This window comes from Leucopleurus acutus (genome assembly GCF_964270905.1).
Source record: "Leucopleurus acutus genome assembly, chromosome: 15".
Taxonomy (NCBI): Eukaryota; Metazoa; Chordata; class Mammalia; order Artiodactyla; family Delphinidae; genus Leucopleurus; species Leucopleurus acutus.
In genome coordinates, this window is record NC_139157.1 from 1,537,547 (window position 1) to 1,825,904 (window position 288,358).

General features: G+C 51.2%; 2 protein-coding genes across 3 annotated transcripts; one reads left to right on the forward strand and one right to left on the reverse strand.

The window, feature by feature from the left end:
- Window positions 1-16,400: 16,400 nt before the first annotated feature.
- On the reverse strand, window positions 16,401-169,889 carry SMOC2 (SPARC related modular calcium binding 2; the record flags this gene model as incomplete). 2 transcript variants are annotated; one of them, XM_082855438.1, is made up of 13 exons in its annotated part: window positions 16,401-16,418; window positions 18,836-18,873; window positions 25,152-25,426; window positions 27,258-27,357; window positions 58,387-58,469; window positions 65,191-65,377; window positions 94,177-94,251; window positions 95,488-95,538; window positions 98,428-98,475; window positions 113,261-113,360; window positions 114,334-114,440; window positions 124,480-124,651; window positions 169,806-169,889. In XM_082855438.1, 13 exons carry the CDS (start codon window positions 169,887-169,889, stop codon window positions 16,401-16,403), a joined length of 1,338 nt encoding a protein of 445 aa, XP_082711564.1. The 2 variants fall into 2 exon arrangements, with proteins under 2 accessions (XP_082711564.1, XP_082711563.1); XM_082855437.1 differs by having other exon boundaries at window positions 95,488-95,571.
- Window positions 169,890-257,870: 87,981 nt separating this feature from the next.
- DACT2 (dishevelled binding antagonist of beta catenin 2) lies at window positions 257,871-267,616 on the forward strand (the record flags this gene model as incomplete). Its single annotated transcript, XM_082855493.1, has 4 exons — window positions 257,871-258,107; window positions 263,527-263,659; window positions 264,652-264,915; window positions 265,917-267,616. 4 exons carry the CDS (start codon window positions 257,871-257,873, stop codon window positions 267,509-267,511), a joined length of 2,229 nt encoding a protein of 742 aa, XP_082711619.1. The 3' UTR covers window positions 267,512-267,616.
- Window positions 267,617-288,358: the final 20,742 nt, after the last annotated feature.

Consider the following 288,358-nt stretch of genomic DNA (forward strand, 5'->3'; position numbering starts at 1 on the left):
TTCCTGTTGTGCTCCCACACCATCCCGGGACCACCGCTCCCTGTGAGGATGGGCTGTCGGAGCCCAGAGACGGCAGGGAGATGATGGGTCGATGAGCCCAGAGTTGTCCCTGAGCTGCGAGTGTCGCTCGTGTTGGCCGGGAGCCGCCAACTCCCTGCTTCAAGGCAGAGGAAGCCGCAGGTGCCACCTGGGCCCCAAATGGCCCACCTTGGATTTCTTCAGTGACCTGGGGGTCTGAGGGGTGTGTGGGCTGAGAGTTTGAACACGGGGACCGGGTCCAGGTGCCCAGACCCACTGAGGGCACAGCCAGTCAATCACAAATTCACCCTCGAGATGCAGTAAGTGTGAACCACATCCTGCCAGGGTTCCCTTACAGCCGTCTCCTGGTGGAAGAGTCCAGAATAGTGGTGCAAGTGTGAAATGCCTGAAAACCATCTTCCTCTTTGGACGCGGGATGCCTGGGCTTCCATGAGGGATCACAGATTACGAGCGTGCAGCTCGGGCAGGACACGCACCCTGGCTGGATGGACACAAAGCCACTGTTTTCCCTGGCTCTCAGCTCCGTGGTCCCATTGCCATTACTGGTGACGTCAGTGCAGTGGGTGCCTTTAGCTGGGAGAAGCCGAATGAGCTGATAGAAAGATCACGTGCCTTTTGGCAAAGCCAGTCCCTCTGTGTCCTGACGGAGCTCAGTGTGGTGAGGGCTCAGTGCCTGGTCAATGGGTAAAAGGGTGTGAGGTGAATTTCATGTGTCAGGTTGGCCAGGCCGTGTTACCCAGTTTGGGGTCAAACAGGAGCCGAGATGTCGAAGTGAAGGTATTTTTAGGTGAGATTAACATTTGAGTCAGTTGACCTTGATAAAGCAGACGGCCCTATAAGGTGGGTGGGCCTCATCCGAGCAGCTGAAGACACTAAGAGAAAAGACGGACGTTCCCTAAAGTGGAAGGACTTCTGCCAGCAGACGGCCTTCAGACGCTCAGTTCTTCCCCGAGTGTCCAGGTACACACACACACACACACACACACACACACACACACAATAGGTCCGTTTCTCTGGAGAACGGTGACTGACACAATGAGTAAGAAATCAATTAAAATCTCCACCGAGGGGAAGATGGCTCCGGCCTGCCCAGCCACAGGCCCGCTCGCTGGCGTCGATCGTGACCTGTACACAGCAGAGACTTGATGTACATTTGTTGACTGAACGAGAGGACAAAGTGCAGATCCCGCAGCCTTCATCTGTGGTCCTCGAAGCAGACCAAGGAGGAAGGACGTGGGGCAGGTAATCAACTTGAGGAGGCAGCGTTTAGTTCCAAGGACCCTCTGAGGGATCTTGTAAAATGTTCCTCAAAATCACTCCGCTTTGAGCTGTGGAAGGTGGGCGTTGATCCAGCCACCTCTGCCTTTCCCAGCTTCGGGGTTACCCCACCGCAGCCTTGGTCTGCCTCGAGGGGCCGGGCATTATCGTGGACCGTGAGGCCGGCCTGTGGCAGAGAAGCAGGAGGCCCCTCACTGGTGGGAAGCCGTGAGCTCGAGGGATCCCAGCCCTGCTCGGACGAGCTCAGCTGTGGGCCAGGGGGACACGGGACACGATCACTGACCCCCGCGAGCCCGGCGTCCACGGAAACTCCCTGCTTTGAAATGTGGAAGAACATGACACAAAAGTGTAGAAATATAGGGGAGTCCCAACCTTCCTACACTCATGAAGGCCTTCGAAAGTTATTCCATCACTTCATTTCTGAGCACAGTTTTCTGATTGAATACGTAATTTAGCTCTACGTAACCGTACACAGCACTTAACCCCATACATCCTAAGCCTGGCTTAGGTACATGACAGGTGCAGACAGTCTTTATGGGTAAACAGCACAACAACAGAAGAAAGGGCAAAATTACCTAATAGGCCCTTTCCATCACCAATTCCTTTCATCTCTTTAAAAGAAACGGATCGCCGCCCCGACTCTTGCCATCTGATGGGAACTCCGTACCCCAAGCGTGTGGAGTCTGTACGAAAAACCAGTTGAAAAGTGAAACCTTTCAGCTTTGTTTGCCGTCAGCCTAGCTAGCGTGTCTGGCTCCAAGCGTTTTGCAAGACTTGCCATGCCTTCCACGTAAATGTTTCAATAAAATGCCAAGGCAACAGAGAGGCCATTATTATTATTTCACCTCTGGATCTATAGCAGGGCATGAGAGCATTTGAACATGAAAATAGACCTAAGAAGAATATACATTAACGCTCATGTGATAATTTGAGCCGTATGCTGCGTGTTTTACGTATACGATTGATGCTAACCCAAGGCAAAGTTCCGTTTAAAACAGTCACAGCTGTCAATGGGCCCTCATTTCACATTTGCATGTTTTAAAGGATTCCAGGGCAGTGAAATATGGAACTCATTGTCTTGTAACCATTTTCTCTTGTGATCCCAGAATGCTCTTAGCGTTTGAAATAACCCACAAGAGTGAGTGTGCCTTGGGATGACTCACCCTGGCCTTCAGGCTTGCATTCAACGGGCTGTTTTCGTTGGGGTATTTCTGAGTCACAATGGAATTACATGAATTGTATCTGGGGAAGCCTCCCGGGACCACGAGAAAGTCAGAGCCCGAGACCGATTATTATCTCCAGAGCGGAGAGGAGGGAAGACCGTTACGAATCTGCGATGAGCTGATACCCTTGATGGGTCGCCCCGCGTAACCAGAGACAGACGGCGTCGCTCGAGTCAGCTCAGGATGGGGGGCACCATCCACGCGGGATGCTGGGGGCCGCGCAGATCCTGAGGGCCTCGCGGGTCCTGGGACGGCTGAGGGCTTCCGGCCTCGCGTGGTCTCGGAGCCGCAGGGACCCAGAGGGCCGTGCCCCCGGGCACAGGACCCAGGCATAGAGGGGACCCGGACCCGCACGTCCCCAGGGGCGCACGGCTCCTGGATTGACCAGAGATACGTGACTCTCTGATCGTCTCCTTGGAAACCGGGCCACACTCAGCTGGGAAAAGTCGTGCCTGTCTTTGCTTCTGTGCCCAGAATTCTGCCAGCTGACCTCTGATGTGGCTTCCTAGCCCGGCACAGTGATGAAACAAGAAAGACCCATGTTCCTCAGCTGAAATGAAATAATACACAGAGGGAGGGAACCGGAGTTTCATTAGGAAACGCTTTTGTGTTTTGCTAGGAAATATGAATAATTCACAATGGTTGAAAGACGAATGAGAGACTAGGAACTGCAGGGGCAACAGTTGGGGTTCAGACGTGTGTGAAGGAAACTCAGCAAGAAGGCCGTGGCGGTCGTGGCTGAGCAGTGAGTCCTTTCCTGCAGAACGGTTTTCTGATGCAAACACAGACCTCTGTCGTCCTGAACTGTTCTGTTGTAGTGACAGGACAGGCACCTGGGCGCGAGGGGGGACGGGATGGTGGGCAGGCCACCTCCCGCCCTCATACTCAGCTTGGGCCAGGACTCACGGGATTGCTGTCCTGCACGTGGTGCTGGCTGAGGTGTGGCCTTGACTACAGCGGGCACGGGCAGGGCCCAGGGGCCTCAGGGTGAGTGAGACAGAAAACCCGAGACAGGTCCAGGCCAAGGAAAGAAAGGAGACAGTGCATCCCCTCCCAGGAGGGCCCAGGCCGGGGTCTCCAGAAAAAGGCGCCACGCTGGGGTCTGCTTGAACAAGCAGGGTCCTAGGAGATTTCCAAGGAGAACACGGCCTCTGCATCTGTGGGAAGCCGGGAAACCAGGGGAGACAAGAGAGACTCGCGCACCCAGAGGTGAGACCCTGCAGGAGAGCAGATGCTCGGCCGGCATCTCTCACCTGCTTCTGCCTCGGTTTCCCCTACTGCTCGATTCCACGGCGTCCGAAGGCTTCTTGCATCTCTCGCTTCTTCTGGGTCGTCCCCTCCTCTCTTCCTCTGCAGTCTGAGCCTCCTCCTTCCTTCTTCCTTCCTTGGTTTATTTTCTATTTGGGAAACTAAGATTTTCCCAGGACCACAGGCCGTTTGCACTGCCGGGGGGGGGGGCAGACGCTGCTCCACCTTTTCCCGAGTTGGTCGAACCCCGTCTGGCGCAGGTCCAGCAGCCGTGAGCCCCCCGTGGACCTTTGGGGCAGCTGAGAAACTGGGTCTCCTGGGAATGGCCCTGCAGTTCAGGTGACCACATGGAGGTAGTGGCCTGGGGCAGCTGAGTCCTGATTAGCAGGGCACATCCGCAGTACCCCCAGCTCCGGGTAAGCCCTCCCTGTGTGAGTTTGTGGAAGCCACAGTCCCTGAGTTCATTGGTCCCCTGAGGCCTCAAAGGCTTTGCACTGCAAGTTTATTGTGAGCATTTGGACAATGTATAATCTAAGAGTGAAAAATGGTGAGCCAGCTGCAGGTGTAATTCACAGTAGCCGTTTTTAATGGAGTAGTTAGTCGGTGCCCGTTGTTTCACTAAATGCTGTATATATATCACATCCCACTGAATCACCCAGAACCCCCCTGATCTTGGCTCAGTTTCCAGATGCAGAAACTGAAGCTCAGACTCAGAACAGTGTGATTCCAGAAAAGGACGGAGCCTCTCAGGCTTCAGTGTCTGAGCTTTGGTGTTGACTCTGAAGGAAGGCAGGGATTCGAATGGGCAGAGGAAAGAAGATTAGGGAAAAATTATCAACACAGGTAACATCTTGCTCTTGCAGTTTCCAAGACTCTCAGGTATCGGGCGTCTCAAGCACGGTAGGGTGTTGGTAATACGGCCGTTCAATTCCAACAAGGCTCCAGTAGAAAGGACCTCTAATGGGATGTCTTCGACAAAAATGAGTTATGCAGGAACTTCTGCTTTTAAGAAATAATTATTATTTTTTAACTACGACAGACCAAAGACTTCTGGGAACCACCCAAAAAAGTTAAAATAAACACTTGGCTATTTCCATCATCATCAATAGGTTTACAAAACAAATAAATAAAATTACTCTATCAGCCAAACATTCAAAAGATCTATTGTTATAGGAAATGGAATTTAAAAATATATTATGGAATTAGGTTTTGCTTAAACCCTTAGTATATAAAACTTACAAAGAGAAATTCACCTCTGCTGTGGTTCAGACCCCCTCATCCTGCTGGAATCTGCTGTTGACTTTTTGCAAATATACGTTGGTGTCTCCTTTAGCTTTTCATATTGAACTTTACCTATCCTGCACGTGTACATCATGGGAGCTGGGAGCTGGCCTTCAATGTAAATGGTTTGTCCCTGTGGAGGGCAAGAGTCAAGGTAGGTTAGTTGAGGAGGGTCTTGAATCCTTAGGGCTGTGTGACAGGCAGTGGGCGGGGTTCAATGCAGGCACCGGTTCTGGTCACACTCGACCTCGCGTAGTTTGCTGTCCATCCTTCTCCTGTCTGCTCCCCCTCCAGGATTCCCCACTGGCCCTCTCATTTGTCATTGTCACTATGTGCAAACCCCGCTCACCTGCCTGCTTCAGTTTATATCTGCTTCTTCTGTAACATTTCACCCAAGGGTTTCACCTGCCCCCCCACAAGTTTACTTATGTCTCTCACTGCTTGGTGAGTTGACATACAAACAGTCCATTTAGAGAATCTGTCATGGATTGAATGTTCGTGCCCACCCCACCCCCCCAGTTTCCTATGTTGAAGCCCTAACCCCCAGTGTGAGAGTATCGGGAGGTCTCAGCTAACTGCAGGTGGTGTCAGACCTGAACTGAACTATAGGACACCCAGGCAGGTCCAGAGCACTGCAGCCTTTGTTAGTGTCGGTAAAACGCCATATGCTTGGCGTCAGAAGTGTTGTGAGTAGTGACAGCACAGAACCAGATATGTATTTTCTATTTGTTTTGTATTTTCCCGTATCATCTATGATAATACAGGGATGCACGAAAAAGAACAGGCCAGAGAGGAGAAGAGGAACAGTCAAGGGCTAAAACCGGGCTGTAGGTGATCAGACTGCCCCAGGCAGCTGCAGAAATAGAGACCCCTGTGCGTAAGTTGTGGGGCGACGGGGGCGGGTATGGGTTTTCCTTGTAAGGACAGAGATGCTCATCTCAGGATGAGAGAACCAAGTGGACAAGGAAGCAGTGTTGTGTGATAAGGACGATTTTTCACGGTAATGTTTGGGCTGCACAGGCACTATGCTCACCCACTCAACCAGCCAAGCAAGTGAACAGGTCCCAGACACCCCAAAACATTCACCCAGTGCCCACCACACGCCAGCCTCTGCGTCTGGAGCTGGAAACTCATGAGTGAGACGGGGGGAAGCTCTGCCCTCCTGGACTTCTGGACGGGCATCGGAAGAGGACAAAAGGAATAAACAAATGAGTTGACACACATACGCCCCGTCCGGAAGAGGGCCCACGATGCTGGAAATGGGAGGGTCACTGGATCAAGGGGTTAAAAATATCTGCTCCTGGAGGAGATGGCCGTTCACAACACCTGATGCCTCTGAAGGACCGAGGTGACTCCGGGGGGACGATGTGAGTGGCAGGAGAAGTGGCCACAGGGAAGTCCCCGCCCAGAGTCGGTGTGACAGCTGGACCGGAGTGGCTTCACCCAGGATGGGAGTCTCTGCATGGAGTGTTTGGGTTTGGAATCGAAGCCGCGGGACCTGCTGGCAGAGTGTGTGAGGGCTTATTTCTCAGGCCTGGCCTGAGGAGGTTTGGACTGTGCTCGGGGCTGGAGGAAATGAAGCTCACAGAAAAAGGCAGGCCAGTCCCGGGCCACACAAACACAGCCGACACTGAGAAAATGGTGTTTCCTGGGTTCCATTCTGATTCTGCCATGGAGGCCCAGGGAGAGAGAAAGGGACACCCATGGGGGCTGGGAGGGCAGAAAGCACCCCGGTCACCAGCTGGGGCCTCAGGCCAGAGAGACCCGCCGGACACACCGCCCTCCTCAGCCCGTCCCCCTGTCCTGCCGGAGCGTGACTGAGAGCATCCCCGCCTCTGAGTCGAGAGGTCTGTTCACAAGGACTTGCCCAGGAGAGGATCAAGAGAGGCTTTTTTTAGCTGGGAGACCTGAGAGCAGAATGAGAAGAGGGCCCACCATGAGAGGAGGAAGCCAGGTGACAGGTGTGGAGGGAGGGACGGCCCCGAGCAGGCGAGGGCGCCGCCCACCGGGGGAGGAGGGGGCCAGCCCACCCCACAGAGCAGGGAGAAAGACATCAACCCGGAGATCTGAGCGATGGAGGAGAGGAAGTCTCCCAGCCACCGCCTTGAAGGGAGGAAGTGCCCTGCCCGAGGCGCACAGGAAGCGCTAGGGGGCGGGGAAGGAGCAGGGAAGGTGGACCCAGAAAAAGGTGTAAAATCATCCTGGAGGAGATGCGACGCAGAGTTGAGTCGGAACAGTCCAGTGTCATCAGAGGGTGATGCTACGGGGAGTGATTTTCTGACTCTTCCCCGGCCATGCCTCGCCGCCTGGGCATCAGGGCACAGGTACAACACATCTGGGTTTGCTCGGCACTGGGGCTCTGCCTGGCTGGTTCACAGAGGATGCTGCAAAGGTTGAGGACATTTGCAAAGGGGCAGTTCTAAGGACAAGCCAGAGACTCTGCCCTGAGCAGAGAGGAAAGCTAAGGTCCAAGTGGGGACACACCGAATGAGTCCGGACAGGCTGGGCAGATCTGCTCATGGGATTGGAAGGGTTCCCTCGATTTGGAAGGAGCAGAAGCTGTGGGAGTGGGCACGTGGATTTAGGGATGTGGAAGCAAGCCGTCTGTAGGCACAGCAGGTCTATGGAGGAGGACGAGCCGAAACGCTCGTGGCAGAAAATACCCAACGAGAACCCAGGCGTGGAGGGAACTGGCTGCAGGGGAGACGGTGGGCCCAAGGCTAAAACGGTCAAGGAAGGCACGGGGTGACCAGGAAGAGGCTGTCCGCTGGGGGATGCGGAGGGGGGACCAGGTGGTAGAATCCTCAGGGCTTCCTTGCTAAGGGGGTTGAGTGGAAGGCTGTGGACATGTCGTGGAGGACAACACTGGCCTTCCATGGGAGAGGGTCGTCTGTAACACCGTGGGACAGACATTAATGTTCTCCTTCTCCAGGGAGGACACGGAAATTCAGAGAGGCTAGAAATTCTGCCCAAGATCACAAACTACTAGGCTAGAAATTCTGCCCAAGATCACAAACTACTAGAGCAAACTACTACTACTGCGGATTAAACAGCCCCCTCCCAGGCCAGCGGTCCGCCTGCAGGAAGGGGTCAGACTTCCACGGCCTTCTTTTAGAAAAGGGCAGTATTCACTCAGTAGCCCTTGACACACACGAACAGAGCCTTCCGTGCCATCTCGCGATACTAGAAATGCTTCAAAGAAGAAAATGTTACGACTGATGAGAGAAAGGCAGAGGCCAGGGCACACCCAGTCCTGGGGCGCTCACAGGAGCCCTGGGAGCAGCCCTGGGGTCCGGAGGCCGTATGACTGGGGTCCACCTCGCTCTCAGCACGTGTGGATCTGTCTCAGAAGAGAAAGTGTCCAAACCGAACACATTTTAATTGATTTAAAACGCATCCAATTTATAATCAAATAAGGGCCCTTTGGGCCCACTGCCCTAGGATAGCCAACTACGGGGCGTTTCAGCACCCTAGAGGTAACCAGCTGGGATTGGTGGAAGGTCTCCTTTCCAAGTTTTATTTACGTGAACGATTTTCTTTTTAATAGTCAACATGCCTTTCATCAACAAGATGGAATACAGCCTCCAAGCCTCACTCTCCAAAGGGGAAACTCTGGAAAATTTGTATGTTTAGCATTTAACAAAAAGATAAGTTGTTGTACATTTTTTTCAGGCATGAAATACTAAATAACATGAAAAATAGCGAGCCCACTGCAAATGTATTAAATAGCATTTTTGTGCCTCAGGAAGAATATGAAAAACAGAAAAATCAAAAGAAAACAATTGCTGTTAACTAAGAGAAGGTAAGTGAAGATAATGGAAACAAACTTATTGAGAAGAAAATATTCATTTAATCATGAAGCGGGTCTTGATTTGATGTGAACTGCGACCTGCTGTTAACTAAGGGAAGGTAAGTGAAGATAACGGAAACAAACTTACTGAGAAGAAAATATTCATTTAATCATGAAGCAGGTCTTGATTTGATGTGAACTGCGACCTACAGACAATTCTTTGCTGAATCTGAGGTTTTCAAAACAGTGGGCATCATGACCTGATTTAATGACGTAACTGATGTTATTACAAACGTGATCTATGGTATCTAGAACTATATTCTTCAGTTGGCACATGGATTTTCAAACTTAAAAGGAGAAATAACAGACGGATGTATTCATCTCAAAAGTTACAGGTAAAGGAATTCTCGACAGCCCTGAGGGAGCTACAGTGAATTACAACTCAGCTCCCCCGGTACAAAAACAGCACGCTTTGGAATGAATGTTTCAGGTATGGGGGAAAGAGTGAAATTGTTCACATTTGGGTGACAAAGTAGTCAAACTGACTGACCAACGTGGAGAACTGCCTCCGAGATCAGCCTTTATGCCACAACCTGTGGAACCTGTGACAGAGATGGCTGGTCAGAGTTACGGAAGCTGGAGTTACAGCAACAAGCACTTCTCGCTGTGCTGGGGGTCCGCCGATCTCCGAAAAGCTTCACCACCAAAGTTGCCAACTACCTTCTGCTATTATTTTCCTTTCTCTTTCCTTTCTCTGTCTTGATAGAAGTAACGTATGACAGGATATAACTCATTTCTCAAGATTTCTTTGGATACACGTATCTTCCAGGCAAATGTATTAGGAAAAGTAAAAAGTAACAGTAACTAAAGCTAGACAGAAAGGGATAAAATGGAAGACAGAATCTTACTATAAAATCTATTTATTATTTTAAATGTTCATGGCATAATGGGACCATTTTCATCCATCCAAAAAGTAGTTATTGAGCCTTTCATGTGATTACTGCGTGCTGTGGGGAATAGAAATGTCTGAGTCAGAGGCTCTGCTTCAGGGACCTGACAACATACAAATGCACATTTAGGGAGGATTCTATGACCAGGGTGCAGTGTTTCTGGTTTGTTGCAAACTGGGAAATGGTAAGTGCTGCGCAACCACCAGAAAGAGCAGCCTTTCGTTACAGGTTTGAACATCAGAATCGATAGGTTCTGCATTTATTTTATTCCTCTCTCCCAAGCCAGGGGAGGACTTGAATTTAAGGTTCAGAGAGTATAGAGTCAGTGTCAGAAAGTCTAGAAGTTGTCTGCAGAAACCTCTTAGGACCACCAACCAAACCAACATCCTAAACTTATTTCAAAACACATTTAAATTATTTACTTTATCTTACTTCTAGAAATATGTTTATTTTATTATAACAGGGCTCAGTTAATAAAATTGCTTACCAAATTAGAAAGACCATTTTCTTGGATGAAAAAGCAAAGAGTTTGACATAGTCTGAGTAATAAAACTTAGCTTCTCTGTTCTAATACTCAGAGCATCATGAATATGTAAATTTAAACTGAACCATTCAAAGTGGTTCCCCCGGGCACACTTACAAGATCTTAGGAAGCGATAAAAAGGCACCTCTCCTCTGAACTACAGCAGCCATAGAAGACTGGAAACGCACCACGTAGGCAGGCTGGTCAGGAGTATGAAAATCCATCTTTTATTAACAAAGAAGCCATCTATTGACTGAGCATAATTTCAGCTTTAACTGAGAGAAACCAAATGTTTGTTCTAAAGGTAAAATATTAATAACAAGGTGTATGAAACCTTTCTGCTATGAAACACACATGGATTGAGTTAACTGGCCAGCTTTATCAGAAAAAAGCAAGCGTTCAGATGCCCAGGGAAACTAGGCAGAAAGAAGACATTTATTTCACATAAAATGTAGAAGATGGAGTAAACGCCATGTGTCCTGAATGCACTGTCAAGTGTCAGAGAGTGGGCGTGTCTCATGGCAATGCCCCCTCCTGCTTCTTGGGCGGCCAGCCCTCTGTCTCACCCTGTCCTGGGCAGCAAGTGTACAGTTAAAGCTCTGAAGCTGGAGGTGCAAAGAAGAGATGTCGGTGGCCAAGGAAATTCAGCAGACACCTGCTAACTGCGGCTCAGGACAAATGAAACATGACATGTGCCACGTGCCGCTGGCCTCTTGTCTTGGCCCGAGGCCCTCCTCCACGCCCGGCCCCTGATGAAGACACTTGCCCCTCCAGCCAGTGCCCGGGACAAGGTCTCGCTCTAAACACGGCAGAACAAACCCAAGGGGCCTGGGAGGCCAAGGCCCGGGATGCTGGCTGCCTCCACCCTGAGCTGACTGTTCTGTCTGTCTGCTTCCCGAGTGAGAAAAATGGCTCTTTTGCCACCGTGACGTGGCTTCCTATTTTCTCTTTCTCATAACTAGAGTCAATTCCCCACGATAGAGGAGTCTGAATAAACTTCCATCCCTGCCATGTGTAGCGTCTCCTCCTTTACAGAAAGGTCTGCAGGCTTCATCCTGAGCTGCAGGCTTCAGGGTTTGGGATTCAAGCTTTCCCGTCCTTTGACTCTTTGAAGAGGAAGATTCAGAACCATGTGATACAGAGCTGTTCTGACACACGTGTGACTTCACAATGCCACTGTGGAGTGCCTGTCTATACAGCGGGCTGCGTGCATGACCTATGCTGGTTGCACAGCCCTGAGAGGGAGGGCTGGAAACCTCTTTCTATGGGTGGGAGGCCCAGTTCCCTCCGCTTCCCCGCATGACCCCTGCTTCCTCTCCGTCCGAGGCGGCATGCCGACGTGCAACCCTTCCTTCCATCTGCACCACCACGCATGGAGCTTTGCTGCCCCAGGTTCAGGATGTGCTGACTACAGCTGGGCACGATCTCCAACACTCAATAGTGTCTACGTCCACGAGTTACCAGGGCCTCCGGGTGGGCGGTGTGTGCCTCCCTGCCCACGACCTGCTCGAAGCCCCGTGATGGTCCACAGATGCGAGCAGACAGGTTACGAGCTGAAGCTTGAAATGCACTCATGCAGTTGGGCGCCTCACCCTGTGCTTTGGCCACAACGACAGAGATATACCCCAAAGGCCCACTCTTCCAGGGCCAGGCGTGAGGCATGGGGACACGTCCAGCCAAGCCCAGACAACCCGGCCAACACACACAGGGTGATAAGAATAAACAGGGGTGGTTTTAGGCCATGGAGCTTTGGGGCGGCTTGTTCACCGCTTTATAGTAAATGAAGAATGAAGCTCTTTAGAATGAAGAAATATCAAAAGTGTCTAAATATCTAACTAGTCAAAAATCTTTACAAATTTTGGCCCATGTAGTAGTATATGGTATTAGGGAGAAGATCATCATCACCACCACCACCATCCCCACCATCACCATCATTATCACCACCACCACCATCCCCACCATCACCACCATCACCACCATCACCACCACCACCATCATCACCATCACCATCATCACAATCACCATCATCACCATCACCACCATCACCATGATTATCACCATCATCACCATCATCACCATCATCACCACCACCACCATCACCACCATCACAATCACCATCATCACAATCATCACCATCATCACACTCATCATCACCACAACCATCACCATCATCACCATCATCACCACCACCATCACCATCATTATCACCATCATTACCATCATCACCATCACCATCATCACACTCATCACCATCATCACACTCATCACCATCATCACACTCATCCTCACCACAACCATCACCATCACCACCATCACGACCATCATCATCATCCCCATCATCATCCCCATCACCACCACCACCACCACCATCAGCATCGTCGTCATTGTCATCGTCATGATTACCGCCATTTCAACTACCACCGTCACCATCACCACAGACCGCTGAGCTGAGCGCTGTCACATTCTTACTGTCTCTGCAGTAGCTCTGTTGTTTACATGATTCGGTGTCCACTTGGCAGTTTATGATTATGTCGGTCATTTCTGCACGTTGATTACACAAACTGACACCTTTCATCTCGACAACTTAAAAAAATCCTGGATGTGACGTTCACGGGCACGATTTACGAGTTGGTCGGTGCACTTCTAAATATCTCCCACTTGGAGATTTTTGACAAGGATGCAGGAGAGCATTTTTAAACATGAGAAGGAGGCAAGGGGAGGTTTGTGGGGAGGCAACTATCCCTGAAAACAGCTACACCAGGAACGTAAGGGAAACAATTTCTGTTTCGGTTTTGAAATCTTAACACTTCGCCGTAAGAGCCACCTGCTCCGGCCCCGGCGCGCCGGCCGCTGCCTCCACGGGCTCCGTGCCCTCTCCCGTCTGCTCCAGAAGCAGTCCAACCTCCGCCCCGTCGGGAGCGCTCCCTCTTAATTCCTTTCCAGCAACATCTTGACTGCACAATTGAAATGCTAAGGTTTTACAAAGATCACGCTTTTCTGAGTAGAGAAAAAAATAGTGTGGGACACAGGGAGATTTACCAGGAAGGAATAGAGAGTCCTGGAGGAAACAAGACCAGCTAAGAAGCTGCTGCTGTGACCACACCATGACCGACCATAGTTAATGCTGCTGTTTGGTGTATCTGAACACTACTAAGAAAGTAGATCCTAAAAGTTCTCATCACCAGGAAAAAAAAACAACTTTTTTTTTGTATCTATGTGAAGTGCTGGCTGTTATCTAAACTTATTGTGACAACCATTTCACAGTATATGGAAGTCAAAGCGTCATGCCGTGCACCTTACCCTGACACAGTGGCGTATGTCAATTACATCTCAACAAAACTGAGAGAAGCAGCAGCTGCTGCAATGGTCCAGGGGAGATATAATGAGAGTCTAACCAAGGGCGGACACTGGGTCTGGAGACTGGGGCTGGGGACCAAGCGACGTGGCCTGACGGGGTCTCTGGCGGTGTGACTTGTGAACCGCATCAGCTTCAACCACAATTAAGAACCTTTTCTGTCTCTTCCTTGGTCCACACAGCTTCCGGCAGGACGGGAAGTCCTCCCAGCCTTTGGTACCTAGTGAGCAGATGGTTGCTTCCCATCACGAGGGCAAACACTTGCACCCTCTGTGCCAGGCCCTCACCCTTTACACACATGGATACACGTAACCTTCACCCAGGGGTGCATGCCACTGTCGTCCCTGTTGGTAGAGCATAAGACTGAAGCCGCCAAAGGCTAAGTAACTTGTCCCAAGTCCCATGGCCAGAGGGGCAGAACCAGGGCTCCTTTCACTCCAGCCCAGGGCCCCTGCCTTGCTTCCCAATGGTAAACACCCTCCGAATGAAGCCAGAGGCCAAGTACGGTTTTGATAGCATATTTTATTTTAATCTAAGAAAAAGGATTAAATTCAAAGTTCAGAAATATAAAAGATCATCCAATAAATTTAGGATCCTAACTGTTTCTTAAACAATGGTGATACACACTGGAGCTGGGTTTGTGTTTCCAAAGTTTCCGTTTTGACTTTCGCACGGTTTAAATGAGACGCCTCTTGAAACGTCTTCATGCAAATTCAAGATCGTTTGACATGTGTTGGGGGGTCTGGGGCTGTGAGGATCTTTTTCCCAAACCAAAAGCTAGAGCCGAGACAGCGTCACAGCGTGTCACCCCAGCTCCGGGCCTGTCCCCTAAATGCTTCATGGAGCCCACGGGCACCTTTGCGGAAGCCGGGGTCCAGCTCTGAGACGGGGAGCCGGCTGCCCCAAGGGCCCGCTCTGCTGCTCACAGGGGGGCATTCAGCTCCTCACGCGCCCCTCTCAAGTCCCATTTGGATGAATTTCCCATCGGCAAACCCTTGAGCCCTTGAGGCCTCCAGGAAGGAAGGGAAGGTGGGGGACCCACAGGCCTTTGTCTCCGGCTGCCGAGGTCAAGACCCAGGCACTGCTTCGCCTGGCTGCGCCTTCTTTAAGGGGACTCTTCATAATTTGTTCAGGGGACAGTTTTACCTTCCAGGGGGCCCCTGGGTGGGCCACGGTCAGGTGGGTAGGGGCCAGGTGTAAGAGAAAAAGCAGGCTGACAAGCGTGTTTAGCCGGCTTGGTCAGCTCATGACGAAATTTACTTTTCTGAACGATGGACCCCTTCACGCTGCCTCAGAAAGGCAGAAAGAATTCTCTAGCATTTGCTGCGTGAATGCTCTGAGCCCAAGGCAGAACTCAAACAGAAGCTTGCAATGGAAAAAGCAGGCACATCCGAAAGGGTCTGCAAAACGTTCTTTTCTACCAGGGCACTACCTGTAAAGCGGGCTTCAGTGGTTGGGTAACTCACTGCATGAGCAAGAACTCTGGAAGGAAAACCAACAAGCTAACAGGAAATCCCAAGAAACAAGAAGCCCCGCGCACTCGTTAACTGCATGACGAAGAAGCCCCGCGCACTCGTTAACTGCATGACGAAGAAGCCCCGCGCACTCGTTAACTAACTGCATGACGAAGAAGCCCCGCGCACTCGTTAACTGCATGACGAAGAAGCCCCGCGCACTCGTTAACTGCATGACGAAGAAGCCCCGCGCACTCGTTAACTAACTGCATGACGAAGAAGCCCCGCGCACTCGTTAACTGCATGACGAAGAAGCCCCGCGCACTCGTTAACTGCATGACGAAGAAGCCCCGCGCACTCGTTAACTAACTGCATGACGAAGAAGCCCCGCGCACTCGTTAACTGCATGACGAAGAAGCCCCGCGCACTCGTTAACTGCATGACGAAGAAGCCCCGCGCACTCGTTAACTGCATGACGAAGAAGCCCCGCGCACTCGTTAACTAACTGCATGACGAAGAAGCCCCGCGCACTCGTTAACTGCATGACGAAGAAGCCCCGCGCACTCGTTAACTGCATGACGAAGAAGCCCCGCGCACTCGTTAACTGCATGACGAAGAAGCCCCGCGCACTCGTTAACTAACTGCATGACGAAGAAGCCCCGCGCACTCGTTAACTGCATGACGAAGAAGCCCCGCGCACTCGTTAACTGCATGACGAAGAAGCCCCGCGCACTCGTTAACTGCATGACGAAGAAGCCCCGCGCACTCGTTAACTGCATGACGAAGACAGCCGTCGATTACAAACTTCCACGGCGCCATGAAGCTTCCGACGTGGGCTCAGCGATGCTGCCAGGGCAGTCGATTTCCAACGACGCCAACCTGCCGAGACTGTTAGTAACGGCCCTGGTGAGGAGATACGGGCCTGGAGCCAGAGCGCCTTAGGCCAAGGCTTCTGCCAGGTTAACATGCGTGGGAGGAAGAAATTAAGCTTAAATCCACTCCAAATACATCTCCACCAACTACAGATTTTGAAGGTCAAAGAAGGACACATACATTGTATGTGATTACTTTTCCGAAGCCAGCCTTTCCCTTTTCACAGATTAAAGCCATCTGTTTAAATATCTCATTTCTACAAAGTGAATTTACAGTTAAAGTACAAAGTGCAATATACTATGTGTTTGTTTTGGGTTTTTAATTGCTTTTTGGTGAGGGAGTCGGCCATGTGTCCAGGACCCGCCGTGGATGTGTCTGTCAGTCGTTTATCCTTGCTTCCTTGGCTGAAAAAGAAGACAGAAAAGAGTTGTATTTAGACATTTGCATCACTCATCTCTGAAGATGAAGACTTGCCTTTTAGGAATAAGATAAACCCAGCTGGTAACAACAAGGGAAAAAAAGCAATATTTCTAAATAGATGTGAAAGGAAGAGTGCTTTATTTGGGGGGTAAGAATTTTAAAAAATAATAAAAACATTGTGGACACTTCTCAACTTCTAGCACTTTCCTCCCACTCAATGATCAGAAATATCAGGAAAAATATATCAGTTGAGAAAGCATTTATTTCAAGGATTGTAAGTGTGTTCAATATATTAAACGTTGTGCAGAATCTCCAATCACCATGGATCGATCATATAAAAATACTTTTAATACTAATTTATGCTTCAAATGTGATAAAGGCATGTGTTTTTTTTAACAGTTTTCTTTTCATCCTTTCCATTCACTATTTGACCTCTCTAAGAAATACAACTTGAAAAGTTTTGTTTACTAAATTACTGGAATTCTGCACTGTGCCAATTAAAAATAATATAGAATGAAAAGGAGAAGCAAAGTACAATCTTCCAGGTTTATTTCTCCACGCAGACCCATTCCGACCAGTACAAGTTGGTCTATTTAAAATAATTACACTTGAACGTTCAGGAGGCTTCTGTGTTGGCTTTTATTCCCCAGATAAATATATGAACAGGGGATGAGAAGAGGGACTATATCTCCTGCATTAAGTGAATAAGAAGTTTTGTTTTAATTAGCTGAGGATCAAGATAAGCCATCAATGTATTTTACCAGCAACTAAAGCTGGTCAGATTTGCTGGGGGAGGGGTGGCACTAACGTTTTAAGCTACGTCAGCAGTGGCTGGTAGCACTGCTCTGATCACTGCTGAGCTGTGATGGAAACTGGAGAAGATACCAAGAAAGACAGCTCACTTTTCGATTAAATATAAGCTTCATGCATCCTACTTGCTGCCCTTCATTTCATAGTTCTTGGGTTTGGTTATTCATATAGTGAAAGATTTTGGTGGTTGGGACTCTGATTCGTCAAAGAAATCTGTATGGTCTTCAATCACTTTATCATGTGCCGGCCACTGCAGGACACCAACCCAGGATCACAGTTTGCAGTGATAAACACCATCAAAAGAGCTGGGGAAACCGCTCTGGACTCCTTTTCTGGGAAAAAGCTGAGTGAGTCTTGTGTTTGGAACAGAGTTTATTTCAGGCTGAGGCAGCACCCATGTGGCCGTCATTGGCGTTATCTTAGGAAAACAATCGTTTGGAAGTCTTCGGAGCTCAGCCCAGGTCATTGCTTTCAGACCAGCCCTGTTCAAAGGACAAGTGATTTGCAGTGGGATTTTAAAAGTTGAAACCATAAACACTTGCTAAACAAAAAAGACCGACCGTATCACACATCTTTCCTAATGAAATGGTTTTAAGTTGCATCCAAGGTGCGCGTGGAAGGTCTCCACTTCAAGCCCACCACAAATACGGGGGCCTGCCTTAGGGACCAGAGACCTGGAATCAAGCAGGTGAAGACAAAATACATAACAAATTGACAAGTGGTCTTAAGAAAGGAGGATGTAGGGGCTTCCCTGGTGGCACAGTGGTTGGGAGTTCGCCTGCCGATGCAGGAGACACGGGTTCGTGGCCCGGTCCGGGAAGATCCCACATGCCGCGGAGCGGTTGGGCCCGTGAGCCATGGCCGCTGAGCCTGCGCGTCCGGAGCCTGTGCTCCGCAACGGGAGAGGCCACGACAGTGAGAGGCCCGCGTACCGCAAAAAAAAAAAAAAAAAAAAAAAAGGAGGATGTAGCCCTGGCTCTGAGAGAGGGAGAAATGAATCGCTCGTGTTCATCTTCTGGAAAATATGCTAGACTTTGGAGAGCTTGTGGCCTGGGATGCTGCGGAGAGACACCACAATTATCTCCTTTAACTGCACAGGCAGAAATACAGATTCAGAAGCACAGAAGTATGTTTATGAGCACACACGGCAGGAAGTGAAAATTCCCTCTGGAGCGGCCCCTTGTCTCGCTCGGATCCCTAGATGAAAAAAAAAAGGAGGCTCCCCGTTCCTGCAATCTCCTTAGCCAAGCGTAAGGAATAAATTACAAATCCACATCCTGCAGAACTATTTAAAAGTACATATTTCCAAAAATAAGGGGACTCAGAAATTTTTCTAAAAATAATAAAATAATTGAAATTTCAAGTAGCAAGAAAATAATAATTAGGGCAAAATGTTGATGCTGATGTTTCAGCAAGTTGGTAATTTCTGACAGAATCTTGCATGGCTATTTGGGGCCTCGCAGGGGTGTAGACACGATAAGTTGCTTCTTTTCTCGGAAGGAACTCCACTTTACAAATTGACAGAACCTCAACTTTTATTGCCTATGATTAAAACAGTAAATGATTAAGGCTACAATGTAGACATACTCACCTGCCTATTAGAAGTGCTTTCGGCATTACCTCTAGGGGCTAACAGGGAAAAAAAAAAGAAAGATTAAAAACCAAATATTCTTTATTTAGTAAAAGGTTAAATAGAACGTTTCAGGAAGAAACCCATATCACTGTAGGAAAGGGTCGTCCACTGGCAGACTTGTTTACATGAGAAAATACGCATCTGCACATACGCTGAGCATAGATTATAAATAGTGGATCATAAAAGTCACGATGTAAACAGTTCCCAACAATACGAATGCTCTGGCCCAACTTTAGAAGACGGTTCCATTTTACCGAAAACTCCAAAGGCGTGTCCACTAGCCGTGGAGACCTCCTTCCCCGAGTTTTCAAACTCTCCCAGGGAGAGAGGACCCAGGCAGCTGGAAGTCTAGGAACCAGCACTGGGTCTTTGAAATCTTTTGGTTTTATGGTTAAATCACGAGAATCATTTAACTTGTTTGGATCAAAATAACTGTTCCCAAATCCTGCTTGGTTCCGTCTGTGCCTCCTTAAAGACGGGGACCTGGGACATCACCTGTGGAGGCACTTTTCCTGCCCCAAATCTCCACCTGAAATTCAGCCCTGCCCCTCCCCCCCCCCACACCACTTTAGCTAGCATCACACAGTGGATTTTTCTTATTTATCTCATTTCTTGCATCCACGCTAAAATGTAAGCTCTAGAAAGATGTGAACTCTTGTCTGTTTTATTTACTGTGGTTTTGCCAATGTTTAGAGCAGGGAGCACCTGTAAATATCTTTCGAATGAATCAGTAGACGGAGGGCAGCATCCGTCATCCCAAATGCCTTAATTGTTGACATCTATCCATTCAATTAAAAAAATAAAGAGCAAAATTATTCTGTGTTCAAACTTCTTCTCTTGCTATATTCAAGCAAACAGAAATAGAGCACGAAAATTTGAAACACAAACATATTAAGTAAATTGCAAAAATATTAAATAAATGGTAGCTAAATGGACTATCTCTTTCCATTGTAGTTTGAATGATCCAGGGATTGGGATAATTTCTGTTGCCGCTCTCCGCTTTGCTTTGCCTGAAATGACTACTTTACAGAGAAAGTAGGCTTTCGCGCCATGGGTTCAAATTTAAAGAATTTTAAATTCTGATACTTTGAATCTAATCTAACCCAATTGCACTAGCAACAATTCCCAGATTTTTCTTGGTTTCTTTTATGGCAAACATCAGACTACTGGTCACTGGAGGCAGCTACACATTAAAGTTAGGTTACAGCAAGAAAAGTTAACGTTTTTTGGTGTTTAGAACTTTGCTACGTAGATGAAAAGAGTATAAATTTCATTAATGACACTGGATGGAATATTCCACTCAAGAAGGAGTAGGGAAAAGTTCCATTTAAAATACGTGAAGGGCAGAGAAATAATAAACTGTTAGTTAATTCGAATGAAACGGAATGTACATCATCAAAATAAATACGAAGCCATGCCACATCCATAAAATACTTCTCGGTGAGAAAATGAGTATGTATTTCTCAGCTCCTACCACAGAGCTCAGCGATGTGTGTGTGTGCGTGGCGGGAAGGGTGGCTTCCTCGGTATCGAATGATAGTGATTGTTTCCAGGTGACACGGCAAACGGCAATTTGGCTGTAAGGCAATTTGTCTGAGAGAATGTAGCTGGCATGGCAGTCTGGCTGAAAAAGATAATTTGGTCAAAAGTGAATTATTTCCTAATTGCTGATTTTCTGCACAATGGTCATTTTGGAGAATCATGAGGGCATGGCATCATCTTTTGTGAACTTTTTTTCTGAATTCTTCAGAAATTTTTTTTTCTAGGCTCTATCAGTTCTCAATAGTTTTCAGGGTTTTTTTTTCATTTTTGCATTTTTTGTAATGGTGAAAATTGAGCTCAAGCTCCCAATAACATGTCTTAGTTGCAAAACTTTAAATGCAAAATCTTGTGTACTTGCTTAAAACAAGGGTGATTAATGAAGTATGTACGTCATGGCACCATTTTGCAGTGGAAATCATAGACATGAACACGTATGTCTGTGTGCATAGAAATATTTTCTGGAAAGCTATAGATCTGGTCTGATTTTGTCTCAGAATAAAAGGTCATGTGTTATTTATGTTCTTTATTTAATTTCTCATATTTTTTAGAATAAAAAATGTATCGTTAACTAGTGAGCAAAATAAAGAAAACAAAAGAAACTGGCAGCCAATTGGATATTTAGACTGTCCCAACTAACCCCTTCCTGAATACTTAGGTGTTTCTGACGTTTCACTATTTCAAATTACACAGGGTAGTAAAAAATAATTGATAATAAAGTTGAAAAACTCTTAGAGAAATTCTGCAAGATAAAAAAAAAAGGGCTGCAAGATCAGCTAATAATGTATCTAAATCCCCAATGCTCATTTTTGACCAAATTGCCACTTTTACCAAATTCAGCTTCTGTGGGGGAAGAGAGGGGGTTACACGCGCTATCTTCCTGGTTACTAGTGAGACAATAAAATTCAGACACATCGGTTTAGTCAGAGGCACATAAAGAAGATAACTGATAACTCAAGATTCTGCGGTAATTTGAACATTTCTACTAAATGATGATGACATCAAGGTGTTATGCTCTGTTACTCGCTCCCCTGATAGCAGGGTTACACACCCACCCTCTCCGTGTCCCCTTGTAGGGCTGTGCGGAGACCCTGGACCCCTCTCGGCAAGAGGACGTGGCCTGCACCCCTTCTGCGCATCCGCTCTGCCCGCGAACCTATTCTCTGTTCCCCTTGTGCGTTCTGTCCTCTGTGAGAACGCAGCCCCGGCCCCGAGGAGAGGTGTGGAGACGCCCCCGCTCCGCCCCCCACCCAGGGGCAGAGGGCAGCATCCTGCAGCCCGAGAGCAGCTGGGGCCGGGGGAGTGCACTTCCTCTGTGGGCACCATCTTCTCCACAGCACTGGCTCCTGATCTGTTGGACTGGCCACACCTCAAGTTTTCCATTATCTAACCAGATTAAAAAACAACAGGGCATGTGATCGGCTAAGGCCCTGGAGCCAACTCAGAGGTCCAACGCTGGTGCTGACAGGGAGCTGGGGTTTTGAGACAGTTTTGTTTACAACAGGGTAGGTGTCCAGGATCGTGACCCTGAAGGTGCTGGATTCACATCAGCTTCCTGAGGCCTCAGCGTGCGGGGTGAGAGCTGCCATGGTGTCCCCAGAGCAGAGCCAGACCGACCGACCTTCAGAGTTTCCAGGAAGACCAGCTTCCGATCCCGTTTCTCCCGCGAGGGTACCCTTGGCTGGCAGACGCCTGACCAGGAGCCCCTTCTCACGGTCCCTGGGCTCTCCGACGAGGCTGCCCTCGGGTGTCACGCAGTTACCCCTCATGCCTCGGGCTCTGACTGGGCGGTGTTGAGGCTTTGCCTCGGAGATGCTCCAGGGGAGGCACCAGTGTCCCAGTGCTTGGCACAGGGGCTGGGCCGTCCCGTCCATCCTTTTGGCCCCGTGACGCTTTCCCGAGTCCTCGAGCTGGGAGCTGCCTCCTCAGGGCCCGGGCAGCAGCCTACTCACACCCACGCCTTACGCGCGGGCCGTTCTAGGGCTTTTCTATCTTCCCTACAAACTGCGGAGCTTCTGAGACTCAGCTCCCACCTCCGCCCCGTGATTCACGGCAGATCCTCGACGTTTGTGTTGAGCGAATGAATGACTAAGAGAACTGAGCACTTCATTAGCCACAAAGTCAGAAGTCCTGTACCTGACCGAGGGCTGGGATTTGCACACCCTTCTCAGCACGATCTGTACCTTCTGCAGAAACTCAGGACTCACCCACGAGCGCAGTGGTTCCTGACGCCCCGGAACCCGTGGGCTCAACACAGGCTACGTGGTACCAATTCACACCAAGTGCTGGTGCTTAAACAACACACCCACTCGTGGTTAACGCTTCTGGAAATGACCCATCCACGCTGTGGACTGAGCCACGAAGAGTGGGGGCGGGTGGAGAGCGCGGCCTTCTCTGTAGAACAGAGGGCTGGGTCAGGCGGTGGCATCCAGGAGAGTGATTTCCCCACTGCTCAGAATTCATCTTGAAACTACTGGAGGGATCCCGTTCCATCTCAAAATGCCTCACACTCGCCGCTGCTCTGAGGCCAATTATGCTCCTGGCAAAGCCGCCATGCACTGGGCCTCCACCCCCACCCCCCACCCCACCCCCGCCCTCTCTCCCTGCCAAGCACCTCCATTTGCTGACTTCCTTTGCATTTAGTAAACACGCAGAAAGGACCGTGCCCCTGGCGAGGGACGTCCCTCAGGCACGCGGACGAGGCTCAGGGGTCTGGGTGCTCACCAAGAGGGGGATCCTTGCAAACAATGGACTGGCCTGGGCCCTTCAGAAAGGGGTGATGATTAAAGATGAAAAGAGCAGATTCTACACACTGTTGAGCCTGCACTTAATTTGCTCATTGAAACCACAAAACTGGACTCTTCCACAAGTTCAAGGCTGGGTTCTGGAACGGAGGAAGAAGGGCCACCGCGGCCCCAAGCCAACCTGGCAACAGCTGAAACGAGTCACTGGGTCAGTGTTCATCCCCCTCCCCGGCAATCATCAGAGCCCCAGGGCCGGGGGAGCTACAGTCCCCCAGCCTCCAGCTAGCCGGCCACCGGCTCCCCGCTGGCTCCCATGGTGATCCCCTGGGCCTCCGAGACGCCGGGCTGCCAGGATGTCTGCCTAAAACTGCAATAGGTCACTTGTCTCTTGGGACCCTATGGGGACCAAAATCGAAAAAAAAAAAGCATAGGGTGAGTGAGAACGTCTGTCCAGGTCCAAGAATCACAGGCAGTGTCAGACAGCGGCAGACAGCGACCCTAAGCCCCAACAAAGGAGAGCAAGGGTGGGGGCGACTGCCTGGACTGGAAACGTCCAAGGCCCCCCCGGGGGCTGCAGGGCAGGGCTGCGCGGGGTTGAGGAAACCCCGACAGAAGCTGCAGCCCAGCAGGTGCCGGTTTCCTGCAGGCGGACCCGTGCGCTTGGGCCGCTGTTCAGGGTGGACCCGCCGCACGCCTCGGGGGGGCTGTAGGGCTTGGAAGCCACACGGCGCTCTTGGGTTTCTCATCTGCAAGTGAGAATGAGGGCAGCCTCGGCCCCATCCCCGGCCTGGCTGGGAGAAAAGAAGGAGCCACGGGGACCGTGAGGCAGGATGGTGATGGGGGCCGGTCACCCCCTGACCTGCCAGCTCGGCCCCCCCACACCCCGCCTGCAGACACGCAGCAGCGTGGCGAATGCTGCACACAGTGTTTCCACGACGAGAGCCTTCTGAGCCTGACCCCCATCAGAGGGCAGCAGGGACCCACATCCTGCCAGGAAATGTCATCCTCACCCCACAAGGTCAGCAAAGTGGGCGGCCGCGTATTTTTACCGCTGTTTGCAGTCTGGACGTGTTCGGGGCAACATGAAGTGCACTTAGCTTCCGAGACCCCATACAGAGGTCTTCAAAATGAAACGCACCTCTCCCAGGAGTGACTTCTCAGGAAAATGAGCAACAGTCCTTTCACAATCACAGGGTCTAGCCTGGGACCGAGTTCGGCTGGATCATGCGGATGACTTACGACGGGTGCTGGGACACAGACACTCATAAGGCAGATGCAGTCCTTTCCCGAAGCCCACAGTCGAGGTCAGCGGCCAGGACTTCCGCGTCCCAGCTGAGCTGCAACGACGAGGACGTGTAAAGACCACCATCTACCGATGCTCCGGAACCTACTCTCAAACTTGCCTCACGTTTCAAACACGCTACAAGTCTGGTAACAGAATAACAGAATCATAAATTAGCAGAGATGGCAGAGGTCTCTGCAAACCATCAAGTCCGCACACGGCCCCTGGGCTGCTGACAGCGTTTGGGTTCAAGGAAGAGAGACACACCTCTGGTAACGCAGCTGAAACACTGTTTCAACCATTGAAATAACTGGTTTGGAAACAGGAATTATTGAACTGCTAATAAACCGGGCTGAATGTTTGGTCGGGCTCATGCGTGGAGTTCCCGAGTTACTCCCAAGGGTGCCCAGTTTGCTGTTCAGCATCAGAAGGCGCCCCTGGAGAAGGGCACCCCCTACCCCGCGCCCCTCGGACGGAAGAGTGAGACTTGTCTCCAGACACCACTCAGCTCCCACCTTTCCCACCCGGCTTGCCCTTGACCGCTTACGACGGTCTGTGAGTGCTTCCACGGACGGTGACCTACAGTCATGTGACACATCAGACTTCCCTCCACCCTCAGACTGCAAGGACAGTCTCTACATCTTAAGACTCAACAGACGCCGTCGAGAGTGGACACACGTGGGAGCAAAATAATGAGAAAGGCTCTTACTGTGCCGTTTCCTCGTGTTAGTTTCACCTTCTTCTCTGGTCACGCCCAGGCAGCCCATCAACTCTTGCAGGGAAATGGACTTGTCGTTATTCACATCACAGTATTCAACAAACTTCTTCACGCATTTTTTGGGTTTGGACTTCTTCCGAAGGAATCTCTTGAAGGGCTTGATTTCCTTTTTGCCGATGTCCCCACTGGAGTTTTTATCCAGCAGTTTGAAATACCAGTGGACCACTCTCTCCTCCAGCGTGTGGCTGGGGTCAGGTTCCGAGAGCCTGGAAGACACACGGGTGGTCAGGGGCCCCCGGCAGCCTGGCTGCCTCCCCACCCCGGCCCTGGTCCCTCCAGCGAGGGCCCCCGTGCTCTGACTTTCCTGGAAGGAGGGCCTAAGGCTGCGTGGCTTCGCCATTTGATATAATGATTTTTAAAAATAACTTAGAAATAGAAATTTGGCAAAAAATTTTCAAGTTGGTTTCAAAATGGCAAATGGCACAGTGAACTCGTGCAGGCCAATCACGCGCTGGGCGTTGGCAAGTCACGCGGACAAAGCCCCGTGGGGATGGCCCATCGGCCCACACATCGCACACCTACTCAACCTGGGACCCAGAGGATCTCTGCTCCTTTAATTGTGACTCACGGGCAGGTTGCTTATGCCACGGATAAACTAAAGGGTGCAAAACAACATATATCTTAAAGTGGTAACCAGACATCTTTCCCTGGATTAAAAAAAACAAAAGGTTGATGCTTTAAGATATAAGTAAAAAACTCTTCTAGAAGGCCTGGCTTTGAGGCTGATCTTGGAGCCATCCCAGATGTTACACTGGGCCTTCTCACCACGTGGAAGGTGCAGCAGGTGCTCACCCAGTCCCTGGTCCTTCCTTCCTTGTCTAGCTGTTGGTCTCTGCGTTTCCATGGGCGTAAAGAGTGAGTCAGACACCAAAAGTTCCCAGGTGTTAGGGCTTTCTGATGCTATTAGTTATTTCCCAAATTTTCAGAGGACCTTCTAGGATGGAACTTCATTTACTGCTTTCAGTTTTAGTTTTACAGAGAAGATCTATCTTTCCAAGAATATAAGAGGTCAATTTGAAAATTGGGTGATTATTTTTTTTTTTTTTGCTTCATCATTTAATTTACTACTGGATTCATTAGCACTGCCTGTTTTTCTTCTGCAGTCTTACTCTTAAACAGAGACAGAGGGAGGCAGGCTTTGAGCTGAAGAAGACCAGGAAGCTTTAGATCATCTAGAATAGGTGACATAATCAAGGTTTGGGGCAGGCAGGGAAGAAGGCCAGTGCTCTAAGGAAATAAAGACAGCGAGATTCCCAATCAGAAAATGTGCTTTAAAATAGAGAGATTAATTAGTACTAATTAACAGGGGAGATCCAGCACTTGAAACACTGTATCCATTAAACACTGCAAACTACCCTCCTAGGGACGTCACCCACAGAGACGAACGGCTTCGGGGAATTAACAGTCTCTCCGGAAGCAAAGCTCAAAGCCTCAGCCCCAGAACTGCAGAATTTCCACCAGGCACACAGAGCAAGTTTCCAGAGTTTCAGAAGTCAGATTTTGAACCTTTTGTTGATGTAATTAATGCCACTGAATTGCAGCCTTGAAAATGGTTGTGATGGTAAATTTTATGTCATATATATTTTACTGTAAAGAAATCCTATTTTGAGAATTTTAATTTGAACATTTTAATTCAAAGTATTTAAAATCCAGTCAATAGCTCTAAAATGTGATTCCAAAGCGGGAAGCCCTCTGGACCAGGGTCCTCTCATCCCCTCCCCTCCCCCCGCCCCCGCCCCCGCCCCCGCCCCTGCCTGATGGAACCTGGGAAAATCCCAAGGTCTGGGCCTTGTCCCTGATGGCAACATCCTCCCTGGGTTGATCGCATTACAAGAGAACCTGCTAAACAAATGTCCTCCAGGCAAAGGAAGTGACCTCAGGTTTGGGGAGGGGACCTCTTTCCTGCAGGCCCTGCCGTGTCCGCTAAGCGGATCAGGCCTCAGATGCCAGTGCCTGGGCTCTGCCCTCCAGCTTCTGAGAGTTCCCTGAATGCCAGGCTTCCTCCCAGCCTCCTGCTCTGCAGTCGTGCGCACGCACCTGCCCGGGGAGGAGGGGTCGGAGACGGCGTGGACCATGTCTGTGGACAGCGCGTCCAGCACACTCGTCAGAAACTCGTTCTTTTTGGCACCAGGACAGCCTGAAAAAAATCAAGTATGGACATCTTTTCATATTTCCCAGAACTCCAAGAGTACAGCAGATTTTTCTCTGTAATGGGAAGAAAGGCTTATGTAGGATTTGGAAATCGGTGTGTTGCTTCTGAGCATATACCCTGAGACACACCTAATTCAGAAAGAGGCACGCACCCCAGCGTTCACTGCAGCACTGTTTACAATAGCCGGGACATGGGAGCAACCTAGATGTCCACTGACAGATGAACGGATAAAGAAGATGTGGTACGTATACACAGCGAATATACTCGGCCATAAAGAAGAATGAAATCATGCCATCTGCGGCAACATGGAGGGACCCAGAGATCACCATACTAAGTGAAGTCAGACAGAGAAAGACAAATATCATAAGTGATAGCACTTACCTGTGGAATCTAAAATATGACACAAATGAACTCATCTATGAAACAGGGACAGACTCACGGACATAGAGAACAGACTTAGGATTACCAAAGGGGAAAGGTGGGGCGGGGGGAATAAATTAAGAGTTTGGGATTAACACATACACACTACTAAATATAAAATAGATAATCAACAAGGATCTACTGTAGAGCACAGGGCACTCTACTCAATATTCTGTAATAACCTATATGAGAAAAGAATCTGAAAAATAATAGATATATGTATATGTATAACTGAATCACTTTGCTGTACACCTGAAACTAACACAACACTGTAAATCAACTATACTCCGATATAAAATAAAAATTAAATAAACAATCAGTGTGTCGGGCGCCCTGTACCAACAAGCTCATTTGAACACTTATAAGCATGCTGCAATCCATATATGTTGATTTTAAACAGTTTCTGTGAATTACAATCTCTAAGATTTATTGAATTATTACTATGTGAGACTAAGAGATTCCCAGACATTATCATCTCATTGGTCCCAAAGCTGCAATCCCAGTAGGTAGCATCACTGCCCCACATTACATAGGAGGCCCCGGATGCTGGGAGACACCCCAAGCTCACGTGGCTGGAGAAGACACGGCCCCAGAGTCCTGTCAAGGGAGCCTGAGTCCGAAGGCAGTGGAGGGCCTTCGAGTAATTCTGTAATTGAGTTTACTGGAAGCTCAACATTCTGCAATATACTTTACCTACAAGTTAACTACCCCTAAACTCCCCTCCACCCTCCTCGCCGTTTCGGGATAAAGAGATGCAGCTTGACATGTCTTCCTGGAGTCTGGGAAGCAGGAGGAACGTTCCACGCGGATCGGATGGTGGCGCTGTGTTACGACAGCCAAGTCGTTCAAAGACCAACGTGTTTATACAGTTAGAGAACTCTGGGTTTCATAAATTTCCTTTTGACACAAGTTTTTGTTATTATTATTCAAGCACATGTTAATTGCCTAGAGCAGGAATCCATTTACACCAGTTTCCACTTCGTTAAATACACACATCAGAAAACAGATGCGAATCCCTAAGGGTCGGGGAAGGGCGAACATAGAGCTGTGTTATTCCCCTTTTCCCTTTGAACGCAACTGGAAAGGTAGATTATAATCTATAGGGAAACCCCCAGGACCCCTGCAAGAATGTTACTTTTCAAGAAAAAAATAATTATCTCATTAACTATTCCGTGGGGAGGCAATGGCAGACTTGAGGCTGCAGGCGTGTCTGGGGCCGTTGGGGACCTGGGGGACTTCCTGCAGCCCTGTCAGCGCCAGCTCTGAGACAGGGCAGCGCCCTTTGCCCTTTGTCACAGTAATGAATGCTTCTGAGAGCAGCTCGCCTGACCACCAAGAGGAACAGAGAACAGCAGGCAGGCAGGCAGGGGTGTGTCAGGGGGTGGGCATAACCCGCCCCGGTCCCAGCTGCCCCCGTGAAGTCCCACACCCCGGCTGGCGTCAAGATACCCCGGGAGGGCTGTGGTGCAGGTAGGAGACACGCAGGTGTCTGGGAAAAGGCTGAGCTGATGAGAAACTGCTCAGGGCTGTGAACAGCTGTAAGAAAGCGTTACGCTTGTGCTCTGTGCGGTGAGTATGACTTCAGTGGGGACGCACCCCGGTTATTTTGTTGCTGTTAATTTTATCATTTCCCCCCAAAGGAGGTAAAGCGACACAAGATTTTTAATTAGAAAGTGATGTATATGCATCAGGAAACACCAGACTAACAGCACCTAAAGGCTTCAGAAGGCTTTAACACAACGAGCAGTTAAATTTAATCGACTTCTAAACCAATATCAAATCAATCCTGCCATAGCATGTTTCTAACGTGGTATAAGCTACAGACGGCGGAGCGCACAGATCTTTCTGCTAAGGATCATATTTCGCAGTTGAGAGCTACTTTAGTCCAACAGAGAATACTTTTCGTATTGATTTGCAAAGACACTGAACTTCACTTAAGTAAAGGAAAGAGAAAAACGGTTTAGGTTCAGCGAGGCAGAGCTGCTGCATCCTGAGACCAGCCTCCAGGTGATGTCCGCCCCATGCTCTGTGCACACACGAAGTCGACTTGCTGATGGGAAAGCCCGCTCGGAGCGAACACTTGTTGGGACCCAGGCGGAGGTCTGGGGTCCGGGGGTGAGCAATCTTCCCAGACCCGTCAGATCCCGGTTCTCGGGGCCGAGGTCCTCACCTGGCTTGACGGGGAGACGGAGGTGGAGGGTGACCTCGCACTGTGAGAAGTGCGGTTCCTGATTTTCAGGACAACCACTCCTGAAATAGCAACAGCAGCGCCATTTCCAAGTAAGCGCGTGGATACACAGGGATGGGGCGGCACCCACAGCGACGCGCACTCCGGGAAGACAGTCCCTGCGTGTCCAGGGTCGGGCAGGGTCGACGGCCGACCGGACTGAGGACAGAGAGGTGAAAGGGCCTCGGCCTTCGCTCGCTAGCTGTACTTCAGCTCACGTGCCTTTACTCAGATATCCTGAGAGGGTGCTTCCTCAGGGGGACACGAGAGCCCCAGGCACGCTCATCCCAGTACAGTGTTTGTAAAAATGAGAAGAACTCAGAATGAAAAATTAGCACATTATTAAGAAGTGAATTTTCATTATATGAGAAATGACATAAGTACCATGAAATCTAAATTTCACCACCGTGAAATGGACCAGGCCTCGAAAAGGAACAACGGGGCTGGCGGTGAAAGGGACGCACCCCCCAAACCGCCGGGCTCTCTGCAAAGCACAGAGCAGCGCTCTCAGCTCCTCCACAGTCACTCCCTCGGGCCACCGTGGCGACCGCGGAGATCTGGGTCCTGCCCGCAGACCACGCTTGTGGCCACGCAGCCTCCCGTGTCCTGGGCTCAGCTCATCGAGCTGTCCCCCCGGGGACGTCAGCGCCCAGGGACCTCCGACCTCCTCGCAGCAGCTCACCTCCCCTTCCGCCTGCACGGCCTCCATGCGGCCAGAAGCGCCCATAAATCTTGTGTCCTTGAAGCCACAGCCTGCAGGCTCCGCGACAGGACACCTAGCCACTGTTTATTTGTGTCCGCCCACAAGCTTGTTCCCTGCGGGAGTGGAGTAGAGCTCAGAAGGCTTGGGTCAGGGGAGACGCAGGGCAGGGACGGCCCCGTGCCAGGAACTTCCATGGAGCACTGACAGCCAGTTAAAGAAACATTTGTAGAGAGAGGAAACCAGGCTGTCCCTTCAGAGCTAGAAGCAGAATGACTGCAACCATTTATTTACAAACCTGAGGCAAAATAAGGCGGCCGCTTGTGTTGAAGATGCTTAGCGATTTCAGTCACCTGTGGGGTCCGAGGGGAACACTCGGCATCCTGTTGCGTTTCTGTGCAGACACTGGGTTCTGCTCCTGGTCTGTCCCCCAGTAAGCTGGCGGCCCCGTCCCAGGGCAGCCCCCCACCCGCCTGCCCCCGTCCTCAACCCCGGCTGCCTGTTAGCAATGAGCCGACTGGCTGCTGGCTCCCGAGATGCCAGGCGCCACTCGGCCCCAGGGAAACTGGGTCATATGTGATGCCTTAAAAACTTACTTTACTTGATACCTCTTAAAATGAATGTGTTCTACACTGTCTACAAAACATCCTTATTTTAAAAAAGCAAAAGTTTTTGGTATAGAAATGGCTGATTTCAGCAAATTTACTTATACAGTTTCGTCTTTTCCCTTTTCCTTTAAAGTACAGATTGAAACATTTTCAGGACTGCTACCTGGACCACATCATGAAACCCCACTCCATATGGTGACTAGTGAGCACTCAGGATCACCCCCTAAAGGAAACCCGACACCAGAGGAAGGGAAGTCGGAGGGTGGCAATGTCCTCCTGCAAGTACCAAGAGAAGGCATGAAACGGTGGCAATCCGTACTTTTGCGCCCATGTTAGCCAACATCGGTCCCTAACTGTAGTCCGAGCACCACCCAGCAGGTGAGGTCTGTGGGCTGCTGGGCAGGGAAGCCGGGAGGGGGCATCCCACTAGATGACCAGGTGACTGGATGGGATGAAAAGTGTCACAGGACAGCGACACTAATTAATCTGGCTTTCAAGCATCTAACAGTGGGCAGCTTAAAATCTCCATCTGGCTGGTATATTATTTCAAATGTCTAGAAAACTAATGTAGGTGAGAAATAAAATGAAATGGAAACAAAAATCACACCCTTCTCTGATTTTTTTCATATCTGTCTGAGGAGCTGTGTGTGTGTGTGTGTGTGTGTGTGTGTGTGTGTGTGTCTGTATTATACCTGCACACTTATTAACTCCATTATAATTACCTACTTTTCTGTTTATAGGTTTAGCTCCTCAAATTTGGAAGTCAACCAATGGGGAACAAATTTCTCTAAATGTTTATCAGGTATGTGTCACGTCTGTCAAAGAACTCTGGCATGGCATCTTAGGATTCCCTGTGAGGAGGCAGCAGGGAGACACATGGATGGGGGAGGTAGGGATACAGGAGGTGAGATGCAGGAGGTGAGATGCAGGCATCCCTTCTCCCTTGGCCCATGGCTGTGACAACAGGGCCAAGCAGAAGCCTGGAAGTGTTGTATTTTTCTGGACTTGGTCAGAACTTTAATGGAGGAACTGGACATTCCCAAAGGCCTGTATAGTGTCTTCAGTGAAAAAAACCAGAGAACTTGGGCAGGTAGAAAATTCTCCTTGCAACACCAAATCCCTGAAGATCAAAGTTTTATGGTAATAAAGCCAGGATTTAAAACACACATAAGGCTTGTCTTTCTCCCAAAGTTTTAAGAATGTATCATAGCAATTTTCAGGGAAGTCCAGTTTTGTGCAATTTCCCCCAGAGTAATATGAACGCATTTTACCTGTAGGGTGTGGGTCAGAATTGAGACCCGCCATTCGCTGCCTTCAGGGGTTGTGAGAAACGGGAATAAAGTTACACCCGCTCCTCTAGAAACATGAAGAAAAGCACGGATAACTGTCTCTGCAATGGATTAGAGCCACTCTTGCCTGAAGACTAACACAGTCTTAAGGTTGCCAACTCTACGTGAACTTTAGGCACCAGATTTTAAATCCCTTTATTTAATGTGCAATATTTTGAACTCCATAAAAGCAGCTGGGTGGTGTGTAATTTCTTTCTCAATTACCTCTACCTGAAAGTAAGTGTAAACACAGGATGAACTGTGCTGTGCTCTTTCCCTGTGTGTAACCAGAGGCCCGCAAAGTGCTCCAGGTGCGACCCACGCACCTCCTGGACCCTGAATATTGCCTGGGTCTGCGCGTGCAGACACAGTGGGTCTGTTCCCTGGTGGAAGACTCTCCTCGTGCAGCTGAGGAGGGGAAAGTGAGGCATCAAATAAAACCATCCACGGGGTTGATCATCTCGAGAAACGGGAAATAAAACTGCTGTGACGCTCATCGTCACCGTTTACAGCACAACAATCCGGTGAAGAGAAAGAAAAGCTCTACAGAATCTGCCACAAAGTCAAGGGCCTCTGAGACCCAGAGACAAAGGTGCAGAGAGACTCTCTGGCCCAGTAGCACTGTGACCCCCGCTCTGCTCCGCGGTGGGCTCTGCCAGCGCTCAACTGCAGAAGCCTGCTTGACCCTGCCGACAGCCCACAAGCACGGCAGCCCTGCGTCTTCCCTCGGCCGAAACGCTGGCCTCCTTCTGAGTCCACATTCTCCTCAATTAAACACTGAGCTCGTGGGTTGTTTCCCAAGCACTGACTTCCCTTAAACACGTACAACACGCCCATCTCGGGCCATGGGGTCCACGCATCCCACCTGGGGCCCCCGGGGTCCACGGAGGGGGGTCCCCGCACCTGGGGTCTGTGCTATTCCACCAACCTGCATCTTCCAGCCCCCATGCTTCCGCCTCAGGACAACCTGCCAAACTGGGGATCACGGCGAGGTTCTGCCAAGGGAGAAGGGGGGGCGGGGGAAGGGAGGGGAGGAGGCGGTCAGAGGAAGACCGAGGTTCTGGCTGAGCTGGAGAACCGGAACCCCGGGGGGGAGGGCCCTGCGTCGCCCTCACTGATCAGGAGTTCAGAGGCTGCCAGGCCGTAGTCGCCGTGTTGGGGCAGAGGGGCACACACAGTCCAGGGCCCTGCCCTTTCCTGCGGGTGGACGGTGACATCTGACAAATTAACATCTCCCTGCTGAGGACCCGGGCCCTGAGGCGTGGAGCAAGCCCTTCTGAACGGGCAGAAGGAGAAGCTCGCCTAAAGGCCCCGGGGCTGGGGGCAAGGCGCTGTGAGGAAGCCCGGGCGCGTGGGCCGAGACGGGGAAGGACGGCGGGAGTGAGACGTGGGGTGCAGGCACCGCGGGGTCCCGGAGCCACAGAAAGGAGCTGGGACTTGATCTGAGGGGAAATCGCAGCCCTTGGAGGATACGGACGGGCCGCACCATGTGATTGATGAGTGGCACGGAGCCCACTCTGTGGGTTTTCGATGGACAGTGGGGTCCCCGGGAGCCCAGGTTGAGGCTGTGGCCTGTGGTCCAGGGACAAGATTGCTGAGACCAAGGTCAGAGTGGAGCCCAGAGACCTGAGAAGCGGGTTCAGGGGAAATCAGGGGTTGGAGGGGGCAGCGCTCCAGGGCTGGGGCTACGGCCAGGTCACACAGCCTCCCGAACACGACAAGGACAGAGGACATTCTCAGCAGAGGGTGCACTTGGATTCAGTCCCCAGATCCGTTCTTATAAAGTTGCTCACGCCGAGCTTCCTACGGGCACGAGTGGAAGATGACGTGTCCTGTTACTCTTTCTCTGTGAAACATTTTATGTCCCTCCCTTAAGTTAATAAGTGCCTTTTTCTTAATTTTTAACTTTATATGCATTTTAAACGTTTAAAAAGTTAAAGAGATAATTAGAAAAGTTTCTTTGGTCACGCTTATTGTAAGATCCGTAAAATATCTGTAGCTAATAAAAGGTACATGAAGTGTATCTTCATAAATCCTCCCTGCAACTTGGAACTGTTTGAGTGTCATGGTCAAGATGACGGTGTTAGAACCCGGTGGCCCCTGCATGTCAGGAAAGCACATAGTCAGGACGCCTATTCATCCTTTAAAACATCTACATGGGAGACAGTGAGGAAAATTCATCCTCAAAAAACGCCCTAGGGCTTCCCTGGTGGCGCAGTGGTTGAGAGTCCGCCTGCCGATGCAGGGGACACGGGTTCGTGCGCCGGTCCGGGAGGATCCCACATGCCGCGGAGCGGCTGGGCCCGTGAGCCATGGCCGCTGAGCCTGCGCGTCCGGAGCCTGTGCTCCACAACGGGAGAGGCCACAGCAGTGAGAGGCCCGCGTACCGCAAAAAAAAAAAAAAGAAAAAGCACTAAACTTTCCACTCTTAAGATAAAATCAAAATCACTACTCTTATGTATTAACTCTAATTTTAAATCTTTTCTATATTTACATATTTTATATACTGTATTTATTTTTTCGTATTTTCAACACAGCTTTTCATTATTCTAAACAAAGAGGTTTGTAGCTTGAGGTTGTGCTTTGATTACTTAACATTTAGTAATATCGGAGTTGGGTTAAAGTCGATGCCTAAAGGGACCCCAGAAATGATTCTCGTGGAGATGCGGTCAGAGAGAGCCGGGGCTCAGAGAATCCGCCTTCTCATTCACTAAATGCCCTGAGGTTCCCTCAGCTGTGATGTTCGAGACACTCTTTGCCTTTGATTTTATTTCTCTTGGGTGGGTCATCTGAGTCCAGCATGTGCACTAGGAATTCAGAATAGCTGATAAGTTAACTGTGAATATTTGTCTCAGAGACGGTGTTTATGTTTCCCGAGTCTCCCTACATTTCTCAAGGACAATATTATGTCCTTCAAACACTCGTTTGATAGCTACTTATTAACCACATGCTGGGTGGAAAGCACCGCTTGTACCCTTAAGGAGCTTATAAAGTAAAATACTGGTGACAAGAGAGGAGGGTTTATGGTGATAAAGTAAGACAGATGTCAGTTTTGTGGGAAGCACAGACTTTCTGGAGGTCTCCTGTCGGCCGAGGAACAGGAAGCATTTGAGGACACGGGTCCACGTCGTAATGAGGTGTTTTGACCAGCAGATGCTGTCGGCAGTATTAGGGTTACTTCTGACCATCCCTTCAAGGCTTTCCTGAGTCAGGCGGCTTCCCTCCCTCTCACTGTCACTCAGAGCAACAAAACAACTACCTTTGCTTGGATTTTCTCCCGAGCACAATATTTTGAATGTTACCAAACCGACAGTGAAATGCTTAGGTGGTGCATCTTTAAGACCACGGAGAAGGGATAAGCGTGGACTGTCTTCTCTCGGAAGGCTGGGACACCCCGGCCCTTCGGGAAGCCATCCTCCCTCTAGTAGTTGTGACCTGAGGTTGTGCAGGCACTCCCTCAACACAACTCCGCAAAACAGAGGACGGAGCCACGAAGGGGAGAGAGCGCATCCTCATGCAGAGGTGAGGCTCCTGTGGAGACACGGCCGGGTCCACGTGGCGCCAAGGACCACGGGAGGAGCTCTGCCTGTGCTCAGTGTCCCAGCATCCCTCGGAAAACCGAGGTCACTGTGCCCAAGAACTGCGTGTGTGCATGTGAAACTCGGGAGAGAGCTGTGATGCTGTGCTGTGTATGGAAGCATCGCTTCCCACTTCTGGACACGCACGTTTGTTTATTCTCTGCCCTGCCGTCCACCAATGGACCCAGCAGTGTGGGCGTGTGTTTCTGAGAGGATTTCTGAAATATTTCCCAAGACAATGGACCACCTTCCTGTGGGAGCTGAGCCGGGCTGTCCCTGTAAGGACAGCTGCTAATTACCACGCGTTCTAGGCCTGGGAAAACAGAAACAGCAGCACGGTTCCTGCTCCAGCCCCAGGGAGGACAGCCACGCGGCCGGTGGGCATGCACGCTTGCACTGCCCACAGCACCTGCAGCCGAGGGAGTGGCCACACCTGTGCCCCGACCAGCGGGATCTAACCTGATGTCCGACGGAGGGATGAGGAACATCGGATGGAATCTCGGGCTGCATAACCAGACAGAGGCCTGGCCAGGTACAGGTGAGCGGGTCCGGGCGGTGCGGGCAGCTCTCCTCTATTCCAGGAGCTCGGCGTGGGAACCCTGGCGGGCGCAGTGCCCCTCACCCTGCAGCCCAGCATCTGCCTGGCCCGGCCGCGAGGAAAGAACAAGCAGGTGGTTTGGGCCCAGCGACGGGACCGGATGTGTCCCCCCAGCACACAGGCTGGAAGGACCGGACTCAGGCCAGGTGTTCAGACACAGGCTGGTTGCTTTCTCTCTGCTTTCCACTTCAGTGGAGAAACCTTTCTTTCCAAACTCCTAGTTCATTTACTTTTACTTTTGATAGTTTGCTCTACAATACAGGCTCTTTCATATCCTTTACGAGGAATCCAGGAAGGAACACGGGCTTAACAACCAGATAGATGGCTCAAACCACACACCTGTAAAAAGTCATTCACCTCTGTCATAAAAAAATAAGCTTCTGCTCTACGATGTGCTTGCAAATTATACTTTATAGCACCTGCGACCTTGACTGGATTTCACGTGAGGTTGCACTTTACTAAACTTTAAAATACTAAGAGTGAGCAAGTGGTTTCGTGGCCATCCCACCATGGGATGGGTGACCTCTGCTGCTTCCCTAACTGCCAGCCAGCACGTGAGTCACCGCAGCCCCGAGACGGAGCCCTGGGCTCGGCCGCCGGTGCCCCCGGCGTCAGTGGAGGCCCCGCGCCTGCCCTGTCTTCACTCTCTTCCTCCCCCCACACCCCCTGCCCCGTTGAGCTGGCCGGTCAGATGCCCCATCCCCAGCAAACCCTACCATGGACACGGGGAGGCGATCCCCATTGGGAACCACATACCAACAGCAGCAACGAAACTACGTGACGGTCCCTGATGAACTAGAGAAAACAGGAGGCGAGGGACAGCGCCGTTGACGGCCAGCGACCACCAACCAATCTCTGGGGCCATCTGGGGTTTTAATCACCCCAGTGCATGCCGCAATCACCTCCTCAGAGCCCCAGACACAGAAACAAAGCCAAGGTGATGACAGAGGGGGATTCTTGTGCTGCCGCCGGGGAGGGAAATGGTCCCCGTGAGCCGAGGGCTCTCCACGTGGGCTGGGGCCGCCCCCGCTCACGTTTCCAGGGACCCCGCCCCGGGCATCAAATAGAGCAGGGACCTGGGCCATCTCTGCAAGCTCTGTAATCTCATGATTTGGGGGGAATTTTAAACAGACATGAGGGACAAGAGGTAGAAACGACACCACCTCTGAGGAAATGGCCTCGTCAGCCTCTGTGCCAGTTAATGGCCCTGCAGACTCTCTGCTCAGCCGGATCAGAGAGTGGACCCATCCCAGGAATTTGCTAGAATGTCTGCATCTTAGGAACAAGTCCCAATTTTAGTCAATTTTCAATGCAAAGCTTATTGTAAACCTTCACAGATAAATACAGGAAGAGACGGCTGTCTCAAGGAGTTTTCTTTTTCTTCCCTGTGGAATGGAAGCAGTTACACACTTGGCAGAACTGGGGCAGATCACCGAAGGTGCGGTCTTGCAGAAGCAGAGGTCTGGCCACATTTCGGAAGCAACAAGTTGTTGCTGTTTTTTTTCTCTACGGCTAGACCAGCTACGCAGAGCCAAAAATGGTGAATTCAGTTGACAATTTGATGAATGAGATGAGAAACTACGGCTGAATCTAAACAAGGAATACTCTATCCTGAAAGTGTCAACTTCTGAAACATTTCTAGGGCGACGGAGCCAGCCCCAAGGTCTGCCGGGTCCAACTCACAGTAAATGCATACAAACAAGAGCACACAGCAGCCGTTTTCTCTTTTTCAAAAAAAAGTCTGTTTCTTCCTCACATCACTTAATCTTTGCCTAAATTTCTAGTTCTTTTCTTCGTTTGAGTCACAAATAGAATGATAACAAAACAACACTGCAGACTTCAAAGTCGTTCTGATGTTGTGACCTAAACTGTTACAGACCCTACACTTTTCACCAGACTCACTCTCTCGCCCAACCATGCATCGTCTTCCTGGCATCGTGTCAGTGAGGAGATGGGTAGCGTGCGGCTCGGGACCACATTGCTTCCAACGTGCCCTCCTGATGGAAATTCTCCACTTTCATCACCAGCCCTGCAGCTCCACAGCCGACCTCTGCTTCATTCCTTTGCACACAGGGTCCTCTGTGCCCACCTACCCCCCAACACCGAAGCCTCCCTCCAGGGCTCTCCTCCCACCATGTCTGCCCAGGACCCTCCAAGCTGGAGTCCCCACCCTTCCTCCAAGCTCCCAACAAAAACAAAGAGGGACTGTCGCTGTAAACTAGAGCCACTTGAGCGCCCCGCCGCGAGAGACACCGAGAAAGCGCATTTAATTCAGGCCTAGCCCAGTGACAGGCACTCTTCAAAGCTATAGTCCAACAGCATGGGGCTTTCTGGGTTGCCAAGGCGTGACAGAGCTGGCTTCTGGGAGTGAACACAAAGTCAAAAGAGGTCTGTGCTTATACTTTCTGTCATAAAATGCATACTAACGTCATTCAAAGGCAGCACCCTTTCTCTTGGGGTTAAAGTCTGTTGTCCCGTGAGTGTCCACACGGACGGTCCCAAAGGGCCCAGGGGCCTTGGTCAGGTGGAACCTGGTGGAGCTGCGCGCTCCGTCCGGGCAGCGGGGGCAGGGGTGTGGCTGGGAGCAGGACACCCACGCTGGGCCTGAAACTCACCCGCGACTGCAGAGCTGGCGACCCACCCTCTGGGCTTTGGTGTGGCTGCACCGGAACCATGGGGCCACGCGTTACGTGGACAAATTCAGCTGAGGTTTCCGGTGAGAGGCAGGCGCCCTGGCACAGACATCGTCCCCGGATCTGTGTGTCCGGGCAGAGTCCACGCCCAGGGTTCACTACCAGATGTCCATTCTACGTAACACTGCTTTCAAATTAGGATACGCATTAATTAGGGAGCAAATGTTTGTATTTATTCTCCCGTACCTCCTGGAAAGACTTGAAGCAAAAACTCTGGGCCTATCTCACCAAAAACCGTCTGTTAAACCAGTGAACATTATATGCAGAAGATTTGTGCTTTCAAAGCTGCCTTAAAACAGATGAACTCACACCACAACTACCTCCAAAAATAGAGAGAGAGAGAGTTTTAACACAAAACACTGATAAAAATGAAGGTTACAAAATGAAATGCTGACCGGGAGGGCTGGAAGGCCACACGAGGACCAAAGCACCACTGAGAGGGCAGTCCAGGGGATGAGGTGAGCTGAGGGGCTCTTTGCCCTGGAACCCCACCCAGCCCAGAACTCCAAATCCCCACAGGCCTTGCGTCAGCACCACGCCCGCTGGCTCTGCCCAGCTTGGCGACATGTCTTCTGAGTGACCTTCTTCACCACGCAGGGCCTGGATGCCACCAGAAGAGCAGGGTAACATTCTTCATGGAGTCTGAGTACCACCTGCACCCCAGGGAAACAGCTCTGAAGGCTGGCCTGAAGGCCTTCGCGGGGCTTCTCCCCAGGGCATTGAGGGGAACCCCCCCCCCGACGGCAGCTCTCTGGGGGCCGCCTTCTGGCTCCAGGGCAACTGCTCTGCCCTCCTCCACTCAGGACCTTCACTTCCCAGCCCTTGGAGCGGGCCGTGCCTCTAAGTCGCTCTCGAGTGAGCATCTGAGAAGCGGACGGCAATGGACCCCTGAGTCAAACATCACATGAAGTCACGTTGGAATAACGCTCACAAACTGACGAAGGGCCACACACACGTCTTCTAACGAGAGGAGGGAACCGGGAGGGAAGCCGACGGCGTTGATGTCTCTGCTGTGCCTGGATTCAAGCAGGGGCCACACACTAAGGCCCAAGACGGCCCCCATCCCTGATGCTGTGTAAGGTGTAAATGGCACAACTGCCACAAGGAAACTCCCCAAACACTGGGGTGCTCAGAGGTCGACCAGTTTTCAGTCTAGGAGCCTAACCCTTGAGAACCAGCTGCAAGTGCTCACCTCCCATTTCAGTTACAGGCCTCTCTGAGAACCATACATTCTGAATACTTGCAAAACGATGATTCCTTGTAGATTGGTGCAGCCGCTATGGAAACAGTATGGAGGTTCCTCAAAAAATTAAGGATAGAATTACCATATGATCCAGCAATCCTACTTCTGGGTATTTAGCCAAAGAAAATGAAAACTCTAATTCGAAAAGATACCTGCACCCCAATGTTCACAGCGGCACTATTTACAAGAGCCAAGACATGGAAACAACCTAAATGTCCATCGATACATGAGTGGATAAAGAAGATGTAGTGTATACACACACACACACACACACACACACACACACACACACGAATATTATGCAGCCATAAAAAAGAATGAAATCTTGCCATTTGCAGCAACATGGATGGAATAAGAAGGTATTATGCTTAGTGAAATAAGTCAGAAAGAGAAAGCCAAATAGCATATAATTTCACTCATATGTGGAATCTAAAAAACAAACAAAAACCGAACAAAATAAATGAACAAATAAAACAAAACAAAAACCAACACCCAGATACAGAGAACAGGTTACCAGAGGTGAAGGGAGGAAGGAGGGGAGAAACAGGTAAAGGGATCAACTGCGTGGTGACAGTTGGAAACTCACTTTTGGTGGAAGCACGAGGTCGTGTAGACAGAAGTAGAAATATAATGTTGAACACGTGAAACTTATATAATGTTATAATCCAATGGGACCCCCGAATTTGTTTCTTTAATTAAAAAAAATAAAACCAGGATTTTTTTGGTGACAGCTAAGTATTGGAGATGTCCATTACAGCCTGGGCAGTAAGTGGCGGGGTCCTGGGGTCTCCTGCCCACCTGTCAGCCTACAGGGTCCCTGAGAGAAAAGTCCCCGTGAAGGTGGCCAGCAGCTCATTTCAGCCAACGTGCAGTATTACAGGCACTGAGCTGGTGCTGAGCAAACCTACGACATGGGCTCAGCTCCACCTGCAGGAGCCCTGGGGGGCAGGTGTGCATCACCCCCTTTTCTCTGATGAGCAGACAGAGACTCAGAAGGGAGCATTACAGGACACGCTGCTGGACAGTGGCCGCACCAGGCTCCCCAAATCCACACAGACGAGGGCAGCGTGTCTACGTCCTCTTACCCCTGGTCTACGTCACGGCACGCCTGCACCCATCACTTAACCGAGGACACCGTCCTGGGCTCACCTTCCCATCATTTCTGAGATGGGGGTGTTTGTCCCAGAAATGAAGAAATAGGGAAAATGTATTTCAAACCTCTGGGGAGGAAGCAAGTCTGATATGGTTCCTGAAGGTTTCAAATATCCAAAGGTTTCTTACGTATGCATTTCTCAATGTCCAAGTGATTATCTGAATATACCAAATTTCCCAAAGTTCATTTTCCAGGTCATTTTCTAGACCATCCACACCCCTGCTTATCCTGGGCAGAAGAAACACAAAGGAAACTATCCAGAGAAGAAGGACGAAGGTATTTTAGTTCACATTCTTAAGAGAGAAGAGGGAATTGGATTGGTCTGCTTTCTCACCCACACTTTGAACGTGAGAGAGAGGGAATGAACTCCTCGCGGTTTGGAGCAGACCCTGTTCCAAGGGGACGTGCATCCAAATGGACGGGACCTCCCAGGCTTCACCTTTGACCACCTGTTACGTCTCCTCGGAGACAGAGGTCAGTGGACTTGCCTCTGGTTCAAAGGCTTCAGGAACAAGGTGTTAAGTCAATGGAATAGCAGTGATCTCTAGGGAGCTTCTTGAGGAAGGGCCGCAAGGTCCTGCCTTTGGTTTTCTCATTTTCAAAAAATCTATGCAATGTCGTGGGTGGAGAAGACTTTAATGCTCTCATATCGAGCTTGGAACGAGCACATAAATGAGGATGGACTATAATAGGCTGCAGAGCAGAAGCTGAAAAATCATGATTCAAGACGATCATGGCGGCTGGACGTTGAGCCACTATCCAGATGAAATATGACCAAGGAAGTTGGAGTCCCGCACTTCGATTGTGCAAGTTCAGGATGTACAGTGTTTTACACAACAGATAATCCCTGGTTTTTAACATCCAGCAAGAGACAAGTGCCTGGACAATCTGATCCGCTATGCAGCATGGAAGAACCTTCGGATCCAGCAAGAAACAAAGGGAAAGGGTAAGGAATGAGTGATCGTTTCCATGCTTGGTTTTGGTTTTGTACCTTTAAAAACAATGTCTCACAAATAAGTTGTCAAGAAATAGAAAAGTTATTGACGTCTGGCATAAGTATATTGTGAAAAATCTGTCCTAGTACTGTGTAAGGCTAGAAATAGATTTTGGAAATTCAAAGGTAACATATTATGGAAAAACCAGAACGAACTTTCTGGCAGCCCAATAATTAAGGACGCACGGGCTATTGGTATGGAATATTAATATGGGATGTTACTTCTTTTATTCCTGAGTTAAATCATTAACTATTAACCAACCAACCCAGTTAACATTAATCAACTAGGTGTTAAACAGCCTCCTGTCATTTGAAAGATTCAAATGAAGATGTCTTTAAGATTCTGGAATTATTCCATCTCATGCTTGCAAAGCATCAAGTCTGGAAATGCTAGATGAGAGGAACGGTGGTCGTTCGGGACCGTTACGATGGGCATCGATCTCCTACAACTACATCTGCAGCCCAGATTCCATTTTGCTAACTGGTTAAACAGATAGCAGCTCTCTCCTTCTCCTGTTCTGTCAGCATCGCCCAGACCATAAACAAGTATGCGCCTGACCCAGGAAGCCATGGCTCCAGTGCAGGGTTTCAGGTAAAGGGCAGGATCCTCGAAGAAAAGACGACATATTTGCTTTTCACTTGGATCTTCGATCGATGACTGTAACTGGAAATCCTATCCTCTCTAGAAAAATATAACGATACGATTCGATGTGAAAACAAAACCGAAGAAACAGCATCCCCCTCCTCCTGGAATCTAAGCTCTTCCCAACATGCTCTTAGGTTTATTAATCGCATAGCTCTTACCTCTGCTTTATGCCCAAGTGTTTCTTACACCTGAAACGTCATCCATTCTCTGCCCTCTTGTATCTTTCTCATTCTTAATAAATTAGCTCAAAGCCCACTTTCTCCAGGACCACCCACTGCCTAGCCCAGCGGGCATGGACCCTTTTCTCCTCCGACGTCCCGACACCACCAGCAACCTCATACTTCCCGGAACCGAGCTCAGTGCCAGATGCTTTCCACGGGTCATCTCCAAGGCTACAGAGGTCAGTTTTGTTAGCACAGGTTTTTGTCGAGTTTAGGGAATCAGACCAAGCTGTGTATATTTCGTCTTTCTACCCTACAAATCTTTGACTAGGACGGCTATTGAAGGGAAGAGAGCCCTGAGCTGGAGAGGAATAAGACAGTGCAGCTGGCGAGAGGTTTACCCGGCTCCCTGGCCCAGGGGGCCCTGAGCAGTGAGGTTTCACTGCAGAACAAGCACAGGAGTCCTACCTTCTCACAGCGTAATTATTGTTCCCCAAAAGTCGACCTCTGCCGGGTCACTTGCCCGTTTCAAGCAAATGAGTAAAAGCTTTGAAAGGACCAGCAAGTCAGCCGCATAAGCACTGGGAACACCTGCTCTTCAGCAGGGCTTTAAAAATTACTGACATCAAACTACGGGAACGACGACGGACATTCAAGCACGTGACACGACACACACGAAAGAAAGCTTCTGGACCTACTTTGTCTTCCACGGCTCCACCTACCCATCCGTTCACATGTCCAGCTGCCCACTCAGCAGTGCATCTGTTTAACAAAAGGTCTGAACAATCGATCGACCTTGATGACACTCAGGTGCCCAGGCTTGTAACACAGAGCAGTGCTGTTAACCCTAAAAGCGGGTGTATAGGTAAAGGCACCCCTTCTTGTGGAAAGTCTGGCCGAATGATTTGTGTACCATAAGCCAGGCTGGACAAAACACCAATTTAATTATATCCTCAGAAAGCAGGGCTCAGGTAGTCCACGCCTCCCAGATCAGCCCAAACCCTCTGAGGACACGACGTCCAGCAATCATATGGCCACCCGAGTGCAGAGGCACTGACAGCAAGGGATGCTGGGAAGAAAGTGATCCAGGGGCGTCTCCAGGTGTCCGGTTCCTGCCTGGTTTTTACAGGGGAAGAACCAAGAGAAAGCATGTGTGGGCGACCAGAGGGATAGCGAAAAACAGGAAGTGAGGGCTTAAGCTAAGCCTGGGTGAGAGGCTCCCCCCACTGTGCCTGTTCCCAGAGTATGAACGAGAGCCGACACTGAGTACACGGAGCTCGAGGGACGCCCGGCGCGCCGCACGCTGCTCTAGGAACTGAGGACACTCCTCTCACGGCAGCGAGCTGGGCTGTGAGAAGACGTTTACCGTGGAAAAAGGGGGTACAGAGATGGTCCAATGCTCTTCCCCGTCCCCTGGCCCAGGCTGGGACAGACATCCCTGCACGGGGCTTGTCCTGGGCCCTCGCTGACCTTCACCTCAGCGATGGACCTGCTTCCCTCCCACCTACCCTGATCGGCCACAGGGAGTCAGGAGGCTGCCCTCCCCCGAGGAGCAGGCTGCCCAGTGGTGCAGCCCCGGATGGACCAGCCACGATGGGGAAGCAGTGTCCACGAGCCCCATCGCAGATTCCAGAGGCATATGTGACCTGCAGGTGACCCCAGTCGGTCTGACCCCGTTCGGAGCTCTGCTCGTAGCTCAGTGATCTTTCTGCAAACCCTCTGGAAACCCCACCAAGTAAACACCCAGGGGTGAGGAAACAAAGATGACAAGAAGGAACGTGGCTTGCCATGCTGGGAACACCACTGGTCTCACGTGTCCAGACTCAGACCCACTTCTCTAAACTATACACTCGATTTCTTTCTGAACATTGCATCTGGGTTTATTATCTCCTACAGATGTTCTGCAGGCCCAGCCCGCTCCCGAGACTGTTTAAACAGCTTGTCACAGACTGTCACTGACATGGAGAAACAGACATCCAGTGTCACTCTGGAATGGAATGCTTTGACTCAACGTTTCAATGTCTATTTATAGTTTTTCAGGTTCTGTGAAGGCAGAAATATTTTCTACAAACCAATGTTTTTACTTGGGAGACGGCCACAGAACAGCTAACTGTTCCAGGGGGTCACAGGATCGTGTTGTTCTCTTTCTAAGAACTTCTGTGTCCTCAGCACGACGGTGCCGAGGCCGGAACAGACCCTGGAACACGCCCCCTCTGGCGTTGGGCTAATCACACCCCGTCTCCACTGGGGGTACGACGGAGCCTGCCGCGCCCCCCACCCCACTGGAACACAGGCTCTCAGGAGCTGGAGGGTCTTTGAACCTGGACAGGACCAAGAAATTTAAATCTCCTGCTTCTTGGGATTTGGTCACATACAGCAACCATCAGTGTCACTGGCTTCTGTATGTGCCAGTCGCCTTGTCAGGAAGAAACACGTTTTTCCTTCTCAACGTCCTGCCCACAAATTGTGACACAACCAACCACCCTCGGTGAAGCCCGTCTTCCTTGTGACTTCACTGTGGCCTCAGCCTACACTCTGCACGTCTTCACTGGTAAACGTGCAGATTCAGCAGAGAGCAGTCGTGCTCTCTAGGTGCCGTGCAGACGCGAGTATTTACTTAACTCCAGGAGGACGGCAAAGTACGTGCACTGCTTCAGAATAAAGTTGAATTTAATAAACGGGAAGGATATCGACACTGAGACAAAATAAGGGTAAAGACAGTGGAGCGTGAGAGTGAGGTTAAGCTCAACGCACCCTTGGTGTAGACGGCCCTCGTGTTTGCGGGGAGGGGAAGCCCATCGAAAGAAAAGCACCGAGTGGATTGAACTGGACAGAGATAAGGGCCACTTCTTGATGCTGAAACAAGAGAGAACCCGTCCTCGTGGCCCTAACCACAGCTGTGCAAGTGGGCTGACAGTACACGCACCTGTATCTCGGCAAACAACAGTCTGCAGGGGGCTAATTTTATAAGATACGTCCAGTGTAGGCCTGCGGCACAGCCCTGAAGCGGACGGAATCACTCAGTAGAGGAGAGGCCGGTGGTCTGTATACTCTCACCTCCAGCTAACCCAAAGAGAAGGCGCTAGAAGACCAAGAGTGGGGGGCAATTCTTTCATGCAAATCGTCTATGCTTTTCTCAGATTTTGATAAAAATTGAGCTCCTCCCGGACACTGGGGGCCTGGAGTGTATCTCTTTCTCTGAAGCTGGTGACATGAGGAGCTGTTGGCCTTGAGAATCACATGAAATAAGACGCCTAATAATAAGACACCAGATAGAAGGATGTCCCCTTTTTACAGAGGTGGCGGGACGGGGCTCTCCTCAAGAAGCAGTTGCCTCCACTCAAGCACACAGAGAACCGGGCAAGAAGGTCCTGAGTTTCCACAACCATATTTTCGGCCTAACAGATTTTAAGCGGGTGTAGCCAAACGCCTCCTTCAGCCGTCGCCTCGAGGCTAGGAAAGATCCCCGATTCCAAGCGACGTGGCCTCCCCGTGGACCCTCCAAGGTAAGCAGGTTGGAAAACACATGCTTAGGTACCGGATGGAGGTAGGTTTCTCTGTAGGTTTGCTAACTATACACCAGTAAATGATCACATTTAGCTGTAGGAGGATTGACCCAGAGCCCGTCTCTGGAGGCAATATTTAGAGAGCAGGGACATTGTCTTCTATGGCCAAGAGATGCAAGACTGTGGTAGAACGTTGCAGCCAACAGAGGTGAGACCCAAGTGGCCGCAGGCATGCTTGTGGGGATATCATGGCTAAGCTCCCCCGTTAACTGTGTCAACACTGACGCTTTACTAGAACACACATCAAAGGGCAGCTCCCTCCTAGACTTCTCCTGGCCATCTCAAGTCATCTGAGCGTTGTCTGCGGAAATCTTGCACACGTGGCCAAACCTTTCCAAAGAGGAAACACCTCAGGGGCCAAAAGAAGGATTCAGAGGGCTCCGTCTCCAGCACCCCGAGCTGCAGTGGCCTTGCCTCCACACCTGAGGCAGAAATGGCAAGTCCGGTCCAGGCCCCTGAGCAGAGCATCGTGCTGTGTGGGGCGGCCTAGACCGAGCTGGCGGTAGGCTCGTATCACCTATGCTTAAGGAGAATAACTGCTTACGGGATCCAGATTCCTTTCTAACCAGTGGAAGGGCCCCGCTTCTTTAATGCACCAGGATCTCTCCACGTCATAACCTCAGAACCTGACCCTGGTCGGGCTGAGAGGCTTCTGCAATCACCAAAGCCGCAGACTGATGATTTTTCGTTTTCTTTGTCAGGCAGCTCTTATCTCAGCAGTTACCTGGCTCACACGGACTATGAAAGCCAGACCGGTGTCTTCACTGTGGCGTCTGGGAAGGTGTGTGACAGGCTGTAAACACAGACTCACTCCCTCCTTCAGTGGTGAGAAAGTCCAAAGAGCTCCGTTTGTCTTCTCTGGGCCGCGAGCTGCTTTCCTGACGGCGGGACTGCAGTGGGCACTCCGCACGGGGCAGGCAGACACGCAAGGCCACGTCCATCTGCCAGGCCCAGGAGTCCTAGATGACCCGCCCCTTGCCCGCCCGCCTTTGCTGCGAAGACACCCTCGCAGCGTCCAGGATGAAAATCACACTTTCCAGGAGAGGGTGCACAAAAGCTAATGGCCAACTTAGAACAAGGTAACTGCTTCCTAGACTTGAACCTATCCTACTTATTCTTGATAGGAGGAGAGCGCGTGAAAAATAGAACCCCCAGAGCCCGAGGCCGAGATGGAAGAAACAACGCCTAACAACACCGGCGTGAGAGCAGGACCGACTTGTAGTCCAAAATCCCACACTGGCTGCCGCCTCGTGCAGACCCTCCCTTCAGGGTGCAGAGTGGGGTCTGTTCCCCGGCCCACCCTCGGCTCCAGCCCTTCACGTTCTAGTTCCTGTCTCTGTCGGTCTGGTGAGGCCTCCTGGAGAATCCCCTTCTAGTATCATCCCTCCCTACGTGTCCTCATCCTAAGCGCCGTCTCAGACACCTGAGCCAGACAGAGGGGGAACCAGGTCAGACCCCTTTGCATCTCCCATGGCCAGGGGCGCAGGCATCCAGGGGCCTCCAGGAGCAAACCCTGTGCAGGGACCTCTGGAAGAAAAGCAAGAGCCCAGCTTCACAGATTTAAGGAATGAGGAGGGGTGGAGAGAGATTCCACTCATTTCTATTAATTTTGGTAAATTAAGCCTCATTCAGACTGGACACAAAGGGTGTCTGTGGTGGGTGGGTGTGTCTGTGTGCATATGTGTGTGTCTCTGTCTGTGTTCCACGAGGAAGCACAACAACTTTATAACAAGTTTCTTCTGGTTCCTTTAACACTAAATCACAGAGGCGTTCGATACAGTCCACCTTATAACGAGAGCCATACTATAGAGAATTTGGGTCCAATAAGATTCATGTAAATGTGTGTGTGTGTGTGTGTGTGTGTGTGTGTGTGTGTGTGTGTGTGTAACTCTGATTGGCTTCAACATGATTTCTCTAGCTTAAATAGGTGTCACCTATGTAATTTAGGTATCACTGTGGTGATACCTCAATGATATAGACCTGGTCTATTTAATATCAACGTGCTCATCTATAGAGCCCAGAGAAAATAACCCTTCCTCAGAGCTGCAGTGAAGATTAGCTGTAATACTGTGTGTAAAGGTTCAAGACCAATACCTTGTAAGTTCTCAATAAATCCTTGCCAGTGCGAACGCTGCTGTGGTTCTCGGTGCTACTGCTGGTTTGTCCTGGGCACTTCTGACCCGTCAACCACAAACCTGTCAGTGGCTTTTTAAAATAAAAACTGAATTCTCCACATCTCAGGCAACACTGCTGCAGGATACAGTCCACACTCCTTAATGGGTGTGGTCTCAACCTCACCGAGCCTCCAGCCTGTCTTCGCTTATTGTACGATGACCTCGGTTTGCAGCATGAGTCTCTACTGGCCTCTTTGGTTTCATATATTTAAAGAATTTCTATAGAAATGCTCTGGAGGGTAGAGCTAGAAGATAATCAAAGAGATCATTTCATCCATATTCATTTATGTGAAAATAGAGCGAAGTGACTGTCAGATAGATGCACTATGAATTTAAACCTTCTCCCTAGAGAGGGGCTTCCAAAAAAGATGGCTCTCCAGCGTTTGCTGAGGTGACTGCCAGGAAGCTCAGGCACACAACTCTGCTTGGTCAGAGGTGAAGGGAGCACGTCATGGGCGCTTCCCATGTCACATCCTCACCACTTCCTCGACTAGGGTATAAAAGCAACCCACTTCTGCCCTAAGGCGTTTTGTATCTCAGCTTCTCCTTAGCGGAGAAGACTCTCTGCAGAGTTGTTGACATGAGAAACAGCATCACACGGTGGAAAGGGCTTTGGATTAGTGGTGGGAAGACAAGCATAGCAGCCACTCCGGGACACGGGGCAACCTCCTCACCTCTACTGAGTTAGGTGTTAAGTGGTCAATCAGACATCATGCAGAAGTGGACTCTAGTCCACTGGTGCATTCTGGGGAAACAGGATGGGCAAAAAGAGTTGGTTCACTCAACAATAAAGAGTGAGGTCAACAAATGACATGGCACAACTAGGAAAAAGGGAGGGTTACCGGGAATGGGGGCATGCACAGCTATCCCTTTGTATTTCTGGTATCTATTTTGCTCCTTTCTTTTCTTCAAAACTTTTTTTCCATTAGAGAAATTACAAAGATGAAATTCCTATTCTGCTGCATTTGAATAAGCAAATTTACCCTTCTGTAAGATAACAAGTGGGGATCATTTAACAGGGCAAAGTATTAAACAAAACCTTGACTTCAACCACACTTTCTAGAGCCTGTCAAGAGGTGCTCCCCAAAGCGCTGTTTCATGACAGACGATGCATGTTTCTCAGGAGATTTTTTAAAAATCAGAAATCTGACACTTCCTGAATTTAAGGAATCTCTGATGACAATACCGTTCTGCATCAATTGTCAGATTCTGGGATGTCTGACTCTGAACAGAGGGAGGTGCCTCAGGTTCTCTGTAAATAAGGACAATATACATCTTAAATAAGTTAACTAATTCAATAAGCAAAAGCACAGAGAAAAGACGGATAAGTGGGATGACAGCTCATAACCCCAAACTCTTCTGCTGGAAATCACTCTTAAACAGTTTGTCTCAGGAATTTCTAAAAGTTAATTAACAGCCAAAGCACAGTCAATTTATCTTTTTCCCTCAGAGGGAGAAACCCTTGACTTTTCTGAAAAATTGTTCTCGATTTGACAAGTCAGAAGAGAGCGAAGAAAAAATTAAATCATCCTGTCAGTGAAAACATTCCAGAAGTTTCCATGGACTGCTGGTATTCATTATAAACCAGGTTTTGAGGAGTTTCCACCATCACTGGTCACTGGGGAGTGTCCAACAGCCCAACACACAGTTTATGTATTCGAGCCCTGTGGTCTTGGCTGGTCCAATTAAATTCGCAGGGAATTAAGTTATCAGGAAGAATAGAACTCAATTTCTACCATCACTGGGCCATTTTCGTTAGTCCTGCGTCTATTCTAAGAGTAATAACCCCAGTGCTCTGGCCAATATCCAACCCGGATAATGGGATTTTGCCTGTCTCCGTTCCCTTCAGAATTTCTGCAGGAGTGATTTTTAACACTCACTCCCCAGGACTGTGCAGTGTTGGGGTGACCGCAGACGGCCAAGAGAGTCCTAACCCAAAAAGTGCTGTCTAGGGGGCAGGCAAGTAGTCCTGACGTTGGCACAGAATCTGGAAAAGAGGTTTAAGAATAACATGACGTTTTCAGACAGAAGGGGACACTTTCGTTAGGCACCAGTCTCCATCTCCCTGATTTTTCTAACCGTTACAGCGTTGCTGTCTTGTTTAAGAGCACCAGTCCTGGGATCATAAAACTGCGATCTTCTCCTCCGGAGGGGATTGGCACTGGGTTTTGAGGAGCTCTGCGTCCCCCAAAGCATCTGGCCTTGGGCCAGCTGCTCCATAGGCTTGAGTTTATAAAGAAGGAATCCTAAGTTAACAACAGGGAGATACAACAGAGAAGGTAAGTGCGGCTGCAGGGTTCAGACCAGTTCTGGATTTAAAACACGGGATAACCAGGAGGATAATGGGACCGATGAGAACGATTCAGCAAAGGGCTGGAGTACAGACAGCACGAGGGCAACAGACGGGGTCTGAACCGCTTCGTTCGGTGATGAGGAGGGACCAGGGAACACTTTCTTTCGGGCCCGTGTGCCCACCGGGCCTGGGGGGTCTGCAGATCGCGGGCTGTAACCTCGGAGCCCACAGCCTATCCAAGATCAAGGCCAAATCAGGAATGGTTACGTGTGCTGAGAAAAGACTGGGAAGACGGCGCATTTACAGTGAAGGGAACAAAGATGTAGAAAATGTAAAGAACTTTCCAACAAGGCCGACGGTTATGAAGGGCCAGCCACTGAGAGAGAACTGGGCTTCTGGACGCGTGCATCCCTTTTCTGGAGCAGACGAGCGGCTGGGCTGAGATGTGGGTCCACGGTGGGGAGAAGAGGCAAGGGGTGAGGGTGAAGCGCGACGGCCTCATCCAAGCTGCGACTTCATCTGGCAGCGGCGGCCGCTACCATCAGGATGGACGCCCGGCCGGCCCGCGCCTCCTAAGAGGCTTCTGCTGCAGGTGTGGACAAGGGCTAAGAAATCTGCTCAGCGCCTGTCTGGGAACTTGGCTGGAGGGAGCCAGTGCCGCCGGCAACAAAGAGAGAGAGTGCGAAGTCGGAAAGAGCAGGCTGCCCACCAGCTGTGGGGACAGGACAAGTGCGTAAATTGCTTTTAGTGAATTCGAGTTGTAGATTTCACTTGAAAGAATATGACGGAAACAGATGGTCTCTCCCTTCTCCTGCCCCTTTTAAAGCACATTTCTACCTAATACCGAAGACTTCCGTGAGTTTAGACTTCTCAGCTCCCCGTGCAGGTACGTCCTAAAGGGTAAGCATGCTCCTCTTGGGTTCATTCAGAAAACTCAGGAAATAACCTCAACACTCCCTTTTCTCCATTCAGCTCAGCCTTAATAAATGGAAGAAGCGCCCGACGCCTTTTTGTAAGTCACTTAGCATTTTCAGTTGACCTTTATTTTTCTTTCCTCTTCATGTTAAGAAAAAAAAATAGCCTTTGTTTCCTCAACTTGCCTTTTTTTGTTCTTACTTTATTGCGAATGAGTAATTCCCATGATCTCCTCCAAGCCTTCTCCAATTTCTCCTATTCTCTAAAAAATGGAGAAAAATATCAACTGAACTAAATATTCTAATAAAAACCTAAGGCTTCTGCCAAGTACAACGGTTACGTTTTAGTTCTCGTCTTCTGGATGCCTCTGCACATCCTAGCATCTTATCGACTTTTTTTTTTTTTTAAAGAAACAGCTAAGTACCAAATAAAGGATTTGTTTCACACATGTTCCCTCATGTCTGATCAGGCTTGTCCCAGCTCCTTGTGAGTGATTCTCTGTGACATCTGAGACAGAGCCTGCGTCTCAGGACACCCCTGCAGGATACTGCATGTTCCCAAGCCCTGGACTCCCCTGGCTTCCCTTGTTCCTGGATCCCTGTCTTATGGGTCTCTAGGATGGAAATTACACATGTGCTTTTAACTGAGTTTCTACTTGTACCATCCTGTCCTCAGGGAAACTGGATTTAACGGTCCCTTTCTTTGTCGTGCTTTCTACAAAATGCATTTTTCTTCTAGAGGATTAGTCATCTTATTCAGGTACAGATTTATAGTTTAAATTTCACACTTAATCACCAAGCTCACCAGTCGAAAAATAGAATAACGGAGCTCAGTCCCTGTCCCAAGCACTGCAGAACAGTCCCTTCCACGCCGGAATCCAACCCACGCTTGGACACCGAGTGAACCAGCAATGATGTTTAGCTATAAAGTCATCAGACAGCTCTTAAGAGCAAAACGCTGTTTAAAACCCTCTCCGACACACAGCACACCTGTCCTCACCTCCGCGAGGCTTCCTGCTGGGAGACAGGTACCAGGAAGCCTCCCCCAGCTGGGGGTGTGAGGAGCTCACTGCGGGTGCAGAGCACATGGGGGGTCCCCAGCGAGCGTGCTCCCAGCCCAGCTCAAATCAGTACTGTCTGTGAAGCCTGTACCTGATGTGACACGGAACCACAGACGCTGACATCTCTAACGGGTGAAATACTGACATCTCCTATTATCTTTGAAAGAGCCTCAAAGGCCCAGGCCACTTTGGAGGAGAGTAAACACCGGTCCCTGAGTGCCATGCAGTCCTCGGCACAGATGCCAGGTTCAGGGTCTAATTACCTCTGGGAAAGTATCTTCGGGCAACGTAAGGATCATTTTATGCTGCCTCAGGAAATCATAATTAATTCTGAAAACATTTAGAGTTGTGCTAAAATATTGCTTGGAAAATCCGGGTGGTGCTTTGAGGGCTTCTAATGGAATCAAAGACCCTACTGTGCCTGCAAGGCTCTGTGTGGTGGCTTAACTCTCCCTCAGAGGGGCTTTTAGGTTAGGGAGGGGGCTTTGACCGCTGCTGATTGCTGTGAGGTCCACAGAGCTGCCAGAGATGCTATGGGCGGGGCTGTTTAATCAAAATAAACACACGTGGCAGATCTGGGTGCCAGCATGGACGAGATTTGTGGGGCAGGGAACAGTTGATGGCTCTGGTTTGGGGGATGAAGCAGTAAAGTAAGGAGGCCATTTTCTGGTACCAGAAAACCTCAGACACTTTTCACCACCCTCTTGTTGGTCCTGGGGCTATACCACTAACACTCTGAAGCCCCAGGAGGACATCAGAGCTTCCCCCAAAACTGATGGAGGAAAGAAGGGCTAGGAGTAGGGAATGAGGTTTCTCCCTGTGGACTCACCTGCTCTCAGAACTCTTTCTACCTGCCCTCCTCTCTTTGGGTTCTTCCTTATCAAATGCCTACAAGTATTTGATTGTGTTGCACTGTAACTGATGACTAACAAAACCAGTGACTGCTCCATCAGAAGAGATTAAATGAAGCAAAAGCCCAGAGGAGACTGAAAGCCTGTTGATCCTGCTAAAATCGCACCTCAGAATGACAATCGGACAACAAAATGTATTTAAGTGTGAAGACACAAATCATCTGATCGGTACCGGTTAGAGGAGGTCATAAACTCTAAGCCCTAAAGCTTACTTATTTTGACTTTACTTGTAATAATCTCTCCCGCATCAATCTTTCCCACCAGCTCCCTCCAGAACCAGTTCCTCTATGGGGATGGGGGACCCAGGTCTGCGGATGGGCTGCTCTCTGGGCGCCAAGTGCAGGCACATCTCCATCCGCCGTGGCCTCTGCCTGCATCTCATCTCTGCAACGGTCACATGTGTGGCCTCCCGTGGCCTTTAGCTGCCACACGTGGGTGTGCAAGGCTCTCCACCAAGGAGAGAGAACAGGGTGGGCTCTCCCTCCTTCTCCTGGTCAGAGAGCACCTGACGTCAAATCAGAACAATGAACTCTGTCTATCAGGTCACCCTCTTCCCACACAGAAATCCCACTCATTGAAGACTCATGCTCTGTGCCCTTTAAGTCAGGAAAACCACTAGGTAAATCTAAGTCTACCAGTTATCACTCAATACAGAAGAGTCAGAAAGGCTCAGGATAGGAAAAGAAACCCTGCCTAGTGCCCTTCATTTGCAAACTCTTTTCCAGGCGTCCAGGGCCTCCTGTGTGCCCCTTGCTGTGCTGGCTGGTGCGCGTCCCAGGGGTCAGCCCATCTCTCAGGAGAACCACGTGGCACACAGGGTGGAGCTTGTAACTCAACACCTGCAAAGCAGCATCAGGTACCTGGATGCAGTGGGAGCACACACGGTTGGCGCCAGCCAGGGGCAGCCTCCCCAAGAAGCCGGGTCCTGCAGGGTGCACCGAGGACCGGGGAAGGTGCAGAAGGGGGTGATGGGCAAGGTCCTGGCGACGGAGACTCCCCGTAGCCGTGAGGAGCCCTGCAGCTGAGACAAGAGAAGGCGGAAGGGGATGAAGGAAGTGGCGGGCAGGCCTGGGAGCAGGGCACATAGGTTGGTTCAAAAGCCGCTGAGATTAAGAGATGCCAGTGCAAAACGAGGCAGGGCAGGTTTGCAGAGGGAGAAAGTGTGGTCTGACGCCTTGGTATGAGTCGTGTGAGGAAAGTTACAGAAGAAACGAAGAATCTTCGAGAGCCAAAATCATGACCCATTTCTCAGGAAGCGACCCCTCAGGCTGGGGCTTGATCTGTCCATGGGGTAAAAGGTTAAATGCTTTTTAATGCCTCCGAAGATTAAATGCTCATTTTCCCTCAGTTAGTGTGAGCCGCGCACTCTCCTACACTGCATGTAGATAAACATCTGGCAATCAACAAAGCCCCGAAAAGGTGAATTGTGTGTGAGGATATTATCAGCCTGGCTTGAAAAATAAAGGACCCTTATTGGCCGAAACTTAGAAAAACTGCTTAAAATGAAAACCATTCCTTTTTAGAAGAAAACGCATTGGCACGTGACTTAACAAGTGTCTGCCTACCCACCACGGTGCTGTGTTATCCTGGAAATTGTTTTCTCCTCTCCATAAGAACAGCCTCGATCCAGGAGTTATTTTAAGACCTACTTGTTTTTCCCTAATAAGGATAATTATCTCCAAAAAAGCAAAATGATTAAGTGGTCATGAACGGTACACTCCCAAACATCTACAATTGCAAAACAAGCTGACCTTTACCGAGCTTGTGGAAGATGGTTTTCGTGCCTGGGGACTTGGGCTTCTCTGAAGGTGGGGGAAGGAAAGGGCACCTTTGTGCTCAGCCTAACCAACCTCCTCTCCGACGGGGTGCGGTTTCTGTAGCTCTGAGGTGCACCTCTTCACACGGTGTTCCCTGAAGTGCCAGATGCTCTTTCTCTAAATGGCCCATCTGACTCCCAGACGAGCCAGGAGTGATGTCACATGGTACTTCTCAATATCCAGGGTCAGCGCTTCCCAGAAGATGAGTGACCACTGCAGCCTTTAAATCCAGAGTCCCAGCCCAGGGTTCCACGTACTGGATTCCACCATGAACGCACATTCCTTCCTAGCCAAGCACACCCACCAAGCGGAGATGGGATGGGCTGTGTTCTGTCTGTCGTAGCATCTCTAACTAGTGACAAGCAGAGCCTGACCGCACATTCATTAATGACATTCATGTTATATGTGCAAAAACCACATGCAGCTCAATTTAGAAGTAATGCAGTTTTGGATTATCAAAAAAAAAAAAAAATTGAGGGAACAGTGGTTGACTTCGCCTTCCAATGCAGGGGATGCAGGTTCGACCCCTGGTCAGGGAGCTAAGATCCCACATGCCTCGTGGCCAAAAAACCAAAACAGAAAACAGAAGCAATAGTGTAACAAATTCAATAAAGACTTTTAAAATGGTCCACATCAAAAACATCTTAAAAAAAAAAAATCGAGAGTCTTGGAACCTCAGAGACAAAGAACAGATTGCCTGATGTTTCTGCGGCACGGCTAAGACTAGCTAAAAGGAACAAACATTCACTGGGGTCTTGCCATGGACCAAGCTTATGCTAAATTCATTCTTCCCTGTTAAGAAAACTATTGTCCACCGGTGTTAAAACCTGACAGCAGAGGCAAGAGATTGTACCAGACAAGGGAGGGAGAGAGCGCCCTTCTGACTGGAGGACACCATCCGGGGAGCTCCAGGATCCAGAAAGCAGCCTGATTAATGAACATAAACCCCACTGACCACGCACACAGAGAGACATCGTGCGATGATCACAATAACGTCAGAGATTCCCCCACCTGCATCGAAAGGAAGGTGCGGAGAGGGGAAACAGCGGAAGACCCACGACAAATGTCTCAGAACAAGCGTGGGGCAGCAGAGTGGTTTTGGCAGCGTGGCTGTGCTCTGCTCCCCCCGCCCCCAGACCAGGTCCTGCCTTCTCCGCTCCCTCTGTGTCCAGTGCCTTCGTTCCAGGTATGGCTGGGGCGATACGGAGGTGGATGGGTGACCCTCTAGTCTTCTCTACCTCTGCTCACAGCCGAGAAACATCTTTACCTTTCAGACTGTAAAACCCTCTTTATCATTGACAGTACAAATCATGCAAGGACCACAGAATTTTTCTAAACAGGAAATTATCCAGACTCTGTGTAAGACCAAGATCCACCACTCGCACTAGAAGAAAGACGTTAGAGAACGGTTTTCATGGTCTCTGAGGCTGTGGCTACGTGGACACAATCTGGAGGCATTTAAAGGAAAGAAAGAGGATGGAAATGCAGCAAAATAGCCACCAGTCTGCCGCATCCCACCGATGCCGCTGAAACCGCCATGATGCGGGAGTCACGTCCCTACCCTGCGATCTCATCAGATAACTGCAACCCGGCGGGGGTCGGCCGGCGCGGGGCTCACACCACACGACCAAGTTCAACCTCACATAAATTCCTGGAAGACGCTGGGTCCAGGCGGGGCTTGAGGTTTAACTGTTGGAATCATCATTTTTGGTGTATCACAAACACTTACGGGATTCTGATGAAAGAGAACATCCATGAAACATTTCTGGGAATGTATTTGCAATAATCATAAGGTTAAACTCACTGCCTCTGTTAATCTGAAATCATTCTTTGCAACTAAATTCGCTTGAGATCCTTCCTCATCCTGAATCTGCAAGAAAACTCGAAGCGGCCGCTGGCGCGTCCGACCGAACCCGTCGCTCCACTCACCCTGCAGCTGGCGGCCCCTGTACAAATCCCTTGTTTTGGTCGGATGAGCCCTGGCCGTGTTGTCACATTTCGGCTGCTCGTACCTAGGAGGAGGGGAAGGGAAGAGAGAAGAGCCAGTTAGAGATATCGAGATGGGCGCTGCCTTCCACACCCGAGTGTTCACACCGCAGGCTTCCTCGGTCCCCGGGACACACGGGGCATCTCTTCCTCACGTTACAGTGCTCGGGATGGAGGACCTTTGGTGACCTTTGTGGCAATTTAGTACGTTCTTCACAGTCAGTAGGAAGAAGCAGGACGCACAGGGCTCTGTCCCTCCATCCAGGTTCTGAAACACAACCTGTAGAGTGGCTGCCGAACGCCCCTGCCTAGGACGGGATCTTGATACGGTTTAGCGTGGGGGGAGGGGCTGAGGAGGGGAGATGCAAGCGCAAGCAGTGCGTGAGGGCGGGGCCACAGCCCCCGGGAAAGAGCGCAAAGTCTCAGAGAGGGCCTCAGAATTCTTGACGGCTACAGTACTCAAAGCCCAACGAATTCAAAATCTAACTCCCGAAGTTACAAAAGGTTGTCTCAGGGTTCAAAGAATAAAGAGTATGTTCTGAGGGGCTTCCCTGGTGGCGCAGTGGTTGGGAGTCTGCCTGCCAATGCAGGGGACAAGGGTTCGTGCCCTGGTCCGGGAAGATCCCACGTGCCGCAGAGCGGCTGGGCCCGTGAGCCATGGCCGCTGAGCCTGCGCGTCCGGAGCCTGTGCTCCGCAACGGGAGAGGCCACAGCAGTGAGAGGCCCGCGTACCGCAAAAAAAATAAATAAAATAAAATAAAATAAAGAGTATGTTCTGGGCCCACGGAGTCAACAGGAACAGGGTGGCCCTTGGTACCTGAGCAGGCGGGGCCGGGTGCCTGCGGCTACTTCACTTCGGGGAAACCAGTATTGACAGCAATTCTGGATGGATCTGCCGGCTGGGCTCCAGATCCAGGCCCAGGTGGACAGCTCGCCCAGCGGAGACTCCTTCAAGGCTCTATAAAAGCCCCTTGGGCGGGATACGTGGAGAGACTCCCAGCACCTGCCCCTCTGGTGGGAGACACGGAGATGCACGTCCCCTGGGGGGAAGCGCCCAGTCTTATGGGGACGTCGACAATTCAGTAGCGGGCCTGGCAGCTGTGAGAACCTGCCCTTAGGGCTCTGAATGCAGTCTCAGGGGTCAGGAAGGATTCTTGGAAAATGGGAACGACAGTCAGAGCCGGTCGGGGGCGGCGCAGGAGGGACGGTCAGGCCCGGGGGCTGCTGATTCCCAGGATATGAACGACGTCCCCTCGAGGCCTCACCCTCTCTCGCTGCCCGTTTCCTTTTCACTCTCTCAGAAAGAGATACGAGATCATGTTTACTGCATAGGGATCGTTTCTGATTCTTATTTTTCATTATTTCGTGCTTTCCCACCCGAGAAAATAAAAGAATGAAATTTCTCACTGAAGGGATCGTTTCTCAGCATCCCTCCCTGGCGCCCGGGGAGCCGGGGCCGGTCTTGGAGGGTCGGGTCCAGCGCGGTTGAAACACTGCCAGGGCACCACGAGCTCCTCCAGCCACTCACGTCCTGAATAGCCTCTTTGATACCAGAAAACTTAACACCCCACTCACACAAACTTAATATGCCTTTTTGAAATGTTGTTTTTGAAATTGAAGAGTCCCTGACACACTCTGGCTAACAGTTAAGCTATCACATTTTCGCCAAAAGCCATTAACTCATATCCTTTTGAAATGCAGTGGGGTTCAGTGCAGATGGCATTGGAACCACGGTCACAGGAATGAACGGGGGTGAAGGGACCTCTTACCCACCTGGTGTCTCCTCTCCCACCTGGGACTGAGACAGGTAGGTAAGGAGCCAGAAATTCCCTAGGGGAACATTCAGGAAAGAAGCCAGGTAACGGAGAGACGGCTAAGAGCTCGTTGCTACTCACGCTTGTTAAATCTGGGGAAACGGAGCACATGCTCAGGGCTGAAAACTCCTCGTTTCAGACTCTAGATCAGCGTCCGTGGGGCTGGGGAGGTTGGAAATGGTACCCACGCTACAGCTGACACCTTCACAGCCAGCAGCCCGTGAAGTGTGAGCTGTGAAAGAACAAGTGAGGCCCCAGGTCCTAAGCAAGCAGGTACAACTAGGGGCGGGGCTCCCAGGGAGGCCGGACGGCCCAGCCACCCCTGGGATGCTTGATCTGCGAGAACGTCAGCCACCGGCTGTTCTGTCACGGTAAGAAGTTGGACCGTTAGTATGAACTCTGTGTACAGCCTGTCAAAGGCGTGGAGTCAACGCCGGTACCCCCACGTGGTGATAAGACACCACAGAACTGCCAACCCCATCCTGAATCTGCGAAGCCGCCTGGAAATTAACCTTACTGCGTGATCATCCCGGTTTTGCTCCATATCTGGGCTGCAGATGTCTCAAGAATCCCAGCACTGATGTTGATACAAAAATGTATGTTTAAATGGCAACATTCTGCTCCTTGTAAGGAATACTGTGACTTGCGGAAACGACAATCTCGAGAAACAGAATCAGTGCCTTTGAAGATAAAGCCATTTAAATTGTGCTGACATCTGTCAGCATCCTTTCCAATAGTGTTTATTTTAACTTATTTGTATAAGATAAAAAAGCACATCTCTTAATCGTCTGGTTGCCCATCAGATACCAGGCTCTCTGCCAGGGAGAAATTCGATTTCATGCTCACACGGCCGGCAAGCCGCGTGGGCTCCACAGGCTGGGAACGGGATCCTCGTGCCAGGTCAGAGCAGCCTGCAGCCTGGTGGCAGGTGGACAAACCCTCATTGGCCAACAAGAAAGTGAAAGAGAAATCCCTCCGTTCTGGGCGCTAATGTAGCAGCTGGCGGTCAGCCCGATCCACGCTTAACCCGATAGCTCACGCCAGCTCTCCCCTCTATGAATCAGCAACCAGGCTGGAACCTGCCCCCCTCCTCCCAGGTCCTGTCCCACCACGCGTGGCCTGGGCTCCGGCCTGCAGGGGCTCTGAATACCTTGGCTAAGATGTCAGTTTTGACTCAAAAAGGCAGGGAGACCAGCAGATGCATCAGCACACGGTCCAGCTCATGTTTCTACCTGACGACCAGCCCACCTAGAAATTCTGCCCCGTAGCTGCTCTCTGCCTCTGTGCGTTTATTGTCTTTGGCACAAGCCTGTATCAAAACGTGTGCTTTGTAATTACCTTTCCTGATGACACAGGAAAGGAGGACTAGCTTCTAATGAGGATGCATTTTATATTTATGTCGTCTCACTGTTCTTGGATTTTTAAATTATGCTTCCCCATCAGAAAATATAGAGAACGGTTGTGGGGGGGGGGGGACTTGAACTGCTACCCAAATATAAATCAAAACTATAAAGCATCTCCCTGGAACGGCTTATTTCAGAAAAATCACAAGAAAATAGCATTTATGCACCAGAAAGTATGCAAACAATAATGCAGAAGACTTTCTGTGACGTTGCTACTCAATCGCAGCAGAAGCAGGGGTAAGTGAGGGCTGGTGACGCCAGCCAGCATCTCATAAGATATGCCTTAATCTTGACGATTTTGACTGATTTCTCAGTATCCACGTAGAAATCTGTTTAAACCAATTCCATTTTTCTTGCCAGTGATGGGGTTAGCTGTAGTCATATGATCCAATTACGGCCAATAATCCATGACTTAAGTCAGCTAGGGGGCTTTTAGGAAAGGTTGTTTGGTTCCTAAGAAAGAGAGAGATGGGCTGTGTGTCCTCTGAGCATGTGGTGTCTGAATGAGAGGCCCGGATCCCTGAAGCCATCTTGTGACCATGAGGGAAGTCTGTCCAAGGGCAAAGGCAACACATGAGGATGTCAGAGGAAAGACTTGGGAGACCCTATGTCCTCAGTGACATCACCAAGTCACAGCACCCATTGAAAGGGAACTCCTTCCATCTCTGCACCCCTTCCTGAGATTACATAGTCCCTCCCTCTTTATGCCCATTTGTCAGGTTTACCACTAACAGAAGTGAAGAGTTTCCTAATCGATACATCCTCCCTTTTGACCAAAACGTAACTGGATTCTAGCTCTGGGACCTACGCTGTCGGGGGGCCACATTCCCCCCTCCGTCTGGACTGCCCCCTGCAGACATCATCGGCTTGCTCCCCAGATCCTTCTGGACCTGAATCCGACCTCAGCATTTTGCGAGCCCCCGGCCATCCAGCTGAAGCTGCCCCTCCGTTCCCTATTTCCTGTGTGTCGTCCTCCAGTGCAGCTATCACAAGCCGGCGTATGACCTCATGTTCAGCTTTTCTGCTTCTGCGGTTTGCTCTGTGTCCCTCTCCCCCCACGGAACATAAGCTCCATGGAGGCACAGGGTTCTGTCCGCTTTGTTCCCGGAATCCCCCAGCCCCTAGAGCGGCACCTGCAACATTGAGGGATTTCAAACGTTTAGTGAATAAAAAGGGAACCTCTGGGTGACAGGGAGGGGAGCGTTTCTCGGAGCTTTAAGAGATCGTATCCCTTCTGTGTAAACTCTGCCACACGTAGAACCTGCTCCGTGTGGCCTCGGGGGCCCGGGGGTGGCCCCGTCCATGCCTGGGTGCTGAATGATGGGGCCCAGGGCCCTCCCTGACGGGAGGTAGCCTGGTCGGAGGGTGACATTCTGGCCAGTTAGAGTGAGGGGAGGCCCACCGAGGGTCCATGGGGAAGGCCTTTCTTGCTGTCAGAAAAGCCACATTATGTCGTCACGGCCGTGTGATGCTTCTAGAAGCCAGGACAGGAATCAGGCCAGGGCATGCTTGTGTGCTGAAGATGCAGAGCAGGGAGAACAATAACGGCTCATGAAAATCACGTCCTTTAACCGCGGAAGTAATCGGAGTCTCTGTCCCCGAGAGCATTGGGTGCGGCCACGTTTAAGACTGGTGGGCCGTAAGGACAGCTCAGCCTCGATGGACGGAGCCCTGTGGGAAACGTGAGGGTTCTGACACCCCCCTCACTACTAGCCTCAGTTCTGATGGTGTCGGGGTCATGACAGTCAGCATCGGAGAGGATGAACAGAGGAATGAACGAATGAGAGAAAAGTACAGCTCGAGTCTGAGGGGTCTCCTCCCCTGGGTCTAATTTAAGTCTGTTTCTTGAAACTCAAAGAAGACGGAGTCCCTCCCTCCTATACAAAAAATAGGGAAAATGAGAACTTGGTACTCTGTTCCAAAAAAGTCTGGACAGAATGAAATCAGGACGGACAGGAGGGAGGAGGGCTTCTTGTGTTTCTCGTCTGACTGTAAGATAAAAATGTTTATAGGTTCTACAGGGACAACGTGATAGAGCTGATCTCAGCATCTGAGCCAGTCTGCGGAGCCTGGCTCTGACAGCGTGAGGACTTTTGCGGGCCGGAGCTATGAGATCGTTCTGAGCGCCCCTGCAGCTGGGCCTGGGGTCCACAAGCCTGAGTTTGAAGTAATGGAAATGTCATTTCCCAAGAAAGGTTTCTTAGAAAAGATCACTCCCTACATACAGATGCGTTCAGGAACGAGCAAAGCAATTTCTCACACAAAACCCTGGGAAGATTTATGTTCTCTTTATGTTTGAAACAATCTCCTACGACCACCCGCAGAGGGAACCTCAGTCTCTGGCCTGGACACCCCGTCGAGGTCCAGGGCGGCCGGGGCCTGGGGTTCCCATCCCCAAGGAGCCTGGTCTCCCAAATGAGCCAGATGGGGCTCCAGGTGTGGCTGGACTTTCTCATGAGGAAAAGTCAGCTGGTTACCTGTCCTTCCAGCTCCCGGAATCTGCATGGGTGCATTTCCCCTTCTACACGCACCATGGTCACCCTTGAGAAATCGGGGAAAGTACCTTAGGAGGCATCAAGGTGCTCATGCCTCAGTGCTGCAGAGGGAACCAGGGCTTGAACTGGATCACACGTGAGAGGTGATAGTCCTTTACCTGTAAACTACTTTTATACCAATCTATGAAAAACCAAAGGTCAATTCACATGACCAAGAGTCGCAAAATCATCCTTTTACTTGTTCACACTATTTCCAGGAACAAATATCAGGTCTTCTCCCGGTGCTATTATAAAATGACTTGCTTTGGGCTTCCCTGGTGGCGCAGTGGTTGAGAGTCCGCCTGCCGATGCAGGGGACACGGGTTCGTGCCCCGGTCCGGGAGGTTCCCACATGCCGCGGAGTGGCTAGGCCCGTGAGCCATGGCCGCTAAGCCTGTGCGTCCGGAGCCTGTGCTCCACAACAGGGGAGGCCACAGCAGTGAGAGGCCTGCGTACGCAAAAAAAAAAAAAAGACTTTCTTTGCTCGGACTCGCACAAAACATGAATGAATGGGTCGGTTTGTATTTCAGACCCTGAGTAACTACTGTTGCCCCTGACCTCAGTACTCTCTTTCTTTTTCAGTGGCAATTTCAGGAGACAGGTATCTCTGGACTACAGAGAGCTGTCCTGGGCAATCGGTTCCTGTGAAATGCAAGGTTCCCTTTGCCAACACCGGGGACAAAAGAAGCTGAGGTGATAGATGATACATCCTAGGTGCCCACCCCAGCCTGGATACCAGAGCCATTTTTCAAACTTCCAGCCTGCGTGAATACAGATAGGAGCAAAATTGCCTCAAAAGTCTGTCTTCACCACCCTCGTGCCATCGCTGGCATCGCCAGCTCCTGGTGACGTCAGGGAGATGGGCTCCCGCCGGCACCGGCGTTAACGCCGCACTGAGAAGTGGGGTGAGGTCCGGGGCACGGGCATCGCATCTGCGGCGGGTGGGAACCATGGGGGCTCTGCGTTCCAGGGTCTCCTGGCCCCACGGAGACTTACCTGGTGGACGTGCCCGGGATGGGGCGGCCGGTGTCCACCAGGACGCACCAGCAGTAGCCCGTGGAGGGGTGGCACTGCACCGGCTTGTAGAGGCCGCCGTGGGCGCACTCGGGGATGACCACATTGTCGTTCTTGGGCTGTCTGGCCTCCTCCAGGGCCGACTGCTGCTCCTGGTCACACGAGGACACTGCAGCGAGAAGGAGACACGCGTGAGGCCGCGGCGGGTCACCCGGGGAGCCTACAGGGGATGAGACTGAACAGGAAACAGAGGGGCCGGCGAGGAGGGTCAGGGCGGGCGGTCAGCGTCCACAGGTGGATCTGACGCCCCGTGGACCCCCGGAGGCCACAGGTGGGACCCAGGCCCCAGGGACGGCCACGGTCCTCTGCTCTGGGTCCCCGTCAGGGGCCCGGGCCAACGGGCACGTGGTCCAGTCCCAGCGAGTCCTGGCGGCCCCTCCCGCTGCAGCCGCGATGTGCTGACACCACTACCCACACCCCCCAGGAGGGTCCTGGAAGAGCAGCCCCCCACTCGCCCCGAGGGCTGACTGAGGCTGAGTCTGGAAATCCCAGCTGCGGTATTTCCGAAACAGCCTGCGTTTCTGGAAATTAGTCAAGAAGAAGACGAGGGGCTTTTTTTTTAAAGCTGTGTCCAGGGCTTAGCGCTGAAACTCATCCACACGAAAAGTAAGTGATCACTTAAAAAACTTCCAGGGCCGGGTATTTCCATGTATAAAGCCTTATGTCTTTTTATGTTAATAAATTCAGTTTCTTTTTTGCGTTTGGACATGAGCTTACTTAGATCCACCTTCTGCCCCAAATAGACCGAGAATGCCTTAGAACCATATAAACGAGTCCATGCTACTCAGTGATCCTCAGATGGTAATGAATTTGAGTCAAATGAAGGTGAAGACCACTTTGTCCCTCACTAGAGATTCACACGAGCTTTAAAATATAATCCAGAAAACACTGGGCACAGAATATTCCAAATGTTCCTGTTCTGCATCCTTCCAGCCCAAATACATGGCATTAAAAATTCACAGCAGCAAACTAAATCTCCTCCTCACCCGTGTTAAAGAATTCCAGGGGCTTCCCTGGTGGCTCAGTGGTTGGAAGTCTGCCTGCCGATGCAGGGGACGCGGGTTCGTGCCCCGGTCCGCGAAGATCCCACATGCCGCAGAGCGGCTGGGCCCGTGAGCCATGGCCGCTGAGCCTGCGCATCCGGAGCCTGTGCTCCGCAACGGGAGAGGCCACAACAGTGAGAGGCCCGCGTACAGCAAAAAAAAAAAAAAGAATTCCAAATGTGGGCGCTTGTTTCCAGTTTCCGCCCTTGGAGTGGGGTTTCTCTGGCTCGGCCTCTGCACCGAATCAGAGCCATCGCGAACAAACAGCCCACCGCAAGACCTCTCACCCTCGGACTGGGCTGTCTCAGAACAGGCTCTCCCTCACCTGAGCTGTCTTTTGGGATCTAAAGATTCTTTTGTTTTCATATTTCCCCGTAAAAGGGAAAAGAAAACAGACAACATATTGGACGAATATATTTTAAATAAAATCTTTAGAGCAATTTCCTGCTTAGAAAGTAATTTTCCACAAATTATGTTTTAGCCTGCTTTGAAACGAACTAACTACAGTTTACAGGGAGGTTATAACTGTAGATGTGACACCGCACAGGTGGGGAACCCCCGAAAGCTGGGAAGGGGTGTGCTTCTGTGTCAATGCCGCTGTGGCTGGTGACGGGGGTATGGTACTTAGGAGTTAGGCACCTGACGCAGGTGACAACGCAGGTGACCAGACTGAAGGAGGTTCCCCATGCAGTGTGTCACAGAAACCGTGTTTCATAAAGGTTAGCTCTCATTTTCATTATTTTTCCAGCACTGAAAAAATGCCTGAAAATAATTTTTTTAAATGGCTGGCACCCCAATAAAGAGGTTAAAAACAAATAAATTTAAAAAAGAAAAAAGAATGCCTGGCATATCACAGACACTCAATAAATCTGTTTTGAGATAACTCACAGTCATGGCATTAATAGTTACAAAACCACCTAGATTTTCTTTCCCTAGTAATTCCATTTACAATCTGAGGATAGTCACATGTACGTTTAATGCTGTGACGAGTTCATCTACTGACTGTATTATCAGATGCTGCTATCGTGTGAGCATAGCATCCCTGCACACGTCCTGGAAGAACACAAAGGGACGGGGCGCCTGGGATTCTCCCCTCACTCCGACTCAGAAGACATTCACAGTGCTTCCTCCTTGGCGGACCTCAGCCTCCTGAAAATGGACGAGGAGGGTAGAAGCTGTAATGCTGTGTGTCCAGACTGACGTCTTGTAGGATAATCTCAAAGCCCAGGGTGGTTCAAATCTCACAGTCATTCTACGTTATTTAATGAACACGAGAGAAGAAGGAAGAAATGGCCCTTGAGCCACGCCATGCGGTTCTGTTCCTAACAGCGAGCACCCTGGTCCCTGCTACAGAGACAGCCCTGCACCCTCAGCTTCCGCCCCCTTTAGGAAGGAATGTGGTCTGTGAGCATGTGGACCAGGGACCAGGTCCCGAGCCCACTCCGGGGCCCTGAGCTGTCTGAGCTGCCCTCTGCTCTCCGAGGCACCCATGCAATTCCATTAAATTCCCTGTGGCTTTCATTTCCAGAAGTGGATCTTTTTGGGGGGGGGGGGGGTCGAGGCAGTCTGCAAGTTAAGAATTTTAAATAGCAAAGTCATGATTCTAAATCAGCCCAACATCCGGACTGGGCACTTGGTTTCCACCAGTAGTCGTACTGTACTGACTGGTGCACTCAACAAACACTGCTCCAGGCACTGCTCTGGGCGCTAACAGGGTACCCGGGCAGGGGCTTTCTAATACACGGTTCATCTCTAATACACACAAACAATGGATGGCGCTGCATTTCTTATAAAAGCACCACCCAAGTTTTTACAAATTTCATACTGATCGTTTCCTTTAAGTTCTGTACTTTTCTGAGCACTCTAGATTTTGCTCAGCAAATAGGCAGATACATAAATCAAACCGACCCCCTGTGTTACAGGGTTAATTTAACGAGGCTTTCGCTCCAACTGTGACTAGGAAACTGGCTTGGAATCAAAATGACAATGACTCACATTTCTTTCTGAAGTGACCGATTCGTTACTTTAGATCATGGGGGCAACCTAAGGAGGACGGAGGCTGGGCTACACGGCTTCAGAGGCAACTGGTTCCTGTCTTTTGAAACCCTCAAAGTAGCTGGTCCGTCCCTCACTGGAGTTCCACATGCAGGCGGCTCAGCTGATGGCGGGACCTGCTCCAGGAAGCTCTCCTGGAGACACGTTGCTTACTTTCCTGTGCACTTGGCCCTTTTTCAGAAGCTTTACTAGTGAACAGAATTTATGGTGTGATTATCTGGGCACAAAATGCTTTCCATGCTCTATCCAAGAACATACTGATCTATAGAAATAGTTCTGGAAAATTCTTGAAATGGCCCTTTTGAGGATTTTACATCATATTTGAAGGCTCACCACAAGCAAGGTAGTATTGATTAAGTCAACCACCTCTTAAAATTTGCTGAGAATGTTGTAAAATATGGCAGACGTCGTTGCCAAGTCAGAAGAGATTCCGTGTTTGTTTATATAAACATCCTGGCTGAAGTTAGAACCGTTCACTTATGCAATTTTATTTGGTAAACCTGGCTCCATGTGGGGAATTCAGTTTCTCTTACGGGAGAAATGCAATTACATTTTAGGGCCATATGGAAGGAAGTAGATCTTCTTTAAACAAATTCATGATGGTCCAAGGGAACAGAGGCTAAGGGGCTGCCCCATCTGTCTAACAGTCACCCTCCTGAGACAGCTGAGCTCTGCCCCATCCCGCTGGGGCCAAAACGAGATGGCTGAGGGGAAAAGCTCCTGGAGCGGGATTCTCTCCGGCAAAGACGCCCCTGCTCTGTGCAGGATGTTAATCACGCCTGGAAAAGGAGATGAACGGCCAACAAGTCGCATTTCATCACACTGGAAACTCACCCAATCACTGAGACACACGGGAACGGGACTCCAAAAAGACAAGTCCCGACCACATTTTAGAAAAATGTCAGTGAGATCTCATCACATGGTGGGAAAGAGCACAGAAAAAGGGACTCTTGAGAGAAAGTAAAAATGGAGAGGGCCAAACCACGATGGTGGAAATAGGCGAGAGGGAAGGAGGGACGGTTGGAAGGCGCTTGTGAAGTTCTGGTCAGGACTGGCTGAGGACAGGTGAAAGTGTGCGTGCCAGTGGGGACGCCCGCAGCTGGCTGGTGGGTCAGCAAAGGGCACCAAAGCTGGAGTTTTACAGTAATTATCTCCTGAAAAGTTAGGTTTGAAACCATTCCAAAAGGATGTCCTCCAACGGATAAATAGAAAGTTTGGGATTCTGGAAATAATTCAGCAAGAAAATAAAATAACGAATGCTCACAAAATTCAAATTATACCGTCCACTTTCATAGGTTAGATGAAAACATTTACGTTTTCTTTCCTATTCAGACGAGATCAGGCACGTGCAGGGTGGTACGACCGACCATGACTTCTTTCCTATTCAGAAGGGCTTTAACTACGTAATTTTCTCTTATACTGAATGTTGGGGAGTTAATGTGTGAAAGAAGAAGAATAGAAAGAGAAAAAATGAACAGAAGGAATTTTCATGTGAGGGCGTCCAAAGGAAGGTGAGCTGTGTCGAAAGAAGCCACTGAATTTGTCCAAGAAAAACCACCCAAAGAGAGTCCCCATTTGAGGAATATGTTGCGGGCAAAGGAAAAGTTGAGAGATGATTTAGAATTGATGATTGGGTTGACTAATTGGGTTGAATAAAGCCTGAAGCATTTTTATAGGCAGCAATCACAAATCGTGTCCATTCTAAGAACATGGTCTGCAGACTTGGCCGTATTTCAGAAGGATGCCCACTGCAGCTGTCAGTTTTGTGGTCAGCTCTCCCTCTGAAGGGCTTCCCATGAATACTGGGGGTTTACGGCAGACACAGAAAACCCTGCCCACAAAATGAAAAATTGGGTAACCTGGATGCTGTTAATACATTTTATAACTTACACTCACCAAAAGACACTATTAAGAAAGTGAAAAGGCAAGCCCCAGACGGGGAGAAAATGTTCGTAACACACACACCTGACAAAGATTCAGGTTATGTCAATAACCCCTACGAATCAATAAAAAGGACAAATAATCTAATTTAAATTGGGCAAAGATTTGAACAGACAATTCAAAATGAAAGGTATGTGACCCCACAATAAGCAGTGAGAAAACCGCCGGGCGTCCCCAGTCCCCAGGGAAATGCAAAGTAAACCCACAGGAGGTGCCTCCGCGGGCCTGCGGGAGGGGCCCTGAGGACCCACACCAGAGGCCCCCGAGGCTGGCGATGATGTGGTGCTGTGGGGACCCTCCTGCGTTCCTCACACAAGTGTGACGTCTACACCAGGTGTTCACCCAAGAGTAATTAGAACACACACCCACAGAGCGATGGGTGCAGAATGCACACAGCAGCTTTGCTCATCACAGCCCCCAAACGGAAACAACTAAAAGAGCCATTTACTGGAAAACGCCCAGATCGTGGTATCTGCATACAATGTACAACTGTGCATATAAACTAGAGAATAAATGGGTAACAAATATGACCCACAAGAGTGAATCTACAAACTATTATAATGAGTGAAAAAGGCAGAAACCAGGACTTATATGATGCCATCATTCCACTTATACAAAACTCTAGCCCGGGTAAAAGGATCGTCGAGTGATGGAAACCTAAGCGGCGGTGGCCTCCAAGCACCCTGGCCCGGGAGAGCCTGAGAGCATCGGCGGTGGTGAAGACCTCCTGTCCTGGGGGACACACACGCTGCAGCCCACCTCACCGAGCAGACACGTTCCTGACAGACAATCGACACCTAAATGACGCGTAGAAAGTTCTCTTAATAAAAATAAAATAGGGATCCTAAGATATGAGAAAATACCGACCACAGTTTAATGGGCAATATATTTATTTGCCTTTTTGGTATATCTGAAGATGGACAGTATCTCGGATTCAGTGATAAACCAAGTACACGTGCGAGTCCATCGCTGGCTCCCAGGAACGGTACTTAACAAACGCTTAGTCTTTCCCTTCTTTTTGTCCAACAGGACGTGGTGCTCCATTACCCACTAAACAAACACGGCGAGCTTGACGTTACACCAGTATGGCCAGCCTTGCTCATAATAAGGCTCTTGGTAAATGAGGACATTGGGATTGACAGATACACACCACTACATATAAGACAGACAACCAACGAGGACCTACTGTAGAGCACAGGGAACTCTACTCAATGTTCTGTAACCACCTATGTGGGAAAAGAATCTGAACTGGAAGGGATATATGTATATGTATAACTGATCCACTCTGTAGTGCACTGGAAACTAACCCAACATTGTAAATCGGCTGGACTCCAACGATGATAATAATAGTAATAATAAGAAGGCTCTCGGGCCTCTAAGTACTGACTTAATTGGGTGAGGACAGTTTTTGCTATGAGAACGTGCAGAATCTGCGCAGGTCCCATGTCCAGTGGGCATGAGTCTGCTCTGCAGGAACATCTAAGCCACGGGCAGTTTTCACATCCAGCGGAATCTGCTGCAGAAATGACCAGGTGAGTCCATCTGTCCCCCTGCTCTCCTCCCAGCTTTCTGGGTGCAGTCCCTGTGTTCTGCCTCAGTGTCCTCTGCTGGCCGGGATCCTGTTGCTCTGGCCACCCTGCTGCACTGCCAGGACCTGCGTGGACTAGTTTGTTTATCTTGGAAGGCCTTGGCCAAGTCCAGTTGCCACGGCAGCCACCAGCTGGATGGCTCGGAAATGCATCGTTTCCCCATCCAACACTCACGGCCATCCGGACGGCGCTCTGCTGGGCCCTCAATCCCCACCCCTTCAGCTTCTCTCACTCGGGATGATTATGTACTGATTTCCAGGAATAAGTGATGACACGTTGGCCCAATCTGTCTTCTCTCCCCATCACCAGGGGTTTTGCGGCTCCCCCGGACACTGGCAGGGTGTCTCCCCTGTCCTGTGACATTGGGCTCAGACGTGGGAACTACATTGCTCGTGGGGTGTCTGCAGGCTGGGGCTGGACACCTGTATGTGTGTGGGCCACTCTCCGGCCCTTAGGTGTTGCCAGGAGCAGGGCATCCTCCGGTCTCCTCACTCACATCCTCCTCACTCCTCACTCACTCAGAGGAGAGATGTATGGGACAGACCCAGACCCACATGCAGCCTGGAGCCTCCCAGCAGAGCCCAGCCATGATCAGCAGATGCATGAGAAATGAACACTTGTCACTGATCACAGCTAACATCCTGGGGCTATTTGTTATGAAGCAGTAGCTGTCAGATACAACAGGCATTCCGGTGTCAGCTTCAGAGGGCAAAAATCAGCATCTTCTATTTTCTTTGCATTTCCTTATAGTATTTTCAGAATTCTCTCAAAAACTACACCTAGTTAAACCACCAAATATCTTGCTTCTCCTGGCATTTTGCCACTTGCCCTTATCAGTACACGGCCCCTGCCTTTCACATGCATAAGGTCAATGGCACATTAACATGTGCTCAGCAAATACGGTGGATGCGGGGCTGGCCTTCCCACAAGGAAGCAGGGTTTCAGAGGGAGGGCAGCGGTGGGCTGCCGGGCAGCAGGAGCCAGAGTGGGGGCTCTGGAGCAGGTAAAGCAATTTCCACAAGCAGCGGAAAGCCTTGCAAGGAGGAGTGCCAGGATCATACTTGTGCTTTAAAACCCTGCTGGCAAAGCTTGCAGACAAAAGACCAGTTCAAGGCTGTCTTTAGTCCCTACAAGGGATAACGAGGGCTTAATCCGAGGCTACCAGACACACATGACAGAAAATAACAAATCCTGGGATGTTAGTAAACGCAGATTGAAATGCACAGGTAACTCAGCACAAAGCAATGACGAGTACCAAATTAAAGGTGGGACCACTGTTCCCCTGTGGACCAAGGATGCCATCACCTCCAGAGGCCCTCACACGGACATGCATACTAACCTCGTCAGGACACTGAATCAGCAGGAAGACTCGCACCCTCGCTCTACTTGTCTTAAAATGTATATGACTGCTCTTGGGGCTCATAAAGTGGACATTATTTTCTTTAATACAGATACCTAACTGCTGTGTGTGATTACACATTGCTTAGCTGGTGGATACTAAAAGCTTAACTGCTACACAGAATGGAATTCTGTGAAGTATTCTGAGGTTTACCAAGGACTTCACATATAAAAATATTTCGGGGATAAAATAATAAACAATCTGTCCAGTAGGATTCCCTTATAAAACGCACATGAGGGACTTTCCGGGTGGTCCAGTGGTTGAGACTTCACCTTCCAATGCAGGGGGTGCAGGTTCGATCCTTGGTCGGGGAGCTGGGATCCCACATGCCTTACAGCCGAAAGGCCAAAGCACGGAACGGGGGCAGTGTTGTAATGAATTCAATAAAGACTGTAAAAATGGTCCACATCAAAAAAATCTTTGAAAAGAAAAAGAAAGCATAGGAGTTTTACACACAGCAGAGATCGGAGAGTGATACTCGACAACTTTTAGTGGGTTCTTATGACTACCTGCTTTTCAGGTATTAATTTGCTTGATCACACCATAATGGAAAAGAATGTATAAAAAATATGTATAACTGAATCACTTTGCTATAATTCTGTGAGGTGGGATTATTGTTATCATTTTGCAAGTTCCGTGATTGAATCAGAGAAGGTAAAGACAGAGTGTCAGAGACAGGGTTTAAACTGAGCCATCCTGGCCTCGAAGTCCTGGTCTGAGGCCAGGCCCGCTCTCTTAGAATCGATTACTTAATTTTTACATATGTTGTCTTCATCAGTCATGGAATTGTCTGTGGTTTTCTTTTTAATTGCACAACACAGATGATCAAAGAAGGAAAAAAAAAACAGAGTTGTCCCTTTAGCATTTGATTTTCTAGAAATGGCAGAGTGGGTGGGGGGAGACCTTGAAACTTACAGTTCTGATGGAATATAATTACTCACATGTCCACTTTCAGTAAAATATCAAACTGGGATTCATGGCGCTAAGGCTTTGCGCATAAGTGACACATGTTTACGATCAATTGTATAATTTAATTCCAAAGGAAGAGTTTTAAGATTAGCTTTTAAATCCAGGATTGTTGCCATAACATTTACAGGCATGGCGGGCAGGGAACCCAGCTATATGCATATTCTCCTTTAATCCTGGTAATAACAGACCGAGGTATACGTATTACCATGTGTATTTTACCAGTGAGGAAACACGGGCTCTGAAAAGTTTTATATCTTGCTCAGGATGGCAGAGTCAGGCGAAGCTGGGTGAGAATTCACACGCACACCAAGGCAAACACGCCACATCCCACACACGGCACCCCTGCCCCTCTGCCCTTGGAAGCCACATACCAGTCCTGTCTAGAAACATCCCCAAAATGGTATAAACAGGTAACGCGGGAAGCCCACAGTCAAACGTATATTTCCAAAACAATAAAGATCTGGATGTAATTCACAGATACAGTTTCTTTGGAAAGAAAAGAGTGACCCCGGGTGTCCATTCTAATTGCTTTCTTCCCATGCTTATTCCTGTAGCAACAGACCTAAGTAACCGTTTCCAGCCTGAACCCGAGTCCCAGACAGGGGAGAGAAGCGACCCAGCGCCGTGAGCCCCGGAGAAGACCACCCACCCCAGAAGGACCTCAGAGCCCCTGACAGAGAATGGCCCAAACCACACCCGCTTCCATCCTAACCTCTCTCTGCATCTTCTAGATTGTTTTATCAGTGACAGTCTCACCGACATCACTCTTGAAAACCTGAATCCGGGTCCCTTTTATTCCGCTCTTTCCTCCGCATGGACCCTAATTCTCCAGGGTGCTCCCTGCCCCTGACCTGTCCCCACCCTCACTGCATTGGCCTCAGCGAGTCTCACCAAGGCCTCCACTGCGGGAGCCTCTCCTGCCGCTGCTCAAGGACCCCGAGACCTGGGTCAGCCCTAGCACAGCACCCCTCTCTCTCCAGGACAACAGACAGCTGCCGCGTCCTTCTCTCACTCACAGAGCTGTGGGCAGTCAGCGAGGGGTAAACACATCATTGCACCGAAAATGTGCCCTAGAAATGTTACCTGTTTTTCCCTTTAAGTTCTGCAGAGTCAGGAGACATGACAAAAGGAAGGTAAGAAAAGCAGGATGATTTTATATTTGGATGCCTTACAAAAGAAATCAGAATACTTCCCATTGTCCAGAAGGTCTCACATTAAGACCAGTGGTTTAAGCTAACGCAGCTGATTGCAACCTATTTTAAAAAGCACTGTGTCCACTCAGGCTAGTATCCAGAGGTGGCCAAATTTCTCCAAACTCGTTCTCTTTGCAAGCGGACAAACAAAAGAGGGTTTTACAAAACCGAGATGAGAAAGAGAAGACACAAAGCAACATTCTGACCCAAGCGACACTGCCTCTGGTGCACTGCCCACCCTGGTGTCCTGGACACACCGTGGCCCAGGAAGATGCCAACCCAGGCTCCAGTACTCACTCACCGAGTGTTCTGGGGGTCTCCCCATCTACAGGGTGAGGAGAACGGGGCCCGTCTGCATCGCCCCTGGGAGTGCTGGATTCAGCAAGGTGCACACAGTCCTGGCACACAGTGCCCGCCCTCCGAGCGTGGCATCCCTTTCTCCCTGGGGGGGCGGGATTGATAAGTAAGGGCCCAGACGACTAGCGCAGCAGAGATGCCTGCTCAGAGGAGGTGACCCTGCAAACAAGCGTCTTACTTCAGGATGAGGGGCCCTGTACTGGAAGATCTTTAACCCTCATAACCAGGAAGAAATGACAGGCCAACTCTTGCGAGCCAGGGTGGAAAATTAAGTGACTTTCCTAAGGTCTCACAACAGTTACGGTAGAAGCAGGACACAAGCCAGGTCTCCAACCCTGAGTCGATGCTCCGGAGCCCCAAACAGAGAAAAGACTGAGGCAGTGGGGTCAGTCGTGACCACGGCGGGTCTCCCGGGGGCAACATCCCAGCCCTGGCTCAGCTCCCAGGACACACAGGAACCAACCCATCACGGGAGGCACCGTGCCGTCACAGCCTCACCTTTGTCCAGCCTTCGGCCAACGCCCCACCTGAAGGCGCCCGTACCTGACCCAGGTCTGAGGGGAAGCAAGACGCTCCTGGAAAGGAACAGGGCTCCAGGCACCACTGCTGGGATGGCTGCCGGACAGCGACGCCCTCACCTCCATCAGCCACTGGGGATCCTAGCGAGGCCGGTCCCGCGGGTGTGTGTTTCCCCCGGGACTGCCCACAGCGAGGAATTCTGATATTCTCCAGGTCCGCTCCATCTAATCACTGGATCCGAAATACCCATCCCAAAGCAAACCAGAACCATCAGCCATAACCGTGGTGGGAGGGAAAGAGAGAAGGTCATGAGTCCAAGTTCCGGCAAACCCTGGAACTGGGAGCACAGAGACCTCGCGCACGATAAGTGCCCCAACCGAACTTCGGCCTTAAGACTTTTCTTTGATGAAATGTGGGCAGATTTCAATGGGCAAACAGCCATTTGAAACCCACGAGTGTCTCCAAGGACAGAGCGGCGTGAGTTCACCTTCCGGGGGGGGGGGGTCTTTCTTCTAAGGAAACCTTCAGAAAGGATGCTTCATGCCCCACCCAGAGTGAACTTCCACACTTGCTTTTGGAGAAGAATCTGCATCACCTGGAGCTCGACGTCTGGGGCTGGGCAGCAAAGTGTTCCGCTTAGGGATGTAAGTCCCTGTGCTGTCTGGATCCAAGGTGGGTCTCGGGCTGGAGAGGCCTGACCACAAAACTTCTGCCCCCCGTCTGCAGTGGCACTTCCCCATCGGCCCACCAGCAAGGGGTTCACGCTGTTGTCGAATCTCCACGGCGCCTCGTGTGTCCCTTTACTTCTCAGCCGTCCTGGATGGCTCTAGAGCTGGGGCTTCCCTCTTTGCTCTGAGGCGCCTGTCTCGTCGGCACTCGGACGGGTGGTCCTCAGAGCACGGCCCCAGGACCCCTTCCCAGGAGGCCCCCGAGGTCAGAACTATTTCTGTAAATACTGAGGTGCCCTTTGTCTTCTCAGGCTCACAAGGGACTCATGATGACACCTAAGGGAGCGTGTATTAAAAAGTTCTCAGCTTTGATACTAAGCATAAATACTGATAAATATAAACTATGTTTAAAAAGCCCTCTGGGGGCCTCAGCAAGTTCTAGGAGCATAAAGGGAGTCTTAAACCGGAAGGTTTGAGAGCTGCCGACGTAGACCACAAACTTGACTTATTTGAGACTGAGAACCTTGTGCTATACGTTCATTTTCTAAGGGAGCACGTGGTAGGCCCTCCTGACGGCAGCAGACCCACGTAAGGCCCCGTCTCCACGTCTCCTCCGTCTGCACACGGCTCTGCCCGTCGGACAGCTGAGGAAAGAAACGTCAGGAAGACAACACCCCGACCCCAAGCAGGCCGGCCGGGGAGGAGCCCGGTCTAGGGCCTGGAGGACCGGCTGCCTCGGCTGTGTGGCCAACAGATGTGGACAGCCCGACTTAGCGCTGGGCAGCTGTGAGAGCCTTGAAATCCGGGAAATCTCATGGTCAGGGAGGATCTGACCTCACAGATGAGTGACGCAAAGAAGAGAGGCCGTCCACCCCGAGGGGTGGGGACACCCGGAGGGGGCATCTGAGGAGCCGCTGAACTGGCAGAGCTGAGCATCCTCGAAGGAGAACCAGGCAGGGGGGGCTGGTCCCAGGCCCGGGGCAGTTTCCTGCAGCTGCCGTGATGGTTTCACACTGTTTGGGGGAGTTTATTTTCAGATGTTTGCAGCTGGCTCAAACGGTTCTGTTTGCGTTTTCTTTCCTCAGTCAAGCCAGACCCTTGGCGTACCGCGCCTCCTTCAAGAAGACGCCCACACCTGTGCGGGACTTTCCATCTTCCGCCAAGACACAAAGAGCAAAGGGAGGCTTCCCTCTGTCTCCGAGCGCCTCGTCCCGGCCGCTGGCGGGATCCCCACGCCCTGGTCAGGAGGCTCTGTGCCCACCGCCGTGCAGTGAAGGACGAAGTGTACGTCTCCCAGCAGGACGCGAATAGCATGCTGGACGGAACTCTAAGGAGGGCAGGTCTTACTGAAGTGTGTCGTGCCCATCTCATAATCTGGGTGTTAAGTCCCACAATAACTGTATTTAAATGTGCAGCCATGAGAAGCAGTAGCTGAGTGGAGAGCGGTCCCCGTGACGATGGGCCCTGGGTTCCGGACGGTTCCGGACACCATGTTGCCCGGACCTTCGCCTCATCCCGCTGGTGGCCCTGATGGCCAAACATTGCCCAGAAGCCCTTCCTTTTTCAAGGGAGGAAATCTGAAGACACGTTTTGGCAGAAGTGTTCAAACAGAGCAGGTCACCAGCCAAGCCCCAGCCAACAGCGCGCCTGGTACCACGTTACCTACTAAGGCCACGTTTGGGCCCAGTGTACGCAGAGGGCCTCCTGCCATCCCACAGGCTGAGAGCCTGCAGTACCTGCAAGAGAAGAGCCCTCTGGCTGTCGGGACCAAGTGGGGGACAGAGTGTGACCTCCACAGAGGTCAGCAAGGCCAGACCCAGGTCGGCAGTGAAGAGAAAAGCCGCTCTGTCACATGGCACGCACGCCGGACGCCAGACCTCAGCCCAGATGGCTGCCCGCAAGATTGAAGCAGAAAACTGAGGTGCTCCAGATGCCAGCTGACTCTCCAGGGAACGGTGTGCTCCCCTCCCCCACCCCACCCCACGCAGGCCCCACTCCGAGCCACCCTTTCCTGGACCTCCTCCAGCCTGCGAGGCCCCGGGCTCCCAGGTTCACGGTGACCTCCGGCCTGTGACACAGGGTCCAGGCTCAGGGCACCTCGTCTTCACACCGCAAGGCCCCACGGACCGGCTCGTCTTCCCTCCCTGCCACACCTTCTGTGTCACTGGGGCCCGGACACCCCATGTAACCAACCTTCATCCCCCCACCGACCCCAGCACGGACACTCCCAGCACCAGGCAACCCCCAGCATCCTCCACCCGCTTCCTGCCCTCCTTCTGCCGTTCTGAGGGCCAGGCACAAAGCCCGCCCACAAAGTGGGGTGTTCAGCCACAGAAGCCGTGTCCCTGGAGCAGAGGGCCGTGGGGACACCGGCAGAAACCGTGTCCCTGGAGAAGAGGGCCGTGGGGACACTGGCAGAAACCGTGTCCCTGGAGGAGAGGGCCGTGGGGACACTGGCTAGAGGCTGGCTAGGCTTTCTTTCCCAGGCACTTGGAAAAGATGAAGGGATGAAAAGTGAAAAGAAGAAAAAGTTTCATAAAATATGCTGCCAAAAATAAATAAATAAAGCAGAAATAAATGCAAAGAAGGATTAGAGATGTTCCCACCAATAATACCTGTCTTACACTTTCCATCCACAGAAGAGCATTTAAAATACACTTCTTAGTAATTAAAATTATGTTATCTTGAATTCTTCCCAATACCCAAGTTTTCTTGTCAAATATCTCCCAAGTCCCAGGGAGCCTTTCTCCCAGGCTCGTGAATGCTCCGAGTGTCTTGTCGGAAACAGATGTTATTTCAAGCTCTCGTCTCCCAGAACGTCTTTCAGCACCTCTGTTCAAAGGGGCAGCAACATGGCCCACGGGCGGCCTCGAGCGCAGGGAGAGATGCTTCCTTCTGGCTGAGACTGAGGCCGAGGGTCCACGGCACAGACCTGGGTCACGGAGACGGGGAAGCAGCCCCCGAGTGAGACCAGCTCTGACAGCTGTCAAGACTCCCCTGGTTGTTCCCAGAAAGACTTGGCCGAGAACCTGCATCTTTTCCGTATCTTCCTGTACAACATCTAAACTCTCATTTCTTTGCTTTTAGACCTTATTTCTGGTCTCTATTAATTCTATACCCAGTCATCGCCCCATCCACAGCCAATTACTGAACATTTTTAAGTCTTAACACTGTTTCAGAGCCATAAATAGACCCACACAAATATAATTAGCTGATCTTTGACAAAGGAGCAAAGACATTTCAATGGTATAAGGATAATCTTCTCAACAAATGGTGCTGGAGCAAGAGGACATCCAAGTGCCAAAAAATGAATCTAGACACAGACATCACACCCTTCACAAAAATTAACTCATAATGGATTATAGGCCTAAATGGTGAATGCAAAACTATAAAACTTCTAGAAGATAGTATAGGAGAAAATCTAGGTGAACTTGGGTTTAGTGATGACTTTCTAGATACAACACCGAAGGCAATGATCCATGAAAAAATAATTGATAAGTTGGACTTTATCAAAATAGAAAACTTATATTCTGCAAAAGACACTGTTAATAGAATGAAAAGATAAGCCCCTGACAGGAAGAGGATATCTGCAAAACACACGTCTGCAAAAGACTTACATCAAAAATACACAAAGAGCAGTTAAAATTCAAAACTAAGAAAACAATGCAAGGGAAAAATAGACAGAAGACCTTCACCAAAGAAGCCCCACAGATGTCAAGTAAGTACATGAAAAGATACTCAGTATAATATGTCACTAGGGGACTTCAAATAAAAGCAATAATGAGCTACCACTACACACCCATTAGCATGGATAAAATCCAAAAAAAACCACCCCAAAACGGACAACACCAAATGCTGGTGAGGATGTAGAGCAACAGGAACTCTCACACGTTGCTGATGGGGGTGCAGACGGCATGGCCACCCTGGAAAACAGTGTGGCAAGTTTGTTACAAAACTCAACATGCCCTCACCATATGATCCAGCAATCACACTCCTTGGTATTTACCCAAGTGAGTTCCCTATGTTCGCGGGAACTCAGTGCTTTCTGTCAACCTGAAAGCACTGTAAAAATAAAGTATGTTAAACATAAAATAATTAAAATACTGTTCCACATCTGAAAAGATGTGAGTGTGAAATTCTAACAACAGGAACTGACTCCCCCACAGTCTTTGAGCGGCTTCTCACTTATGCCCACAGGACTGGTCCCCGACACAATCAAGATCCCCAGTCATTCTGGGTCCTCACTACCATCTTATTGGCTCAAAACTCTAATCTCCACCTTATGTCACATCTAAAATGTTACAAGTCACCATAGGAAATTCACAGGCATTCAGTACTGACTTAATCATCTATTAGACGTCCACTGTGGCCTTACAAATTATAAAAAGGCACAACAAGGAAATAGCAGGCAGTAATTTTTAAACAGAGGCAAGACATGAAACAAGGAGAAATATCCTCAATAATTTATTAACGTCTGCTTCAACCCGTAAGTCCTCTTCTTCCTAGGCAGTTTGGTCATAACATGTTGTTATTTCAAAAGTTAAAGCAACGGCTTTAGATAAAACAGTCCAGTGATCATGAGAACACATAATGATTGGAAAACACTTAAAATGCTTTTTAAAAACTCTTCAGTTAATGAAAACTCTCCTCCCAAGCAGAAGTTTAGAGGAATTTTTCTTTCTTTTCCTCTCTTTTAGTTTTAAAAACTGACTTCTAAAATGAAGAAAGTACCCATCTTTCTCTCGATCCAGAATCACACCAAAACAGAAAAACAAAGTATTTCCAAGTGTCCAACAAAAGAAAGCATGCCTTTCAGCTGAGGCTAATGTTGGACAATGTGTTTCTCAAGTTAAGTTCCAAAAGTCATGAGCAATAGAAACAGGGGGTTAGAGGGAGTGCTTCTTGGCATTCCTAGTCAAGGGAGCTGCTGTAGATAAAGACGCTGGACCACCCCCCTTGGCCGGTGTGCTGTCCAGGCTTCTCTACACATCTTCCCAACTACTCATCTAATAGGTGTGTGTTCTCCAGCACAACCGAATGTGCCACACACTGTGATCTGCAAAATCTGCTCTATAAAGTCCACAGGTGTACAAAGTAAGGCGGCTCGTCCATTACAAGAGTCTATAAAGCCTTGCACGTTGCGTTTATAATATCCATTACGGCATGAAGATCACGTATTTCTTAAGAACCTGCACAGCTGTGTGAATACTCGGGGTGGCCTCAGAGGGCACAGAGAATATTGGAAACAAACATCCCTGCCGGCAGGAGCGGCAGATACTGAGGTGGCCTCATAAAATACAGGACATTTTTTCTTAGTTAATGTAAAGCTGTACTCGGCTGGTTTTCAAAAAAATAGTAAAAAAGCATCACAATGAAGAATACCCGTTTTATGCAAATCAAAACTACAATGAGACATCACCTCACACTAGTCAGAATGGCCATCGTTAAAAAATCTGCAAATGACAAATGCCGGAGAGGCTGTGGAGAAAAGGGAGCCCCTCCTACATTGTTGGTAGCAATGTAAATTGGTGCAGCCACTGTGGAGAACAGTATGCAGGTTCCTTAGAAAACTAAAAATAGAATTGCCATAGGACCCAGCAATCCCACTCCTAGGCATATATCTAGAGAAAACCATAATTCAAAAAGATGAATGCACCTCTATGTTCATAGCAGCACTATTTGGGGACTTCCCGGTGGTCCAGTGGTTAAGACTCTGCACTTCCATTACAGGGGGCACGGGTTTGATCCCTCATCAGGGAATTAAGATCCCACGGGAAAAAAAAAAGTCATAGCAGTGCTATTCACAATAGCCAAGACATGGAAACAGCCTAAATGTCTATCGACAGATGAATGGATAAAGAAGATGTGGTACATATATACAATGGAATATTACTCAGCCATAAAAAGAGTGCAATCATGCCATTTGCAGCAACATGGATGGACCTAGAGATGATGATACTAAGTGAAGTTAAGTCAGACAGAGAAATATAAATACCATAGATATCACTTATATGTGGACTCTAAAACACAACACAAATGAACTTTTCTATGAAACAGAAACAGACTCACAGACATAGAGAACAGACTTGTGGTTGCCAAGTTGGAGGGGGGCGGGTGGGGGAGGGATGGATTGGGAGTTTGGGATTAGCAGATGCAAACTATTACATATAGGATGGATAAACAACAAGGTCCTACTGTACAGCACAGGGAACTATATTCAGTCTCCCGTGATAAACCATAAGGGCAAAGAATATATATATATGTATGTATAATATGTATAATCATATAATATATATGTGTATAGTAGGTATCTATACATGTCTAATCACTTTGCTGTATAGCAGAAATTAAACACAACATTGTAAATCAATGCGGCCTCAATAAAAATGTTCAAACAGAAGAATGTCCACTTGATAGAAGATATTTGTGGCCATTGAAGCAATACTGAGCTTGGAGGAAATTCTCAATTTTGTCTTCAGCCAACGTTCGATACACTGGGATCAATTTCAATCTAGTGAAACGTGGAAACTTTTATCGAAGCTTGATGAGAAATCACCCAGATAGCGTTCATGAGTATTACACTCCGTTAACCAAATGCAAAGTCATTCCTGTTGTAAGGGGACTCTTCAAGGGAAAGACGCCTGGAGCCCAGGATGACTGCAGAAAAGGAGGATGCAGAAGGGGGGCTGGAGATGTACGTAAAGGGGGCACACCAACAGCCCCTTCACCTCCACGCTGAGCCGTTTTCCTGATAGGTTTTGCTTTCAGTGCAAACACCCAAATCCAAGCACAGTAAAATCACTCTGTTCTGTATGTTACGGACTGAACTGTTTGTCTCCAAAACCCACAGGGTAAAGCCCTAACTAACCCTCAGTATGGCTGTATTTGGAGACAGGGCTCTTAAGAAGGTGATTAAGGTGAAATGTGGTCATAAAGGTCATGGGACCCAAGTCCTTACAAGAGGAAGCACAGACACCAGGACTGCGAGAGCCCATAGCAGAGGCCATGTGAGGACACAGAGAAGACGCAGCTGTCTGCAGGCCAGGAAGAGCCTTCTCACCAGGACCCATCCTGCTGGCACCTCTGCTCGGACTCCCAGCCTCCAGGACCAGAAATAAACAGCTCCCCGCCCCAGTCTGTGGTGTTTTGTTAAGACAGCCCTAGCAGACGAATACATTGTACGAAAACTCGATTTTTTGAAGAAAGCCCAAGGAACCTTTCTCTGCTGAAGATTAGCCCAACAGAGGTTGAAAACAGGGAAGTGTGTTCATTGGCAGGCAGGGTTGCCAGACAAAACACAGGATACCAGGTGAAATGAGAATTTCAGATAAACGAAGAATAGTTTTAGTATAAGTATATCCCATGCAAGTTTTATACTTTTTTCTTTCATAACATTTTCTCCTATCCCTCCCCCACTCAGACCTGCTGTTGATGTAACTGTTGGCCAACTGCACCAGCTGAAAGAAGAAAATTCAAGTTAGAGGGAGGAAATTTTCCAGCAGGATTAACACCAAATTCCACCCTCAAAGTTCAGGCTAGTCTATGGAAGAGAGCGGTATAAGGGCATATTTTTGCAAAGCAGGAAGACCGCTGGCTTTGGGGGCACGAAGGCCTCTGTGAGGCTCTGTGGGCGGCGGCGGCAGCTCCCTGTCTTACCCAAAAGGGGGTCTCAACTCTGGGCGACAAAGGGAGACCTTGGTTAGGCAACAAAAGCATGAGCAACAAAAGAGAAATAGATAAATTGGATTTCATCAAAATTAAAACCCCTTGTGATTCAAAGGGCATTATCAAAAACGTGAAAAGATAACACACAGGATGGAACAAAATACTTGCAAATCACATATTGGATAAGGGATCTGTATCTAGCATACATAAAGTCTAACAACTCCAGAACTAAAGGCAGATAACCAAACAATAAAATGTGCACAGGATTTGAACAGACATGTCTCCAAAGAAGATTTACAAGTAAGCGCCTGAAAAGGTGTTGAACATCCTTAGTCACCAGGGAAATGCAAGGCAAGGCAAAGCCACAAGGAGGCTCGACCCCACACGTCCCAGAGTGACTGTGATCCGAAAACTGGAAAATGACAAGTGCTGGGGAGGATGTGGGGAAATCGGCATCCTTGTGCGTTGCTGATGAGGACGCAAAATGGTACATGCACTTCAGAACACAGTTTGTCAGCCCCTAAACATGTTAAATGTCGAGTTACGATGTGACCCAGCAATTCAACTGCTGGAGCAGTTATGAACCCAAGAGAAAACGTATGTCCGCACAAAAACTCGTGTGGGAATGTTCATAGCAGCACTATTCGTAATAGCTGACAAGTGGAAACGACCCAGATGTCCATCAGCTGATGAACAGATAAATGAAATGTGGTCCATACATACAAGGGGAAGTTACTGAGGCGTAAAAACGGATGAGGTCCTGAGACGCACGCTGCCACGTGGATGACCCGTATGAGCATAATGGTAAGTGAGAGAAACCAGTCACCAAGACGCCATAGTGTAAGATTCTACACACCTGAAATGACAGAACAAGGCCATCTACAGAGCCTGAAGCAGATTTGCGGTCACCAAGGGCTGGGGGTTGTCAGTGGGGACCGATTGCTAATGAATATGGGGCTTGGGGTTTCTGGAGAGATGAAATGTTCTAAAACTAGGTTGTGGTGATATTGCACAACTCTGTAACTTTACCAAAACTTCTGACTTGTACACTTCAAACTGGTCAGTTGTACGGTATGTGAATCCCATCTCAATAAAGCTGCTTAAAGAAAACACACAGCATGGAGTGTGGATGGGCAGAGGTGGCTTAAGAGGTTGCAGAACGGGCGGCCACCTGGAGGCCACCAGAGGCCCTAGAAGGCACCCGGCCTTATGGTGAGGTGACCCAGGGAGCCGCTACAGAACTCTGAACAGAGACATGGCTCTTGCTTTAAAAGCTCAATGTCGAGAAAGCTGCAGTGGGGAGAAAGACCGAGGCAGAAACACAGATGGGGAGGCCTGGAGACCCTCAGAACCCAAGCGGTGATCCAACCCAAGCGAAGCTCAGATGCCTCAGTGGGCCCGGCGCTGCGGGCCTGGAGGGAAGTGGACGACGTGACACACCTCAAAGGCAGGACAGAATGGAGGTGTGAAAGGAAGGGGCACACAGCATGAGGACAACTGATATCTGTGTGGCCTTGGCCTAGTCCTCCGATGCCTTCCAGAAACAGTGCTTCGTTTTACATACATGTGTAATTACAAGAAAACACTTAAAGATGGCCAAAACCCTGCTGATAATGGTTAACACGTGTTTGCAGTGGGACCCAAATGTTCACATAAATGAAAATCACCAGAGAAGCTGCTTAAAAGGCAGCTTCAGAAGCCCCACCCCAGAGGCTCCAGTGTTCTGATCGAGGGTGAGATAAGGAATGTGCATTTTAATCAGGATTCTAGGTCTGGTGGCACAAGTTTTAACAGGAAGCACCGGTGCTGTGGGAAGCACAGGGAACCAGCAAGTACAAAGCAGCACTGAGCTTCCCGGGGCGTGAGCACAGGGCTGGGGAGACGGGACCCAAGCACACACCCATCTGCAGCAGAACGTACACGTATGTATACATAACATGAATACACACTCACAGGTGTGTGTGTGTGTGTGTGTGTGTGTGCAACCATACGAATGATGCAAAAGGAAACATAAGCTAACCAGTGAGACACGATCACAGGACCTAATCACGCAGGGAAGCTGCATCATATCTACTGTTTTCCTAGAGGCTGTATCCAGGGCTCAACCAGCGCCTGACACGCAGAGACCTTGGACAAGAGACCGGCTTCCGGCAGCGGGACGGAGGGAGCAGAGGCGGCAGGTCCAAGGCCAGGCTGGACCTGCAGGAGGGGTCTCTGCCCTCCGTGTGGCTCTCCCCTTCCTGAAACTGATCCACGGATGAGGCCACAGAGCCCAGGAGAGAAGGCCCCTGGGTCCCCGCACGGCCGCAGAGAGAGGCTCCCCCGGGATGGTCCCCAGAGCAAGGGTGAACTTGTGAGCGTCCTGTCTAGACACGGAATTGCGGGTGCATTTCTTCCAACATTTACACCTACCCTTCCTGATAAACCCCGGTGTGTCATTTAGAAACCTATGCCCCCGGGATGATCATACAAAGTAAACCGGAACATTAAGCGAATCACCTGGATTTGCTGCTTAGGCACATTTTTGCACTTTTTGTATGTCTGGGGTAAGATAGGCTGGTACAAAAGATCTAAGTAGTTTGAGAAACTACTAATATCTTCAGGTCTACGTCTTAGTACACAGAACCGTAATATTACTTAGATAGTCTGTGTTTTGATGCAGATGTTTTATTAAATATATAACTTAAACGAGATCTTTTTTAACAGGCAGATCCTTGGTCTGCTTTTTCATCTGAAACACAATAGCCTGACGTATGCTGGCTTTAGCCACTAATGTGATTTTCAGGCAAAACCAGAGGAACGCTTCCAGACCAGGGCTTATCTGAGAGAGAAACTCAGGATGCAAGCAAAGAGGAGGAAGATGATAACTATGAAGATGAATGAAGGTAAGGGGAAAGGTTGCATCTGTTAAAAAACAAAGGTAATTTTTTGATAGAAAATAAGTACTTAATACATGCCTGATCGTATACAGACACTTGCACACACCACACCATTCCCGGGACCGAATCAAAATCCTTAACAACTGATTAACGTTTTCCAAACTCGCCGGCCGCACAGCCAGGTCACGCAGGTCCTTGTCACCGGCCATGCACCATGCTTGGGCAAGAGCCGGGCATCAGTCAGCAGTCTAAACGGCGAGGATGACAAGACAGGGCCCATTGAGAAGAGGCGGCCATCGGCGGAATAGCCTTCCACTGCCCTTGCGGGCGAGGCGGGAATTCTAGTCTGGGTTTCACCATGTGAGTCGTTTCCAAAAAGACCCTCCACTGTTTCTGAGCCGCATCAGTCCCGATTTAGTCTCTAATCCAGCTGATGGGAAGACCACAGAAAGAGGGCCACGGCGATACCTGGTCTATTAACGTTCTGCTCACACGTGTGAAGAGCAAAGAAGAGACGTCTCGTCTGGTTCACGCAGCAAAGCAGCCCAGTACAGGACACAAGCCTACGAACCTCACCACCACAGAGAAACCTTTCCTCAGCACTGCCAGTCCCATCATACACTTTCTAGAACCTGAATTCTCCAAAGCAGGTATCCAGTAACCTCTGTAGTGAACACACACACGCGCGAGTGACAGAGATTCTCAAGAAACGTCCTCTTGTTATCTGCAAAGTCCAGGCCTGAGCTCGCATGTAAACAAGTGGATATTAACCCCAGTCCTATTTACACACTGGACTCTGATGGCCCCGCTGGACGCCAGGGCTCCCTGGGACACGCCCCGATTCCCGTGAGGTCAGCTCACCGTTGCCGTGGAGATGAGGTGCTGAACTGGTGCTCAGAGAGGCTGATCGGGGCCGCCGTGCCGTGTGGGAGCCCAGCTCAGCCCCTGCCCTTCCCGAGGCCCCAGGGGCTCCGAGCTGTAGCAGCCATAACTCTAGTCAGAAGGAAGCCTGAGCTAGACCCAGGGGCTCGGGGAAAGGGACGGCTGGGCCCACAGCAGCTCAGCTCACTCTGTCCCGTGCCGTGAGCGGTCCCCTGTGCTCCATCCCACGTGAAGAGGGGCTTCATGTGCGGCGCCCCTTCTGCCTGCCTGAGAGCAGTTCTGCCCAGGGTCACCTCCCATCACGTCCCTTCTGGAGCCACCGCCCTCCCCAGAGGACAGCCTGGCCAGGCGAGAACTGCCAGAACCCATCCAGGTGCTTCCGGGGCGAGGCGGGCTCCTCCCATCCAGGTGCTTCCGGGGCGAGGCGGGCTCCTAACCCACCGTCAACAACAGAGGCACCTCCGGAAACTTGGACCAAAGTCACATCACAGCAAGGTGGTTGGCTTTGAAAGGGACGCGAGTCTGACGTGCAGTCACAGATCTGGGCTAGACCCCTGCCAGCCACCTGGAGATTCTGAAAGGTGTTCTCACCCACAGGACAGGGAGAAGTGGGCTATGTTACGCATTAAATCACAGAGGGCTCTGCCTGATGCAAAGTAAGCTTTCCACGACTTGTAGGCTGTGGCTCCACAAAGGGCACCGTTTAACCTCAGTAACTCAACGATGGGCTGAATCTCATTCATCCAGAGAATAAAGAAGTCGAACGCCCTTTTTGTTTTCACACGGTGAGGGTACAGGTGTCTGTGTGTACAGAGGCTGGTGTGTGTTTTCAAGCAGCTCAGATACAATTTGCTTACTTGCATTACTTTTTCTGTACTTCTGCTGAAATGCTGCATCCTGGTTATCTAACCAGAGTTTGAATACTGAAATCTAAGAATTAAATAAGATTGGAATTAAAACTCCCTTTTATAGTTAGGAAACTTGGATAAATTGTCTTGTACATTTTTAGGTAGCTTAATTAATATCGGTAAACAACACACTTTTACAGTGCCCGTTTAAAAGGAGCTATTTGATTTATCTTAATCTCTTCAAGGGACCAACACTTTATAAGAATGTAGTTGGCACCTTGATGTTTTGTAATGTCATGTTTGAAGAATGGAATAGAAAGGGAAATGAGGAACTAATACTTTAAGGCTTTAAAAGGAAGAAAGAAAATAGAACTGGTGTTCTGTTCCCCCAGGGAGTGCAATTTACCATGATTTAGAGCAGAATCAAAAGACAATCATCTTTTGGCAATAAGTTTAATATGTGCAATAAAACAAAACTATCAATCCCGAATAAAACAGAAAAATGTTTCCACTGAGGGGGTCCCATAAAATTGTGGAACATCCTGAGATACAGAACATCTCTTGGATATAAAACAGAGCTATTTTTAATGGTTTAGGGAGGAAAACATATTTTTCTTCCAAGTGGGAGGAGGGTTTCAGAGATGGCAAAACCGGGGCCTCTAGGTTTTCTCCAGTTCACATGCAAACCTTAAAAAGACCGCAAACCGGAAGACCACTAAAGCCAGGGGCTTGTTTATCAGACCCGGCTGAGCGGCTTGCGTGTGCCCTGGGTCTGCAGCCATCCGCAGCGCCTTGGAACTCAGGGCCCACCTCTGGAGGCCTCCGAGGGCCCATCTCCTTGGCTCGACCACAGGCAGAGAGAGAAAGCAGACATGCTCCCCTGCCAGCTTGGGATCTGAATAAGTAATGAAACCAAACGCCCGATGATGCCCCAGTTCGCGCTCTTGGTCTCCAGGAAGCACCACCCGCTCTGAAGCCGCTGGGAGCGGGCGCTAGTGCCCCCCGCCAGTGCCCACCTCCTAGCTGGCCAGGCTGGGCCTTGCGGAGGCACCGTGACCCCAGATGGTGACAGTGGCCGGAGTAGGGTGGGGAAGACCCTCAGCCTTCCCAAACTGCAGATTCCTAAAGCAAATGGACGAGGGGGTTCCCATGCATCACGGCTGAGGCCAACAAGGGTGTTTCCAAGGGGGACTGTCACACAGCACACGTCAAAGGACAACCCACTCCGGGACCTTAGAGCTCACGTTTCCGGGGGCAACCGTTGGAGGTGTGGGGCAAAGCCAGAACGCATCTCTTTCCCCAGAGCAGGGCAGAGACGCCGATGCAGGACCCATCTTGCACGCTGCCCGCCCGTGGACCCCAGCGAAGCCCTGGGTCCCCGCAGAGCCCTGCACGCCTGGTGCACTGCAGTGTCTGCACTGGAGAACAGGGGCCCACTCAGCGGATAAATTGTTTATGTGAAATAAACAATGAGACAACAGAGAGCCCTCTGTGCTCTCCTGATGGAAAAGATAAACAGAGTCCGCCTGCCCATGCCACGCCCCACGGCCACCATGGGGGCCCCTCCTGCTGGGTGAGCAAGCCGAAGGGTGGAGGGGAGCCCCCTTTACTCAAAGTCACCCATCTAAACGTCGCTCTCTTCTACAAAACGCCTTCACGGGAACATCTGTGCTTGACCGAGAGGCTGGGGGCCGTGGCTCGGCCGGTGGACGCGCAGTCGGGACCTGCTGGATGGGTTACTGACCCAGCTCACGAAGAGCTAGCGAGCCGGGGAAACGGACTGCACGGGAGCCTCCGTCCCGAGTCTAGAAGGGATAGCTCCCTGGAACGCGGCCCCTCCACTCCCTGAAGGGCAGAGGGAGGAGCCCCCCGCCCTGCCCTGGGGACCTGCGGGCGTGGACTGCACGCTCGGGCTCTGTGTGCTGGGTCCCGTCACGAGGGCGGAGCTAAGCGTGCAAAACGAGCCCGGAGCAGACGGGAGCAGTGATGCTGAGCGTGCGCGCAGAGGGAGGGCGTCGTGGGGCGCGTGCAGGTGGGTGCGCGCAGAGGGCCGAGACGAGGCCGTCTGCGCGCCAGGAGCTGGGCCCCCAGCAGACCCAGCAGTGACCGAGAGTTGAGAATATTTGAAAAGCAAAGTGTGCCTTCCCAGGAGCAGGGATAGGAAATAAGAATGTAGGTAAAACAGTGCGCGGTTTGCTCGGGGAACAGTCTGAGGTCTGAGGACGAGGGCCAGGAAGAAGGGTCTTCGGGGAAATGAGAAAGGGGACGAGCGGCAGGGTCAGGCTGGAAGACACAAGAGGGTCCATCCGCATCGCTCGTCCGCAGCCACCGTGGGAAACGCCCTTGTGTCCCCACTCCTCCAGCTTTCTCTGCCCCGTCCCCTCAGTGTGATGAAGGATTCGAACTGAAGGTTTAACGGCTGACAATGGCTGTAGGCAGCACAGGTGCATTTTAACAGGGGCCCGGCTGCGTCACCAGGTGAGCACGGACAGCAATGCCAGGCGCCCCCATGTCTCAGTGGGGCAGAGGAGGTGTCCCCTCTCTGAAGGACAGTGGTGAGGATCACGGCCGGGGTCGGGTGGTCAGGTGGCATTGCAGTTCCCACCCTCAGAGACCCTGCCCATGCCGTCTGGGCTTGGCTGTAACTGCCTTCTCCTCCTCTGAGATTCGGGGATGGGAAGTGCGGCAGCCGCACTGGCTTGCTGTGTCGGCGGAGCAGGACAGAGGGGCAACGAGGCGTGTGAGGTACCAGCACATCGTAAGCACGAGAAACGTTAGCTGCTCTTACTATTATCACTGTTGCTCCAACTAACAAAGAAAGTGCATTCTTTAGTATTCTAGATTGGCTTAAAGGAAATCAGGCAGAAATCTAGAAGGTACTTAATGTACCGCAGGGCAAGAGGATCAGTTTAATAAACAGAGATATAAATTAATTTGATATAATTAAACTGTCACAAAATCTCTTATCTGGTAAAATCTCGTAATCAATTTTTATAACTTCCATAAATGGACTGATAAAGTTGGATATAATAAGATGACGCAAGAACATAAAGAAATAGACACTGTCAATTATATATTAATAGAAAAAAACCGAGACGCATTCTTAAGTAAAATGCAGTTTTAGGTTCTGGTCACTTACTCAATGTATATCGAATCATATAATGAAAACGATGCTTTTCCTGCATAATGAACCAACAGAAGAATATTCCATTTATATTTATATTGAACTTCAATTACTAAAAGTCTAGCAGTGACACTGTCATGGTATGTACATTAGATCAAACTTTTAGTTATTTATGTATTTATTTTTTGTTTCATTTAGTTTGCTTTAGATAAGAATGCAATGATACCATCAAAGTGGCCGTGGAACACGTGGAATAAATTAAACATGTACTGAGTGCCTATCACGTGTAAATTTTCATAGACTCGGATTACTGTTTCCTTTACAAGGAGGTCCCTTCTGAAAACGACTATCACTTTATGCTCCAAAGTACATTTGCCCATATGCCCACACGGCCTCCCTCACTACGCATGGCAGTCATACTCCCCATGTTTGGTCACGTAAGTAATATTATGTTATTTTAGTGCAAACTTGGGGGATGCGGGGGATAGTACTTTTAACTGATATGAAGAAACACCAGAGAAAAAAAGCAATGTGTTCTCAGTTTGGCTTCTTCTATAAAGGAACATGAAAGAGTACCAACAAACAAGGTAAATTTTTAAAAACACAGAATAACAAAAAGTCACAACTTATTTATGTTTTGTTAAATAAATGTGTCTACTTCTACCAAAAAAGATTATTACTAAAAGTATCTTTTAAAAACAAAAATTTAGTACAAAGGAAACTCTTCCGACATTGAAATCTCAGTGACAATGGTGGTCATTCCGTAAAATCTATGATTGTTTGCCATTTTATCACTAAACTTAATAAAGTAAATACTATATTTAACATCTTAAAATACTCACTAGGGCTGACTTTCTTTGGACCCTCAGAAAGAGCATGTATCTGAACAACTGGCATTAAATAGAGATATAACCTCATAATTTCATGCCCCATGTCTGCAAGTCAACTCAATGTCACCTTTTTGTGTTCTACACATTTAGGCTGATTTAAATCAAATTACAGTGTAGGGTAACTTACGTAAACTGGAATTTCCTGAAGCACTATTTTCAGTCCCACTAAGTACTGCAAGTCTGCACTGTTTTTATTAGTTAATTATAATTGACAGGTCATGTAAGGCCTGAAAATCTGGTAACAGAAAGTAATGGGTGAAATACAGACGTACTCGTTCTGTGAACTTATACGGAACTAACTCTGTCAAACCCTGAATAGCTTCCTACTGACAATTAGAACTGCTTTTTAAAACAATGTACATTTCCAATGACATTTTTACAATAATTTTATATTTGTTTCTCAAATTAACTTTGAGTACTGCCACACTGATGTTCCCCTGGGCATCAGTGAAATCCCCTGAATTTCAAGGTCCCCCAATAAATCTGAAACATTCAATGTTTGAACCAGTTTCCCATGTACTAGTCTATATGGTACAGAAGCAAACCAAATTAGGCAAGTTTTGGAAATACGGTGACAAGACTGAACAAAACTAACTTGGTTTCTAAAGTTCATAAGAGAAACGTACAGGTTAATGTCTATGCAATAGGAAAACGTATCCATAATGATAATTTCTGAGCAAAAAATGTTAACTATTCTATAATATGTTCTATAACTTACCATATTTAATAAAACACTCAGATTTGAACTGTATTCTGGTGGGCAAGCCATGGCATTAGTTGCGTGACTCATTGGTAGCCAGGGAAAAAGATGTGCTCTGCACGTAACTTCCAGAAAACAAGACCACTTTCCAGGTCCATTAACTAAGTCACACTGGGCTCCTTTTTACCTGAATTCTTATTGGTTTTGTTCTGTCGACTTTTAACTTGTTCAGTCCAAAGCGTGGGGTATCGTGATGCAATATCTAATGAACCAAGATAAAATGATGATTATTTTAATTCATCATGAAAACACAAAGTCTCTCAATTAAAGATTTCAGCAGGCAGTCGAAAAGCCCCCAAAATCAATACAATCAGTAAACACACATTGTAGAGATTTTTTAAAAATAATAAAATGATTATGTGCAGGAAACAAAAGGGAATGACAACATACATTTTTAAAAACTTTAGCATATGCCTTTTTCTTTCTTTCTTCGTCCAAAAGTATAAATAAAAGTGATATGAGTCCAGACAGGCTCCACTGGAAAGAACAGGTTTTGGCAAAAAGTCCCAAAGTATAGAAACATATCCTTGTGTGGTAAAGATGGATATTCATGTAACACACGGGGTCGTCACTCAGTTTAAAGATTCAATACGAAGTGCAGTATGTAAAGCGTAACTTTTGCCTACAGCATTCTGGGAACAGATCTTTGGCAGTAATATTAACAAATGTAACTGAACATTTACGGTGCGATCAGTATACCACCTGCCCGTGAGCCACACTGAGGCTGACCGGCTGGTCACACGTGCCTTTGACCCCTATCGGCTTTGTGACATCGGACACGCTCTCATCTGTGATACGACGTCCTGAGGGCTCAGTGGGCTCAAGTACCAGAGTCCATGGCATTTAGTACCAAGCAGAAGTTAGTTATCATGATTATCCTTGTTATTATTTTCAAAGCACGATGTCGTCCTACCCTCTGATCTTTGATTGATTTATTGTGTGCACTCCTTACACTTGGTCTTCAAACCTGACCCCCCTTTCGACCCGAGAATTGGTGATACAGTGGCAAATACCTACAACAATGTATTAAAGGCTAAGAGTAGGCAATCCATCCTTCTCGTAACCACAACATTCAGTAAGCCTCTGAAACATCTCTATACATGTGACTTCACAAAACTGGTCTTTGTAAGGGTGGTGATCACATGACATGAAGAGTGAGCGGGGGAAATGGCATATGCTAGCGCACCCTCTGGAAATATATATTTCATGTTATCCAGATAAAATCTCGACTCAGAGACTTGCACTTAAAGAGAGGCCTCTGCGTGTGCTGTGTGAAAGCACCGCGGCAACTCTCAGGGGCCCTCAGGAGGGACGGCGGGGCCTCATAAAGGTGGAAAAGGCCAACCCAGCCCGTCCTGAGCGCAGTCCTCGCAAGAGGGCGTGGCTGCACCCCCAGGCCCGCGCCCCACCCCCAACACAACCCCCCACCGACACTCACCTTCCTCATCTCCTTGAGGCTGAGTCTCCAACGCTGGAGCTGAGGCATCATCTGAATTCAGAACGGAAAAGATTTGCAAGGAGACTACAATTATGAGAGTAAGTGAAGTAAGTGTGCATACAGGATGGACCCTAAGGCTTGCATACACCCCCACGATCCACCAAACCACAACCCAGCACTCAGCAAACCCTACAGAGGCTCAAAGCTCCAAACAGACCCCACGGGGAAGGGGTAGGTGTGACGTACAGCACCGGAGCCAAGCGGACGGATGAGGGAGGGTCCGCAGGAACGGGGGGGCCGGGGGGCTGGGGGGCTGGCCTCCCTGCTGTGCCCCTGCTTTCCAGAGTGGAAGGCAGGGATGGAGACCCAGGCCCTGGACTGTGCCCCGTGGGTCTCTCGACCCCTCAGGCCTCCTGTGTCGACACGTGAGAGGCTGGTGGGGAACCCGCTGAGAGCGTCAGAGGACAGAGGGACGAGTGTGGAGTAGAAAGCTCTACGCCATTTCACAGAAAACATTATTCCAAGGACACAGTCTTTATTGAATTAGTTGAAAAACACTCGTTGGGCTCCCTGGTAAGCAAGCCTTAGAAGCCCCCCAGGCAAGGGGGCCCCAGCCAGGGCCGCTGCTACAAGGCACACTGCGGGGGGCTCTCGAGAGCCAGCCTAGTGTTTTTATTCATGTGATTTTTTTTTTTTTTTAACAATTTCGGGATCAAAATGCAGCAAGCAGTGGTAGAGGGAAGGGGCAGCCACATGGCTTATGTAGTTAACTGTGACCCATTACTATCCCAGCTCTCTGAAGAATAAAAATGAAGTTCTTTTCAGGGGAAAACGAAAAAGAATATTTTTAAAATTCTTGAACATTTAACCATCTCCAGAAAAACAGCTTGTTATCTGTTGAAATACTGACAAAATGTAGCATCATTTATCTGAAATAGCCGAGTCTAATAGTGATAGTAGCAATAAACCGGAAGTGTTTCGCTACTGAATATTCTATCATCTTCTTCCAAGAACGAAATGGGGAACATATTTAAAACATATCTGAAAGTCTTAACAGAACACACTGAGAAAAGTCTTAGCATATTTAAACACCCTTTGGAATGACAAGCAGAAAGTACACGGTTAACGTTGCACGTTTCTGCTGAGGCCTAAGCAGGCCACCGCGCTGGCGCCAGCAGCCCCCGTCTGATCCCTGCGCCCGGGCCAGTCTGAGTTCTCAGCCGAGCTAACCAGGGCGAGAGGTGACGGCGGGCGGGGGGCATCCCTGAGGGACAATGAAGGTGCCGGCCCCCACTCCTGTCCCTCCCCCGCCCCTAACGCCAGCACCAGGGGCCCCTACGTTCCTGCCTTGGCCACAGGTCCCTGGGCAGCGTGGTCCTCCTAACCCACCACCGGGCTCTGGCCCCCGGAGAGTCTGTCCCGGTGCAACTAGCCCACTGGCACCTACTGGGCTCAGCCTCAGAAAATGAAGCCAAACCACGGGCAGCTGGGTGCCTTTCACTATCCCCCCGGGGAGTTTGTTAAATGTCTCTTTTTCCCGGTCACCCAGCTTCGTTACTTATTCTCAGGTATCTCCTCTGACAGGCACGTCTGGAGATCAAGGGGCTTCAGTAGAAGGAATGTGTTCTTCCCTTAAATGCACTTCTGAGCCCACGTGCCAATTCCCTGGGGATGTTTTAAAAATTTTTCCCGTGGATTCGACCTGTATCACCATGAACAGGATTGGGTGCGGGCGCCTGAAAGAGTGTTTCCCTCCGTCTCCCTTTCAGCCTTTGACTCCTGTTTCTCACCACGAACATGTACACTTCCTCTCCTCTAAAACGTACCAGAACGCTCACCCCATCTTCATCTCCCCCTTCCCAAACGGAAACCCTCTCCCGAGCCAGGGTCCTCACCCCACCTGCCGGTCCCTCTCTCGCCTACAAACTGGGCTCTTCTCCCCACCTGGGAGGGTCTCTGCCCAGGTCACACCTGTCCCAGCTTTCACACCCACCGTGCTCCACTCACCTCCTCCTCTGTGAAACCGCTCCAATTCCGCCCTCGTCTGCGCCCGCCCTGCGTGCTGTCTACACAGCTGACATTTACTCGTGTGCCAATCTGTGTGGATCTCATGGATTTATCTTAATGATACAAAGACTCTACAGTCTTTCCAGGGCAAGGACAGTGGCCACCGTGACTTCAATGCACACTTGAAAGACCTGGGCTGAATAAAACTGGGGTCTTTTGACTCCATATCGCTTTTCTCTATTACTGGTTCATATACTATAACCTACCTCAGGGGAAAAAAGTACTTAAGATGTTGGTACATTATTTTTATTTCATCTTAAAAATAAATGCTGACTTCACGGGTTGATATAAAGACAGAAAATGTGTCATTGGGACCAACGGGTGACAGCTGAGGAAAGGGCAAAGGGGTCACGGTGGGCTTGCGGCGGCCAGCGGAGACGCTCCAGGAGCTGTGGGATGATTTCCAAAGGAAATGCTCCCTGCTCCGTCAGGTTTCTGTGGGTACTGGTCCCAGAAGGAGTGACTGTCATAGATGGAAACAGCCGCCTCTTTCTCATGAGGAGAGCTCCATTCGTGACCTCCGACAACTGCTATGCTAGAGGCTCGCGCCAGCCCTGGAGTCCCCTGCACAGATATGGACCCGGGATGAGCCTAACACCGTCCACAGGCGCTCCCAACACAAGCCACGTCTAAGAAGCCCTGACGCGGACACGAGCGGGTTACCCAGCAGGTCACGTGCCCGGCACCTGCCTGGTCCCAACAACCCTAAGGGTCGAATAAACGTTTGCTGAATGAATAAATAATTAACAAAGAGCTTCCGCTCTCATTCCCATCACTGATATACTTTGACATTTTAACTTGAGCAGTTATTTTAAGGCATAGATTGGATTCGCTGTAGTAATATATCAAGGAAGTTCATTTTAAGATAGTTACCTGTTTTTCCTGTGCCTTCCCGTTGGGGTAACTTTTCATTTACGGAACCTAAAAGAGGAAAATAAGGGATAAAATTATTCTTGGCTCTCAAATGGTCATCACTAATTGTTACACAAACATTTTATTCCATTTTGATTAATTCACAGGGCTTTGTCACTTTCTAGTTAAATTACACAAGCTACCTAGTGCCCTGGGGTGACTGTGTCATCTGAAATCACAAGCCCAAAACTAGCAAATGTAAGATTAGCTCCCATTTCTCTGGCCTCCTGGCCTGTGACGTACATGAGAGCCTCTAGGGTACAAAACAGAGCAGTTTCTTCGCATGAAAAATATGACACTAACCTTTTAAACGTACATCACTATGTGGGGATACTTGAGTGAATTAGATTTTTTTTAAACTTTTAAAATGTTTTAAACTTTTTAAAAAGGAATAAAAAGTTATTCAACTAAAGATAAATAAAAATCCTGGTTTCAGCTGAATTCTGACTTATGGAAAACTGAGGAACCATCTTTTTGTAAGGGGAGTACAGCAAATACGCTAAGGTTAACTCATCTATAATAAAATTTTAACAATTATATTACACTGAAAGGTTTATATTACAAATAGTAGGCACTGCTCTGCCTTCCCCATAGACTGAAACCGTCATGGCAGCAACATTTTCCTCACCGTTATCACACCTGCTCAAAGGAATCAGCAAATTCTGTTCAGCATTAATTTGGAGTTTATCTGCCCGTCCAGTTCAGAATATTCCATCCAGGATTCATTTAGAATTCCCCTAGTCATATGCTAGCAAGACTCCGCAGCTAAAACATCTCATGAAATAAAACTTGAAATTCATTGCTTGTTTTTTCAATTTCGAATATCACATTGAAATACAGACTTGTATTTATACTAAAGATATAAGCTTTAGGACAGTTTGAGAATGTTTATCTTGTCTTGGAAATATCACGGTTCTAGAGCAGATCGTTGTAGACTCAATCCTGAAGGACGGGGCAGACAGTGTAAGTCAGGGATGCTGTGCATACTCTCCAAGTGTTGACAGTAATGATGCTGAGGGCGTGGGTTCCCCTACACTCAGCCCAGGGGTTACAGGAAGGAGCAAGATACAACAGTAAACACTAGGTGGCCCGAGCGCGGCTCTGCAGAAGACACGGCCTGTCCTCCCCGCCAGCTGTTGTCTGAAATACCTGAATCATAGGCATCTGGAAATGCAGTTCGGTCAATAGATAAAAAGGACCAGATTTTCCTGGTGCATCTATTTGCACAATATTTGAGGTGCTCCCCAAAGCAGCTATTGGTTATTTCCCAGCTGTGGCCGGTACCATGCAGGGAAATGTTACATGCTTTCCAGCGTCAAAACACAGGGTTTTACTTCTGGTGAGAATTCCCAGGGATGTAAAGTGAGCTCGTTGTGTGGCCTCTGACAAAGCTTTCAGGACCCTACTTTGCTCATTTCTCCCTCTGTAGCATCTCTCTACAAATCCAGATTTCTTAAAGGGCTTAAGTTTCTTAGTCATCGGTTTATTTTTATCATGTGTTTCTGCAGTGAGTCAAAAAATGTTTTCTGTTTTGACTGGGAAATGACAATATTTCAGTAACATTTCTGAATACGACTATGTAGGTTTCAGTCTTCTGAGCTAAATGCAAACATCCCAAATAATAATTAGAAGCCCCCACCCCAGGAGAGCTTCTCAATTGAATCAAGATAATATTTTGTAACCTAGGGCCTGAAGTCTCCAAGCTGCTGGTTCACGCTTTGATTAGCGGCTGAGGTCTGAAGACAACATTTAGAAAGTGTCTACCTACTCCCTTGGCTCCCTTTCTGCCTCTGAACCAACCAATGTCATGGCTTGCTCATCAACCACACCCCATCCAATCAGTGTTCACTTAAATAAATCTGCACAAAATTAATTCCATCTTGTTCCTAAGATGTAGAAATAATTTTAACATAGAACCAAGCGTCCCTGGATAACCTGCTCCAAATATTTTGCTGCACAGAACTGGCGGGGTGGGGTGGGGGGCAATCCCAACAGCGTGTGTACTTCCTCATCCAACTGCCTCTGGACCAGAAGCCCCTCCATGCCTTCCTGCCCCAGCTTCCCCCAGCACCCTGTCCTCAAGGGCTCGGGAGACAGGTAAGCATCACTTTCCACACAGCAGTGCCACTGGGCAAAGTAGAATCCAGGAACCCAGAACCACGACGCCACTCTTGTTCTTTCATTACGTCCTTCTGGAGCTAAGAATTCGCTGAAGAACTCCCAAGAGTTGGAGCAGGTGAGATTCCAGGATGTAAGTGCAGAAAGGGAGCCTAGAAATAGGAGTGTGGATGGCAGTAAACAGCTCTGCAGACCATGGGCTGGTTGGCCGAACCTTCAGACAGGCACACTCTGCCCCTCAGATTCCTATTTCAAAGGACACATTTGAATTCCTTCCATTTGTGAGATCTCATCCCATTTAAACGCTACTTTAAAAGGGTGGCTTTTTTAGCAATTAAGGTATGCATTTCTGGTGGAGAAAACCACAGAAAGACAATGTGAGGAGACTGTCTACAGTCAAGGGGAAGAATAATGAGCCCTGTAGTCCTGAGTCCTTGGTTCAAATCCAGCTACACTCACAACGCCAGCTTGCTGCCAGAACAGCGCCAAGCAGGGTGCAGCGTTTGCTGAAAGGGTAGGTGGTCTAAGAGGGGCCCTTTTCACAAGCACTCGATGTACTTTAGAGATGACTGAGGGGCAGATGGGCTGCAACGTGTGCAGCCAGAGGAGGTCAGCTCACTGCAGCAGGCACCTGCCTAGCAAGTACACTGATGGTCCTTCAGAGCACAGCTAAACAAGCTGCAGTGATCCATTCCTTTCTGGAATCTCATGTCCAGGAGCAGATTCGCAATGTCACGTGGCTTTGCTTCAGCCAGAGGGGGAGAGAGAAGGGAGGGAGGAAGGAAGGAAGGAAGGGAGAAAGAAAGAGAGGGAAAGAACGAAAGAAAGAAAGAAAGAAAGAGAGAAAGAAAAAGAAAGGAAGGAAAGAAAGAAAGGAGAGAGGGAGGGAGGGAGGGAGGAAGAAAGAGAGAAAGAGAAAGAAAGAGAGGGAAAGAAAGGAAGGAAGGAAGGAAACAAAGAAGGAGGGAAAGAAAGAAAGAGAGAGAAAGAAAGAGAGAGGGAAAGAAATAACAAAAGAGAGAAAGAAAAGAAGAAAGAAAGGAGGGAGGGAGGGAGGGAGGAAGAAAGAGAGAAAGAGAAAGAAAGAGAGGGAAAGAAAGGAAGGAAGGAAGGAAACAAAGAGGGAAAGAAAGAAAGAGAGAGGGAAAGAAATAACAAAAGAGAGAAAGAAAGGAAGAAAGAAAGAAAGAGAAAAAGAAAGAAAGAAGGAAGGAAAGGAAGAAAGAAAGAGAAAGAAAGAGGGAAAGAAAGGAAGAAAGGAGGAAAGAAGGAAAGAAGGAATGTAAGAAAGAAAGGAAGGAAGGAGGAAGGAGGAAGGAAGGGAGTAGAAGCAGAGAGGCTACAGTCCACCATATCTTCTGGACGAGCATTTCTCTCCCTGCTCCTTTGAGCTAGGTCACTAGACTGTTGACCCTGGGCTCTGAAAGCAGAGGTCCCACAAAGCTCCGCACCTAAACCAGGTCTCACCATCCTTCTAGGCTCTTCCTCCAGGGTAAGGACTAACCAGGTCTCACCATCCTTCTAGGCTCTTCCTCCAGGGTGAGGACTAACCAGGTCTCACCATCCTTCTAGGCTCTTCCTCCAGGGTGAGGACTAACCAGGTCTCACCATCCTTCTAGGCTCTTCCTCCAGGGTGAGGACTAACCAGGTCTCACCATCCTTCTAGGCTCTTCCTCCAGGGTGAGGACTAACCAGGACTCACCATCCTTCTAGGCTCTTCCTCCAGGGTAAGGACTAACCAGGTCTCACCATCCTTCTAGGCTCTTCCTCCAGGGTGATGACTAACCAGGTCTCACCATCCTTCTAGGCTCTTCCTCCAGGGTGAGGACTAACCAGGTCTCACCATCCTTCTAGGCTCTTCCTCCAGGGTGAGGACTAACCAGGACTCACCATCCTTCTAGGCTCTTCCTCCAGGGTGAGGACTAACCAGGACTCACCATCCTTCTAGGCTCTTCCTCCAGGGTAAGGACTTCTGGCTTTTCTCAGGAGCTGTCTGGCTGCTCTGCCTCGTACTTTCTGGTCAGGACCATGTGTGGATGACGTGGATAAGCATGGTGACTGTGTGTTGTGCGAAGAGGGCAGAACGTGGGTGACAGAACGAACATCACTACCTACCAGCTCTGTGCCCTGGGCAGGTGCCCTCACCTGCCCAAAGCTCAGTTCCCTCATCCGGAAAATGGCAGTGTGGGGACCTCCCTCACAGGCTGGAAGAAGCCAGAGGAGAGAGCAACACATGAGAGGCCACAATGGATTTTCACTTAAAATATTTCAGGACACTCAGGTATTTGCGTGTTGTTTATTCCTCCTGTAGCCTGTCTCTTCACGTATGTATATTTTATAGGTCAAGAGGGTAACAGCCGCTTGCAACAAAGAGCAATGCTGTCTCCACTCAAGAGCAAATGGTTAAAATGTGCAGCCACTGGCAGGATACCTGTGTGACATCAGCCCCTCTGTGGCCACTTGCTCTCATTCATTCATTCATTCAACATGTTCACGGGATACAGCAAGAAAAAGTTCCATCTACTTTGGAGTGATAGGCATTAAACAGAAATTATTCAAATAATTCATATTACAACTGTGTACAGAGTCTATACAGTTCCTTCTGTGTGCTGGTCATCATTCTACGCACAGCACATACATTAAGTCATCTAATGATGGCAGCAACCCTGAAGTAGGTGCCACTATTATACCCATTAGACAGATAAGGAGACTGAGACCCAGAGAGAGGTGTAACAGCCCAAGGTCACTTGGCCAGTAAGTGGCAGACCCAGGGTCCATGCCTGTGCTTTTAGCCCGCAGGGGAACTAACTTGGTCTGAGCAGTCAAGGTGGCCTCCCCAAGGAGGCTGGCAGGAGGACACCCATGAGGCGGAAAGGACAGCAGAGGGGAGCCAAGAGCACAGGCCGGCAGTGAGAGGAGCATAGCAGGTCTTAGAGCACAGCCAGCGTGTGGGCTCCAGGTGTCTCTCTGTAAACACCATGTCTGTGTCCTTCTACACACATCCTCTGTCTGCAAGGACACAGGCAGGCTTTCCTCTCACCTCGGCCTCTGCAGAGACCAGTGCGTGGGGCCCGCGTGTGGAAGGCCTGGGCGTAACCTGAAGGTTAAGGCGACCCTGGCCATTCCTGACGGCATTGCTTGACTTCAGACGTGCTCACGCACTCCTGGCCGTGGACAGGCCCAGGGACTACAGAGCAGAGGCAGAAACGGGCCCTGCCTGGAACACGTGCTGGGGATGCGAGGGCCAGGCGCCGAGTCCACGTTGGAGCCAGAGTTCCTGAAAACAGCCCAGGCCCAGGGCCCTTCTGTCGGTGCCGGGGGCGGCCCTACAGTTGAACCAGCGTGTACAGTGGGAGCCGTTGGGGTGACTTTTAATCAATCAGTATGGCGTTACGTCCCACAGTTTACTTCCCAAAGTTGATGCGGATGCAACTCAGTTAACGTTTGGGTCAAAGCAGTTGAAAACCTGGGAAGTCCAGGCACCACGTGGGCCATTCCATTGGCCTTCAGAACGGCACCAGGGCAGCCCCGGCCCCTCCCCAGCTGGACCCCGCTGGCCGAGTAAAGTGAGGCACCACCCGTGACCTTGGGCACCTCAGCCCACTTCTCAGCCACCTTCATCGTTCACTCCCGTCCTCGCCAGCCTCCCCCTCGGCAGAAACCTCCCACAAAGCCAGAGCTTTTTACCCAGGGCTTCTGACACAAGAGAGGGCCTTCCCTCTGCAGTCAAAACCCTTGAAGACACACTCCAGTGACCAGGCCGTGACCAGGGCCCTCCCTTGGCCGCCCTGCGAGGCCAGAGGCCGGGGGACGGGCTCCAGGAAGGTGGGCCCAGCCGGGCAGGGGGTGAGGCAGCCTGACCTACAGGGCAGCAAAGACAGGATCATCTGCATTGGGCGCCGGGGCCCCTGGTCCCTCTGCCTCCAGTGGAGCGAACGGCCCAGGGGGCGGGCAGTGGTCCCCCTGAGCTGCACGGGCATCCTCTGGGGCACAGCCGGCCGGCCCAGGAGCAAAGGCGCGTGCCTCTCCGGAGCCGACGCTGGGGCTCTCAGGCCAGGTCCCCTCCAGACTGCCCACCCAGCCCTGTGCCGGGGAGGCCTCGGGCATCCTTCCGAGACCTGGGTGCCCCGGGGGAAGCTCTGCCCGCGGCCCCTGGAGGACCCCTGCGGCCACACCCACCTTCTCAGCATCCAGGCACACCTGCCGAAGCGCATCTTCCTCCACCAGATGCCCAAGGGGCTCGGACCAGACGCTCCTACTCAGCTCAGGTGACGTCCGGGTGGTGTGACCGAGCTAGGACCCCAGCCGGCTGGTCAGGCCACTTGGAGGAGAGACGGAGCCAGGCCCTGTGTCCCTCGCCCAGGGGTGGCCAGGCGCTGACACTGGAGACGGGCCACTGCAGGCAGGGGCCCTCGGCCGCCCCTCTGCCCAGGAGCAGCAGCGTCCTCACTGGGAAACTTGTCAGAAAAGGAGACCTCAGGCCTCCCCCCAGACCCATGGAATCAGAAATTCCGGGGTGGGAAGTAGGAATCTGTGTTGTCAAGCCCTTTGTGGACCAAAGTTTGGGCACCAGAGCTCTAAGGAAAAGGGCTTGGCCTGTGCTCTCTGCCGTGAGTATTATTGTATTCTTTTCGTTATTATGAACTTGTCTATGTCTTGTCTGTCAAGCCCCGGCAGCTCCCTCAGACCCACCACGATGTCTCCTGTTTTCCTACTTTTATATTTCTGTGGGCCCAGAAACCAAACAAAACCGGCTCGTCTGCCCGCACTGAGCCTCTGCACAATTGATGGGCTGGAAGAAGGCCCGCCCCGTCCGAAGGACAGGGGGTGTCACCTTGGGTTTCCTCTCCCTGCGTCTTTTTTCTTACCCAGTGATTCTGCCTTTGAACAGCTGGGATTCCTGGCTAGACGGGCATCAGACACAAGGGATGTTCAGACTTCATTCACTCTGAGCTGAGCACCCTGACTGTCCCACATCTGAGAAACGCCTCCTCAAGATGGTAAGAGAAGAAATAAGTAAATCACCAATTTTGCTTTAAAAAATCGAGAGATTATTTCTGGATCTACTTTCCATCAGTGTCCACTTTAATGTCTTTGTTTTATATTTTTTACTTTAATGTCTGCATGTTCACGTATTTCAATGGCCAGAGAAAACAAACATCACTATCATTCTTGCAACAGGGTCGTCCACAGTCAATAGTTTCATGAATCTTCCCAACGTTTGACCATGGCAGTTGTACATTTAAAAAGGTGCCCTAGGGCTTCCCTGGTGGCGCAGTGGTTGAGAGTCCGCCTGCCGATGCAGGGGACGCGGGTTCGTGCCCCGGTCCGGGAGGATCCCACGTGCCGCGGAGCGGCTGGGCCCGTGAGCCATGGCCGCTGAGCCTGCGCGTCCGGAGCCTGTGCTCTGCAACGGGAGAGGCCACAGCAGCGAGAGGCCCCCGTACCGCAAAAAAAAAAAAAAAAAAAAAAATAGGTGCCGTAAAAAATTGTTCTGTTTGTTTAAAAAAATAAGGAAAATACATAGACTTGTTTTTTAATGCGGAGATTTGGGATACCTCTGGAAGAGATTAGCCATTGTTATTTATATAGAGTTACATGTTCTGGGACCATTTACTTCTAAAAGACCTTTTAATTTATTCTATGAAGTTTTGTTAAATATTAGAAAATATGAGAAAAAAGCTATTTATGGCTTAAGTGTGGAAGAGGACAGTGTATAGAGCACCCTTTTAAAGTAATGAAAGATGCGGCTATAAAGCAGCCACCAAATTAAATGTATCATGGAGTACAATAACAGAGCAGATGATAATGTAAATCAACTATCATACACCAGAAAGTACTTCTTTCCAGAAAGGAAAACGAACAACACCAAAATGTTGCCCATCAGGTAAATAAATAATTCAAAAGAAGTCCAAACTGAAAAGGAAAATACAGACAGACAGACAGCTGTGGCTCCGGGCGCAGACACGCCCCCGCCCCACAGCCAGGCAAGGGCCCGAGGGAGAACCTGGCTCCTGGCTGGTGCTGGTCAGACGGGGTCATCAGGGGTCCTTAACGCCGATTCTCAAACAGGCTTCTAAGTCTTGTTTAGCACAGTAACCGCACCTCGTGGTCTTTTCCTTGAATATTTAATTTTTAAAAATCTTTCAGTGTCAATTAAACACCTTCTGAAATTTCCACAGTGTGGAACTTTTATCAGAAATTTTGCATATCCCGTGTTGGCTGTATCAAATGACTTTTTTCTCATCATGGATGTAAAATGAATTTCCTTCAATACTTCAAAAATCGTCATAACAGTAGGTGTTAGACAGTAATATAATGTATATTTTTCTCTAAAACATCACTTCGTTAGAGAAGTTTGCACTGAAGGCTGGCAGCAAAGCTGACCCCTCCCCCGGGGCTCACCTCCATCTGAAACGCGGGCTCCGTTCAGTGCGTTTTCTACGTCTTGTTACGGTTGTTTGTTTTCACATTTCCTCGCCAATAGGTACTCAAATGTTTCATTTTAACAAATATCGTTTTCAGGAAGAGAACTGTTAAGCCTGAAGAAAAAACCATTTTGACGGGAAAAAAACGTTCCCTCTGACCTGTAACCTTTCCCATCAAGCAAAAGACTCTGAACGTGCATTTGAATAATTCTCATAAAGAGGTACTTCAGAGGCACAGCTGTGTTGTTGATTTCAATATTTGGGAATTCAGTCGTTCTGGATGTTTCTTTCAAGTTCCTCAGCTCTGGAGGACCCTTAACTTATTACCAGGGAAATTCACTGGTGAAAAAAACAGCTTCTCTTTATAAAGTGAAAATTTTCAGAAATCATAAGGATATTCATACAAACACGGAGTTCCACCATTTCAGGTAGAGGCCAAAACTTTAGGCATGGTAGGAAAATGCAAAGATCATCGTTCAATTAATGCAAATAACATATAGAAAAGTGATTCAGTCTAATCCAAGCTTCTCTGTCATTTATAACCAGGTCTTCCAAAACCCCAATTTAGAAGTTGGTCCAAGAAGCTGTCATCAGAATGCATGAGCTGAGTAAACTCCCAGAAACGACCATCGATTTGCTCATTCCTGCAAAGCTTTCCATCATTAAAGTCAAAGAGTAGATCGTATTCTACGCTTTGAGAAGGAACTCCTCAAACACTTGATGTGGCCACGGCCGGTTGAACAAGATTTCCACTCCTTCCCCGGAAATGTTGTCCTTACAACTGGCCTTGGTTTAAAGAGGGGTGCGTGGAGGTGCGGGCAGAATCTCAAGCCGCAGTTGTGGGTGTCGCTCGTCTCTTCTATAACCCGAGGTCTGCAGCTTACTTCAAACGCATACCTCAAGCTGAGTTACATATGAAGATCCTTTGGATATCGTAACATTAAGGGTTCCTGCATGGAGGCTCGGCTTACAATGTCTTCGACTGCTTTGTACTCACGCCAGGAATGAACTCTTGGCTAGGGTACACGGTAACAGAGGGAGATGAGATGAAAACCCCGAAGCTCTTTCCAATTCATCGAGAATGGGCCAGCGACAGAAATCCTCCCTCGGAAAAAAGTCCTTTGTTTTTAAGCTCTCCTCCCGCCCCCAGCAATGTCAGTCTTCAAATCTTTAGAAAGAAGAACAAGAGAAAATCCCTGCAGAATAAGTATAAATCAGCTGTGCCCGGATGGAGACCTGCGGATCCGGCCCCTCAGCAGCAAGAAAGACGGAGGGAAGACCCTCCTGGGCATCCCTGGTGCAAGTGAAGAGCCCCCTCCCCGCAGCAGACCCGGGGTCTAGACCAGCAGGGCTGGGGGTATAATCTCCAGGAACGCCTGCTGTCAGGCAGGGCAGGGCTGGGAGTGGATTTAGCTCAAAGAGCAGCTGTTTGGTCCTGAATAATGTCTCAGGGCAACACGCTGCTGCTTCCCCAGAAGAGGGAAAGGCCTTCCAGCCCCGGCTCACCGCCCCCACCGGACTTGGTAAGGGGAAGAGCAGACCCAGGGCCCCTTGAGACTAAGCAGTGGAAGGAGACAGTTCTGCCCCTCTTCTTCGTCTCCTCCAGACGCCTCCCTGCGTTCTCCGGATGGTGAGTCGCCCCTCTCTGGGGACCCGCGGCTTCCACAGGGAACTCCCAGGTCCTCGACGGGTGTGTCCGGCTGTGGGCGCCTGGCCTAGCAAAGGTTCGGTAAGCGCTGCTGGTGGAGATGCTCGTTAACGAGAAATGACGGGTGGGTTTCTAGGGAGGGAAGGTGAAGCAGCCACGAGGATGAGCGTCATGGGGCCTGGCCGCTGCCGCTCACTAAAGGGACGGCTTTGATCCCATTCTCAGGGTCCTCGCCGTGTGGGAATGATCCCGTCACCAGGAAGCAGGGGCCAACAGGGGCCAAAGGGGCTGATTTCTGACCGAAGCTCCCTGCCCCCTAAGGCTTGAGCTCCACTGAGAGTCACGAGTCCGAGTCCGTGGCCGGAAGGACAGACAAGGCAGATCCTCCCCTCGTTGTGAAAATCTGTGCGATTACCTGTCAGCCCCCGAGCAAGTGGTCCAGGAAGTGCGCTGACTTGGTGGAAGCTGAGTAAAGCAGGTGGTGGGCTCCAGGGTCACCGAGGAGTCACTGCAGAGGGTGGGGAGTGGCGCTCCTTGTCCTTCAGGCACCTCGCTGGGGCCTGGACAACACGGCCCCGTGGTCATGGAGCTCAGAGCTGGGAGCTACACATATTCCAACTCTTATTTCTTATAAATAAGGAATTCAAGGCCCATGAAGTCACATTATGGCATCTGGCAGAAAATGTGGGCAATGGAGACAAAAGGATAGATATAAATCCCAGCCCCGTCACTTAATGCACAGGGGCCTCGGGTCAAGCTCTCACCTGTAAATGGAAGGTAAGACCACGCCTACCTCGGGGGCGTGACGCTGACACACGACAGCCCCGTGAGTGTGAGCCCGGCCACCGTCGGCCCTGACATGGGCTCCCAGCCTGCTCTCCCCGCTCGTCCCACACATCCCCTGGCAGATGCTGACCCTGACACCGGTCTTCCCCAAACCCTCCTACAGTCTCTTTCCTGCCATCCCTCCCCTGCAGGGAAGCGGCCGTCCTGACCCCACCTCCCCTTCTGCTGCTTCCTAGACATCAGCACCTTCCCTCTGTCAAAATCCTCGGGAAAGGATGTCAGATAACTTATAACCTCGGGGAGAATTTAAATCAGTGTGTTACCCCTTCCACGGGCTTTGCAACTTTAACGTTCTGAATCTGCGAAACACCACACTCACACACGACGTGCACCAACACAAACGCACAGCCCAGTGACTTATCACCCTAGGTCCAGGGAAACAGTGCCCCGGCAGGGGGAGGAGCCCCCAGGCCCCGCCCTCTCTCCCGTCACAAAGTTCTCCCCCTTCCACACCTCACCGCCGCCCTGAGAGTCTGAAGCTGAAGCTGAGTTTTGTCTGGTTTTTGAATTTTAAATGGACTGCGGTGTTCCGGGCTCCGCCCCCTCACGCAGACACACACGCTGGAGCCGCGTTTCGCTGCAGCAGCTCCTCTGTGTTCTCGCCGTTCCTGTCCTGCCCGTGGGCCAGGCGAGCACGTGATCTCTCCCTCAGACACCAGTGGACGCTCGTTGACTTCCAGGATCTGGTCATCACCACCAGCATGCCATGCACACTCTCTCACACGCCTCCCGCTCCAAAGCGGGCCCGTCTGCAGGGGCAAGCGGATGGCACGTCGGGGGCCCCCCGGGGCTCACCGCTGCTGCCCCTACCCTGGGTGTCAGGGAGTCTCCCTGGGAGGCTGGTTTGCATGTCCCTGCTACCGATGAGCACAAGCGCCTCTTCCTATGTGCCCTGGTCCCTAGGATTCCCTCACTTATAAAATGCTGCCTGTTCAAGACTTTTGTCTTTTTCTGCTAGATGGCCTCGTTATCCCATTCTTCTTACCGATTCACAGGAATGTGGTGCTTTGCGTTAATGGCTTAAAAACACGTGACTGTGAAATAAAAGAATCCTTCCCTTTGAAGGTCTTTCTGGGAGGAGTGGGCGGGGGGGGGGACGTGGATGCTGGGGGCCCCTCTGTTCCACTGAAATCACCTGTGAGCGGACGTCCCCCACGCTCCCCAGGGGCTATTGCAATGTGTGTCTGCACTAGTTCATAATAAACATACACATGCATTCTAAGTGACCGGTACTGTTTATTGCTAAGTTTTAATGTGTGTCTGCACCAGTTCATAATAAACACACACATGCATTCTAAGTGACTATTCTTGTTTATTGCTAAGTTTTAATATCTTTTTCTGATTTTCAAATTTCTATAGAATGTGCTTGTATGGTCAGCTCCGTGCGACCCAGGAGCCAAAGACCACTGCTGACTGCTGATGTTAATCATTTGTAATAAACTAGATGGAAATCACTCCCGCTCTACAGAGAGTAGACAAAGCTATCAGCACCAGCAGGTGTCAGCCAGGGTCCCAGGGAAGGGAGGAGGATGCCCCTGGGGGTTTGCAGATGGAAACTGACCAGCTGACATGCACGTTATCAACCACAATCTCTCCAAGGTGATGCTCATTGCCACACTCTTGCACGAGATTGGGGAGGATGTGTCAATATCTGGGAAGAAGTTATGTTACACTGTGTTACAAAAGTCTATCATAAACACTGTGTGTGCCGTGCACTCAGTTCTCCCAACACTCTCCCTTTAAATACCAAGATCCTCTCAACAACCCCCTGCAAGCCACAGTTTCCACACGTGTTCCGAGCACAGGCACCTGCTCTCCCCCACCCATATCTCTGCAGAATAAAAGCATGAATACAGCTGGGGATTCACAGAATTTTCCCATAACTCTGGCCAAGCTGCAAAAGCAAGCCACAAGGGTGAAAAGGGAGGCACTCCTACAGGGAGCCCGGTCTCGGTCTGGGAGGGAGCCTGCCCTGCCCACACCACAAGTGTCCTCAGAGACACGCCCTCCCCGCCCCCGCTGGCATTTTCCATGCAATAAACACCAGATTCTAAGCAAAGGGGAAGAATACTCTTCCTTCCATAACCCATCACTTGAAACAAAAAAATCCACATGGGCAGTGAAAAAAATGGAGCATTTCTATACAGCAAAATATTGCTGCTACCTGGTTGGAAAAAATAATGTGGGTGAACAATACAGTGGTTTGATTCTAGAAACGAAGTGTTACAGGGAAGTTATAAGAAATCCAGCCAACTTTGCTCATGGTTTTCTAAGAAAGTTCTTTCAGACACTACTTAATTTCTCAAAAGGTGTCACTAAAATCACGGAAATAGGTATCTCCTCCGCTGTCTCCTTCGTAAAATAAGGCTCAGATTGACTCAAAATGCTGTTACTTGGTTGAAATAAGCATTTGCAAGTAACTTTCAGAGTGAGGGACACACACAGAGGCCAAGTCATTATGCTAATTTTTTTCTCTTTCATTTACTCCATGAGTTTGTAAAAGAATTATTAGGTGCAAATGTAAGCTCACTAAAAATATATTTACAGCAATTTTTAGATCTTGGATGACAAAACAGTTTTAAAAATAAGTATATTTTAATTCCACGTTATGCACACCCCCTGGCTTTTAAGTGATGACCAGTCACTTAAAATTAGGTTTTGCGTTACTGCTAATTACGTACGTACATCATCATTCTGAGGCAGCTATGAGTTCTGACCTGTGCCTTGGCTCCTGGTATAAATGTCTGAATCATGAACAGAATTTCTAATTATAAGATGCCTGTTCTTGAAACAGAAAAGGGGTCTAAAAGTAAACTGTCAATACACGTTTCAATATTTTGCATGAAAATTCAGGAAGATGTTTTGTATTGTTACATAACAGTATGTTTTTCCCTAGTAAGCTTAATCTAGTGATTGTGACACAAAGATCATGAAATTTCTTCATAAACGGTCTGATAGGTCTCCCTCCCCAATTAATCAAAACTCAAGCTGCAGACCATTTTCAAATAAAAATGATCTGAATCTTTTATAACATTTTTGGTAAAATATTAATGGAAAACAGACCATTTTATAGATTCTTCTCCTGCCAATATTATTACCTTCAGTACATGAGGCCCTCTTATGAGTAATAAAATAACACAAATAAACCATCTGGAAAGGGATCTGTGACGAATGAGCCACTTTTTCTTTGCAAATATATACATACAAACGCAGAAATGTTTGCTTTTCTCGGCCAATGAAAGCATTTGGTCATTTCCACTGATGACCACGGTCCCTGTGGTTATTTCTAAACATTAAGAGTCCCGAATTGCCATAACTACTGTGGTTCAGACCCAGATCTTCCATTCCTAAGCTCTCTTAGAAACAAAGTTTTCGGGCTTCCCTGGTGGCTCAGTGGCTGGGAGTCCGCCTGCCGATGCAGGGGATGCGGGTTCGTGCCCCCGTCCGGGAAGATCCCACATGCCGCGGAGCGGCTGGGCCAGTGAGCCGTGGCCGCTGAGCCTGCACGTCCGGAGCCTGTGCCCCGCAACGGGAGAGGCCACAGCAGTGAGAGGCCCGCGTACCGCAAAAAAAAAAAAAAAAGTTTTCATAATACTTTGGGCTTTGTCCAGTGACTCAAATCCATTCCCAACATTCCTCATAATCCCACCTAAACTGAATTTCTTTTCAGTTATGAGCAAACATTTGTAAGATGATCAGAAAGCAGCCAATAATGTCAGTAGCAGTTTCACCTCGTAAATTCAGTTGGACCTACCGGGACACCTGGGCATCTTGTGGGCCACGGCGGTGCCACTGATGGGTCTCCCGTTGGGTGTGACGCACCAGCAGTACCCCGTGTAGCTGTGGCACTGGACCTGCAGGAGGGACGGCATGGGACGGGGCAGTCAGTGCGAGTGGCGCCCGCCCTCCGTGAGGCCCCCTCCACCGCCTGCAGCCCAGCCTCAATTCCAACGCAGGTCCAGGAGGCCTGGTGCTTCCTGAGTCCTTGCGTTTGAACACCCGGCAAACAACCTGGAATGCTCTGGAACCTGGGATCTTAGGGACAAAAGGGACCAGAGGTGTTATACAGTGAACGCCGGTGGGCGCCAGCCCGTAACTGTTCAGTATCTACTCCTTCATCTTTGCGATGGGGCCCGAGCCCACATCTTAACAAGAGGGAAACCCAGGCACCCAGGAGTCAGGACAGACAGGAGACTGCGATCCGGCTGCCGGCGGGATGTCCCTTCACTGCCCCAGCTCCCCCCACCGCCAGCCAGCCAGCGTGGACACCACCCACGGCTCCAGCTTCTCTCCGTCTCTCTCTCTCCTTCCTGAGTCTTTCAAAGGTCAAATGATTGTTGTAAAAATACACAGAGCTCACATCAGTATTGGATGGCTCACAGCAGATCCTGTCTTGTGTGTGGTTTTTTTTTTTCCTACCAAAAGCTATGTCAGTTAGCGTAGTATTTCAGGAATTTGTTTCCCTTAATAAGAAATCATAGTATTGGCAATAACAATATTGACACACTCCAGATAGAGCACTGGGTGATCAGACGCCACCACTGACTAACGAGGTGACCCCAGAAACCAGATGTGACCTTGGCGTGTTCTCCTCCGCAACTAACAGCGAATCGGAGTTGGAGGCTCAGCCGTGAGCCGGCCGAGAGGAAGCCGTGCGGTCCGTCTCCCAGCAGTGAGGGGGGACGGCATGGCCGTGACAGGAGCACGTGCGCCGGGGAAGGACTCGCCCTGTTTGTGACAGCGACCCCCTCGGGAGGAACCACTGTGAGATAGGAAGGAAGACCCCTGCCCCGTGAGAGGCCCGCCGCCCCGCCCCGGGTTGCACACCTGGCTGTAGGTGCCGTCGTCGCTGCACTCGGGGACGAACACCTGCTGCAGCTCCTTCCGGGCTTGTTCCTGGGTGTACTTCCTCTCGGCCACGCACCTGGACACGTCTGCGGGGAGGCACAGGGCGAGGGCGGCAGTCAGGCCGCGGGATGCACTGCAGAGGCACCGCGCACCCGAGGGGCTGGGGCCAGAGGGGCCCGGCGCGGAGGCTGGCTGCCCGGCGGGCGCCCGGCCAGCAAGCAGGATCCCCGTGGGGAGGCCGGGCCTTGGCGGGAAGGGACGCCCTTCTCCCAGAAGCCGCGGCTCTGAAAGGCCACTCCGCTTGCCTGTGGCGAAATGTGGACTCTGCTTCCCAGACAATGCAAGACGGGCAGTAGCCCCGCCAGTCACAGACAGACTCTCAGATCCTAGGAGGTCCTTCGGAGCACAGGGGCCAGGCCATGCGCCAAGTGGGTACCGGGTCCAGGAGCCACGGTGAAACTCAGCACAAAGGCACTGCCCTGGAGGAAGGGGGGCAGGCGGGCACCCTGGGGGCACCCAGGGACCCGTCCCATCTGTGGTCCACCCTTGTCCACCCGGCAGCCTCTTTCCTCTGCATCTGAGTTTCTTAGGATGTCAGAGTGATACCAGGCTCCTGTGCTTCTCACCTCAAGTGGAAAGTCCAACAGTAAATCAGATTAAAGGTCAAATACCTTTATCAGTCCTCGCGCTGAGCACAAATTTCCACACATTCACATGAAAATACTACAACGTGATGATCTGATACAAAGCACGATGTTCCTACTGTTCCTTAGGAAGAGATCCCCTGGGACACCGTAAACTAGTAGAAAAGGGAAAGACTGAACCAGTCAAGCCCATCTAACCCAGCTCTGGATGGCAGGAATGAGGAAACAGACACCAAGACCCACCGTGGAGACCTGCGATGGTGGGAAGGCAGGGCCTGGGAGCCGCCAGCCTGCTCCATCTGAAGCGGGACCAGAGCCTGTTCACTCCTGCTGCTTGTGTCAGGACCCGGGAGGAGTTACACAGGGGGGCCAAGCCCCGATAGGGGCCCCTCTTCTCACGACCACAGGCCAATAAAATATGTTGTGCAGAATCTGCGTCCACCGTGGGGAAGCGCGTCCCCAGGGCTGCCACCACTAGCCTCACGCCCTCAGGCGGCACCCCAGGCACACGTCTTAGTTCTTTGGACCCGTCATCTGATGCACCTCCTTGGAATTTTAGAAGTTGCAAAGAATGGCTTGCCCCATTTTTCTTAAGTGTTTCCAGATCTAAATTACAAGTTGTCTGGATTTGGAAGGCCCTCTGGACACTGAGATTCTGCTTCAAACGTGTCCACTGCCCAGCATTTTTAGATGGTGCCTTTCTGATTGCTTGGTAGTAAAAGCTCTTGGCTACAATGAAATGCCATCTGGGCGCGAGCTCCAGGGCTCGGGGCTGCCTGTCCTGCAGTGTCCACGTCTAAATACTGACTCTGCTGCCGGAAACCCTTATCTTGGACCCTGTGGAAGCCCCGTGGCCGCCGCCTCCCGCAAGATGGGCCTGCGCGTCAGGCGGAACACGTCCAGGCAGGCTCAGGCCTCACGTCTTGATCTGCATTTTTGCCAGCACTCGGCAACATGTGGTTTTAATGTAGCCTGTGTTTTAGCTGAGGAGAAATCACTGCTCTGCTGGACTTCTGTCCTCATTTTTTTTAGCATAACCTGTGGTTTGACTGTGTCTAAAAGGAAAAGTGACATGAGTTCTCAGCTTGCGAGGTCTCCACGAGGGTACAGACGGGGTTACAAATTACTTCTAACATTTGAACTATTGTGGAACACGCCAAAAACGCAGACATTTCCCAAACCACCTACGGGCCCTGTTCCGGGCTCCAGTCTTCTGGAAAAGACTCCGCATTTGCCACTGGCGGGAGAGCTCTCAAACCTCTCACACGGACGGCACGTTCAGTTCCGGGTTTACGTCTGGCACGTGGCTGAGGACTCAGCCACAGGAAACCAGGAAGACTTTGCAGCAGGAACTGCAGGGCCCGTGTCAAGCATCCCTGAGAGCAAGTCTGTAGCCGCCGACTAGGCAGGAGCTCTCTGTGCCTCACACCAACTGCCTGTTACTCCCCGATCCCGGAAAGCGTGAGTCAGGGGCAGGGCCTTCGCTCCTGAGAAGAGGCCCAAGAGCGTCCTCCACATCCATCCTACGGAAATACAGAAACACGCTAGGGAGCTCGCCCCCAATTAGTAACATCTCCCGAGTGTTCTTTCTACTCTGTTTTTTATTTTGTTCTGGTTAGGGCACTTAACGTGAGGCTGACCCTTTCAGAAAGTTTCTGCATGTACAGCGCACTGTCGTTAACACGCCCTTGTGCTGTGTCCCCCGGCCGAGGTCCGGGACGGCTCATCCTGAGCGGCTGGAACGCTCCCCTGTGCCCTTAACATCGCTGTAAACCGTATGTGGTTAACAGATACACTCTGGAGGCTAAACTAAATGCCCTTCTTTATAGAAATCAAAATATTAAGCAGAGCCTCCGAATTATATTATTCTCAGTTTTTCCAATTTGTCCATCACTTTTAAGTGGAACAGAAAGGTTCAACAGTCTTGGAGCTGAATTTACAGGTGATACATTTCTTCCCCAATTATATTTTCTCTCTTTACGCTTCCTGTGGTGAGATTAAAAATTAAGCAGGTGCTTAACTGTTCAGGGGCCTTGTTGAGATTTTACTCTGGACACTTTATTTTTAACTGTTTGAGAATTAAATCCTCAAAACGTGGGCACGATAATTTGCCCTTACTGTGGGGCCACTACACAAAACATAAAAGTGTACAGTTCAGTGGTGTTTAGTGCATCCGAAATGTTGTGTAACCACCGCTTCTACCTGGCTCCAGGACATTCTCATCTCCACAGGGAAGCCGATCGCCCTCCCTCCCCCGGCGACAGCACTCTGCGCTCCGTCCCTGTGCATTTGCCTGTTTTGGACATTTCATAGAAATGGAATCAAAGTGTGTGACAGTGTGTTTTCAATGTCCATCCACGGCGTTACCTGTGCCAGCATTTCTTTCCTCCTTAGGGCTGAAGAATGTCCATCGTACGGACACACCGCAGCGTGTGTATCTGCTCTAGTACTGATGGACGTTTGGGCTCTTTCCACCTTTTGGTGATTATGAGTAACGCTGTTCCGGGCACTCACGTACAAACTTCTGTTTGAACCTCTGTTTTCAAGTCTTATGGATATATATACCTGGAGGGGAATTTCTCGGTCCTATGATAATTCTGTGTCCAATTTATAGAGAAAACACCAAACTGTTTTTCACAGTGTATGAACCATTTTACATTCCTGCCCCAAAATGGACAAGCGTTCCAATGTATCCACATTCCCACCAATAATGATTTTCTGTGTTTTTCATTTTTAATTGTGATAGCCATCCTAGTGGGTATGAAGTGGTATCACGTAACTTTTTGGTTCATAGTAATTTTTAAAGTATGATCAATTTTTACCTCATAGGAAAATCCAGCTTAACTGAAAATTATAATATTTTAATTAAATCAAAGCATTAAGCTCCTTCTAATCAAGGATTTCAATCATTTTACTAGACCAAAGAAAAACTTTTGCTTTGATGCAAATTTGATCGTATTTTTTAGAAAGTTGTTGTTATCTGAAAGAGCAGAGACTTTACAAATAATTTCTTCCCTGTGTTTAGCAAGGCATTGCTAACAACAGGTTTTTAATAAAAATTTTGGAATGAGTTTTTTGTTAGTAATAATGAGTTTTGTAAGCAATTTATTTACCTAGTTGTTAATTGTTTTCTCTCAACTGCAAAGTGAAAGAGATTCCTTTTCCAAGGGGATCACAAAACGTGTCTATGCGTCAAGATACGTCAGTCACGGAAACTATCGAGATGCACTGCTTGCTCTAAACTAGAAATAAACGGCCATGTTTTATAGTGGTTGTTTCTAATGATGGTTTTCATTTAAACAGGAAGCAAATCATTTCCTACTTTGCTAATATCACTCACAACAGGTTTAAGCAATTATTGGAAGAGACAGATTTGCTGCACATTTTATGCAGAAGAATTTTGGAGAAGAAGAGTTAAAAGGCCCCGAGGAGGCCCAGCCAGAACAAGGTCATGGAGCACTGATGTTTACAGGCGGTCCCGACCCTGACCGCCCCTGAGCCCGGGAGCTCTTCTTGTGGGGTCCTCTGTCCATCACACACAGGATGACATGGAAACATTACCCAGAAGAAAGTGGATCGCGTGTCCTTTAACTCTTCCTGTGTGAGTCCTCACCCCAGAGACAGAGCCACTCAGCAAGCTTCTTACTGAGGCAGAAACCCTTGCGGATATGGAATTATTTCAGAGTCCCATTATGAAACGTACAATAAAGGGCCACACTGGGTATTTTTCAGGTCAACAGACCTACTGACCCTGGACCTAGCAGGGCGACTACATGGTGATGGTTTTGAGCACGGTGGTGTCAACTCTCTGGGGACACAGTTCTCATTGCTGGGTCCCCGTGGCCAGCACGGGGGCTGCTCAGACAAGGCTGGGGTCAGAACAAACGAAGCTGACGAGGAAGCCAGCTCTCCCTTAGTAGTGGCTGCAGAAACGATAGCCCGAGGGCGACAGGCCTTTAGTTTTATTGGCATCGAATGAAGGCAGCCCCTGTGTTTCAAAAGTTGGAATACTGTACCCACCCGTAATTTTGAAGGGCAGCCTCCGAGGAAAATGAGGAATTCTGTGCTGCAATGTTCTTTGGCATAAATGATACAGAAGGCTGTGCTCTGATAAAGGACCAGTGGGACTCCAAGGAAGGCTCCCCGTCCACCCACCTGCAGCGGCCCAGCTCAGGCAGAGCCACGGCAAGGGTCCAAACCGTCCCTTGACCAGAGGGAGCATCTTAGAGCCGAGGAGAAAGAAACTGAGTTTTCCTCGTAAGTATTATCATTGTAAACGCATCAAGACAGAAACAAATTAGAACAGGAAAAGCCAGGGTACATAATCGGGGTGGCCAAGTCCTAAAGGAGAAAGAGTAAGATAAAGTACAACTGACTGCAAGAATATATAAAGGTGTTCCAACGTTTCTTACAACATTTGTCCGGGGAACAACTGATCAGAAGCGGCTCTATGACGACTGATCGCCACAGCGTCATCAACGCATCCCCCCAGGTCCCCGTGCAAGCGATCCCAGGGTCCTTTTGTGTGAAGTCTCGCTACAGACCTTCACAGGGCAGACTGACTGAGGCCGCGCTGTGCCTGCCCCAGCGCCTCCGATGAACTCACCTCGGAGGATGCAGGGCTGCTAAAGCGAACAGAGAAAAGACTTTTTTCACGAACATTTCAAAAAGTTCTGTTGTGTTCCTGACCCTGGCTTGAACGTGAGAGCACTGGCGCTGCCTCTCACTGTGTCTGCTTCCGTCTATAACGAGGGCGCTTCTAACATCAGACCTGTTAGAACAGCATGAAGGAGTTCAGGTCAACAAGACTGGGGTAGGGTTTCCGCAAGGGACAAGCGCCGGCAAGGTTAAAACGTCCTGGAACCACACATGCAAAGGGCACTTCCGAGCCGGCCTGTGGGCGAAAGGAGGCTGATGAGACACGGCAGGAAGCAGGGACACAGACCCCCGAGAGGACCGGGCAGAAGACACGGGCGCGCGCGCACGTGTACATAGGTACACGCACGAGACACACATACACACCCATACACGCAGGTGCGTGCCCACACACACACATGCATGTGTACCTATGCACACGTGCCACACACCCTGCATAGACTCCTCTCATGGAAACACCTGTTTCATTGAAGAAAATGATGGCAGGTTAACTGATTTCCAGCAACCAAGCCGAACCCTGGCCCTCGGCGCGCTGTGGGTTAACAAAGCCTCCAGATGGCGCTACGTGGGAGCGTCCAGGTGCTCTGCCTCCTTCAAAGGCAGTGTCGTCCGAAGCCTGAGGAAAACGGCCAGTGACGAAGCTTCCAGCCCACCTCCTGGCTCTCCAAGCATGAGTAAAGGCTTTGCGGGGAGCACACGTTTACGATCAGAAGACTCTTCGGAGGGAAGGAACTCCTCGTGTTCATCTGACCCGACCGCCCTGTTTCAGAGGCAGGTGGAGCCCTCCTGGCCTGGCCCCTTACCGCTGGTTCCATGGTCCCCCGACCCCTGGGAGCTTGCGAGGTGCAGAGGCCAAGACCTCGCCCTCCCGACCCCATCTCTGACCCTCGTGGAGATCCACGGCCAGCTGCCTGCCTGGCCACACCAGTAGCATCAGAGGTACTGCGGCTGGGCTGCGGGCCCCACCGCCGTCAGGTTTTACATCATGTGTTTTAATAAAATTAAAGTACACAGAGCACTTCAGAGAGGGCGGTACTGCACCGACGGGAGGTGACAAGCACCCTCCGGCCTCGCAGAAATTCTGCTTGAAAACCTCGGTACTTTCAGGGGCGACAGCCCTGCTGACCACATGTGTGGTTTACGCCTTCCTCGGAACTTCCAGAAATGCAGTGCTGGGAGCCTGAGCTCTCTCCATGCAGGGCTCAGCGGAGTGCACACCGAGCCCAGGGCAGCAGGATGCCCCCTGCAAGTGGCCTGGGTCACACACAGGGAAGAGGACGGTCACGCGGTCCTGAGGGCCAGGCCTGCCCAGAGAGCGCTAAGGTAACGCCTGGTCACAGCAGCCCAGCAGGGAGAGAGGGCCCGTAAGGCACGCCGAGGCTTCTAGGCCAGTGGTCGCTATGTGTCCAGAGTGAAAGCCCAGGGTATTCGCAGGGAGAGAACAAGGGCTCTGGAAACTCGCCATAACCGCGATATTAATAATAACCCCCGTCGAGGGGCAGGGGTCTGTCTCCTCGACATTGTGGACCCCTGTGCACTCGTATGCCGGCCACGCTGTGACCCACAGAGACCCCAACGCTGCCAGGGGGTCGCTCTGCAATGACGAGCAGGACGGTGGCCATAAGACTCGGGCTGCGAATGAGAAAGGGGACGACGGGTATCAGGAAGCACTTTGTAACCACGTTTCTTTTCTTATTCACTGGTCACTAAAAAGCCAGGTCTCAGAAATCTCCAGGAAGTTGTTTCTGTCAGATATCCTTTATAATTCTGTTTCCAGAAATCTCAAAATAGTTCCAAGAACCACCGGCATCTAGACTTTCCTTCTTCTTCTTCTTCTTTTCCGTCTTCTCCTTTTTTTTTTTTTTTGGCTTTTTTATTCAATGTCAGAGATTTTTCTTGAAAAGAAAGGCCCAATGGTCTCAGATCAAAAGAAAAATATTAATGTGTTTGCTGAGTTCTAAAAACACAAATCCACAAATTTCTAAGAAAATATGAGAAAAATCCATCAGTGTAAACCAGCGGTACTTCCGTTCAAGGTCAATAGTTAAGAGCAGGGTTTCCCTGGTGGCACAGTGGTTGAGAGTCCGCCTGCCAATGCAGGGGACACGGGTTCGTGCCCCGGTCCGGGAAGATCCCACATGCCGCAGAGCGGCTGGGCCCGTGAGCCATGGCCGCCGAGCCTGCACATCCAGAGCCCGCAATGGGTGAGGCCCGCGTACCGCAAAAAATATATATATATATATATGCAGCTTCACACTTGCCAAGTTGATACTACGATACACCAGCCAATTTCAAAACCGGGAATAATTTAGAGCAAATGCGGATGAATATTCGTATTCCGTGCAGTGGGAGTGCCATTTCAATCTCCTTCCCCCGCTCTCACCTTCACAGCAGAAAGCTCTCGACCTGGGTGTGGTGCGGAATTAGCAGTGGTTGTGCCCTTGGGGACAGAGGGATGTAACAGCAGCACCTGCCCGGGGAGCCAGGACACCTGTCTCTGGTCCATCAGCACCAGGGTCCCCTCCCATTCACCGTGAACCCTTCCTGCCACGTGGTCCCGGGGCAGGCTGGGGGTGTTAAATGCTGGACACAGGGGGACAGGGTGGGGAAACGAGGCAAAGTAAATCAGCTGGAATGAAGGAGCCGCTCCTGTCTGAGGAGGGTCCGCTCCCGTTCAGAGCTCGGCTCCAGGGAAAGGCTGCGTCTGTGGGAAAAGACGGTCTGCAGACCGGGAAGCCCTCCTCCGGGCAGCCCCAGCGTGGACCAGACTCAGATCACCCACAGGAGAGGACTGAAAGCAGACGCATCAGAGCTCCAACTCCCCCAAACCTACAGTGTCAGAGGTACCTGATGCCCAGTTATCTCAAACTATGTTGTACAACTAACAATGTCTCTTTAAAGTAACTTTAATATTTGCTACCCTTGGCAACCGAAGCACCAGATAACCTTGACCTCGAAGTTTACAGGTACCTTCGCATTCTTTTTATTTTAATCCTTTTGATTTAAACTAAACTTGTTTTTAGGAAATAACTTTTGTTTTTACCTACTTCTTCCTTATCACATTTTTTAAAGATTTTTTTTGATGTGGACCATTTTTAAAGTCTTTTATCGAATTTGTTACAATATTGTTTCTGGCCTATGCCTTGGTTTTTTGGCCATGAGGCACGTGGGACCCCAGCTCCCCAACCAGGGATGGAACCTGCACCCCCTGCATTGGAAGGCGAAGTCCCAACCACTGGAACGCCAGGGAAGTCCCATCCCTTATCACACTTTTTGTGTCACAAATTTATGGTATGAAACTTCTTCAGTGAGGTGTGAGAATCCCACCCAAGGGAATTATCCAGAAAACAATGAGGCTGGATCCAAACACAAATAAGCTAACAGTGACATCCCCAAAAGGCCATCTGCGCGTAATTCCAATTGACCGTCCCTGTGCAAAAGCAACCCACCATGCACTCTGCAGAGCTCGAAGTGGGAGGCCCGGGAGAGCGACCTCAACTGTGGGACACAGAGGCCTCTGGTGCCAATGTCCACCCAGACAGATGGACGGCCTCTGGCCTCTGTCTAATGAACCCACCACAGACACCCACAGAGACTATGGCCAACACAGAGGCTTAATATAGCGGCTTCCTCATCGCCCTCCGACAGAGTGTTTGACGGGAATTATCCTCCTAAAGGGCATTTGAGGGGGGTTCTCTAAAGGAACAGGGCACCAAAGAGGATCGTAAAACTCAAACTTTACCGCCACCTCCACAGCACCTGTTCTCACAAGCTAAGTCAGCACAGGCCATTGTTTCTAGAAGGTTCTCTAAAAGGTGGATCACCTGACACTTGAATTCATTCTTAGGTCACTTCTCATTTCTCAGCACAGATACCCGAGGTGTGTTACAACAATCAAGGCATAAAGTTACATCCAAACTTTTCTCCGAGAGACGTGTTTAGGGCACACAAATCAGACGCGCGTGGGAGGCGAGTGCTGGGCTGCCCCGACGCCTGTGGGCAGAGTGTCCTGCGGGGTGTCAGCGGGAGTGGCACCCACGTCCAAGGACCGGCAAAACTCTGTCTTTGTCACGTAGAGCAGTGGCCCCAACCTGTTTACTTAGGATGTGTCGCATTATGAAAGGAAGAGCAAATTACTCAAAACCTGGCCAAGCACGGAGTTGAGACAGTACCTCTTCTTTCTTTGGGCAGATTGTTGGCGCTAACAGCTAAACACCGCAGAACACTGTCTCAAGGGTGTTTTAGCCTGTGTGGCTTTTTTTCCTAGATAATAAGAAAAAGAAGGTTAAATCTCTTTCTGAAATTGACTCTATCTGTGCTTGAAACATCAGTGTGTTTTGCTGAGTCAAGCCCTTCATTAATGTGGGAAGCATTTCAATGTTTTGCTCTAAGCTGCTTGTTAACTCCAAATCTGCTTCTTAGATCAGGAAAATTGAAAATTACAAGTGTGAAATCAGCACCCCCCCCCCAAAAAAAAATCACTGAAAACAGCACAGGTGCTATTACACACTCCCCACAGGCTGAAAGGTGAAATGAGAAGGAGTTGGAAGAACCAATAAAAAAAAACTGGTGAGAATAATTTTAAGAGACTTTGGAAACATTCTGTGAAACCCTTGGATAAATTTGTGTCATGATGTCATCAAACATTCTAAGAAAAGAGAGCATTCAACAGGAAAAAAATGATTCGGAAATGACTCTTCTCACTACGCGCTCTCAACATAAACCCTTGACATTTTACGTAGAAAACCTTAGCCAAATGAAAATAAAGCACATGGGTGTACACTCCAGTGACTGATTCTTGAACAAATGACCGAAAGCAACTTACCTTTGCAGTTTCCACGGTAAGCAATCTCTAGCCGGGGGTCTTTGCACTTGGCGCGCTGAAATTCACAGCGAGACAGGAAGGTCCTCCCGTCCGAGGCGCAGAGGGGTTTCTGGGTGGGACCCCCGCAGTCCAAGCTGCAGTCCTTGTCCTTGTCTTGGTCGACTCTCAAAAACTTGGAGGAGCAAAGAAAAAAGAAGCCAGACATCTCAAAGAGTGTTCGATGGAAAGCATAAGGCTATCTAAGGCCACTTAGTGCCAGGGGATGTCCCAGACATGGTGGGAAGCTCTGAAAACTCCGACCTCCGTCCGTTTCACACATCTGGATAACGGGTAACTTCTCTGCTCGGCATCTGGTGGCCGAACCCCTGAAGGCTCCACCACTGGCCTGGGACGCCGTCCAGGTCTGCACGGGGGTGCACACGTTCTGCGTACCTTTAATAATCTGAACAGCAATGTTTCTCTTTGAGTTTGTGAATTCAGTGCCTGGTTGACTCCTGCATTCACCAGGTTTTGCGATCACCTTGGAAGTCGTGGGCATCAGAAGTGCCCTGCCGGCCTGGAACTGGGGGGCAGTCTCTCCCTGTCGGACAGTTCCACACAATCTCACCTCCGTCCCAGGACCCAGGGCTGCTGGGGTGGTGTGAGCACGGAGCCCCTGCCCCAGGGTCCCCTCCGTGCAGTCCCCGTTGACCGCTCTGGGGTCCCCATCCTCTGACGGCCCGGACACAGGGCTTCAGAGCTCGCAGCATCTCCCAGTGGGGCTTAGATCCGGCCACCTGCTCCCACACCTGTCCTCCTTGGACCGCTGATGGTGCGCCCTGCCCACCCCCCGGGCTTCCCAACCCCCCGTGCGTCCCACCCTCTGTCCTGTGTAGGCCTCCTCAACCCAGACGGAGCAACAAACAAGAAGATGAATCCAATAAAGCTTCAAGCTTTGGGAAGTGGCGCCATCGCGAGCCTTTGGTCCCTGGAATGTCACCTGCCCTTCACAACGAGTTATTAAAGGAAAGAGAGAAAACCCCGAGCTGTGGCTACTACTCAATACTCCACAGCAGTGTGTAGAGCCCTGGGCTCTGTGTATGTCTGAACAGGTTTATTTGGCATGTTTGCCCTGGTGATATTTACAGGGGCAGAGCTCTACTCACAGCAACCCCTCCCCTGTCCCAGTCTGAGCTGGAGGAAGAGAGGGAATGGACTTAAGCAAAATTGCAGGGACCTCATCAACTTGTTCCCTCATCAGGAAGAGACAGAAAGGACATTCTCAAACTCAGGGTGCTTCGCTCCTTAGAAAGATACCCACAGTCTCCCCTTGCGTCTCTGAGTGTCCTAGCTGGCGATGTGGAAAGACCTACCGAAGCTGAGATGAAGCCACAGGGGGAGGAAGGCCCCAAGGGGGGACAGTTGTCCAGGGAGCCACATCGCTCCCGGGGTCCAGGCGGGGTCCTCACAGCCCCACCTGGGGTCCTGGGGAGGAAGGGCTGCAAGTGCACCGTGGCAGGGAGGGTGTGACGGACAGTCCCTCGGCGTGTTTGGTTGGGAGCTGAGGTGCCTGGCCATTTCCCGGATTTCTGGAGAAAGGCTCCAGCCAGGAGGCAGGTCATGGGCGCCTGGAGGGGGACGGTTCTTTGTTCAGTGGGGCCCCGGGACACAGGAGAGACATTCTGCAGGCTCTCATTTTTCCTAAGAAGTTCACTTGCTAAAATGATCTGTGCTTATTTTAACCAAGAGGCAAGTGAAAACAGATCATTACCTTTCCGAGATTTCGCAACAACAACAAAAGTGTTCTTTTACTAAAAATGGGTAAAGCAAGGCCATAAGTACATTTGATTGAATTCTGTCACTGAGGGGTTTCAACACCTTGTTTGTCTTTCCCCGAAACTGATTCATGAGAATCAACTCTCCGGCCACGATGGTACACCCCAGGCAGCGGCAGCTCCCAGGAGACAGGAGCGCCCAGAGCACCGCACCTGAGGAACTCCATCCGCGCGAAACACTGCTCCCTTACAAAGTCACTGCCTCACCTCGTTCCTCTCCTCACAAGCATTTGAGTTTTTGTAGACTTGCTCTTATGACTCGCAGCTGGCCTGGAACAGAGCGGTTTTGTGCAAGAGAAAGAAAGATAGACAGAGACAGAGGCCACCAGGGGAGCAAACTTGACCGTGCAACATCTCGGGACCTCCGCAGGCCCAGTGCACACAGGAGCCCGCCCAGAAGCAGCTCCCTTCCACTTTAGATGACAGCCTGAAATAACCTAAATCCTGCTAATTTTTGTGTTTAAGAGGTGGTCTGTTTGTATTTCCTGAAACCCCAAGCGAGGAAATGCGGATGACTTAGGGCAAGACGGCGTAATTATCATTTCCTCTAAATGTAGAGACGCAGCCTCTATTTTTTTTTTTTTAAAAAGCTGAGCATTCAGGCGCTTGCAATGTGACCATAACCCTCAGTAATTTAATGATATAGAACAAACAGTGGAACTGCTCCTTCTCAGAAATGAGGGGATTCACACTTTCTGCAGGTTTCTCCCCCTCCCCGTTTTTAACAGCAATTAATTCCAGGGGAGACAGTGTACAGAGGAAAAGGAGCTTTGAAGGGGGCTGGATTCTTTGCTAAACAAAGCCCTGGAGGGAAAATAAAATAGTCCTATTCTAAAGAATTCAGTGTTCACTAAAGAACTGGGTTGAGGGTCTTCAAACTAGTTCAGATAAAAGGCACTTTGTCAAATTTAGAAGGAAATCAATTACACCTTGAACAACACTATTAAAACAACGACCTCAGCGTCCCAGGGCCCCGTCTCCTTTGCTTTCACGAAGCAGGGCTGTCTGCACAGGTGCCTTGCGGGGGAGGGGCAGAAGGAAGCTAAGGGGGTGCATGTGCAGTGCCTGCCTGGAGGTCATGCGACTCCTGCAGTGGAAACAGTAGGTCAAGTGCAAACGGATTAAAGATGTGATCCGTCTTCTGCTTAATAAATGCATGGGTTTAAGCAGGAACAAAATGAAAACATGTAAGAAATGGGTTAAAACACTCTTAATACGGATGAATTTCTTCACTGTGATACTGATATCTGATTAGAATATGGGATAACACATGGTATGGGTTCACATTAAGAAAAACACTTCTGAATTACATAATCCGGCAGCTGTAAGATTCCCCAAAGCGAGAACCTTCTAAATAATGAGCCACCGGGAAATGAACGTAGCTTCCAAGTAAGTGTGTTAGCGTGACGCGAGGACGAGGCTCATACGCTGGGGGTGAGATGGGTTAGAACCGCGAGGGCGTCTGGGGCGTGGGTGAGTCTGGGGGGTTCGAGAGAGTAAGTGATCTGTACCACGGGGGGAAGGTGGGGACACCGGGGACACGGTTATAAACACACCTGCTAAAGGGCAACTTCTCCACTTTAGAGGCTAAGCTTTCACTGATTTCAGGAAAGAGTTCCCTGCTTTCTAGTGGAACAGAGAACCCGAACCTACGACACAAACGTGGAGATGGTGTTCTAGAGCCTCGAGCCTGAAGCTGAGACGTTTGAGTGAAACACAGCTGCTGCCCCTCATTCACCCATTCATTCACTCATTCACCCATTCATTCATTCCCTCACTCATTCATTCGTTCATTCATTCCCTCACTCATCAATTCACTCACTCATTCATTCGTTTGCTGGAACCAACAAAAGCCAATCGTGCGTGTTTTACGAACGCTCTCCTGCAGTATTTTAATTGTCTGCCTCTTTTTCACACTCTTTAAGGACGTTGTATTTCTAAGGTAGATCAAAAGTCAGGTCCAGCTTGAACTGAACTTGTTCAGTAAGTGTTGAGGGACAGCCCTCTGCCAGGCTTTCTCCTGGACTCCAGGAGGGGCATGGGGTAGGGTTCAAAGGCGGTCCTGTCCTCACAGAGCTTAAGTTCCGGAGGGCAGCAAACACAGCGCCACAAAGCATCACGACAGCATCTGGGCCAACGAATAACTACCGTGCGGTGCAGGACGACGCACGATCACCGGGTCACACGAGGCAGAACAGTGTCCGAGAGCCCTGCGCGAGAGCCTGCTGAATCTGGTGTGGGCTGTGAAAACGCTCCTCAAAGAGACCATCTGAGAAGACTGGAAAAGCCCAGGAATGAGACGGGATGTGGCCTGGAATCCCAGGGCACAGATCACCAGAAGCAAATCAGGAACAGTGACGTCATGCAGGTCTGCTGTGGGGTCAGTCTGGCGACGGGCCTACAGACCAACGAGCTGGGAGGCACCCTGAGGACCGGGGAGGCTCAGGGGTGCCAGGGGTCCGGGTAGCTGGTCCCCTTCCTGCCGCCAGAACTCTCCCAACCCTGTGTTCCCCTTGTTACACACAGATGACGCCAGCGGACGGAGTCTTCCAGAAAGCAACCCACTTAGTACGGTTCTCCAGTCCCTTGTAATTAACTCGGCCCAGTTGCAGCGTTCATGGCGCTAACCGTAAACCAATGAAAACTGGATTCTGCCGCTGCTCGATGCTACTCAGGACGTTTAGCAAACGCCAAAATTACAAGAGTGTGGTGTCCACTCGGTCTGTTCGTCTGTAAAACGGGAGCAATGACACTTGCTCTGCCGACTTTGAGGTAGCTGTGAGAATAACTAAAATAACGGGGTTTACACTGTGGAGAACAGGATGAAGACAAGCGCGGGTGGGAAGGGCGTCTGTCCCCCAAGGGAGCTGCCTCCTTTGCAAGGCAGGCGTGGCACCAGGAGGATCGGACCCCAACAGAGACGGTGGGATCGGCTCTCCCTTAGGTGCCTGTCCCCGCCCCTGCCTTCCCGACTTGAAAAACAAGCCAGCAACGTGAAGTGAAGACAACAGACTGTGGGCCTGCAAAGGGGGCTCTGTCTTAGCAAGTTTAAGACCCTGAGTGAAATAACGCAGTGAGATAGCAACGTAGTGATAACGTGTGTCACCACCATCACTTTGGGCCTCTTTGGGCCTTTTCGTTGTATTTATGGGACATCTGTAGGAATTTAAAAACCAAGGGCAAACTATTGGGATGAATTTGTTTAGGTTTTATGACTAGATTAAAGCTATAAACCCAATAAAGAGACAGAGAGTGGCCAACAGTCTGTGCTGGAAAATGCCAGCGTGTGTGGCAGGTGGTCTGCACCGCAGGGCTCAGTGGTCAAAGAAATGGCCTTGACTTTGGAGACGGGCAGCTGGCTGTGTGACCTGGGACGGTCGTCCTTTTAGCCCAATAATCCTTGGCTTCTTCATTTGTGAAATGGAGGTGGTAGCACTGTTGCCTGTTGGGAAAGTGAAATGAAATAGTGCAGGAGAGCATGCTTGGAGAAGGCACGCAGATGTCACTTGAAATAAGCTCTCCCAAGCAGGTATTCAAACACAGGGCGAATTCGCGCTGGTAAACCTTTACACGGCCATAAAGGTTTCGAGTCCACGGTAGGAGCATTAAGCGACCCTCCCATCTATGGTCATTTTCAAAACGAAACTGCGGAGCATGAAGTAGAAAGGGAGCTCAGTTAGGTGGTCAGGACCAAGAAGCAGGTTTTGCAGGACGATGCACAGAGCGAGGGAGGTGGGCTCCACACGCAGGGTCCATGGGAAGCGGGTGCCCGTGCCCGGAGAGGGGGCCCGGCAGACGGGCCGCAGCAAAGGCTGCAGGGACCCCACGGAGGACCGGACACAGGAGAGTCGTCCACCGCGTGTAGGGCACAAAGACAGCCCTCCCAGGACTGAGAAAACCCAGAGAAATGCAGCGCCAACAGCCTGGCAGGGAGTGACCCCCGGGGCACACAGGCCGTGGCGACTGTTTTCTTTATCTCTGGGCTGCCTTCGCATTTCGTTTGAGTGGACATGAGACTTTCTATAAGTGTTTTCAGGGAGTCCTTGCTCGCTTCGGGTCCCAGACCCAGCCTCTCTCTGGTGCTCTGGCCCCCGGTCACCGTTCGCACGGCGGGCTTTAGTTCCTGGTCCCACAACCGGGGGCAGATGCTCGGCTGTACCTCCTGCTCTGCAAACCTCGGCTCTCTCCCCCAAACCTTTCTTTTTTATTTACTTTCCTTCCCTGTCTCCACACCAATGTTAATCTCAATGATGAAAGCAGATCTTTTTTCTCCTTGTTGGCGCATCGTGGAGCTAATTCAAGAAACTCCCGGGTTCTGATTGCTCCGGACTCCAGTTTATCGGAGAGTCAGTAGGAACGTCGTTGTTCTAAAATTCTTCTTAATAAAATACCACGTGGATAGCGCTACCTTAGTGCAAGAATTATCTTTGATCCTCACTTGAAAATTACGTGACAACATTCGACCGTTACTTTTACAGTTCGGAGGTGATTCGTCTGCAGAAAGTGGATTCTACAAATGCCTTAAAAACTCTGCAGTGGAGCTGAACCTCTGCTCATACAAGCCATGCCAGTTCTGAAGGTGTCACCACCCTTTTGATGACTTGAAGATGCGTAAGGAAGGTTCACAGGACTTGGGGCAGGCACTATCTTCATGAGTTTACCTACAATTAAGTGCCCGTTCTCACCCAGGACCCCAAAAAGAACCAGGGAATAGGCAAAATGGATGTTTAACAGCTCCATGTCTTTCTCAGGCTACAGCTCTGTGAGACAACGCACATTTGGGACATGGGAGAACATTACAGTGGACCCTCGACCGATCGCGTTAGAGCACCTGGGACCACAACTCCTTCAGGGTAGAGACGGCGTGTGCTCATCCACGAGGCCTCGCGCCCCATCACCGCGTCTGGTCTACAGTCGGTGCTCAATAAATGTTCATTGTCTGAGGAGCTGTCATAACATGACCAGGTGGGACCGCTATGGAGTTACCAGGGCACGTGGCAGGGAAAAGAAGATGTTTGAACTAATAGGTGTAGGGATTCGGGACTAGTAAACAGCAGAGGCCACGACAGATATTGAAACTTCAGGACAGACATCGAAACGCTGGCATTCTCACTCTAAGTGTGTTGGGAGGGACACGCCTGCCCTACCACCTGAAAGGCCCGTCCCCCATCGCCACCCCCTGCGCGGGCGCCGCTCTCATGTGTGTTTCAAACACCCCCAGGCTGAAGTACACAGAGATCATACAGACGCCCTGTCTGTGTCTAAAAACAAAAGCGTAAATCAACCAGGAAAATAAGTATTAAGCTCGTGTCTGACTCCATTTTCCAAAGCCTCCACTCTACACACTGCAGTTGGCCACGTCACCGTCGGCTGGGGGTCAGCCCCAGGGTCGCTAGTCTCCACCCCAGATACGGTGCCTGGTACATCTGTGCACACGGACAGGGCGTGGGGATGCCTGGGGCCCTACCGTGCTCTGCGCACCAGCCCTTGGAGAGGGGCCTGCAGGTGGCATCGCTGACACGTGGCCGGATGACAGGGAGAGAGACGCAGAGCTGGCGCCTCCGTGTGTCCGGACGTGGCCAATCCTGTCGTGTTCTGTCACGACACGTCGCTCATAAATCCCCTGACAGCCTCCCCGTCTCTGGAGCAGTGAAACGCACCGCGCGTGGCCCCCAGCCCCTCCCTGCTATCCTTCCCTTGGAAGATCAACGCGCTCCTTGATGAGGTGACGTTTCCAAAGGCATTCAGCCAGGGTGTCTTTTTTAAGGCTCCTTCTCATTTCAAAGCATTTAGAGCAAATTACACTAAAGTACATGTTAGAGAATATTAAAGAGACCTGCAAAGCAGGGGCAATTCATCCGAAAGCAGGGACACCAGATAGCTGGCTTCTCAGCCAAACCTCAGGAGACGATGAGCTACAGGGTGGAACCGTTTCCACTGAGGACAGAACGAAAGGAGTAAAGCGGGGACCAGAAGGACAAACCCCGCTGGAAACAACAGGTGGAAATGTCGCAGTGAGACGGTCTCGTCTGCTGGCCAAGCAGGTAGAGAGAAACTGCTCCCTGGGCGAGGAACCGGGACGCGCCACCCAGTCTCCAGCGCGCTCACGCCATTTCTACACTTTAAAAGTGAGAATGAACACATCGCATAAGGCCAGGGGCCTCTGATCTCCCAATAGAGACCAGGCAGAGTTCAGTTCCAAGTCTACATCCAAGCTCTGATGAGAACTGCACAGCATCCGGAACATCGTCTGCATCCTCAACCACACCCCAACCTCATCTTTCTTCCTGTGTTCGTTATCTTGCCCTTTCTGGGGTGAAACGTATACCCAAGCACAGTGTCAAAAGCAAGGATGTTTAGCTGCAGACCGGGGTCATGAGAATCAGGACGGTCACTGGTCTGGTTCCTGCAGGGTTTCCCCACGGGTCCAAGCACAAAGCAGGTTCCTAACAAGGGTCTGCTGAGTGAAGGAACAGAAGGGAATGAGCCCTGAGAGCCCTCTGTATCTGGAGGCTGGACTACCTCACCGTCCAGCACTGAGGGACGTGCACGCTCCGTGCTGGGCCAGGCAGAGAGGGGTCCCCAGGGAACGAGGAGGCACAGAGAAGACCCTCCCTCCCCCATGTGCCCCTCCATCCGTCCACACAGCCACAGCCCCAAGGAGAAAGAAACCCATGGCAGGAAGTCTGACTCCCTTTCTCTGTGGAGATAAGAGCCGGGTGCCTTTGGTCCACACGCCCTGGGGGCAAGGGCAGAGGATGCCCCTTTAGCATGCAGTGTCGTCAGGGCACCGATAAAGACACGGAGGGTCCCAGAGGACACCAGCCCCGCTGCCTCATTTGACCAAAGAAGAGCTGGAGGCTCGCCGTGGAGGTCACCCAGCTCATCCAGGACAAACTAAAACCAAGTCCAGGGCTTCGGGCCCGGGTCCCTGCTGTTCACTCCAGTCATGCACGGCTGTGAACACGACCCGGGGGTCAGGGCTGTGTCTTCCTGCCCCAGGGCACCCGCTCCAAAGGCTTCAACCTGCACCCACGCACAGTTCTGAAAAGCAGCCTTGGAAAGGCGCACGGAAGAGGGGCTGGAGGGGTGCCGTGGGCACGCCCCCTTCTGCCCTCTCATCTCTTTCGCAGGTTTCCACCCCCTCCGGGCCTGCGGGTGGTTCACGTCAGCATCTGCACAAGTGGAAAATGGCCTATTCCCCCATCACCTCGGTTTACACGTTACAACAGATTCTTCACATTTTTAAGAGGCCCTGTTTATGTTAGGAGATAGCCAAGGCATGGGGCCTTCAAGGGGAATTCTCTTCCCAGGTTTCTGAAACGGACCATCTGCATCTCCCGATGCTGGTACATCACTGCTCAAAGCTGTCATCGTCACTGAAGTGCACGAGCACAGTCTCGGAGACTGGCAGGAACGGGCTGCCGGCGCTCCTGGGGTCCATCACCCGACGCCCTCGGCGGGTGTCTGTATCGCCCTCTCCCAGGTGCTAACGCGGGGGGGACAGCTCTCACCCTCATCTGTGTGCGTCACCCAGACACAAGGTATTTCGCTGGTAGGACTTGAAGTCCAGCGTCAGGTAGCTCACAACTTGCCCTATGTTCAGTTCAACCCGAACCTTGGAACGTGGGGCACCGTCCACGCGGAGACCGCCAGTCACACACAGCTGCTTGCCCTGAAATTAATTCAAGTGAAAAGGAATTTAAAATGCAGCTGCTAGGCCGCACTGGCTGCGTGCACGCTCTCAGCACCCCCTGGAGCCCGGCGCCGGGCAGTGTGAGCACACGCCTGTCATCACCGGCGGCTCTTAGACGCTGCTCTGGAAGCAGTGAGGAAGGGTAGTTCACTTCCTAAACCCCAATTTTTAAGTGACCAGTGGCAGAAAGACAAGTCAATATGCATTCCAGGCTACAGTATTAATGAGGCAAATACAAAATGCTGAGAAAAGAATCGTTTTTTTGAAAAAGTCATCCTGGAATTCACACCTTTAATTAGAGAGGAAAGATACATAAGGACAGGAGGAGGAGAAACTTGGAGGGAAGAGAGAGGATCTTGAGGGACCTGAGAGGTACAAGAAGATGGTGGTAAAGAGCGGTGGGGAGGGGCGGGCCGGCAGTCGGGGGGTGGGGATGTGTGACCCTCACACAGGCCTGAGCTCCCCTCCCCCTGGGGGGACAAATTATTGCCCAGGAAAAGCCCAAACTGGGGAGGGGGTGACGGAGGGGGCAGGGGGAGGGGAAGGGTGACGTGAGAGGGGCCCTGTCCTCGGGGAGGCTGACCCCTGCCATGAATAATGGGTGCGGGGACGCCGGGGTGAGGTCGGGGATCAAGGGGGAAGAGACCACCCTCTGTCCCAGGAGGCCCCTCGGCCTTTTCCAAACTGGTGTTCCCGACGGCCACCTTAGCCCATCACAAATGTCTGCACCGCTCTCCACGAGGTGCTCAAAGCATCCCATGCTTTCCAGAGAATTAAACGTTCCCAGGAGACAGGATGACAAACGGGCGGTTTTCAGAGGAGAACTCAGAGCCCTGGGAGGGACCCCAGCCATGCGCCTAGGGTCAGGTGAAGACAGCCCGGAAGGGCGAGGCCACCAGCAGATGCCAGACAGAGAAAAGGGCCTGGCTGCTTCCCCGAGGTCACTGCAGCCAAGGTCGCAGCCGTGGGCTCCCTTCCAGGGACGGGAACCTGCAGAAAGAGGGGCCAGGAAAACAGGGGGCAGCGCTGGTCCTTCCCTTCACTGCAGCATCCTGGATTCCGGGGTCCATTCAGAGCAACAGAAATCCCTCCCTGCCTGACGGGAGCCTGTGTCACACACGCAGGCCCGGCTCACACACACACACACACACGCCGGCTGCTGATTTGGGGGTCCCGGAACCAGTGCCCCCATTCTGGCGGGGCTGACCCCTCTCCTCCACCCCTGCTGGCTCTGTCCCGGGAAGGGCTGCTCCAGCCTGGAGCTCTACCGCCTTTGGGCGAAAGAATCACCGAACATCAGTGTCAGGAAGCTACATTTGTCCATTTATGTCTTCCCCGGGAAGATCTGTTGAGCTCTGAGCAGAACACGTCAGAGGCACTGCTAATCTCCGGTGTACTCATAAGGTTTTCCCACCTTTCTGACAGTGAGGACGTGTTCACTGACCAAAAGGATTCAGATGGGTTCTCTGACCCTTGCAAAGTGCTTCAAGGAAAATCCAGAGAAATGTTCTCTAGGTGTTCAATTCAGAAAAAGAGTAGAGGGAAGAAATGAAGAGACCCACTATTTTTATGTATTTCTAAGTGAATTAGCACTCTGTACCCCTAAAATCTCCTAATTAGAACGAGAGACAGGATTACCCTGGTGCCTTACTCCCTGCTGTCCAGCTGCCCGGTTCCAGACCCCGGAGTTGACCGTTTCACAAAGAATAAATTCACTCAGAACGCTTAAGTGGAAAAGCTACTCTTAATAACATCTGGTATAACTATTGAACAAACTCGCCAAGATTTCAACCAACACGGCTGGAATAAACTCAAACCAAGAAAACAATGAGGTTTATAATGGAAACAGAAACAAAACTTTAATTTAGGATTGCTCCAAAGGCATGAGAATGATTGCACACTCCTAATACTCTGAAGTTACTGAGTCCACGGCTGTTGACATGCAAAATTCCAGAAAGTGGCTACTGCACAGGATCCAATTCCTTCAGGAGTTCTCGTCAGAAAACACAGAGGGGCAAGAACCAGCGGAAACAGCAGCACAAGGACCGCTTAAAACCAGAAGACATGTCTGATGAAAGAGACGGTTGAAATAGATTTCCTCAGCTGCCGTTTAACCAGAAAAAGGAAACTAGGATTTATATATTTTTTTGAAAATAAATTATATCCACATTGGCAACTTGCTCATCTAAAGCTAATTTTAATGAGCCAGGATTTAATATACCTGGAAATTTGATATTAATATATCTAACTATTATCAGTTTAAATTGTAACACTAATACAGGACCAAATCTTATCATAACGGGGTCCATGCGACAGATACCTTGGCCTTTATATTTTGAATGCCATTTTCTGAACAGGACTCTTCCTTTGGTTCTGGAAACCTGTCACTTACTTTCAAGTTTGTACACCATTCACCAAACATTTCCCTCCATCACTGTGCAAAGCTACACCACTTCTTGCACAAGGTAAGATTATGAAGTAAAGGGAATTGGATTTTTAACAAATCTGTACCAATAAGGATGAAAGTTCAAGCCCGTTGTCCTTCAAAGAGGTCACTTCTGAGCACATCCAAATCTCCCACTGGTTTAGTTTTTGTTCAAATCTGTGAAGTCTTCCTTCAAAACTACCTTCACGCAAAGTTATGAAGGACTCAGGAAGATTTCATGCCAAAACACAGAGAATTTTCTCCTAAACAATCTCATTGGAAACTAACAAGCCCTCAACAAGCAAATCAAGAAACCTCCCCTCACTGTGCAGGTGGCGACACTGAACCAGAGAAAGACGATGCCGTTAGGACACTGTTTCGTGCAGGGAGGAGGGAAGGCCAGAACACACGGGTGCCTCTTGCACTGCCCACATTTTGTCCTACGAGACAACGTTATCCCTCAAAGTGTCACTGACCCCACAGCCACCATGGTCACCTCGTAACCAAGAGAGAAGTTCATTTAGATAAACCAACTTTGCCGTTTAGTAACATCATCCCACACTGCGGTTACAATGAAACGTGTAACTGATGTCCAGGCTTGCACTTCGGCCATGTGGTTTCATCCCCATCAGTGGCCTGTGTCACGGGCTTGACAACCCAGAAGGGGGAACATGCCAGGTTCCGATTAACCACATTTGATGGGCCAGTCGCTGGAGAACCTGACCACTGGCGCCGCTGCTGGTCGTGAGGATGAGGGTCTCCCTTGACGCCTCTGATAGTTCTTGCCTCTAAAATATAAGGTGAACTAAAGGGGATGCGGAGTAGGGAAAATGAAAGTCTTGTGAATTAAAAATAACCATCACGCATGCACGCGCATGCGGGTGCGTGTGTGTGTGTGTGTGTGTGTGTGTGTGCCTTTAAGAGGATTGGCTCCAGGCCAAGAGTATTCTCACATGAACGACAGATTGAAGCTTTCATTTTAAGTACAGTTGAGTTTTTCGGGTTAGATAGGGAAGGCTCCTTATTTTTGCCTCTGCAAGAAATGTTCTCTTCAAATACAACCTGTCATTTTTCACGTGCAAGTCAAAAAATGGGGGAGACATTATTTTGTTTAAATAAATTCACTGGTAATTCCAGAAGCAAATTCAAAACTAACTAAAATTCAAAGAGATTGATTAATTAAAAGGTATTCAATAAATTAGAAGACTCGCTTCTAAAGTGAGGAAATTAGGTTCATCAAAGAAAGAGAACTGAGGGAGGATGAGTGGGTGGCCCTAAAATGGTTAAAAGCAGTGTCTCAATTTCCTAACAAAATAAAATCACAATTAAGTCAATGCAAACAGCTCTTCTGCATCTATGTCCATCTGGTAAGATTAAAACATTCCTGCAGCTCATATGTGCAGATAGTTTAATGCAAGTACAGAATTAATGTTTTGGCTTAAGTTTTCATTAAGCATTTTATGTTATTAGTAATAATAATGTTGATCTTTAGACAGTCACTTGGAGCTCGGCCTGACTCTGGCGGAAGTCGTCCGTGAGTGTTTTAGGGTTAACTGACCTTGTTTTGAAAGACAGGTGCTGTGGACGATGTCATCACAAGACTCTAAACCAGAGGAGCCTCCACCTTCCAGAACCTTCTCAGACTGTCCGGGTCTCAGGAGCATCCTTCCCCAGTTCTCGCCCTTTACTCTCATCCCACCCTTCAAACATTCTGGAAATAACTTTTCTACATTATCTGGGCATCCATAACTTCACGTGCACAAGTTCACTTGTGATTTAATAAAGTCGATTTTCTGTCCAGTATTGTCTGTCTCTGGCCTCTTTGGAATTCAGACTCATCCAGCTTCAACTGGACTCAGATGAAAAGCCCTGCATTACGCAGAAACACGATAAGGATGGCCTGATAGGAGAAATAGATGCGATGAATTGGGCCGACCCACTGTAAATTATACACGATGATCCAGAAATATGTCCTGTTGTCAGAGGTCAACTGCCCAGAATCACACAGGGTCACCCTTCGTAAGGGAAGGCGTGTTCCCCACTCTAAGTGGCCCGTGAACATGCTCAAGCTGAGGCAGCAGGCTCCCCGCCATGTCCCACCTACTCAGTCTGAGCAGGGAGTTCAAATCCCAAATGCAGCCTCAGCCCAGACCCTGCTGCAACGGTCACAGTGAAGCCGTGGCCACAGCACATGGCACTGAGAACCGTGGACGTGGGGTGAAGTGAGGCAGGACCAGCCCTGTACAGCCTGGCATCCGTGCTTACTGACCTGCAGTCTCAAAGCTCCCGGGCCAGTGCCTGGTGACCCAGGTGACGGTTTTCCCTAATTCAAAGCTGATTTCAGCTTTTATAAAATGGGGGCTTGCCTCGAGTGACTTCTCGGGTTCCATCAAGTTCGCCAGAGTGCCCCCCGCCATGAACCGTAGAGGAGGTGGCATGAAGGAAGCTCTCTGCGGGGCTTCAGCCCTGGAAAGGGGTCACCCTCCACCCTGGAGCCCATCTCCTTCTGGTCCACAGCAGTTACCTCTATACACGTTACCATGGCCTTCAAAGGAAGCTCTCCTGGCTCCTGGCACCACCCCCCAATATTTTTTACTCTAAAACAGAGTTTTACTGAGAGGGGCTGGGATGACTTGGTTGAGAACCTTATTTCCTCCCCCTACAAGAACATTCAGAAAGCTAAGACTGTCGCCTCGGCAAGGCTGAGAGTTTGAAAGCTAAGGGAAGGAAGGACGTTGTGTAGGTATTATTGTGGATTGAAAGGTGTCCCCCCCAAAAAATATGTTCAATCTGAACCCCTAGTACCTGTGAATATGACCTTGTTTGGAAACAAGGGTTTTGCATATAGAATCAATTCAAGATGAGGTTATACTCAATGAGAGTGGACCTCAAACCCACTGACACTGTAGGTTGAATTGTGTTCCCGGAAAATTTATATGTGAGATGCTAATTCCCATCCCCTCAAGATGCGACCTTATTTGGAAATAAGGTCATTCCAGATGCAATTAGTTAAGTTAAATTGAGTCACGCTGAAGGAAGATGAATGAGCCTTTAATCCAGTATGACTGGTGTCCTTATAAAATGGGGAAATTCGGACACAGACATGAGCACGGGGAGATGCCATATAAAGATGGAGGCAGAGATGGGGTGATACACCTACAGGCCTGAGAAGATCAAAGATGCCAATAAGCCACCAGAGCCGGAGGGAGACCTGGGTCAGATTCTCCCTCACGGCCACCGAAGGAACGAACCCTGCAGACACCTTGATCTCAGACTGCTCCATCGGCAGGAAAGGAAAAGGCAGAGACAAATGGCAATGAGTCCGCTACGCGTGGCAGAAATCAGTGAGCAGCTGAGGGGGAGAGAAGGGCAGGCGTGCCCAGGAGAGGGGACAGGATGCATCCGGGACAGAGACTGCCGCTCAGGGACAACGTGGATGCCACCTACAGTCTCCTCACAGCCCAGCACAAGCGTGATGCCTCCTGCAGGGGGAACGTGCCCACACGGCGGGGGGGGCAGCGGCGGCAGGGAGCTGTCTAAGGGCCCCATGCTCTGGCCGGCAGCGTCCTCTGACCTTCTCAGCCCCCAGCCCCAGCTGCCCACCTTCTATCTGCTCCTACGTGGTACAAAAAGGGTAAACCAAAAATGAATGAATGAATGAGTGACCTAAACACTAAAAAGGCAAACACTCACTCTCCAGGACCTGCACCTCCCTGGCCTGGTCACAGCCACATCCAAAGCTGGCCAGGACCTCAGGGTACAGAGCCGCCCTGGACGAGGCCCTACACACACGGACGCGCCCTGCGGGGTGGTGGAATCAATGCCTTTGTTTATGCTTCTTTTCCAGGAAAGGCAGCTCTGTGTAGGCTGAGGTCTCACCCTGGACCTTGACTCTGTAATGAAATGTTACAAGCTGTGGATTTGGATGGCAGAGAGTTGGAACCAGGACTGTTTTTTTTGTAAAACAGTGCAGAACCACAATAGAATCTGAACGAGCTCAACAGGGAATCAGATAGGCTTTCATGGATCAGCCTCCAAAACGCTGTTACTGATTCACGGTGAATCACGATGGGTTTGGATGTGCTCGCAGCCAATACCGCTCTGGGGAAGGAAGCCACGGGCGCAACTCGGGGATGAACTTGATAGAGAACAGCCCTTTAAGCCTGACAATATGCCAATCAAACTGTGATCTCAGCGACACTGCTCACTGCTAGTCTTTGAATAAGGAGCAAAGACACAGTGCAGTTCTTTTCCTTAAGTTGTCTTTTTTTTCCCTCTCTTTTGCTCCATGGCACAGAGACTGGGGGACTGCAGGCCTCCCATCACGCAGAACACAAACAGAAGGTGACGGGGCGTAAAATCTATGAATCCTGTCCCATGCGGTTGAGGATCAAGACACCGGATGCTTGAGTTCTGCAATTCGGTTGGTTTCAGTGACTTTGGGAATGAAACCCTTTCACTCATTGGATGAGTCCAGTCCACAGTGAGTGAGCCAGAAACGGCTAGACCAGAGTTGCCAAAACAATAGCACCCACAGGAAGAAGTAAGAAGATCAAGGGGAGGGGATAAATTAGGAGGTTGGGATTAGCAGATACACACTACCATACGTAAAACAGATAATCAACAAGGACCTACTGTATAGCACAGGGAACTCTACTCAGTGTTCTGGAATAACCTGTAAGGGAAAAGAATCTAAAAAAGAATAGATATATGGGGCTTCACTGGTGGCGCAGTGGTTGAGAGTCCACCTGCCGATGCGGGGGACGCGGGTTCGTGCCCCGGTCCGGGAAGATCCCACATGCCGCGGAGCGGCTGGACCCGTGAGCCGTGGCCACTGAGCCTGCGGGTCCGGAGGCTATGCTCCACAACGGGAGAGGCCGCAACAGTGAGAGGCCTGTGTACCGCAAGAAAAATAAATAATAATAATAGATATATGTGTGTGTATATATATATATATATATATATATATATACCTGAATCACTTTGCTGTACACCTAAAACTAACACAACATTGTAAATCAACTATACTTCAATTTAAAAGAAAAAGAAAGAACTACAGGCACATAGAGAAAGGAAGAAGTAAGAAGGTCAGTTACGATAACATCCGAGGCAGGAGCCGCCCAGAATCATCAGGAAGGAGCTTCCTCACTCTTGCCCCAACTGTCCACGTGTTCTGGGGCCCAGTCGCGTGGGCTTCGGATCGCTCAGAACATTAGAAAATCATTCTATTACGTGGAGTACTCTTGAATTTGATGAAGAGTCACATTGCCTTTCGAACTTTACTGCTAATACACGGAAACCACGAGCACTTTTAAGTTATTGACTCTTCACCCTATGGAAGAGAGGTGTCTTAAAATGCAGTCTATAAATACATTTTAATATGTTTATAAATGATCAGCTCTACATAACAGTATTGCCAGGACTCGCAAATATAAATCAAGTATTGTATCTTAAACTGCAAATTAACGGCAACACCATTTATAAACCAGGGCTGCTCAAAACCAGACACTGCACTTCCTCAGATGCTCCTGACACCCGTCTCTGGGCTCAGATGGACAGAGACACGCTCAACATGGCAGCACCTGAAACTCCAGTGGGGCGGGGTGTCGAGGAAAAGCTCTCTGCCTCAGGTGAACCCCCTTCCCGTCTGCCTTGCCAGTCGCAGCACCGGACTAGGAGACCCCATTCAGCACATGGCCCTCGTCCCTCCTTCAGAAACACTCATTTTAAAACCACTTTCCCACCCACGTCACGATGTCATGCTGGCCGCTTCTGCAAGGGAAGATCCTGCACTTCTCTGGGGACTCACTCAGACTCAGGCTACCCTAGCCACGGTCACGTCCCCAGCTACAATATCCTTTATCCCACACAAGCCATCTCTCCAGCACCTCGGTACAACTGGTGCTCTGGCCTCTACCCTTGTCCCTGTGCTCCCAGCTGGCCTGAACCCCGGAGGCCAGGAACTGTGGCGGGTGACTCTTGGACGTCACCCCAATATCCGTCAATGGGTGGGCATGCGGCAGCTGTCGAGGGCCCCACTTTGCTTCGCAGGTCTTACAGGCCATCAGAGGCAGGCCTGAGATCCACTCAGCAAAGACTCACGCGTTCCCACGCGCTCAGTTATTCTGGGGAGAAAATGGGAGAAGCTGGAGCAGTAACACATGGTCACTGTGTCCTGAGAAGGTCCACCTGGGGTGGGGCGCGTTGCTGGAGACTGTCAGGTAGCTCTGGTGTGTGCTCTGGGTTTCATTGGGAGTAGATCCCAAAAAGGCAAGTATATTTGGAGATAACTCTTTAGAACAACACAGGAAAGTACTTTCCCCGAGTTCCCTCCCAACACCTTCACACACACACACACACACACACACTTCCACCAGCTGCCACCCAACCTCAAACAGCCAGGACTCACAGACAATATGCAAAACCACGCTTCATCATTTCTTGTCCCATCATCTTTTTCCTTTCGGGCCTCGAGGTGTCCCAGAAGAAAGCCCAAAGCTTCCAAACGTGCTTGTCCGTTCTCGCAGCAGAAAAAGGAAGTTAGAAAAATACCAGCTGGTCAGACTTTCCAGGGGAGAGAAACAGATGACTGGAAGTCCAGCTAAGCACACGTCTAATAATAAGGATCGTGTGACAAGCCCAAAGTATGCATTTCCAGGCTCCGCAAATTGAAAAGGTGACGAGCAGTGACTTGGAGGCTTGGCGGGGGAAGGGCAGGGTGGGCTGTGGTCGGTGATCTCAGAGGCGGTCACACATGTGCTTGAGGTCTGGCCATCGAGCCGAGCGATTCCGTTCCTCCGTGGAGCTGGAGCGTCCACAGGAAGGACGGTCCTTCCAGGATCTGGGCTCATCTGCTCCTAGGCCACACGAGGATTTGAAAAGTGCAGAATCACAGGAAAATGAAACTGCCGAGCCCGGAGCCTTTAACGTGAACCGACCTTAACTGAGACTCGACACGCATCTAATTTAATGCAACTTTGGTTAAAGGTCTGGAGTCATCAGTATTATTGCAAACAAAAGTCTATAATGAACATAGATTCTTAGATCAAAAACCGAGGGAAATCAAGCTGCTGATTCCGAACGTTCAGGAGTGCTTTGCTTCGGTCCGTCCCATCGGTGCCAAACGTTCCATCTCACAGAAACCCTGGCTAATTCTACGCTCTGTATTAGAGACCTTTACAATCTTGAAGCCCAGGAATCCCACATCCAAAGTATATGTGATGAAAAACACCAGAAGAGCACACAACTGTGCATACGCAGTACTGCTCACTGCAACATTATCTTAATAGCAGAATAAATCAGAAGGAAATGAAATATTCAACGATAGAGGTTTGGATAAACAAGTTGCTCTAAATCCATACAACAGAAATGTGTTAATCCATTAAAAATCATATAAAAGAGGTAGAACATATTTTTAAACAAAATTATTTAAAATGGAAATGTAGAACACGATCCCACGTTTACATACACACACACATATACATATATACCCATATCCAGCACGCACACACACACACACACACACACACACACACACACACACAGCCTAGACGAAAGATTGCAAAATGTCAGTACTGCAAAGTTGTATCACTGTTTAATTTCTAGGCAACAGTATTACAGGAAACTGGTACTTTCCTCAAGTGCTCTTTTATTTTCAAATTTCTATAGTGGACCTGAGCTGCTTTTGAAAAAATTACGTTTTATGTATTTTATTTTTAACTTATAAAACACTTAAAACCTACTGAAAATGTATAACTATATGCCCATCACCCAAATAGACACGTCAATAGTAAAGAAAGAAAAAAGAATGAATTATGAAAAACAATAGCAGAAAGTAAATACCCCAAACACCTAACAAGACACAGAAAACGTGTTCTATGCCCGTCGGACAAGCTTAGATGTCACTTTCTCGTCTAATGAGTGACTGATCACATATAACGAAAACCGGGAATCGAAAACAAATTTCCACCATGACTATCACCACCGTGTCTGTGTTGACTCCCCCGATTCTGAAATGTAGTCAAGACTCTCGTGTACTTCCAGCTGCCCTCTGCCCAGTTTAGGACAGCTAAAAACAAAATAAAACAGTTTGGATCAGAAATACTTAAATTCCTGGACTTCCCACCTGTGTGTCTTGCATCCCTAAAACTGAAACAACAATCCCTTCTCCAGGGCACTGGTAGGAGGTTTAAGGACACCAAACCTGTGAAGGGTCAATGTGCACGGTCACTCAGCAGAGAGCAGTCATCACATCCTGACACCTCAAGGTCACCCTGTCCCAAACCTCCCCTCCTCCCACCTGTCCACCTGGTCAAGGGCCCCAGCCCCACCATGGATGACCTCTACGTGCCTGGAGGGACCAACGTCCCGACCCCTTCGCCCCCACCCTCTCCAAGCCCACCTCCCCCTCTCCTGCCTGCGCCTCACCCCTCTGGTCGGTACAGGCAGACTGTGGTTTACTGTGCCGTGTGGATGCTGCAATTTTGATAAATTGAGGGTTTGAGGAAACCCTGCATCAGGAAAGGCTATCAGCGCCATTCTTCCAACAACATTTTCTCACTTTGTGTCTCTGCGTCAGTTTGGTAATTCTCAAAATATTTCAAACTTTGTCGTTAGTATTATATTTGTTGTGTTTCTGTGATCAGTGATCGTTGATGCTGCTACTGCAACTCCCTGAAGGCTCAGACGATGGTTCGTATTTTTTTAGCAATAAAGTATTTTCATGAAAGTGCACATGTTGCCTTTTTAGATGTACTACTACTTCACACTTAATAGGCTACAGCGTAGGGTAAACATCACTTCTATATGTGCCTCACTTTATCGTGATATTCGCCTTATTGTGGTGGCCTGGACCTGAACTGCAGCACCTCTGAGGTGTATCTTCACCTCCTCCCGGCCCGGCCACTGTCCTTCCCGCGCCGAGCCTCCCAGCCCGGGTGGCTGTGTGCGGCGGGTCTGGGAGCCTCCTGGGGTTCTCCCCGCCCCCCACGTAACCTCAGCCTCCTGCGCATCCCCTTCCCAGCAGGCTCCTCGTCTCCTCTCCCCAAGGCTTCCCTGGATCTCTTACAGGACTGGCCACTGGTTTGCACATCCGACTGGTGGGTGGGACAGCGGGCACTCCCCTGAGAGTCACAGGCTGGAGCCGGATGGGCAGAGTCTATCCATCCGGCAATTCTGCGTGCGCCGGGCACGTGGCAGTCGTTTCACAGGCGTCTCAGGAATAAACAAGTAAACGAGTGACCGTCATCCACGTCTGGAGGGGCGAAAAGGCTTTCCCGGGGGCCATCCCTGGAGCTTCCCTGGAACCTGCCCAGAGCAGCGTCGCATTCGCGGTGGTGACCAAGAGCTGAAGAGGCTAACGGGCCAAAGTCACCCAGCGACAGAGCCAGGATGTGACCTTTCCGATTCCAGTCTCTCTGGGGTTTCTTACACGGGAAACTATCGGATGAAATTCTGTACCATGAGTGTCGACTCAACATAAAGTAAGCGAATCTGAAATTACAGTTACATCTATCCTACATTCTCTTTTCTTTAAAGATGTATCTGAATCCTTAGTCCTATGGCTAGAAGCTAGTTTTCTATCATTTAAAAGTAACACTTTAATACAACCCAGCAACTTAAGAAGCTGCACTCCACAGCCTGAGCCTCTTCAGACGCATCCACCATGGCCAAGTGCTGAGAGTTAAGATGCCCCCGGAGCTGAGCTGCGTAGCTGACACCCGGTCACTTGCTCCACGTTTTCTAAATCCAACAACGGCGCCGATAACTAATGCTTTCTGGGCCGTGACCCTAGGCTGGTCACATGCTTTGTCACACATACGCATGACGCCCGCAGAGCGGTGCAGTGCGCAGCCTGTGTGACTGTGCACGGCGGCCTCAGCCACGCAGAGACCAGGGAGACAGTGGGACTACGTCTGGAATTTGGCTGGACAGAGACACTTGGAAACACCTGGAGTGCAGGTGGTATTAAACGGCACGTGTGGTGCGGCTTTACCAGGAGGGAGGGTGTGGGGAGGCCAGAGGGCCCCGCCCAGCACCAGGCAGACAGACAGAGAGAGCTCAGCACGGGAGGGGAGGACACAAAAGACCAGGCAGCGCTGGGACACAATCCAGGAGCGGGTGGCGGCCACGGCGGCCAGCAGGATGTTTGGTGACGAGGAAGCTGTGCGCTCATCCAAGGCGCCCCAAAGCCCCCCTAACTCAGGACCGGGGCCCAGGGGGCCGTTAGCATCACCCTCCCCTGGGCACAGACGCACAGAGCCAACGCTCAGGAAGGGCGGCACAGTGGCCCAGCCGGGCCGCCCTCCTCCCGGCCACCTGCCGCCCCTCCCCATGCTGCTAAGCACCCGTGCGTGGGAAGGAGGCCTCAGCCAATCCAGGGGTGTGGACACGGTGCGGGGGGCACACGCGGCACCCCGATCCTGACGAGGCCTGGGCTGTAAGTGTGTGTGGTGCTCAGACACAGACACACACACTCACTGGGGTGCACTCACCCCGTTACAGGACACTCCCTACCTACAGCATGAACTGATGAAGGACCATCAGCCGGGCAGGGCCCCCACCGCCCAGTTCCCAGGGGGCGGGGCTGGACACGCCACACCCACCTCCCAGCTGCCCTGCTGTCCCCTGAGCGCCAGGGTCCTGGGCCCGCCGCGTGGCCCCTACCGCACAGCTCTGCGAACTTCCAAAGGTTGCGCAATCCAGCCAGCCGGCGCCTGGGGGCCGCTTCAGGGAGACTCGGGGTCTATGTAGCATTCTCCTTCGAGAGAAGCGCGAGAGGCCTAGGCCGTCCTCTCCACCTGGGAGAGGAGGCGGGAAGGGTCGGTGCTGAGCCCCCAGACTCACGAAAGGGACCCAAATATCAAGAAGGGCTGTGATGCAGGACAGGAGCCCAGCCGGTCAGCAAGGAATCACATCGCTGTGACTGTGGGCCCTGACCTCTGAACCCGCGATCTCACTGTCCAGGTGAGAGCGCAGGACTTCACATCTCGGACACTGCCCCCCCCCCGGCACCTGCTCAGCAGGCCGCCATCCTTGGCCCCCGCCCCGCCCCCCAGAACCTGGCAGCACCTGGACTATAGTCACGTTGAGGTGTCGAGATTGGACTGACAACCCCACACGCCAAAGCACGTTTCCGCCAGAAGACAGAGAGTCCTGCCGTCTTGGGCAAGAGCCGGGGGGGAGTTGAAGCCTGTCTGGGTGCACGAGTCACTGCCTGCCCAGGTGCCCTGAGGTCACCCGCCCGCCTGCCCGTGATGCTCACAGGACAGAGGAGACCGTCCGGGGCAGAGCAGAGGCGAGGGAACCGCTTCCCAACACACAACACACACTCCGGTCCTGGCCTTCTGAATAAGCTGTGAGGACTTCTCCACTGACCCTACAGTAGCTGTGAAAAATGGAATGTGGAAAAATGGCTTTGTTCCTAGGACAGTGACCTCCTTCTGCAGCCTGGCCTCATTCAAACCTTGGAGGGCAGGATGCCTGTATGTCTGCTGTCTCATGAGCGACGAGATCTATGATGATATCTGTTTGGCAAAAGGCTTATACTGTTAGTAGCAAATCAAGATGCCCGAAGGCAAAATCACCTTGATGTGGAAACTTCCTTGCACACGAACAGGAGGCAGGGTTACCCTGAACAGCCCACACCCAGGATCCAAGGTGGGAGTCTGTGGTCCACCCTACAACATGCATCACATATCTTCAAGGTTTTTAAGGATGATCTGTAAAGTGGAAATCACAGTATTATTATAAAATAAAGTAGATACAGCAGAATGTATATATGATGAACTCTCAGCATCTCACATTTGGTATTTTTCTTTTTTGATATTCTGGTAAAAATTATCCCGGAAGTGCCTCAAACGGCCACGGAAGAGAAAATTCAGACTTCTCACTAATTTTCAGGGTCTTGGCATCTGTGGTCTCAGATGCAACAACTATGGCTTCATTAAGAAATAAAAGGTCAGAGAGACACTTTATCGAATACTGGAATAGAAATATCTTTCCAAGTTTGGCCATCCCTGTTCAACGTAAAATAAAATCATACCACAGGTGGCCAAGTTTAAAAACTGGATTTTTTTTTAAACAATAAACTATACAGATATGGCAAAACAGGTTAACTGGCAGATGATTTTTCTTGAAAAAGAAAAGATGCCACACATCTAGAAGACTTTCCACAGAACTAATGTAAGTCGGTGATTCTCAAACTTTGGTGGCCTTAAGGATCATTGGAGATTCTGCTTCAAACACAGCATGTCTCTACCCTGCAGACCTTCACTCAGGGGACCGAGAGTGGGTGCAAATCCACAGTTCTGTCTGGCACAGTGGGTGGTCAGCCTTGACTCGCACTATGAGAGATTCTGCACGAAATCACACACACGGTCACTTAGAAAGGCCAATTTTGAGAAAATGAATATATTTAAAATTCCGTATGTATTTCCTATGAACAGATCAAGCTCAGAGAAAATTATTGTTTCTAATTTAGTCCTCCATCCCAAAGACAAGGAGAAGAGACATAAGCACAATTTCATTGAATGAACTGGAAATTTCCATTCAATTTTCTTGAAGAGATGAGAAGGCATTTCTAATGAGACTGCAAATTGGGAATCTTGGCAACACTCAAATGTGGTAAACGGTCTTTGTCTTTGAAATGTCATCTGCAGTGACCAGCGAAGCCAGCAGGGACCAAATGCCCTGCTTATTTTTACCACAAAGGCATGCGATTTGGCTTTTGGTACCGGTCTGAACTTGCGTATGCTCTGAATTGCTAGTTTATTGATTTCAGGACACGGTTTACAAAAAGAAAGGTCTAGAAAATTGCTTCTGTATTCAAATCCTGACCCTTAGAATCCTACTGCTCTTCTACGCTCAACCAACCAAATCTTCATGTTTATATAAACTAGTGACCCAGGACCTGTTTACAAAACACGCTCAATTACCCCTCGCAAAACCTGCCTGCTGTCGGTCTTGCCAAATGTGCCTCACTGGGGAATGCACTGCTCTGGGATTTCTGAGAGAATAAGGCAGGGCGTAAGCAGAGACAAACCCCGGAAGACACAGCTCTTACCCCGGGATAAGATCCTTCTGGCAGTCGGGCCGCAGAAGAGCCAGCCCACAGTTAGGGAGAGGAAGCGTGGCCCCTGGGAGGCCGGGGGGCTGCCCTGTCCCTGCTCTGGTTCTGGAGCAGCGGAAGCCCGAGCCCGGGGATGAGCAGGGCCACCAGGGAAGGGCAGCCGGACCCGCATCATGCAATCAGCACAAAACGCTAACTTCTGAGACTCTATTGACTACGGTTTCCTTCTGAGACACGGGAGAGCAGAATCATCAATAAAACTGCTTGACTTGTTAAAATATTAACACAGCACTTGGGACACATGTAGCCTGTGATGCAGACATGAGCTTTGCGGTTAGAAAACTTCATTACCAGCACCAACGCTCAGTGATTTTAGTGGCGTCCCTCCCTGCAGGACCTCGGCCCCAGAATCACGGCAGGACCCTCAGGGCCCTGACCTCACACGTTCCGTATCTGCCCTCAGCCCCTGGGACGTGAAAGCCCCAGAGCTTCTCATTTATCTGCCTGGAGACAAACGGGTCAGTATTCCAAGCACTTTGTTTCCAGCTCCTCATTTTGTTCTGTGCTGTTGATACTGATTCAGGGAGTGTCTTAGTTAAGCCAGGGAATGTCAAAGGCTGCAAACCTTCCAGCTTCCTGGAGTGGTTTTCAGGAACAATTACCAATGAAATGCATCCATTAAACGACGAAAAAAACATAATTAGTGGTGCTTCGTCAGAAACACAGACTAGCTTACAACCTTTTGCTGTAGTTTCGTCACGTACCCAGTAAACCCTTTCACATAACAGGCGTCACATTGAATTTAAGCAAAGTCTAAACAAGAACAATACCATGCTCAGCAGATCAAAAGGAAAAGCAGCCTCTGTCCACAGGAAAGGTCCGGATAAACTCAGGAGGGGGGCATCTGACAGTAAGACACAACTGTTCACAACAAGGTGAGCTAAGCCTAGTTCACCCGCCATGAGACGCGCGCGGACGAGACATAAGTCCTATTCGGTTTGAACCTTTGGCTCAGGACGGAAGGCTGCAGCCGCAGGGGATTGTAGGAGCCTCACCCACACAGGGGGGAACAGGGCATGTGCGCCCGCATCCAGGGGCGAAGAGTCCATCCTTGGGACAACGGCCGGAAGCACACGCAGGGCGTGTGCACAGGACCCGAAAAACGTGCTTTCTCCTCCAGACCTTGGTTCCCTGACTCTGAATGAGAAAAGTGGCCTCCTGGTTCACAGATCCAGCAGGTGGTGGCCCAGCCACGGTCACGTTCACCTTTCCCTCCAACGCTGCCCAGAGGTCCTTTCAGCCCCTCCCCACCAACACCACAGGCGCCGAATTCAGCCCAGGCGGCTGGCTTCGGGGGGCACCCCACTTTCCCAAGGACCCCAACTTCATCTCATTTCATATCAGGCTTCACAAAACATGTCCTTTGAACAAAGAATGTCGAGGTGAGAAATGAGTGTGGTTTTTAAAGCTCACAGAGCCATGAGGTCACCGGTCCACCGGCAGCCGAGTGACCCTCTGCCCCAGGTGGCACTGACCACAAACCCTCTTTCAGCTGACAGCCCAGCAGCGTCTGCACCTTGACAACTGGAGCACATCTCTCCACGGGGAGCCCAGCACTTCTGCGGGGGGACTCAGAAGTGTCCGGAAGTTAAGAGCAAACTGGCCTTCGGTCTGGAACCAAAAGAATTTTTTAACAAAGACTCCGCAAAGTGAGAGATGCCGGATTTATGCCCGCTTTTTCCTGAGTAGAAAGTATATAAACCCATGGGGAAAATCATTTTTATTAAAAATAGAAAAGAATGAGCGTGTTGAAGCTTTGGCAAATAGCTTACTTTTTTGCAGAATAAATGAAGCGGCAAGACACTGGCAAGCTAGTGGGTTCCCTTCCTGTGATGGGGGTGGGCAGCTAGCGCTGATAAATGCAGTGATGGGGAGGGCATCTTCCAGACATAAGCAGCCCATCCTTTGGGCCGGGCTTTCCTGTGGGCTGGGGAGCCCTCGCCCTCCTCAGAGCACTGGTCCCGTCTACGCAGACCACAGCACCCTTGGGGTCCGGGTGACCTGACCGCACGACGGCAGCTAATCCACCTTGGGATTAGCTTGAAGGGACTTCAGGCTTCTGGGGAGCTTATCTGCAATTTCGCTCTCTGGTACTTTCATGCTCTTTATTCTTTTCCCAAACGATTTTCTTTAACACAAAGTGATCCCAGAGATACCTTTTCTATGATGGTAGAATAAAGTTAACTAGTACGGTCTGGAGGGAAGTCTGGAAACCTGCAACCTATGACTACTTACAAGTTCAATAATCAATGTGTAACAGTCTGCTACACATTGGATACAGGATACCTGCAGGGCCGTCTACTTGTGGCTGGTGGGTACATCATGCCAGTGGTATCTGACACTTGGGTTTCTGAACCTTACATGGAATAGGTAGGTCAGAAAACAGTGGGAACGGAATATTCACAGAACTGATTATGTCTGAGCCGGTCACGTGCTAATCCCCAAGTGTTGGTTTCCTCCTTGGAGAACCTGTCTATTGCTCCACAATGACAATAACACACCCAGACGGCCCTGGACAGCGGCCCTGTGGGTGGATTTTGGACATATGACAGTTAATTGTCTAGGAAGGAATTAACTGCAGGGCCAGCTCCCAGAGCTGTTATCAACGTGGAAGCAGATTTTAAACACCAGGGATAAACTGCCGCACAGCAGAGCCCAATCCCAGCTCTGCTTCGCCGGCCCCACCGGGGGAAGTCTCCGTCCCCACCCTCGTGCCACCCCGTCGGGTGATGCCATCTGAGCACACGCCCTGGAGCGCCGCCTGGCCCTCTGCCGTGTCCTGAGGTCGTCTGAGAAGTGTTAGGAAAGACAAAAGTTTTCAGCTCGGTGCCTTCCCAGAGTGCAGGGTGTTACCCAGCAGGACATTAATCTTCTTCGTGCCTGTCCAGACGCCTCACTTCATTTCATCAAATTTACCTCCTTCTGGGGCCACGTTCCTTCCCCAAGTCCTCACGTCCCTTCATATTCTGATATCAGATGCCTTTAACCCTCTGCGTGCATCAAATGGAAAACTCAAACTACCGACCTTTAGGAACCTCTCAACCACCGGAAATCACGGCTTTCCCCTTTAGATCGCGAGGGAACACTTCCTGTGTGCTGGAGCGCAGAACGGTCAACAGACGCCACCGCAACCTCTCAACCACCGGAAATCACGGCTTTTCCCTTTAGATCACGAGGGAACACTTCCTGTGTGCTGGAACGCAGAACGGTCAACAGACGCCACCGCAACCACTGACCCTGTTTCACTCTGCCGAGAACTGCAAAAGCACCTCAGCTTGATGTCTTCACGACGAACGTGTCCACGTGCTAAGATGAGATTATCCTTACGGTAAATATAGGGGGAGAAAAGGGGCGCATTATTTAATATTATGCAGGTCATTTCCCCCTGCATGTTGATATTTTCTGTTTTCTGGTTTGGGTCAGTGGAGTATGTTAAGGGCAGAGAACCTGAGGCCTGGGTAGACGGGGAGGGCGGTGGTGACCCCCTGAGGACACAAGGACTCAGAAGCACATGTCCCTGGGGTCCCACGTCTGTTTTCCGCAGGAATGGGACTCAAAGAGCACCCTCAGATGAACATGGGGACCTTTGTACCAGCGGCTTTGTACTATTCCAGGTAACCTACAACGAGGTCATCTGAATCTGGCTACTGCAGGAAGATCAGTTTCTCCTACTTCCCCATCACCCACCTGGCCCTTCTCCAAGGGTACTTCCTGTTCTCAGTGCCTCGCAGTGTCAGGACACCACAGCCTGAGTGCACAAGACAGCCGGGGAGCACCTGAGCTCAGGTCTGTCCCACACGGGTGCCTCTTCAGTGAGCCTTTTCCCCCCATGTCCTCTGAGCCCACCGTGCACTCCTCTCCCCTACCGTCCCTGGTGGGCACTGGAGTCGGTCATCAGAGCCCCAGTGGGAGCCTCATGTGTGTCCAGCACCATGACTGGACGGGGCAGGCGAACCCTGGGAGGGAGGACAGGGCCCAGCCCTAGCTTGAGGAGCCCCAAACCTTCAAACCAAGGCCACCTGGGCAAGGCCTGGGACAGAGGGAGCACGTCTCGCAGAGGAAGGACCGTTCAATCCGCAGACACCAGTGCGTTCCTGACTCACGGCAAAGCCAAGCTTCCCCGAGGACAACCTATCGTAGGTCCATCAGTACGAACTTCATTACACTTCAGGGCACTGGATCCCTAGGTCACCCAAGAAGCAGGCTACCCTGATGGGCTCTGGGGACCCGTGTCACTCAGGCCTACAGTGAAGGGGGGAATCAGAGGATGAGTGGGTGTGGGCAGGGCACAGCTCAGGCCTCTTGGTCAACTGGACAAAACCTGCCATGGGACCGTCTGTAAGGGAAGCCGTGCCCAGGCGAGAGAAAGCAGGGGTGGGCGATGGCCAACGGGACCACCTTTCTGAGAAACCAATGTGTCATCTCAATGCCTATCACGTCCTGGACCTGGAACATCACAGCTTCAAGTACCAGCACCTAGAAAAGAGCAGGACGGCCTGAGCACCCTATACACATGCGGAGAGCCAACGTCATGGGAGGGGGCGTGTTTCCAACACCTCTTGCCAAGCTTCCCATTGGACGTGTCTATTATTTGCTAATTTACCCAATTTAACAATGAGAACTGTAGGTCTCCATGTAAAGATGGATTCTGTGGAATTAAAGGTGCAGATTCTACTGCATGAAAGGTGCTACTACAGCAAAGATTTTAGTTAACATCCAAAATGCTTTCAACTGCACTGAAACTCAACATCAGGTTCTTACTAAATATCGAAAGGAAGCATTAGACGTGGAGCACAACAGCCAAATGAAAAGCCACCAGATCAACCCTTCCTTTGCCTCCAGCGAAGGGGAGACACACCCGCAAGTTACCCTGCGTACCTTGCTTTAAGGTCTTCTCTAAAAAGCGCCTAAGATCTTACAAGAAATTCTTTGAAATTCACAGTGGGCGCAACACCATCGGGGATGCAATTAGGTTTGCCTTATCCTTTCAACCACACACCGCGTAAGGCATCTTGGGGACACGTGCAGGGCTCGTAGAGTCGGAACCAGGGTCCGAGGGGCTCCTCCAGCCCCTCCTTACGTCCTCCAGGGCACAGGTCACTACTTTGTCACGTACCCAATGTTTCATCCAAAGAAGAGCCACAGGGACATTCACAAAATCTTGCATCTGTTAATTTTAAGCAGTAGTGTCGCTGTCTATTACCACGTTTCCACCAAAATCAGTTCTTTATAATAATGAATGTAAGACACGAGGAAGATTTAGATGCTGAAATCATTTTTGTTAAAATCTGGCATTAAATTTCACGTTAAACATTCAGCCAGCAGAGGCGGGTGTCAGAAATCGGGGGACGCGGAGTCCAGACACCTGGGCTGCACACCTGGCTGCCCCCAGCCGCCAGGGGCCTCAGGGCTCTCCTTATAAAATGAAGGGGCTGATGAACAGATCCCCAGAAGCTCCCTCTAATTCCCCAGTCTCCTGAGAAGGAGATCCCGTCATTTCTTCCTAAGAAACTGCTTGGGGGACTGGAGTTTAGGGGTTATTCCATTTGAGGAGCCCTAGGGTGTTTCACTGTACGCGGCTCAAGCACGCATCGCATGGGTGTAGCCTTGTAAGTATGAGGCACGTTAAGTGCACCTGAGAAAATCTTCTGTGCTATCAGTAAACCAGAGTGAATTTTATCTTATTTACAATTAATTAAAAGGTATCTTCAAAGGGTCTCTAAACAGTTTAAAATCTCAGTGAGAGAAACATGGATCAATCAGGACAATAAAAGCCAAACACCTGCTATTTGAAAGCTACGTGTGACTCAGACACCAGGAAACGAAAGGACAGGGAGGAACAGCCCGGGAGACTCGGGGCTGCTCCCGCCAGGACACCCCCTAGGCAAACACCCAGGCAGCAAACACCCCGACCCAGGGCCCAGCCACAGGTCCACGGCGCCCACGGCCCTCCCTGGGGTCGTCCGACATGTGACTAATTCCAAGAACTTATCTTCCAAGGATCCCTTTGGGGAATGTTCCCTGCAGACGCCGCAGCAAGCTTCCCACCCATGACCCAGAGTCCTCGTCCGAGGACCCAGTGGAATCAGCCACAGACACTCTGGCCGTGGCCGGCCAGGCTCAAGCCTCTGGCCTGAGTGCCTCACTCAACAGAACCTGAGCTGAGAGCACTTCTTACATGAGCCCTCGTGCCAGCAGCTAACCCGGCCCAGGCAGGTTGGCTTAATCACCCGTGTCCCAAGTTCCTCATCTGCAAAATGGGAAGAACTGAGCGCCCACTGCATGGGGAGCGGAGGGGCGGGAGTCAGCACGGGGCAGGGGGTGTCACTGCGAACGAGGTCTTGGACGCAGGAAACGTCACCTCCACCCTGACCTCCACGCTACCAACCACAGCAGCGGGAGCCCTTCACAAGCTCCCTAAGTTAAACTGCTGCACCGTGCTGACCCCCGAGCTGCACCCAACAAATGAGCTCTTAGTTATAAGAGGAGAAGGGTAATAAGAATACACAACTACACAGCAGTTGTATATTGTGTATACAACACTGTATACACAGTTGTATATTGTGTATTGGGGAATGCATACAATACGCAACATTGTATACACAGTTGTATATTGTGTATGGGGAATGCATACAATATACAACATTGTATACACAATATACAACTGAAGACCCCTAGCTTTCTGCTCCTGCATGTAGAGTTGGCCTGACCGACCACAGGCTCAGGAAGGCCTCCTGGGGAAAGAGCTGGTGTTTGTGGAGAGCGAGGGGCAGAAGAGAGCAAAGGCCCGCAAAGCACAGGCTCGCTGCAGGCGTCAGGCGAGGCTGCAGCAGAAGGGACGGCACGCGGCGCCTCCACGCCGAGAAGAGCCAGGCGGGGGGAGGGCTCCTGGGGGTGCTGGTCCAGCCCGGGGCCTTGCTTCCCTCCCCGGAGCCGGACTCTCTGCCAGAGCCCCAGGGGAGACAAGGTGACCAGGGCAGCCTGGGTCACCCATGTGGTGACAGAAAAGGACAGTCCGCCTCCTGCAGCACTGGAGGCCAAGCCTGTGGCTCACCCAACGCTCCAGAATCCGCAAATCCAGGAATCACAGCCGGAGTGGTGGCCCCTGAGCCCCAGACCCCCAGGATGGGTGGGCACCTTGAGACCACCTCCCCCGGGGAGGCCGGCCAAGTCCTCCTGCCGTGACCACTAGTCACCTCTGAGGACCAGAGACGGGGCCGCAGCGAGGCGTCCTCCTGCACCAGAGCCGCGACGTCCTTGTCTTTGGGACACACCTGCAGGATCTCATCATCACAAGGTCCCTCCAGTCTTTTCCAAACAAGTCCTAGAGGCCCGAGTTGTCCTAAATCCCACATCCGAATGTGTCTCATGACAGGACCTACAGTGTCTACAGAGAAGGACAGCAAACCCGAGGCAAGGGAGCCAGGAACAGCTACAATGAGAGACGAAACAGATCAGGGATGCTCCTCTTAGACTAAAGGGAAGAGAAGGAGAGAGCTTCTGGAAAACCAAAGCTTCTGGAAAAGCCAGCGCCTTCCCTCCGCCGGGCCTACTGTCCAGACGGAGTCCCGGCAAGACCCTGAAGGGATTTGGGCTCTGGGAGCAGAGGCCAGACTGCCATCCCACCCCCCGTCCCGCAGGGCTCTCCGAGGCGGCTGGGAGACGTGTCCTCGGCCGCCGCAATGCTGTGAGAGGATGATTTCAACCACATACGTGAGACTGGAATCCAGCATCCTGCATCTCTACAAACGGTGTCTCCAGGTCACCTCATAATTCAGAGGCAAACACAGGGAATGAATCACTGTCATTTAGCGAGTCCCACAGGAGGGCCACTGTCACCGCCTGTCACGGTCCCCAGGCCTCCAGGCTCACCCAGGACGCGGCTTCCCTGAAAGACAGGCCGTGGAGGCGGCGGCCTCGCGGTGGCTGCGTTTGCTCTGAGGTTTTGGTTCCTGGGATGCAGTTAACCCGAACCCTCGCATGCTTTGGTTCAAAGTACTTAAGCATCTACCCCACTCGACAGCCCACGGGAGAGCCCAGGTTACCACAGCTCGCACGTGGGGCTGAGTGACGGGAAACCTCAGGAGACCGAGGCCGTCCAGGAGGGGCACCACTCTTCCGAATTTCATACCGTCTGCCCAGATGAAACAGTTCCAGCATGACGTGGAGAAGTAGCCACGTTACGTTCACGTGCGTAATCGTGCCCCTGGCCAGGTCTTCTTACAAGTCCTGCTGCCTCAGTTTCACTTTTATTTCCCTGAGCGCACATCTCGCGGGCACAACTGTGAAGACAGCGCTCGTTAACCTGACCTCGTGATGAGCTCCCTGCCTGGTCCCCACGTGGGCTGTTAAAGCCCCCTCTGCTTCTCGCCAGCTCCTCCCCAGGGCCCAGCCGTTCCCACCACTCTCAGGGGACTTAATCTCTGCTCTTCTCCCAGGAGAAGAAGGCTCACCCTTCCTCTGACCAACTGCACCTGTCGCCCGAGACTCCAAGGCACTGTCCTGAAAAGGTGATGGGGCTTCTCTCTCCCATCTCACCTTGATCTGGCACCAGGCTGCACGGCTTTGCTGCCAGTTCAAACGAGGCCAACCCGACAGAGGTCAGCACACGGAGGACGTCACCGGGAGGAAGCACGGCCACTGCCCTGGGTCCCTCCGCTGGGTGGGACGCCCGTCGGACCTTCCAGGGCTGACAGGCTCCCGGCACTGCCACTCCTTCTCAGGGGGAGACTGCCGCCTGTCACAAAGCTCGCCGTGTACTTCTTTCACATTTTAAGGAAAACTCATATTCCAGCCCCAAGCCAGCTGCCCCGTTCCCGTCCAGGGTGTGGGTGGAGGAAAGAACATGGCCTTGCCGTGAAGACGAGTCAGTGGAACAGCTGGAAAGGCCGAGGGCCTCCTCGCCCAGCATCACACCTGTACCACCAGCCTGGCCCCCGCCCAGCATCAGGGCTGCTCCAGGAGCCTGCCTGCACCTCTGCTCTGACACCTGGGAAGGCTCCTCTTGGCTGCCCAGCCCTCCTCAGGGCCCTTCATGCTCCGCTCACCCCCTGCATCCTTCCAGGGCCCCAAATGAGGCCCCCACCCGTCTGCTGGGTGGTCCTCTGCACAGGATGCTCCCAGCCCCCTCCCACACCCCTGGCTGCCTCCCAGACCCTCAGGGCTCAGCTGAGAGCCACCTTCTGGGCCACATTTCTGACAGTGACATCTGGACACTGGTCCCAACCCTTGTCCATTGCTGTGTCTGCTGGACAAAAGGCCGCATGACGCTGGACAGTGACCTGTTTGCCAGCGACGGGCACCCAGCTGAGAGGTCAGGTCCATCACTCCTCCGAGCACGTCCAGACACAGCCCGAGTGCCATTCGATGATTTTACTTACACGTTTCACGGTGCTCTTGCTTACCTTTTCTCCATCAAAGCCCCTCCACTCCCCAGGATGTGCGTTAAGGGAATCCCAAAAGCAAACTGATGGAGCGCTGGGCTGAAGGATGAGGCAGTTACCTGCACCCGTCCTCAGGCACAGCTGGGTGCCCCCTGGCAGACCTCCAACCCCCGTCCCCTGCTCTACCTTGGGAATTCCGAGACAGCGAGGGATGCTGAGTCCTAAGAGCTTGGATCTCACTGCCGCCAAGGTACAGAGGGCTGTTCTGAGCGCTCAGTGAAACTGGAAAACCCAGAAAGTAGTATTAAAGGAGAAAAAGTGAAAAAAAAACACCATTTGTAATTTTTTTTTAAAAAGTTAGAATTTGGTTTTGAGTCAAGTTCTGGGTTAATTTACATATTTTCTCAGACCCTCCACTTCACTGAGCCCCAATCCTCAGGCCTGTCTGTCCTCCCTGTCCTGACCGGAGACCCGAGCTCCCTGGTGTGGGCAGGAGGCAGCCTGGCAGTGTCACAGCGCAGACGAAGGGCGAGGCCAGCTGGGAGTGACCACGTGCACACGGTGCAAGACTGCAGAAAGCCCGAGGGCTGGAGAGAGACAGAGAGAGACAGAGACACACAGAGAAAGAGGGACACAGAGGTTAACTAACTCTCTACCATGTCTTGGCCAATGAAATTCTTGTACCCTTTTGTGTTAAATTAGGGGGTTGGATAAGAAGAGCACCAGGGCTGACGTGGCAACAGTCCCCAGGAAGAAAGGCCTGAGGGGGCCCCTCCCCAGGCCTAAGCCCACAGCCCACTTCCTGACCTCAGCACTCGGGGGACACTGCACGTGCGCCCACACCGAGGATTCCACACTCAGGGACAGGACAGAGCGTCCGGGGCGTGTCCACGCCACTGCGCTGCCATCTGGGGGCAGAGGGGCGATGCCGGGCGTCCAGGCCTCCCGGAGTCTCAGGAAGCCTCTGGGACCCAGCATCACCTGCCGGCTCCCCGAGTCCCCCTCATAGACACAGGGACCACGGCGAGGCCGGGCTGAGCCTGGAAATAAGCCGGGTTCTGAAGAGGTCACAGCTGCGAAGGGACCTCAGAACACGGGCATGGCCCCTCCGCCCAACGTCTGCGGTACGACCTGCAGCCGTGGCTGCGGGCAGTGAGGCTGGCCTGCCTCTGTCATGTAAAAAACGAACAAGGGAAGAAAACCGCGGCCGAAAGGAGGCAAGGGGAGGGAACGTTGGTGAGAATTTGAATGGGGCCAATTAGGACTTTTTAACCCACCTTCAGATCTTTGGATGCAAAGAAATGTAACTGGTTTCTGGCCAGAGGTCGGTAAGAAAGTGTCTGAGGGAAGCGGGGCCGGGGCGCACCTCCCCTGAGCCTTCCCCCAGCAAAGCGAGTTTGCAGATTTTATTGGGAAAAGGCTCGGCTGGAAGGCAGGCTTTGAAAGCCTGAGCACAGACTGTTGATTTTCTGCAGTTAATGTTCTTTCGGGTTAAAATCCATCATAAAATGGACACGTCTAAGAACGTCCACCCCCAGAGAACGCTGAAATACAATATTAAGTTAGCCTGCAAGTAAGGGAAGCCACTGCTCTAAATAAAATCCATTCACTAAGTGACCAGATCTTGCGGCAGAAAGGAAACTGCATCTGCCGGCGGCCGGGCCCCGCAGACAGCCCACTGGGGCATCTCTCCTGGCTTCATTTATTAAAGCCAAAATCCTGCCTCGGGTACACAGCACTCTTACCTGGTATTTGAGTAATCGCCCTGAACTTAACCTGCATATCCCAGACTTCCAAAGAAAGTTGCTGGAAACCTCAAATAAAAACGTCCCTTGGTTGTTAATTCCCTAATTTAGTGTCCCTGCATCATGAGTCAAACCTCTAAAACTGGAAAGTTGAACGTGGCGCCTGAACCCAGGCTAGGTGACGACCCAAGTCGCCAAGTGGCAGAAGCTTTGCGGGGGGTGGAGCCCGACCGAGCCCACCCGCGGACCCCTGCCCGCCCGCCCCGGCGGAGCAGGCTGCTCTCGGGCGCCCTCGTGTGGCCGGCGACGGAACAGTACGAAGAGGCGCTTCCCCTGGAGCCGCACCTGCGTCTCAAGCCGGGTGTAAACGGCGGAGAGATGCCACGGGCGCAGAGAAAGGGATTCGTGACTCCACCTGGATTATATCTCCGAGTGAAAAGAAAGATCTCGCTTTGGCAACTCCCTCCAAAAGATAAACCTCTGAAGAATGAAGACCTGATGAGCACGAGCCCATCATGTGTGGATCCTGCAAAGCTACAAGCTTAGTCGACGTGTACGTTCAGGTCAGAGCTGTTACTCACTTTCCTTGCCCTGAGGTGTTTGCAAAAATTTAAAACACACGCACCCACGAAAGGAACAGGGCGGCTTGGCAGGGCTGTTACCAGCACCGGAAACCGGCGCTCTCTACTTTACAAGAGAAAAGTGCAGGCTGTAAAGACCGTTTACTGCGTTACACTGAAGTTTCGGTCCGCGTGCGGGATGTTCTCACGCCGGTGCTGGGAGAGCAAGTCGGTGTGCCCAGGAGACGGCAGCCCTGCGCGGTGCAGCACGGGTGGAGACCAGCGCTGCCTGAGTACTCGCAGCGGGTCCAACACCTTCCTTCACAAAGTGTCCATACCGGGCCTGAGTAAGAGTCACAGGACGCGTACTTGGGAGTCCAAGTTAGTGTCTGATGATTTTTAAGTCACCGATTCTTTCCGGAGCACGTACCCAAATCCCCTGGGGATATTTCCTGGTGCAGGGAATCTTTGCAGCAGAGACAAAAGGCCCTGGGTCTCATCTCCTGGGAGTGAGTCCCAGCCCATCCCTCAATGTCCCCAGGCCAACCCATTTACAGGAAGGTGGAGGAGTGCTTAGCAGATTTACGAGAGCCTGAGGGGCTAGTTCCAACCTGGTAACGGGGTCAGGACGCAAATCTAGTTTTAACAGGAATAACGTATACACCACTTACGGGTTCAAAACATTCAAAGAAACAGTGCTGCGGGGGTTGGGGGGGGGGGAACTGGCTTAACGGAACCTCAGATTCAGAAAGTGACTTGGGCAAGTGGGCCAACCACACCCCAGTGTCATCAAGCAAGGTTATGCTCCTCTGTTGAGATCTCGTGTCTGGTCCCGAGGGCTCATCAAAGGGTGTGGACCAACCAGAGCTCAGAGCAGAGCTTGGTTCAGAAAGCAGAGGGGGAACCTGCGGGGATGCCTTAGAAGGGAGGGTGGGAAGTGGGAGCAGGTGGGCATGGATGTCCGTAACGCACCTCACTTTCCGAGTCCCTCCAACACGGGAAGACGGAACCGGGCCTGGGAGGAAAGGGTCGGGACAGGAAGATACAGAAGAGGCACGGAGGGCATCTGGGCTTCAAAGACCTAGTGATCTTCCTTAAATACCTAAATACGTGGCCCAAGGAAAGCAGATGATGTGAACTGTTGATTCATCAGTAGATGACAATTTTAAAGATTATGTGATTCTCAGCCTGTATTAAAAGCAAGGTCCTCCAGGGTACCCAGGTCCAAGGAGAACCCTCCTGATGACAGGTTTTATTCCACAGTCAGTCAACGGCATTAGTGCAGAATTTCTCCTTACCTCTCTTTTTAATGTTTAAAACTTTCCACGTATCTGTTTCCCAAGGACAAAGGTCTTCCTGGCCTAGACTTTCCTTGGTGAGGGCCCTGATGTCACGGTCAGTTTGGTGCCACGGGAGAAACGGACCTTCCTCTCCTCCTCCTCTGACACAAGCACGTGCAACGCAACAGCCACAGTGGCCTGGCCGACAGCTCCTGCCCCTCTGGCACCGACGGGCCTGGCCCTGAGAGCAGAGCCCTGACCAGCGGTGGACATGACAGGAACTGAGCTCCGTCTGTCTGCCCCCGACTCGACCACCTCCCTGTGAAGAAGGTGACAGTCCCTTAAAACAGGGGCAGCAAACACTTAAGTGGCTGATCTCTGAGAAGGAGTGAGGGAAACCTTCACATGTATCTCCTGCTGTATAAAGCTGACGTCATGTCACAGGAAGGGCTCCGGGCGCCATGCTGCCCAGAACCCTGACCCCAAGGCTGGCCATGAAATTCCCAAATGCCACTCACTCGGCCGTCTTAAGCCTGCAGCCACCACAAAACTGCAGGACAGTCACTTCTGTCTTTCAAAGGTCAAGTTTTTAAATTAATTTTAAATGTACTTATTTTTTTTTAAGTCTTGATGACACAGACCCAAGTCCTCTGCGGAATGAATTGATAGACAACTGAAAACAGACAATGCGATAAAGTCTGCTAGATACCTTCATTCAGACCTCTTGAATTGTTTTTTAAAATGATAAGCATAAACGGAATTATTTTATTTTTATTTTGTACTCTCTGCTCCATACTTAAGAGTGTTTCTTATCAATGGCGTGACTGTATCTTATGACGTCTCTTTATGTGAATCTGATGTGTAATGTAGGGAACGACCCCACAGTGACGTCCGAAACTGAGGAAGTGACCCAGAGCGGCTCTGTGATGTGTCTTTGCATTTGTCTCTTTTTCTCAACGTTATAAGAAAAACTATCGTAGCGCAAGGAAAGTGCAATTATGTGGATGGAGTTCATGTGAAGAGAGATGAACCTGTGCCTGAGTTAGTTACGTGAGTAACCAGAAACGGTTAACCGGATACGAGGAGGAAAAGGCAAGTCTACGCCAGGTTCTTCTGAAGATGAAGTTGGGCCCCAGAAGCACTTAGATATGAGCAAAGAAAGGGAGAAAAGAGCAATTACACATCAAAACCTCAACACTAGGGCTCAGTCGTGAGTTACACGTCAGAGCGACAACACCTAACACGGGTCAGCCACGCCAGAGGCAACCATGGCAACCACACATCTCACCGTCCTCAACGGACAAGGTGCCCTAAGAAATTAAAATCCACAGTCTTCCCACTGGGCAATGTACTTTTTCATCATTCCTCAGAGTAATAAAAAAAACATTTCTTATGCAATTTTCATTGAAACGGAGAAATGTGGCTCCCTGGCAGGAGTAAGGGGTCCACTGCCCAGCAGTCAGCACTCACGTCTGGATCAGACAAGAGCCAGTGCCACCTTCTTCCGAGGCCCCGAGGCCCCGAGGCCCCACCTCACAAGCCACCGTGGCCTGGGCTAGGGAAGCGTCTGTCTTTTTCAGTCCGCTGGGGGCTGGTATGGGATAGACCTGACCAGGACAGGCAAAGCCATAGGAAATGAGACAGATTTTCTTAATCCCAGGAAGGAAATCTCGTGTCTGCCATGCTGTCATCTCGTAGGTAAGCTGGACCCATTTGCTCCTGGAGCCTTGATTATATGGAACAGAGTCAAAGATAAATACACAAAACAACCCACCTTGGGCAAGAACCACCTATAGACTAGAGCATTTGGGGGCTAACAAGGTGACGAACTTGTTCTTTCAGCAGTGACTAAAACCCAACAGATGTGAGAACATCCCAAATGAAATGGACCTAATAGATTCTGCCGTGCATCCTGAAGTGTTCTGGACCAAGGATCAAACACACACAGACAAAAAAAAAAAAAAAAAAAAACCACACACAGACGACCGTGTGCATCTAAACTCGTCATGCTTTCTGGGACTTCACTATTATTGGAAGACTCTTTGCCAGCAACCTCAAATGCTAAGAGTCGGCTTACCCCCTGACAAAAACATTTTAAAACTCTGCCGTCGGCGTGGGCTTGCTGATGGACAGGGCCGGTAACACGATGCTGGGGATAAAGTGACTGCAGTGGCCTACCCACAGCACCAGGCCGGAGCACGGTAGAGGGGCCTACAGATGCTCTTAGGGGCACGAGTATGAGGGGAAGAAACTAGAAAACCTCTTACGGATCTCAGCTAGCGCTAAAAAAGAAACAGTAACATTAATGGTCATAGGAGAAGCAAAGGGAGTTCATTGTAATTTGGGCAGAGGCCTAAAAGATAAAGAAAAAAGATGACCAGGGAAAAGAAGAAAGTAAAAAGAGGGAAGATATGTGTTGAAGGAAGAAAAAGTTCACTTACTGTACTGACATTGCACCTTCCCTTAACTGCCAGTTTAATTGGTTAATATCCCACATCATGCCATACGTAATAAAAACCGGAATATAATTACAGTGTTACTAGACATCGCGAGAGGGCCTCCCTGTTGAAAATTCTGATGAAATCTGGACAGCTAGTACAAGTTTCGGTTATAATTTCTTGTTTCTCAATCACGACAATATAAACGTGAGGGACCATTTCACTGGCCTCTATTTATTTGCGTCTTATTACAAATCCTTGCTCTTTGGTCTTCGGCCTGGGACTACAGAACCACACAGGACTGCCTATGATTATCCCTTTAGAATAACTTCTTCTTAGCCCATATGAAACTAAGATTTCATTTTCTGAAACCTTTCCTCTCTGGGGCTTCAGTTAAATACTCAATATATTATGGGTTACTTAAGCTCTAGAGATGTACAAATATTAATAGGGGGATCTTGTGCCATGACCAACACCATCAACTGGGGAAACATAAAGGTGACAGTTCTAGTTTCCTATAAATGAACTCAGAAAATTATCTCTTAATTTTTCTTCTCCAATTCCAAAATCTACCTGGAAGTCCATCACTCTGAGTCTATGACTCGTATGTGCGGAATGGCGTACCTTTTAATTCAAACATATGAAACGTTACCCTTGCCCTCTACGCCAGTGTTCCACTGCCAGTCTTAATAACAGCCTCATTCTAAGTTAGTTCCTAGACTCTCAGGAAGGCTTATTTTGATATAGAATTACTTAGAAATCTGCTCTGTTCTGAACCATTGCGACCTGTGTTGGTTAGATCAATGCCCGTTTACTGCACAGTCTTGTTATAGCCTGAAGTTGCTTATACTTTTATCTATGGTCTTGATTTCAAATCAAAATTAAAGTTACTCCTCCAGATGTTTGGGTTTGTAGTCGCCACGTAAATGGGCTTCTAGGTTGGAAAATTTTGATGATGTTTAGTTTCCTTTTCCTTAACCACCTCCGTGGTCCGTCTTCTGCTGATGAATGAAACGCAGCCTTCCCAGAGCAGCAAATGTACTCAGCGCATTTGCAGCGGGAGAAGAAAGAAACCATAATCATTCCCTGGGCGCCTGGGCAGCGAGTGAGAACAGCGTCAGGCAGGATGGTCCACAGTCGCCCTGGAGCTGGCGGGGCCACGCCAACATCCCAGCAGCATCAACATTAGACCCTCTCGTGCCAATAATGACACACTGTCACATGTATACGGGAGCAAATCCTGCCTTCCCAACTCCCTCCTTCTCTTTCAAAGCAAACAGATACACACAGGGGTGGAAAACAGCCACTTCAACTCTGTCGGTACACGTCTCCCCGACCGACAAGTCCTTTGCCCTCGCCGTGTGCTGGAGGCCAGCCAGGCTGGGAGGGAAGGGGCAGGGTCGAGCTGGACCATTCTCACAGGAGACCCAGCAGCAAACAGTGCAGGGAAGCCCTCCACCCTGCCTAGGGAAGAAAAACAACCTCGGGTTGAATTTCTAAGCATCTGGATCAGGGCAGTGTCCGGGGCTCCAACAGGGCCTCTGGAATATGGACACGGCAGAGCCTTGCTGGTTAGGCTGCTGGGAGATCAACGAGAAAACACACACAACGTGCCCTGGGAGCAAAGAAAGCTCAGTGGTGGACAGGAACCGGGGGAGCATCGACACGGGTGGCCAGAAGCCACATGAGAAGGGGGGCCGTTGGCCTCTGCGCTCTCAGTGTGGGCAGAGTTCCCCTCAGGCAGCTCTAAAATCAATGCACTTGCCCCCTGCACACACTCCGGGGAAGGGGTCACGGGGCACATTGTGCCTCACAGCCCGGAAGGAAACACCCAGGGCCGGGGTTACTGGCTGTCTAAGTCCGTATAACCACCCCTATGATGCGATCATCTTTGAGGAATAGAATGATATGTAACCAGACCACTTACACTGGCAGGTATTCCCTAGTCTCGGCCATGAGCAGAAATTTTTTAAAAAGTCAACCATTCTCATGAAAAAATGGACATGATCCGGCCTTAGAAGAAGAAGGAAGAAATAGAGAGGGACCAAGATTCGGGAAGGGTCGATACACTTCACAGCACCGTCTGCTGATTGGAAACAACACGGGGCTCACGGATGACCAGGCGATTATGCAAACCCTCAGAAAGTCCTAGGAAGTCCTAGGAAAACACACAAAGGTGCCATTTCTGAAGAATAACTTTGGTGGGAAAAAAAGACAATTATCAAGCAAAGCAGATTCTCTTAGTCTTAAACAGCAAGTAGCGGAGGTGATCAAACCCACTGACACATCCGGCAACACTGTCCCCCAACTAAGCCCTTTCACTATAGGGAGAGGAAAACAAAGGCGTCATGCAGGGGAGCCAGCAACAAGCTTCTAACCCCCAGAGGCAGCGCCTCTTCCTGTCTCTACGTGAGAAGAAAGGGTGGTACAGAAGGGGGCGGACGGGCGAGTTTTCTCACTTGCCCGTCCACGCGGACACCATCCACCTCAGTAAAGCTCATATTCACCCAGAGCAAAGCCCTGTGCTCTACACACACGTCCCTGACAGACAGAACCCCCGTGAGGCCAGTGTCCCCACACCTGAGTGACACAGACACCTGTGAAAACCATGGCATCGGGCCCAGCGGCATGGCTGCTGGCAGGAATAAGGTGAATTACAGAGCAGACACACGCCGGGTACGTGCACAAACGCCTTACCTTTAATCCCGGCAACGCGCTAAACACAGGGTATTTGCTTCATCCCCACTTTACAGATAGGAACACTGAAAATTAAGAAAGCTAAGTAACTCGCCTCGGGTCACACATCCAGACGACTTCTAGTGGTCACTCCCAGTCTCCCAGGGACGGGCACTGTCTCTCTGATTTATTAAAGATCAGATGTAAATCTCGCAGAGAGAAAGCCATTGCTCTGGAAACAAGAGATCCCCCAATACTGGGAAACGATCTGAAAAGAGATGAGCACCACAGAAAATCCAGCACCTCCGACATTCCCTCACGGCCCATCAGCAAAACTTCTTGATGTCTTAGATAGCGGGGGGCGGGGGGAGTTTGCCAAAATATGTCGTGGCTTTAAGCTTTCCTCCTGGGCGCGAAAGCAGCACAGCGCTTTATCTGCAAAAGCAGTTTTAAGGCAGAAGGTTTCCTCAGGAAGTACAGTCAAAGGGGGCCACATATGTACCATTTCTGCACAAGAATCCCACCTGTAGCTGGCATCACTGCCACCCGGGAACTCCTGAGAGCAGCCTTGGGAAGGCAAAGTACGAGGGGCTTAAAGTAAATGCTTAACTAAGAAGAGTGGAGGGCAGAAAAGAGAAGAAAACCTGTAGAGATTTCAGTTATTCCAATAACTAACGCCCCATTCTGCTTTTCCAACCCAGGAGGTTCCCCCAGGGGAGCACCCAGATGACGTGTACCCTGGGCACTTTCAGGAAATCTGTGGCCACCATAGACAACCTGCTGCTTCATCTCTGGAAGAAACGTGGGGTCTCATTTTGAGACTTGGTCTGTTTCTCTGCGGCCTTGCATGCGCTACGGCGGGGGAGGGCGTCTAAGCGCCTGTGTGTGTACAGATGGACAGACACACGGATACATGGAGCAAGGCTTGCTCCACCGCCCCTCTGCGGAGATAAAGGTTCTACAGGGAAAGCTGAGCGTGTGAAAACCTCCTTCAAGCTCCAGTTAGCAGTTTCTAATCTACAAGTCATTTGTGAGACACAAGGCAGGGACCCCAGAAGAATTTTAGGTATGAACCGTGAACTCACTAACTCCCTCCTGGTACTGCTCGAAAGGAAAGAAAAAAAAAAAATGAAAAAGAGGCTCGGGGGCTGCTTGAGCGTTGCTGAAAAGCAGAACCCGACTGCAGCCCATCTCACCCGTCGGTATTTTCGATACAATAAACGCCTTCAGGACGAGTCCCCGGCCACTTAAAAGCGTCTCCCCACCAGAGGTGTTCTCTCTCCCTTCGTGTTTCCTCAAGCACTTGTTCAAAAACACATTTAAGTGGAATGTTTTCGTTTCTGCAGATTGCATTAATTATGGGTTTGCAAACACTGCAAGCCCACGAGGTCTGCCCGAGCCGGGGGCTGGGACACCAGGGACCAGCCGGCGGCCGGCGGCTTGGCTCGGTCCCTGCGCGGAGCTCCGCGCTTGGCACTGCGCGCCGGGCGGCCGGGCCCCGCCGAGAAGTCGCAGCTAAGAAAGCAAAAGCCGCCGCGGTCGGCGCGGTGACCCTGGCGCTCGGTACACCCGGCGCGGGGCCCCGGGGCCGGGGAGCGCAGGACGCGGAGCCCCCGGGGGCCCCCAATTTCTGCCTGCTCTAAGCAGGAAGGAAGACAATGTTCACTTGTCGTGTCATCTGCTTCCTCCAAGTTCACGTAGGGAGGGTCTCCGGGAGGGTCAGGCGAAACTTGCGGGGCCCACGAGCAGGGCCCCCTCGGCAGGCAAGCGCCACGCGGTCCGCGCGGCCGCGCGCCGAGAGCCAAGCCCGGGACACACCGGGCCGGGTGGGTGCCGAGGCCCCGCCGGGGCCGCCCTCGGACAATCCGCCGGGCGACGCCCTCGTCCCGAGACCTGGTTTCCGCGCGAGGCCCTGCCCACCCCCCGTGGCTGGGGCGGCACGGGACCCCCGGCCCGTCACCCGTGCCGGGGGGACCCCAGCAGCCCCGCGCGCGCACGCCGCCGAACCGCCCAGGCCCCACCTGTTTCGGCCGCGCGGGCGGAAGGAGGCGCCACCTCCCCGAGGGTCACCTGCTCCCCGTGCCTGGGCGCTTCGGCCTGAGGGGACCGCGGGGACCCCGCCGGACCCTGGCAGGAGGCGGCACGGCGCCACCGCCAGGTCCCCGCGGGCTGGGACTCACCGTGAGCGCCGAGAACTTCTGCGCGGGCGCCTGCGGGAGCAGCCCCGCGAGCAGCGGCAGCCAGCAGAGCCGGGGGAGCAGCATGGTGACCGGGCGCGGGGCCGGCGGGGCTCTCGGCCCCGGAGGGCGAGGGCGGCGCTCGGAGCAGCGGCCGCGCCCTGCGCGCTGGCACGGCGGCCGGGGAGCCGGCGGAGGGGCTGCTCGGGGTCCTCTTCCCCAGCACTCCGGGAGGCCCGGACTCAACCAGCTGCCCTCCCGGCACCCTGCGGTCCTCCGCGTCCTCTGCGGCTTCCCTGGCTCCTGTCAAATAACTGCCGAGCTTCCCGGATCCTCCTCCCGCCCGCCCGCCCGCCCTCCTCCCTCCCCCCCGCCCCCCAGCCCCACCCCCCGCGCCCGCCGCCGCGCCCCGCTCGCTGAGCTTGGACGCCCGCTCTGCCGAGGGGCCGTCCCGGCGCGGGTCTGCGGCAGCAGGAGATGGAGAGGGGGCCCCCAGGGCTGTGCTGTATCCCGCGGGTGCTGCGTGCGCCTGCCTCCTTCCCTGCACGCGCGCAGACGCGCGCGCACACACACGCACACGCGTGTACACACGCACACAAATGCACACACGCGGACACGCACACGCGTGCCCACGCCAACGCGCGCGCACCCTGGGAGGGCCCCCGGCACGACCACAAGACGCGCATCGCCCTCCTCCCATCCCAGGGCCCTGACCCGGTCCGCGCAAGAACGGCTCTAGTGACCGGTGCATCCCACAGAGTTAACTCGAAGCCTGGGTCAGTCCCCAGCCATCCTTGGTCTCCTGGAACTCTGGGCTCTCATGCTACCTCGTCCAGCCCAGATTGTCGCCTCTCAAATTTGCTGAGTGATTAGCTGGCTCTCCAGTAAGGGCAGCTGTCAGCACAACACGCAACACCACCCAAAAGGTTCAAGGAGCGTGGCGCACCTACAGCATTTTTCTGCAGGTAAATCCACTCGGGGGCTTTTAGGGACCTAAAGATCTCGGGTCTGACTTGCACGTAGCGGTGACCTGGGGCAAGTGTGGCTGGCGGGAACGTGCCTGCTTTGAAAGCGTTTCAGGTGTTTCTGAAGCAAGCACAGGGGGTGTAGAGGTGGCAGACTCGTCGGTGGAGGCTGGTGGGAAACCAAGAGAATTCTGCGCTCTGGGCAGTATCCACTGCAGACAACATTGCTGAAATAGTTTCTCCTTGGCTTACGGCTTTACAGGAAAGAGCCCTAATTCTAGCTCCCACAGAAAACCAGAGGAGTGAAGATTTGCAAGAACAATGCTTCGATTGACTTGTCAGGGGGCACTGAGAAAAAGAACAAAACAGAAAATCCAAATCGGATTTTTTAACCCATGTTTAACCCGAAGCTTTGGCAGTGAGTTGGGGGGTGGGCAGGGCTGCATCCGCAGATTTGGGGCCTGGCTGTTGAGACAAAGGCAGGGCTGTTCCAACCACTGGGTCCCACACAGGGGAGGGAGGTAGAGATCTCGGTATTTTCAGGAGGAAAGCGACGCACATAGAGCCATGGAAAGATGGGGAGGGAAAGTATCCCCTCTTGAAAGAGGGCGGCTCTGTGAATTCTCCTTCAAATTCCAGAAGATCTATTAAGTGCTTAAACACATTCCTCCTGGCTTGAGAAGGAAATTATAATAAAACTGGGACTGCTCTTGGGTCTGAGAAACAGGTGAGCAGAGCAGCTGTAGATGGCGAAGTAACCGAAGAATACTGGTAGGAAACGTTCATCAAAGATCGAGGTAAAAATACAAAGGAAATACTGCACACCGCCGATTCTAAGACCATCCAAAGAGGAAAATTTGCATATGAAACCTTTCAAAGCATTCGCTGCTAAAAATTTTGTTTTTCCTTTCTGCTTTATTGAGAGAACTACAAGCCGATAGCTGCAATACTTATTTGCTATTGTGCACTTCTCTATAGAAGTCAGAAGATTGAAAGCGTGTTCATTCATTCACCCTCACAACTTCAAGATGAAGAACAAAGCAAAGGAGGGCAGATGTCTTAGCCAGAGCACAGGAGCAACAGAGGCAGGACCAGACCCCAGATGCCCAAACTTGCCATTCTGGCTTTTCTACTGCACCTCCTCTGAGGTAGGGAGAAGCAGGGGAGGGGCAAAGGTTTTGATTCAAGAAGCTCAACGCATCTCTCACGTATTCACAACAAAACCTCAGGAAGTCCAGAAAGATAAATGAAATGTATCGTCCAAAGATCCAAAGACTGTCGGTTCAGGCCGGAGGTGCTCACAGGGGCCTGGATGCCAAGTGCTGGTTTCTGAGAGAAACTGGAAGTAGAGTTGGGAGACAAGCCGTTTCCATTTTTACGGAGAAAAAGAATACATTTATTAAAAACACTGGGAAATAGTTATGTCTGTCTGTCATCCTTACGTCTCCAGGAAAGTTATTACTGGCATGGATACCAGATGGGTGCAGTGTTAGAAAGAATACATTCACTTAGTTCAAAATTAAGACAGGAAATAATCAGCTCGATGTTTTCCAAACAGTCCCTACAGGACAGACAAGCCTGTTGAAGAAGTTCCCTTCTCTTGGGAACGTGAAGATAAGGGCCCATTCGAAATTGGGGGTGATGGATTCAGAATTTAAATTTTTGTCACTGATGAACCTTACGATAAAGAGAAACTAATGACCCACTACTCCAGCCGTCCTCGCATTTCTGAACTGACTTTCCCTCTTAGGCCATTAGCAAAATGCTGTATAAGGCGTACTGGCTTACTTTTTTATTTATTTTACTATGCTAAAATTGCAAAAGGATTCTTTTTCTTGCTGTAGGCATGATATAATTTAATTATTATTTCTGGCTAATTCGTGTTTGGCCAGAAAATTTTTCTCAGCTCATTTTCCCACCTCAATAGGCAAAGCATAAGATCTTTAACCAAATGTCCCTGCTGATTCGGTGTCTCACAGAACATACCTGGGAGTCACTCGTCCTGAGGGTCAGGCCAGCGTGTGCCCCGGATGCCACCCCACCCGCCATCACCGTCAATCACTTATTAATATGTTCTCCCAGTTTCTGCTTAACTCTGGCGAGAAGAGTCTTTGAGGTTCACTCTCTTTCCCCTGGGTGAATTCTGGATAATTGCCCCCTCTGTGTCCTTGTGTGTCCTGTCAACTCTCAGAATTACCCCCAGAGTTTACCTCTGTACAAGAGAATTGGCCATTTCGGGTGGTTTCTGGAGTCTCTGGCCTCTTCTTTGCCTCTTCACCTGGATGAGCTGTGTCTTCCCTTAAGTTTGTCCTCTTCAGCCCATGACCCTCACATCAGTCCTGGGCTTTTAGCCCAAGCCCCCAGCTCCAGAAACCCGAGTGCTAAAGAGGGGGTCACAGACAGACAGAGCTGACTGTGGTCTGACACAGTTCGACAGTGCTCGGGGAGCTGGCCTTCACCGTGACCGTGAGACTAGGTCAGCGGGATCGCTTCTGTTAAGGCACAGACTGGGTGGACCCTTAGCCTGACCCAAGCCTCTTGTCCCTATCTGTAGACATTTAAGTAACACATAACTTGAATCTGTCTCTGTTCTCAATAAAATCATGTGGACAAATTTCTTCTGCCGTCTCACGATGCCTTATGATATGTATTATGACAACAGTTTTCAGGCACTTTATGGAAATTTTTAGTAGATTGGAATGTGCTGGGTGTTTGATACAAGTCATCTAATTAACTCGATGGAAAGTCAGCAAAGCCCATATATTACGGATGATAAAAATAAGGCCAAGGCGATTACAGGGCCAGCCCAGGTTTACAGGAGTAGTAAGTGGTAGGAGAAGGGCCCTAGCCCAGCTTTGACCCCGCAGTGCCGGATCCTTCCTCCACACCGTCCACACCTTCGAGCCACAGAGACGCCATCACCGCCTGGCGCCGCTTGGCATGTTGCTTCAGATCCACCACCAAACAAGTAAAAAAAAAGCACTTTGCAGTTGTTTTTGATTCACTGGTGATGCTGCAATCCCACTGCAGTGTTTTCCAAGGTAAGGTTTAACGTTTTCAAAGAAAGTTCTGTTTCGCAAAACCAAATACAAAATTGCTACTTTTACGGCGAGCATGTTCCCTCTAAAGTTGACGGGACACGACTGCATCATTCCGAAAGGATGTATTTCTGCAGCCAGAGACAAACCCAGTCTAAGGAACCAACCTTCCATCAGGTCAAACATGGCACAGCTGCCAGAGCCAGCACCGGCTCCTTGAAATCTGTTTGTATCCAGAACGTCCAGAAGTGGTTTTTGCCTTTTCATTCATGAAATCACATTTATTAGCATATGAAATGTATAGAATATAACAGCTACAGAGCTAAAGTAATAATAATTGAAAGAGCCCATCACTACCAAGACTAATGATGGCAGGCGTGTGACAGTGGAGAGATGCAGAGCTAGTCAGATGTATAGCAGCCGAACTCCTAACTCAGATGACCCAAACTACCTTTGGAGTATCCCTCCTTATTAACCACAATGGAGGCATCTTTTCTTTTTGTGAGACCTGCCTTTAGGGGGAAGGAAAAAGGTTTTAAATGGCAACAGAAATATGACTTGCCAGGAACACTCCATGGCCTGTGGACCACACAGATGTGAGCTATACCAACAGAAAGCAGTGTAAGAAGATACTCCAATTAAGAAACATTTCAATTACCTTCGGAAACCCCTCACCCTTCCTTAGCCTAGTGCACATGCCAGGATGGTATTCCATTAAAACCCTCCTCTCCCCGCTCTAAGCTGAATATTAAAATGCAGCCACCCAAAGTTAGTAGAAGGAAGGAAATAACAAAGAGTAGAAATCAATGAAATAGAGTCTAAAGAGACAATAGAAACGGTCGACGAAACTAAGAGATGGTTCTCTGAAAAGATAAACTAAATTGGCAAACCTTTAGCTAGTCCCACCAAGAGGAAAGACAGAGCACTCAAATAAATAAAATCAGAAATAAAAGAGAAGTTACAGCTGATACCATAGAAATACAACATGTCATAAGAGATTACTATGACCAATTATATGCCAAATTGGACAACCTAGAAGAAATGGATAAATTCCTAGAAACATACAACCTACAAAAGCTGAATCATGAAGAAATAGAAAATCTTACTAGCAAGGGAATTTAACCAGTAAATAAAAACCTCCCAGCAAACAAATGTCCAGGACCAGCTGGCTTCATTGGTGAATTCTACCAAACGTTCAGAGAAGAATTAATACCAATCCTCATCAAACTCTTCCAAAAATTAGAATAGGAGGGAACACTTCCAAACTCATTTTACCAGGCAAGCATCATCCTGATATGAAACCAGACAAGTATGCCACCAGGAAAGGAAATTACAGGCGAATATCCCTGATGAACGTAGATGCAAAATTCCAAAACAAAATGTTAGCAAACCTAATTCAACCATACATTAAAAGGGTCATGCATCATGATCAAGTGGGATTTATTCCAGGGATGCAAGGATGGTTCAACATCCCTAAATCAATCAACATGATACACCATTTTAACAAAATGAAAGATAAAAATTATATGATCATCTCAATAGATGCAGAAAATGCTTTGACAAAATTCAACACCCATATATGGTAAAAACTCTCAACAAAGTAGGTATAGAGGGAACATACCTCAACATAATAAAGGTCATATATGACAAGCCCACAGCTAACATCATACTCAGTGGTGAAAAGCCAAAAGCTTTTCGTCTAAGATCAGGAACACAACAAAGATGTCTACTCTCACCACTTTTATTCAACACAGTACTGGAAGTCTTAGCCACAGCAATTAGGCAAGAAAAAGAAATAAAAGTCATCCATATTGGAAAGGAAGAAGTAAGTTGCCACTATTTGCGGATGACATAATATTATATATAGAAAACCCTAAAGATTCCATCAAAAGCTATTAGAACTGATCAATGATTCAGTAATGTTGCAGAATACAAAATCAATATGCAAAAACCTGTTGCCTTTGTTTACGCTAATATCAAACTATCAGAAAGAGAATTAAGAAAACATTCTCATTACAATTGTATCAAAAAGAATAAAATACCTAGACACAGACTTAACCAAGGAGGTGAAAGATCTATATGTTGAAAACAAGACATTAATGAAAGAAATTGAAGAAAGCACAAATAAGTGGAAAGATATTTTGTGTTTATTAACTGGAAGAATTCATATTATTAAAAAGTCCATACTATCCAAAGCAATGTACAGATTCAATGCAATCCCTATCAAAATTCCAATGGTATTTTTCACAGAAACAGAACAATTCTAAAATCTGCACAGACCCATAAAAGACCCCAAACAGCCAAAGCAATATTGAGAAAGAAGAATGAAGCTGGAGGCATCATACTTCTTGATTCCAAATTATATTACAAACCTATAGTAATTAAAACAGTATGGTATTGCATACAAACAGACACGTAGATTAATGGGACAGAATAAAGAGCCCAGAAATAAACCTATGCATGTATGGTCAATTAATTTATGACAAAGGATCTAAAAATATACAATGGGGAAAAGACGGTCTCTTCAACAAATGGTGTTGGGAAAGCTGGACAGCCACATGAAAAAGAATGACTCTGGCCCCCTATCTTACACTTTCCACAAAAATTAACTTCAAATGGATTAAAGACTTGAAGATAAAACCTGAAACTCTAAAACTCCTAGAAGAAAACAGGTGATAAGCTGCTTGACATGGGTTCTTGGTTATGAGATGTTCAACATAAGAAGATGTGCAACATAAGAAGATATGCGTCATTCAGTTTCACAGGAGACCTCTCTCTCTCTCTCTCTCTCTCTCTCTCTCTCTCTCTCTCTCTCTCTCTCTCTCTCTCTCTCTCTCTCTATATATATATATATATATATATATATATATATATATCTCCATGGAAACTATTTCCATGGAAACACATCTTGATTTACTAGGAGAGAATCTTGACTATTCAGATTGAATCTGTTATCTAGAAGGATGTTCAAGGATACTAAAGAAATCTGCTTTAATCAGACAATGCAACTAATATTACAATCTCTTAACCATCCACTTAATGTTTAATTAAGGGAGAGTGTGTAAGTGCTTGAGCTTTTGAAGAACATTTTGGAATGCTGGTCAGCATGAAAGTATGCCTGAAAAGATGCAGCCAAAACAGAATGTCCTCAAATTTTATTTTTTTGTTTATTATTTAGTGTTGGTGATGGGGATCATCAGGGGCTGTTTCTAGTCCTTTATTTATTTGTAGAACTGTTTTGTCATTTTAAGAATTTGTCAGGTTATTTTATAACTCTTCAGTATTTTTTTACATTCCTAATTTATTTTTCACCTATAAAATATTGGAACATAGAAAACACAGTCAATAGGAAGCATGCTGTTATTTTTTCTACCACTATGAAGGGAAAAAATGTTTCCAGTTAAGTCATGACACAACACAGTCTTACAAATGGTTTAGGATCCATCCCCGTCAGAGATGCCCAGATGTATAAAATCGGGTGTCTGCTCTCTGCTGTTGGAACAATGGCGATAGCTAATGATGGGTTTGTTTTATATGTAGGTTTATCAATTTTGGTCAAAATAAGAGAAATACATACCCGTTAGAGCAAAGAGAAAAAAAAGAAACCAACAAAAGAGCATCCCACTCCACAGCCCCAGTCCACTCAGCGACCGTGGTCGGGACTTCCTTCCTCTCTACAGAAATCCCTCCAAAGAGACGGCAGTAGAGTTTCTGAAGCCACAAATTTACAAGGGAAAAGAGAGCAGAAAAGGAGGCGACGTGGGGGAAGATTGCAAAAGTGGGAAGGCAAATGCCCATGTGAAAATGACCTGACTGATGGCAGAGGGCAAGGCCAGGGGAGCTTCGGGAGGCTGGAGTCTGCAGAGAAAGCTCTGGGCCTAGCTGAAATCTCACAGGCCCAAGAAGCCCATCCTCTCCCGCAGAAGAGCAAAACTATTCCTCCTCAAGGCAGCGGGACCAGGGCTTGGGGACTGCTGTGTGCCTCACACTGCCCACAGCAGGGGATGGCGGGCAGGGTCACACGGCGAAGGCTGACCACCTCTGCTCTTGCCCCATGGCCCGGGCACAGAGGCCTCGCCTGGCCCCCAGGAGGTGGGTCGGGGGATGGCAGTGGGGGAGCTGAGGGCACGACCCACCTGGACTTCCTAACTGGTCCTGAGAGCAAACGCTGTCCCCTCCATCCCGGGGCCAGGAGGTGAGCTGGCTAGGGAGGCAAACCTCCTTCCTCTGTCCCCCACTGGGTGGGAATCTGGGGTAGTCACAATAGAGAGCCCCCCCCCCCGCCTTCACCACAGCAACCAGGGAGCACATTTTGCGGGGCTCCTCCAGGAAGGAGGCTTCCCGGGAACCTCAGCCCACCAAGATTTGCAGAAAGGCAGGCACTCTGAGGCCAGGAGCTGAAAGGATGCTCCCACTTCCCCAGCCCCCAGATCAAGTTGGAGAAGTGAACGGGATGGAGGCCCCCTCTTCCGGCCTCCTCAGCCCTCAGGAGTGAGCCCCAGCCTCTACAGGGCGCCACAGCCTCTACAGGGCGCCCCAGGGGCAGGCTGACCCCAGCGCCTCCTCCTGTAACTGCTGCACTCCTTGCCCAATGTCCCTCCGGTGCACTCACAGCAGGCATCCTGCTGCCCAAACGGCATGAACTGATGTACCCAAGTCTGACTTGCTTGCTAGTATATTTACGGACACAAAACTAGGTCCTTCACAGTCAGAGGGACAAGAAGATTGTCGCCACCAAAGCTACTTTTGTAACAGTAGCAGCAGAGGTAACCTCCTTCCTGGTTTCCCTCCAGCTGTGCCCCACCCCGACCTGTTGAGGGGAGTGTGGGGTGGAGGGGTGCCCTTGGGGCTACACTGTGGGCAGTGGGTGGGCAGGAAGGAGAAGCGGGGGATGCTGGGATCTTCAAAGATTCCTTAGAAACCAGGATCTTGGGATGGGGTTGCTGAGGAAAGCAGTGATTCTGTCATTTAAATAAAATTTAATTTTAAATACATTTTAAATTTAAATAAGGAAATGGAAACAAATGCCCAGCTGCAGAGAGAGTGGCTCGCCCACCTGCTCCCCCAGCCCTTGGTGCTGAACATCCTTCCCAGGAAACAGAGTGGACAAAAGGGACCCCTCCGAACTGCTAACAGGACAGGCGCTCTGCACACTCTCCTGGGGACCCCCAAACACGTTCTGAGATTGAAAGGACCTCCAAGGGCTCGAAAAATGAAGGAAAATAGTCTGAAAATTCAGGCCTATCCCCAGGAGCCAGCAGAGCAGACAAACAAGGACACAGCCCCTCAGACAGCCATAATGAAAAGGAGATTTTATACAGGGAAGCACCAGTCAGGCTGGTCTCGGGCTGCCCAGCCATGCAAGGGTAATGAGAGATAAGAGAGTTACACACGCACATGCATACACATGCGCACACACATATAGACACACAAACATGCACACATGCCTGTATGCACACTCACACACACACATAGACACACAAACATGCACACATGCCTGTATGCACACACACACACACACATAGACACACAAAAGTGCATAAACGTGCACACATGCCTGCGTGGACACACACAGACACACATATAGACACACAAAAGTGCACAAGCATGCTTGCATGCGCGTGCACACACACACACACACACACACACACACACACTTGTGTCTCCACCAGGTTGCTCTGAGAATGTCACATGTCCAGCATGCTGGGTAGTCCCAGAGTGTCATTGCCTCTGTCCCTAACCAGGGCTGTCCCCACCCCACGGGACCCCTTGCAAGGACTCCCACTGCATAGGATTCCAACAAGGAAATGAGAGGGCAACCTTGCTGGGCACAAGTGTCGGGGCGGGGAAAGGATTTTAAATAACTTTCCACAGAATCGGGGGCAGGATAAAAAGCGCCTGGTTAGAAACAGAGGCTGACTGAGACACTGTGAGGATACAATGACTGGTCAGTTGGTCTCTCGCAGGGAGAGGAAAGGAAAGGAGAATAGGGGTCCCAGCTCGTGATGGCTGACAGGGCTCGCCTGCTCCCCAGGTTGTTAAATCTTGCACAGGACCAGTGACTGCTCTGCTGGGTGCTGGCTGTGACAGGGACAGCCGTGCCCACACTACACCTGGCCCCCGCTCGTGGGCTCAGCACACAGGCATCCGGAGCACACGACGTTCCTTCAGCTCAGAGCTGCCTGTGCAAGTGATGCACAGTCACAAATACAATCGCATCTGCAGTTGGGCATCCGTCTAGAATTTACATGTCCCTCCAGGGTTCAGTTTCTGGCCCTCATTTCTTGTCTGCATCCCTGCTCAAAGGGACGGTTCTTCTTGTGGGCCTGCCTGGTCTCACTGTCAGCCTGGGCTGAGCTCCTCAGGCGTCCGTGTCCCTGGGAGAAGGGTCTTTGGCTGACCAGATGGAAGATCAGGTCCTTTGCGTGTTTCCAAGTTGTCTAGGCACTCATCGAACTTGACACCCAGCTGGATTTCCCCAGAATGTCTCTGACTAACACATCTGCTGTTCTGGTTCCCAGCTGGCCCCCTGCTTCTCCAGGCCTGGGCCGAAGGCCAGCCCCTCACACCCCTCCTGCCCCCCAGCAGCTCATCTTTTTGTCCCCTGCCCCCTGCCACTCCATCACACCTCATTATAGCACAAGCTTTCTTCTATGCTGGGAGGCTATGACAGACACTGTGTCTTTGTGTCCCCACCAGGCACACACGAGGTTTCTCTGGGAGTGATTATTGGATTATAAAGGGAGGACTGGGGTTTCCCTGGTGGCGCAGTGGTTAAGAATCCACCTGTCAATGAAGGAGACACGGGTTCGAGCCCTGGTCCGGGAAGATCCCGCATGCAGCGGAGCAACTAAGCCTGTGAGCCACAACTACTGAGCCCGTGCGCCACAACTACTGAGCCTGTGCTCTAGAGCCCATGAGTCACAACTACTGAAGCCCGCATGCCTAGAGCCCGTGCTCTGCAACAAGAGAAGCCACCGCAGTGAGAAGCCTGCGCCCCGCAACAAAGAGTAGCCCCGGCTCACCACAACTAGAGAAAGCCCGTGCGCAGCAACGAAGACCCAACACAGCCAAAAATAAATAAATAAAATAAATAAGTTTATTATTTTTTTAAAAAAAGGGAGGAATGGAAGGTAGGTACCATTGTGGATTAAGTTAGATACAGTCACAGAGGGCATGGAACTTGAACTAACCTTAAAGGGTCCAGAGGGTTTTTTTTTTTACTTTATTTTTTATTGAAGTATAGTTGATTTACAATGTTGTGTTAGTTTCAGGTGTACAGCAAAGTGATTCAGTTTTATATCTATATATAGATATATAGATATATAGATACACACACACACACACACACACACACACACACACATTCTTTTTCAGATTCTTTTCCATTATAGGTTATTACAAGATAGTGAATATAGTTCCCTGTGCTGTACAGTAGGTCCTTGATGTGTATCTATTTTATATGTAGTGTGTGTGTGTCTGTTAATCCCAGACCCCAATTTTTCCCCCCACACGTTCCCCTTGGGTAACTGTAAGTTTGTTTTCTGTGTCTGTGAGTCTAATTCTGTTTTGTAAATAAGCCATTTGTATCATTTTTTTAGATTCCGCATATAAGTGATAGCATGGGATATTTGCCTGACTTACTTCACTTAGTGATAATCTCTAGGTCCATCCATGTTGCTGCAAATGGCATTATTTCATTCTTTTTTATGGCTGAGCAATATTCCATTGTATATTTGTACCACATCTTCTTTATCCATTCCTCTGTCAATGGACACTTAGGCTGCTTCCGCATCTTGGCTATTGTGAATAGTGCTGCTATGAACACTGGGGTGCATGTATCTTTTTGAATTACAGATTTTGTCTTTTCGGGATATATGTCCAGGAGTGGGATTGCTGGATCATATGGTAGCTCTATTTTTAGTTTTTAGATAAGAAAAGAGAGGTATTCCCATCAGCAGGGAAACGGTTCATGAAAGTATGAGCTGATCGTGGTTCCATGACCAGATAGAAGAATTCACGCAAGGCTAGCGGTAAATCAAGTTCCTTGTCCAAGGTCAGACCCAACTGTGGTGAACCTTACATCTCAGGAAGAAAATCCTGTGTTTTTGCAGCAGGCAGTAGAGAGGCACTGTGCAGGCAGACCTCGTTTCATCGTGCTTACTTATGGCGCTTTGCAGATACTGCATTTTTACGAATTGGAGGTTTGTGGCAACCCTGCCTCAAGCAAGTCTATCGGGGCCATTTTTCCAAACACATTTGCTAACTTTGTATCTCTGTGTCACATTTTGGTAATTCTCACACTATTTCAAACACTTTCATTGTCATATTTGTTATAGTGATCCATGGTCAGTGATACTTGATGTTCCTGTTGTAATCGCTTCGGGGCGCCATGCACCGCACCCATATAAGATGGTGAACATAATCGATAACGTTGTGTGTGTTCTGACCGCTCCACAGACCAGCCGTTCCCCCATCTCTCCCTCTCCCCGGGCCTCCCTGTTCCCTGAGACATGACTATATTGAAATTAGACCCACTAACAACCCTACAGTGCCCCCTAAGTGTTCTAGAAAGGGAGGGTCAACCTGTGCAGCAAACTCCACTCTTGTCCTACTTTACGAAATTGCCGCGGCTGCCCCAGCCTTCGGCAACCACGACCCTGACCAGGCAGCAGCCTCAACATCGAGGCCAGACCCTCCCGCAGCACAGAGATGCCGACTCTCTGAAGGCTCACGTGACGGTTGGCATTTTTTAGCAATAAAGTATTTTTATATTGAGGTATAAAAATTGTTTTTTATACATAATGCTATCGTACACGCAGTAGACTACAGTATAGTGTAAACATAACTTCTATATGACCTGGGAAACCAAAAAGTTCTCATGACCTGCTTTATTGTGATATTGGCTTTAACGCAGTGGTCTGGAACTGAACCTGTCCTATCTCTGAGGTCTGCCTGTGTTAATTGGGATTCTCCAGAGAAACAGAACATATACATACGCTCATATATATATATATATATATATATATACACATATATATGGGGAGAGAGAGAGAGAGAGCGATTGATTTGGAGGAATTGGCTGACATGATCGTGGGCGTTGGCACATCTGAACTCTGCAGGGCAGACCAGCAGGCAGAGACCTAGGAAGAGCAGATGCTGCAGCTGAGTCAGGAGGAGAATTCCTTCCTCCTTGGGGACCTCAGTCTCTTCTCTTAGTGTCTTCAACTGCTTGGACGTGGCCCACCCACGTTATGGCAGGTCCTTTGCTTTATTCAAAGTCGACTGATTTAAATGTTAACCTCATCTAGAAATAGCTTCACAACAACATCCAACAACATCTAGATTGCTGTTTGCCCAAGCCCTGGGCTCCATGGCCCAGCCAAGTGGACCTGTAAAGTTCACCATCCCGGTCACTCTACGTCCTTGAGGTGGAAGTGACAACAACTATAAAATCATAGACTGGCACAGAGTGAAAGTGGTTCTTTAGGAAGGGTCTCTGACAGAACAGAGTTTTAGTAACAGCATCGTAAACAAACACAATAAAAGGACCACTATGTTTTTGGCACTGCACGAGGCCCTTGCCCCAAGGGAGATCCCACCTGCAAAGGAAAGCTGGAGCAGATAAGACAATCCTGTCCTTAGAAGTCGGAGTGGACAGCTCGCTCTGAGAATTGTCTGCATCCTCTGCTCTTTCCTCGTTCTGATGTTTCCTGCTTCTTAATAGGGTCGACAGGCAGGACAGGGAATAAAAGGATTTCATCAAGGGAGGAGCCCTATGGGTCCCGTCAGAGGTACAGGCAATGAAAGCCTTGACCAGGTGAAAAAGAGAATTGAAGTTTCGACTAGCTCATTATTGATGGTAGCACCCACTCTGCATTATTTTATAACTCGTAAGTAGGTTTGGCTGTAGTAGCAAAGAACAGTCAATGTAAGTACTAACATACATTGTTTTAAGTGTATAAAACTGAAGACCGGGCTTCCCTGGTGGCGCAGTGGTTGAGACTCCGCCTGCCGATGCAGGGGACGCGGGTTTGTGCCCCGGTCCGGGAAGATGCCACATACCGTGGAGCGGCTGGGCCGTGAGCCATGGCCGCTGAGCCTGCGCGTCCGGAGCCTGTGCTCCGCAACGGGAGAGGCCACAGCAGTGAGAGACCCGCGTACCGCTAAAAAAAAGAAAAAAAAAAAAAAAGCGAAGGCCATGAAACTAAGCTGCGTGGCATAAGGTCGTATTTAGAGAAGCACAGGGCAGTGCTGGCCAGAGACTTGGCAATGCTGTCCTCTTCCGGGGCAGGGCTCGCTGGGGGCTGGGAGGGTGTCTTTCTCTGGGTCTTGGTTGGGTACAAGTTCATCACACTTTGAACGCTATGCATATGCTCATAATTTACCACTGCCCTTCCATTCACATTTCCCTTCAGGGTTTGGGTTTCTGGTCCCAGTGCAATCTCTGTGTCTTGTCCGAAAGCGCCATGTTTACTCCAAAATCTGGGGAGCCAAGCCTTGCCTGAGAGCTGCTCAACAGCCAGCACGGGGCTTTTCACATCTACACGCTACGTGATAGACGATTTCAGCCAGCCACATGCCGTATGTGTGCGATTCGTACAGACTTTCAAATCACTCGTGTCCATTTATCAACTGAAATTTTGTTTAGTCTGTGAATGTTTGTTGAAATGTATAATGAATAGGATGTCGCACTGGTGGTAATTCATCATGGAGCAAAAGAGTTAACTCGACCCCCCCAAAATATTTACAAATCACATATCCAACAAAGGAAAAGACTTGTAACCAGAATATGCAAAGAACTGTCAAAAGAACCGTTTAAAAAATCCAGTGAAGAGATAAGCAAAAGACACGAGCTGATGTTCCACCCAAGAGGATACGATAGACCCATGCAAATAAGCACATGGAAAGATGTCCTGTGCCATCTGCCAGCAGGGAAACGCCAGTTAAAACCAGCCGAGATAACAGTACACCATCAAGAGGGATAAAAGATAAAGACAGTGACAGGGTGCAGGCAGTGCGCACGGGGAGGAGGAGGGTGGCCAGTCACCGCCGCTGGGAGGGGCAGACAGTGGACACGCTGGAAAACCGACTGAGGTGGAGGGGAGATGTGACAGTTCACCTGCCCCCAGTCTCCCTCCCTGGCTCTGCAGGGCACAGGATCGAATCTGAGATTCCTGCCTCCAGAAACTTTGAAAATTTCCTTCATTAACTTGACTGCTGACGCCTGATGCTCTAAAGACACAGAGTCAGCTCAGCGCCAGCCGTCTCCTCCCGGACCCCCTCCAGGCCCCACGAATCAAGCTCACTCCCCCCTGTATTTCCCCTGACTTTTTTCACTTTAAGGTCACCGGCGGGTGCCCCACGCCACACCCTATGTCCAGCAGCTGTAGGGAACTTGAACTGTCCTGTCCGCCAGCTCCTCCGTCTGTCCCACTGCACAGACTGTGTCCCCCGCCTGGTGCTCCTTCCTCTGAGTCGGTTCCCTCTCCATCAGCTGAGGCCCAGGCTGGAGGCCCACCCTGGGGTGCACCGCATGGAGAGAGGCCTGCAGGCACCATGCACAGTACTGCATCCCTAGGGAGTTAAAGGAATGGCGGAGGCTGATTCTCACTGTTTACCATGGTGCCTCTGTCCTTTTTCACATTTCATTATTTTCTCGTTTCAGCTCTGGTGTTTTGTAGATTGCATGGTACAAAATCCAAAGTCCCAGTGTTTTGCATGAGTGTCAGTCCCCAGCGACAGATCACATTGTTCTCCCTCTGCCCCATCTCCCCGTGGGTCAGTTTCCCCCCAGACACTCACCATAGTTTTCAGCAGACGGTAGCATCCAGTACACGTCGTCCTGGAAACGGCTTGGTTCACTCTGCATCTTGGGGATGCTCTCAGAGGAAAGGGAGCTTTAGTTAAGGGAAGTCTTAGTTAGGGTGGGGCGGGTTGCTTAGTAACCAGAAACCCCAGAAATCATCGGCTTAAAGAATAAAGGTGTCATTTCCACTGGGCCTCTTTAATATTTTTACCATGCATGTATATTACCCATTCAAAACCAAAAAGTAAGCTAATTGTGTATCAGATTTGGGGGAGCAAGCCGTGGTCGCTCCTCTGGAGGGTCTCATGTGGCTGGAGACTCTGGGACTCAAGCCGGTTGCTTTCTTGGCTTGCCCGCCCCTGGGCACCTGCCACAGCCCCACACACAGCGGTCTGCTCCTCCGGTCCTCCGCTACCCCTGTGATGCTGTCCCACATCTGGGAGAAAGTATTTTGTGAAAAATGCATCTTCCTTAGTATCCTTCCCTTCTCTGAGCCCATAGAGGAGTGGCTCCCAGCTTTCAGCCTGTGTCCGGTCCATCTGGACGGCTGGCCCGCGTTCCAGGGCCCTGGGAACCATCCACAGAGTTGGCTCCGGTTCAGTTGATCTGGGCTGAGCAAGGCATCTTCGTCTGGAACAAGCATCCCCATGGGGACTGCGGTACAGAACGCCCCCTGAGAAGCCCCGCCCACGCCGGGGGGCCCAGCGGACGCACAGGGAGGCCAGCTCTGGGCTGGGAGGGGGTTCTGCCTGTGCGGGCCCCTGATGGTCCCAGCTCTTGGAAACACATGCTGCAGACACTCAAAAAGTGTTTGTAAGATGGATTAGTAAAGTAGAAGGGGATCATTAGCAAAGACGTACAACCTCAAGCTCCGAGTTTTAGGGAATTCCAGGACAGAAGATGTCCAGGACGGATGGTGTCCGGCTGGTGCACGGGAGTCGACGCCCTGTCCGTTTGTGTGTGTGCTTGTAAGAGGGCCTCCACGCCCCTGTGGGTGTGGGGTGAGCGTGGCCTGGGGTGACAGTGAGCGAATACATCAGGACAAGCAGGAGTTTCCCGGTGGATAAAGTGAGGAAGGGCGTTCCAGGCAGAGGGAGGCGCGTGGGCCAGGTGTGCGCGAACAGCTCTGACTCTCGTGCTGAAGTTACACACACCCACTGCGGCTCAAGTCCCGTAATGCAGAGCCTCTGGGCCCCTCTGGGAACGGGATGCTCGGGGAACCCACGGTGCAGGTGAACGGCTGCCCATGACCGCAAGGTCACCGTGGAGAGTCCACGCCCTGCGCTGACGGCCTCCGCTCTTTGCTCACCCCGGAGCCCTGCAGTCCTTGCAAATGCATTCCCGAGGCCTCATGAAGTCTCGCTGGGGACAGGAGGAAGTGCAGGTCGCCTGGGGGCCGGGCCCTCACGCGCTGAATCGCCTGTGTCGCTTGGAGGGGCGGGTCCCAGAGTCTGCAGCCTCACACTCCCTCACTGGGCCCCCTGACTTGCCTACTTGCCGCCTCTCTCCTCCCAGGCCCTGCACTTTTAAGACTTTAAGGATGCTGGCCCTTCCCTGTCTTTTTCTGTTTGGAATCCTATTGCCTTGGGGTCTCATGGGCTTTTGTGTCCCTCCTGCCACAGGAGGGGAGGGTCCCTCTGAGCCCCGATGTGGGCTGGAGGCTGTGGGGTTGGGAGGGACTTCACTCCAGGTCATCACTGTTCATCTTAAATTATGAAGCCAAGCACACCATGTTACTCCAAGGATTCATTTCCCCAAAGGCCTCATGAGAAATGTGCCACCATGATATCACATCAGCCTTGTTATGGACTGAATGTCTGAATCCCTCCAGAATTCACACGTTGAAGCCCAACCCCCAACGTGATGGTGTCAGGAGGTGGGGCCTCTGGGGGGTGATGAGGTCAGGAGGGTGGGGCCCCCATGAATGAGATTAGTGCCCTTATAAGAGCCTCCTCACCCCTTCCTTCATGTGAGGACACTGCAAGAGAACAGCTGTCCGGGACCCAGGAGGCAGGGAGGCCGCACCAGACATGGAATCTGCTGGCACCTTCATCTTGGACTTCCAGCCTCTGGAACTGCAAGAAATAAATGTCTGTTGTTTAAGCCCCCTGTCTATGGTTATTTTTGTTTTATCAGCCTAAAATGACTAAGACAGCCCGGTTCTTAGAACCAAGGAGGCGTCTGACTCTTCCTTGTCCTGTGACTGTCGCATTGCATCACAGCCCCAGTGTTTTCCCCGGACATTGGGAGTTTGTTGTAAAGGGGAGAAAATGCAGGCAGAATTCATTCTCTCTGCCGTGCCACAGAATTTGTGTCAGTCTGACCAGTTTTTTCCCACTTTTTTCTCTTTAGAGCATCAGTCTTGCAGATACACTGGAACACAAATGCCAGGTGCCTGCAAGGTCGCCCCTGAGCTCCTGCTGCATCTCCTCCACCTCTAAAGGGGACACATTCATGACTTGGATGCCAAGGAGGCCGCCAGCTTGCAGAGCCCAGGGTTAAACTTCAGGAATCTTGTGAGCTGGTCCTTGAACACAGAGGCGGGGCACTTTCACCTGGTCCCCAAGCTACACCAAACATCCCTGGGCAGCATCCAAGTGGGGCTCCAGCTGAGCTCAGGGTGAGCCCCCGGCAATGAAGGTCACCTTCCTCGGGACCTGAGCCTGATGCTTCCTGCAGCTGTCCGGCTCTTCCTCCGGTCTCTCCTCCATGTGGATGCCTTTCCTTCCTCTCACATCCTCTCGGAAGGCTCCCGGGCACGTCTTGGCTGTAGGCGACAAAAGACTTTAGAAGATGTTTATTCTCTCTAAAATATTAGCAATCTGGTCGGAGTCGGCAAGGGCTCCCTGGGACCGGATCGCCTGCAGCCCAGGCTCAGAGCACATCCAGAGAAGGTGGAAATGAGGTCTGCTCAGCCAGATGTGAATAGCGTTTCTGTTCAAGCCCAGCACAGCAAATGTATTTAGAAAAGGCCGGAGAAAACCAGCTCTTCGCTGGCTCAGCTGCACGGCAAGGGCCAGGTGCATAATCTTGCCTTTCATCAACAAATGAAAATTTGTGGCTCGTTTTATGCCAGTTCTGCCTCTTCTTTGGCCCACCTGGAACGTGTACAGCTTTTGACATATCTTAAAGAAAGTTTGCTTTGCGAGATGGAGGGGAATTTAGGAGGAGAAAGACAGGATTCATGAGAGCTCATTGTACACCGGGGCTCCCTGAGTCCACAGAGCTGAGCTCGGGGGTGGAGCCACGGGGCACTGGCCCTCGGCCCGCCAGACCTGCTGTCCACACTGCAGCCTGCCCCACGTGTGCACCAGGGGAACAGAAAACTCTCAGGCTACCGTTTCTGCACCAGCCACGGTGTCTCCTGCTGCCTGAAATTCTAACATGGTCCCAAGGAGAATTCGCTGAGTGTCTTTGGCAACACCCAGTCTCCGCGTTTTCATAGAACCTTTCCAAAGTCAGTGTTGAATTAATCCTCAGCAGAGGCCTAACATATCTTCCTCTAAAGATACATGGGGTGGGGCAGGGGAAGATGAGAGGAAACGGAGAAATCTACCCAAATGGTGCAACTACCTGTTAGTATGTGTGACTCACATGGGCACTTAAGTTTTCTTTCTGTTGATTTCTTTCTCTTAAGGACACTTGACGTCCTCCTGGCCAGCTCAGCTTCTCCACGTGGAGAAAGCCCTGCCCTCTATCCTTCCAGCCAAGCGTACTTCCTGACAGTGGAGACAGGCTTGGGGCCCACAGTCCACGCAGATTGCAGGGACCAGACCCCGGCATCTTCCGAAGCTGAACAGACGTCACGGGAGGATACGTGACACCGGACGTGGGCACGTGTGAGAGTGAGCTCGGCCACTCGCTCGCCGGCAACGTGGGCTGTGGGCAAAGTCATCTCAGACCCGTCCTGTGAGTTCTTCCTTTCCTCCGGCTGTAAGGAAGCCTCCTGGTAAATCACATGTTGCTTCAAGCCAACTTTTAACATACCTGATAAATATCTAAGGAAGAGGTCATGTGCCAGAAAACCATTTGTGCTTTTATTATAAAGATGTGTTTCTTCTTCGCTAGGGCCTTGCCGTGTAACCCCAAACTGAGGTCTCTGAGGGGGTGCTGCTGAGCCATCTGGTGGGCTGCCAGGAACAGCTAGGGGGCCGGGAATGGGGCTAGATGTGAGCGAGGGTATCTGGGTCCGGCTCTCAGCAGGGGGAGGAGAGGCAGGCCGAGGCATCTGACTTGGAGGCCCACCGTGTGCATCCGAACCATGCCATCCCGGAGCTGCTTCCATCGGCCAAACGCCTCCCTCGGTCCACCCTGGGTCCCTGAGGTGAGCACAGAGAATTAGGGCAGAGCGGGGGCCAGCGGCATCATTGTGAAGGGCAGGCCTGACCCCTCGCAGGCAGCTTCGGACAGCAGTTTGAAGCCACACAAAACGCCCTCCAGATTGGACGCTGCAGGTGACACCAGTCTCCCCCCGTATAAAGTAAGGAGGCTGCACCCTCCTGAAGCACGCTTGTGAAGACGACACGTGATCCCCCAAAGTCCCGGGCGGGGAGCAGCCCCTCAGCTCCCTCCTCCCTGCTGAGTTTATGTTTCCCTGCCCTCCAGAGGTCAGCTGGGTCTGGCCCGGGCTCACCAGAGCCCACAGTGGAAGGACGAGGCATGTGTCAGGGCAGGAGGCATGGCCCCGCCTTGGCTTCTGACTACAGTTCACTATTAGGCTTGTACGGCCCCCCGTCCAAGCCCCAAGACCTCCTGCCCTTCGCCTGGGGCTCACACCCACAGCGCCCTTCTCTGGGCGCCAAGCCCCAGGACCTCCTGACCTTCGCCTGGGGCTCACACCCACAGCGCCCTTCTCTGGGCGCCGTTCAGCACCAACCAACCCGGCCCCGCCTGCAGAAGCCACCGCGGTCCCATCGTGCTGCCCACTGGGCTCGCTGGGGGATCTCCTGGAAAAGCCCCGTTTTCCCTCTTGGGACGTTGTTGCCGCCACTGTTACTTGTTCTCACCTCGCAGGAGCTGCCCCGGGGAGCTGGTGGCACATCTGGACGCGGCCCGCAGCTGGTTTAGGCATCGGGAGCCCTTGTCTTCAGAGCCCGTCATCAGCTCTGTGGGAAAGACACAAGGACCCCAGAGATGAGTCTGAGTCTGATTAAAGCTCAGAACGCCTGTGGACGTGTGAGAAAACATTTACAAGACAATATGTCAGCAGCTGCAAGATGAGACGGTAGAAAGCCAGCCTGTTGCTGAGGGTGTGTGGGTATGAACGGATCCGGGTGTGGATGATGACCCTGCGAAGCGTCCTGAAGGAGCTGAACCTGGAGCTGGGTCTTCAGGCAACAGGCGGGACCTGGCAAAGCCAGGAGCAGAGGCGCCGCGGGCCAAGATACACACAAGCCCTGAGCGAGCAGTAGCTTCACAGAATCTCTATGCTCTGCGCACGTGTGACGTCGCGCACGAGACAGGATACTGTGGCGCACTCAGGTTTACGCACAGACTCTCATTATGACCCCATACACGTGACTCATGACTTTCTGAAAACTTTCTGGCTGACACCGTTTAGTCTTGTTTTTTTTTCCTCCGAAGAGGTGATTTTGTGTGAGTGCCTGAGACTGAACTACAATTGGGTTTTAGTTTTGAGTCATGAGAGAGAGCATTTTAGAAAATAGTCTTCTTTGCCCTCCAACATAATTTCTAAGTGGTGGAGAAAAATTATTTAGGTTTCATTTGCTTCTGGAGCAGGTCTGGGCTCTCCCAGTGACTGGTCTGGTTTATTTGCGGACACGGGCTTTATTTATATCTACCAAAGGGCTACAGATCCGTTCATCCTCTCCCCAAAATACTGGTGGTGTTCCTCAAATATCAGAGCCTCTTCGCGTTTCCGAGGAAGAAAATGCCAGAAGGAAGAGCTGAACTGGACACTGAAAGGCTCTCGTGTGTAAAGTCAGGAGGGACAGGCCGTCCCCTAAGGCAGCCTCGTTAGCACAGCCGCCCACGTGTGGGGACAGAGGGCAGCCCATCTGACCACGCAGCGGCACTCAGGACGCCTCTGTGGGCCTTCCTTCGCCTTCCGCACACAGAGATCAGCTGGCGGGGCGGGGCGGGGCTGGGGGTGGTCGGCTGCACAGCCCAAGGAGGGAACCCCAGTAAAGGACAGAGTCCTTGGCCCAGGTGGAGGGAGGGGAGTCCAAGGAGACGCACCCCAGCAGGGTTCCTGCTCACGCCTAGCCCTTTGTTATGGACTGAACTGGGCCCCCAGAATTCACACGTTGCAGTCCCGCCCCCGTCGTGGCTGTATTTGGAGCTGGGTCTTCAGGAGGTAAGTAGGTTAAGTGAGGTCATGAGGGTGGGCCCCCGGTCCAATAGGACTGGTGTCCCCGTGAGAAGAAGGGAGACCCTGAGCCCCCCCCCCCCACCGAGGATCTCTCTCTCTGCACACAGAGGAGAGGCCACGTGAGGACACAGCCGGCAGGCAGCCTCTGCAAGCCGGAAGGAGGCCCCACCAGAAACCACCCCTGCGGACCTTAGTCTTGGACGTCTCGGACATCCCGCCTCCAGGATGTGGGGGGAATATTGTCTGTCGCGGGAGCCGCCCATCTGTGGAATTCTGCTTTGGAGCCGAGCAGAGGCGCCGGTCGCTTAGAGGGCGGGTGGCCTTTGTGAGCAGTGGCCCAGGAGTCACATTTTGGCCCAATTGTCCAGCACCTGGCTTGGGGTTAGCCCTGAAGATGCTCCTAGTGTAGTTCTCTGCATTTTCCAGAGTCCAGGCTGTTTCAAGTACCATTTATCTTTCTGTCAGAATCCAGGAAAACCATAAAATCTCGTCTCACTGCGCACATAGAAGGAATCATTCTGAAACAGACGTTTCATAAGGAGGAACTGCTCGCTATTTAATGCAGAGACAGAAGGACCGAGACAGAGAAAGGCAGCGTGCGGCACGGCAGGCACCTCGCGGTCTGAACCTCACACGGCCGCTGCCGAGGGCTGCAGAATCGTGTGAGCACCTTCCCAGACTTGTGAGGGGGACAGGTCGGCACCCTGGGGATCCCTGGTTCCTCCCCCAGGAGACACAGAAGCGAGAGTTGCGGGGAGGTTTCTCCGTTCACGCTCCTGGCTGAATACCAGAACCACACGGCAGCTAGAGCCTATTTTTAGCTTTTCTCATAAATATTTGAGTTAAGTCTTTATTAAATTGCATATGATTCATTCCGTAATTATGGTTCAGTTTTCTCAGTGAATCGTTTAGTGTTTAATATTTTCTGGACGTAAAAGAGAGCCTTCAGGTAGAATCAGGAGCAGTGCCTCCGATAGAGAGACCTGAGCCCCCGTGAAGTCACACTGCCCAGCCCGGGGGGGCTGGCCGGGCCCTGCTCTCCCCTGGGTCCCTGGGACCCTGTGTACCCCCTCCTCCTGCTTCTTCACACGAAGATCACGCCCCCAGCCCTCGCCGTGGGAAGGGGAAGCAGTTTTCTGAAGCGATTAGGAAAGGCAGGCATATGTTTATAATAGAACTAGAAAGAAAAGCCAGGTGGATCCTGTTTTCCCCAGGCTTAAGGGCTGATGCTCTCCAGAGACCCCCACTTGGGGAGAGAAGGCCCAGCTCAAACCCCGACCCAGCCAGGCCCGCCAGCCGGAGGGATGCCTGTGAGGGAACCCGGGTCCCCTTCCCCCAGCTTCCCAGTGCGAGGAAGGCCGCTCTGCCCACCTCAGCTCTCCAGCATCCGTCCCCATCCCCAGGCTTCCTGGTCTGAACGATGCTTCCCGTGGGCACTGCCCTCCCCTGCGGCTCAGCAGAGGCCTGGCTGTGTCATGTCTGTGACCAGGAGCGGCTGTGACCCGAGGAGGATGGAGGTGGGGGCGAGGGGGCAGAGGACGGACACACACAGCCCACTGCACACTCGGTACTGCTGGGTTATTGCTGCTGGTATCGGCGGCCTATGGGCATTAGCAGTGGTTTTGAGCATTCTGTCTGCACTGAAATTTATTTCATCCTCAAAACAGAATCATGGTGTGAAAGACAGAGCTAGCCTTTTATGGAGAAAACTTTGCCTGGTTCACAGAGTCAAACCCAGGCCCTTGGGCTCCGGACACTGCACCACAGCAGGGGGCCTGCTCACGCCTAGCGCCTTTGTTATGGGCTGAACTGGGCCCCCAAAATTCTCGCATTGAAGCCCCGCCCCCATCGTGGCTGTATTTGGAGCTGGGTCTTCAGGAGGTAAGTAAGTTAAGTGAGGTCATGAGGGTGGGACCCTGGTCCAGTAGGACTGGTGTCCCCGTGAGAAGAAGGGAGACCCTGAGCTCCCCCCAGGACCTCTCTGCACACAGAGGAGAGGCCACGTGAGGACACAGCCAGCAGGCGGCCTTTGCAAGCCGGAAGGAGGGCCCCACCAGAAGCCACCCTGCGGACCTTAGTCTTGGACATCCAGCCTGATTCACTGTGAGCAAATTTACATCCCACACGGCCTCACCTCCAGGGGGCAGAGTGAGGGCCTCTCCCCTCCGAAGGATCCAGGGGAGCACCACGAGGTCCTTCTGCCCCATCATCCTGGGGTCTCCTCCCCGAGGCCTAGGTGCTCCCCAGGGCCCCTCATCCCAAGCCCCACAGAGTTTCTCTGACTCTGAGGCCGACTCCCAGCCCCAATCAACCTCACTAGCCACTCTCGGTCTATAGTCACTAGTTTACCTTTTCAGTTTCCTCTGAAATCAAGCAGAGCTAAGGCATTCACGCACAGTAGGTGTCGCAATGAAGTTCTCCGGGTGCCAGGAATTCATCGTACAACCGAGAAAACAAACAGTGGATTAGATAGCCCTGTTTTCTTGCAACTCTAAGTTTTTAAAATTATGCAAGTAATAATGAACACAGAATAAGAAAATTTCATCACGTGCAAAAGGCACCAGACGGGAAGCAAGTGTCCCTCCCTCTTTCTTGACACACCCAGTTGCCCAGGGATATTTCTGCCTGCGTGTCTATCGGCACCACAGACCCAACCTGCGATCCCCCTCACCCCCCATGCTGCTCCTCCCATGGTTTAACCCACCTCATGCATGGACAGCTCCATCATCTGGGACAGCTCCATCATCAGGGACAGCTCCATCATCCGTAGACAGCTCCATCATCTGTGGACATCACCATCATCTGGGACAGCTCCATCATCCGTGGACAGCTCCATCATCTGTGGAGAGTTCCATCATCCGTGGACAGCACCATCATCTGGGACAGCTCCATCATCCGTGGACAGCTCCATCATCTGTGGACTGCTCCATCATCCGTGGACAGCTCCATCATCCGTGGACAGCTCCATCATCTGTGGAGAGTTCCATCATCCGTGGACAGCACCATCATCTGGGACAGCTCCATCATCCGTGGACAGCTCCATCATCTGTGGACTGCTCCATCATCCATGGACAGCTCCATCATCCGTGGACAGCTCCATCATCTGGGACAGCTCCATCATCGGGGACAGCTCCATCATCCGTGGACAGCTCCATCATCTGTAGACAGTTCCATCATCCGTGGACAGCACCATCATCTGGGACAGCTCCATCATCCGTGGACAGCTCCATCATCTGTGGAGAGTTCCATCATCCGTGAACAGCACCATCATCCGTGGACAGCACTATCATTTGGGACAGCTCCATCATCTGTGGACAGCTCCATCATCCGTGGACAGCTCCATCATCTGCGGACGGCTCCATCCTTCCCGTTGTTTAAGTCAAGAATCTCAGAGTTACTCATGATTCCTTGCTTTGTCTTATCTCCCACACCCCATCGGTTAGGATGCTCTCTTAGCTCGGCCTTGAAACTTGATCCAGGCTTTAGCCAGTACTCACACCTTCACTGCCACATTGCCCTGAGCCACAGGATTGTCGAGACTGCATCTTAGCCAGCTGCTTCTACCTGTGCCCGTGCTCTGTACCCATGACCCCGGTCTGTCCACACAGCAGGACACAAGTCTCCTAATGTCAGTCCCCTGGTCAAACACTTCAGTGGCTCCAGTGCTGTCAGAATAAAGGTCCACATCTTTGGTGTGGCCTCAGGAGCCTGAGTGCTCTGCATCCTGGCCACCAGTCACCACGGCTCCTGTCACTCACTGGCCCCTCTCTCTCTTTCTCTTCCTCCTTCCCTCCTCCCTCCCTCCCTGATTTTTCTAATTATACAGATATAAATCCAGGGAACATGTGGATAATGGTGGAAAAAACACAAAGTTAGATCCGGCCGAATTCATGGATAAGGGCCCACTGAGCAGAGAGTACATTCCACGCCACAGGTCAGGGAGCTCGGAAGGACTCTGAGAGCGTGCTGGGTGAGTTGTGACTAAAACGTGGACCAAAAGGTGGCCCACCGTGAGCAAACTGGAAAGGCACACCCGCCTTGGCTTCACATAGAGAAAGGGATTCCAAGGCGGGGGGTAGGGGGTCCTGCTCTCTCTCTCTGGGGATACATAACACGGCACTCCACAGAAAGTCTGGGAGTCGGTTCCTGGGTTAAAGCATAAAGTGGAGTATCCGTTGTTTTGAGTAGGCGAATCAGCATGTACTCATTTCCTGTAACATCTTGAATGCATTGCAGAAGGACGATGGATTCCCTCTGTTCCCCAGCTGACTCTACTGACCCCAGCCAGTCACCTGGAAAACGCATTTCATTGACCACAAGAGACGTAAGATGTGAACATGAAGATGGATTAACACGTCCACTTCTGCTCTTGGATGAAACTCAGGGAGCGCGTGCCCGTACGATGATGCATCTGCACCGGCCTAACGAGGACACATCTGTTTGCGAGCTGCAAGGCTGCTGCCTTCATCCACGGGCGTAGTGACAACACGTTTGCCCCTCTGCATCCTCTGCGTATCTGGTTGCCCAGGTACTGCCATCAGACACACTCAGAAGGCACCCGGCTTTGCTGGGAGGCGACTGGGGAGACTGGAGAAGCAGGTCACGGTCCGTCGCGCAGCCTATGCTCTTCTGGCAGCAACGCGTCCTGGCTGGGCCTGCTCTCCTCCATCCAAAATTCCATCCACTCGGAGACACGGCCCCCCAGGAACCAGTTATCAGCTTCAGCAATGTCTGCTGTTTGCTCAACTGAATCTGTTCCACATCCCAGGGTTTTTATTTAACAGGAAATATCCGGGGCCTGATCTCAACAGGACCGGAAAGACCACTGGGAAATTTTCCCACGCAGGCGGTCCGCAAGCTCCATTTGAAGGACCTTTCATGTGTCATTTATAAACCAAGGTCTCTTTACATTCCTCGTCTCCTCGCAGGCCTCTCGTTTTTCAATAGATTCATTTCAGCGTGATGACACATGTGTTCCCGCTGATCTGTTTATCTTTATATTCAAGTCCTAGCCCCTGATTGCATTTTTATTTCCACGGCTGTACTGTCTGGGAATAACCATGTTGTCAAGAATTTCTTAAGCCCCTGAGGAGGAAATTGCAAGTCCAGTTATCGGACCTCAGATTAAAAGAGTTCCTTCCAGTTCCTTCTGCTCTCGGCTCCATCAGGCGTGTGGCCTAAAGCTTTGGATGTTCGCGGTAGAAACCCAGCCATGTGGCCTCAGAGTCTCTGTGCCAATGACCAGCTTCCAGACCTGAGTGCTTCTCTGAGAGAATCACTTTTATTCCTGGGTTCAGAAGAGAATTAAAGAGTTTCTATCCACTATCTCAAGAAATGCTTGGAACTGTCTTGTGCGTTAGTTTATTTATCTTTTCAGAGGAAGAAACTGACGACTGGAGGGCGTTGAGGGATGAACTGTGTCCCCCCAGATAGGAAGCACGGGGGTTCTGACCCCAGCCTGCTCCTGGCACTGTGAGCTTACCTGGGCCCGGGGCCTGTCTGAGACATCACGTCAGAACAAGGCCGTTAGGGCCCTAATCCTACACAACCAGGGTTCTTATGCAGACACAGGGAGCGCGCCCCGTGGACGCTGGAGGGTGTGGCCGCCAACCTAGCAGGACCCAGCACGGCCCGGGGCACCCTCCTGGGCCCACCCACACCCGCATCTCGGACTCGAAGCCTCCAGATCCGCGGGAGGGGACGTTTCTGTTGTTTCCTTTGTTCGTCATTTGAGGTACTTCGACGGGCAGCCGGGCAAGCTCACAGGGGAGGCGACTTGCCTGAGGTCTCAGGGGGCTTAGACGACAGTGGTGCAAGTCCAGAGCCTGCCGCCCCCGCAGGGCTCAGGGTGAGTCCCTCTGAGAGGTGACGGCCCTGGTCCTGGGGACTCGCCCTCCAGGCCCATCCCAGACCTCCCGATGGCTGCTCTCTGGCTCTGGAGGCCCCGCCAGGCACTCGAATGAGCAGCCCAGCTAGGCCCTCGGAGCTGGAGCTGGGGCGGCACCAGCACACCCACCAGTGCCCAGAAGGCCCGTGTGTTTGCGGGACGGTAGGGCTTGGAGCGAGGGGTGAGGACCCTCGTAACGACTAAACTAGACTCCAGCCTGAAAGTGAGAGGCCACGTCGTGGTGGGAGCCAAAGAAGAAATACCTCCTGCAGAGCTTGGATCAGATTCACAACTGAGCGGACGAGGCTCTGAGGATGTAAGATGTTGGCAGGTGGAGAAGAAGAAAGAGATCTAGAATCGTTATGAGGACAAACCAGGGACCACGTGCCGAAGGGTGTGGACAGCAACTCAACGTGGAGCTGACGGAGGGGGTGTCAGGCTGCCCGGCTCCCCTGCAGTGGGGGGCCCTCTCCTTCCCAGTCCGAGAGCGGGTGCAGCAGTGGGACCCCGTCCCAAGACCCAGGGGTGTGGTCTGCCTCTCTCCGGGTCTGGGGCTGCCAGGCCCGCACCTCTGCCCTACCGCCGCAGGCGAACCTCTTCACCTCATCAGGACTCTGGCCACCTTGGGTCAGGCCTCCCCACCCCAGCAGGACCTGTGCTATCTAGTTACATCTGAAATGGCCCTCTCCCCAGATCTGGCCACATTTGGAGGGACAGGGTCTCTGGAGTCGGGGCAGGGAAGGGGGTGATGGAGCCAGCCTGGCATGTGCAGGTTAAACCCAGAGTTTAAAACTTCTAACTGCTTCTGGCCAGGACATAGCACGAGGCCGGCCCTTCACTTTCCTTTCTGTCAGTGGAGGAAATGGATCCCCCAATGCCACGTCCCGTCCGAGGGCCGCGTGTCCACATGCCCAGCCAGCCCTGGGCCCCTCCACCTGCCGGCCCGAGGGACAGGTGCTCTGTCCTGGCCCCATACTCCCTGCTTCTCATGAGGACACACAAGGACCCGGGAAATGGAGCCCCAGGGCCTTGGCCTGCCCAGGCAGCAGAGCTGCGGGACCCTTGGGCAGCTGCAGGGGCCCTGGTGCCCATGGCTCGACCCAGCCCACGTCACTTTCTCCAGGTTCCCGGAGCCAAGACAGGAGGACAGGATGGCCTCAGGGCCCCTGTGGGTCCACGCTGTCCTTCAGGCAGGGCTCCAATGGACACACGTCCTCGCCGGGCAAGCAGAGGCAAAGAGGAAGGTGAGGCCGGCACCTTCCCTGGGAACGTTTGGGGTCACCCTGGGCCCCTCCCTCTGGGCGGCTGTGCTCCTGGTTTGCAGGCGGCACTCAAACCACAGCATCTGGGGAGAGCACAGCGCCTTGGAACCGCTGAGACGCCTCGTCTGACGGATGAGGAAACAGGTAAGGACGAGACAGGGAGAAACCTTCACGGCAACAGCCTGTACTTTTCCTCACAAACACCAGTCCCTTCTGAGTATTAAACATGACAAACGCGGGCAATTTGTAAGTCACCACTCTTAGATGCTTGAAGCCCCGGGGCCAAGTGAACCAGAGAGGTTGCAGCCTGCACGGCGGCCTCCTACGGCCCGGGCCAGGGGCCAGCCTGCACTCCCACCCACACCCCCATGCCCCTGTCACGGCCCCGCCAGGCACACTGCCCTCACCCTTGTGTCCCCAGCGGGTGTCACCATTCCAGACACTTTCTCATCTCCGAATCTCACGTGGTCACCTGTACCCCGGCTACTCCCTGTATTTTTACCCGAGTTTATTTTCTTCACAACCTTTTTAAGATCCACCATGGCATCTTTTCTGCTGTGTCTTCCTGCTAGATTGCAAGCCCCGTGAGGACGCAGGCTTCTGTCTCCTCACCTGGAGCCTGAGCTCGAGTTACCTGCCCCGCGTAATGGCCACCAGCAGCATCTCGCGGTTTCTGTGCCAGGAGGCTGGTGACGTCAGGTCCTCCAACCAGGCGTCACCAGGATGAGGTCAAGGGGTCGCTGGGCTCAGGTCTCCTCAGAGGATGGAGGTTCTGGTCCACACCCCTCAGGTGCTGGCAGAACCTGGGTCTTTTTCTGGCTGGTTTCACGTCCTGGGGTTGCACGCTCCCTGTCATGGGGCCCCATTGGGGGTTCACACAGGGACCTGGGCTTCCTTCCAGGCCAGTTGGGTGGGTCTTCCCAGCATTCTCCACTCTGACCTCCAGATCCTCCCTTGAGGGGCTGTCAGATCAGGTCAGACCCCCGCGAGATTGCCCTGTGGACTGAGTCTCCTGATTGAGGACCTAACCACGGGAGTCATGTCTGTCACGTGTCATGTCTGCAGGTCCTGCCCTCACCCAAGTGGAGGGGCTTATCCGAGAGGGAGACCCCCCAGGTCATCTTAGAATTCACCCACCAGCGTCTGGCACAGAGTAAATATTTTTTGAATGAAAGAATTTGTGATAATTTTCAAGGACTCAAAGATATTTTGGACCTCAAACTTCCTTCCTTCCTCAGGAAGAGTTAACCCTAAAAGAACACCCATTAGGGCAGCGGTTCTTAAATGTTACTGGGTCCATCACCTAGGAGACGTGTTAAAAATGCCATTTCTGGACCCCAGCCCCCGAGGCTCTGACAGCAGGTGGGGAGTGGGCAGGCAGCTGAGACCCCAGAGTCTGACAAAGACCCAGGTGTTCTGAGTGGGCCACAGTGAGGAGCCCTGACTGTGGCCACGAAGACTGGATACACCGTATGGAACGTGAGCTACTTATCGTCAGAGACGCCCTCCTTCCCACCTAAGAATTTTTAAATAATTTTTTAAATGTATCTCTTTTATTTATTTAGTTTTGACTGCATTGGGTCTTCGTTGCTGCACGCGGGCTTTCTCTAGTTGCGGCGAGCAGGAGCTACTCTTTGTTGCAGTGCAGGGACTTCTCATTGCAGTGATTTCTCTTGTTACAGAGCACAGGATCTAGGCACACAGGCTTCAGTAGTTGTGGCACGAGGGCTCACTAGTTGTGGCTCATGGGCTCTAGAGCGCAGGCTCAGTAGTTGTGGCACATGGGCTCAGTTGCTCTGCGGCACGTGGGATCTTCCCGGACCAGGGCTCGAACCCGTGTCCCCTGCACTGGCAGGCGTATTCTTAACCACTGCGCCACCAGGGAAGCCCCCCACCTAAGATTTTTCACATATTTAATGACCGAACAATAATACTGCAAAATAGGTTCACTCAAAGAAAAAATGTTCAGTTTGCAACAAAACTGAAAATTCGGTTTCCATGAGGAAGGGAGAGCATCTCATCCCTTAGATGGGCTTCAGTTGGAAGAAGGTCCGTCCTTCACGTGGCTGCTGCTGCTGCCACCAGGAGGGCTGTTCTGGGAGAGACATAGTGTGGCTTCGCTGTCCCCAGAGTCACGTCGAAAACCTGTATGGAACTGTAGAGAACACGTATCTCCTCCTGACGACAGAGGACATGGGATGTAGACGCAGGGCTCACCTGGGGGGCTTGGGACCTCGGCACGGTTTTGACCGCGTGCTCAGCCCTTGAATGTTTACGGTAGATCCGATGGGAGCCTCACGTCTGATTCCAATTTATTTGCATTTACCTCCTTGAAATATTAAAGTTATTTAATGTTAAAGAGGCCTCTTAATGGCCTTTTAATCCTTTTCTCTTCAAAGCAGAACCTCGTGATTTGCCTAGAATGTACAAACACAAAACATCAAAAATGTCCAAGTTTGGCCCCAAACCAAGTCTGCAGTGATTACGGGGGATTACAGATGTGGCGCGTGTGTTCCCTGTTCCAGTTTCCCAGCAGAGCCCGTGGGAGGCAGGGCGGAGACCGGCCTGACATGTGCCTTTCTGACAGTCACCTGGATGGTCCTTTGTGGAGAGGTCCCAGCTCAGAGGTGACAGGTGCACAGCGCCCCGTGCACATGCACACACGCTCCCATATCGCACCGCCCCACACATGCACGTTGACAAGGAGGAACCCTCCAAACTCAAATTCTGAAGCAGACCTGGGGCAGCTGCTTTGCCAGTTGTGCTCCCGACGAGGACCTCGGGAAACACAAACTCACACAGCTGCTCTGTTCCAGGGCCCACGGCTGCACCCCAAGCCCCTCGCCCAAAGTCTCTGCAGGACCTGGCCATGCCGTCCTCTCCTTGTGGGGCTGCGGCCCACGGGGGCGGTGAAGATGAGCAGCTGAAAGGAGGGGCAAGTGCATTTGGGGGGTCAGGTTGGCAGGGGAGGACCTAGTGTCGACCCCCCTGTGCGGCCCAGCGGGTTAGGTGAGTCCTCACTCGGTACCCATTCCTGCTTTTCTTCCAGGGACAGGGACGCTGTGCTGGTGGCTGGGCAGGAGGAGATGGCATGTGGAGAACTCGGGTTCCATCCAAGTGTGCGCCGCCCGGACCTTAAGCCCGAGGGGCCCGGCCTGCTGACTTAGAGCGTCCCGAGCGCCCCGGCCAGCACAGCCAGCTGGGGTCCCCAGGCACCTCTCCTGCAGCTTGGCTGTCGGACGGAGACCCTCACGCCTCCTGCACGGGGGCACCAAGCCCAGCCTCGATCTCATCACCAGCACAGCCAGGTGTCGCAAGCTGGTGGCCCGTGCACAGAGTTGTGGTTCTGGTGAGAAGGAGACGGGAGCGGGTGGACGGGGCCGAGAGAGTGATGACGTGATGCAGGCCGTCCTCCCCCTGGACAGAGGAGGACCGGGTCAGTGCACACCCCCGCAGCCGGAGGCCCTGTTGTCGGAGCAAGGCCACACCCTGAAGCCCGGCCTGAAGTCCACTTCTTGCTGAGGCCACTGGGCCGGATGGATGACAACCTTGGGTGTCCCTGCCCACGCGCCCTCGGGAGTGGCCGGAGACACCCACGCTGTCCCTGAGGGGGGCTTTCAGGGAAGCCCCCAAGCTCTACTCACACAGAAGATTAGGAAGAGATACACGTCAGGGCAGCCGTCCGGGCGACCTTCAAACACAGCGCTGGGGCAGGCGGTCCCGTGCTGTCCCGCAGGTGTGACTGCAGCATATCCACCATGAAAGCAGGCAGCCCGGGGGCTCGCTTCACGTTGCTTTTCTCTCCCACATTTTCAACAGCGCCCTGGCGTCATTACCGTTATGATCACCCCATCTTCAAACTGCAGAACGGAGTAGAGAAAGTGCACTTTCCTCTGAGGCTTGAATTCAGCCCATTTGGCCACAGAACACAAGTGTGCTCGCGTGTGTGGGCCTGCCGTGTGCACATGCAGGTGTGCACGTGGTGTAGGAAATGCGCTGAAATGTTCAGAAATTTCCGTGTCCGGATTACAGGAGTTTCCTCCTTCCTGCTGTACTCCCCACGCCCTCGTTTCCCTAAGCGAACATGCTAGGTTTGTAACCAGACACAAGGCCGGTGGCAGGGAGGGCCTGACGGCAGAGTCTTTAATCCCAGCCCCAGAGACGGGGGAGGCTGGCGGACTGGGGCGGGGTGGGCAGAGCACTCTGTCAGCTGGCTTCAACCCCCACCAGAGGGTCAGCTCAGACCTCCAGCTCCGGAAGATCCTGCTGAAGTGACCAGTGAGGTCAGAGGCCGATAGCTGCCCAGTGAGTACCCCAGGGTCCCCCTGACTCGCGGTCTGTGGTCCCGACTACCGGGTGGGGAACAGGCTCTCAGGTCAGGAGAGGACCCTGCGCCTGGATCAGTTCTCCACACACCCCCCGGGGCCTCAGCTCCCCGCGGGCCAGGGAGGCACGCAGACACCCCCAAGCCTCTTCTCATCCTGGGATCTCACGCTGTGGATGGCGTCCGGCGGTGTGTCCAGCAGTGCATCTGGCAGCGTGTCTGGCGGGGCGCCCGGCTGAGGTGTCCTTTCAGAAGGAGCGAGAGCCCGGCGGTGGGCGCGGCCCCCGCACAGCCCAGCCCCACACACCCGGGACCCCAGAGTCACTCCGATTACACTCTGAAGTGGGACGTGCAGTCCTCAGCCTCAGAGAGCGGGCGCGGTGCTGCCAGGACCGGCCGTCCGGCAGGCCTGGGCCGGGGCTGTGCTGTCTGTGCCCACTCTGCTGCCTGCTGTGCGTTTGTGCCAACGGTGAGGGGCTCTGTGCCCCTGGCTTTCATGCCTGTGTGTCTTCCTCGAACCAGGGGTTCAGGGAGAGCCAAATGGGGGTGTGGGGCAGTAAGGGGGCCTCAAACCCCAGCCCACGGGAGCCAGGGCAGAAGACGCCCCAAGAGCTGCCCCAGCAGGGCTGAGCGGGCCGGGGTTTGCAGACCGGCCACTCACGGGCCAGGGGCCAATTCCCAGCACTGCCGGCCCAGACGAGCAGCCTCGGCCCGACGGGCGGCCCAGACTCTGCCGCTGGGGGACCAGAGGCCAGCGTGTCACCCACACCCGTCACAAAATGCACAGCAGAGGGAGGGAAGCCCTCAGAAAGAATGTTACTGTATGATAACTGCTGGCGACAGCTTACTTTTCACATGCATCCAATGGCATGCTATTATAGGAGATTAGAACATTTTAAAGAACAGAATATTATTCAATGTTGTTTCAAGGGCAGAGACCAAAACTGTTTTCGATTTGTGTTGCCAGCAAAGCCCACCTGTGACGGGCACTTTTAAAGAGGAGGGTACGGTTGAAGGTGCCCATGTTTGTGTTTCTCTGTCAGGGTCTACGGTAATATTTTAGGTTAGTATGGCTTTCAAGTTTGGGGTTTTTTCAACTCAAAACTCACTTCTTGGGCAAAGTGCCCCGAGGCCACACCAATTCTCTGACAGCCCTGCAACCTCGGGCTGGACACCCCCTCGAGGCCCACAGCTGTCAGAGGACGAGCGGTCACTTGGTGTGTGTGCGGCTGACATGCAGCAGACAGCGTTTACTTTAGCACAGCAAGTACACAGCGTCATCTGAAATCTAAAGCGGGGTTTCTTGCACATCTTTAGCCTCAGAATCAGACTGTTTTCTCCAAAGGAATCCAGCCTAGAAGTGGAAACAAATGGAACAGAGAAAGCGGGGCTGCGCCGTCTGGAGTCCGGGCTCACCCACACGCTCTCCTCGGGGACCTCCCGGCTGGCGAGCCCCTCAGGGGCTGTGCAGACCACAAACTCTGAGAACCCTGCGGGGCGGCCGTGACGCCAGCGCGCCTCAAGGGAAAGCGCGGGCTCGGCCGGTGTTGGGAAATGTACCACCGCGCCTCCGGGGTCCCCTGCCTGCCGTGTCCACCAGCTCCTCTCGCTGCCAAGGGCCCTGCGCGCCACGGAGAGCAGAAAGGGAAGCAGCTGAAGTCTGCTCGACAACTTCCTGTCCCACCGGCCCTGGGGACAGGGTGGCATACCCCTATGTCCATCACAGCGGCACCCCCTTCCTGAGCATTTGTCCACGAAAGAAGAAACGCTCGGGAACACAGCCAACCTCTGTACCATGTCACCCTGACATAAGCTCTGAATCCGAACTCGGAACGGGAACATTTAAAATGACACTTAAATTCCAGGTGCCGTGGGCGGGACCCTCCCTCTTCCCCTTCCCCCCCTCTTCCCCCTCCCCCCTCCCCCAAATGTGCTGGTTGCGGGGATGGGACGGGTGGGCAGGGAGAAGAGCAGAAGCAACCAGGCCTGGTGTGGCTCAGACCAAACTATGCCTGCACTTGTGCTGTTTTATAAACATAGGCTTCACAAGTTAAAACCGGACAAAAACCGCTTCAGGCTGCCCTGCTCCAGAAAGCCCGCGAAGCGAGGCATGGAAGCCCCCGTAGATGAGCACAACAGGGCCGTCCCCACGGGTGAGGAGTGAGGGGCCCCAACTCTGCGCACCCCGTATTTCCTCCGGCCTGCGCTGAATTATGTGTTCGCATCCACAGAACTACTTTTAGATTCTGGGAACCCACGAAGCAGAAGGTAGGTCTGCAGAAAGCTCACCTGGTTTTCAGTCACACCTGTCTTTTCTCCCGGCCTCACCCCGCCCCTTGATAGAAGAGACCAGAAGCCTGTGGAGCACAGGGCTCCCCTCAGAGCCGGAATCAGCCCAGGGGTGCGCCCAGCAGACAGCTTTCTGGAAACGCCGCCAGCCGGAGGCAGAGGGTCCCTGAAAGCCTGCCCGACCAGCCTGAGAGCGTCTGATTGAGGTGAGGATTCTGCCGGCAAAGCCGGCCGAACGCTGGCAGAACCGCACGGCTCCAGCCAAGTCTGGGATCTCTCAGCCTGACATCAAGAATTCTGCCAGTTTCTGAGAGGGCAGCTGTGAGCCGCTAGGCCACCTCCAGGGACACGTGTGCCCTGGCCCGCACGCTCACACACGCGTGCAGACACACGGCTCTCTGGCCGTTCCCACGAGGATTACAGCTCCTCTGACCCTGAATGGGTGACGGCTCCCGGTTTCGGGGCCTGGAGCTGTTTGTCCCCGTCAGTTTCCAGCCTGGCGGGAGAACTGGCATGAGGGCTGCACACCTGGCCTGGCGCACCTGGCCTGGCACGTCCTCCTCGCCACCTCGGCCAAAGGTCTCTGTGTGTCTGGGTGGCAGCCTCCCCGCTTCCTGGGTCTGAGGCTGAACTGGCAGAACCGTCTCCTGCTGGCTGGGGCCGGGGGGTTGTTAAATGAGTTTTCCTCCCAGAGGTTCTTATCGCTCTGAACATGAATCAGGGGACGTGCCCTGTTTCCCTGCAGGGTGTTGCAGGGATGCAAACTACCTTTCCACGGTCATTTTATAGCAGTTCCGTCTGCTTTTCTCAGACACAGGCCTACACCTGGACTCGAGGTGCCGGACTTACCCCTTGAAATAAGCCTCTGCCAGCCACTCAGCTCTGTCTTCCTCCTTAGCACTCTCTAGGGACACCTGTGACCACCCTCATGTCACAAAAGGGTTATTTTCGGCCTCTCTGAAGAGGGAAAGTTGGGGAAAAAAACACCACTTTTATCAATGGACATGTTTATTTCAGATTTAGATTTATAAACTTCTCAGTTGCTTCAAACAGACCTCTGCCTTGTCACTCATGAATGTCAGGAGTGCAATAGCTTTGGGGTCAGCGAAGAGACCGCCACGAAGTGGGGGAGTGCAAACGTGCGTGAGCCCTCGTTCCTCAGCTCACCTCGGGCGTCCGTGCTGATGCAGACCGTCCGGGGCTCCTGGGCCTCTGTTACTTGAGTATTTCAGCCTGTTTTTCACATAACTTCGGCTTGATTAAAACCCCAAATGTATTTGTCCAACCACATTTTCCTCTAATTTTTAGCATACATTTATTTTAAAGGAAATGTAAGCCGTGCACCTCTGATTCGCTCACTGCTGGTCCGCGCTGGCTGCTGGCGGGTGGTGGGTCTCTGGGAGAGCCCTGCGCTGGCCCCGGGCCCTGCAAGCAACACAGATGCTGTCCCCAAACCGGGCATCCTTGTACTCAGGGAGCTGTCCTTCCCGGGTCCATAGTGACCACGCGGGACCGTCCACAACATGTGCACAGTGAACACGGGACTGAGTCTCCGTTGCTGTTGTAGCTTGGAGCCCGTGATCTGCTGGTGGTTTCAGACTTGGAAGAGCAGGTCTCTTCCACCCTTGATGGACAGAAAGCTCACTGGGGACGCCTGCTTGTCGACACCCCCAGACCCACTGTCTGCCCCGTCTCTGTATTCCGAGCCCATCGGTGAAGTCTGCTGATGAAGAAGAAGAGAGACACACTTTTATTAAAAAACGCTCCCGTTGGCGGAGCGCCTCCTAACTGCCCCGAACCGTCGGGGTTCTCGGAGGGAACCCAAGCCTATGAAGCGGGGTTTGCTTTGCGAGGGTGACAGCATGGCCGCCCGTCTAAGGCCGGGCAAGGCCGCTGGCCGTGGGGTCTCGCGCGCCAGGCGGATGCCATCAGAGCCCGTTTTACTCGCCGGTTCTCCCCGGGCCCTTCCCCCCCGCACTGCCTTCTTGGCTGCCCCTCATCCAGGCGAAGTTCAGGGAAAGGAAACCACAGGAGGGGCAGGGCCCCCAGGGGGCCCGTCTGCGGAGACTCCCCAGCAGGGACGCCCCGGTGGCCCTGATTTGGGCCCGGAGCTCTCGCGCAGGGGGCCCCCAGGGCCCCCAGGGGTCTTGCCCCGCCCCCCTCGCTGAGAGCGCTGTGGCTCCGCCCCCTCCCTGGCTGAGAGCGCTGTGGCTCCGCCCCCTCCTGTGACCTGGCATTTTACTGTGTGAGCTGGTGGTCAAATCCCAGTGGGTGACATCCAGCGGCACCTCGGGAGAAGCTTCAATTGCCTTTATTTCCAGACCGATTGGAACTCGTGCATTTTGTCAAAAATGACGCCACATTTTCTTTTCTTTGGGCACAGGGCTGATATTTTGAATATTCTGTCTGTCATGCCCGTGCAAAGCCTCTTACGTGTACTGTCAGTGCCAATATTTCCGTGTCCGAACGCCACCCGCCCGCTCACCTCTTGTCCTTAGAGGCAGATATGAGACACCGGTGGGCGCTCTCGCTGGAGACCAGGCTCCAGGGCCAGGTGCCGGGACCCCCCATCCTCTACCACGCTGTCCTCCCACCGCGGACTGTGTCCATCCTCACAGGTCGGCAGGGTTGGGGCAGGGTTTGCTGAAAAATGCACCATTTGTGAGGCCGCAGCAGGGGTGATGAGCCTTCCACCTGTGTCCCCCCGGCTGAGGTCCTGGGGGCTCTGGGACCAAGTCAAGCCATTTGTATCTGTCATGACACCAGATTTCCCCTGCTGTCATATTTACCGTGTTAATATGAATTTTGCTCCAGGAGGGAGCAGTGTGCCTACGTGTACACACACACACATGCATATACCTGCACCTGCACGCGCGCGCGCGCACACACACACACACACACGGAGAGTGCAGCCTAAGCATCAGATGAACTTACTTGACCTCTGGTCAAAACCCCACTCCTTTTTGTACTCATCCTCTCCCTTCTGGCCCAGAAACGTCTACCAACTCTTCGCTGTGACCCAAGGCTGCTCCGGGCCCGGGATGCTGAGCAAACCGAGATGTGCTTCTTCCTTCAGGAGCGGACGGGGCAGCAGAGATGTATAAGGAAACTGGTGACGCGAGGTACTTTCTGCTTAGTCATAAGTGGTTTGCAAGCTTAGAGAAGGGGGCTGTCTGCTGAAAAAGGAGGTCGGAAACACACAGCACGGAGGAGAAGGTGGGGAACCGTATCTCCTCCATTCACTGATCTGTTCACTCTGCCATCACTGCCCCCCTCCTGGGAGCCAGGCCCTGGTCCCAGGGCTACGGGCGAAAGAGACCCCACCCACAGAGCCCACGGAGGGAGACAGTGGCGGCACAGGGCGGGTGGGAACGAGAGGCCAGCCCATGGCCCAGCCAGGGCCAGGACGGTGCGGCCGAGCCGTTGCTCACTCGGAGCCTAAGGCGTGGTCAGGCGCCCGGGTGCCGCGTGGGGACCCACCCCGGGGACCCACCCCGAGGACCCAGAGTGCCGGTCGACCTCCGACCTCGTGGGAAGGAAGCTCTTGACAGCCTCTAAGGGGAGGAGCAGAGGCTCCTTGGAGGACAGACAGAACCGGACACAGTGCTGGGAGGAGAGAACAGCGTGATCGAACATAACGAGGCAGCTCCTCTCCCATGGAGAGCTCAGAGGTCCTGCCCCAGGCCCACAGCACTTTAAAGTTTACAGCAGCCCTTGGAGATGTCACCCGGCACAGTGCTGGGGTGTAGCAGCACCTCACAGCAAACACCTGCAGCTGAGTCCAGAGCTGCAGAGGGACCTGGGCCATTTCTATTTTATCTATTTCTCCGTGGAGCCTCAGCCCAACCCTGCACCTGACGTGAGTTTTGGTCCATCTCCAAATTAAAATATAGAAGAAAAACGTAAAGAGCTATCCCTGTCCATCACAGGCGTCATCTACTCACACTCCGGCCGGTCAAGGGACCACTGGCAGCGGCCAGCACACCCGCGAAGATGCCAGAGAAAACAGCGTGGGCCCCTGGCTGGCATCGTTATTGATGACGTCATGTCATGCCTACTGTTTACAGGAGGGAGGGCATCTGGTGAGATGGGACCCCAGCAAGGGACTCACGCCACCTTTATGTGAGACCCGAATCTCCTTGGAAAGGGTGTGGCTGCCTGCTGTGCTAAGTGCCCACAGTCTAAGCCTGGAAGTAGGTAACTTTCTAAACAAGGTCCTCAGGCTTGACCCCAGGCACCGGCAGCAGCAAAGGCCAGGCACCCCTGGAATCTTGGTGCCACGAGGAAGTCAACACGGAAGGTTTGTAGCAGGACATGCTCAGCTGTACCCGCCCCACCCCCGAACTTGAACGCTAAAGAAAGAGCTCACCCTGTGTGGTGAGTGGAACAGCGGCCCCCCCAAAGGTGCCTTAATCCCTGGAAACTTCATCCCTGGAAACTCTGAGTGTCACCTTAGACAGCAAGAGGGACTTCTGCAGATGTGATGGCGTCTAGGATCTTGAGACAGGGTGATTGCCCTGGATCATGCAGGTGGCAAATGTCATCTCAAGGGTCGTTGTAAGAAAAAGGTGGAGGGAGATGTGGCCACAGAAGAGAAGGCCGTGTGGTGAGGGGAGGACGAGGCGGAGGTTGAAGTGACGCTCCTGGCGGACAGAGGAGGCGCCACAAGCCAAGGGCTGCAGGCACCTCTGGAAGCGGGAAGAGGCTGGGACAACCCTGGAGCTTCCCGAGGGGCCAGCCCTGCCCAACGCCCACTCCAGGCGAGTGAGACAGGCTTCAGGCTTGCGACCTCCTGAGCTGTAAGAGGATGAATTCATCTGCTCGTAAGCCACCACGTTTGTGCCGGTTTGTCACAGTGGCAGTTATAAACGAATACACCTTACCTAATAAGACGTCTGAGGTAGGAGGGGCCCAGGTGAGCTCGGACTCTGCTCCCCTCCATTTGCTTGGCTTTGCCGCGTTCACATGTCCTAACGGGATAGCAGCAAACAGCTCCCAGGGGACATAGCCTCACCCCGAATCAGACAGAATTCAGCAGAAAGAGGGGACATTTCCTTGTGTGCCTTTTTTAAGAGCAAAACACCTTTCCCAGGAAGTCTCCAGAAAACTTTCCTCACATCTCATTGTCCGGAATGGGTCAAGAACACCTTCAGAGATGGTCTCAGGAGAGGAGATGGGGGTTGTCATCACTGGCTTGGACCAGGGCTCTCAGTGGGGGTCACTGCAGTCCCCAGAAGACACTGGCAGCGTCTGGAGACCGAGGAGGGTGCCCCCAGCATCCAAAGGGCAGAGGCTCCAGGGGGGCTGCTGAGCACGTAACAGCCTACAGGATATGCCCCCAGACAGGGGGCCCCCTGGCCCACAAGTCCACATTCCTGGGCTGGAGAAAACCTGCCTGGGACAAGCTGGGCTGACCCCAAAGCCGGGGAGAGACCAGCTTCCGCTGAGACATACTGTTTCATCTGGGGAGGGGGTCGGGGGTGTCTGAGCAAATCCTGCACTCTGCTGGGAAGGAGACATGGTGTTGGGGGAGGGGACAGGTGCTGAGGAGGTGACTACAGAGTCTGCTACAGAACTGAGTCCCTCCTCTCGGGGCTGGTTCTGATTCCGATGCTGATGTGTGCGGTGGTCAAGGAAGGTGTCTGGAAGCAGACTCGGCTGAAAGCAGCTGATCACGACGGGCCTCTCGGGTCTGCGAGAGGCCAGCAAGGATGCCCTCTGCTTCGGCCACAAGAAGATAGGGGCGTCCGGGGCCGCGGACGTCCCCCAGACCGTGCAGCAGCTGGGGTCAGAGAAGGGACAGGACGACCTCGCAAGAGAGGCTCAGCTCACCAAGTCCCGGCAGGATTTGGCAACGCTGGTGCGTGAAACGTGTACGTGTTTAATTCAAGGACAAGAGAAAATCTGAAAGGTCTGTTCGTCAAACTGGACAGCCAGGAAGAGAATTCTCACACATCTCAATCCACAAGCAAGTCCACAGCCTGCCTGTGGGCGATGACCCACCTGAAAGGCCAGGTGAGCCGAAGGGACCCTTTCTACCCAGCTGACACTTCCTCGGTGTGTGGCCCGGCGGGGCGCAGGGGTGAACACCATATAGACGTTGAGGTTCTGCTAAGCAAAGGGTAGTGGGTGCTGGCCGAGGTGACCTGGGTGTCAAAGGAAAGGAGGAACCCCTCACTCTCAGCATCCAGCGCGTGAAAGGCACCGTCAGGAGGAGATGCAAACACTGCATTTGAGAACTCACTGATTTCTTCCTCTTAACTTTGCAGCTGAAGGTTGGTGGAAGGAACAGAAATGCTCACCAGAAATGTCAGCGTGATTACACGTTTAGAGCGACCTTGGCTCCTCTGCCTCCGTCCCTCCTGGAACACGGGTTTTCTGCCCGCCCAGTTCAGGGGAACCTTCAGAGAAAGGCCACCTGCGTCGGTGCAGTGCGGTGACCCCAGATTTTTTGGAAAGGGCACCCCGTCCTCTGCACACACGGCCCCTTCTAAGGGGATGGGAGCCCTGAGGGCTTTGGTTCTGAACTGAGTCCTATGCCCTGACTGCTTTTTACGCTAACCCTTCTAGAGTTTTCTTTGAGGATTAAATACATACTTTACTAAATCAACAGATTACTTGGCATCCTGTGGTATGAAAACGCAAAACCAAAAACAACAACAAAAAAAACCCCTGAGCAATGCCTTTATTTAAAAAATGCATTTAACCATCTGCACATGTGCCGGCCGCTCGGCGGTGCCGCCTTTCATTTTGAATCGCAACTACAGGGAGATTATAAACGTCGGATTTTATGAGGCCCTGGGAGAAGATGTATTAGCTTCGATATCGTAAATTACCAATGTATGGACACTATTACCTTGATAAGATGTTTACAAACAGACATATGGAGAGGAAGATTTTAAAGGAAGGGAAAACTGCTTTTTTAATTGTTCAGTTGCATCGCCCACTTCTAGAAACAGATGGACCTGGAGTCTGGGGCTGACATCAGACCTTCCATTCTACGCGGCTCTGAAATGCAGGCGGGAATGTTCATGTTGAATCTCTTTGTCAGGGGCAATGTCACGTGGCCAAGGGATGCAGTCACGTGTCAAGTGTCAAGGCTGAGGAAAGAGGCCAGGTGGGGAGGGTGACCACACCTGGATCTGGTCTATGTCAGGTCACCCCGAGACAACTCCTCATTTACAATTTTAAAAGGAAACTTGAAATTAAAGGTGGTTAGCTTGGCTTTTAAGATATGAGACCAGACTAACAACTGAATTATTACTGGGTATCCACAGGCCATTTTCAAACCAGACGCCACCACGAGGAGCCTGAGAATTCCCCTTAGCTTCTACAACTCTCCACACATCCAAGCTCCTCCCTAGGCGGTGTCTCACCTGGGCGAGGACTAGTGTCCACGACTGCCCTTCCAGAACACGCTGCTAACATTTCCTGTCTCGAATTTTCCTCCGACGGTTGCCCGTTGACTGTGCTGTTCCAGAAAAAAACAGGGCTGTGGATCTCGCGGCCCAGGTTTCCCGTCCACACCAGCCTGGGGAGAGGGGGCTCAGGCGCCCCGAGAAGGGAAAGCAGGTGAGCCCGGCGGTGGCCCAGCGGAGACCCCTCTGGGAAGGGCCGCTCTGGTCCCGGCTTCCTGGGGAGGGGGAGCTCGGGAGGCCCACCGCCAGGGGGGCAGCCCCTCCCACCCTCGGCCCCTGCGAGGTGTTCAGGGAGCATCTCTCTCTTGAACGGGAACACTCCTGGGAAGCACGCACGATTACGCTCATTTTGCAGATGAGAAAACTGATCCCTCCAGAGGTCAGAGGATCGCCCGAATGCCCGAAGCTACAGCAGCACAGCACCGAGATTCACATCCGCCCGGTCTGACCTGCGTCCCAACACTGTCACCTGCACAGGGACAGGGCTCTGATCAGGCACCTGGGCTGCGTGCAGGTGGGTCTGCGCCCCTGCCCCTCCCCCGGGACTGCGGGTCGGCCGCTTGGTGGCCCAAGGTCAGCATGGGGCTTCCTTCAGGCCTGAGACCTGTGATGAGCAACCAGGCTCTCCCTTCAACCGGCGGCGATCTGGTCTGGGTGAGGCTGGAGGTGGGGTGGCCCTCGCCCAGGGACCGACCCTGAGCACCCCGAGGGCTCGGAGAGCGCAGCCCGAGACCTCCACCTGGAACCCCAAACTGTAGCGTCCTGGCATCTCAGCCACTGCCAAAGGGGACCCGGGAGGAATGTGCTGGGTTTCGGTTTTCACGCCCAGACAAGGAGAGGCGTGCCCTAGGTCCCCTGAGGAAGAGGGAAGTGACCAGAGGTGATGGACAGAGGAGACCCTCCTGCTGCCTCAGCGACAGCCAGCATCACAGGGTCTGTCTGACCGGTGTCCGTCCCCGAGTTGTCCCCTCTGGATAGAAGAAGGGAGGGGAAGCCCACCCCACCACCGGGGGCAGGCAGGGCAGGGCTGGACCCCCGGGCGGCTCTGTCCTCGGGCTCTGCGTGGCCGCGTCCCAGTCACATGTCACCCAAGAAGCAGGGCTCGGGGAGCCGGGCCACTGTGACCCACGTCCACTCCCTTCCTGACCCCCCTTATCTGGAGCACGTGTCCTCCCTCCTCGCGGTCGACGTCTGGATCTGTTTCCGCTTTGGGCGCACGTTCAAGCCAGTTATTCCATCCCTTCTGGGCCGGTTCTCCATCAGTTCAGGCCCAGCAGCCTCCGGGGAACAGGGAGTGTGTGTCTGGAGCTGGACCAGGGGAGGGTGCGGGTCCTCAGGATGACTCTCTGCATCCCCTCCCCGCCTTTCCCACGGCTGGCGCCCCGCAGGACTGCTGGGGACACCGGTGTCTCCCACGGCTGGTCCAGCCCAGGGGCCGGTTCCCTGACTCGTGGGCCTCGGAGGCCCAGCTCCTTCTCCACCACCGGGAGCACCTCGGACCAGCACCTGGAGAAGCCCCGCACGTCCCACCCTCAACTTGAATGCACGTGTGAGGAAGCAGGCCTTGAGGCATCTCCGCTGCGAAATGGTCTGTGCGTTGACTGTCAGAAATGGGCTGAAGGGCCTCACTGCCACCGTGCCCGTTCTTTGAACCTGTTACCTTTACTTGGAGAGTATGTAATAAAATGAGGAGAAAGCCTTGATCTGCCAACTAGTTCTGCATCCTCACACGTAGGAGCAGCTCAGGGGCTGTCGAGGTTTGAGGACCCCGGCAGATTTTGAGCCACAGAGAAAAGAAAGAGCCGCCCGGAGGAGCCGCGGTGAAGGCGCCCAGAAGTGGCCGCTTCTGCTCCGCGACTGCCGCGCAGAGGTGACGAGGAGGGGCACCTGCACCCTGGCCACTCCCCCGGGGACCTGCCCACCGCACTCGGCCCGCAGCCCACGTCGTGGTTCTGGTCCCATCTCAGCCCCAGCACCGCCGTCTGAGCTGAACCACAGCTAAGGTGCTTCCCTTCCTCCACATTCCCAAATTAAAGGAAAAGAGTCATCTTTGGGTGCTGTCGGCTCCTGATGAAAAGGGGCGAGTGCAGATGCTGGTCTCTCCAGGTAAATAAGCATCGCACCGGCTGAGAAATGAGTTCCCCTCACAGGACAAGTCACCACAGGTGTCTCTGAGGCACAGGTGAGCCGGCTTCCTGCCCTCACAATTACCCTTTTCATGATCTCCGGTCCGGGTCCCCGGTCCCGTCCAGCCGTGCCCCTGCCCAGTCCCTGCGGAAGCTCCCCGGCCTTGTTAGGCATTAAACGTCCTTATCAGTAACTGCTCTGCGCGCAGTTTATCTGGCTGAAGGCACCTGTGGAGCAATAAAAGACTGTGGGAATTGCTGCTGGGGTGGGGAGTCAAGGAAGCTCAACCCACAGGGGACGGGCCGTTGCTCAGGCCAACAGCGTCTGATCCGCAGGAACAAACATTCACATCAAAGTGGCTGGATCCTCAAGGAAGCCACACATCGGCCATAAAAGTGAACGTGGGGTGAATGCGGCTTTGTTACCTGGTCAGGTGGCATGTGTCAGTCCTGAGAGAGACGTGAGCCTGCCAGCAGGTCCGGGCTGGGAGAGAGATCTGGAACCACCCGCCGAGACAAGGCTGCAGACCACAGGTCAGGCCCCCAGGGCAGACCCCAGGCTCGGGCTGTCTCCCACCCTACATCTCTGACGGGCTGTACCCTGGGGTACAGTCCACACCGTAGTGCGCCAAAGCCTGGGACGGTCCACCCTGAAGAGCACCAAGGGCCGGGAAGGTCCACACTGCAGGGTGACAAGGGCCGGGAAGGTCCACACTGCAGGGTGACAAGCGCCGAGATGGTCCACACTGTAGAGGGCCAAGGGCTGAAGTCTACTCCCAATGCCCGCATGCATGCGTACATGTATGTGTGCGCTTGTGTGCACGTGTGTGCACGCACCCTTGGGGCACTGAGCTAGGCTGGCGCCTTGGCCCCGACATCTTCCCCAGCTCCCTCCCTCTGCTCTGCCCCAGGCCCTCCTGCGACCTCCTGCACCCAGGCTGCCTCCTTGCCCCCTAGTCGATGACCGGCATCCGCCCCGACCCAGACAGGACACGGAGACCAGCACTGAGGCCAAGGCCAGACCCGCTGTGCTCCTCACAGGGTGCAGGGGGAGCAGACCCACCCTCCAGCCCGACAGGCGAATGTCTCCCCCGCATCTCCACTCTTGATCGGATCTGTTTCCCTGCATTTCCTGCCTGACGCGGGGAGGGAACCCGGGCCTGGGACAAACCCTGGGCAGCAGTGCCCTCTGGTGGCAGCTCTTCCTGCGGTGCCTCCCTCCCGGTTCTGGACCCCAAACCGAGTCCGAGCTGCAGCCCCCGCGTGGGAGGGACACTGCAGCCTGACCTCTCATAATGGTGTGAACTGTGTCCCCAGAAAGATGTGCCCAAGCCCCACCCTGCTACCTGTGAACGGTACCTTATTTGGAAATTCGGCCCTAGGAAGCCCATGCACCCTCTGTAGGGAATTCCGCATCAAAATCAAAAGTTTGAGGTTGGCTTTGGGTGAAAATGGATGAATCCACAGCCACGACGGTGCAGGAACGATAACGTGGGAGACGCAGGCTCGCCGGGCGGGAGTGATGTGTGTAGGTGTCTTTAAGTGACAGAGACAGAGGGGGCTCCGAGCCCGCCGGGAGTGGGTGTGGCCAGCAGCTCTGCAGCCTCAGGCCCTGAGGTAGCGCCACCCGACAGTGACAGCAGGTCTCAGCGGTGGCCTTGAGCTGCCGGCACAGCCCAGGGCAGGAGAAAAGCTGTCGAGGTCCCAGAAGTCGCAGGGGAATTGTGACCCGTCCACACAAGGAAGAGCCCCACCCTTTCATAGGAAAGCTGGAAAAGTCTGGTTTTCTATCTTTTTGTGAGTTTCATCGTCTTAAATCGTGGACGCTGGGGGAAGATGGCAGGTCGTCCTTTCAAAGAAAGAAATGTTTTTGAAGCCAAACCAGCCCCCCCCCCCAGGGCTGGGACTAGATAAGTGACATTTAAACCAGGATTAAAAATTAAACTAATGCAAAACTCCACGGTGACCAAATACCAAAAGTTTAAGGAAAGACAGGATCAGGGTCACTGGCTTTTCTTTTCCTCTCCAGCTACCACGTGCCCCACCTGGCACCGGCCCCGTGGATTTAGGAGCAAAGGGATGCCACCTTTCTCTGCCGGCAAGAAGCGACAACCTAAATGGGTTTGGAAGTCTGGCTTCTTGGTATTTGTGAGGCAGTAACTAGCCTGTTTCACCTCCAGCTTCTGCGGAGGCTCGCCGAGTGTGACCAGCAGCATCGGGCTGGGTGACGCCCACGCGGCACCCGGCCACGGCAGGCAGGGGGAGGGGCTCCAGGTAAATCACGTCACTTCCGTGCACTCTGTACAGTGGATGCCATGGGGTCTGTTCCCTGCTCCTCGGCAGGCTGCTGTGACCCTCACGGCCATGGCTGAGCCCAGGGGAGGGGCCGGCAAGCCAGGAAAAACTGACCATGTGCCCATCTCGGGATCCCTGTGACGGTTCCGGGGCCCAGATGCACATTCTCCTAGCTCCTCCCAGGAAAGCCTGCAGCACCTCTTGGTGTTGGAGAAGCGGCTTCTGCTGTGACCCCTTCGAACCACTTCAGATGAATTAAAGTGGACTTTGGGGACCAGATGAAAGGGCGGACTGAACGCAAAACGCTTATATTCATCCTTTTTAAGGGAAGTGATATTCTCGTCGAGCCTGGTAAACAGTGAACGTGCTCACATAACTCAAGTTATCAGTCGTCTTGGCAATAGGAGGCCCTCGGCTTTTCCTAAAGCAGAGACGCTGATCTAGGTCAGCCTCAGGCTGCCCTCATGATGCTCTCTGGGGACTGTGTTGATCAGTAACTTCAGCGGGTCCCCCGCGGCCTCAGACCTGACCCGAGGGCTGACGGCAGGCACTTGGTAATCAGGGGTGCGCGGGTGGGCACTTTTCAAACATTCGCTGCCCCATTTATTTGAGTGGCTTTTGAACAAACGACAGCGATGCAGGTGGCCGGCCGAAGGTGAGGGGATGTGGGGACATGGGGGACACCGGCCTCCCACCCGCCGGGACTGGGCTGAGGCTCACACCTGCCCCGGCATGGCCGCGGGATCCCTTCCCTCCGACTTTCCCGACAGGCATCTCGCGGGTCCCGGTGTCACTTCTGCCTCTTCTCTGGGCAAATGACAGAAAGGGGTCAGGCAGCCTGTGCTTTCTGACCAAAGTCTCCATTCCAAGGCAGCTTTGCAGAATAACAGTTCATTTGCAGGGGTTTTTCCCAAATCAGGAAGTTTTCACATCCCAGGACCACAGCCTGTGAAAGCGAAGGGGTGACAAGACCCCCGGCACCCCGCCCCCAGCCCCACTGCTGGCCAGGGCGGCTCGGAAGGGTCCAGCCCCTGTGCATCCTCGGGCACCTGCCGCGCCGGGGGTCCCTGTGTCCGGATCCTCCCGGGCTCCTGCTGCCTGAGGGGTCCTGGCTTTAGCTGGGCTGGGCTGGGCTCCAAACGGCCCTACGACGGCCTTTCTGCACCCCAGGCCCCTCCCCTCCCGAGCAGTCCTCCGCGTCCAGGACCACGTCCAGCGCGAGCTGAGTCCGCCCCCTGGTGGCAGGAGGTGACACTGCACAGAGGTCCGGCCCTTCAGCCTCCAGCCCCCCACGTCTGACTGGGATTTCCAGATCCACCATCCCAGCGCCTTCCCTGATGCGTTGCTGACGAGGCGACCACAAATCCTCATATTCCAGCTCAGCTCACAAGCCCTGCGGCACAAAACCTTTGCCTCCACTCTACCGAAGTAATGCAAAAGGAACGGCGTTCCTTATTACCAACTTAATGCCAAGTAGTAAACAGATGGTTTATGGAAAGGTACTGCTTATACTTACGTTCACCTTCTCATTACACTGAAAACAGGTTTCCCATATAAATACACAAATTGCAGAATCAGATATGACATTATGTTAATGGTTCCGTTATATATACCGTATAAAGTAAATGCTGGTTTAAATTTTATATTGTAGGAAAGCAAAATCAGCCACAACACAAGGTAAACACATCTTTAGACGAGGTCCGCATAGATGATGGGCTCGTGGACGATGCAGTCTTCCGTGTTGTGTGCACAGACCACGCTGGAGGGTCAGGAACTGGGGCTTCTCTCCGGGACGGAGAGCCACCTGCACCGGCTTCAGGGTCTGTGAAGGGCAAGGGCTGCTGCATCTTCCAGACTCCTTCCAGCCTCAGTAGGAGAGGTGAGAGAGTGAAGAGCTATAGGAAGATGAACGGTCCTCCCAGGCCGTAAAAATGCAAACAAGGAGCTGCTCTAAATACTATTCTTAATTTAAATACCTGAGGAAGCCTTGGAAGCACAGGACTGGACAGCGGGTGAGCGTGCTCTCATTCATTCAGGGAGGCACCGAGTTCCTCTCGTGGGCCAGCTGTTCCAGGTGCAGGTGGCAGGGAGGAGGGGACAGTGGAGGTCTCTTCCCTGGCACAGCGTGGGGAGCAGGGGGGGCCATGGATGGATGGCACACAGATACAGAAGCAGTAACCGCAGGGGATGGTGCTGGGCGGGTGGGCAGTCACCCCGGGGGCTGGCAGGTGAAGGCACCTCCCCTGAGGAGAAGAGACCTGCAAGCCCGGAGGATGTGGCCGAGGAATACAGGTGAGCGACCAGGTGGAGGGGCCGTGGTGCTGAGCCCAGGGCAGCAGAGACGGTGCCGTCGGAGATGCAGGGCAGAGCCAGCCACAGGCATCACTGTGTGAACTGGAATACTCCCCAGGGAGCCTGCTCTAGCCGCCTAGGAAGGACCCTCCCTCATTCCCGCACCTCCACAGCTGTGTAGGGAAAGCAGAGGGGCAGCAGGAAATGATGGTGGTGGGCTTGGGGGTCTCATGGGAGACAAGAGAGGCAGGTGGGGTGGGCATGAATCATGGAGATGCAGACTCAGGCTTAGGACGGTGGCAATGCCAGCAGGCAGGCCACAGACGATGGTGTTGGTCTCACACCCATCTCTCTCCGTGGGGGTTCAAAGCAATGCCTAACGTGGTCCTGATGGCAGAATTTCACTTTGTCACGTGGCTTCATTCCTGTTTCCTGTTGCCTTTGTCACCTTTTCCCCAAGTTTTGGTTTTACCCCTGGAATCCTAGTGGATAGATAACAGGGGGAGGACCGCACCGTCAGCAAAGAGAGTGTGCATCTCTGGTGGATGCCCCCGCAGCCCATCTGCTCCCTCCAGCACCAGGGATGCCCAGACCTGGGAAGGGCCTCTGGTTCTCCCGAGGCCACACTCACAGCTCATCCGAATAGAAGAAATGCAGCCCTCGATTTCCTCCAACACAGAGTCTGCAGCCCTGGGACCGGGAAAGCCAAGCGGAGGTCACCCTCTTCCTTCTGATTTTCACACGAGGCCAGGTGTGGGAAGCCCCGGGCGGCGGGCGGCCCCGCCCAGACAGCCATGTGCGTTCCTGCCTCCGGGAAAGCTATTCCCTTCCTCAACGAAGAGACACTTTGTGCGCTGAGAATAAAAATCCTTGAGTGATTCCTGTTCTTCCAATTCTCCTTTAAATGCAAAGAGGAGACAGAAAGGACACAAGGATGACAAATTCTTTCCGTCCTGGAGAGGATGAGAACAGGGTCAGTCACAGCCACCCGCAGATAACTGCGCCCTGCTCTCTCCATCCAGGTCTCAGAGCTCTCTTGAAAAACACTTGTGATTCCAGCTCAACACTCCTTTCTCATTTTGCATGGCAGTTGCCAGAACCTTGCAGAAATATGTGAAGCGGGGTTGCAAAATACTGGAAGATCCACAGTGAGCCAGCAAGTCTGCAAATAATTTTCCAGACGAATAATGAAAATAATAATACTTCTTTGCGTAAGGGCGAGATCTGACAATTTTAGTGAGACCAGGTGTTCACCGAGAGGTTCCAGCTAAGAACAGAGCTGTGATTGCCCAGTGTGGGGTTAATCGCAAGCCTGGTGAAGGGGTCTAGGAAACTAAAGAGCTGTTCGGATTCCCAGGGCCGAGTGTGCACGCGCCATCCTGGACGGCTCCCGGCTCCTGGATCCGAGACGCAGGAGAAAGAGTGTCCAGTTCCATCGCAGAGCTGGTCGAGCTGGAGACTGTGAGGGAAGACAGGGGCAGCGCCGGCCCGAGCCAGGATCCCGGTCTCCCCTGACCCACCCGGTTACACACAAGAAGCCAGGGTAGAGGACGGCATAGAGAACAGTGGTCCCAACCTGGTGGCATATTTATAACAATTTGGGGCACTTCCTGAGGTCCTGATGACCAAGCCACACTCTCGCCAAACAGATGAGCACCTCGGCCGGGCCCCTGCACTAGCATTTGTGAAGTTCGCAGGGGCCTCCAGCGCAGCCAGGGCTGAGGACGAGTTTGGCCACCACACAGGGACTGTTTCTCCCAGCAATCAGTGTCCAAGAGCCTCTCAGACCCTCTTTTCTCTATGGCGTGAGAGCACCGGACTCACGGCGGCTTCTGTACCTGCTGCTCTGAGAGGCCGCTGCTGAGACAGGTGGGAGGGGATGCAGCATCGACGGCTCCTGCCTCATCTCCGTGAACCTTGAGAAATGTGTCTTTCTTAAAATAATGTCTAGGGAGCAGTGCTCCAATATATTCTACACGTTAAAACAGCTGTACTTGTTTTGTCTCCATACACAAGATATACATATATGTGTTTTGCAACAAATATATTCGGTACAGAAAATATAAAGAAAAAGGTGAAAATGACACCAAATCCCACTACTTGAGGACAGTATGTCCACCACCCAATAACAGTGACTCTGGGATAAGCTTCCAAACTTTTTATCATACATTCTTCTACCAAAACAAGATGATAGTATATGTACGTGTGTGTGTGCATGCGTGTGTGTGTCCAGCTTCATTCACCAAACTACCGACTGCAGGCAAACCTATCATTCTCCTTCACGGCTACACGTAAGCTCTTGGAGGAAACAGTGGTAAATTATGGAGCCAATCCCTATGTCCTAGGAAGTATTTTATGAGTAAGTGAGTGAGCGCTGGAGAGAGGAGGGGGAAGGACACCTAGATGTGGCCACCAGCCACCAGCCCTCAGTCCCTCCCAGGCCCATCGGGGAACCCCCTAGGAACTGCCAGGTCTGTTCTCAAAGCAGACGGACCTTATCGCAGGAGCGGTTCGCAGTGGCTGCGAGTGACATGTGGAAACGTCAGATACAAAGCCCTGGTCCCCGCCCCAGGCCTCCTCCCACAGTGTCATCTCCTTACCCGTCTTACCTTCCCAAGAACTGGGGCGGGCGTGGGGTCTGGGCTCGGTACATTCTGCCCCCAGTTGCCTGTGAAGGGTCAACATTCTTTGGTAGAAGGAGAGGAGGAGATTAGCGGCCACGAGGATGACACAACTCCTGACTCAGAGGCGAAATAACATTCTCCTCACAGCATTTCTTCCCAAAACTGTCATTTCTGTTCGGGGGCTTTAGAAGATGATCACGTTTGTCAAATACAGAAGTCTGATACTTTCTTTTCGCGGGAGTCCTGGCCAAAGTGAAATAGAGCAAACCAGCATTTCTTCAAAGGAGTTTTGCACAGGTGCGTTGGCCCAGACTCTTCAGCCAAAGGTTTACCTGGCGGGTCGGGGCCCTGGGGCAGGGGGCCAGGCTGCTCCCAGGGGGAGGCCACCTGCTGTCCACGCAGATGTCTGGGCAGGAAGGGGATGGCGTGAATTCTCTCCCCCGCTAGGGAGCCGGTGCTCACAGGCACCCAACCCTCGTTCCTGCGTCAGTCTGTCCGTGTGTGTGGAGTCTTGGAGCTGCCATGGCCCCTTGGGTCTCCGTCCCAACCCGCCCGCTGCCTGTCCCGTGTCCACACTCTTCCAACAGCCCCATTGTCTCCGCGCGTCCTCACATCTGAGAACCCCTGGGAAACTGCGACGTCGAGTCCCCTTCCAGACTGTATCCCGGCTTCTCCGCCTGCCCTGCCTTCTCCGCCCCGTAGACGCGCCTCCACCCTGCGGCCACCCTTCACTGGGGGTCCAAGCGGTTCTTTACCAAAGGCATGACTGGGATTCTTTATGTGTACCTCAGGGCACAGCCAACCCCAGTCACAGGGGTAAGCAAAGGTCACGTAGCCTTGAGGACAAAAGAAACACAACCCACAAGGAGAAGCTGACATCTGACCATGAGCTGGCTCTGCTCCGGCCTCGAGGGGCCACCCGCTGACCTTGATTTTCCCGCCCAGGCCTGCAGTGCAGGCCTGGAGCCCCGGGCCCCCCTGGAAAAGAACTTCCTCTTCCCCATTCTCTCTACTGAGCCTACACTTGTCTCCCTGTCTCTGGCCCAAAGCAGAGGAAATGACAGCAGTTCCCATGGCAAGACCTCTCCCAGGACACAACTGCTCTTTGGTGTTATTCAACACGTTGTCACCATCTCAGGCTGAGGTACCGGCATCAGGAACATTTCAGGGGCTCCGGGCTCCCCGAGGAAGGAGTGGGTGCTCACTCACCGGCGCGTGATTGAAGCAGGCCACCAGAAAGGTCCTCTGGGAAAGAGGAGAGTCTTCCGCAGGGCGGGCTCGGGCTTAGCCGGGACTGACAGCACCTTCCCGGACCCTCCCCGTGGTCCTCACCACCAGGCCTGGCCTGAGTCAGCACCCACCCCACCCCCCGACATCTCAGCACAGAGCAGCAGCGTCCATCCGATTTAGGGAGGACGCGCCCACAGTGCACAGGGGCCGGCGGGGCGGGCCGTGGACGCTTCCAGCCTGCAGGCGTCCTGTGCCAGCACCTCCTGCGCTCTCTGCTCCAGCCCCGTTCCAGCCCGCGAGCGGTCCGCTCCTCCGGTCCACCCCGAGATCTGCCTCACATTTCAAGTGGGTGCATTTGGATCTGATGCCCAAGCCCCTGGAAGACCCCTGCTTTCGAAGGCCTGGGGGACTGTGGCCTGGGGGGACGTCCCGCAGGGAGCCCGCCATGCGGGAGCAGATTGAAGTGGCCCTGGCTTTGACCTCTGTGGGCCAAAAACAGCGAGGCCGCGTCACACGTCGGCTGGTGTGCTGCACAAATGAAGGGTTAGGATGTGACACCAGAAAGCCCCGTCTCCCCCCACTGCATACGTGCAAAACCGCCCCAGTGTAAGTTCCTTACCTGTCAGTAAACTCACTCCTGGCTCACCTGGCTCTACTTCCCAGGCCCCTGAGAGCCTCCTTCTGCCCCTGGAGGCTTGGGAGGGAGGATGCCCAGGGTCACCCCCAGGACCCCATCTAAGGATCCCACCCGCCAGGATCCCCACTACCATCACTACCTCCCACTACCAGCACCCAGGACTCCCCTCCCAGGACCACCTCTCGGGACCGCCTCTGGGAGTCATTCCCCAGGTGTGACAATATTTCAAGTGGTCCGTTTTTTTTCCTGCGTATTACTTTAGTCGATTTAATGGTCCCGCTCTTGGAAGTTATTGTGTGCTTTTTAATTGTTGTGATTATAAACAACCCTGCAGCAGACAGACATCTCCCTTCATGCAGTGATGGGATCACCCCTCCTCCCTGGGGAAGGACTTGAATGTGTCTCCTGGGTCCCTCTGACCCACCAGTCACGCTGTTAAGACGACCAGGCAGTGGGGATTCTGGAGAGACCCTCTTCTTGGCCCTGTGTGCCCTGGACGCTGATCTCAGTGATCAGCTCTGCCGGGCCCTGGGCTTTCCCTCCATCCAAGCTGCACAGACTCCAGCTCCAAGGGGCTGCGGGCCGGCCCCCCGGCTGCACAGACTCCAGCTCCAAGGGGCTGCGGGCCGGCCCCCCAGCTGCTAACCCTCCTATTCTCTGTCTGGGCCCAGCGCTGGTCTGTCTGCCCACAACCAGGCACTTTTCATGGAAGCCAGACTGTTCCACACCGCCAACTACCAACTACCTTAAACAAAGCCCGATTTCACTCGCCAGAATTATGTTCGACAAACAAAACCTATTTTTATTACATAAATAGAGAGCATGTTCCAGAGAGTGTCAGGCTTGTCATCACCGACACCTGGATCCCATTTCCGATGTTGGCTAAACTCTGAACCATCAACTTTGGGAACGAGAAAAAGCTTTACTTTTTTATTTTTTTTCACCCTGGGGAGCGGGGGTGGCTGTCGATCGTCCTGAAAGAATGTCTTTTAACACTGTGCACACTTAGAGAAATGCTTCTAAACCCTGGATCTTAAAGATGAAGTACTTTTTGAAAACATATGAAAACCCATGGGACTCTCTCTCTCTCTACCCCCCTCCCCACCCTATGTATATAATTATTATTTATTATATAGTAATTATTTGTGCATATTTTATACTTACAACGTTTATGTAAGAGCACACTGACTCGACTCTACCACTGCTGTTTTTATGTGAGGGACGGGAACTGGTAGCCTTGTTTTTCTAACTGGCGATGTCTGCAATTTTCTTAAATGATCCTGAGACACAAAGGGCCGCTGTGGGGTGGACACAGTGCTCTTCGGGTTCCTGGACAAGAGTGTGCTGGTGTCAGCAACCCACCAGAAAATGCTGGGACAGATGTTTTCCTTTAGAAAAGGGAACCGATTCCCCCACACTTCACATCCTCCCAGGCACCAAGAGTAGAAATGAGACACCCACTCCCAGGCCTCGGGTCTCGGGAACTGAGCCCTGAACAAGGAGCTACAAGCCCGTGTTAGATATAAACAGCCTCGGGGTGCATGCAGGTCCGGCTGGACCCAGGTGAAGGAGGCAGCACTGAAGGATCAGCCGTCAGGGACCGAGAGCCCTCCTGGAACATCATGGAGGACACACAGGGTCTCTGAGCAGGAACCACCAAGATAAGTGCTGGGACCTTGGACTCAGTGGAGTCCGAGCCCAGTTCCCAGCAGGGCCTTCATACCCCCTGGGGCCGAGGCCATGCCCGGCTGCATGAGCAGGCCCTCCAGGTGCAGGGCATCCATCTCCCTGTTCCTCAGCCACACGACAGCCAGACCCAGGGCCCCAGGGCAGGCCCTGACTTAACAGCACCTTATAAATCACCAGCTGGCTCCTCGACCCCTGAGCCTGATGAAGCCCCAGGACCAGATGTCCAGGCCCCAGGAAGACAGCCCTGGCAGACCCTGCCTTGCCTGGGACAGGAGGAGGGGGATGTGAGAGCGTGCGGGGCGTATGTGAGTGCACGTGTGTCTGCAAGTGTGTGTGCCTACATGCACTCACACACACATATTCCACGATACTTTCAAAAGAAATCAATGGAAAAATAAACCAAAACTTTAAGGAATAAAAAGCTTACCTTAATGTAGGGGGATACGAGTGAGAGTTCTGTGAACGTTCGCTGTTTCACAGTTTATAGTGGGAACCCATGTGCCTTCTCTGAAGAAATGTCTATTAACGTTTTGTTGCCCATTTTTTATTGGGTTGTTTGTTTCCTTATTGATTCTTGAGAGTTCTTTACACACTCTCGAGATACAAGTCCATTATTAGATATGATTTTCAATGATTTTCTCCCAGTTCGTGGCTTGTCTTTTCATTCCCTTAACTGCTTCTTTCAAAGAGGAGAAGTTTTCTTCTGCTGGGTGCAAGAAACCCAGTTTATCAACTTGTTTTTTTGTGTGTGTTTTGCTTTATCTTGCTTTGTTTGAGATCATGCTTTTGGTGTCATATCTAAGAAAGCTTCACACACACAAGGTCATAAAGATTTTATCCTGTGTTTTCCTCTAGGAATTTCAGATTTTTAGGTTTTACATTTATGTCTATGATCCATTTTTAATTAATATTTGTATATAGTACAAATAGGCATGGATCAAAGTTTTTGTTTTTGGCATACGGATATACAATTTTTCCAGAAACATTGGTTGAAATTAGTTTTCACTGAATTGCCTTTAAGTACTTTTCCAAAAGCAAATGTTCATATATGCACAGATCCATTTCTAGACTCTTTACTGTGTCCCATTTACCTATTTGTCTGCTTTTATGGCAATAACACACTGTCTTGATTACTGTAGCTTTACAATAAGTCTTGAAATTAGGTCGTGTTAGTTTTCCAATTTGGTTCTTCTCTTTCCAAGATGTTTATTGTTCAAGATCCATTCCATCTCCAGATGAATTTTAGGATCAGTTAGTCAATTTATCCCCAAAAATACCTGTAGAGATTTTTATTGGAATTGCATGCAAATGATAGCTCAATTTGGAAAGAATTGGTATTTTAACAATATTAAGTCTTCTGACCCATGAACGAGGTCTATCTCACTCATTCAGATCATCTTTAGTTTCTCTCAGCCATGTTTTATAGTTTTCCTTGTACATGTTTTGCACATGGTTTGTCATATTTATTCCCAAGTTTTTGTTTTATGCTATTGTAAATGGAATTGCATTTTTATTTCAATTTCTCAGTATTTTTTTGCTAATATATAGAAATACAGTTTATTTTGAATATTGATCTTGTATCCTGTAATTCGCTAAACTCACTTATTCATTCTACTGGAATTTTTGTTGTTTCCTTTGCATTTTATTGCCTGCAAATAAAAATAACTTCACGTCTTCTTTTCTGGATTTATTGATAAATAAATAACATAGATAATAACCTTTTATTTTATTTTATTTTTCTTGCCTTACAGCTCTGGCTAAGCCTTCTGGTATGACGCTGAATAGAAGTGGTGAGGCAGACGTTTTTGTCTTATTCCTAATCATACGAGGAGCACCCAGACTTTCACCCTGAGTATGTAGTTTCTTCACAGATGCCCTTTACCAGGTTCAGAAAGTTTTCTATTTCTAGTTTGCCTAGAGGTTTTTCTTAATTAGGAATGGATGTTAAATTTTTTCAAAGGCTTATTCTGCATCTATTGAGGTCATCATTTGCTTTCTCTTTTCTTATTTAGTTTGTCTATATGATGATTTACATTGATCGACTTTTGACTGTTTAACAATCTTTGCATTTCTGCGATAAACTCCACTTGGTCATAGTGGCTTGCTCTTTATATATATTGTTCGATTTGATTTGCAAGTGTTTTGTTTGGAATTTTTCATCTAAGTTCATGAGGGATAGTGCTTTGTAATTTTCTTATAATATCCTTGTCTAGCTTTTTTTAATCAAGGTAATATTTATAGAATGAGTTGGGAAGTATTTAATTTTCTTTATTCAGATGATTGTAAGTTTCTGGTGGGATATATTCTATAGTAAAAAAATGAAATCAATTTTAAACTCATTCAGTAGCCAAGTTGTTAGAAAATTCTTAATATTGTAATTTTGAAACAAATATAGGTATATTGTAAAGTAAAACAAAATCCATTCTGTTTGGGCTTCCCTGGTGGTGCAGTGGTTGGGAGTCTGCCTGCCGATGCAGGGGACACGGGTTCGTGCCCCAGGAGCGGCTGGGCCCGTGGGTCATGGCCGCTGGGCCTGCGCGTCCAGAGCCTGTGCTCCGCAACGGGAGAGGCCACAACAGTGAGGGGCCCGTGTACCGCAAAAAAAAAAAAAAATCTATTCTGTTAATAATGTTAGAAACTAAGATTTTCGGCACAAGAGAAAAGATATGCTAATATAAAAAGCAATGAAAGTAAATAAAAGTCCCATGCTCTTTTTTCTACTACTTCATTAGGACATGATTTGCTACTTGGTCACAGGGAGGGAAGAGGTAACTTACGGGGGTGCCTGGCGGATGCCACCTCAACCAAGCGATGAAAATACATCACCGGCGGTGAACCATGGAATCTGTGTGTGCCCGCAGGCTGCTATGGGGACAAGCGTCATCGTGTAACCTGAAGCTTTAGCCCCACCTGAACTGAGGAAACACCCACAAAGTAACAGGTTATATCTTCACACATGCCAAAGTCAGAGTAAGGACAGGCTGAAGAGCTGCTCCAGACCAAGAGGAGATGAAAGGAAGATGACAGAGAAGCCCGAGGCTGATTCTGGCCTGCATTCTTTTGCCAGAAAGGGAATTGTTGGCAACTGGCGCAACTCCTGTAGGGTCTATGGATTAGGCGCCAGTGACTGAGCACTGCTACTGTCCTGACCTTGATAGCTGTAGGACTTACGGCTCCACGGGACCACGTCTGGCTGATGGAAATACACACTGAAGTGTGCAGAGGCGGTGGGATCAGATTGGCAACGTGCTCCCTTTTGTTTTCAGGAAGGAAAAGTTATTTTCACCATGCTTTCGATTTTTGTCTAAACGTGTCATTATTTGAATGTAGTTTTATGTAGTGTTAAAGGAGCAATTTCTTTCTCTTTCTCCAAAAAGTTGAGATTCCTGAGCGTAGCTCTCTTCTGTTCAGAAGATAGTCCAGAAAAACACAGAAAGCCATTTCTTTGCCACGTCTCCCACGTCTCGCATATCCCGATCTTGCCTCTCTGCCCCTTAGTCTCCACGTGTTCCCTTTCCCGTGTTCAGTCGTAAGGTACACCTGATTTTAAATGACCACCTCATTCTGTGTCCTTGTTTTTCTGAAACCCTGATGTCCTGGAGCGTTTTCACCAGGCAGCAGCAGTAATTCCTCTTTCCAACTACAGATGTCTCCTTCCAAATAAGAGTGCACCCTGAGGGCGTCCCTCTGACCCTGAAGTAATTACGGGACCTCAGAGGACAAGCGGCCTGCGTGCCCGTGGATCGAGGTCCCTCCTCAGGGCAGCCGTGAAATCACTCGTGATGAATTGAAAGATCTCCCTGTGAACATAAAAGAACAGCTATTTTTTAAATGCAGGTATCCACCAGGAGACACCATTGCAACCCCACGGAAACCCAGGGCCTTAGGGCAGTTGGTTTAACCGAGAGCTCCTCCACTTCTATCAAAGCACAGAGGAGAACGGTCCGTGTACTAGGCAGTCAGGCTACAGACTCCCAGTGATGTGAACTGTACTCTAACGAATCACAAAAGCTTCCCAAACTCTCCCAGATGCGCTACGTCCACAAGCTTCTCCATCAAAGGCATCTCTTTAAACTCTGCATGAGAAATAATTTTGTACAGTAGACAACTAACATCGTAAGGAAGAAATCTGTGCTCACTAATAATGTGGTAATTGCTAGCTGGCATACGAAAGCAACTTAGTAGCAATAACAATAACCAGATTGCTAAAAAAAGAAAATTAAAAGGTGGGGGGGGGGGTACTTTTATCTGAGATATTTTATCTGAGATTACCAAATTGTAGACACAAAGCAAAGTGGAGTAAGTGGCTAATTCGGGTCAACACTGAATAAATTCAAGGCAATCCTCTCCTTTTGAGAAAATATTGGGATCTGATTAGTGTACGTTAGTTTATATTCACTGAATTACTAGGCAGTTGCTTAATTTTTATATTGGAACAGACACCACCTAACCTGCGTAGAAAATAACCTCTTCAGAGGAGCGTTGAACGTGGTGTTTGTGATTTGCAGAACGGCGTCTGGCGGCAGCATCTTTCTCAGGCACTGCCTCATTTCAGCCTAGAGAACAGTGTGAATTTTGGAAAGCGAGCCCATGAAAACCCTGCACAGACGTCTCTGATGCTGACATGATAAAAGGGATGCCACGTTAGAAACGCCTTGAGAAAGCGCATGACTCAGAGGGATGGGGTCTAGGAAGATAAGATGTGTGGGAGGCACTCTTTCTGCGTAAACACGTCCTGGCTGCTGTGAACCACCACCCTGGGAGAAGACTCTAGATCTGGGTCAGAAGGGGCAAAAGGTAAAACTGAGATTTTCCAAACACCATTTTGTTTTGGGAAAGGAAAGCCCCTGACCTCCCCTCCCCTGCGGACTCTCCCCTGTGACAGCCCTTCTACCCCAGAGAACAAATCCACGGTCCCTGCGTCTGCTGTAGGTCTCCTTCCCCACCCGCTCCCAGCGGCTCCACTGTCAAGGCTAGCAATCCACGGGGGCTGGTCACATGGCCTGTCAGCGACCCCTCAGAAGGCTCGCGTCCCCTCCTCTCTCTGCACACCCAGCTCTGCCGTCTTCACAGCCTCATCGTCTCCCCAGTGTCCCGCTCTGCAATGGCCCCTCGCCTGCACTCTGCCGCCACTGTGAGCTGAGCCATCTCAGCCGCACGTGGGTCGCCTGGTAAGGAAACAACGCCGTGTGCCATTTCTAGTGGCTCCCGTGACCCAGAGGGCACGTGTAAACTCCTGAGCGTCACGTCCTCTCCGGCACAGGATGCAAGCTGCCAGCCGCACCCGACCTCCTGGGACATGTCCCAGGGATCCCTGCCTCGCTGCACATCCCAGCCCCTGCTGCGCCCGGTACCCGGAGGAGGAGGTGTGTTCAGAGCACGAGGTGGGACTCCCTCCGGCCATGTGAGACCGGCAAAGCACACTGGGATGAACCCAGGGCAGGTCACGAACGCCAGGCTCAGGTCTCGACCTGATTCTGCGGGCGCCTGACGGGAGTGTGAGTGGAGGGTGGCCACGCTGAGGTTGGAGGACGGGGCGGGGCAGGAGGTGGTACCAGTTGCCCGGGGGGGGCGGGGGGTGGGTGGAGGTGAGGGGGGCAGGGCAGCAGGACGAAAGGAGAAGGCAGGGGTGGTGGATTTAAAGGAGGAACCCGTATGTGTTTGGAGGCGGGGCAGGAGACACAGAGGATGGTCCTGTGGAAGATTCCAGAACATGCTTCTCTAAGTGGCACCCAGAGGGCAGCAAAAAGGTGAGCCCTGACACACCCTCGGTGTCCTTTGAAAGGGGCAAGATTCAAAGTCCTTTAAAATATATTCTCCCTATCTGAAGCACAAAGACAAGGCACCATAACCAGCTGAGCACGCATCCCACACTCCCTCCTGCCTGGGGCTGGTTCCCCAGAGAAACGCCCCACAAGAGTCGAGCAAAAGGAAGGGAACAATGGCCGTCGTGTGCTGGGGGCTGACTTTCCAGGCACTGCACTAGGCTTGTGTTAACACGTTTACTTCTCACAGCATCTCCCCAGAGCAGACACCGGTAACACTCAGTGCGCTGGAAGAGTTTAACTACGTTGTCCAGAGTGGGAGGGGAGTTACTGTCAAAGCCTGACTTTGAACCCCGGGCCTGAGTCCCCGACCTGCAGGAAGGAAGGATGGAGCACAGGGAAGGGAGGAGGGAGGAAGGCACGGCGCCGGCCAGGAGGGGAAGGACGGACTCCCGACTCCTGCCCGTGTGGTCAGCGGGCAGCGGCCCCAGACTCATCTCCAGGAGGATGGGCTGGACGGACCTGAATTGAAATCCAGTTTCCCGGGAGCCCTGGTTTGGAGTCTGGTTTGCGCAAGGAGATGGGGTTCTTCGCCAGAGTCCTGCAGCCCCCCGCGTGCACACCAGGGGGCGCCCTGCCCACACCCGGGGGGAGCCGGCCGCCAGCCTAGATGGGAGAGTCGTCATCCTGCAGCCCAGAGCCACAGCCCGCCCAGAAGTGCTCCCTGAGATCTAACGTGCATCTCAGATTTCAAAGCACTTGTAGTTTCTACGTCCTCTGATTTTCAAAGCGAGCCTGTTGGGGGGGTTTGTCCGAAAGGCTACGGTCTTCCCGTCTCCGTTAGATCAGAACCAACAGCAGGTTCCGAGCGGGTTCCCTGTCTGAGGAGATGCATGCAGAAGCACGCTTCCGGAGGCGAGGAGGGGTCATGGGCACCAGCTTCTGAAGACCAGGGCTACCCCCAGGTGAGAGGCCCGGGCTGTCTGTGACAACTAGGGCCTTTCACTGAAGCCCAGTGTCCCTAACAGAGCGTCGAGACACAGTCTGAACCCAGGACATCAATTCTCAGCCCACGGGATTAGAGAAACATTTTAAAAGCACGGGATGCCCTCTGGGCCGGAGCACAGCAAACTTCATTCTCCGCTACTGCTCGTCCTAATGGACACGCTTTAACACGTGGCCTCTGGAAGCTGCCTGACCATCGCTTGCAAAGGCTTCAGAAATGTTTGTGTCCTTTTGCCTATAAGATCCACTTCGAGGACTCTAACCCAAGGAACAAAGCCCTAAATATGGGAAATTATACATAAAGATGTTCAGCAAAGTGCCATTCCTAATAAAAGTAGTTCAAAAACCCTTTGGAAGCCTTAAAATGGGCGTAAACCTTAGTCCCTGAACACAACAGAATATTAGCGCAGACATCAAGGTATGGTTCCCTGTTATGTGGAACATGCAGAATGTTCCAGTTTGCATTTGCAATTATGTAAAATACAGGTGTAGGAGATCAAGGCCTGAAAAAATCAAACCAAGATACTAGCGCAGTCACGTTCCCATAATGAGATTCTAGCTCTTATGTTCTGAGCTTTCTAAATCTGATGTGATATGTGATTTTAGTTGAAGATTGAAAAATTAATAGAATTCACTTTTTTAAAAAATTAAATGCATTTTAGATTATATTATCATGAGAATGTTGAAATCGAAAGCCACATGGAGAGCCAAAACCTATCAAGGGCACTTCTGCGCCTCTAATTTGGCGTGAGGGAAAGTTCTTGCAAGAGGTGGCAACGTGCAGCATGACAGCAAAATAAAGACAGCCGTGGCTAGTGACAGGGTGGGAGGTCCCCACCCTCAGCCCGGACGTGAGCTCGGCACCATCACTCATCAGCAGAGGAATATTGGGAAAAGTATCTGACCTTCATCAGTTTCTCCACCTGTAGAACGAGGGTGAAAATACCCCAGGCTTCGCAGGGCTTTTGTCAATATTCAAATGAAATCATTCTAGACATTTCTCCAAAGAAGATATGCAGATTGCCAACAAACACATGAAAGAATGCTCAACATCATTAATCATTAGAGAAATGCAAATCAAAACTACAACGAGATATCATCTCACACAGGTCAGAATGGCCATCATCAAAAAATCTACAAACAATAAATGCTGGAGAGGGTGTAGAGAAAAGGGGACCCTCTTGCACTGTCGGTGGGAATGTGAATTGATACAGCCACTGTGGAGAACAGGATGGGAGTTCCTTAAAAAACTAAAAATAGAACCACCACACGACCCAGCAATCCCACTACTGGGCATATACCCTGAGAAAACCATAATTCAAAAAGAGTCATGTACCACAATGTTCATTGCAGCTCTATTTACAATAGCCAGGAGATGGAAGCAACCTAAGTGTCCATCATCGGATGAATGGATAAAGAAGATGTGGCACATATATACAATGGAATATTGCTCAGCCATAAAAGGAAACGAAATTGAGTTATTTGTAGTGAGGTGGATGGACCTAGAGTCCATTCCATACAGAGTGAAGTAAATCAGAAAGAGAAAAACAAGTACCGTATGCTAACACATACATAAGGAATCTAAAAACAAGTGGTTCTGATGAACCTAGGGGCAGGACAGGAATAAAGAGGCAGACGTAGAGAATGGACTTGAGGACCTGGGGAGGGGGAAGGGTAAGCTGGGATGAAGTGAGAGAGTGGCATGGACATATATACACTCCCAAATGTAAAATAGATAGCTGGTGGGAAGCAGCCGCATAGCACCGGGAGATCAGCTCAGCTCGGTGCTTTGTGACCACCTAGAGGGGGTGGGATAGGGAGGGTGGGAGGGAGATGCAAGAGGGAGGAGATATGGGGTTATATGTGTACATATAGCTGATTCACTTTGTTATACAGCAGAAACTAACACAACATTGTAAAGCAGTTATACTCCAATAAAGATATTTTTAAAAATACAGATTAGCAGATGCAAACTATTACATATATGTATAACTGAATCACTTTGCTGTACACCTGAAACTAACACAATATTGTAAATCAATCTTTACGTCAACAAAATAAATTTTTCAAAAGAGAATTAAAAAAGTGAAATCATTCATGTTATAAAACATAATTACAACTAAGGGACATCAAAGCAGTAGATGCAAGTATGTTTTCTCCTCTGCGGGACACATACTGGTTCATTTATCACCGAACATTTGTCTCGTGAAACACGTGGGGCATCAGCAAGCGTACTGGGCACTTAGGATGTGAAAGTGAATCACTTCTCTGTACAGAGTCTTACAAAATCCACCTGGAAAAGCCAAGCAGACCCAGCAACCACACACAATCCAGGTGCTTTTTCTCCCAGAAGGTATGTTAATCCACATGGTTAGATGATCAGGATTAACTTTATTTTATATATATATATAAATTTATTTATTTTTATATTTGGCTGTGTTGGGTCTTCGTTGCTGCGCGCGGGCTTTCTCTAGTTGCAGTGGGGGCAACTCTTTGTTGCGGTGCGCGGGCTCTAGGTGGGCAGGCTTCAGTACTTGCGGCACGCGGGCTCAGTAGTTGTGGCTCATGGGCTCTGGAGCACAGGCTCAGTAGTTGCGGCACACAGGCTTAGTTGCTCCGCAGTTTGTGGGATCTTCCTGGACCAGGACTTGAACCCGTGTCCCTTGCATTAGCAGGTGGATTCTTAACCACTGCGCCACCAGGGAAGTCCCAGGATTAACGTTAAAGTAGCGTCATACCTGCTATCCTCGGGTCATTATTTTTTAATGTGTGATTATTTTAAAACTAATTCCTGGATCTTTCAGTAACCATCATTGTTCAATTAGAAGAAGAAGCACTTTCCATTTTAAAGAAAAAAAAGTCTCTGGAATTGTCTTATTTGTTTACATGTTTTGAGAGGCAAATAGGGAACACAATAGAAACCCACATCTGCAAGTGAATTCAGGTGAGGGGCAATGCTCCAGGGTGACACCTGCTCTCAAGCCCGTAGTCCCTGGGGTACCATGTGCCGTCTCTGCTCTCGATCCCTGATTGGCGGATGGGCTCCCCAGGGTCACTTCTTGTCCCCTGCTCTTTATTCCTTTCAACATATTGAGAAATCGAGCTTAATGTTCTACCTAAAAACTAGACATTCAGCTCAGAACCATTACCAGGCAGGAGAAAAGGAAATGCTTCTCAAGAAAGGGAGCCCAACAGGCACGTTCTTTTGAATCAGAGGCACTGAGGTTTAGCTCTACACTGAAGACCCAAGTTACCTTTCTGGTGACACCAGGAGCTTCCTGCTTTGGTGGGAAATTCCATGCAGGAAGTCTTCCCATCCATTCCTAGAACTGTGTAGTTCCCTTTCAAAGTACACTAACCTCTTCTTAAATATCACAATTGCCCATAATAATGAACACAGAAAGTCACGTTTTATATGTCGTTTGTCACAAGTAAGTCACGTCAGTTTTATCGGTGATAAAATGTAGACACCTACGTCCCAGGGGAAGGAAGGAAGAAAATTCAGTGTTTCTGTGCATTTTTAGTGTAAGAAAAGCACCTGGTCCTGGAGGGGTGGAGTTACCTGGGGCCCTGGACACCCTTCAACTCTGCCACCCATGACCCCCAAGGGAAGAATCAATTCTGGTGACCCGAGGGGCCGAATCAGATTGGAGCCCAGCCCAGCATCACCCTGAGACACAATTTTATGGGATCGTCCACCAGAATTCACTTGCAAACTAGCTGAACATAATGAAGTTTCTCTCCCTGGAAGCAGCCCAGGATGGAAACAAGGTGAACCGTTTCTCCAGGCTGGCACCGCCACCCAGGCGGTGACTGAACCCTCCCTTGTTGCCACATGGCCCGGAGAGAGAGAGCAAATCCGTCAGAACAAGGAGTTTCAGCATCTGGTCCGTAAAGGCCAGGGGACTGCGGTGCTTTGAGTCACCCCGTTATGGATTTTAACTAGGGTTTGCCACTGAAAATGATGAATTTTTAGAGTCATTTGTCACTGAATAGTTTTACTTACAAGCAAGAATTACTATGGGTGAAATTAACTGTGCGCTTGGCCTACAAGGGGCACTGAGAGCTCCGGGTACCGTGCTGGGGGAACACGCACCCGCTCCCGGCCGCCCTGCCCTGCTTGGCCTCTGCTCCCCCCCTGGGGTCAGCAAAACCACTGCAGGTGTGTCTGTTCAGCCGTGAGGAGAGCGGGTTTTACATCTTAAAGGGGTTGAAAAACAATCGAAAGAGAATATTTCATGACATGTGAAAATTAGATGAAATTCAAATGTCCTCGTCCGTAAAAAGTTTACGATTTCATCAGTAAAAATTGGTGGAAATCTGCTTTCTCTCTAGTCGAGTACCTACAAGAGGTTCAATCTGTGTCTTGTCCCACAAAGACTAGAACACTTTCTCCTACCCTTGTGCACCGTGTGCCCAGCCCTGTTCTAGAAAGTGCAGCCGCTTGCCCTCACCCCCAGCTAGGCTGCTGCCCGCCCCCTGGGATGAGTCCACGACCCCAGGTCGCGGTGGAAGAAACACACTGACGGTTGTGATTAGTCTCCTGGCAGATGGGGACTGGGCCTCCACAAGCCCATCACTTCCTCCTGGGCCAGCTCTGGTTCTGTCCCTGTTACGTAAGGGAGCTCTTTGGGGCAGGATTTGTTTTTCTTCATGAGCAATGAGGCAGCATGAGTGGGCCGGGCTGGGCCGGTCATGGGACTTCAGAAAAATAAGTCAGATGGACACAAGCGAAGTGGGCATCTCGTTTTGTGGGTGTTTCCTCCCATCTCCAGCCCTGGACAGAAGCTGAGGGGGACTTAGCGCTGTCCTGGGGCCATATTCTTTCGATGGAATGAGGCGGTGTAATAAAATCTAACCATGACACTATGTTTTGTTTTGTCTTATTTTTCCAGTTGTCAAGGAAAAAATAATTATCTCAACTTGAATGCTTCTGCCGTAACTTTTTCATAAATCCCTGCCAGGTGCCGTCACCTGCCCTGGAGCCTTCCCCCGAAAATGGGGGCCCCACGGCGGGTGAATGGGGAGTCCCCATCTGCCCCAGGAGACCCTGGGGTGCGCCTCCCTCGGAGCTGGATTCTAGCCAAGTGGCCGGAACGCAGGCTACAGTGTCGACGAAGGTCCTGGGACCCGACAGGAGCTGAAGCGCATCTTCCCTGAAAGGACAGGTCGCCCGTCTCAGACCTTCCCTCAAAGTTCAAAGAAACCTAAGTTCACGGTCAATAGTCGCTGAGCACGTGAGGAAACAACACACCAAGCGACACCCAAGGACAGAAGCAGACCCCCAAAGATGACAGACGTCAAGTTTAAGGAGAACGTGATGTTTGAGGCGTTTTTTTAAAGAAACGAAAGATGGAGAACATAAGGAAAGAAAGTCCAACTGTCAGAACTGACAGGTTGTATCTCCACAAGAAGCAAATAAAACATGCAAAAGGGAATATGTGGCTGAAGGTCATTTTGCACAGCACGTCAGGTATGTGGAGAATGGCTAAATGAGCTGGGATTTACATCTGCAGGTACGTAGGGAACCACTTCAGATTAAGTCTCAAGTCACAAAAAGATGAATAGACGGCCGCGTTAAACGAAGAACCTGTATTTCTCAAAACACAATGTGCAGAGATGGAAAGCAAAGGACAAACCAGCTGCAACCAGAAATTATTTACAACCACATGCAGACACAGGCTTGGCCACCAGAACAGAAAGGCCTGGAACACCAATGAGACAAAGACAAACGACCCTTCAGGGAAGTGGGCAAAATACAGGAGGCGTTTTGCAGACGATGAAAGTGACGATCCAATGTGTTGCTGAAGGGCAGCTTCGCCCATTGTCAACCAGGCGACACAGTTCAGGCCACAGTAAAACAACATACCAGGCTCAGCAAAACTGCAAAGAGCGACTGCTGGTGAGGACACGTGACTGCAGAACCCTCCCCAGGTGCAGGCGAGGGAGAGGGGTGGTCCCACCGCGTGGGAGTAACTTGCAGCGCGGACGTGGGCACAGGGCCCCTCTCCCGACCTTGCAGCGGAGGAAAACTCTCGCAGAGGCACCTGGAAAACACATGCAAGAAGTTTCAAAGTTTGTCATGGGGGAAACTGCAGACGAGCATGGAATGGATAAATAAATGCCGGTTAATCATAAAATGAATCACTCCACAGTGAAAACAGGAATGAACTACTGCCCCGTGCACGGGCTCGGCAGCCCCGAACAGGGCATGGAGCAAAGGCAGCCGTGGGTAAGTAGGGTAACAATCACGGCCTCTGTTTACGTTCTGGGGGTTTCGCCTGCGTTAACTCACTGCCCGTAGCCGCTCTGAGCGGCACAGACCGTGTGTGTCCGTTTCCGGGGGGCGGGGGGGGGGAGCCGTGAGAACTCCGTGAGCACAGGGCGAGCCCATTTGTATGAATTTCAAAGATGGACAGAACCTAGCAACATGTATGGGGAAAGTTTTTTTAAGAATTGGAGGGATGATAAACCCAAACTGCAGAGGACGTCCTCCCCCCGCCCCCCCCGGGGAAGGAGAGCTGTGACCTGGGTTGGGGGGCCGCCAGGGACTTGGGTGGTTCGGCATCTGCCTCGGTCCGCGTCCTCACACCCCCGTGTGCGGCCCTCCCCGCGGTCCCACAAGACCCAGTCTGCCCCATCACTCCACCCTCCTCCCCATCGCCCTTCACGCCCGCGCCACACGCAGGCTGGGGACCTTCCCTCTGCCGCCTGGCACGGCCAGAATGGGCCTAGGTGATGGGAAAACAGACGTCACAAAGGTGGAGTAAACCCAAAGACGGCCCGGGACGGACGTGCCTTAAAACAGCCGCTCCTGGGGCGTCGCAGTCCTGAGGACCAGGCTTCCGCCGCGAAATCTGCATTTTGAACAAGTCTCCTGGCCAATTCGGAGGGCCTCCACGACCGGAATTTGGGAATCACCAACCTAGAAAAAGTGGCCGGAGGCGAGGGTCTTCCCTTCCCAGGCTCGGGGTTTCATTTGCCCCCTTTCCTTCGCGAACTCAGCAATACTGCTGACCACCCGCTGTGGACCAGGCTGTTCTCTAGGAGAGCTGAGCGCACAGGGAGAGACCCTGGGCCCCTGGCAGCAGAGCCCTAACCTGTGAGAGCCTGAGGCTGGAGGCAGGAGTGGGGGAGGTGAGGCCGGCAGAAGCCCGCTGGCCAGGACGGCTCCCCCCGCCACCCCTGGCTGGAGACCCCAGAGTCCAGGCGGGCAGAGTGCAGCGCCACCCCTTCCGGACTCCCTCCCCAGGATGGACACCCCCCACCCCCAGGGCTCCCCTGCACCCATGTTTATACTCCTGGGTAAGGAGTCCCCCGTCCACCCTGCCCGAGAGGACGCAGGTCCGGTTTCCCGGGTCCCTGAAGCCCAGGTGGGTCTGACCTGCAGTGTCCTCTGGTCATTGTAGTGGGCACCAGGCTGTCTAGACACCCCCAGGGCTTGTCCTCTGCTTGGTGGGCTCCCTCACTCAGCTCGAAGCATCCTGGAAGGGACAGCTAGCCTCACAGCAGGAGGTGTTCCAGATACTCAGCCCCTGCACCTCCCCTGAGCCCCACCCCCGCTCTGCGGGCCTGGGGCCCAGAGACAGACGTCAGCCACACCCAGCTCCCGCCTCCCTCTGTCTCCTGCTCTCACAGGCTGTCCCTCCCTGGAAGGCTGCCCTTTTTCATCCTGCCAGAGAGAACCATTTCTTCCAGACAGAAGCATCAGGACCATTTCCTCTCTCCCTCCAGCTCTGTCCCCACTCAGAGCTCTCCTTGCAGGCCCCGAGGTTCTGTGTCGAGGTTGCCTCCTCCCCCGCGAGGCCCGCACAAGGGTCTTCAAGTCCCAGACCCAGCAGAGGGGCCTGGCGTGGAGAAGGGGCCGCAGAGCGAGGGACCCACCTGCTCAGAAGCAGCACTGCGCTCGTCTTTCCTCCTCGTGGTTTTCCGCATCGGCACCAGCTGTCCCTGGCATCGTTATCCCTATTTTCAGAAATTAAACCGGAGAAAGGATACTTTTAAAATCCTTTGTTCAATCCCAGTCTTTCCAGGAGACGCACGCCTCACGCCCACAGCTTCCCTGGAGGACAAGGGTAAAGTCTGTTTCCAGAGACCCCTAAGAAGGGGACGCCCCACAGCTACTGAGGAAGCCCGTCGGGTGCTAGTCTCATGACCTTCTTTCGTCACACCCAGCACTTCTCGGGCTCCTTCCCAGACCGGCCACTTTCTCATCTCATGTCTTTCCAAGGTGGGCTCACAGTCACCCAAAGCTTCCTCTTGTGAAGGTTCTTCAGCTCAAATCACTCCCCCCTGACAAATCCTGTTCGGCTTCTGCAAACCTAATAACCTTGTGCTCGGAACGTGTAGATCCCATATCCTCCCCTGACTACACAATCTCTCTTATGTTTTCTTCTGTGTTTTTATCTGTATTTGTGAGATAACAATAACAGTGCTGGCTGGTGACTGGCAAAGAGTAAACACCCCAATGACAGTCAGTTGGTGTTATTTCTCTTACCATCTAGCTTTAAACCTCTCAAGGACAGTAAGACCACCCTCTCCTATTTTGACCCAGCTCTAATATTGCTAATATTTATTGAGTGCTTGCAAAGTCCTAGTTTTAAGGACTCCACGTCTATTAAGTCATTTACAACCACTTCATGAGGCACTGAGGACCCAACATCCCACAAGTGCAGAGGTTAAATTTAAAGCCAGTATATGTGGCTTAACCCAGCTAGTGTCTCTGGCTGCTTCAGGACAAATACTGCTGACTCGATGCTTTTTGGACCTTAAAGCAATTTCCTCATATTCTTGGTGATGGAGAAAGCAATTACCATCCTGAAGGACTATCCCTTCATGCAGTTTTCTATAGTTGCCTAGGGATTTAAACGTCCCCATACCTGGCAGGTGTGGTGTTGAGGTGGTAGGAACCAGAAGTGTCACAAGCCACAGTGCACCAGCCTCAGCTCTGTCCTGTTACTCAGAAGGAAGACTGACACTCATCAACAACGTCATCATGAAGCAGAGCCATAAGCCATGATGATGGGAAACACCCTCTGAAGGGGACCTGCCCAGATTTTCATATTTTATTTGATGAATAAAATAACACACCCTTTGCTAGAAAGCCTCTGAGTACTTGCGCTACATTTTAGGACCAAAACTAATAAATACGTTGGCAGTTTAATTACCCACTAAGTAAGCCAGCCTAGGAACTAAATCGCATACCCCAGCATGGCATTCTCAGAATCCCGTCAGTGACCTCCAGCACCACCACAAGCACAGAAAGGTCACGTGAGCACCTTCTGAGGGTAGACACAGATCCCTTCTGGGGGCCAAGGTCCACGGCGGTCAGTGGGCAGGTTGGAGCTGAGGGGCAGGGGTGGGACACACGAGCCAGCGTATAACCCAGGGCAGTGACCATGACCCCCACTGCTGAGGCTCTAACAGGGGCTCTCCCACCCCTGCACCCCTCCAGCATCACCAGGACGGTCTCAAACAAGGCCAATTCCTAGGCTCTTCCTGGGTCAGCAGTCTGATTAAACTGCTTGAGGAAGGGGGCTGGCCAGCATAGGATTGTAATTTCTGGAGGTTTCCCGGGTAATTCTCTGACACACAGTCAGGGCAGAAAAGCCCTGGAGGGGTGGGGGGAGCAGTGATGCTCTTCTGACCGTGGACAAAGGCGGCCACGTGTGTTGCCAATTGTACTTGTGTTGTGTTATCCTATAACTGCTCTCCCATCTCCAGGGGCAGCACCTTCCTTGTTCTCCATTCATTGTCCTGTTTTCTCCACGATGCTTGCCCCTGAAGGCTATTTTTAACTAAAATGCTGGAGAGTGGCGAGAAACAGAAGTCAACCGCACTGTATGATCCAGCTTGAGTCTGACCCTGTTTGCTGTTTCATCCGAGTCCGTGGTGGCGATCATTTCTCTGCCCTTTGCTGGAGTGAGAAGTCTACAGCTATAGCACTGAGGGGCACCTGGGCTTCGGGGCCCCCTCCCAAGCACAGAGGGCCAGATTCAGCTGCATGTGAGGTACCTGCCATCAGACAGCCACCCGGAGTGTTCTCACCTGTATCAGCAACAAGTCAGACACTTTTATATACTGTGCTCTCCTCGCTGACCCGCCACTCACAGGAGGGTGGAAATCTCTCCTGGAAATTCTGCTCAGCTGCTTAGCACCTGAGAGTCTAATTCAAGCCAATGTCACCTAAAGGACATATTTCTTCTGTCAGAAAGGCCAGGTTTCATGAGCTCAGTTCCTAACACATCAGCAACAAGGTGACTCAAGCTCACCATCCCCTTAAAAAGTGGTCGTGTTTCCCCCACTTGAAATAAAATAAGAGAAGCGAGAACAGCCCACAGAGAAGCAAAACCAGCCCATATAGTGAGGCAGTGGTCATGGTTGCCCTTCACCACCCTGCTGGCCTGGTGCCAGTGGGGGATTCATCTTTGAGGACCTCAGACCTCCCGACAGAGAGGACCCGCTTCTGGAGCGGAATGTGAGGGGCTGAGCTGAACAGACACGAGTGCCAACTCGTCGGGCCTGGGCATCAGGGAGTCACCACCCAAATGGGTCTCATTAATATGTGACGGGAAAATGACAAACCCACACATGCAGAGAACATTCCACCAAGAGCCAAACCAGACTTTAGTCACTGCATCAAGAGAGGAGAGTGACCCCAGAGACCTTCCTGATGGATCACAAGGCTGTCCAGCCGCCATGGGTTCTGCTGTGCGGCCGCGGGAGCCGCGGGCCTTGGGGCCTGACAGGCAACTCAGCCCCAGGCATGCACGGCAGGTGGGTGGGTCGGCGGCCTTCCAGGGTGCCCCGTCCAACCAGGCCGCGGACACGGCGTGTGGGACACGGCGTGTGAGACGTGCATATACAATAGCTGCTAGAGCCCCTCCATCGCTGCCTTCTAGCAAATGTCCACCTCCTGCACCTACACCTCTCCCCTCAGCCCTGCTATTCTTTCAGGACTGGAAACGGCAACAAAGACAGCAAGAGCAGCCCAAGACTCTGGAGTCAAAATATTACAGTAGAATAGTGGCTGCACGGGGCTGGGGTCGGGGAGCGAGCGCTTCGTGGGGACAGAGCTTCCGTTTGGGAAGATGGAAAAGTGCTGGACATGTGGTGGCACAGCGTGGACGCGCACGATGCCGGGGCTGTGCACGTAACAACAGCTAAGACGGCAAGTTTTATATTGGGTACGTTTCACCACCACCACCAATATATATATATAATTACGTAATTATGTGTATGCTGGAAACAGAGACAGAGAACAGAAAAGCTACTTCTGTTATTTTTTGGTAAATGAAGTGATGGTAGTCAGTTCAGTCAACTGCTAAAGAGAAAAATCTGAAAAACCCAGCAACTTCCCATGGTTCAACCCAACAGAAAACTCCTGTTAGACACTGTAACGGGATCTGGAAATGTGTGTGGATTTTATTCCCATTCTACTTTTTCCTAGGTGGAATTCTATTGTATATGGGGCAGATTCTGGTGTAATCTAACACTGGGACTGATTAACGTTTTACGTGGAAAGCTTTTAGGTCACTGCTGCCTGCCAAAGCCACACCTTTCTTCTAAATTTGTGCTTTTCTTCTTCCCCCGACCCCAAGAAAAAACACTGTCGGTGATTCTGACATGCTTTCTTATCTGAAAACATGTTATACCTGCCTATTTAGTTATACTCTATTTATACTCTGAAATTATCATGGAGTTATTACAAGATATATCAATTTTTTAAATTTTAAATATTTATTATGAAAATATCACCTTATAAGTACACAATATAATAAGGAAGGAAAAGATTTCTATTTCTCCAACAATAACTAAGATTTCCAATAAAACTTCTTCTTAAAAAAAAAACTGCATTTCCAAAGAGACCCACAAGTGCCCCCAGAAGCCTCCCTTTTCAATCTATTCAGATTTTCTCCCGGGTAACTACAGAGCAGTCTCACCTTTTCAAAGCAGTCGGGTGCTTTCTGATACCGAGGCTGTTTCCGGGAACCCACAGACAGGTATGCAATGCACTCGTCCCAAGAGAAGGTAGTCTGTTTTGTGCTCAGCTTGGCCCTGAGAGATAAGGCTGTCTGAGTGGTTCCACAGCAATTAGCGTTAATTTTGTTGTGTAACTGCAGACAGCTCTCTAAACCCTCACGGTCTGATTTCCTCAATCAGCAGCGTTTTCATCGAGCCCTATTTCTCCTCAGGGCAGGTACAGAAGGTGAGCAGCCCTGGGCGGCTCCCTCCCTTCAAGTGGGAACCACAGGTGGCCACCGGATGCCCTGGAGAGGTGGTGGTTAGAATTGAGATGCGAGTGACTTACATAAATCATAACCAGCCCCAACTCACTCTGCCCTCGGGTAGAGGGTGGGCTCTGCCGCCTGCAATGACATGATCTAAAACACATGAGAATAATCAGCAAACTGTGCATATCCAACAATGATACATTCATTTCATTTAATCCAACAGAAAACTGTTTAACAATTATACGTGTACAATTATATAAACATGCCCCAAAGTTTCCTATTTCTCGAAGATTAAAGTGTTCCCTTAATTTCCGGTCGTAACGAAGAGTCTGGTTGTGAGTGATATTGTGGTTTCTGTAAAATAAAAGTTGCAGAAACATTTCAGGACTCTGTGGGTGTGAGTGGAAGGGAGTGTCTGATTCGTGCTCGGGAGTGGACGTCCACAGAAGACACCACGCCGGCCTCAGCCCAACGTTACCTTCACTAGTTTCAATGAGCCTCTTTCCCACATATGGAAATTCCCACCTAAAGAAGATACACCTACTATAGTGAATCCCCTCTCTATCACTAGGGTTTTCACTCTGAACCATCTTTTATTGCCGACGACCTCAAACGTTATGACTCCGACCCTCACATTAAGGGGTCCCAGGTTCCTTCTGTTTTATGTTACGTGTGACACCTTCTCCCCACATCTTTAATGTAGAGTTCTTACATACCCATAATAAATACCCTGATTAAAGTTTTGACAAAAGATTTGAACAGGAAAGTTCCAAACAAGGCCTGTACATACCTAACATATACCCAAAAAATATTCACTCTCAATATTAATCTAAGAATCATATAAAATGGGGGAAAAGTTTTAATAATACCTCGTATTGACTAGACTTTTTCTCAGAGGGTGGGGAGGAAATAAACCCTTTTATTCAGGATGATTTAGAATAGGGGAAAATTGTTGATTATGTAATGTCCATCAATAGGGGGGTTAGTGAAATATGCTATTTTATAGTCACAAAATAGGATATTAGGTATTAATATTGAAAATGGCCAAAAAAGTATTAAGTAAGAAAGAGATTAGATTTGCATTAAAATTATATTTACACAGAAATCTCTGGAAAGATATAACATATTCAAAACTGTGCACAATGGGATGGGTTTATGACCAGTTTTCTCCTGCTAATGATTTAACCATCATCACATATGTCTTTAATAATTAGCATAAACAATAAAGCTATTTCCACATGTAAAGAGAAAATATCTCTGATAGTGAGTACCCAAAAGTAGGGAGAATATGGTAGGTGCCTCATGGCATTAGCCCCAGATCACTGCATAATTAAACATACTGTTGACCTTTCAAGACCCACCTCGGACGGATGGACACACCGAGTCTGAAAAGTGGCATAATGCATTAGTGCCCCCTTTGTAAGAGCCGTAGGAGAATTACATGTAAGGCTTAGAGGACTGGATGTAGACACTTTGGACAACCAACATCTGTCTGCACCATGAAACGCAATTAGAAGTACATAAAAGGTGACACTAACCACCATTGTCCAAATGCTGGATGGCCCTAGAAAATAAAGTCACCTTCTGAGTTACCATTTATATGTAGCAATGCAGACATTAGAGTTTCCTGTATGGTGGAATAATAAAACAAAGAAAAGTGAAGTTACAAGTAGCTTCATCTTCTCCAATTCAATTTCATCCTTACAAAAGGCTACGGATTTCCAATTTTAATCTTGGAACAAAAATGACTATGCATTACTAATTGACCATAGGACACAGTGTCCTTCTGTGTTTTTAACAGAGCAATACACGCACAGACACGCACAAATACATCCTATTTTGCCACCCATGCCCCCATCACTCTGTGCAAACACAAGATCAAAGGCACGTCGAGCCCTTTTCACCAATTATCTGTCATCTCACAGCTCTGAGAAAACAAGTAACCCACCCGCCCAGGAGGTCATCAGGGAAGGAGTGAAGATTGAAAAGTTGCTGAGATAATACTCTTTTTTTTTTTTTTTTTTTTTTGCGGTACGCGGGCCTCTCACTGCTGTGGCCTCTCCCGTTGCGGAGCACAGGCTCCGGACGCACAGGCTCAGTAGCCATGGCTCACGGGCCCAGCTGCTCCGCGGCATGTGGGATCTTCCCGAACCGGGGCACGAACCCGCATCCCCTGCATCGGCAGGTGGACTCTCAACCACTGCGCCACCAGTGAAGCCCCGAGATAATACTCTTAAATGATGAATTTAAAGAAAAGGGAAAGAGGGGTAATTAAGATGTGATTTCGTTTTTGAAGTAAATAAGGCCGGACCAGTGACAGACATAGTGCATTTATTTGGCTCCTAGGCATGTGGCTTTCATGCTTAGAAATTCATTATGACTGTGCAGATCGAGTCACGCCACATCAACTCAAAACGCCCAAGTCTGAATGAGTGATACCATCGTATGAGGTTTACGGTGGCTTCGGACAAAAGCTACATGGAATTTCAGCCCCGCTGTCTGTTGGGTGCTGATTCCAAGGGTTCTCAAGCCATGCGTGTCTGCACAGAGGCACCCTCTCCACATCCACACCCCGGGGAGGCCCTTCTCAGGGAAGCTCAGGGGAGCTTCACGTGCACGGGCTACTTTCTTGCCACTCCATCCAGACACGAGAATGGCAAGTACTACTGCTAAATATTAAACCCACATTTTACAAAGAAAAGTCAAAATAGAGACAATTCTCAAGGTACATCATGAACATCCAAAAACACTGAAAACTTGTACAAATGTGAATTCAGACTTCGTCAATAATCCTTTTAGTTTTTCAAAACCAAATGAAGCATCATTATGTGACAAAATTCCATCAGGACAAACGTGGGTCTCATCAGACCACCTACATCACCAGCTGCAAGTCTGTGTGACCAGCAGAGCTCACTGGTCCCCACTTTTCCCAGGACCACATGCCGGCCCCATCCTGAATATGTTCTACCAGTTTCCCCTGATGATCCGTCATCGCCTCCAAGATGGAAGGCGTTCCCTTTTCTGAGCAGGTGTTTGGAATTGCTGGAGTCCAGCATCAGTTACACAACACTGCTGGCATCTTCTCCTGACCCTGAGGGGGGCAATTCCCAGAACACGGGGAAAGCTCCTGCCTATGATGAGATGAAGACCAGCAGCAGGGAAACGAGGGAGTAGCTCCCAGGAGAAATGAGACTCTGCGGATGGACACGTGAGAAGATGCTCTCACTCACGAGATCCACAGCGTTGGACGTTGAATAAATACGAGATCCCATCTTTTACCACTTAAACAAGAAAAAATATTTTTAAATGATGATGTTTGGCGTCAGCCATGATCTGGGGAGTCTGTTACAACTTTTGTGAGAGACAACCTCGTGACATTAAGATAAAAACACAGACCCTCTCTGACATCAGAAGTCCTGCTTTTGAGAAGATGGCCTCAGAAACAAACAACAATACTGAGGCCATATGTAGAAGGGTGCTTTTTGTAGCACTGCTGTTGTAGGAAAAAAATAAGGAAACAGCATCATGCTCATCAATAGAAGAATGATTAAGGTAGATCCATAGAATGGAACGTTAGCTGCCGATTCAAAGAGTTATGAGATGGTGACACTGTAGGGTGACGTGTGGGGTAAGAGAAGAGTGACGTTATGAATGATACGGAGATGGATAGATAGATAGACAGGCACATACATGCATGGATAGATACATACAGCATACATGGACGATAGATACACATACATACATAGATGGATACATACATACATACATAGATGGATGGATAGAATGATAGATAGTTGGATAAATAGATAATGATAGACGGATGGATAGATAGATAGACACATACATGCATATATGCATGGATAGATACATACATCATACATACATACATACATAGATGATCGATAGACACATACATACATACGTAGATGGATAGATAGATGATAGGGTTGTGAAAGGCTGTACCTTAGAATACATAAAGAAGGTTTAATCCAAGGGGGATGGAGAGATGATATTAAATTTTTTTTACATATCTCTTGAACCTTGTATATTACTTTTGTAACAAAACTCAATAATGTAAAAAAATGTTATACCATATGGGGGATGATCTAAGAAAAACATGATATAATTTTTTTTTCTTCTTTATTTTTTTCTGGCCATGCCGCAAGGCTTGCAGGATCCTAGTTCCCTGACCAGGAATCAAACCCGGGCCCCTGTAGTGAAAGCACTGAGTCCTAATCACTGGACCACCAGGGAAGTCCCAGACATCATTTTTAAAGTTTTCTTTCAGCTCAATGATGAACAAGTTACCAAGTGTTTATCCAGCAAATGTTATTAGGCATCTACTTGGAGCCAGGCTGGCATCTAAAATACACCAGTTTACTCAGCCATAAAAAGAAACGAAATTGAGCTATTTGTAATGAGGTGGATGGACCTAGAGTCTTTCATACAGAGTGAAGTAAGTCAGAAGGAGAAAGGCAAATACCATATGCTAACACATATATATGGAATCTAAAAAAAAAAAAAAAAATGGTTCTGAAGAACCTAGGGGCAGGACAGGAATAAAGACACAGATGTAGAGAATGGACTTGAGGATATGAGGAGGGGGAAGGGTGAGCTGTGACAAAGCCAGAGAGAGGCATGGACATGTATACACTACCAAACGTAAGGTAGATAGCTAGTGGGAAGCAGCCCCATAGCACAGGGAGATCAGCTCAGTGCTTTGTGACCACCTAGAGGGGTGGGATAGGGAGGGTGGGAGGGAGGGAGACGCAAGAGGGAAGAGATATGGGATCATATGTATATGTATAACTGATTCACTTTGTTATAAAGCAGAAACTAACACACCATTGTAAAGCAATTATACTCCAATAAAGATGTAAAAATAAATAAAAATAATAAAATAAAATCAAATACACCAGTTTAAAAGCAAAGATCTCTATTCTCACCAGGCTTACAGTCTAGTGGGGGAAACAAACAAAGAACAATGATCATAAGAGACAAGCAAACTATAAAGAATGTGAGAGGATGATGTGCTGAGAAAACTAAAAGTGGACAGAGGGCCCCAGGGGTGCAGCAAGGTCAGGGCCGGCCTGACTGGAAACTGATCTGAAAAAAGAGGAGAGGAGGGGAGGGGAGGCCATGCAGACACCGAGGCTGAGCCTTCTGGGTAGAGGGCACAGAACATGCAAAGGTCCTGGGGAGCTGAAGAGGCCACAGGAGACTGAGGTGGAGTGGACGGGGCATTGGCGAGGAAGGGGGTGCCCAGCAGGGGTCAGAGGGAGGAGGGCTTGTGAGGGCCCGTTGTCCCACCATCTCCTGCTACAAGGGATCACCGTTCTTTCTGATCTCTGCCAATCTGATTGGGAAAAAAAGTTTTCTAATAGTATGTAGGGCTGTGTGCATGAGGATGTGCTGTGTGCATGTGTATGTGAATATTGGCTTATTGCACAAATAAACTGATCAACAAGAGAGTAAATTAGCACAGTGGAGAAAGCCACCCACCACCGCAGCAAACTTGCCAATGGCTGTCTTTTTTTTTTTAATAGATCTTTATTGGAGTATAACTGCTTCACCATACTGCGTTAGCTTCTGTTGTACAACAAAGTGAATCAGTTATACATATACATATGTTCCCATATCTCTTCCCTCTTGCGTCTCCCTCCCACCCTCCCTATCCCACCCCTCTAGGTGTTCACAGAGCACCGAGCTGATCTCCCTGTGCTATGCGGCTGCTTCCCACAAGCTATCTATTTTACATTTGGTAGTGTATATATATCCATGCCCCTCTCACTTCGCCCCAGCTTCCCCCTCCCACCCCGTGTCCTCAAGTCCATTCTCTACATCTACATCTTTATTCCTGCCCTGTCACTAGGTTCATCAGAACCTTTTTTTTTTTATTCCATATACATGTGTTAGCACACGGTATTTGTTTTTCTCTTTCTGACTTACTTCACTCTGTATGACAGACTCTAGGTCCATCCACCTCACTACAAACAACTCAATTTCATTTCCTTTTATGGCGAGTAATATTCCATAGTATATATGTGCCACATCTTCTTTATCCATTCATCTGTCAATGGACACTTAGGTTGCTTCCATGACCTGCATCCATTCAGCCAGTCTGTATCTTTTGGATGGGCATTTAATCCATTTACATGCAAGGTTATTATTGATATGTATGTTCCTATTACCATTTTCTTAATTGTTTTGGGTTTGCTTTTATGGGTCTTTTTCTTCTCTTGTGTTTCCCACTTAGAGAAGTCCCTTTAGCATTTGTTGTAGAGCTGGTTTGGTGGTGCTGAATTCTCTCAGCTTCTGCTTGTCTGTAAAGCTTTTGATTTCTCCATCGAATCTGAATGAGATCCTTGCTGGGTAGAGTAATCTTGGTCGTAGGTCTTTCTCTTTCATAACTTTTAAGTACACCCTGCCACTCCCTTCTGGCCTGCAGAGTTTCTGCTGAAAAATCAGCTGATAACCTTATGGGGATTCCTTTGTATGTTATTTTTTGTTTTTCCCTCGCTGCTTTTAATATTTTTTCTTTGAATTTAATTTTTGTTAGTTTGATTAATATGCGTCTTGGTGTGTTTTTCCTTGGGTTTATCCTGTATGGGACTCTCTGTGCTTCCTGGACTTGTGTGACTATTTCCTTTCCCATGTTAGGGAACTTTTCGACTATAATCTCTTCAAATATTTTCTCAGACCCTTTCTTTTTCTCTTCTTCTCCCGGGACCCCTATAATTCGAATGCTGGTGCGTTTAGTGTCGTCCCAGAGGTCTCTGAGACTGTCCTCAATTCTTTTCATTCTTTTCTCTTTATTCTGCTCCTTGGCAGTTCTTTCCACCGTTCTGTCTTCCAGCTCACTTATTCGTTCTTCTGCCTCAGTTATTCTGTTATTGATTCCTTCTAGTGTATTTTTCCTTTCAGTTATTTTGTTGTTCATCTCTGTGTGTTTGTTCTTTAGTTCTTCTAGATCTTTGTTAAGCATTTCTTGTATTTTCTCAATCCGTGCCTCCATTCTATCTCCGAGATTCTGGATCATCTTTACTATCATTACTCTGAATTCTGTTTCAGGTAGAGTGCCTATTTCCTCTTCATTTATTTGGTCTTGTAGGTTTTTACCTTGCCCCTTCATCTGTGACATATATTTTTGCTGTCTCACTTTAAAAATTTTTTTTATGAGTGGGATTGTGTTCTTGTCTTACTGGTTTTTGGGCCTGAGGCTTCCAACACTGGAGTTAGTAGGCTGTTGGGTAGAGCTGGGTCTTGGTGCTGAGATGAGGAACTCGGTGAGACCTCACTCTGATGAATATTCCCTGGGGTCTGAGGTTCTCTGTTAGTCCAGGGGTTTGGACTCAGAGCTCCAACCGCAGAAGCTTCACCTGACCTTCGGCTTGTGAACCAAGATCCCGCAAGCCACATGCGGTGGCCAAAAAAAAGAAAAGAAAAAATAGAACAATAACAAAGTAAAAAATAAAATTAGACTAGGAAACTAACAGATATGTCAGAAGGAATATAAAAATATATATGAGTCAACAACCAGAAGGTACATCAGTACCACAAGAATAAAAAAGAGGAGGAGGGAAAAGAAAAAAAAAAAAAGAAGAAGAAGAAAGAAAAGAAAAAGGTGGGGAGTAAAGACCTTGGCTGTGGAGGACGGGGCCTAAGCAAGGCGAGGTTTGGGGGATGGGTGGGGCCTATGCTCAGGACCCACAGGGCTGGAAAGGGCCCTGGGGGCTGTGGGGGGTGGGGCTTAGGCTCAAGGAGCAGAAGGGGCCCAGGCGTGGCCCCCACCCCTCTTCTTAGAGGGCAGAGCCCTCACCTGGGAGCCCAGCAGGCTTCCCGGGCTCGAGTGGGCGGGGCAAACGCCCTCCTCTCCTCTCCTGCTCCTCTGGTCCGGAGGGCCCTTCCCGCCCGCCTCTCCTGATCTCCCCAGCCTCCCTCCTATGCCCCCAAGGACCCACACAGCCTGGAGGGGGCTTTGCAGGGCAGCGTATCAGCCTGGGAGCTCAGCAGGCTCCCCGTGCCCAAGTGGGCCAGGCGATCACCCTCCACTCCTCCCGGAGGGTCCCTCCCGCCTGCTTCTCTGATCTCCCTGGCCTCAGGGGCTCCAATCCTGTCTGGCCTCCACTTCTCCTCCCCCTCAATCCCCCCATGTCCTACCAGTTCACTTGGGGGTTCCTCCCGTCTCCTTGGGCATCAGGCTCCCCCACCAGCGGCTGGCAGGTGCCCTAGTTGTGGGAAAACACTAACTCAGCGTCTTCCCACACTGCCATCTTTGCCAATGACTGTCTTAATTGTCTTATGCTCCATAAGCCCTGCTGGTATGCAGGTGCACTTTTCATACACTTACAGTTACAACATTTAATTCAGTTTGTTTTTTCTTGGCATCTTAGAAACATTTCTTTCATTGCTATTTAGTTATAGTTAAATAATAATCTTTTCAGCTACGTGGATGTATAATCATTGAATAAGTCACATACCTTCACACCCTCCAATACTCACAAAGGAAAGGTTCGCCCCTGTGACCTGAATACGCTGTCACCCCAGGGGAGTGTAGGTGACAGCTGACACGCGCGCCTCACGGAAGCCCAGGGCAGGAGCTGCAGTCTACACCCAGCATCCTTCCCGCCCCGGGGATGGAGGGGACGGGAATGTGGTAGTCGCTCCCAAGAGCACTAAGGACGCAGGAGCTTCCCCCTCAGCAAGGCTCCCAGCACATTTTGGGGAGTGGAGAGCCCTCAGCCCCCCTCAACGCACCCCTAAATCTCAGAACATCAGAGGTCAGAGTGTAGGGGCAACTGGCCACATAGAGCCCTTCATGCCAACCCCAGGTGTGCCCACCTTCAGAGACAGGAGCACAACTGCCCACAGTTCAGCAGAGGCGGTCCAGCATTTCTGCCCACCCACTGCCCTAGGCCAGCACCAAGGACTCCAGAACCCTCCTCCTGCCACCTCACATGGAGGATAAAACCCAACAGCACTCTTTGGGCTCTTGCTTCTTTCTTTTCTTCCCCCACTTCCCCTCCCTTCCTATCCTGAACAATTGATCAGCTACAGATAGATAGATAAATGGACTGGTCGATAGACGGATGGATGAAGGAAGGAAGGAATGGAGAAAAGATAGATGCTGGATAGATCTTACACGGACAGATGACTGGATGGACGGACAGGTGAAAGACACAGCTACTGATACAGATGAGGTGGGCAGTGTGGGCAGTGTCAGGAATGGTCAAGTTGAAGCTGTGTGCCCCTTGGTGAGATGTACAAGAGTACAGTGTCACTCTTCATATTCCTGCCTCAGAAGCATAACCTGACCCAGGAGGAAACTTCAGCAAGAGGAAATCAAGGAGCATCCTGAAAATGCACAGTCTTCAAAAGTGCTGAGTCATAGGCCAAGGATAGATTGGGCCCCTGCTCCAGGCTGACAGAGACCAGCAGGACAGGACAGCTAAGTCTGGAGCGGGTTGTTCTGATCCAAAGGATGTTAAATGGAATCATTGGTAAAACCTGCACTGGACCTGAACATTAGGTAGTAATTATGAATCAAACCAGTTTCCTGATTTAATGATCGAATTTGGTTACAATAATACCTTTGTGTAGGAAACACACACTAAGATATTTGGGGCAATAAATATTGCACTGGGACGTGTTTGAGAAAAAGTAAATTGTGATCTCCCTGTCTCATACAATAAACAAAAAGCCATTCTACGTGGATTGTAGATCTAAATAAGAAAGGTAAAATAATAAAGTTTCTAGAAGCAGCTTTAAATAATATCTTCAAGAGCCTGAATTTCCTGAAGCAAAAAGTTCTTTAAAATGGCACAAACAGGATCAGTGATAAATAAGACTCCATAAAAATGAAGAACCTCTGTTCTCCAAAAGACACCATTAAGAGAGTCATAGATGAGGGGAAGAGAGATAACCAATAAAGGGATCATATCCAGTCTCTCCCGCTCTCTAAATCTCTCTTTGGAACAAAATGTAAGGAGGAATCATAACTTTTTTTCTTAAAAAAAGCAGCACCAGCAATCTTCAATACACTCATTATATAGTTGAGAAAACTGAAGGCAAAAGAGGTTAGAACTGAGGCCGCTTAAGTCTCAGTCTCATGCTTTTTCTCAATATTAGATAAGACAAGTACAGACAACAAAGGAAAACACAAAAGAAACATAAAATAACCCGAAAAACTCAATGATACAAACACTCAAGAAAGTAGGAATCAAAAGGAACTTCCTCATTCTGATAAAAGGCATCTAAAGAAAAACCTGCAGCTAACACCATACTCAATAGTTAAAGGCTGAATGCTCCTCCCTCCACCCCAAGAACAGGAAAAAGGCAAGGATACCTGTTCTCACCACTTCTATTCAACATGTACTGGAAGGTCTAGGCAGAGCAATAAGGCAAGAAAAAGAATTTAGACGCATCCAAATACAAAAGTAAGAAGTGAAAATATCTATTTCCAGATGATGTGATCTTGAAAATTTTTAAAAATGCAAAGGAATCTGCTAAAAATCCATTAGAACTAATAAAAAATTCAACAAGTTTGCTTAGATCAATATACAAAAATCAGTTACTTATTTCTATACACTAGCAATGAACATTCTGAAAATGAAACTGAAAAACATTTCCATTTACAATAATTTGAAAAAGAATAAAATGTTTAGAAATAAATTTAACAAAAGAAGTGCAAGACTTGTACACTGAAAACTACAGAACACTGTTAATTGAAGAAGGCCTAAACAAATGGAAAACATCCCGTGTTTATAGTTCAGACATCTCAACCTTAAGGTAGCAATACTTCTCCAATCGATTGACAGATTCCTCTGCAATCTCCATCAAAATGCCAGCTGGCTTCTTTGCAGAAATTGACAAGCTGATCTTAAAATCCATGTGGAAATGCAAGGGAGCCTGAATTGCCAAAACAGTCTTGAAAAAGAACAGAGTTGGATGACTCGCATTTCCTGACTTTAAAACTTACCACAAAGCTACAGTAACCAAAACGATGTGGAATTGGCATAAGGATAGACATATACACCAGTGAAATAGAATTGAGAATCCAGAAATTGATTTTTCTGAATCAACTGATTTTCAGCAAATGTCCCAAGACAATTTAATGGGGAAAGAATTGTCTTTGCAACCAATGGTTCTGGGAAAACTGAATACCCACACGTTTAGAAATGAAGTTGGACCCCTACCTCACATCCTGTACAAAAATTAACTAAAAACAGATCAAAGACTTAAACGTAAGCACTAAAACTATTTTTAAAATCTTAGAAAAAAACACAGAAGTAATCTTTGACCTTGGAGTAGGCAATGTTTTCTCAGATATGACACCCAAAGTACAGGCAACAAAAGAAAACTAGATAAATTGGACTTAATCAAAATTAAAAACGTTTTGCTGCAAAGTACACTATCAAGAAAGTGAAAGGATACCCCACAGAGTGAACAAAATATTCGCAAATCATATACCTGATAATGGAATTGTATCTAGAATACATAAAGAATATTTACATCTCAATCATAAAAAGACAACCCAGTTTCAATAAATAGGCAAACGATCTGAACAGACATTTCTCTAAAGAAGACACACAAGTAGCCAATAAGTGCATGGAAAGATACCAGCGTCACTTGCCATCAGGGAAACGGAAATCAAATCACAATGGGATACCACTTCCTACATACTGGAATGGCTGAGACCAAGAAGACGAACGCTGGTGACGGCGTGGAGCATTTGGAGGGTTCATGCGGTGCTGGTGGGAACGTGAAACGGTGCAGCCACTTTGGGAAGCAGTCTGGCTGTTCCTCAAAAGATTAAACACAGAAGTTACCTATGAGCCAGCAATTCCACTCTTAGGTAAACACCCAAGAGAAATGAAAACATGCTTCTACACAAAAACTTGTACATGAACAGCCATAGCAGTAGCACTATTCATAATGGTCAGAAAGTGGAAACAACCCGTTAAGGAATAAATGGATAAATAAAAACTGGTCCTGCCATACAACGGAACATTATTTAGCAATAAAAAGGAGTGAAGTACTGATACTTGCTACAACGTGGATGAACCTTGAAAATATACTCAGTAAAAGAAGCCGGTCCTGAAAGGCCACCTATTGTGTGATTCTATTTATATAAAACCTCCCAAACAGGCAGCTTAGTGTTGGGTGCAGCGGGGAAATGGAGGGTGACCGCTAAGGGGCACAGAGCTTCTTTGGGGGGTGGTAAAAAATGTTATAAAATGGATTGCGGTGATAGTTGCACAACTTGGTGAATATGCAATACTAAGGGACCATTGGATTGTACGTGTTAAATAAGGGAATCAAATGGTATGTGAATTATATCTCAGTAAAGCTACTATTATTTAAAAAAAAAAAAGACAAGCTGAGGTTTCCAGGAAAAGTGGAGTTTTTTCAAAGTGCTAGTGAGTTCATAATGGTAACACAGTCCTTACAATGGGGAGCTATCCAATAATTTACCTTAAAAACATTGCTTCTAACCTGAACAAGACCTTTCTCCGTGTTTGGTCCACTTTCGCTCCTTCACCCGCGCCCACCCGGCTCCTCCTTCCCTCGGGTCCCCTCCAAGGGTCACCGCGCGCCTTCCGGGCGCCCCGGAGCGCGCGGCCCGGGTCCCCAAGGGCGTGGGGCTCCGCCAACGGGGCGGGCCCGGGGGCGGCCGCTGTGACCCCGGGGCGTGTGCAGACACCGCCTCCTCTGCCACCGATAGGTCCCACCCCGCCTCGGCGACCCGCGGGCCGGGGGCGGGGAGAGGCGGCGCGGAGGCCGCGCGCACCGCCCGGCGCCGCTCGGAGGCCGGGGAGGCTCCGGGCAGCCGCGCAGGTCGAACGCGGGATGTGGGCGCCGGGCGGCCCGCCGGGGCCCGCGGGCTGGGACCGCCGCAGGGTGGGCGCCAGGCTGCGCGCGGCCCTCGCGGGGCTGCACGAGCTGCAGGGGCTCCGCGCCAGGCAACAGGCGCGCGTGTGGGGCGCCCTGGCCGTGCAGCCCCCGCCCGGGCCCGCCGCCCCCCGCGGCCCCCGCGCACACGAGCTGCGGCTGGAGGCGGCGCTGGCGGCGCTGCAGGAGCAGCTGGTAAGGAGCGCGTGCGGGGGTCGCGGGGCCGCTCCGGGCGCGCGGGGCCGCGGGGACCCGGTCCACCCGGCAGGCAACAGGCGGACGGGCCGCCCGACCGATCGGGGGGCACCCTCGGCGATTTCGAAGGACGCAGCTCGGTCCCGAATGAGAGGGACGCGGAGGCCCGAGGCGCGAGGCTAGGCATCCGGGCCCTGAAAGCAGCCCGGCCGGGCCGCCCGCGCCGAGCCGCGCATCGGGGCTGCGCCCGGCTCTGCCTACTTCCCGGCGCAGACCGACTTTAGTATGTACTCCTGTTGGTTGGAGTTTTGCTGATAAGAACGCATTAAATCGGTTTCCCCTGCTGGGGGCTACTTGGGATTCTGGTGTCCTGCGCCCGGTGCCAGCCTCTCCCTGCTGCGTGGGTCTGGGGACAGCAGTGCCAGCGTGCCAAGTGTCCCCCGAATTGTCCCCAGTGATGTGCTCAGGTTGAGCTCTGGGCTCGTGTCACTGTAATGAGATGTTGGGGAGAGCGTGTATCCGATGAGGGCCTCTCCGACTTTAAAATGTAACCTGACCTATGAAAAGAGGTGTGTCCTCTGAACGCAGAGGCGGTGGAACCCCGCTGGGCCTCCTGGGCCTGCTTTCCCACCGGCCTTCTCCCCGCTGGGCTCCTCCAAACGCGGGTCCCTTTTGTACCACTGAAGACACTCCTCAGGTGATTGCCTCAGTTATTTATCCAATGTATGGTTTCATCTCATGTATTGGAAAAAACTCAAGAGTTTTGCAGGGTTGCAGTGTTTTTTAAAGGAAAGATTAGAAGGCTGCATAGAAAGATGTCTATTTGGTAGAGCTGACTGTAGTACTCCAAGGGGAATGTCTTTTAAATGAGAAATTAAATCTGCCCTGTTGAAAGGCTGCTGTCTTTACAAAGTAGCCTGGATGAAGCTGCTGCTTTGCTACCAGCTTAGCGCAGTCGTGTCAATGATTTGTTAGCTGCTTCTGGATTAGAGAATCAGGAAGCTCAGCGTCTTAAGATGTGTCCCAGGACTCCCGCGATCTTCCCACATGGCAAGGGGGGGCCCTAACTGCGCAGCCTCTCCTCCTGTGATTCCGTGGCTGCTATGCAAAGGAAGGAGCTAGTTACCGAGTGGAACTTCCATAGGCTTCTCACCCCCCATCTTATCCAGTCACAGCTGCAGGTTTAGCTTACCTGTGTGTGTGTGGGTGTGTGTGTGCGTGCGTCCTACCTTCAACTGGAGCTCGGAGGGGCACACAGAGCCTGCAAAGATGCATGACGTGCGTGTGGCAGGAAGGAGCTTTGCGATGCTGCTGTGAGTTGTTCTGTTGGGGGAGCTAGAACGCAGTTGATGATTAACTTGGCTTAAGTAATGTACAGATCAGACTTGTGAGTCCTCAGCCTCTAATTACGGGGAGCCTTTTGGGAGAGAAGATCAAACAGGTTTTTTTTTTTGTTTTATTTATTTATTTTTTAATGTGGGGACCAGAAGGAACACGCACCCTTTGTCTTGAAACTTTGTTCTTGGCACAGATTATGTGATCAAAAGAGAAGAATAATTGAATGTGTGTGACACCAGCCCGGCGATTAACACATTCACATTTTTCTTACAGAGAAAAAAGTAGGAGTGATCCTAGTTCTATGATGCAGGGTACAATCAAAAGGCCTTCATCTCCAGCCCCAGGTCCACACTTCAGTAACTCCCGGCTAATCGGGGCCCCTCCTACCCACACCCTGGGGTTAACCGGGGCATGGGTCACCATTCAGGTGTGGAGACAGGAAGAACTTTTATCTGACCCAGATAAAAGTTTTGTCCCACAGACATTCCCAAGTGAGAATGAGCTTGAGCATTTTGGGGCCGGGGGGGGGGGGATTTAAACTGCAATTAGGAGAAGACATCACATTAACACTTACCAGAACGAACGAGCTACACCTTTTTAATTGCTGCGTCTACAGTCACAACAGGAAGCGTGCAGTAGGTACTTAGTATTTGTTGAATAAATAAATGAGCGAGTTTTACTGCTGTAACAAAGCGGAAGATGGTTTCAGTATTTACTATCTCCACGTTCTGTATTTCTAAGCTAATGTAACCCCCATGACCTCTGACCAAAGCAGCCCTTACTGTTTGGCCGGTCCTGTGCTCACCTGTCTGTGCCTTCCCGGGAGATTGTCATTCCCCGAGAAGAGGCTGCCATTCCCATTTTTATAAGCATTGCGTTCCCAGCAACACTGACTTGGAAAGATTTGGATACCCCAGAGGAGCCTGGAAGCTCCATCTCCCACCAGGAGGCGCCAGCGGTCACCCCAGGTGGGATGTGAGGAAAGGCTCTGGGGACCTGCAGGGAAACTGGTGCTGGAGAATCTGCTGGTGGTTGTTTTGCTGGTCACGGCTTGCCCTGACCCTGGGTGGCCGCATCTCCTCCTCCCTGGCAGGTGCCGGCATTAAGCACTGCAGGAAATGAGGGTCCGACTCTGCAGCTGTAACCACGACGTCTGGTGTTCTCCTTGGGCCGACCACGCTTGCTCCGTGACCTCTCAGGGGAGCGAACTCGCTCAGGGTCAGAGGAGGGGGACGCATCCACGGGGCTGCGCAAGGCTTCCTTCTGCGGCACTCGTGCTCGTTATGCCCCAGGCTAATCTGTGACCCTGGCCCTTTGAAGGACCTCTTTTCAAGCTAGGGAGCAACATTTACCCGCCCACAGGGCACTTGCAGTGCCATGGAACTCATGCGGAAAATGCTTCCTGTGCGTGTTCTCAGCTTTCAAGGAAAGAGCAGAGGTGTTTTAGATGCCATCTCTGTATCCTGAACTTTGGGACGGTTTTCATTTTTGTCCTCTCAATCTGCCGTAAAGGTTGAGAGGGCTGGAAAGCCGAATTGTAGACGGGGAGCAAAAGGGCAAAGCAGGTGGAAATCGCATCAGTCTTTCATGGCGTGTAAAGTCCGCATCTCGAAGAAAGGGCTAAGCCCAATATTTGTTTTGCATTCCCTGGGTAGAAGTTCTCAAACTTTTGTGGTCATAAAAAATTGGTCCCAGGGAAGCTTGTCAAAATGCAGATTCCCAGGAGTGCCCTAGAGTCTGAGTTAACGGGTGTGGCAGGGAGCCCTGGGGTCTGCACGGATGCCCCGGGGCTCCCAGCTCCTGGGAACCGGGCTGTGCTCTCCCTTACACCGGACCCCCTGCCCCTCGCCCGGGTTCAGGGGATTCAGACAGGATGTGCTGCCCTGCCCCTGAGCCTGGAGGCCTGCGGTGAGTAGGGAGGGCTGGTGGCCACACAGACTGGCTCGCTGCTCTGGAGGGAACCCGTGTGACATCGCTGTAACACATTTTCCCTGCAGAAATACATGGAAGTCGATGCTGTGTGCCTGGCTCCGCAGTGGGGTATGCTCAGTCCTGGTGCCGTGAGGAACCTTTGACTTAGCACAGAGTTAGAGACCGAGGAGTTAGTGAAAAGCGGAGACATAAAAACCCCCAGCGAGGGACGGGGGAAGGGTTACGGAGGACAGTGCCAATCCTGGGTGACAAAGCCCTGTCGCCATGCAGCGGGGTCCTGGGGACGCACCCGGGGGTCTGCGTGGCTGTGCCCCTCAACACTAGTCAGAAGCCACCAGCTGCAGGCCGGGCTGGGCAAACATTAATCACAAAGCAATTATTCCAGCACAAACACGCCAGGGTCAGTTTTCCGGGGGGGAGGGGGATTGGAGAGGGAGGAGAGAAGCCAACTATGGAATCCAGAGAGGTCCCCCTTCAGAAGAAAGAGGACATCGTGATTTGGAAGAGAAGGGGTCAAAATCCATGTTTATAAACGTCGAAGCGTGGTCAAACAGAGGAACTGAACTCTCCGCCAGTACCGTGGTCTCATTTTACGACATTAGAAGAAAAGTCATTTGCAGTAAAAATTCCCGCCGTTTGTCTGAGTGTTTTTTACTTGGGTAGTGATGGGCCGGGAGCCCACCTTTGCTGCCCCCGCCGCTCCGGCTGTCAGGTAGTGCCGACCTGGGGAGCGTTTCCCTTTGTGAAAACGTGCCAGGATGTTGAGGCTACTCTGGGTGGTCCTGGGTGTGTACGGTTTGATTAAATTCTGGTTTTTTGCAGTGTTATGTTTACAGATACTATTACCTGAGGCTGGGAGACTCTCTTGCTACAAGACTTGGAGGCTGTTCTGAGACCCTTGCACTGGGTCCAGAGGAAAGTGGATTTGGGTGTGGTGGTCTGCCACTCACCAGGTGCTGGGCCCTCGGCCCCTACCCCTGGTGGTATGGGAACAGTCTGCGCCAACGTAGTTCTCCCGTAAGAATCAAGTTACCGCCACCTGCTTCCCCCTTGGACTGACTTCTCAGATTATTGAAGCTACTGAAGTAATTCCTCATTTCCTATATAAGAATTTGAAACACAATTGATCATTTTCTCAAACAGGGTGACCGGCATAATCGCATTCATTAATTATTTGCCTTAAACTTAATTGCTAATCAAAACAAGAAATTTAGGCAGTGGACCTTGAAAACAAGGTGAAGTTTTATCACTGAAGGCGGGAAGTCAGCATTTCTGAAACAGTGTTGTTTTACAGATATATGATTCACGTGTGTGTGTGTGTGTGTGTGTGAATGTATATTGTGAGCGTTAACCACATGCGTGTGCTGTATGTATATTACATGATATACACACACGGATATGTGTGGTTGACACTCACAGTAACCCGTTTTACAGCCAGGGAAGCTGAGGCCTGGAGAAGCTAGAGCCTCGGAGGACAGAGTTGAGATGTGGACCCTAAGACCAGAAAGACCCTGCCTCCTGGGGCAGGTGTTCAGGCTGCGCTGATCCCAGGCGCTGGGCTCTCTCCTCCTGCAGCGTCCCTCCCTCTTCGCTGAAAGCCCTACAGAGCCGTAACCGGTCAAAATGCCACCTGTGCTATGGGAGCTAAGACGCTGCAGAGGCAGGACTTTCCTGTCCCCCTGAAGAGCCGACAGCTCAGCCCCCCCCCCCCCGGGGCCGTGGACGGGCTGCGGGGAAGGAACGTGGTGATACAGGCACCGAACGCAAGGTCCACGAGGCGCGAGCCCAGGAAAGTAGAGTCTTACGTAGAAAAAGACTGAAAATATTAGCGGTGGCTCCTGCCGGGGGGGTGTCCTTGGCTGCTTTTGGTCCTCATTCCACTCTCATGAGCTGTATTACTCCGTATTCTTATAAAGAAATGTCTAATGGAAAATTGCTGGCAAAGAAAAGTCTGCACTTGGGAAGACATGCTGGAGGCGGGAGGGGTCCTAGAGACGGTGTCCGGCCTGAGGAAGGGGGAGCCGTCAGGTGGGAGCTGGCCTGTGGGTTTGCGGGGTTAAGTTGTATGTGTGATGTCGCTTCACGTGGAGCCTCCAGCTTCCACTTCTGTACACAGAGCAGCTTTATGTCTCCCTGTTTTCCTTCTGAGAACCGTTTAAGACTTCAGGACGTCGGCCTGAAAACCCACTTGGACCAGCTGGACCAGCAGATCAGCGAGCTGCAGCTGGACGTGCGCAGAACCTCCAGCGAGGCCCCGGACAGCGACAGCAGGCCCAGCTCGGGTATGGCGTCCACGCGGGCCCTGGACCATCTGTCCCTCACTCCAGGGCGTGGCACTGCCCGGCAGGGCTGACATGGTGAACCCGCCTCTGTGCTCAGGCCACCGGAGGGTCAGGAGCTCTATGCGAGCCTGGAAGAGCACGTTATTGGAGAATACTGAAGACGAAATACTTTTAATACTTTTATTTAAATGCGCTTGGGAAAACGGGGAGAGAGAGGGAGAGAGTGGGTGCGTACATACTCGTTGTTTAATTGGAAAAATACTGCTTTTGATGGAAAAACCCCATGAGCTTCTCGCCTGTCTCTGGCTGAGACAGATTCTGTTTATGTTGAACCAGCATGGAGATTGTAAATAATAACTTTTATGTGACAGCAAAAGTATTTTTTTAAGTCTACAGTCTAAACTCAGTACAGTCTCCTCTCCTGCGGCCCTGTGCACCCTCCTTTCAAGGTCACGTAGCGATGGTTAGGGTCGTTCTGACCTTCATGGTCCTGGGCACATGGGCTTTCTCTCCAGATTCCAGGCTCAGACAGCAGCTCAGACGGCAAACCCAGGGGACCAGCGTCTTCCCAAGTACAGTGTTCTCTGCCGTGTCTTTGTCTTTTTTTCAGTTTGCAAAATCCTGTCACAGTCTGGGTTGTCAATCATGTAGCAGGGCCGGGCCGGGGGACCTCCCCAAATACTGCCCCTTCTCTGGTGGCTGCCTCAGATGAGCTTGGGGGCACGAGGAGGGGCGGGGGAGGATGCCAGCCTCCCTCTTCCAGGGCTGGAAGCCGGAGGTCACACGGGGGGACGTGAGCCACTCGCCCAGGAGAGGGATGAGCAGGTGGTGGGCAACAGGAGACACTGGTGGGCAGGCGTCCTCGGCATTCTGGCCCCGGGCACCTCCCCGGCCCGGGCCCCTCCCCGCTCCCGGGCCCGCTTCCCTGAGACCCCCAGCCCCTCAGCGCGGGCCCCCCAGACCACACCGACAGCCTCTGCGCCTCTGTGCAGGCTTCTACGAGCTGAGCGACGGCGGGTCCTGTTCCCTGTCCACCTCCTGCACGTCTGTGTGCAGCGACTGCGTGTCCTCCTCTCTGGGCGCTGTGCTGCCTGCCACCCCGAAGGCCAGGCCCAGCGCGGGGGACTGCCGGCCCCGGTCAGCAGATGAGACCACGGTGTGTGGGGTCCCCCTGACTGCGTGGGAACCCCAGGCCAGTGAGGGGGGCACCGGCCAGCTGCTGCAAGGCGAGTCCCGGCCCCGCCCAGTGTCCACAGGTAAGGGGAGGTGGGAGCAGGGGCGGCGCCAAGCCCTATACACGGAGGGGTGCGGTCCCCGAGCCCCATACAAGGAGGGGGGGTGGTCCCCGAGCCCCATACAAGGAGGGGCCAGTCCCCGAGCCCTATACACGGAGGGGGGCGGTCCCCGAGCCCCATACAAGGAGGGGTGCGGTCCCCGAGCCCCATACACGGAGGGGTGCGGTCCCCGAGCCCCATACAAGGAGGGGGGCGGTCCCCGAGCCCCATACAAGGAGGGGGGCGGTCCCCGAGCCCTATACACGGAGGGGTGCGGTCTCCGAGCCCCATACAAGGAAGGGGGTGGTTCCCGAGTCCCATATTTTCTGTGGGCTTTTTTGGGTTTTGGATGGAGATAGGCATCAAACGCCCACCTGTGTTCCTTGTAGCAGGGCTGTTGCAATAAAAGGCTTCTTGTCTTATTTAAAATGAACATCCGTTCACACCCTTCCACGGCCCTCGTGGCCACTGCCGGGGACTAGGGTGGGAGCAGCGCTGCAAGTGGGCGTTGAGAGAGTTCACTTCACATGCGGTTCCCCCCACTGGCCAGGGAACAGCCTTTCTTTTTCTTCAGAGTGTCCCAAAAGGAAAAAATGCATCTTATTCCTTATGCTAGACCTGGGCCGTTAGGATCCATGGGTTTTCTTTCTTGCACATCTGTGAATGCCTCAGGGAAGGTCTGTTCCGAGCCCTTGTCCTGATGGCCGTGTGGTCACCGGCGCCCCATCTCCCTCGGCGTCCTACGCACCTTCAGTGAACAAGGGCAGGAACTGAACGTTAGGGTCTAGGACTCGCCTTCTAGGCTGTGGCTGGAAGGAACGTGATGGGAGCCGGGTGATGGGACGTGTAGAGCAGACACCAGCGTGTCCAGGCGTGGAACGTGCAAGGCCGGGGCCTCGTCCTGCCCGGGGGGAGGGCCTCGTGCCCCAGGATTGTGCTTGCTTCTTCCCTTATTTATGTTTTGTTCTTTTTCTCCTTCCCAGGTGACCTTGAAAGAGCCCTGCCGGCTGAAGTGGGGCTCCAGAAAGCCAGGGCACACCCCAAGGCCACTTCCTTCCTCTGCCGCGGCATGGACCCCAAGTACCAGTGTGACCTGGTGTCCAAGGGGGGCAGGGAGGTGTACCCGTACCCCAGCCCCCTGCACGCCGTGGCTTTGCAGAGCCCCCTCTTTACTCTGACCAAGGAGACCGCACCGAGCGATGGCCACTCGCCCCCCAGTCAGCCCCTCCCTGGCGCCACAGGTCCGAGCTCCATTCAGACTGGACTGGGCCTCAAGGCTGGCCCAGCCAGCGCCTACATAGAGAGGCTGCTGCGACTGCAGGGCCGAGGGCCCCCTGCGAGGGGCAGTGTGGTTGAGCGTGGACCCCCAGGACGGGAGGCATCCCTATCCCCGCAGGGGCTCGGGGTCCGGGGGGCGGACAGTGAAGGTGGCCTGGAGAAGCCGGTGTGCGCCGGGGGGAGAGCGGAGGTGGGAGGGGAGGCCCAGAGCGGGGCCGCCCGTGGGGACAGCCTCGAGCAGCCGGGGCCTGTGCCCCTTGTATGCACCCTGCACCCCAGCAGCCGTCCAGAGGAGGGCCCCAGACCCTCGCGCAGCTGCGTGCACCGGGAGGCCCGTCCAGGCTCCCCATGGCTGGGCTGTGGCCAGGCCCCTGCTCCCTGCTTGCGGGGTCAGCAGCCAGCTCTCCACGGCTGGACGGGCAGAGGCAGGTCGCCGGGCGGGGGGGCGGGGGGGGAGGGCCCCCCTCGGGCCCCTGGACACTGTGTCCGCCCGCACTTTGCTGCCAGAGGAGCTCTCCCTGTGGGGCCCCCCAAGGCCAAGCCTGTGAAGATCAAGAGGGGGGCCAGCGACAAGGCGCTGAGGCTTGGGGGGCCGCAGCTTCAGTGGGGTGCCCTCGGGGGCCCCCGGCCGCCCCCTGAGTCGGGAGGTGGTCTCAGGAGGTCCCCCCTGGCCAGGGCGGCGCCCGGCCGGTCCTGCTCTGAGTCCAGCCTCTACCCCGTGTCTGTCTTCGTCCCCCTGCTGGTGGCCCGACCAGAGGGTCACCAGGTGTCAGCTCAGGGCTTGTTCCCCTTGGAAGCAGCCCCGCTGGTGGCAAGCGGGGGGGAGGCCCGGAGGAAGCAGCGCAGGTGGCAGTCCTCCGTAGAGATCTCAGCCCGGGCCCGCCCGGACCCCAGCCTGGGGCCCCATAGGCCGGCGGCCCGGAGAGGGGGTGGCCCGCGGCCCGTGTGCGCCAGACCCAGGCCCAGGCTGCCCCGCCAGGACGCCCGAGCCCGGAGCGGGTCGGACGGCTCGGAGCGCTCGGCCGAGTGCGCGTCCCTCTTGCGCTCCACCGTCGCGGAGAGCAGCGGGGACGAGGCCAGCGACCACACGGCCAACCGCTTCGGGGATGCGGAGTCCAGTGGCAGCACCTCGGAGGGCAGCGGCCAGGGCGGGGGAAGCTCCAGCCAGCGGGCCCCGGCCAGCTCCAGGCCCCCTCTGCCGCCGGTGCCCAGGCTGTGCCGCGTCAAGGCCTCCAAGGCCCTGAAGAAGAGGCTCCGCAGGTTCCAGCCGGCTGCTCTGAAGGTCATGACCATGGTGTGAGGTCGCGGGGCGACAGCAGGGCCTGTCCGGGCCCGGGAGCCACAGACACAAAGGGACCTTTCGTGGCTGAAGACGGGCCCAGCCTCGCACGGTGTTAGACGTGCAGGTCTGTGTCATCTGGACACTTTGCTTTCTCCCCGAAGCTGCCCTTCAAAAGGAGTCCCCTCAGAGGAGATGATGGACCCGTCCCTGGTGCATCGTCCCCCAGGTTAGGCTGTGACTCTGCGCACGTCACCCCACCTTGGCCCCAGTGGAGACCTTCACCCAGAACTCTGGGACTGCAGATTCGTTGGGGTGCTGGCCTCCCAGCTGCCTGTGCCGTGAGCCCCGTGCTTGCTTCCCTCCATCCTGTTCCACTTGGGCTGGGCGCTCGGTGTACCCCAGCCTGTTGAACAGTTTCCCCCCAAAAGCGTTCCCTTTAAGAAATGGTTGCAGGACTGCGCTGTGGAAACTGGGGTGGACTCTGAATCCAGGTCAAACCCTCAACATGAATAAACAGCCGATTATGCCTTTGTCTTTGCAAGTCAGTCTTTCCCTTTTAGCCTCCCTGCCCTCAGGAATGTAGTAGGTGCTCAGCAAACCCTAATCCTTCCCCATCATGTGGACACTCTTTCACCCGAGGTGGGAAAATGCATTGCACATGAGTGCGCTCCACACTCGTCCCAACACTCCGGAATTGAGCATAAAAATGCTTTGGAGAAGAAACCCTTTTATGGTGTTTATTTTTCAAAGGAAGTTTCCCTCAACTTCTCAGGAAGGTAGGATTTTCAGGGAAGCTGCCTGCGGAGAGCAGCACCTTCAGTTCGTGAAGCAGTTTTATCCTGAATTATTCAAAGCTGCTTCTGAGGGCCTGAGGTAGAAAGAAGGCTTGGGGGAGGTGGGGAACGTCTTCCCCAGTAGCCCACGTGGGGCTCTGGACCGCCACAGCCCCACCCTGGGGCTAAATGCACAGTTGGTAGGAACTTTTGAAGGAAAACGGTAAGAAAACAAGCTAAAATGGTAGTAGATCTTGTACTAGACATTAGATATTCATGTAACGAACAGCTAGTTTCAGGACGCACTTCAGGGATTCACACTTTAAAAAGATTAACATTTTAGAACAAAGAAGTCCACCTGTTTGACCTGGGCAGAGGTTTCTAAAAGTGAAGGAGAGTGGCTGCTTTCTGTCACTCTCTTTCTTTCTGTCTCAAAAGTGCAACCATTTCAAAGGGCCCAGAGCAGACTTGGAGTCTATCTGGATAGAATTCCCACGTGGGCTTCACAGAATCCGCTTACTAACAGAGGTGAAAGGGTCTTCCTGAGCTTTCTATAAAACTGCTCTGATATTTGGAGGAAAACGTCAAACCCACCCATGGTGGAGGTTTTGGATAAAAGATAGTACACAGGGTATTTTCTTTAATGGTCTAAATCTCAACCGTGTGGCACAAGAGGCGATGGGAACCCAGTATTTGCCAGGGCCGCTGAGCAGGCGAGGGTCCTGGGAGAGGATCCAGAGCCAGGCTTCTGGCCCCGCCTCGGTCCCAGCAGTGTCCACAGTCTGTGTCCCTTGCCGGCCACCCCAGAGACATGGCCGTGAAGCTCCCTTTACGGAGTGTGTCCTGCTCTGTTTGACATTATCTCTTGCGTCTGTTGGAGTTTTTCTCAATTCGGGGGCTTTGAATGCCGTATTTGGAAACTGCAGACTTCCTTCGTCCTCAGCAGGACCCCCGTCCTTGTGTCACAGGAGAGAACCCTCAGGCTGTGTCTCTGGCCAAGATCATGTGAGATCAGTGCTGAAGGGGATGCAGTGGGTTCAGGCCCCTGGGGATTTCTGACGGTGTTTATCTTTCTCAGAAGCCAGGCTCCATTTCCTCATGGTTCAGGTTCCAAAGCACAACCAGACAGGAATGCGTCCCCGCCCAGAAGATGCCGGGCCTGTCTGTGCAACCGGCAGACTAACGGAGCAAACTAACCATAAAACCCATGCAGACTCCACGCAAAATGCAACCGCGGCATCTGCGGACAGAGAGCCCTCAGTGATGAGATGTCAAATCAGTCATCAGTCAGTGTCCCTCCCTCCCTCTCCCTCTCTCTCTCTCTCTGTCTCCTTCTCTTTGATCCTCTCTCTATCTGTCTGTCTCTCTCCGTCTGTCTTGGTCTCTCCCCAGCCTTGCAGACACACACACACACACACGCACACACACACGCACACACACACACACACACACCACACACACACGCACACACACACACACAACACGCACACACACACACACCTGTCTGCCCAAGGCCTGAAGCTGCTTCCTCTCCGGTGCTCTTGCATTTACTCTCTGGCAGGTTTACAGTAAATAAATATGACTGTAGGTGCCGTGTCTTCCCATCTGCCTGGGGCCCAGGTGCCTTTGCTTCCCCACAAATTCAGCAGAAGGACACAGCCCAGGGTTCAGGCCCCGCTGGGCCACAGTTAGCTATTATGAGGCCCCAGGCGTCTCCGTAACCTCCCTGGGTTTGCTTCCTCTTATAGAGTGAGGTTGTTTATGTCTCGGGGTTTGCCGGGAGGAGTACACGAAAGGTGTTGAAAACGGCCCCGGTTCTGCCCGCTGACCACTACGTCGGGCTCCTGACAGGAGCCCAGGGAGGGGACCCCGCAGGCCGCAGAGCCGAGGGACCGGACAGGCCAGGAGGTCACGGGCGCAGAGGAGGCTGTGGGCAGGGAAAGAGCACACAGAGGGTCAGTCAGCGAGGGTCTCTGACCCACCCCGAGCATCACCCCGGCTCCGCCAGGCAGGCGGCATCTTCCGTGGCAAGAACCACGGGGGGGGCTCTTTGGGGAAATGCTTTAAAGCACAGAGTTAAAGTCGAGATCATCGGTGACAAGGAGGCAGAGTCAGTCCCCAACCCAGTCCTGAGATTACAAAACAGAGCCTGAGGGGCTCTAAATTCAGGGAAGAAAAATATTTAAGGGAGGCAGAAGGTCCAGGGCAGAATGTGCAGAAGAAAAGATTAACTGAGACATTCCATTCATCTGCCTGAGTATTTTATATTTTTCACATGTTTCTTCTGAACAGATACGGTCGTAACTGCTCAGCGTGAAGGGAGAATAAAGCAGGAAGCTCCCCTGCGCAGAAGACAGCTGTGACATGGGGGAGGGGAGATTATGAGGTGATGGGTGACCCTTCACGTGCGTTTGAAGACAGATGAGCTATTTCCTCATCCCTAAAGCCTTTAAAAAGAAGAGACAATTTACTGTTTGACTTTGGGGATCATTAGAAAGCATTTGTAACTTCCAGCATGATTGAAATACAAACATTTTAGCAAAAAAGTAAATATATAAAAGGAGAAGCTAGTTCTTTCTAAGTATCAACGTCAAGCTAAGGTAGAAATTAAATATATAAGAATTGCTAATTCATAAGAATGAGAGAAAAAGGATAATTATGTCAGAGAAGATACCCCAATTATTGTATCAAATCATACTGTAAAATTTGAGGAAACAGAATCTTTATCTTTTATGACCGACTGAATGCACTTGTCCCCCAAATTCGTATGTTGAAGCCCGAGCCCCCAGTGGGATGGCATTTAGAGGCGGGGCCTTGGGGGACAGTTAGGGCAAGATGAGGTCCTGAGGGCAGGGCCCCCAGCGGGATTGGGAAGAGGTCACGTGGGCACACGTGGCTGTACTTACAGGCCAAAAACAACACCAACCCCACTGGCACCACCATCTCTAAATTCCCGTGAATTAAACCACCCAGTCCATGGTGTTCTGTCACAGCTGCCCCCTTGGTACGCACAGAAGAGAACGTGGGAAGAGCTGAGAGAGCACTTAGGACCGGAGGAAAGAGAAACTTACTTCCTGCATCTTCTTCTTATGACCAGGAGGGTAGCTGGGCGACTAACCCGAGGCTGTCTTCATCCATCTGGTCAGACACATTCACTGAGCACCCACTGTCTCAGGAGCCGTGCCGCCTGCTGTGGGGTGACAGGAAAACACGGGGCGCCCGCGCTGGGGAAGCTTTGTGTCTCGCTGGAGGAAATAAGCAAACAGCAAGGGCGACCAAGCAGCCCCTGAAGAGGCCAGTGCCCATGCAGTGGGGCCCGAAGAAGCAGAGTTTGGACTCCGTGTGGACAGCACAGTTAGAGGTTTAACTGGGAGAAGGCGGTGCTGCGCTGGGCTGGGCTGGGCTGGGGGGCTGAGGAGGGAAGAGGAGGGGGACGGGGGAGCGGAGGGCTGAGCAGGTGCCTGGAGCTGGGGTGGGAGGGACGCTGAGTGGTCCTGGTGGGGTGGACCCAGGGGGTCCAGGTCCCAGCCCATATGCGAGAGGGGGTGGGCCACCATCAGTAAGCAGCATCACTAGCGCCCGCAGAGTTGGGGCGGGTGGGGGATGGGAGAGCTTCCGGGGGAAAGGGGGTGCAGGTGTGATGGAGGCCAGGGGGCCGGGGAAGCTGGCAGGGTTACTGCAGGTAACCTGATGAGATGGGTGAGGCGCACTTGGGGGTCCTCACCTGGTCCTGAGCTGGAAGCAGGGACAGAAGGTGGGGCAGCTGTCCGTCGCAGGGCGGTCCTGCCCGGCTGCGGGTGCCGATCGTCACAGCTGTTCCTGCGCAGCTTCCTCGTAGACGGCCTGTGCAGACTGCAAGCCGGCTTCCTGTGGGTCTGACTCACGGGATGTTTAGTGGAGACGAGGGGAGGGCTGGCTTCCTGGGCAGGTGACCGAGGCTGAGGCTCCAGCCCCGTGTTCACAGGAGGTCTGGCCGCTGGTCGGTGTGTGCTTGGTCTCTCGGAAGCCAGGAGAACCTGCTAGACTTGTGTTTGGAGAGGCCTGTGACCCAGCTGTGCTGAGATGGGTCTGAGGAGAGACAGGAGGTCCGGCCCCGGCCAGGGCCCCGGGCAGGGGCGTGGCGGGGACCGGCGCCACGGTGAGAGGTGCTGTGGAGGGATGCACACGCGGCAAGACACGCAGCTCGTGGCCATTCTGCTGTCAGGGAGCCCGCGGTCTCTTGCAGAAGCCACCGAGGCAACGTGGCATAGAATCCAAGGACAGCTCCGGAGTCCTCCCAGCGTCGTTCATTTGCCCCAGTGAGGAATGAGGATTCTCACTGAAACAAGAACATATTCTTATCTCTGAGAGGAACATCCCGTAGAAACAAGAATTTCTAATCAGAATCTTTTTCCATCTTTAAAATTTGACTCTCTTTTTAGTTTGTTATTCCCTTTTATTTTTTATTCCGTTTTACTTCCCTTTTTATGTTTCCTTCAGCCATGGTCTCCTAACCAAGGGTAAAATCCACAGCAAATCCACACTTAACAAATCATTAACCCTATTGCACTTTCACTTCATTTTCCTTAATTATTTTCCTCCATCTCCGTGCCCTCGTCCCATCTGGGGACACATGCTGGATTTTCAAATTCGGTCTCTGTGACACACTTCACCTCCTGGGTGACAGGCGACGGTGGCAGCATCTCCGGTTGGTGACAGTAGTGGTGTCAGTCCCTGCTAACATGGCAGCAACCCCATCGCCAGTCTTGTCGCGGCTGCACATCCCGGGTTGGCATCCTTGCTGACAGAGAAGGAGGAGGAGAACGCACACCTGGAGCCTGGAGGACCAGAGGCCAGTGCAGGGGGCTCACGTGGACCACAGTGCGTCCACACGCGTGCACAGCGGAAGCCCCTTCCGCTCCGGTCCCCCCAACCAAGGGAGCCCCTAGGCTGTCTGTGATGAGTAAAGTCACTTCTAATCCCTAGTGATGCAGGGCAGTGCACAGCGAAGGGGCTTATTAAAGTACTAAGTTCTCAGGCTGATCCCCAGAGGCTAAGCGAGGATTTCCACCCCGGCCTGAATAGGTCTGGTACCCGCCAGAGCCCGGGCACTCCTGCTGTGTAACTTTGCAAAACACTTCTGGCAGCAGCTCTCTGAGCCACGTCTGGAGGACAGCCGGTCCTCAGCGAAACAGCATATTGTCCCCGTCATCTAATCAGCATCTGTGTGACCCAGATGGTCCTGGAAGAGACCACAGCTCTCCCCATCCTTCACAACACCCGACGTTCCTGTTGCTTTTACACTGCTTTCCTGGGTCTCCGAGATCAAGTCTTTAAGTAGCTCAGCACGACAGTAACTTCCTTCAGGGAAGGTTTGTGTCTGGTGCACAAACGAGTCACTGAAAAACCGTCAAAACACAGAGTCTTCCTCTGGGACGTTTACAAGGATGGCATCAGAGCACGCAGACAGCGGAACGCCTCCCTGCGGCGACCACGTACGTCCGTGTGCTGACAAATTCTGGACTCAGTTCACTAAGGGTGCAAAGCACGCACGTCTGTGTTTGGGGCGATCAGCCTTCATGATTTGCTCGACGCTGTAAACCAACACTTGCTTTGTCCAACCCTGGCAGGGAACATGAGACTGGCGGAGGGATTTCACCTCACTCCAAGTTGCAAAATTCAGGTTATGATCATAATAGTCCCTGGAGTCGGATTTCATTTTCTATTTATTCATTTGCTGTCAAGTGTCTTTTTATTTTGCCACAGTTCAAACTGTTGGAAACATTGGAATTGGTAGGATCTGGAGTTGAGCGGGTCCACAGAGTTTGCTTGTATTTAAGCCTGTTAGGAGCTCTTGTACGTTCCCCCGAAAAAGATCACATGCACAGCTAGGAAAGGCGACAAAAACACATTCAAGAAACTGCCTTGTGTGTACACCTCCGTCACACATCTTCAGGAGGCTGTAGAAATCCAAACTGGCCACTTGATTGGCTGGGGAAACTGGGACGATATTAGAAGCCCGTTTAATACGAAGATTGTACTTTTCCATATAATTAAGGAAAAGGAGTTTATCATAGAATTCTTAGGAGCCATTGGCTGAGAGGGTGTCGACTGGCTGGGTTAGGAGACATATTAACTCAGATTTATCGCGTAGCTGGCCGTGGCTGAGGTGCGGTATCTGCTATTTACTGTTCAAAAGTGTCTACGATTAATGGTTAATGTTCACACATTGCTTCCCCAGGGTTTCCCTTTGACCGTCAGGACAGCTCTGTGAGGTCGACAAGGTGGGCTCTTACACCGACACCACCTTTGAAAGCTGAAGGATCTAAAGCAGACGGGTGAGTGGAGAGCCAGGTCACCCCCGGCCGTCCTGTCCGAGGTCAGGCCCGTGGCTGCCCACTAGACACCTGCCAGGCCCATCAGGCTCACCGGTAGCCTCCACCGGGCACCACACTGGACTCGGAGAGAATGGAAGGTTCTCGGGTCACATCCGGTGGCTGGGGCACAGGGCCCAGGCCTTCATGTGCTGCTCGGGGGCGCCCCACGCTGGCCAGGCCCGAACTGACCTGCCCGCTCCTCTGACGGCGGGCATTAGGTTGGACCGCAGCGGTGCCCCGGGGAGTACCTTTCTGTCTTCTGGCCACGGGAGCAGAAGGGCTCCCCGCAGACAGGGCCACAGCTTTTGCAGGAGCTTCTGCAATGATTGCAGGAGTTTCTGTGGCTTCTGTAACCTTTCCCTCAAATTCGGCGGCTTCAAACAGCACAGATTGACTGTCTTGAGGTCCTGGAGGTTTGGGTCCTGAATAGATCTCACGGGGCTCAATCCAGGGGTCAGCAGGGCTGGCTCCTTCCAGAGAGTCCAGGGCAGAGTCAGTCCCTTTCCAGCTTCCGGAGGGGCCCGCGTTCCCCAGCTCAAGGCCGCTCCAGCGTCCACAAAGCCAACACCTTCAGGCTGAGTCCTCTCACACCACCGCCCCTGGTTTCCTCTCTCTCTGCCCCCTTGTCCACTTGTAAGGACACCTGTGATTACATAGGGCCCATCTCGAGGATCCAGAATCATCTCCCATCTCAGGTCTGCAGACCAGCGCACTTCATTCCCCCTTTGCCCTGAGAGGTGACATATTCGCAGGCTCCGGGCACGAGGACGTGGGACGTGGACATCTTTGGGGCCGTTCTTCTGCCGACAGCAGAGGTTAGATTTCACTCCCCCAGCAGAGCGTGTGACTCCCTATTTTCTCACTCATTGCCAAGAGTTTGTGTCACTGGACTCTGTGATATTCCCCATCTGGTGGCTATGAAATGGTGCTTGGTTACGGTTTTAATTCTTGTTTCTCTGTTTACAAGTGAGCTTGAACATCTTTTCGTATTTTTATTTGCCTTTCACCTTCCTTTTGTGAATTACCTGTACATATCCTTTTGTCCCGTTTTCCTAATTTTTTTCACTGATATGTAGGAGTCTTTATAATTTAGAGACTAATTCTTGGTCACCGATAAGACACAGGTGTTGCAAATATCACTTCCCAGCCGAGGGTGGTCTTTAACTTTGCTCGTAGATTTTTTTTGCGGAACACAAGGTTTTACGTCAGTGTAGACAAATGTGTGAATCTTTTCACTTATGGTTTGTGGATTTTTAAAAATCTTATTCACAGAATTCTTCTTTTGTATGATATTGCAAAGATCTTTTTATATTTATTAAAAGTTTAAAATTTTTGCCTTACCACATAGGTCTCTAGTCCACTGGGGTGTGTGTGTGTAAAGTTCTCCTGGTTTTGCATGTCCATCTTCCATGATGACTTCACCCCATCATGGACAAACCCAGTCTTCTCCCCCCCGTCCTCAGCTCTGCTCCCTGAATACCCTCGCAGCACGCGTGGAGTATCTTTCTGGAGGGTATCTGTTCTGTTCCCTGTTCATCCTTCCAACCTCCCAGGACCACAGCTGAACTCTACAGCTGTTAATAAGCGCTGACTTGGCTGATTCCCCAACTTTTCTTCTTCAAAGTTGTCTCAGTCATTTGGGCTCTTCATTCTTGCATGTAACTCACAGGGTCACCTTGTCAAGTTCTGTGCGAATCCTCTTTGGAATTTCCGTGGAATTGCATTTAAGTGTGTAGATTAATTGGGGGGTACTGCCATCTTTATGACAGAGTCTTACTGTCACTTACCGTTTTTGTCTATTTGATGTAGCTCAGTAAATTTTAAAATTTCCTCCTTAAGGTTTTGCCCATTTTTGTTACATTTATCACTACGTACCTTTTTTTAATATTATAAATGAAATTGGAATTTTAATTTATGTTTTCTAATTATTGAATGCTATGCGTGCTTGTGTGTGTGTGTGTACATGTATCTGTCTTTTATTCCGCAATCTTCTTGAACTCTCTTATTAGTTTTAAGAGTTTTCCTGTGGCTTCTCTGGGATTTGCCCTGGACTGTATACAGCCAAAACCAGCCGTGTTTGTTTGGGCCCAATAAATACCACTCTGCTTTCCTACCCAAGTTCTGAAGCGGCTAAACAATAAGTCAAAATCCAGGCAGCCAGAAGTAGTAGCGTCAGCTCTACTTGAGAAAAAGCTATTAGAGAATATATCACATCTACAGACAAGTGGGCTTCCCAATAACGAACCCCGAATCAGCAGATGTGTCCCCTGGTTATCAGACCGCTGGCCCTTCCCTGGGATTAGGGCCTAACCACTTAGCTGACCACATGTCTTTGGAAGGTGAGGGGCCCACATTCCCTGGGACAGATGGCTTCCCAGGGGCCGGGGAAGGTGACAGCCAGGCCTCATGCAAAATAAAACTTCGGAGCCCTGTTCAATTCAACTTGTCAGGATGTTTATTTGCCATTTACCGTCATTCCATGTACGGAAAAATTAAAAAGTTATCTTGCTAGCATGAATGTGGCCACTCGTGTTTATATCGTACAACCGGTTTCTAAGGTAAACACAAGAATACTAACTGTGCGGGCCCTTACTGCAGTTACACAATCTATACTTTGCAGTTCACCCTGCTGTGTGCACGGCTCCCAGCCCCTCCCGGGCGCACTGGTGAGTGAGGACAGACCCAAGGGAAAGGCATCCGTGGGCGCCCACACTCCCCTCCTTCCCTGGCATCATTTCAGTATTAACAGAGGGAAGTTCTTAGGACACGTGGCCTCTGTTCCACAAAAGCACAGGTTGGAGAGGAAAGCGTGGGCCCTCGGGCCATCAGTGCCCGGGTACGGGGTCGTTACCTTGAACCCCCACCATCGAAGGCCCCCAAGTCCTGTGCTCACAGGCATTGTGGCTGCATTGTGGCCAACCAGACAGCGAGGACCATAGCAGACACCTTCAGGCTCCATGTCCCCGGGATGCAACACAGGCCAAGACGAGATGGTTAACAAAGGAGCGTTTGTCAATGGAGTCACCGCTGCCTGGAAGGAGGGTTTGGGGAGGAGAAAAGTGCAAGAGAGAGAAGGGTGTCTCCCTAGCAAACACCGACTGCAAATCTAACCCTGCACTTTCGATTTGCTTTGCTAGGATCACTCTGCCCGCTGGGGCCTCCAGGGCCATGTAAACAGCACCCAGAAAGCGATAGAAAGAAGGCTAGTGAGCATTCTTTTACCATTTTAAAGAAAGTTCTTCTAATAGCTCACAATTTTTTTGTGATTTTTGGTAAATACGTTATTTATTTTTAGGTTAAGGAAAACTTCCCTTCTGATTTGAGTACACAAATATTATTGAAAAATGGTGTGAAATGTTAATATTTTTTAGATTATCGTGGTTTTTTCTCCTGTCATCTCTTAATAAAACGAGTTGCATTAATAAAATGTTAACCCAATCGTGCATGCGTGGAATGAACCATATTGGCTGTGAAGATTTTGTTTACATTCTTGTAAATCATTTTATTGTGGAAAGTTTTAAACATATACAAAAGGAGAGAGAATAGGACTTCCAGATGCCCACCGTATGGTTTCAACACGTGTCTTTTCATCTGTACCCCACCTGCGTTCCCACCACCACTCAGACTTCTGCCAAGTCCAGACGTGAAATTATTACATGCGTTTTTTTTTTTTTTAGTGCCTTGCTGGAATCAGTTTGCTGATACTCTGTTCAGGGTTCTATCTTGTGTTCATCAATGAGATTGGCCTATAAGATCCTTTTCTTGTGCTCTGCCTGTCTGGCTGTCATACCGATGCTCTTCCAGCCCCCGGGATGCTCTGTGAAGGATTCCGTCTTGTTGGATGTCAGGAAGCAGTGTATGAAAGGCAGGAATCCCTTGTTCACTGAAGGGCTGGTACACCTGACCTGTGTCATCACCTGGGTACTGTACGGGGCGTGGATTTTTCAGAGCCGGTTCACTGTCTTTATGCTTGTAAGTCTTGTCATGTTTTCTATCGCCTTCTGAGTCAGCTTGCAAATGTATACTTTACTAGGAAATTTTCCATGTCATCTAAGTGTTTAGATTTACTAACATAGATCTGTTCATGACTTTTCCCTTAAGATTTTTAAACGTAAGTATTGTGTATGGGGCCACACTAGCTTCATTTGCGTTGTTGTTTATTTCTGCTGACCCTGGTTTCTGTCCCTGTTCAGTCCTACCAGAGGCGTAGCGATATTATTCATTTTGTCAAAAAGAAATTGTTTTTCTCTTTTAAAATGTTTCTGTCTGTTTGGACGTTGCCAGAGGTGGATCAATATAACCCAGATTTCCAAAGAACCTGTTTAATGGGTTCTGGTGCCCTGGACTCTCCCTTCCTGTCCCATTGCATTAATCTCTGCTCTCACTTTTCTTCCTCCCTCCTTTGTGTTTTCCCTGGGCATGTGCTGTGGCCCCCACGTTCTGTGCTCAGCTAAGGCTCAGTCTCACACCACGTTAGCTAAATGCTGCCACTTTGAGATGCAGTGTGCTCCTGTGCCAATGGGCAAGTGTTTTTAGTTTCCATTATTCCTTCTTCTCTGACCTGTGAATTACTCAGAAGGCCTTTAAAAACTTCCAGACAGAAGGGGTCTTGTGTGTTGTCTGTTTGTTACTCATTTCTAACGCGTCGTGAAGTCCAAGAAGCAGACTTGACTTCGAGCGTTCTTTGGTTTTGTTGCTTTCGGTTCCCGTTTGTTGAGACCTCTCTGTGGCAGCCTTGGGCCGGTTTTCGGAGACCCTCCCTGTGCAGCTGTCTGGGGCAGGGTTTCACCTGCATCCATGAAGAAGTGAGTTCTTTGGATCGCCTGAGTCTCTGGAGGAGGTGCGGTGACACGTGCCCTGTGCCTGTGGATGTGCTGGTCTCCCCTTCTGCTGTGCACAGTTGAAGGCTGTCAATGAAGTGTCCCCGGAGCACTTTATTTTCCTGGTGAATGGTTCCTTTCATCACTACACGCTGACGGCTCACTTCCCCAATAATGCTTCTTTCTTTAAAATCTGTTCATACTGTCACATGGTCACAACCCCGTTTCTCTGTGCTCTGTATTTCCTGACAGGTCTATTTACATCTGTCTACTTTCAACCCTTCTGTGATGCTATATTTCACACACGTTCTGTCCCTCATATATTAATGGCTAATTAGGTCCATTTACAGTTACTGAGTTTATTGAATCTGTTTCTAATGTTTTATGTTTTCAAATTACAATACTTTTTCTTTGCTTCATGATAGTTTGATACTTTATTTTTCCATTCTGCCTATGAGTTGGGAAAGGCGTATACATTAAAATATAACCTCTCTTATTTCAGTGGTTACCCTTCATATTCTGACATACACTCTTGCTTAAGAAAATTTAAATTTAACAACGATTTCTTTTTTCCTCTCATATGATGCAAATACCACAGACTGCTTTAAACCCGGTCCCTTCTTGTCCAGTCCTCGATGCTGTCAGTCACTGCATTTCAGCTGCATCTTGCTTACATCTCCCCCATCAGACGTTACGGTTGCTTCTGCGCGGTCCAGGCTTGTCTGGAATCACCGCGTTTACCATGTATTTGATCAGCATCGCGTCCTGCGCGCACTGTTTCCTTTCGGTTTCATTGTCTTTTTTCCTCCAGACGGACACATCTTTCAGAAGTTTTTCCACTGAGGGTTCATGACCTCACTCTTGGTTTGGCTGAAGTTGTCTTTATTTCACTCTCAGTCTTAAACAACCACTGACCTGGATGTAGACTTGTAGACGGACAGCAACATTCCCTCACCGAGTTCATGCCGTCACGTCACGGCCTCCTGGTCTCTACAGTCACAGTTTCCTCATTTTGAGATATATGTGACTATACCTTATAATCAAAAGCATCTTATAATTGTATAAAGTAATAATACTGCTTGTAAATGAGGATGCCTTAGAGCTCCTGAAATGCGGCTTCAGCGATAGACAGTCTGTGGCTTCTCTATTTTCCTTCGTAGGGAAGCTCTCTCTCTCTCTCTCTCTCTCTCTCTCTGTCTCTCTGTCTCTCTCTCTCTCTCTCTCTGTCTCTCTCTCTCTGTCTCTCTCCCTCCTCTTTTTGGTAAAGATTTCTTTCCTTTTCTTCTTTCTTCTCTCTTTTCACTTTTTTCTTTAATTTTCCCATGCATTCACATTTTCTTAGGATCTCTGCCATATATTTAAATTTTTTTTTCTGCGGTACGCGGGCCTCTCACTGTTGTGGCCTCTCCCATTGCAGAGCACAGGCTCCGGACGCGCAGGCTCAGCGGCCATGGCTCACGGGCCCAGCCGCTCCGCGGCATGTGGGATCTTCCCGGACCGGGGCACGAACCCGTGTCCCCTGCATCGGCAGGCAGACTCTCAACCACTGCGCCACCAGGGAAGCCCATATATATTTAAATTTTAAAAATACTTTCTCCCAAGGAGTTCTTTGTGTTTGCAGCAGAAGCTCCTTCAGCTCATTCCGCCTTTTTGTGAGGGTGTGACTATGTTTGATTAGCCCATTTGTCCCCCTTGACACTGCTGACATTCGGGGCTGTGTGATCCTGTGCACTGCAGGGCGTTTAGCAGCATCCCTGGCCTCTACCTGCTAGAGGCCCCTGACCACGCCCAATAGTCATGACTCTGAATATGTCTGCAGACATTTCCCAGGGACACACACTCCCCCCGGCGAGAACCACGGCACTGAAACCACAGCAGAGGCCGTGGCCCTCTGCACAGACAAGGGATCCGCTTCACGTGCAGCGACTCTTGGGCACACATGTGTCCCGTCCTGGGTGCTCAGTACACGTCTAGCACACGTTTTCCAGCGACTGGCACAGAGAGTTGACCCTTGTGTGTGATAACCCATATTCTCAGGACGGAAGCTTTTCCCCAGAGAGGTTTTCCTTCAGCTTTTGACAGACTCCCTTCTGCTTATGACCAGAGGTTTCATATTTCCGAAAACAGGGCGATAAAAGCAAAGAGCATTTTCAAATGTCTTCTTCTAACCTAATTCCTAGGAGCAAATTCTTCCGCTTGTAAGGAGGACTTTCCTGAGCGACTGTCTCAGTTGTGCTATGACCTCCTTCTGCTTCGTCCACTGCTGTGCTGACTGGGGTCACATCTGGGGATCCAGGGCCTCAGAGAGCCTCAGTCCAACCCCTGACTCTGCAGAAGAGATCTGAGGGCCGGAGAGGTGACGGGACTTGCCCATGGCCACAGAGAGGAGCAGAGCCCCCGGCCCGCCCTCCCCGACCCCAGGCTGGGCTGTCCTCTCACCACGCCGGGGCAGGAAGCCAAGCTAGGTTTTGGATGGTTTGGTTTTTCATAGGTTTGCTTCCCCCGTGTGTGGGCTGACATTGTAAATCTGCAAACAGGACTAGGGCAGGGCAGATATTTGCTGAGATACCAGATGCACCCAAGCCAAGGATGTGAGAAGCAGAAATCAGCTCCAGGTGAATAAACTGTTATAACTGAAACCCAGAAGGAAGGGCACCCGGGTAAAGGGAAACAGGGAAACGTGGAAGCGAATCATCACCTCTACCTATGCATCTATGCATCTACCTGTGTATCGCCCTGTGTAACCACCTGCGTGTCCACCTGTGTATCGCCCTGTATATCACCCTGTGTATCGCCCTGTGTAACCACCTGCGTGTCCACCTGTGTATCACCCTGTATCGCCCTGTGTGACCACCTGCGCGCCCACCTGTGCATCTACCTGTGTGTCTCCGGCTCTGATTACAAAGGGAAGAATGGCGGCTCTTCACTTGAGGCCGTCCTCGAGGTCAGGCAGCCCCAGCCCCTCGGTTCAAACGTTATAAAATCAGGAGCTGCCCAATGCCCACCACCATGCCGTTTCCAGGGAGGCTGCATTTAAGGCAAACAACGAAGGATGAGAACAGAGTGTTTGCAGCGCCGACGAGAGTCCCAGCAGCGGGCGGGATGACAGATGTGTGCACACGCGCCCACAGATTCGGTCTCGCCCCTGCTGGGTGGAGGTCACAGCTGCGAAAGGGGTTGTGTATGTTCGCTCCCCGGGGTGACCTTTCCTGGCCCCTTCCCACCCACACCAGGTCATCTCTTGGCACCATTAGTCCTGGAATCTCAGGGCCGTGCTGTCGGGGGGCCGGAATTCTGAACACATCTGTACTCAGGTGGGAACGGCCTCTCTGGGCCTCAGGTTACAGGAAAGGGGTGTCCTTCTGTCGGTGGCCGACGTGGGGCCGGAGGTAAAGCAGCGCCAAGTCTCCGTCTTCAAGCATAAAAGTCCCTGCGGCAGGGAGGGCGACACGGGACGGGAGGCAGGTGGTGGACAGGGCTCCCGGGTCCCGGTGGCGACTGAGCACGTGGCCTGGCCAGTGACGGCTCGGAGCTCCCTGCCCCCCACCTCCTGGCTGGTCCTCAGCCTGCTGCAGGGACGCACCCACAGCAGCTACAAGAGCAAGTTATACCAAACGCGCGACGTTGGCCGTGGTCATCTGTGCAGTAAGACTAGAGCTGCTCTCGTTTCCGTGGTTCTTTCTTTTTCAAATGTATTAATTTGTTTTCCTCTCTCAAACTTCCTTTAGCACCAGCTTCGCCCTCAGCCAGAGGCACTACTTGTAACTCCCAAAGCAGGATTTGAAAACCCACAGTGGAACCTTGGTATTGAAAGTCAGGTTCTATTAAGAAGCAAACCTGATCCCTAAATTCCAGAAGCCTCAGTGTGTCCCGCAGGACACACACGGGGCTCCACCCGCTAGAGGGGGCAGGGGTTCTAGCTGCTGAGAGAACTTTTGAGTCATCACCAACCTGGTTGTTATGGTTGAAAACCAGTTTTCTAGAAGTGGAAACAGAGAGAAAAGCAGTTTTCTAGAAGCTGACACAGAAAGAGAGGGAAGTCAATCCAACACAAGGCCAAAGAGAAGCTGGACGTCAGAGGTGGACGCTGCCCCTGGAGCTGTGTGACTTTGGGAAAGTCGCTTAACCTCTCAGAGGCTGATTTTCCTAGTTCATAAACTGAGGATGCTGGTAGTTTTTATATAACTTTCAAAGGCAGTCTTAGATCACGTGCTGTACCTGCCCCCCAGGAAATGGTGAGGGCTGTCGCCAGGCTTGGTCTTCTTGGAACTCCCTGTAAGATTCTGGATCTGGATATAGGTTCGTCTGATATTTACCATTTGTACACCAAAATAATGAAATACTTGCAAGTTGGTTCACCGTGCAGAAGAAATAGGGTTTCCATACTGAGTCAATGATATTGATGAGGTTTTAAAAATACACTTTGGCCGTCTACATCAGATAACCCTAAGGGGCTTCTTTTGAAGTGAAAAGGCCGCTCTGTGTGTGTTTCTCACTGGGCCAGGTGTTGATTGCCTGTGGCCCAGCAGGCCTGTCCTGCTTTTACAATCAGCGCCAGGCAGCTTTTGAAGCGGCAGCGATGCCTCTAGGGTTTATCTGTGAGGCCCGGTTGTATCCCACCTGGTTATTTTTAGAGCTGGCTGGAAAAGAGATCCGTCCAGATTCAGTGCCCAGTAATCAGGGTGCGCGCATGGCATCCACTTTCTAATGGATTCCACGTGATTCCGAGCGAAGTTTCCTCCCTGGGTAAATCACTGAGCGAGGACTTTAGACTTTTCACGCCGGCCCCAACCTTCCACAAACGTGCACAGCCTCTCATGCCCCGGGCTCTGTTGGGCGCTGATGAGCTGGGGGATCCGACCTAGTCCTTGAGGGGACCAGAGGGGCGGCGCCTGCCTGGGGGACCTAGGACTCTGAAGCGAAGCACCGGAGAGAGGGGCTGCAGCCTGGGGCGGTCGGGGCGGGGCTCCGCATCCTGCTCAGTGGTTCCCTGACTGCCGCCCCCCCCCCACCCGCCCTGGGGACCCAGCTGATGCACCCCCACCCCACCCCGTGGGTTTGCTCTCTCTCTCCATTTGAGGACGACTGTAGTCTAGTTCTCGGCCTTCTCTCTCCCCAGAGTAGAAAAAGGGGCCAAGTATGGACTGACGGCAGGAGATGGAGGACAGACTGAGCCTGAAGGGAGCTGAACTCTCCCCCGTTACAGCCTCTGTCCGAGCGCGGCAGCCCCTTGGCTGGGCAGGGAGCTGACGTCCATCGCTGACCGGCATCCCTCACCACAGCCCCCCCACACACACTCAGGGGGACCGGCTCCCTCCACCCCCCGGGGGCACTGGCCATGTTCTCCGGCGGTGCGTGGGAACCCCTGGTCCTCTGACTGGTCTCAGGTGGACACTGGAGGCTCTCAGGACCAGAGGCAGCCCCTTTCCCACCCGAAGAACGTTCTGGAGGGGAAGCCCATGGCTGGTGTGGCCCGTTGCTCTTCCACAGCAGCCTCTGCTCCCCGGGGGCTGGATGCCAGGTGTCTCCACACAGATGCGTGTCCGACATGTTATGAGTCTGCCCCTTGGGCCGTTTTCCCATCCACGGGAACAGCGTCCCAGGCTTAGCGTCTCTGCACAAGACCCAAGAGCTCGGCACGTGCAGGAGCTTCTTCGTCCACCCGTTTGCTGAGGTCTCTGCTCCCGCGGGGGGGCCCCCGCTCGCCAGGACGGGCAGTGGGCTCGCAGGCGGTAGCTTCGCCTTTCTGGGCATCCACCGTCTTCCGCCTTTGAGCTCCGGGGACCCTGCCACGGGGGTGGTCTTGACGGGTGGTGCCGGTCCGTCTGCCACCAGGAGAACAAAGGGACTGGACACGTGGCCCGGGCGCGGCTAATGAGACCGTGGCCCTGAGCAAGAGACCCAGCCCCAGACACGACGGGACAGAGGTTTTCTGCTGGGTCGTCTTTCAGTAGTGGGGCCTGAAAAAGAGGAAGAAACTTATCAAAATGAAAATCAGCAAACATTTCAGCCAAAGGTATGGGATATCAGGAACGCCAATCGATGAAATGGAAGCCAATGAAACATGCAGGTGCCACGTGGCGGCCTCCGCTTGGCGTGGGGCTCAGACGGGGTAGACGCCACAGAGCTAATTCATCCGGACGGCGAAGGAGACCAAAGAGATGTAAGGGACAAATGCATAAAACAGAGATTCGCTTTCTAACATCGAGCTGTGGGTAGAAACGCAATGTCGTGCATTATGTGTTAAAAACTTTCTTTCTTTACTTGCCGCAGGGCAATGCCGACCATGGGTCCTACTCATCTTTTAGAAGCAAAGTTAATCATTATTTTTAAAGCTTTTATAGGACATAGTAAGAGACAAATCTTTGGTAATAGTTCTGGTACTCAAAAGTGGAGAATAATTGGAGTGGATAGCTCAATTCCTTCAGAAACTCAGGACTTATTTTCTTGTAATCCATCAGATGGAGATGAACCTGAACCACATAACCTTTCAAAGCTGGGATTTCATGATATCATGACAGAAGGAGGGCTTTGACATGTCTCTAAATTTCTGTAGTGTGGACACAGGACGGCCAGTGCCAACCTTGACCACGTCACCCCTCATGTCCTCTCGTCCATCCGCCCGGCCCTGGAGGCCCTTTGAGCTGAAAGAAAATGTCCAGCTGTCCCTCCCTGGGGTCACCTCTCAGGCCTGACCACAATCACAGAGAACAAGAAGGCACCTGGGGCTCTGGGTGACATGGGGACTATAGTGACCCTGGGACTACAGGGGACCCTATGGCTGCAGAGGCCCCAGGATGAGGTGAGCCGTGAAAGCCCCTTGTCCTTGGAGTCTCCAAGTCCCACACAGCGCCCTCCTGCCCAGGCGTCTGGGCCAGGCCCGTGCCGGTCCCCAGGCCTACGGGCCACCAGAGCTGTCACCCTATAGCCAGGAGGTCAAGGGCGCTCTGAAACCATGAGGGCCTGTTCCAGCAGAAGGTGAGAGAGGACACAGTAGGACGTGGACTAAAGGAAAGACGTTCCCTCCTCCCTGGAAGGGACCCAGACGCTTCCAGAGCTGTCAGGTGGAGCTGCCAGTCACAGGGATCCTCCCTCCCCAGCCCAACACCCTGCGCTTCCTGCAGTGTCACCCGGAGAAGATCCTGTCTCTCAGCCTCAGTTTCCACTGCTGTGCAGTGGAGATCGCGATGCCCTACTGGGGTGAGTCTGGGGGGTTGGTGCCGGGCCTGCTTCTCTCCTGCTCGGGGCCAGGAGACCTGGGGCCCGTGGCACAGTCCTGCCCAGGGACCGTCCTCAGTAGTCAGCGCTGTGATTCTGAGCCAGGAGGCCGGCTCCCGGTTCGGCTCCCCCTGGGCTCTGTGTCCTGCAGGAAACATCACTTTCTCCACAGGCTCTGCTCCGCTCAGCTGGCCCTCCCAGGAGCACCCAGCCACGCAACTCGGGCTCAGGGCGCATCTGTGCAAAGAAGAAGGCAAGCTTTTCTCACCAGGTAGCTGACCACACTGTACAGAGAGGAAGGTTTGTTAGTGAAACAGCCACTGCGCCTCCACAGACCATCAGCCCGTCCTCTTTCCATCCTGTCCCACTGCTCCTCTGTCGCCGGCCGTGGTACCATCGGGGTCACCGAGACGGACCCTCCTGTATTTCAGCAACTCCTGGTGCCCGCGGTGTAAACACTGTCCAGCGGGTCTGGGTCCCGATGGCGGTGAAGCCCCGCAAGCAGGGCAACGTGATGGAGAGTCCGCTGGCGCGAAGCGACCCACGCGGGCGGCTCGGCGCTCAGCCACCTGCTCGCACACCCTGCCCTGCAGAGGCTCCCGGCAGAGGTTGACTTCTAAGTTAAACAGTCGATTAAACAGGATTTGGTTTGGACCATCATCACGTTAAAGATTAAACCGTTCCAAGGAGGAAAAACAATCCACAATGATGCCCGGGCGGGGGTGGCCGTCCTGTGCACCCCGAGGACATCGGGGAGGGCAGCGGTGCCCCCTCAGGAGACCCATCGTTGGCGTGAGAACTGTTCCCACCAGTGTGGCATCAGCGACCAGAGCTGGGAGGGCACGGGGTGGGCGGGTGGGCGGGGCCCCCTGCTCCAGGACGGGGCGTTCTCGGGGGCATCGCAGGCTCTGGAACCGGCAGGAGATAAGAAGGCTCCCGGGAGCCTTGTGCTGGAAGGGCACCCATCCCCACAGGTGCTGGCCGTGTCCGCGGGGCCCTCTCCCGGTGCCCGGGATCAGGGGGCTCAGCCAACACAGCCAACGGCCTGGAGTGGGCATGTCCCAGCCTCCCGAGAACGGTTTCTTCTCCCTTTGGACTCGCAGAGGCAGCTGGATTAAAAGCGAAGTGCCGGAGCGTGGGTCCCGCGCGGAAGGACACCCAGAAAAGGCGGGACGCGGCAGCGGAGGCCAGGGCCAGGATCTTCACAGGGTCGTGACCACCGCTGCACCCCGTTCCCCCACCCAACCGGGGCCGAGGCCTGGGGACACGGACAGCGCAAAGGAGCCGCCCGAGTCGGGACCCCTGCCGCAGTCCCCCCTGCCCCTCTCTCGGTGCCTCAAAAAGAAAACACTTGTATTTTTCTGCATGTGAGAAGAGAAGCAACCTAAATTATAACAATGCAGCAGTGGGACTTCCTTATTCCAGTAACCGAGCGAGGGGACCCCAAAGGCCCCACAGGCGCGCGGTCTCCAGGCTCCGCCCCGTGGGGCCTCGCAAAGCCGTCCCAACTATAACATCAGTTCGCACAAAGCAGCGGGGCAGCAGCCTAAAGCGTTTGGGTGGAAAACGGGAACAAACGGAGAAAGTGTCGTGCAAATTACACGGGGCCGGCTCGTTAGTTACACTCAAGTCCCCGAAGAAAAAAGACAAGATTGCAGCCACGTCTACATTGTTGTCATATCAATAAGGGATTTAGCA